This window comes from Lotus japonicus, chromosome 6 (assembly GCF_012489685.1).
Source record: "Lotus japonicus ecotype B-129 chromosome 6, LjGifu_v1.2".
NCBI classification, from domain to species: Eukaryota; Viridiplantae; Streptophyta; class Magnoliopsida; order Fabales; family Fabaceae; genus Lotus; species Lotus japonicus.
The window spans coordinates 50,205,223-50,440,510 of record NC_080046.1 but is presented as its reverse complement, the minus strand read 5'-3'; the positions used below and the strand labels follow the sequence as shown (position 1 = coordinate 50,440,510).

Here is a 235,288-nt window from a genome sequence, read left to right as displayed (position 1 = left end):
AGTCTTCTGCAGAATCTATGAGTTCAAGTAAACAGTTGGAACTTTCTAAAAGAGTGGCATTGGAAGAAATTTCAGAAAGTGATGTAACCAAAAGAAACCAGATTAATCCCGAGAACGAGGATGATGGAGTAGAAGTTGAGCTAGAACAAGAGCCAATAACAGTAATTGAAACTCCTATTAATCAAGTGAGGAGATCTACAAGAACGCCGAAAGCACCACAAAGGTAGTCCTTCGTTGAATTATTTGTTGTTAACTGATGCTGGAGAGCCAGAATATTTTGGTGAAGCCATGCAGGGGAATGACTCTATCAAGTGGGAGTTAGCAATGAAAGACGAGATGACGTCCCTTCAAAAGAATGGAACATGGTCTCTGACCAAGTTACCAGCAGGAAAGAAAGCTCTACAGAACAGATGGGTCTATAGACTGAAGGAAGAATCTGATGGCAGCAGAAGGTACAAGGCAAGACTTGTAGTGAAAGGGTTTCAGCAGAAGCAAGGAATTGACTTCACAGAGATTTTTTTCTCCAGTTGTCAAAATGACCACTATAAGAGTTATCCTGAGTATTGTAGCTGCAGAGAATTTTCACTTGGAGCAGTTAGATGTTAAAACTGCATTCCTACATGGGGATTTGGAAGAAGAGATTTATATGACACAACCTGAAGGTTTTGAAGTTCCAGGCACGGAGAATCTTGTATGCAAGCTTCACAAAAGCTTGTACGGTCTGAAACAGGCACCGAGACAGTGGTACAAAAAGTTTAATGAGTTTATGAGCAACTCAGGTTTTAATAGATGTGACATGGATCATTGTTGCTATGTTAAGAAATTTGCTGATAGTTATATTATTCTTGCTTTGTATGTTGATGACATGTTGATAGCAGGATCAAATATGACTGAAATTGACAAGTTGAAGCAACAGATGTCAGAAAACTTTGAGATGAAGGATCTTGGTCCAGCCAAACAAATCCTTGGTATGAGGATTTCCAGAAATAGATTAGAAGGTGTTTTGAAGTTGTCCCAAGAGAAATATGTTGAAAAGTTACTTGACAGATTCAATGTTGGAGATGCCAATAGCAGAAGCACCCCTTTGGGGAATCACTTAAAGTTTTCAAAGAAGCAGTACCCACAAACAAATGAAGAATAAAATCACATGTCAAAAGTTCCATATGCATCTACAGTAAGGAGCTTGATGTATGCTATGATTTGTACCAGACCTGATATAGCACATGCAGTGGGAGTTGTCAGCAGATTCATGTCAAACCCTGGCAAGGAGCATTGGGAAGGTGTAAGGTGGATACTAAGATATCTGAAGGGTTCTTCAAGAATGTGTCTATGCTTTAGAAGAAACGATCTCACTTTACAGGGCTTTTCTGATGCAGATCTAGGAGGAGACTCGGATGGTGGAAAAAGCACCACAGGTTATATTTTCACTTTAGGAGGAACTGCTGTGAGTTGGAAGTCTAAACTTCAAAATAGAGTTGCTCTCTCAACCACTGAATCAGAATATGTTTCCATTTCAGAAGCAACCAAGGAGATGATATGGCTGAAGAATTTTCTCAAAGAATTGGGAAAAGAACAAGATGTTCCTCCATTGTTTAGTGACAGTCAAAGTGCTATTTGCCTTGCAAAAAATCCTGTCTTTCACTCCAGATGCAAGCACATACAGATGAAGTATCACTTCATCAGAGAACTTATCAATGATGAAGAATTATCTCTGTTGAAGATCTTAGGATCAGAGAATCCAGCTGATATGTTGACCAAGACTGTTACAGCTGATAAGATGAGGCTTTGCATTGCCTCAGCTGGCCTTCGAGGATAATTGAAGACGAAGGCGCTACACTAGGTGGAGAGCAGATTAGCTTATGGCTTACAAGAAATACTACAATTAGACTCCAAGTGGGAGAATTGTTATGTTATGTAGTCTATTTGTAGTCTCACATTACTTATGTAGTCTATTTGTAAGTCCCACGTCGCTTAGAATAAGGAGGAGGTTGACTTACTCCTACTATATATAAGCACCTCATTGTAAGCATTATACACACCAAAGAAAAATATTACTACATTGTGTTCCGAACCACGTTAAAAATTCTTGTGTGATATTTCTTTCTCTCTTCTCTCTTTTCTATTATTGCTCCCAACAATTACATTTGTAATATTTGGTTCGAGACAATTATAATTTTATTGTATTCTCACTGCAATATTTCCAACAATCTCAAGAGTTTAACCAAGCAATGGGATGAACATTGGTGGGTTTCAGTGCGGCACAACTCTTCTACTTTCATCCAGGTGATATCCTTTATTTTTAATTCTATGAACTGATCCTCTATAATTAAGAGTTGAGTGAATCGTTCTATTAAGGATTATAACATATCCAAAGGTCTGGTAAATGACTTTGTGTACATTCCTTGTACTGTGCGAGACAAAACCATATGATGGGACAATAAGAGGTAAGACTTTCTATTATACGTACTTTATGTACTTTATTTGACTTGCAGGGTTGCTATGATATATCTTAATTGCATATCTTCTTTAGTGGTTATATTCCTTTATAAAAATTAGAAAAATAAAATTATTAGAAAAGATAGACTTCCATCTTTAATTTCCATCAATTTATAGCTGCTTGTGTTGGCTGATTTCATATGTTCACATTGCACGTAAAAATGAAACCAAAAGAGTAACAAGAATCAAGAATTTATTCATGGCTCATTTGTGATCATCTGATTAGAATATATTATTCTAAAGCTTAAATGTGATTCATTTTTCATTTTGGAAACCGGGTGTTAATGCTCTATGATTTATGAAATTTATATTGTTGATTTATTGTTCTTGTTTATGATGATAAATCTGAAATAAATAAAAAAATTGAAAGAACATTCAGAATTTTAAGAAGATTGGTAAGAGTACTTTAATTTCAATCTTGAGTATTTACCTCAAATTTTGGGGGTTAGAATTTTTAGTATTAGATTGAATATATATTTTTTTTTTTGAAAACGTATTAGATTGAATATGATATTTGAAGTTTGCTCTAAAATATTAAATACATTAAGAATTATTTGGTCCTTATTTGTTTAATGACTTTTAATGATTAAATTAGACATGAGAAATTCATGAGCTTTTCTCTATTAATGAGTTGGAGAGAAGAGAGCATGATGATAGCCAAGAAGACAATGACTTGCAGTTGAAAGCCATCTTTTGGAGGCAGACGACACCCCCGCCATGATGAGGGAGAGTTCCGACAATGAGTTAGCCTCATGAAAATTTGAGATGTACCTTGTGTTATGATATTGTTTATGGTGGATATCCGCTATGTGGAAATAATAGAGTGATGCTCATGACACTTGTGGTTTGAATGAGAGTAAAAATATATCTACACCACAAGTAGATCCATTTAATTTTGATTGAGATAAGGTCACTTGGAAGTATCCAAGTAGACGTGCACAATTGCATATTTTGCATATGTGATTGTCAAATGACAATGGAGAAAGCAATAAATAAAGTATATTGTGAAAAATTGAGACAATTACGTACGTAATATTGTTGAGGTTGCTCCTCAATGATGAGATTATAGGAATGAGACTTAAGCCAAGAACTATAGTGATGGTAACCCAACCTTTGTGATTGGAAATCCCATGAAGAAGGTTCATATGGGTAAAAACAAGTCACTTGTTAGTTTTGCAAGCACGATTAAATTGTCTATTCCTAACAGTGAAGTGTGAGATGTGCTTGACTACATTGTGGTGATGATTAAGCTTAAAGCTTTTAAATTTCATAGCCCTTATGGGTGGTGTATGAAGTGCAGCATACACTTGATGAAGTCATCTATATGAGTTGTCAAGTGGGCCGCTTGCATGAGATTGTGGCAAATCTCTAGAGCACTCATGAAATACCAGGCACGCGCATGACCGAAATAGCGCAACACAGCGTTAACGAGAAGAATGTGGGGGTGTAATGTGATTGATAGACATCTGATGTACGTAAAGTGTTTTGGTTCATAGAGCGTTGCTCAACCAACTCACTTGTATGTTAAGTCTATAAGTCTAGAGTCTGGTTCATAGTCCAAAAGACACCAGGTTTGATTCATTACACTCAAAATATTAATGACTCGGGATTTAAGGCTATTCTCCTAGTTTATTTGCATGCATTTTAATATATTATTTAGAGCATTTTAGTTATTTTAGGCCACCTTAGGATTATTTCATGCATTTTATTATTATTTATGTGTTTTTAGTATTTTTCTATAATTTTTATGATATTTTTTATTAGGATTTTCGGATTAATAAAGGGGAGCTAATCTGGTACTGATGGTCCATAGAAATTACAGTGCACAAGCGGAGATTGACGTCTGCTGTTCCGCTCGTTGACACATGGCACAATCATGCTGAAGGTCCACCATAAGGCCGTAGTTCGTGACACAATAGATTTCAACCTTAAAGCTAGGACCAATTGCTTGCTAACACATGGCATAAGTAAAAGATAGTTTGTTTTCGCTAGTCTGATGCACAAGTCACGTGATTTGAAAACAAAAAGAGAAAAAGGGGCTGCGCTTACCGTGAGATTAGTTGAAAATTGGACCACCGTGGTCCAATTACAATTATGCAATTGAATTACAAAAATATCCCTTTCTCAATTTTTTTTTCCATCTTTCTCCTTCTCCTTCCTTCCAGCATCTCCTTCCATCATCATAACCATGATTTTCTCCTTCTCAGATATATGTTTCCCAACTACATCAGTGTATGTTCGTACCCACCGCACCTGAATTCCTAATTTTTTTTCTTCCATATTTCTGCATTCACCATGTTTATGATTGCTCCAAGGTTAACCACCACACCTGAGCCCCGGCGATGGCGGTGTTTTTGCAGCGATGGCCCTCTATCACCAGATCGATACCACTTAGTTCAGAAACCAGATCAAGTGAAGCTGAAGGTCCAACACCGTCCAAAAGCTTTAAGGTTGTACGACATCGTCCTCATCAAGATCAACTCCAATACCGTCCAGATCTGTCTCAGCCACCACAGGAATCGCCAGAACTGAACACATCGACAGACAATTTTGGTGGTTTTCCGCCGGTGAAGGAAAGATGAAATCTTTGGTGGTGGGGTAGCATCTCCGCCGCTGGTGAAGGAAATGGTGGTGGCCACTTGTTTGATATTTCAATTTCTAGGTTTGATGATGATGAAGTACAGGGAGACATGAAGCTATTAAGTTGTGAACAAGAATGGGAAGCCTTATATTAGAGGTGATAGTCAAATGTGAGAAAAAAAGTGTTTAGCCCTAAAGAAACAGCTGAAGCTTATTTAGGGAAGAAGATCAATTTTACTCATCAGTATTACTGGACATGTTGAAGATGGTGGTGGATATGGTAGGGGTGTTTGGGTAAATTAATATATATTTAACAAATGAAATGTTTTAATATCAATTAATCTTAACCATTGTAATTTAAAAATATTAAATCCAATGGTGTGAGTAAATTGGACCACGGTGGTTCAATTTTCAATTAGTCCCACCGTAGGCAGAACCAGAAAAAGGATATATAACGGAGGTTGCTGTAGCGTGAAAAAAGGATATACAACAGATAGACTGGACGATAGAAAAAGCAGAAACGGCGTGAATAGAGAAGGAGGGAGACACGACGGTCAAAGGTTCTTCTTCTCCTTCCTTGTAATTTTTATGGCCATGTTAGGCTAACTCCCTCTCTTTAACACTTGAGATGTGAATCTTTTTTATTTTTATGACTTGATATTTCAGTTCTTTGTATGACTATTGAGTTTTTAATTTATGTATTCTTTTCAGTTAATTAGTGCTTGAATCGATGCGAGCTTTTTACTAATTCTTATAGGAACGAAAGTTATATTAAGAATTAGGGAATCACGGAAGCGAATTTATTAGACCTTCCCTACTGCTTAGGAATAAGAGTAAAATCTAATAGTGGTGTCTAGTAGAAGAAATTTTAATCTTCAATTCAATGGTCTAGGTGCTCGTAACACACACATAATAATTGAATTGAAAGTTTTGCTTAGCTATTAATTTAGTAAGTAAGAACATAGGCTAAATTACCATAGAGAGAACTCTCAATTTAATACAAACACTGTTTTGTTTAAGGCATAGATTAAATTGGTGAAACTGTACTCAGGTGCTATCTTTCTCATATAAATTAAAAAATCTTTTTAATTGCTTTATTTTATTTCTGAAAAATTCAACAATTGAATCAAACCACCCCAATCATATTTACTTTTACTCTCTAAATCATAGAATTAGTTTGAATCAATAATTGAACACAATCCCTTGGGGTACGATATCTTTTATATTACTACGGGCAAATCTGTATACTTGCATATTGACTTATTAAATATAAATCAAGAACATGTGTTTAATATCTTTTGAAATATGTGGGGGATTGTTGTGTATTTTATTAATTATTTTAAAAGATTTTAAGAGTATTAAATCATTAGCATTTGAAACTTTGGCATCACGGTTTCTTTAAAATTAAAGGTTGGTTAAACTACATTACTATTTGGTCTCATGCTTTTAAATACATTTCTTTCCGTTCAGCATCAGTTTATTTCCTCAACGTGTCTTTCCCTTTTCTCATTTTGACATTCCTAACATCTCAATTAATATCATAACTTTCTTTTGCCGTTTTATTTCTTTTGGTCATGTTTACATGTTGTATTCAATTGGTGGTCTCAATTGATTTGGAAAGTGCTGGTTATTTGTGTATATATATATATATATATATATATATATATATATTTGTATATGTTGTGTTGGGAGGAATACGTGAAATAGAAGAAAGTAGAACAAAGTGAGAAACACATAAGTTCTTGGGTTGATATTCAAGTGGTTTTCTTTTTAGTTTTGGGTCCTAACCAATTGGTTAGAAGAGTTTGTTGTATCCTGGGGAGTTATCGCATCTTGAGCGAATAAACTCTTGAGGACAGTGTCATGTGACACGCCCCAAACTGTTGTGATTACATTTGTAATATTTGGTTCGAGACCATTACAATTTTACTGTATTTTCACTGCAATATTTCCAACATTTGTTGCATGCTTGCAATATATTCTGCAGACGCTAATTGCAGGGGCAACGGACACCACAACAGTGACAATGACATGGGCACTCTCCTTATTACTAAACAATCCCCACACTCTGAAGAAAGTTCAAGAAGAGCTAGACGAGCACGTAGGAAACGAAATACCAGTAAATGAATCAGACATCAACAACCTACCCTACCTCCAAGCAGTAGTCAAAGAAACACTGCGATTATACCCAGTTGGCCCCCTCGCCGGAGCGCGTCAATTCACCGAGGACTGCACCTTAGGCGGCTACCAGATCAAAGCAGGCACAAGATTGATCCTAAACCTCTGGAAGATGCATAGAGACCCGCGTGTGTGGGAAGATCCTCTAGAGTTTCAACCGGAGAGGTTTCTTAGTAGCCGCCACAAGGGTGTGGATGTGAAGGGTCAGCATTTTGAGCTGCTTCCGTTTGGTGGTGGAAGAAGGTCATGTCCTGGCATTTCGTTTGGCCTTCAAATGACAGTTGGCTTTGGCTGGTTTTTTGCAAGCGTTTGAGGTTGCGACGCCGTTGAATGAGGAGGTTGGTATGAGTGCCACGTTTGGACTCACTAATATTAAGACCACCCCACTTGAGGTTGTGGTCAAACCTCGTTTATCCTCTCAACACCTCTTTGGCAATCAACATAAGCCAAATCCACTGCATTAACCCAAAGATGTTGGGGGCTTGGGTATTAAATATTTGTCTCTATTCAACAAGGCGTTGCTTGGGAAGTGGTTGTGGAAATGGCGTTCTGACCCTAATAGCTTGTGGTGCAGGGTTATCCAAGCTAAAAACGCAGGTCACTCATTTCCAATGGAATCTGCGTGGTGGCGGGATATCCAAAAATCTTGCTGCTTTGATGACCTGAACTGGTTGGATATTGGCTCCCGTAAAATAGTTCAAATGGGTAACTGCTCTAATTTTTGGCTTGAGGATTGGTCAAGTCGTGGGTGTTTTCGTAGTAAGTACTACCGCTTGTACAATCTCTCAAAATTGAAATCGAACACTGTATCTGATTGCAGTAAGTGGATTGGTGGTGTGTGGTATTGGGATTTCCTTTGGGGGCGTCCGCTGCTGGGTAGGGAGCTGCAGTGGTTTGAGTCTTTGCTGTCTGATATTAGCAGTGTTCAGCTTGTTGAAGGTGCTTTTGATCGTTGGTCTTGGTTGCCTAGTAGTGATGGTGTATACTCGGTTAGTTCTGCATATTCTTTTATGCAGGATCCACTCTTAGCGGCGCAGGATCATGCTCTTTCTGAGGTTTGGAAGTCATTGGCCCCTTCCTCAACTGCTGCTCTCTTTTGTTGGTTTAGCTTTTTTCCTTTGTTTTTTGTACTCTATTACTATTTCTATCTTGTTGTATTAAGGGTTGGGGTACCCCTTGTACCTCCTTTTAATACAAGTTTTGCTTATCTAAAAAAAAATCCACTGCATTAACCTTAGTTTCTGTGGTACTCATTAAATAACCACTAAGAATTAACCCTCTACTTTGATCACGTTTAGATTCTCGTTTTATGCTTAATTTGATGAATAAAATGTATTTGAGCTTAATGTGTTTGACAATAATAAAGAAAATGTTTGGTATAAGGTGTTTAGACACCCACAAATAGAAATAGGGGTTGTCTAATTAACCCATGATGACTTTTGGGTTAAATCACTCATTGCTTAGTTGTTCCAGTTATATTGTGACATGTGTCACTTTATTATCTACATCAGTTTTAATTTTTTATTTTCATAATATATATTTTATTTATTAATTTAATTGTAGAATAACCCCTACTAATTTAGATAATAGCTTAGTTCTCCTTTTTTTCAAAAAAAAAGCCCTAATCCTCTTTCTTTCACGTTCTTCCCTTCGCCGGCAGCAACAAGGACGTAGATCGACTGAGCTTACTAAATCACCTATTGTTTTGTGTTGTTGCTTCGTTTTTTCTAATTTTGCTCTAGAATGGTGACTGATTATGCATATTTTGTTGATAATAATTGTCAATCCATATACACAGTTTGCTAGTTCTAGTGATTTTGATTACGCTCCTTACTTCCAAACATTTTCAAGTACAGGTAGAAACAGAATGAGTAAGAACTAGACAAATTAATTTACTGTGCTTATCTGATCATAATCACTGCCACCAGTTTTGTTGTTCCAATTCGTTTTTCTTCAATTAACTCATTCCAATCAATCAGTGATTTTCACCCTATTCATCCACACATATATCTACGTCTCTGTTGTTACCCGCGAAGGGAAGAACATGAAAGAAAGGGGATTAGAGATATATACTTTAAAAAAAGAGTACTGAGCTATTATCTAAATTAATATGGGTTGATCTACAATTAAATTAATTAATAAAATATATATTATGAAAATAAAAAATTATAATTGATGTGGATAATAAAGTGACACATGTCACAATATAACTTGAACAACTAAGCAATGAGTGATTTAACCCAAAATTCATCATGAGTTATTTAGACAACCCCATAGAAAGAAATATAATAGAGAAAAAAATAACTTGTTTGACGACTGCTTGTAAGATTGGTGGTTCATGCATGAAAGTATATGTGCGAAAATAGGCCAGATTTTACGTGTCTTCATTCTAATTTCACAAATCACGTTTGTTCGGTGGTTTGCTATAGACCAAATTTTAAGGCACTTGTCATTTTAAACGGTCTAACCTATTTAGCTTGCTTAAAGTTTATTTAACATATATGTCATTTTAATAGGTTGTGAGCTAACATGATAGCCGGCTACTATATTTTTCTACGTATCATTGCATTTTCATTTATTTATATTATTAATAAAAATAATATTATGTAAATAGATCGGCCTATCAAGCCAAACATACATATTAATAGTTCGAGCTCAACATTTTTACACAATTGGACTTTTTAAAAAGTTTAAGCCTAACATTTTTTATATACGGATCAGATCACCCGACCTTTGACCGACGGTTATGAACTCCTAAGGAATCGTCTTACATACTTCCATCTTTATTCATGTATTACATCTGCAATAGCAGTTCAACCCGTTTATTATGTTAGTAAAAGTATTAATTTATTTCACAATATACTCTCCTAAAGAATAACATCTATCATTTATAGTTATTTTTAAAGCAAAATTATTTTCTTTTACATACAATAAAACTGGTAGAAAAAAGGAGTTCTAGGGGTTCTATATAGTAAGATGGTTTTTCTTTGAAAAGTCAAAATAAATGATAAATAACAAAGGGCAGTACAATATACAAAACTATTTGACCACTCTGAGCAAACCCGAGTATCAGAACTAGGGTTGACTAGAGTTATGTGCCTCAACTAAATCAACCCCCATTGTCTCAAAATTCAAATTGGAACTCACTTCCTAAATTTATTTATGGATTCGGTCTCTTTCTTCAAAGAGCCTAGAATTACAAGTGGAACATTCTTCCGACGACTCATTGATGAAAATTTTGCAAGGTTTGAAGTAAGGCTTAATACATCAGAAGGCCCCTGTAATTGTAAAGGGAATCAGTTTCAGGGCCTGAAAAATTTTCGCATCAAATTGGGTCCTTAAGAAATTTTTTTTAATTCAATTAAGGCCAAATCTCAATTTTGTCCTAGTCATCAGTGACACCTGGCTTTTATAATTTTTTTTTAATTAAAAAATATTAAAAAAATAATTTTTAATACCAAGTCATCAAATTAATCAGAAAAAAAAATTAAAAATCTTAATAAAAACCTAATCTAATAATCCTAAACTAAACAGCCTAATAATCTAACTAATAAACTAATCTAATAATCTAACCTAATCTAACAATATAACTAAAAAACCTAATCATCTTCTGGAACCTTCCTCCCCCACTTTCTCCTCTTCTCGTTCAGATTGATCGACTGCCATCCTCTCCGCCACCGACGTCAAAATCCCCCACCAGTTCAAGGAAGGCCTCGACAACCCAGAGCTTCTCCTGTGGCCGGAACAAGGTGGTGACCCATATGGCACCCCGCTTTGGGATTACATCTCCTGCGACGGTGACCGGTGACCCATGGAGCGGTGATTGATCCAGAAAGAGAGGAGATGGAGGCGGCGGCGGATTTGTTGAGGGAAGGAGATGGTGGTGTGTGACGGATCTGACATGGGTATGGTTAGGGACCAGGGTTGAGGGAAGGAGATGGCGGCGGGGGATTAGGTCATGTTGGTGGTAGCAGCTGCTGGATTTTCTCATGTTCAATTTTGCTGGGTCTGGTGCAGGTTTTGGGTCTTGTGTTTCTGCATCTAGTGGAACAGAGCCACTTTGTTCGTAACTCTGGTTTCTGACCCAAAACCCCTTGTGTCCCTTTCCCCTACCCTATAATGCTACTGAGGAAAAAAAACCCAGATTGAAGCTCTGAGAGAGGAAGAAGATTCTGGGATGGAGGCTTTGAAGCAGAGAAACGCAGCAGCGGCGTGGAGCTCGGAAACGAAGGAGGAGCGCGGTGGTGCATCGATTGAAGATGATGATGTAATTTGCGTGAACCATCCTTGTGTGATGAAGATGATGATATTTGTTATTTTGGATTTTTGTGGTTGTAAGAGGATGAAGATGATGAGAGAATGATAAAGATAATGGTGAATAGATTTAGTTTTTGTGTTTTAGATTAGGTTTTTATTTAGGTTAGGGATTATTAGATTAGGTTTTTATTAATTTTTGTAAATTTTTTTTCTGACTTAATAATTGAGTTGGAATTAAAAATTATTTTTTTTGTTTTTTTAATTAAAAAATAATAATAAATGCCACGTGGAATTGATGACTGGGATAAAATTGAAGGCTGGCACACTTTGTACTTAATTGAATTAAAAAAAAATTTCGAGGGACCCAATTTGATGCAAAATTTTTCTAGGCCCTGGATTTGATTCCCTTTACAATTTCAGGGGCCTTCTGATGTATTAAGCCAAAAGTAAAAAAGGGATAAATAGATAGCACTTCTCATATCAAATCGGAGGAAGAACCACTCCAATCTCTCAAGATCCTCAATATCTTCATATATATATATATATATATATATATATATATATATCTTTCTATTTGCCTGCTCAAATTTCGCAATTTTTTATATCTTAATCGCTCTTTATGAATGAAAGGGATTCGACTGTGTGAAGAGGAACGGGAAAAATCTCAACAACAAATTTACAAGCAAAGTCAGAGTGTCAATATTAAAAAGAATATATATATATATATATAATGTTAAAAAAGAAACTGCACGAGAACAACTCTCTCATGAGTCTCATTGTTATTACTGTCTCGTATTTCTTTCTAGCTGGACTGGGCGAGACCCCAGGGTCCCTCGCCCAGGGGCATTTGGCCTTGGGTAGAGAGCGCGCCAGGGACTTGGGCCTCTCTCCCCGAGGCCCAACTGGCCCATTAAGATACATTAGTAATACCAAGCCCAACTCCGCACCTATAAATAGGGGACGATTACCAATTGTAAGGGACTCTTGGCTCATTTGAGAAATATTCAGATTGAAATTCAGTTATTCTCTCTCTCTAGTGGTTAGAACTTCTCTCTCTAAAACACTCATATCATTTTCCCCGCACTTTGGGTACTCTACCCCATTCAATGTTCTCAGGATAGAACATTTGGCGCCGTCTGTGGAGATCGGTAGATTTCGATTCCCGGACTACGTGGATCGTGATTCAATTGCGTGAAGCTTGATTTTCTGTCCGATTTTCTTCAGTTTTCAAGATTTTTTGTTTGAATTCTTTGGCTCACTACCGAAGCAGATGGAAAGTCGTAGTCGACGCGATGAGGATCGAGAGCGGCGACGCGTTTCGCCACCGCGGCGCGTGAGAGGTAGACTGCGACGCGAGCAGGTTCACCATGAAGAGACGGATCGATTAACTCCTCCACCTCCGCCACCGCCTCCGCCTCCTCCTCCTCCTTCTCCGACGCCTCCGTTGCCTTCTCCACCTTCTTCGCCGGAGCGGCAGAGGACACCGGAGCATTCACCTCCGGACTCGAGAGAGGAGACTCAGGCACCTCAGGCACCAATCTCCAGTCAAGATTGGAGACGCTTGATTCGTAGTGTTGATGACATCCGCCAGCAAAACGATTATTTGCAGGAGCAACTGGAGTACTATCGCGTCGAACAGCAGGACGAGGGGGAGCGAGAGGCCGAGGCAGTGGCTGAGTTCGAGCCGTTTTTGGCGGCTGTAAGGGAAGTTGCGATTCCAGATAATCTGAAGAATATTGTCCTTGAGACGTACAGCGGGAAGGCTGATCCCAAGGAACACCTGCTATACTTTAACACGAAGATGGTGATCAGTGCCGCTTCCGATGATGTAAAGTGCAGGATGTTTCCGGCTTCGTTCAAAGGCACTGCCATGGCATGGTTCACAAAACTGCTCCGAGGATCAATCACGAATTTTTGTGACTTCTCATCCAAGTTCTTAGTCCAGTTCTCGGCAAGTAAAACCAAATAAGTGACGATTGAGGACTTGTACAATGTGCGCCAGTATAAGGGCGAGACTCTGAAGCAGTATGTGAAACGGTTTAGTGCCGCGTCGGTAAAAATCGAGGAGTCAGAGCCGAATGCCTGTGTCCGTGCCTTCAAGAACAGATTACAACCTAGGAAGCTAAATATCAAGTTGAGTCGCAAGCCGGCCCGATCAATGGCTGAGGTACGGACGAGAGCAAACACTTACATACTTGACGAGGAGGACGATGCTTTTAAGCGAAAGCGCGCGAAGGTAGAGAAAGATGGTGATTAGAGGGATGCATCGCCAGAGGACAAGCCGAGCAAAGATAAAGCAGAAGGGAGCAAGAGACGAGACGAGACAGAAAGGCGCGTACGAGTGAAAGAGTGCCGAGAGAACCATTGTATCCCAAAAAGGAGAATTTTGAGCGTCGCCGACCCTGGCATCAGGCCGACCCTCGTTGGCGAGAGGAGTCAGGGAAAAGTTTGAGTGCGCATTTGACGGAGCTACTGCGTGAGGTTAAGGCGACACACGCAGTTGAGGAAGGCAAGAAAGAGGCAGGCTCGCCCCGGGCAGCGTTAGATAAGACAAATAGGTGCGAGTACCACCGCTCGGCAGAGCATGACACCGGGGACTGCTTTACTCTGAAGAATGAAATTGAGAGGCTCATCCGAGTGGGGCGATCACACCTGGGTGACCGTGGTGATCGCTGGAGCGGGGAGCGGCAACGAGGAAACCGGTACAATGGGTCTCACCAGCAAGAAGATCGTAGACGGGAAGATCGCCGCCGCACCCCAAGCGCTGACAAAAAGGAAACACTGGCCACACAGAAGAAGGGGGCGGAGGAAACCTTCAATAAGGACCTTGAGCTGCCGGTTGGGACGATAAATACGATTGCAGGTGGCTTCGGTGGAGGCGGGGATACAACTTCGGCAAGAAGAAGGCACGTCAGGGCAGTAACGTCAGTACAACAATATGAGACCCCTTTTGGTTTCCAACATCCAGATATCGTGATATCATTGGCGGATTTTGAAGGAATAAAGACACACAAGGATGATCTCGTGGTTGTCATGGTAAGGATAAACAACTTCAATGTGCGACAAGTTCTTCTGGATCAGGGAAGCTCCGCTGACATCATTTATGGGGATGCGTTTGACAAGCTGGGATTGACGGATAAAGATCTAATGCCTTATACAGGGACATTGGTAGGTTTCTCGGGCGAACAGGTATGATTACGAGGATATATCGATTTGGACACGATGTTTGGTATCGACGAGAATGCCAAACTTCTTCGCGTAAGACATCTAGTGTTGCAGGTTGTGGCCTCATATAATGTTAGCATTGGGAGAAACACACTCAATCGCCGTTGCGCAGTAATTTCAACAGCACACTTGGCGGTGAAATACTCGTTGATGTGCGGAAGAGTGGGGAAAATCGTGGTGGACCAGAGAAGGGCACGAGAGTGCTACAACAACTGCCTTAGCATGTACGGAAAGAAAGGCGCTGGCGAGGGACACATGTGCCACGAGGTTGAGATTTTAGAGGACAAACAAGGCAGGTTGAGCGGGCAGAAGCAGGAGACAGAACAGATCCTCGACAGGAAGGTAAAGAGGCAACGGGACAGTCAGAACCAGGGTAAGCAAGATGATAAGATAAATGAGCAATTCACAGATATTCGGGCAGAGGAACGCTGGGCAGGAATTATTGACGACTTGGAAAAGTATACGTTTAGTAGGGGGTGCTGGCGATCGAGCCTAGGCTCACGCCAGGACAGGAGTGGCGATTGGAGAAGCTGGTAGAGGACAATTTTGACCTCTTCAGCTGGAGTCCGAAAGATGCGACACTATGGGAACTTCCGCGGTTCGGAACACCAGCTCTTTCGAGCAAGGGACCGAGCGAGCAGGAAGGGAAAACGGCGATAAGCTAGGAAATGGACCCAGAAATTCTTCGGCGCCAAGGTTACGAGCAAAAGGGAAATGAAGTGTTCGAGCAGGCCCAGGGAAAGCAAAAGGCGGGGAAGAGAGGACCGACATACCGCAACAAGAACAAGGGAAAGGCTAAGGCGAAGCAAGGGAAATCAGCCAGAGCAATGACCCTCGAGAACAAAAAAGCCAAGTGGAATGAACGAGAGAGTGAATTAGAGGCAAGCTGGCGAGAAAGGCAACTTCGCAACAACAGTAAGTGGGTGGCGAGTACGTCAGGCACGAAGGGCGAGGTGCTGGGCATAATACTTTGACTTGGGGGTTTGGCAACCGGGGCGAGGATGCAGCCAAGGAACAACATCAGAAGGAATAGGACAAAAAATAAAGATGCACTCTTTTTCTCCATCTCGGGAGTTTTTACAAATGAAATACAAAAGGATATTCACCAGCAATACTCCTAATTCAAACTACAAAGATGTGGTCGCCCAGTGGGAAAAATTCCCCGAAGGTGGCAATCCCAACACGACCTTGATGTCTGGGGATTGCTCCGGGAAAGTCCGGCGCGAACCGATGCTACTGATGACCCTAGTTTAGTAGTGTTTTTAGGGTCATTTCCTAGTTTGTTTCGAGTCTTTTTGTTGAGTCTCATGAAGTGTTTCATGCATTATCATGCATTTTTATCTTTCTTTGTGTTTTTATTTAGTTTTTGTATTTTTGTAGTTTTATAAGGACCTTTCGTGCATTTTGATTAGCTAGAGGACTTGCATATCTTTTCTTTTTTAATTGAAGGTTCTCCTTGCTAATTAACTCTTTGAAGCTTCTAGATATCTCTTTTACTTTGTGCCTAAGTTACCAGGTCTGAAACTGATGGATGAGGAAGGCCAAGAAGCTTGGAATTGAAGGAGGGCTTAAAGAGGCTTGAAGAGGAGTTACAAGGAGCTGAAAAGTCTGTTCCAGCGAAGCTTGAGCGCCTAGGCGCTGGGAATTGGCGCCTAGGCGCTAGTGCAATTTCCTGAAGCTTTTGGAATTTGCGCCTAGGCGCCAGACACCTCCAGAGAGCATGTTTCTGGGCTGGAATTGGCGCTCAAGCGCTCTGAATTGGCGCCTGAGCGCCCAGACTCGACTGTTTTGGCTATAAATTGGTTTTTAGACATTTCTCTTGGAACCTTTTGTCATTTTATCATATTTTCATAAGTTAGAAGAGAGGGTTTGAGTTCTAGAGCTTGAGGAGCTTTCTCTAAGCCCTATGTTTCAGGTTTCATCTTTATCTTCTTGTAGGGATTCCATAGCCATGCTTGGCTAAACCTCTTTTGCTTTGGGTTCTTTGTAAGACTTATGATGTTTTAATCTTAATTCCTATTTCTATTCATGATTCCTCTGAGTAAACCCTTGAATCCCATATCCATGCTTTATGTTTCAAGTTAGAACATGTGCTAGCTTTATACTTTTCTATAATAGAACGAAAGTTTGTTATAGATTAGGGACTTGTTGTGGGATTACCTCTTCTATACTTGCTACTAGGAATAGAGGAAGGGTTGGGGTTTGTTGGCCTGAATTGCATGCTTAATGCCTTTAGAAAATGTTTAGGTTATCAAGGAATTGTGCTTATCTTTTGGCTTGAGAGGATTGTCTATGCGAGGCATCGATAGATGATTGATTAGGCTAGAACATCAAGGAGAGACTCGGAGTTTTGTGGATAGAATAGGTTGATTAGAACTGAATTAGTCAAGCAAGAACCCAAGGCATTCTCACCATTGATTATCACACACTTATCTTTGTTAGCTTTCTAATTAACTATCACAACAATCAATCAACCTTTAAAACTGAATTTTACTCGCTTTTTAACCTTGAACTTGACTCTTAAACTGAATTGCCACACCAATTCCCTGTGGTTCGATAATTTAAAACCCGGAGATATCTGTGCACTTGCAGATTGACCAACAAGTTTTTGGCGCCGTTGCCGGGGAATTGTTTGTGGTTTTTGGTTTAAGTTTTTAGTTTGTGGTTTTATTTTTGTTTTGAACTTGTCTAGAATTGGTGCTACTAATCTTTCTCTGTTCAGTATCAAACTTTCAGGCTACTCTCACAAGAGACACCACCATGGGTGGCCAAATGACGGAGGAGGAGATGCAAGTCCATATCGAGGCAAGAATCCAAGAGGGGATCACCCTCCGATTATGTGAACAAGAAGTTGAGAATGCCAACCGGTCTCTTCGGGAACTCACTTCGGCTACCATGAGTTATGACTATCCCGGGAGCATTGTCTTTCCCGAGGGAGTGGGAAACTTTAAGTTGAGACCGACATTCATCAACTTGGTGAGCCAAAACCAATATGGTGGAGGTACTTTGGAGGATCCACATGCTCACATGGAGAGGTTCATCCGGAATTGCAACACTTACCGTGTGAACAATGTTCCGACGGATGCAATTCGGTTGAGCTTGTTTCCATTTTCTTTGAAGGATGCAGCGGAGGAATGGCTGAATTCACAACCTCAAGGGAGTATCACTACTTGGGAAGACCTAGCAGAAAAATTCACAACAAGGTTCTTCCCAAGAGCTCTTTTGAGGAAGCTGAAAAAAGACATTATGAATTTTGTGCAAACCACTGAGGAAAATATCTATGAAGCTTGGGAGCGCTTCAAGAAACTATTGAGGAAATGTCCTCAACACAATCTCACCCAAGCTGAATTGGTTGCAACATTTTATGATGGTCTACAATACTCTTGGAGGTTTGGCCTAGATGCGGCTTCAAATGGCGAGTTCGATGCTCTTCCCCCACAAGCGGGGTATGACTTAATAGAAAAGATGGCAGCGAGAGCCATGAACTCTGAAAATGATCGCCAAACCCGAAGGAATAAGTTTGAAGTGGAATCTTATGACAAGCTCTTGGCCTCCAACAAGCAACTCACCGAACAAGTGGCGGAGATTCGAATGCATATTAAGGAGACCAAGGCTGTTGGTGCAAGAATGACTTGTGTGGAGTGCAAGTCTTGTGGTGGAACTCATGTTAGTAACTTGTGTACTGTCAATGCTGAGAGCAATGAAGCCAAAGCTATAGCTCAAGGAAGCATAGTTCCATCCTCAAATCATGAACCTCTTGTCCAAACACAAGTTGTTGGAAAGGTGAATTGCAAGAGGAGTTTAGAGGAGCTATTGGAGAGTTGCATCAACCGCATGAACAACAACCATAAGAACCAAGAGGCGGCTATCAAGAACTTGGAGAACCAACTTGGCCAGCTAGCTAAGCAAATGGCCGAGATACCTCAAGGTAAGTTTTCTCCCGATTCTTTAATTTTGTCTAAACAAGAAAATTCTGCTGTAGTTACCACTAGGAGTGAGAGAGTGTTACATGAGTCAAAAAAACAAGTCGAGGGAGAGAAAAATGAGAAAGTACAGAAAGAATATGAGGGTGCTACGGAGAAGAGAGTGAGTGAACCTGTGAAAGCTGGAGTTGTGAGCACTCCTTCTCCTGAACTTAGTAAGATTCCATTCCCCAAGGCTTTGGTTAAGAAGAATTTGGATAAAAAGTTTTCAAAATTTATGGATGTTTTTAAGAAACTCCATATTGATATCCCTTTTTCCGATGCTTTGGAACAAATGCCTATCTATGCTAAGTTCATGAAGGACATTTTAAATAAGAGAAGGAAGTTGAGTGAGGTTGAAGAAACTATCATGATGACCGAGGAGTGTAGTGCCATTTTGCAAAGAAAAATGCCTAAGAAGAGAAGGGATCCCGGGAGTTTTACTATCCCAGTGGAGATTGAGGGGTTGACTGTTGTTGAAGCCTTGTGTGATTTGGGAGCGAGCATCAACTTGATGCCGCTTAGCATGTTTAGAAGGCTGAACTTAGGAGAGGTCACCCCGACCATGCTTTCCTTACAAATGGCGGACCGATCCCTAAAAACACCATATGGGATTGAAAAAGATGTTATGGTGAAGGTGGATAAGTATGTGTTCCCTGTGGACTTTGTGGTGCTGGACATGGAAGAGGATACAAAGATTCCTCTCATTCTAGGCCGACCCTTCTTAGCCACTGGTGGGGCTAAAATTGATGTTGATAAGGGTCAGCTCATTCTCAGAGTTGGTGAGGACAAGGTAAGATTTTCAGTTTTCAATCCTAGTCCACAAACTAACCTTAATGATAATTTTTTTTGTGATATGATCAAAAGCTTGTCCAGGTCTTCAAAGGAGACCCCCAAGGTAAGTGAAAAAGATGTTGAGCTTAATAAAGCTCTCATCAAGCTTGTTAGTGAAAACAAGTATGGGGGGTCTAAAGATGAGAATTTCCAAGCCCACATGGCCCGATTCACTCAAGCTAGTCACCTTGTAAAGATGGAAGGTGTGATTAGTGATGAGCTGAAGATTAAGCTTTTCCTTCATTCCTTGAAGAGGGGAGCAAGGATTTGGTACGATGATTTGGATGATGCCCTCTCTTGGGAGGAGTTGTTCCAAAGGTTTTGTGCAAGGTTCCTACCTTGCACATGTGGAAGAAAGATTGATGGTAAGGAATTTCCTTCCTAACATCAAAGGAAGGAGAGTCCACCTAGGACTATAACTTAGGGATGCTTGGGAGACAACCCAAGTCTGGTTTTATTTCGCTTGTTTGTTTGTTGCATTTTGCAGGAGGAGAGAGCATGCAACTCAATAGTGGGAGGCGGTTCTATAGCCTCCGTGCTTGCCTTGAAGAGGAGGTGTATCTCTTTCCTTTAAGTTAATTCATGCATTTTTAGCATATTTTCTCTTTGTAGAACTTTCTTTTCTGTTTCATCATGCATAGTAAGTTAGAGTCGTTTTTGGGGTCTTTACTTCCCTATACTCACATGTTTTTGCCCTTAGTTATGCTCTCTAGCTTGTGCTGGTTTTGAAAATGTTTTTGTGAATACTTGTGTTGTCTTTTGGGGATGAGTGATTGCATGCTTTGGGGAAGAGAGGAGGATACTTCGGTCTTCCGAGTGTTTCTTAAGGATAGAGTTGGTGTGAGTCCATAAGGGTCCATCTTTGACCCTTCACCATAAAATTTCCCTGGAGGATCCTGACTCACTTGTACTTCTTGGTTCTGTATTGATTTCACTCTTTGCATGCTTTGTGATACTTGTACAATTCTTGAGACTTGTAGGTTTTTGAGCCTCAGAGTTTGTTGGCTTGAACATTTGTCCCTAGTTGTCCCTTTTGAGCCAATTGAAGATTTCTTTGTTAGCTAAATGATTGGGATGGATGATAGGTTGGATTTTTGGGGAGTGTTGGTCCTTGCATTGTGTTGGAGCTAGTAATTAAAATTGGGAATGTTTCTTGCCCCAAATGTAAAAAAAGAAGAAAAAGAAAAAGAAAAAAAAGACTCCTAATCAAGTTGGAGTTGAAAAGAAAGAAAAAATAGAAGAAAATAAAGTTGAAAAAGGGGTCAAGAGACTTGTGCTTAAAAGGTTTGTTGTTGAAAGCTTCGGGGTTACTAATAGGACCACACTCAAGATGCTTGAAGCTTTAGACTACCTTAGGGACCAACCACCTTGTACTTCACCGAGCCAACATTTCAACCCTTTGAAGTCTCATTGAATTTGTGCATGTTTAATCTTGGTTGCTCTTGAGTGAATGATATCTAGAACCTATGAACTGCTTGTGTGCTCAGTGCACTTAATATATATCTCATCCTAGGAATTTTAGATCTATATGCTTCTCATGATGGACTCTACACTCTCCTTTGTCTAAAAGTTGCATGAAGTGGATTGTTGTGTCTTTCTTTTGGAACCAGTAGTAGTTGCTAAATCCCCCGGTTTTCTTTTAAGTATTCCTTGTTGAGAGCACTTGTTTGGGAGCATTTCTTGCGCTTGAGGGCAAGCGAGTGTATTTTACGCTCGAGGGCGAGCTGTCGTTGAGTATAGTGGGGTGATGACCCTAGTTTAGTAGTGTTTTTAGGGTCATTTCCTAGTTTGTTTCGAGTCTTTTTGTTGAGTCTCATGTAGTGTTTCATGCATTATCATGCATTTTTATCTTTCTTTGTGTTTTTATTTTGTTTTTGTATTTTTGTAGTTTTATAAGGACCTTTCGTGCATTTTGATTAGCTAGAGGACTTGCATATCTTTTCTTTTTTAATTGAAGGTTCTCCTTGCTAATTAACTCTTTGAAGCTTCTAGATATCTCTTTTACTTTGTGCCTAAGTTACCAGGTCTGAAACTGATGGATGAGGAAGGCCAAGAAGCTTGGAATTGAAGGAGGGCTTAAAGAGACTTGAAGAGGAGTTACAAGGAGCTGAAAAGTCTGTTCCAGCGAAACTTGAGCGCCTAGACGCTGGGAATTGGCGCCTAGGCGCTAGTGCAATTTCCTGAAGCTTTTGGAATTGGCGCCTAGGCGCTGGGAATTTGCGCCTAGGCGCCAGACACCTCCAGAGAGCATGTTTCTGGGCTGGAATTGGCGCATGAGCGCCCAAACTCGACTGTTTTGGCTATAAATTGGTTTTTAGACATTTCTCTTGGAACCTTTTGTCATTTTATCATATTTTCATAAGTTAGAAGAGAGGGTTTGAGTTCTGGAGCTTGAGGAGCTTTCTCTAAGCTCTATGTTTCAGGTTTCATCTTTATCTTCTTGTATGGATTCCATAGCCATGCTTGGCTAAACCCCTTTTTCTTTGGGTTCTTTGTAAGACTTATGATGTTTTAATCTTAATTCCTATTTCTATTCATGATTCCTCTGAGTAAACCCTTGAATCCCATATCCATGCTTTATGTTTCAAGTTAGAACATGTGCTAGCTTTATACTTTTCTATAATAGAACGAAAGTTTGTTATAGATTAGGGACTTGTTGTGGGATTACCTCTTCTATACTTGCTACTAGGAATAGAGGAAGGGTTGGGGTTTGTTGGCCTGAATTGCATGCTTAATGCCTTTAGCAAATGTTTAGGTTATCAAGGAATTGTGCTTATCTTTTGGCTTGAGAGGATTGTCTATGCGAGGCATCGATAGATGATTGATTAGGCTAGAACATCAAGGAGAGACTCGGAGTTTTGTGGATAGAATAGGTTGATTAGAACTGAATTAGTCAAGCAAGAACCCAAGGCATTCTCACCATTGATTATCACACACTTATCTTTGTTAGCTTTCTAATTAACTATCACAACAATCAATCAACCTTTAAAACTGAATTTTACTCGCTTTTTAACCTTGAACTTGACTCTTAAACTGAATTACCACACCAATTCCCTGTGGTTCGATAATTTAAAACCCGGAGATATCTGTGCACTTGCAGATTGACCAACCAGATAGCAACTCAATTGACATGTCACGTTCGCTCGGTGGGAAAAATTCCCCGAAGGTGGCAATCCCAACACGACCTTGATGTCTGGGGATTGCTCCGGGAAAGTCCAGCGCGAAGCGCTGACCTCTCGTTGGCGATGTGTGCGGGAAAGCGGCTCATCCCCAAAATGGGGTGGGTCCCTTTTCCCCTTAGTCTCCCTGAAATATGGGAATACGAGGCCTCCCCGAAATATGAGCGAGAACACAAACTAGGCGTAAGTATGGGTAAACCTATATGGCCATTGGGTCCCTAGCAATGTAAGTCCTTGACGGGATAAAACCGCCAAGGCCACACCTGCTCTTATGGGAAATATTGGTGTGAAGAAAAGCCTCAGTTCAAAACTGAGCAAAAGTCTTAGTTTCTTTGGCACACCTTCAAAATCGCTACACGAGCGCTAAAGGAGAAACAAAGCCTAAATGGCGGAGAAAAATTTAAACGAGGCCTAAAAGGCGACGAGGCAACCACAAGGCGAAAATTCACAACGAAACCATGCGTAAATTAAACTAATTAAAATGGGAACAATATTCAATTACAAAAAGGGAAAAGGAAAATCAGTGCAAGATAATTATATTACATTGACATCTTCTCTCTTTCAATTTCAGCAGCAGCAAAACGCTCAGCAGTGAAGCCTGGGGGATCGTCAAGGCCAACAAGCCCATGTGGAGTAACCTTCTTGAAAGCTCCCATTCCGTCAAGGTTGCTTCCCTTGTAGAGATGTTGAACCTGAGCTTTGGCGAGAAAGAAACCGCTGCCACATTCTTCCACAACCTCGGCAGCAACTCCAGCCACCAACCTTGCCTGAGAGGTCTTGATTTTGGAGTCCATATTCGCAAGGGCCTGGGCCTTTGACGCGAGTTGGGACCTCACGTCGGCAAGAGACTCATTTTTCGCCCCCAACTCGCTGAGAAGGGACGCGATTTCCCTGTCCTTGACAATGGAAGCGGCTCTGTTCACGTTGATCGCCTCCGTTTACGCCTTTACCTCCTGTTGCAGCTCGTCCCGCTCCATCTCCAGTTCCTCCGTTCTTCCTCTGCAAGCAGAGAAGTCTTCCTCACGCAGGTTCATCTCAACGTCAGAGTTGTTCAGCCTCGCCGTTTGAGTCACCACTTGGGTCAGCAGCTTGTCGCGTTCTCTGTACGCTTTTTGTGTAGCCACGCGGTAGCCCTCAGCCTTCTGGTGAAGGTCTTCCACCTCCGCAGAAGAAGCGGAATCCTGGGATAGCTTGGCAAAGAGACACCCCGCGCGCAAAAGGGTGAGGACGGCTTCCTGCGCTACATCGTCGAGGTCAGGATTCCTAAACTCCCTCATACTTCCGAAAAATAAATCGGTCAGCATGAAGTCGATAGGAGAGGGTTTCTGGTTTGAAACACAACCCATTTGACCATCAGCAATGGGATGACTAGCATTAAGGGAAGAGTGACAAGGAACGGGTGAGGAGTTGAGAGTTGGACTCCCGCCGTTAGGACTCACTGGTTGAACAAGGGGGACAACAGGTGGGTTCGCCTCGACCCGAGGACTTGAGCGGTCAGGAGAAAGGATCACTAGGAGAATGCCTTCAGGAGTTTGTTGGTCAGCGGAAATTCCCTCAAGACAGGGCGAGGGCTTCGCATTGTCCTCGGGAACTGTCTCTTTCTCGCCTCCCGGATCTTAGCGAGGGGCAGAGGCTTCGCCAGCTTTGGACCCTTTGGTCTTCTTCTTCTTCAACTTCTGAGGCGAGGAAGTCTCAGCCCCAGATTTTCCATCAGGGCCAGGATCAACCCTTTTGGACTTCTGGGACTTCTTTGAGGGGGAAGTTTTGTGACATCATTGTTGGGCCCAGGAGCCGGAGCGTCAGTTACAGGCGGCGGGGCGAAGCTCGGTATGGCTTCTCCAGACCCAGCAACATCTGGGGCGGGGTCGGTCGAAGAAGACCCTTTGACCTTCTTCGACGGAGGAACGACACCCTCGACATCAGAGTCGGCGACAACACGCTTCCTCTTGATCACCTTGGTATTAAAAATAGGAGGGAACTCGAGTGAGTCAGAAGCCAGAGAGCGTTGCAACGCGGCCTCAGTAAAGTTTATTTCTTCTAGAAATGGGCGGAGGGAGTTTTCACGTGCAGCCTCAAGCAACTGTGAGCATTCAAGGATAGGAAACCCGGCGAAAAAGACAAGGATGGCTTTGTCTTCGTCGCTTAGGGATGCATCTGACGGCGGAGGAACATCGCGGGGGCTCTCGGTCCAATAGAGGGGAAACAGAGCGGTCCCGTCCCGGCGAGTGAAAGCCTCTGGATAGGTGGGATGCACGATTATGCGAAAGTATCGGCGCCTAGGCCCCCTCTTGACGTTGTTTTTGTAAGGAAGAAGGCGTTGCCGACCCGTACGGGATTTCAGAGAGATCCACCTAGGGTCTTCGGTCTTCAAGGATTTTAGCTCCACGCCGTAGAAATAGAAGAAGTAGGAGGTTTTCGCTTCGAGACCGACAGCGTTACAGAGAATCTCGAAGCATCGAATGAAAGCCCAGGCGTTCTGATGGAGTTGGCACGGGGCTGCGTTGATCTCCCTCATAACCTGACAGAGAAAGTGAGAGAAAGGTAGCTTGATTCCCAGATCAAGGAAGAAGTACTCATAAACACAAAAGAAGTGGGGCTGTTCTGCGCCCTGCTCGATCGCACGACACTTCCAGGGGAGGCGAATGTTCAAACCCCGGCCGGTGATGAGGACATCCTCGAGGAACTTCTCGTGGCAGAACCCTTTGGCCTGGCGGGTCAACTCGGCGATGGATTTGTCGGTAGACGGGGAGAGGGTGGAGAAGATTTGGTGCCAAAAAGCGTTTTTCTCGTTCTCATTGAGGGGAAGCCCCCCGGCGGGGGGGAGGGTTAACCGGAGATGGAGACGCTTGAGCGGTGTTGCGGGGTTGGGAAGATCCTTTGGTGCAGCGTTGGGAAGTCATTTTTCGCTAACAAAGAAGGTTAAGGACGAGAGGATAGAGGATGCAAAGTTGTAAGCAAATTGTTAGAATTCCAGAAGCGATGAATGAGAGAAGAAAGAGGAATTTAAAAATTGATATAAGAAACGGTTGGGGAATCGTGCCTCATCATGACAAAGGTGGAATGATTACTCAAGGGAGCGCGGAGCGGTTTTCGGGAAACGAGGGCAGCGCATTAAATGAAAAGTTACAACAGTTGAGGCTGATTGGTTTGAATTCAAATTGGCAGGGTTTACCACGGTTTGAAGGGACGTTTCAGAGATATCAGTTGGGATTCGGTGGATTTGCTGACCTTAGCGCTACTTCAAGGTGTGACGCGTGGAGAAGGCTCGATACATGTCAAAAAGTGTCACGATTTAAAGCACATGCGTAGCAGTGATGGGGCGAGCGGACCAAATGCCATTGACACAAGAACTGCTTGTGGACTCTGCTCGCCCGAGAAAGGGGGAACGCAATAAGAAGTCTAAAATATAGATTTTGAAAGCTTTACTCACCAAGCCATGTTGGCTACTATTGCTCATTTTGTTAAATGCCCTAGGTTTTAGCTTTGGTTAGTTTCTTATGGTTTTCGCCTTAAGTCTTTTTGCTTAAAGACACACTTAGCTCTCATGCTTCGAGCTCGGTGTCTTGTAGACTGGGCGAGACCCCAGGGTCCCTCGCATAGGGGCATTTGGCCTTGGGCATAGAGCGCGCCAGGGACTTGGGCCTCTCTCCCCGAGGCCCAACTGGCCCATTAAGTTACATTAGTAATACCAAGCCCAACTCTGCACCTATAAATAAGGGACGATTACCAATTGTAAGGGACTCCTGGCTCATTTGAGAAATATTCATATTAAAATTCAGTTATTCTCTCTCTCTAGCGGTTAGAACTTCTCTCCCTAAAACACTCATATCATTTTCCTTACACTTTGGGTACTCTACCCCATTCAATGTTCTCAGGATAGAACACTAGCAAATGAATTTAAACCATATTTGAATGTAAAGAGAAGGTCTAATTTGTAATTAACTTAAGTACATAATTTTTAATAAGTGTAATTTTACTAAGAGGGCCTTATAATTAGAAACTAGTGAAATAATAAATAAATAAATAATCATTAGCACTAATGAATATTTAAACATATTGGATTACTAGTATTAATCTCACACCATGCACGGTTGGAATAAGAGTATTACGCATCATATATCAGATATTTTCATATTTCATCTCTCGTTTTTATTTTTTAAAATACGTATATCACATATTTAAGTTTTTTTCTCTAATCCTAGTTACATTATAATTTCATTTTTTCTAATTTGTTATACATTGAATCAATATACTAAAACAATTTTAATCTTCTAGATGTTTATACGAAAACATAAAATACAATTTTTTTTAGTTAATTTCCAAATCAATAATTTAAAACTATTTGATATCAATTTTGTTGGCATATTTAATATCATTTTAAACGTAAGATATTACATTCAATTTTTTTTTAATTTTGTTCTATAAAAAATAACTATAAGTCTTCTCCAAGTTCTTATTTCTGAATTAAGAACTAAGAAATGAGTTCTTAACCATAGGAGAAGACTAACATGAAGTTCTTAGTTTTTTAAAATAAGAGATAAGAAGTTTTACTTTTTGAGTTCTTAATATAAAAAATTATTCTTCTCTCTCTCATTCATCCACTGATTTAATTTAAAGTATTGAATTAACATTTAAAATTAAATCAAAATTATATGAAAATAAAAATATTACTAATATAATGGTATTGTGGGATCAAATGAATAGTGCTAAGAACTAAAAACTAATTAAGAACTCATGGTTGAAGCAAAATCTGCAAAGAGTTGCTTAAGCACATGTGACAGTATGAGCCTACATGAATAGTGCTAAAAACTAAGAATTAAGAACCTAGCATTGGAGATGCTCTAATCATAAAAGAAAGACTTTGTCACCATACACCCTCCGGTCAGATATATAAGCAAAAAATACTTTTTAGGTTCATTCATTTAATGAATGACTAGATACATTCATTAAATGAAGGAACCTAAAAAGTATTTTTTGCTTATATATATGACCGGAGGGTGTACATCTTAACAATTGACTTTTATTAATTATTTTGATGTCATTTAAAACCATTAAATGTCAAATTAATACAATAATTATTTTTGAATAAAGACAAAATTAATTTTTTTAACTATTCTAATTTCATTAATAACTATTAAATGCAATATTAATTTACATTAATTATTTTTAAAATTAGGAAATTATTTAATATTTAAAATATTATAAAATTAGAAAATAATTAATGTATTAAATACGCTGATTATGATAAATAAATATTTAAATTACGTGGTCATAAAGTAATTTGGCTGATGATATCTATAAGAAGAGTCAAAAGATGCTGGTATGATGCACTATAATCCATTTGATACTCACAACCTTACGAGTTACCGTGCGACACCAAAACATGTCTTCATCACTAATCGTTCCAAATGTGGTGCTCTCCAACAACCAAAACTTACCGGTGATTGGATTCGGAACTGCTACTATCTTAGGCTCCGCTCCCGGCGATGACACCACGAAGGTGGCAGTGCTAGATGCCATTAAGCTCGGTTGCAGGCACTTTGACACAGCTTCGATTTATGGGTCAGAGGAGGCACTTGGAGAAGCCATAGCTGAAGCATTAAAACTTGGTCTCGTTGGGTCTAGAGATGAACTCTTTGTCACTTCCAAGCTCTGGTGCTCTGATAATCATCCTGATCTTGTTCTTCCTGCTTTGAAGAAAACACTTCAGTAAGGACAACTATTGTCAATTTAAATTATGATCATTAGATATGTTCTCTGAATTTTCCTTTATATATGAACTGAGTATTGTTGTTCTTCAAAATTAGAGCTTTCAATTTGGGTTTCTAACCCACCAGTCATCCCAGTCTAATCCGGCTCATAAGAAAAATGATGCAATGCGTTAGTATTATTATTAAATTATGTTGGATTTGAATATTTTGTTTTTACTTTAAACAGTTGATCTGTGCTATAATATTAATATTTTAGATATTTTTCACCGGACTAAATAAATCATAAGTAGATTTTCATAACATTTTCACTTTTGATTCATTTCTTCATATTCTAGTTTTTTACACCCAAAAACAATGAGCCAACCCATGATAGGTTGAGTTTAGTTGATCAATTTCTTACTTATTTAAATACGAGCACGACTAGCTCAATCTGCAATGAGCCAACCCATATGGGTCAGACTGTTTTGTATTGATAACGCTAAAAATTATCTTGTTTGGGTACATGATTTAAAATTTTGTATTTGAATAATTTTCAATAAAGATTGGTTAATTGATTGATATTTTAAATGATAGATACTTAATGTTTCTTAGGGTGTGTTTGCAAGTTTGATTTTTAAGGAGATGGAAGAGAAATGAGAGACTTATGACAATTTTTCACATTGTTTGACTTTGAAAGTTTTTAAATAAGGGAGTATGAGTTTAAAGAATTGTTGAAAAACTTCTCCAATACACTCATGCAATTAGTTTGTGGAGTTCCCCTAAATTGAGGATTTTGGTGAAATTTTGAGCTTCCAAACAAGGGAAGGACATACGGGTCGGGCTGTCTTGCATTGACAACTCTAAAAATTACTCTGTTTGGGTATAGGATTTAAAATTTTGTATTTGAATAATTTTCACCAAAAATTGATCAATTGAATAATATTTTAAATGATAGATACTTAATTTTTCTTAGGGTGTGATTGCAAGTTTGATTTTTAAGGAGAGGGAGGAGAAATAAGAGACTTATGGTAAATTTTCACATTGTTTGACTTTGGGAGTTTTTTTAATAAGGAAGAAAGAGTTTAGAGAATTGTTGAAAAACTCCTCCAATACACTCCTTTAATTAGTTTGTGGAGTTCCTCTAAATTTAGGATTTTGGTGGAATTTTGAGCTTCCGAACAAGGGAAGGACATATGCTCCCCCCAACATTCCCTTTAAGTAATATCTATCTAATAAGTCCTGTGTATGAAAAAATCGTAAGTGTAGTTCTATCTAGATGCGTATAATTTCACAATGATAACTATATTGGAAAAAAAAACTAATTTAGTTTACTTTAACTCTTTAACTAAACATAACTTTTTTATTTGTTAAAGTACATATTTTTGTGGCTAAAGCTAATGCAGGTCATTGAGTTGTTTTATTTTTTGTCAAACAGGTCACTGAAATTAGAATATGTAGATCTTCATTTGATCCACTGGCCCATTGCTTTGAAGCCTGGAAATTGGGACATGCCTTATGATGAAGAGGCCATGGCCCCATTTGACTTGAAGGGTGTGTGGACAAAAATGGAGGAATGCCAACAACTGGGGCTTACAAAAGGCATTGGAGTCAGCAACTTCAGTTGCAAAAAACTTGAAAATTTGCTCTCATTTGCCAATATTCCTCCTGCTGTCAACCAAGTAAGCTCACAACCTCATATTGGATATCTCTCTACTTTTCTTTAGTCATGATTAAACATTCAATTGTTGGATATATGATATTACACCACCAAATCAAAAACAGATTAGGATGAATCCTACTTGGCAGCAAAAGAAGTTAAAAGACTACTGCCAAGCAAAAGGAATATTCATAACTGCCTACTCTCCTTTGGGAGCCAAAGGTACCGTTTGGGGTACCAATGATGTTATGGACAATGAATTGCTCAAGGAAATTGCAAATGCTCATGGAAAATCTTTTGCTCAGGTATCCATTATAACTTTCTTTCACATGAAAAAGTTTAACTTATATTTCGTTTTTTATAAACTTATACTTTTTAATCTTAATCTAAGTGAGTTTTTATTCCCATTTTAGTCAAAGCAAACATGCTTAGGAACATATAAAATAATAAAATAGAAGAAAAAATTCTAATAATCATATAGAGATATAGTTTAGCAATTTGAATTTGTACGACCATATTTGAGTTAGTGATGACACATAAGAAATTATTAGGTTTTTTATTGCGGAACCAAACATACTTTTCTAACTTCTCCAAAAAGTGATCATGAGATTTTCCACCGTAAATCAAACACACTACACGTCTACCATTTAGATATTCATAATATTTTTAAACAATGCGAATTCTACATAGATGATTAACACTACCATGTTATTCTTTGAACCAAAAAACAAACACTACCCTACACATGATATACCTTGTGGACTTGTGATTAATTAATAAAACAAAATTTAAGTATTGGAGTCTATATAAATTATATAAATTAAGTATATCCATTTCTTTTTAAATTATGATTCACGAATGTTTTTGTCACCATATTTAGCTAACATAATACTTTCTGGTGTAATAGATATGTCTAAGATGGTTGTATGAGGAAGGCGTAACTATGGCAGTTAAGAGCTACAACAAAGAAAGAATGAAGCAAAATCTGGAAATATTTGATTGGTCACTTACAAAAGATGACTATGAAAAAATTAATCAAGTCAAGCAGCACCTTTCGTTGAAGTATGGACCAGCAAAGTTCGTTGAGGACCTTTGGGATGAAGAAAATTAATACATGCAATATGGAACCATATACTAAAGCTTTATGACTATGAAGAAAAAACAAATACTAAAGCTTTTGCTTTCGCTGCAAATTTACTTCAATCGCGTATAATGAATAATAGTTACAACAAATTTACATTTTATACTCAAAGTTGAGTCAGTTGTACTCTCTCAATGCTACAAGAGTGGCCAATAAAAGTATATTACTCTCATACCTCATCTTTTTTCCCCCTTTACAAATTAACCTGTAAAGGTCAATTAGTGACATCATAAGTTTTTGGGCATCACCAAAATTTCTCACTTGAAGATTTCCCTCTCGTATGCACAAGCTTATTTTGGCTATCAATATTACAATATGTAAAGCCATTTTACTGATATGAAAGGGGTATGTAAGCTTTCTGAAGCGCAAAAAAAAAAAAGAAAGATATGTAGGACATAATATATTTGATTTTGTAGCTTAAGAAATATAAAAATATTCCTCACCCCACCACCATTCATTCAACCTTCTCCCCAACCCTCTCAAGTCTCACCATCGATCTCTTCCTCATCATTCTCCATCATCTTTCTCACCAACTCCTCACCATTTTTCTCCCTTCAACACCCTTCTTCTTTCTCGAACTCAATCGTGTTGGTTTCTAGCTCCTCATTTCTTGATAAATGAACTCCTAATTAATTTTTTTTTTGGATAAGCAAGGAAAATGAACTCCTAATAGTTAATTTTCTTTGGACTTAAACTCCTTAAATAACTTTCAACACATCATTATAGCTTTGATTATCTGATAAATATTATTCGTTTCTATCACATTTTCCAAGTATAGTAGAATGCAGTCTAGCCACGGGTACATGGTCATCTAAGAGGTTAGTCTAAAAGAATATGACAGAGTCTCATACCTAACATGTCGCAGGTTCAGGGGCGGATGTACATAGAAGTGAGGGGTTCCCCTGAACAAAAAAAAATTGAACTTAATTTCCTTTATAATTTTTTTTGAACCCCCTGAAAATTTTAAATTATACTAGTAGACTAAGTTTTGCACCTATTTACACAAAAAACTCACATATCTGCACAATTTGGACTTGTAGAGTTTCTGATGTATAAACATATTAAAGTTGTTTTTAATTATATATTTACCGATGTGTTCATTTGAAAAATTTGAACCCCCTAACCCCGAGGTTCTGGATCCGCCACTGCGCAAGTTTGAACCTCCGTTAATTCCCTCCCGACAACTCTCCCATTGAGGCGCCATGCCCTCATCCTATATCTTAAAAAAATGTAATCATTGAAATCACTTTAGTTTATATATAACCAAAAAAAAGAGGTCAAACAGAAGGGAAGGTATCATATGCAATATTCTAATATTTAGTTGCAGTGTGACACCAAAACATGTCTTCATCACAAGTCGACCCTAATGGACTGGGCAAGCCCCAGGGTCCCTCGCCCAGGAGCGCCGGCTTAGGGCGACGAGTGGACTGAAGACTTGGGCCTGCTCCCAGAGGCCCAACTGGCCCATTAGGAAAGAGATAGAAACGCTAGGCCCATTTAATCTTCTAGATGTTTATACGAAAACATAAAATACAATTTGTTTTAGTTAATTTCCAAATCAATAATTTAAAACTATTTGATATCAATTTTGTTGGCATATTTAATATCATTTTAAATGTAAGATATTACATTCAATTTGTTTTTAATTTTTTTCTATAAAAAATAACTATAAGACTTCTCCAAGTTCTTATTTCTGAATTAAGAACTAAGAAATGAGTTCTTAACCATTGGAGAAGGCTAACGTGAAGTTCTTAGTTTTTAAAAATAAGAGATAAGAAGTTTTACTTTTTGAGTTCTTAATATAAAAAATTATTCTTCTCTCTCTCATTCATCAACTGATTTAATTTAAAGTATTGAATTAGCATTTAAATTTAAATCAAAATTATATGAAAATAAAAAAATACTACTGATATAATGGTATTGTGGGATCAAATGAATAGTGCTAAGAACTAAGAACTAAGAACTAATTAAGAACTCATGGTTGAAGCAAAATCTGCAAAGAGTTGCTTAAGCACATGTGACAGTATGAGCCTACATGAATAGTGCTAAAAACTAATAATTAAAAACCTAGCATCGGAGATGCTCTAATCATAAAAAAAAGACTTTGTCACCATACACCCTCCGGTCACATATATAAGGAAAAAATACTTTTTAGGTTCATTTATTTAATGAATGTATCTAGTCATTGTGTACATCTTAACAATTGGCTTTTATTAATTATTTGGACGTCATTTAAAACCATTAAATGTCAAATTAATACAATAATTATTTTTGAATAAAGTCAAAATTGATTTTTTTTTAACTATTCTAATTTCATTAATAACTATTAAATGCAATATTAATTTACATTAATTATTTTTAAAATTAGGAAATTATTTAATATTTAAAATATTATAAAATTAGAAAATAATTAATGTATTAAATACGCTGATTATGATAAATAAATATTTAAATTACGTGGTCATAAAGTAATTTGGCTGATGATATCTATAAGAAGAGTCAAAAGATGCTGGTATGATGCACTATAATCCATTTGATACTCACAACCTTACGAGTTACCGTGCGACACCAAAACATGTCTTCATCACTAATCGTTCCAAATGTGGTGCTCTCCAACAACCGAAACTTACCGGTGATTGGATTCGGAACTGCTACCATCTTAGGCTCCGCTCCCGGCGATGACACCACCAAGGTGGCAGTGCTAGATGCCATTAAGCTCGGTTACAGGCACTTTGACACAGCTTCGATTTATGGGTCAGAGGAGGCACTTGGAGAAGCCATAGCTGAAGCATTAAAACTTGGTCTCGTTGGATCTAGAGATGAACTCTTTGTCACTTCCAAGCTCTGGTGCTCTGATAATCATCCTGATCTTGTTCTTCGTGCTTTGAAGAAAACACTTCAGTAAGGACAACTATTGTCAATTTAAATTATGATCATTAGATATCTTCTCTGAATTTTCCTTTATATATGAACTGAGTATTGTTGTTCTTCAAAATTAGAGCTTTCAATTTGGGTTTCTAACCCACCAGTCATCCCTGTCTAATCCGGCTCGTAAGAAAAATGATGCAATGCGTTAGTATTATTATTAAATTATGTTGGATTTGAATATTTTGTTTTTACTTTAAACAGTTGATCTGTGCTATAATATTAATATTTTAGATATTTTTCACCGGACTAAATAAATCATAAGTAGATTTTCATAACATTTTCACTTTTGATTCATTTCTTCATATTCTAGTTTTTTACACCCAAAAACAATGAGCCAACCCATGATAGGTTGAGTTTAGTTGATCAATTTCTTACTTATTTAAATACGAGCACGACTAGCTCAATCTGCAATGAGCCAACCCATATGGGTCAGACTGTTTTGTATTGATAACGCTAAAAATTATCTTGTTTGGGTACATGATTTAAAATTTTGTATTTGAATAATTTTCAATAAAGATTGGTTAATTGATTGATATTTTAAATGATAGATACTTAATGTTTCTTAGGGTGTGTTTGCAAGTTTGATTTTTAAGGAGATGGAAGAGAAATGAGAGACTTATGACAATTTTTCACATTGTTTGACTTTGAAAGTTTTTAAATAAGGGAGTATGAGTTTAAAGAATTGTTGAAAAACTTCTCCAATACACTCATGCAATTAGTTTGTGGAGTTCCCATAAATTGAGGATTTTGGTGAAATTTTGAGCTTCCAAACAAGGGAAGGACATACGGGTCGGGCTGTCTTGCATTGACAACTCTAAAAATTACTCTGTTTGGGTATAGGATTTAAAATTTTGTATTTGAATAATTTTCACCAAAAATTGATCAATTGAATAATATTTTAAATGATAGATACTTAATTTTTCTTAGGGTGTGATTGCAAGTTTGATTTTTAAGGAGAGGGAGGAGAAATAAGAGACTTATGGTAAATTTTCACATTGTTTGACTTTGGGAGTTTTTTTAATAAGGAAGAAAGAGTTTAGAGAATTGTTGAAAAACTCCTCCAATACACTCCTTTAATTAGTTTGTGGAGTTCCTCTAAATTTAGGATTTTGGTGGAATTTTGAGCTTCCGAACAAGGGAAGGACATACGCTCCCCCCAACATTCCCTTTAAGTAATATCTATCTAATAAGTCCTGTGTATGAAAAAATCGTAAGTGTAGTTCTATCTAGATGCGTATAATTTCACAATGATAACTATATTGGAAAAAAAAAACTAATTTAGTTTACTTTAACTCTTTAACTAAACATAACTTTTTTATTTGTTAAAGTACATATTTTTGTGGCTAAAGCTAATGCAGGTCATTGAGTTGTTTTATTTTTTGTCAAACAGGTCACTGAAATTAGAATATGTAGATCTTTATTTGATCCACTGGCCCATTGCTTTGAAGCCTGGAAATTGGGACATGCCTTATGATGAAGAGGCCATGGCCCCATTTGACTTGAAGGGTGTGTGGACAAAAATGGAGGAATGCCAACAACTGGGGCTTACAAAAGGCATTGGAGTCAGCAACTTCAGTTGCAAAAAACTTGAAAATTTGCTCTCATTTGCCAATATTCCTCCTGCTGTCAACCAAGTACGCTCACAACCTCATATTGGATATCTCTCTACTTTTCTTTAGTCATGATTAAACTTTCAATTGCTGGATATATGATATTACACCACCAAATCAAAAACAGATTAGGATGAATCCTACTTGGCAGCAAAAGAAGTTAAAAGACTACTGCCAAGCAAAAGGAATATTCATAACTGCCTACTCTCCTTTGGGAGCCAAAGGTACCGTTTGGGGTACCAATGATGTTATGGACAATGAATTGCTCAAGGAAATTGCAAATGCTCATGGAAAATCTTTTGCTCAGGTATCCATTATAACTTTCTTTCACATGAAAAAGTTTAACTTATATTTCGTTTTTTATAAACTTATACTTTTTAATCTTAATCTAAGTGAGTTTTTATTCCCATTTTGCTCAAAGCAAACATGCTTAGGAACATATAAAATAATAAAATAGAAGAAAAAATTCTAATAATCATATAGAGATATAGTTTAGCAATTTGAATTTGTACGATCATATTTGAGTTAGTGATGACACATAAGAAATTATTAGGTTTTTATTATTGCGGAACCAAACATACTTTTCTAACTTCTCCAAAAAGTGATCATGAGATTTTGCACCGTAAATCAAACACACTACACGTCTACCATTTAGATATTCATAATATTTTTAAACAATGCGAGTTCTACATAGATGATTAACACTACCATGTTATTCTTTGAACCAAAAAACAAACACTACCCTACACATGATATACCTTGTGGACTTGTGATTAATTAATAAAACAAAATTTAAGTATTGGAGTCTATATAAATTATATAAATTAAGTATATCCATTTCTTTTTAAATTATGATTCACGAATGTTTTTGTCACCATATTTAGCTAACATAATACTTTCTGGTGTAATAGGTATGTCTAAGATGGTTGTATGAGGAAGGCGTAACTATGGCAGTTAAGAGCTACAACAAAGAAAGAATGAAGCAAAATCTGGAAATATTTGATTGGTCACTTACAAAAGATGACTATGAAAAAATTAATCAAGTCAAGCAGCACCTTTCGTTGAAGTATGGACCAGCAAAGTTCGTTGAGGACCTTTGGGATGAAGAAAATTAATACATGCAATATGGAACCATATACTAAAGCTTTATGACTATGAAGAAAAAACAAATACTAAAGCTTTTGCTTTCGCTGCAAATTTACTTCAATCGCGTATAATGAATAATAGTTACAACAGATTTACATTTTATACTCAAAGTTGAGTCAGTTGTACTCTCTCAATGCTACAAGAGTGGCCAATAAAAGTATATTACTCTCATACCTCATCTTTTTTCCCCCTTTACAAATTAACCTGTAAAGGTCAATTAGTGACATCATAAGTTTTTGGGCATCACCAAAATTTCTCACTTGAAGATTTCCCTCTCTTATGCACAAGCTTATTTTGGCTATCAATATTACAATATGTAAAGCCATTTTACTGATATGAAAGGGGTATGTAAGCTTTCTGAAGCGCAAAAAAAAAAAGAAAGATATGTAGGACATAATATATTTGATTTTGTAGCTTAAGAAATATAAAAATATTCCTCACCCCACCACCATTCATTCAACCTTCTCCCCAACCCTCTCAAGTCTCACCATCGATCTCTTCCTCATCATTCTCCATCATCTTTCTCACCAACTCCTCACCATTTTTCTCCCTTCAACACCCTTCTTCTTTCTCGAACTCAATCGTGTTGGTTTCTAGCTCCTCATTTCTTGATAAATGAACTCCTAATTAATTTTTTTTTGGATAAGCAAGGAAAATGAACTCCTAATAGTTAATTTTCTTTGGACTTAAACTCCTTAAATAACTTTCATCACATCATTATAGCTTTGATTATCTGATAAATATTATTCGTTTCTATCACATTTTCCAAGTATACTAGAATGCAGTCTAGCCACGGGTACATGGTCATCTAAGAGGTTAGTCTAAAAGAATATGACAGAGTCTCATACCTAACATGTCGCAGGTTCAGGGGCGGATGTACATAGAAGTGAGGGGTTCCCCTGAACAAAAAAAAAATTGAACTTAATTTCCTTTATAATTTTTTTTGAACCCCCTGAAAATTTTAAATTATACTAGTAGACTAAGTTTTGCACCTATTTACACAAAAAACTCACATATCTGCACAATTTGGACTTGTAGAGTTTCTGATGTATAAACATATTAAAGTTGTTTTTAATTATATATTTACCGATGTGTTCATTTGAAAAATTTGAACCCCCTAACCCCGAGGTTCTGGATCCGCCACTGCGCAGGTTTGAACCTCCGTTAATTCCCTCCCGACAACTCTCCCATTGAGGCGCCATGCCCTCATCCTATATCTTAAAAAAATGTAATCATTGAAATCACTTTAGTTTATATATAACCAAAAAAAAGAGGTCAAACAGAAGGGAAGGTATCATATGCAATATTCTAATATTTAGTTGCAGTGTGACACCAAAACATGTCTTCATCACAAGTCGTCCCTAATGGACTAGGCAAGCCCCCACGGTCCCTCGCCCAGGAGTGCCGGCTTAGGGCGACGAGTGGACTGAAGACTTGAGCCTACTCCCAGAGGCCCAACTGGCCCATTAGGAAAGAGATAGAAACGCTAGGCCCATTTAATCTTCTAGAGGTTTATACGAAAACATAACAAACAATTTGTTTTAGTTAATTTCCAAATCAATAATTTAAAAATATTTGATATCAATTTTGTTGGCATATTTAATATCATTTTAAACGTAAGATATTACATTCAATTTTTTTTTTAATTTTGTTCTATAAAAAATAACTATAAGACTTCTCCAAGTTCTTATTTCTGAATTAAGAACTAAGAAATGAGTTCTTAACCATTGGAGAAGGCTAACGTGAAGTTCTTAGTTTTTAAAAATAAGAGATAAGAAGTTTTACTTTTTGAGTTCTTAATATAAAAAATTATTCTTCTCTCTCATTCATCAACTGATTTAATTTAAAGTATTAAATTAGCATTTAAATTTAAATCAAAATTATATGAAAATAAAAAATATTCTAATATAATGGTATCGTGGGATCAAATGAATAGTGCTAAGAACTAAGAACTAATTAAGAACTCATGGTTGAAGCAAAATCTGCAAAGAGTTGCTTAAGCACATGTGACAGTATGAGCCTACATGAATAGTGCTAAAAACTAATAATTAAAAACCTAGCTTTGGAGATGCTCTAATCATAAAAAAAAAGACTTTGTCACCATACACCCTCCGGTCACATATATAAGCAAAAAATACTTTTTAGGTTCATTTATTTAATGAATGTATCTAGTCATTGTGTACATCTTAACAATTGGCTTTTTTTAATTATTTTGATGTCATTTAAAACCATTAAATGTCAAATTAATACAATAATTATTTTTGAATAAAGTCAAAATTGATTTTTTTTAACTATTCTAATTTCATTAATAACTATTAAATGCAATATTAATTTACATTAATTATTTTTAAAATTAGGAAATTATTTAATATTTAAAATATTATAAAATTAGAAAATAATTAATGTATTAAATACGCTGATTATGATAAATAAATATTTAAATTACGTGGTCATAAAGTAATTTGGCTGATGATATCTATAAGAAGAGTCAAAAGATGCTGGTATGATGCACTATAATCCATTTGATACTAACAACCTTACGAGTTGTCGTGCGACACCAAAACATGTCTTCATCACTAATCGTTCCAAATGTGGTGCTCTCCAACAACCGAAACTTACCGGTGATTGGATTCAGAACTGCTACCATCTTAGGCTCCGCTCCCGGCGATGACACCACCAAGGTGGCAGTGCTAGATGCCATTAAGCTCGGTTACAGGCACTTTGACACAGCTTCGATTTATGGGTCAGAGGAGGGACTTGGAGAAGCCATAGCTGAAGCATTAAAACTTGGTCTCGTTGGATCTAGAGATGAACTCTTTGTCACTTCCAAGCTCTGGTGCTCTGATAATCATCCTGATCTTGTTCTTCCTGCTTTGAAGAAAACACTTCAGTAAGGACAACTATTGTCAATTTAAATTATGATCATTAGATATCTTCTCTGAATTTTCCTTTATATATGAACTGAGTATTGTTGTTCTTCAAAATTAGAGCATTCAATTTGGGTTTCTAACCCACCAGTCATCCCAGTCTAATCCGGCTCGTAAGAAAAATGATGCAATGCGTTAGTATTATTATTAAATTATGTTGGATTTGAATATTTTGTTTTTACTTGAAACAGTTGATCTGTGCTATAATATTAATATTTTAGATATTTTTCACCGGACTAAATAAATCATAAGTAGATTTTCATAACATTTTCACTTTTGATTCATTTCTTCATATTCTAGTTTCTTACACCCAAAAACAATGAGCCAACCCATGATAGGTTGAGTTTAGTTGATCAATTTCTTACTTATTTAAATACGAGCACGACTAGCTCAATCTGCAATGAGCCAACCCATATGGGTCAGACTGTTTTGTATTGATAACGCTAAAAATTATCTTGTTTGGGTACATGATTTAAAATTTTGTATTTGAATAATTTTCAATAAAGATTGGTTAATTGATTGATATTTTAAATGATAGATACTTAATGTTTCTTAGGGTGTGTTTGCAAGTTTGATTTTAAGGAGATGGATGAGAAATGAGAGACTTATGACAATTTTTCACATTGTTTGACTTTGAAATTTTTAAATAAGGGAGTATGAGTTTAAAGAATTGTTGAAAAACTTCTCCAATACACTCATGCAATTAGTTTGTCGAGTTCCCCTAAATTGAGGATTTTGGTGAAATTTTGAGCTTCCAAACAAGGGAAGGACATACGGGTCGGGCTGTCTTGCATTGACAACTCTAAAAATTACTCTGTTTGGGTATAGGATTTAAAATTTTGTATTTGAATAATTTTCACCAAAAATTGATCAATTGATTAATATTTTAAATGATAGATACTTAATTTTTCTTAGGGTGTGATTGCAAGTTTGATTTTTAAGGAGAGGGAGGAGAAATAAGAGACTTATGGTAAATTTTCACATTGTTTGACTTTGGGAGTTTTTTTAATAAGGAAGAAAGAGTTTAGAGAATTGTTGAAAAACTCCTCCAATACACTCCTTTAATTAGTTTGTGGAGTTCCTCTAAATTTAGGATTTTGGTGGAATTTTGAGCTTCCAAACAAGGGAAGGGCATACGCTCCCCCCAACATTTCCTTTAAGTAATATCTATCTAATAAGTCCTGTGTATGAAAAAATCGTAAGTGTAGTTCTATCTAGATGCCTATAATTTCACAATGATAACTATATTGGAAAAAAAAACTAATTTAGTTTACTTTAACTCTTTAACTAAACATAACTTTTTTATTTGTTAAAGTACATATTTTTGTGGCTAAAGCTAATGCAGGTCATTGAGTTGTTTTATTTTTTGTCAAACAGGTCACTGAAATTAGAATATGTAGATCTTTATTTGATCCACTGGCCCATTGCTTTGAAGCCTGGAAATTGGGACATGCCTTATGATGAAGAGGCCATGGCCCCATTTGACTTGAAGGGTGTGTGGACAAAAATGGAGGAATGCCAACAACTGGGGCTTACAAAAGGCATTGGAGTCAGCAACTTCAGTTGCAAAAAACTTGAAAATTTGCTCTCATTTGCCAATATTCCTCCTGCTGTCAACCAAGTAAGCTCACAACCTCATATTGGATATCTCTCTACTTTTCTTTAGTCATGATTAAACTTTCAATTGCTGGATATATGATATTACACCACCAAATAAAAAACAGATTAGGATGAATCCTACTTGGCAGCAAAAGAAGTTAAAAGACTACTGCCAAGCAAAAGGAATATTCATAACTGCCTACTCTCCTTTGGGAGCCAAAGGTACCGTTTGGGGTACCAATGATGTTATGGACAATGAATTGCTCAAGGAAATTGCAAATGGTCATGGAAAATCTTTTGCTCAAGTATCCATTATAACTTTCTTTCACATGAAAAAGTTTAACTTATATTTCGTTTTTTATAAACTTATACTTTTTAATCTTAATCTTGAAGGTGCGAAAAACACTAGAAAGGGGGGGTTTGAATAGAGTTTTTCAAACACGGGTATACTTTTAAGCTTTTTCAAAACTCAAAGATAAAAAACTAAGTGTTGAATGATGGGAAGTAAAGCACGCAAGTATTTTATCCTGGTTCACTTGAGATAAAAGCTCAAGCTAATCCAGTCCACCTGTGAAGGTGATTTCTTCCTTCTTCTGATGAAGGCAATCCACTAAAATCAATGAGTGTTACAACTGCACTTTGCACCTGCTAAGTGACTAACAGTACACTGATTTTCTCACTAGTATCCTCTTAAGAAGCTGATCTACCGATCCTCTTAAGACTAGCTAAACACTGAATCAGCCTTTATTCAGTCCACTTAAGATCCGACCAACCTTGGTCTCTTAAGGAACTTTACAACAAGATGTAAAAGGTTTCGGGTTTACAATGAGTGCTTCTAATAAGCTGATAGTAAACTTAGATGTTTAAGAATAGTGAAGAAATAATGCTAAGAGAATTGGCTCGAATGTGTTGAATGTTTTCAGCAAAGTTTCTTAGTCTCTTTCTTCTTTCTTCAGCCTTTATATACTCCAAGACTTGTGATGTAACCGTTGCTAGGGTTTTATCCGTTGGAGTGGCAATTCTGTAATATCAGACTGCTAGGCTGTACAAGGTAGGTGGCGGACAGACTGAGACTTGTACGTCGTTGTCCTGTGATAGCGACCTGTCCTTTCATCAGTTGACTTGTAATCAAAGAGCTTCAGATGAACGTTGGTGAAGCTTCTGATCATCGTCACATTGAAGCTTGGATTCTTCAGAACTTGCAACTTCTGCTTCTGAACAAGTTCCTCAGAACTTCTGATCGTCAGAGCTAGAACAGCTTGGGTCTTCAGAACCAACTTCTTGCCAGTCTTCAGAACTTGAGTCTTCTGCTTCTGGACCGTTCCACTGGAACATCAGGTCTTCAGAACTTCTGACTCTGGTTCTTTAGACTCTCTTGAGAACTTGTATCTTCAGAACTTCTGAAGGGTTTGCCACTGTTCTGAACGAACATGGTACGCTTTAAAGCTCTCTTTTTAGTAACCCTTGGTTCTTCTTCTTCTGAACGAATAGGCTTGGGTCAGATTCAGAACCTATTTGTCACAACTTAAAAAGACAAACATTAGGGTACCACAATTGTTCATCATCACAAACCTTAATTGTAATCATCAAAACATAGAGATGCAACCACTGATCAAAACTTGATCTTACAAATCTAAGTGAGTTTTTATTCCCATTTTGGTCAAAGCAAACATGCTTAGGAACATATAAAATAATAAAATAGAAGAAAAAATTCTAATAATCATATAGAGATATAGTTTAGCAATTTGAATTTGTACGACCATATTAGAGTTAGTGATGACACATAAGAAATTATTAGGTTTTTTATTGCGGAACCAAACATACTTTTCTAACTTCTCCAAAAAGTGATCATGAGATTTTCCACCGTAAATCAAACACACTACACGTCTACCATTTAGATATTCATAATATTTTTAAACAATGCGAGTTCTACATAGATGATTAACACTACCATGTTATTCTTTGAACCAAAAAACAAACACTACCCTACACATGATATACCTTGTGGACTTGTGATTAATTAATAAAACAAAATTTAAGTATTGGAGTCTATATAAATTATATAAATTAAGTATATCCATTTCTTTTTAAATTATGATTCACGAATGTTTTTGTCACCATATTTAGCTAACATAATACTTTCTGGTGTAATAGGTATGTCTAAGATGGTTGTATGAGGAAGGCGTAACTATGGCAGTTAAGAGCTACAACAAAGAAAGAATGAAGCAAAATCTGGAAATATTTGATTGGTCACTTACAAAAGATGACTATGAAAAAATTAATCAAGTCAAGCAGCACCTTTCGTTGAAGTATGGTCCAGCAAAGTTCGTTGAGGACCTTTGGGATGAAGAAAATTAATACATGCAATATGGAACCATATACTAAAGCTTTATGACTATGAAGAAAAAACAAATACCAAAGCTTTTGCTTTCGCTGCAAATTTACTTCAATCGCGTATAATGAATAATAGTTACAACAGGTTTACATTTTATACTCAAAGTTGAGTCAGTTGTACTCTCTCAATGCTACAATAGTGGCCAATAAAAATATATTATTCTCATACCTCATCTTTTTTCCCCCTTTACAAATTAACCTGTAAAGGTCAATTAGTGACATCATAAGTTTTTGGGCATCACCAAAATTTCTCACTTGAAGATTTCCCTCTCTTATGCACCAGTTTATTTTGGCTATCAATATTACAATATGTAAAGCCATTTTATTGATATGAAAGGGGTATGTAAGCTTTCTGAAGCGCAAAAAAAAAGAAAGATATGTAGGACATAAGATATTTGATTTTATAGCTTAAGAAATATAAAAATATTCCTCACCCCACCACCATTCATTCTGTAACACCCCGATTTCGGTGGTGCCACTTTAGTGACTTTAAATCAATAGTGCGGAAAATGCGTAAATATTTTTTTCGTTTTCTTTTCAAATAGAAGACTTAACATAATGAAGACTCAACTCAAAGATAATAAACATAAAGTAATTGGAGATAGTGCCCGCAGGCGAATAAGTACATCTCATGGTTAGAGCCATGAGTTTATGAATACAGTTTTCAAGAAGATAAGTCAGCCCCAAACGGCCTTCGAAAGACTTCTTATGCCCGATCCTCCTGGAAGAGAACCACACAAAAGCTAATAGTCGGGGACCTACCCTGCCCCAAAATGAGAAATGACAATCAGAACTATGAAAACAATCCCCCATATACTACACTCCTAACATTGACCCTCATCCGATCATGCATGAAGTCCGGGTCCACGTCGAAGGCTCAGTAGTAGTCATCGCGCTCAAGATCCTCCCCGAACGACGAACCATCTTGAATCAGCTGTTGGACGTCTGGCAGCAGGCCGACCGCCCAAACACAACCATACACACAAAGCCAAGGCGCGAGGGTCAACTCACAGAATATAATAGATAATAAAAGCAACATGTGATGAATAAAGGGGTATATATATAGGTTGTATATATACATATAAGTTATGTATCGTCTACCCTAAGGTATATACATAACATGTTATCAGATTTCTAATAACAATTCAATATTCAATATCTCAACAATTCAATAAGTTATATCTCGAAAACTCGATAAGCAATATATCAACAAATATAGTTAAGTGCATGGTGTGCCAATGCTATGTCATGCTCAAAAGATGATCCGGATAAAATGTCACCATCTCGATGGATGGGACAAGCCAAGCATCTCGCTCCACTAAAGCATCTCGCTCTTATGAAGCATCTCGCTTCTGTAAAGCATCTCGCTTTTATGAAGCATCTCGCTCCTGTGAAGCATCTCGCTTCAATGAAGTCCGATCTGATATCGTCCTTCGGAAAGCTGCACGCTCCCCAACAAATGTATGAATGAATGCAATATGGTTAGCCAAACAACGAATCGTCCTCACCAAGGTACGCGTGTCTAGCTAGAGTACATTGTCTCTACAATACCCTAAGGTAAACAAAGAAGTGCTAATCACATTTGGTAACTTTCCTAGTCACTTGGGCTCACCGTCTCGATGGCCAACCAAACTGCTCAACGAGCAAAAGAAGGCAGCTCGCACTCAGTGACCTTTCAACTTACCATGACTCACCATCTCGATGGCCAAACAAACTGCTCAACAAGCAAAAGAGTATCAACATACTCAGAACTGACTAGTTCCCCGGCTTATCCCTTGGATTGGCCAACCAATAAAACTTGATCATCGAGCAAAGTGCCAACGCACAATGGTTTCCCCAGAAACCTGGATCCGACGACACTTCTCATTTACAAAACTTAATGTTCAAGCCCTAAATTTTCGTCTAAGTCTTTTATCATTATATTAAGGGTTTTGAGGTTGTTTAATACATTATGGAGGTTCATTATGAAATTGTTTAAGTTTCGTCTCTAATCCTATTAGTTTCAAAGATCCCATAATTCCAATGATTCCCTGGAGAAGGTCTCAAAACAAAAGGTCCATCATCACCCAAGTAATGGCCCGAGAAGTTCCCAGGTAAGCTGGCCGGGCACAATGCCCCATTAAAAGCCCTTCTTGCCTTAGACAGAACAACCCAAGTTCTTACGTGAATTCAAATGGGGTTTTTTCCAATATCATTTTCAAACTCAATTTTCCTTTGAGAAGGTCTCGATCCATAAAACAATAATAGGGTACGAACCTCGGTCCGTCCCATCAAACTTTATCCAAAAACTCGTTAGGAGTCTGGCATAACTACCCGTTATCCACTATCTTGACGTTCCTCACTCATTCGCACAATTGCACGGTATATTCAATATAGTCAGCAATTCAAGTGCGTAATAGAAAGACACAATATAATCCAAATATCATGTGAACAAGTAATCTCATATGTAATTCAAATATCATGTGAACAAATAATCACATAGCCTATAGTTAACCATTTAACAATTAAGCATGCGAGTCAATTATCAACATATCAATGCGATAAATCCTAATCTCCCATGTCGGCCGAAGCCCGGAAAACAGAGACACACGTCTCAATCAGTTCACTCGGCCGAAGCCTCCAGAAAACATTTTTCAGAACAGTTCATGCAATATTTGTGCAGAATTTAACAAATAAGTCGAACAAGTCGACTCTAGGTCATTAGCTAATAACGGTGAGTTACCACTCACTATCACAATATATTCAAGTCGAATTTATCGACGCCTACACACAAAAATAGCTAGTAAGTAAGTTGTCCTCACCTCGAACTCGTCCAGTGTGTTCAAGCAAGGCTCCTTCACAATCCTCTTTTCCTGCTCCAAGTGTTCCTCCTAACGAATCTTTGAGCAAATGAAGTGAAAATCAATCAAAACAAGTCAATTCGGTCAAAACAATACTAACTAGCGTTAGACAAAACTTAAGAAGCTTCAGAATACAATATTTAAGCACGAATAGACGACAGAACCTTTGTTTGCTAAAATGCGCATTACTCAAGCTACAGAACTCGGAATGACACGAAACCAAAGCCAAAATTTTGACAACGGAGAGAGCTTCGCTATAGCTCAGGCCATACAGACCAAAAAATTATTTTTGGACACAGTCCAATTACTACAAGTTTCGGCCAGTGCTAGAAACAGGGTTTTCCCAAACTTTTTCTTCGATCTAAATTAATTCCTAGGTATTCTTAGGCAATATCTAGGCCAGAGAAACTCTCAGAAAAATTATCGGGTCGAAAACTAACAGGGGTATTTTGGTCAGTGTTTTTAGCTCGAAAACTCAAAGTTGGAATTTCTGAAAATAAATTAGATGGGTACGTTCCTAAAATTATTTAGAACAACTAATCCTACTGAGGCTAAGCTCAGTCGCAAGTTTTAGATGATAAAAACAGAAACTTTAGAAGAAATGGGTCATTTTCACAGTTATAGAGATCTAGGACAAACCGGCTGGAATTTGGCGATAATAATGACGTATTCTTGTTCTTGGGTACGAAGAGACTATATTTAGACACTAAAATCAACCTATTTGGACAGTTTTACAAAAAGCTCAAAACTTGGAGCACAGAAAGACATAGCAAAAAGCGACGGAATTTAAGATCAGAAGAAAGAAATAACATCAGTACCTCGAGGCCTACACGTAGCAACGAACAGAGCAACGATCAGGCAAGAACCGCAAAAAAAAAACTCTTCCTCCTTTCTCCCTCAAGCTCACCCACGGCCAACAAAGAAAATGAAAAGGATGGTGTGATTTTTTTTTTGAGTTTTTGAAGTCCTATTTATAGGAAATTGAAAACGTGAGAAAATGATTATATCGCGATTCCGATTTTTCCTACTGATTCCAACGTATTTTAGACACGATATTCTTCCCGCTGAATCTTCTAATTCTTCAAAGAAATATCAGTATGATTTTTGGTTTTCGAGGCTTGTTTTTAATGTTTACCGGCTTAAAATGCACTTTATGGTTTTGACCTCGGATGCAGAAACTTCCTTCTGAAGAAAGATTTGGAACGTCGATTAGAGTGGGCGTACGCGGATGAAATCTTTATTTGAAGCTCCGAACAGGAAAAGTCTTCATCGTAGGTTAATTTAATAGCTCTAGAAAAACCAGGGATTCAGTTTCGGCAAACCTCCCGGTATCGGAAATGAGTGTTCGTAAATTCCAGGGTTTCGTATTAATCTGCTTATCGTAGGAAGGTATACGAGCAATTCTGTATATCTCCATAATTCTTATGACTTAATTTCTACAGTGTTATAAGAGTACTTTGGCTCTATATAAACGCTCTCGTTCTAAGACAGTCATGTAAATGAGTCAAGTTATCGACTAAATTGACTACAGGGATAGAATTAATTAATCCATGAATTTTCTTCTTCATTAAATTATTTTTAAACAGCAACCACTTATGTAAATTCCTTTCACGTTGTATTAAATCCTAATTGTGAATAAGAAATTAATTAATTTATTCTAAGCTTTAAAAATCCGAGTCTCACACATTCAACCTTCTCCCCAACCCTCTCAAGTCTCACCATCGATCTCTTCCTCATCATTCTCCATCATCTTCCTCACAAACTCCTCACCATTTTTCTCCCTTCAACACCCTTCTTCTTTCTCGAACTCAATCGTGTTGGTTTCTAGCTCCTCATTTCTTGATAAATGAACTCCTAATTAATTTTTTTTGGATAAGCAAGGAAAATGAACTCCTAATAGTTAATTTTATTTGGACTTAAACTCCTTAAATAACTTTCGTCACATCATTATAGCTTTGATTATCTGATAAATATTATTCGTTTCTATCACATTTTCCAAGTATACTAGAATGCAGCCTAGCCACGGGTACATGGTCTTCTAAGAGGTTAGTCTAAAAGAATATGACAGAGTCTCATACCTAACATGTCGCAGGTTCAGGGGAGAATGTACTTAGAAGTGAGGGGTTCCCCTGAACAAAAAAAAATTGAAATTAATTTCCTTTATAATTGTTTTTGAACCCCTTGAAAATTTTAAATTATACTAGTAGACTAAGTTTTGCACCTATTTACACAAAAAAACTCACATATCTGCACAATTTTGGCTTGTAGAGTTTCTGATGTATAAACATATTAAAGTTGTTTTTAATTATATTTTTACCGATGTGTTCATTTGAAAAATTTGAACCCCCTAACCCCAAGGTTCTGGATTCGCCACTGCGCAGGTTTGAACCTCCGTTAATTCCCTCCCGACAACTCTCCCATTGAGGCGCCATGCCCTCATCCTATATCTTAAAAAAATGTAATCATTGAAATCACTTTAGTTTATATATAACCAAAAAAAAGAGGTCAAACAGAAGGGAAGGTATCATATGCAATATTCTAATATTTAGTTGCAGTGTGACACCAAAACATGTCTTCATCACAAGTCGTCCCTAATACACTGAGCAAGCCCCCAGGGTCCCTCGCCCAGGAGCGACGGCTTAGGGCGACGAGTGGACTGAAGACTTGGGCCTGCTCCCAGAGGCCCAACTGGCCCATTAGGAAAGAGATAGAAACGCTAGGCCCATTTAATCTTCTAGATGTTTATACGAAAACATAAAATACAATTTGTTTTAGTTAATTTCCAAATCAATAATTTAAAACTATTTGATATCAATTTTGTTGGCATATTTAATATCATTTTAAACGTAAGATATTACATTCAATTTTTTTTTATTTTGTTCTATAAAAAATAACTATAAGACTTCTCCAATGCAAGTTCTTAGTTCTTATTTCTGAATTAAGAACTAAGAAATGAGTTCTTAACCATTGGAGAAGGCTAACGTGAAGTTCTTAGTTTTTAAAAATAAGAGATAAGAAGTTTTACTTTTTGAGTTCTTAATATAAAAAATTATTCTTCTCTCTCTCATTCATCAACTGATTTAATTTAAAGTATTGAATTAGCATTTAAATTTAAATCAAAATTATATGAAAATAAAAAATATTACTAATATAATGGTATTGTGGGGTCAAATGAATAGTGCTAAGAACTAAGAACTAATTAAGAACTCATGGTTGAAGCAAAATCTGCAAAGAGTTGCTTAAGCACATGTGACAGTATGAGCCTACATGAATAGTGCTAAAAATTAATAATTAAAAACCTAGCATTGGAGATGCTCTAATCATAAAAAAAAGACTTTGTCACCATAAACCCTCCGGTCACATATATAAGCAAAAAATACTTTTTAGGTTCATTTATTTAATGAATGTATCAAGTCATTGTGTACATCTTAACAATTGGCTTTTATTAATTATTTTGATGTCATTTAAAACCATTAAATGTCAAATTAATACAATAATTATTTTTGAATAAAGTCAAAATTGATTTTTTTAACTATTCTAATTTCATTAATAACTATAAAATGCAATATTAATTTACATTAATTATTTTTAAAATTATGAAATTATTTAATATTTAAAATATTATAAAAATAGAAAATAATTAATGTATTAAATACGCTGATTATGATAAATAAATATTTAAATTACGTGGTCATAAAGTAATTTGGCTGATGATAACTATAAGAAGAGTCAAAAGATGCTGGTGGTATGATGCACTATAATCCATTTGATACTCACAACCTTACGAGTTGTCGTGCGACACCAAAACATGTCTTCATCACTAATCGTTCCAAATGTGGTGCTCTCCAACAACCGAAACTTACCAGTGATTGGATTCGGAACTGCTACCATATTAGGCTCCGTTCCCGGCGATGACACCACCAAGGTGGCAGTGCTAGATGCCATTAAGCTCGGTTACAGGCACTTTGACACAGCTTCGATTTATGGGTCAGAGGAGGCACTAGGAGAAGCCATAGCTGAAGCATTAAAACTTGGTCTCGTTGGATCTAGAGATGAACTCTTTGTCACTTCCAAGCTCTGGTGCTCTGATAATCATCCTGATCTTGTTCTTCCTGCTTTGAAGAAAACAATTCAGTAAGGACAACTATTGTCAATTTAAATTATGATCATTAGATATCTTCTCTGAATTTTCCTTTATATATGAACTGAGTATTGTTGTTCTTCAAAATTAGAGCTTTCAATTTGGGTTTCTAACCCACCAGTCATCCCAGTCTAATCCGGCTCGTAAGAAAAATGATGCAATGCGTTAGTATTATTATTAAATTATGTTGGATTTGAATATTTTGTTTTTACTTTAAACAGTTGATCTGTGCTATAACATTAATATTTTAGTTATTTTTCACCGGACTAAATAAATCATAAGTAGATTTTCATAACATTTTCACTTTTGATTCATTTCTTCATATTCTAGTTTTTTACACCCAAAAACAATGAGCCAACCCATGATAGGTTGAGTTTAGTTGATCAATTTCTTACTTATTTAAATACGAGCACGACTAGCTCAATCTGCAATGAGCCAACCCATATGGGTCAGACTGTTTTGTATTGATAACGCTAAAAATTATCTTGTTTGGGTACATGATTTAAAATTTTGTATTTGAATAATTTTCAACAAAGATTGGTTAATTGATTGATATTTTAAATGATAGATACTTAATGTTTCTTAGGGTGTGTTTGCAAGTTTGATTTTTAAGGAGATGGAAGAGAAATGAGAGACTTATGACAATTTTTCACATTGTTTGACTTTGAAAGTTTTTAAATAAGGGAGTATGAGTTTAAAGAATTGTTTAAAAACTTCTCCAATACACTCATGCAATTAGTTTGTGTAGTTCCCCTAAATTGAGGATTTTGGTGAAATTTTGAGCTTCCAAACAAGGGAAGGACATACGGGTCGGGCTGTCTTGCATTGACAACTCTAAAAATTACTCTGTTTGGGTATAGGGTTTAAAATTTTGTAATTGAATAATTTTCACCAAAAATTGATCAATTGATTAATATTTTAAATGATAGATACTTAATTTTTCTTAGGGTGTGATTGCAACTTTGATTTTTAAGGAGAGGGAGGAGAAATAAGAGACTTATGGTAAATTTTCACATTGTTTGACTTTGGGAGTTTTTTTAATAAGGAAGAAAGAGTTTAGAGAATTGTTGAAAAACTCCTCCAATACACTCCTTTAATTAGTTTGTGGAGTTCCTCTAAATTTAGGATTTTGGTGGAATTTTGAGCTTCGGAACAAGGGAAGGACATACGCTCCCCCCAACATTCCCTTTAAGTAATATCTATCTAATAAGTCCTGTGTATGAAAAAATCGTAAGTGTAGTTCTATCTAGATGCGTATAATTTCACAATGATAACTATATTGGGAAAAAAAACTAATTTAGTTTACTTTAACTCTTTAAGTAAACATAACTTTTTTAGTTGCTAAAGTACATATTTTTGTGGCTAAAGCTAATGCAGGTCATTGAGTTGTTTTATTTTTTGTCAAACAGGTCACTGAAATTAGAATATGTAGATCTTTATTTGATCCACTGGCCCACTGGCCCATTGCTTTGAAGCCTGGAAATTGGGACATGCCTTATGATGAAGAGGCCATGGCCCCATTTGACTTGAAGGGTGTGTGGACAAAAATGGAGGAATGCCAACAACTGGGGCTTACAAAAGGCATTGGAGTCAGCAACTTCAGTTGCAAAAAACTTGAAAATTTGCTCTCATTTGCCAATATTCCTCCTGCTGTCAACCAAGTAAGCTCACAACCTCATAATGGATATCTCTCTACTTTTCTTTAGTCATGATTAAACTTTCAATTGCTGGATATATGATATTACACCATCAAATCAAAAACAGATTAGGATGAATCCTACTTGGCAGCAAAAGAAGTTAAAAGACTACTGCCAAGCAAAAGGAATATTCATAACTGCCTACTCTCCTTTGGGAGCCAAAGGTACCGTTTGGGGTACCAATGATGTTATGGACAATGAATTGCTCAAGGAAATTGCAAATGCTCATGGAAAATCTTTTGCTCAGGTATCCATTATAACTTTCTTTCACATGAAAAAGTTTAACTTATATTTCGTTTTTTATAAACTTATACTTTTTAATCTTAATCTAAGTGAGTTTTTATTCCCATTTTGGTCAAAGCAAACATGCTTAGGAACATATAAAATAATAAAATAGAAGAAAAAATTCTAATAATCATATAGAGATATAGTTTAGCAATTTGAATTAGTACGACCATATTTGAGTTAGTGATGACACATAAGAAATTATTAGGTTTTTTATTGCGGAACCAAACATACTTTTCTAACTTCTCCAAAAAGGGATCATGAGATTTTCCACAGTAAATGAAACACACTACACGTCTACCATTTAGATATTCATAATATTTTAAAACAATGCGATTTCTACATAGATGATTAACACAACCATGTTATTCTTTGAACCAAAAAACAAACACTACCCTACACATGATATACCTTGTGGACTTGTGATTAATTAATAAAACAAAATTTAAGTATTGGAGTCTATATAAATTAAGTATATCCATTTCTTTTTAAATTATGATTCACGAATGTTTTTGTCACCATATTTAGCTAACATAATACTTTCTGGTGCAATAGGTATGTCTAAGATGGTTGCATGAGGAAGGCGTAACTATGGCAGTTAAGAGCTACAACAAAGAAAGAATGAAGCAAAATCTGGAAATATTTGATTGGTCACTTACAAAAGATGACTATGAAAAAATTAATCAAGTCAAGCAGCACCTTTCGTTGAAGTATGGACCAGCAAAGTTCGTTGAGGACCTTTGGGATGAAGAAAATTAATACATGCAATATGGAACCATATACTAAAGCTTTATGACTATGAAGAAAAAACAAATACTAAAGCTTTTGCTTTCGCTGCAAATTTACTTCAATCGCGTATAATGAATAATAGTTACAACAGATTTACATTTTATAGTCAAAGTTGAGTCAGTTGTACTCTCTCAATGCTACAAGAGTGGCCAATAAAAATATATTACTCTCATACCTCACCTTTTTTCCCCCTTTACAAATTAACCTGTAAAGGTCAATTAGTGACATCATAAGTTTTTGGGCATCACCAAAATTTCTCACTTGAAGATTTCCCTCTCTTATGCACAAGCTTATTTTGGCTATCAATATTACAATATGTAAAGCCATTTTACTGATATGAACTTTGATAGAAGGGTTGGTAAGATTAACTTGATTTGATCGAAGATTAGTCGAGTTTGGAAGGAAAAGTTCGCGTTAAGTATTAGTTTTCTTGCGAAGGAGTTATAGTTTTAAGAAATTGATATTCATTTAAGAAGTATTGAAGAATTAAAGGCCATTAGAGGTTCAAACTTGGTGAAGGTTTAGGTTTTAAGTCTATGAATTCTTGTCTAAAGTGCGTAGGACTCGAAGTTTGTCAGAATTTGATTGAGAGATTAAGAAGTTGATTGACAAGATCATGATAAAGTTACAGAAAGGAAAGTGTTAGTATTAAGATGAATACTTGAGGTTTTCATATTTGGACAAGTTGCTTAGAGTCTAAGAGTGAATGGAACTTTGTTATGGATTTTGATGATGAATACTAGGGTTAACAAGTGAATTTTACTAAGTTGAATGAGAATCCTAGGGCTAAGGTTGACCTAGTGAGCTGAGATTCATGCACGCTTAAGAGATTTAGTGGTGTTAGCAGTTACGATGACAGTTAAATCTCGGAAGGTTGGAGGATCGGATGATAAAATGACTAGTTAAGTCCATGGAGGTATAGTTCTGATTTGATCTTCTAGGGGATGAGTTTCGATTTGTGCGAAGGTTAGGGATTTCGGTAAGTGTTAATCGGTTTGAGTGAGGAAATTTTTGAGGAAAGAGATGTAAATAATGATTGTTAGATATTAAGAGAATGATTAGCTTATGAGTTGTTGATGAATTGACGTTAAAGGGAATGAGTCTAGTGATGCACATAGTACTAAGGCCCAAGTCGAGTTTTAATTTGAATGGTGACTAAGTAGAAGATTGATTTCATGTTGCGAATGAGGATAGTTACGAAGTTGGAAGTGACGTTAATGGACTAGTAGATTCCAAGGGAATAGTTCGTCTAGGAGTTATCAAGCGATCGAGTTGAGTTTTGGATCATGAGTGCAGATCAGGAGGACAGGTTGAACATTCACTTTGAAATGGCAGAGATGTACAGAGTTTATGAAGAATTTCGGACGAACGAAAGTAAAGAAGCAAGTGGTTAAGATTGTGCGACTGCACGAAGTGCCAACTAGTATTATTTCAAACGGAGACCCGGCACAAGTGGTCGACCCGGACAACATAGAGCTAAAAGATGATATGTCTTTTGAGATGCCACTAGTTAGCAGTGGGATTAGAAGAGTGAAACAATCGAGGGGAAAGAAGATTGCTTTAGTGAAAGTTAATTGGAACAAAGACACGAGCAGTGCTACATGGGAGTTAGAAGAGAAGATCAAGGAACAGTATCCAGGACTCTTCAATGAACCCTAAGTTTCGAGGACGAAACTTTCTTTTTGGAGGGTAGTATTGTGAGACCCAAAATTTCAGTTATAGAATTAATTAATTAAATTCCTATCCACGATTAGGTTTCGATGTATCTTGAAGGAAACCTGAACAAGTGTTTACTGAATGGAATAAATTTATGAAGGAGAAAGTTCAGGAAAAGACTAAGAATAGTATTAAAGTCGATATAAGTTATAACACGAGTCTTATTCGCTTACGCCTAGGGCAAGAGCGTTAGTAAACGACTAATGTACTCTTAAAGCCCTATAGGAACTAATTCCAAAAATCTTCAGAGAAATATAATAATTTCTCTTATTCCTTTCCATGACAAGTGTTTCGACACGAAACCCTGGAATGTACGAACGTCCGATTCCAATTCTCGGAAGTTTGCCGAAACTGAATCTCTGATAGCTCAAGAACCTTAAAATAAACTATCGATGAAGACTTTTTCTATTTGGAGCTACAGACGAAGATTCCACAAGCGTACACCCATTTCTTTCGATGTTTCTAATCTTTCTTCAGAAAGAAGTTTTCTCATCCGACATCAATTGCAAAAAGTAGTTTTTCGGGTAAAATAGATTTACACCGACTTTGGATCGTTTGTCTTAATTCCAAGAAACCTGTTTCGAGTTCTGGAATTCTGTCGCCAGAACCTATCTTAGAATTCACAGAGGAATGCACAGGAAAAATCGGAATCGCGAAATTTTCTTTTTCCCGCGTTTTCCATCTCCTATAAATAGGAGAAAACCCAAAAATTCTTCACCATTGCCACACCAAACCCGTGGCCAAGGAGGAGAGAAAGGGAGGAGAGCTTTTCGCCGATTCTTGTCTGACCGTCGCTCTATTCGTTGCTACGCGTATGCCTCGAGGTACTGATGTTTTTCCTTACCTCAGATCGTAAATTCTGTCGCTTTTCTCTGTCTTTTTGTGCTCAAAGTTTTGAGCTTTTTGTAAAAGTGTTCAAATAACTTGATTTCAGTGTCTAAACTTATTTCCTACATGCCCAAGAGCATGAATATCCAGTTGTTTTCTGCTGAATCTCGCCGAATCGTCGCGGAGCTTCAATTCTGTGAAAATACCCATTTTCTGACCAAAGCTTCGTTCTTTGGATTAAAAACTCTCGGTTGAGCTTAGTGTCAGTAGGATTAGTTGTTATAAATGTCGTTAGGAACACGCTCATCAAATTTATTTCTCAAAATTCCGACTTTGAGTTTTCAGGCTAAAAACACTGACCAAAATTCCCGTGTTAGTTTTCGACCCGATAAATTTTCTGAGAGTTTCCTTGGCCTAGATATCGCCTAAGAATACCTAGGAATTAAATTAGATCGAAGAAAAAGTTCGGGAAACCCTATTTTGTTAGTGGCCGAAACTTATTTGCTATTGTACTGTGTCCAAAAATAATTTGTGGGTCTGTATGACCTGAGTTATAGTGTAGCCCTTTCAATTGTCGAAATTTTGGCGTCGGTTTCGTGTCATTCCGAGTTCGGTAGCTCGAGTTATGCACGTTTTAGCGAATGAAGTGTTTTTGTACAAAACTTGAATCGAGTCAAAACTCATCCATTCAGGGAAAGCCTTCCATTCGTGCCTAAATGTTGTACTCTGAAGCTTCTTGAGCTTTGTCGAACATTAGTTAGGATTGTTTCGACTGTATCGACTTGTTTTGATTCATTATTGCTTTGTTTGCTCAAAGGTTCAATTGTGGAAACTTTGGGGTTGACTGAACAAGCTTGTGAGGGAGACCTGCACCGCGAGACTGGAACAACTCGAGGTTAGGGAAACTTACTTACTAGCTATTTGTATTGTAGGCGTCGATAACTTCGACTTGAATACTGCTTGATATTGAAGATTGCATTGAATGTTGTTTATCGCTTTGAACTGGAAAATGATTTCTAGAGGCTTTGGCCGAGTGAATTTATATGAGACGTGTGTCTCCGTTTTCTGAGAGGCTTCGGCCGTTTACTGGTTTCCGTCTTATGATTTCCGCACTGAATTATTGTTATATTGATATTGTTATTGAACTGAGCTATATGCCATTATTTCTGCTGAGTTTATGATGTTTTGCATATGCTCTATTGAATTGTACTTGATTATATGATTTCGGAGTGTGGGGAAAACGTGATGTTATGCCATGTAAATGACGAGGTTTGGGAAATGTTAGGCAGGCTTTGACCGAAGGTCTAAGCCATAGTCATTTTAGGATCGAGGCCTTCCCGGGGAATTACTTGGGTTTATTGGGATCTTTTTACTTATAGAGTTTTGGAACAAAAGAGAAACGAAACTTGACTTCATAAATGAAATTCATAATGCATTAACCAAAGATAGAACATCTTCAAATAGTAATAACAATTTCTTGGAAAAGACTTAGGATCTGAAATAAGTTTGAAAACGGGAAGTGTCGGCGATCCTAGCGTTGTGACTGGGACAGTCACTGAGTGCGGATGACACTCCTTGCTCCTTGAGCATTTGGTTCAGTCTTCAAGAGGATGAGCTGTTGTGACGAGAATTCACAGAATGCAAGCAGCATTCTCTCTAATCGTTGATGAGTTGTTTGGCCATTGAGATGGTGAGCCAGGGTAACTTGAAAGGTCACTGAGTGCGAGATGCATTCTTTTGCTCGTTGAGCAGTTTGGTTGGCCATCGAGACGATGAGCCAAAGTGACTAGGAAAGTTACCAAGTGCGACTAGCACTTCCTTGTTTACCTTAGGGTATTGTAGAGACAATGTACTCTAGCTAGACACGCATACCTTGGTGAGGACGTTTCGTTGTTTGGCTAACCATATTGCATTCATGCATACATTTCTTGGAAAGTGTGTTGCTTTCCGAAGGACGATCTCAGATCGGACTTCATCGGAGCGAGATGCTTCACAGGAGCGTGCTGCTTCACAGGAGCGAGATGCTTCATAAAAGCGAGATGCTTTAGCGGAGCAAGATGCTTGGTTCGTCCCATCCATCGAGATGGTGACATTTTATCCGGATCATCTTTTGAGCATGACATTGGATTGGCACGCCATGCACCTAACTATATTTGTTGAAGTGTTGAAGATCCAATTGTCATTTGTGATTTGATGTTGATAAATATGCTATGTATATACCTTAGGGTAGGCAATACATAAGTTATACGTATATATACAACATATATATATATATATATATATATATATATATATATATACCCCCTTATTCTTCAAATGTTGGTTGTATATCTATTGTATACTGTAAGTTGACCCTAGCGCCTTGGCTTTGTTTGTATGTCTGTGTTTGGGCGGTCGGCCTGCTGCCAGACGTTCGACAGCTGGTTCGTGATGATTCGTCACTCGGGGAGGACCAGGAGCGTAATGACCATTACTGAAGTTTCGACGAGGACTCGGACTGAGTGCATGACCAGATGAGGGTCGATGATGGAAGTATAGGGTATGGGTGTTTAGAGCCTACTAAGGTTGGGTGTTAGTGTCATAGCTCTGATTTTCATTTCTTATTTTGGGGCAGGGTAGGTCCCCGACTATTAGCTTTTTGTGTGGTTCTCTTCCATGAGGATCACAGGGAGTTTGTCGGACGTAGGAGGTCCTTTGGAGGCCGTTTTGGGCTGACTTACTTTCTTGGAGGACTGTATTTATAAAACTTATTGCTCTGACTATGGGTCGCACTTGGTTGCCGTTGGGCAATACTTTTAGCTACTTGATGTTACCTTCCGTCACTTCAGGACACTCGTGACGATAATTTTGGTTGCAGCGAGGGTTGTGCTTTTATTGTATATTATTCGTTGTTAATCGCGAATGGGTTGAGTCTTCATTTAGACAAGTCTTTTTATTTAAAAAGAAAACAAAAAAAAATATTCTTGCTTTTCCGCTTTATTTTATTTTTGAGTTACTAAAGTGACACCCGAAAATCGGGGTGTTACATTGTGGTATCAGAGCTTGTCGAGTCTTTCGGGAGTCTTTGGGGAATAGGTCTTCTGTGCTAGGTTGTGTGACTCTGCAAAGAGTGAAAATTGATTGTCTGCCGAGCGATTTTTCGCTTTGAATTGGTTGAAGTTTCTACTTAATCATATTGTATAGTTATGGTAAATGCTATCTTATGATTAGTACTAACTGTTTGTTTAACTAAACAGAACATGGTGAACTCTAACCAACTTGCTGAGATGGTGGTCACGTTGGTCCAAGCAATGACCGTACAAACTAATGACAATGCACATAGGCATGCTGTTGAGGATGCACGCGAGCTACACGGCGTCAGAGAGAAGCAGCCCTAGACCAGAACAGGGGACTGAATGATTTTAGAAGGCAGGATCCACCCAAGTTCACGGGTGGGACTGACCCGGACAATGTGGCATCAGGCTGACTCCCGCCGGCGAGAGGAGTCCGGGAAGAGTCTAAATGCATTTGACGGAGCTACTTCGTGAGGTCAAGGCGACCCACGCATTTGAAGACGGCGAGAAAGAGACCGACCCGCCTTGAGAGGCGTTGAATAAAATAAAGTGGTGCGAGTATCACCGCTCAGAAGGCCATGACACGGGGATTGCTTTACACTGAAAAACGAGATTGAGAGGCTCATTCGGGCCGGGCGATCGCAGATGAATGACCGCGGCGATCGGTGGAATGGAGAGCGACAGTAGGGAACCCGGTACAAAGGGGGCCGCCAGCAGGACGACCGTAGGCGGGACGACCGCCGCCACACGCCAACCGCTGAAAAAAAGGAAACACTGGCAACAAGGAAGAAGGGGGCGGAGGAGACCTGTAATAAGGATCTTGAGCCGCCATTTGGGACAATAAATACAATCGCGGGTGGCTTTGGTGGAGGCGCTGACATGGTGATAAGTGTCATTTTTACGTATATTTGAATATCATTTTAGGCACTTATTTGACTTGTGTGCTTCAATTTATATCATTTTAATCCTAGATTTATTAGTTTAGTTATTATTTAGGTTTAGGATAGGTTTTATAATAATTTCAATTCTAATCCCAACTTTTTGATGCAGAAAGTTAAAAGCTGTCTTAGCAAAATTGGAATCTTGCATTCGTTAACCGTCGGATCGAGTTAAAATTTGGATATGTGGTTCATACCACATGGAACTTCAATTTGAACGGTTGGATTGGGAAAAGATGCATGGTTTGGTGAGAAAATGAAGTTTCAGATGTGTACAGGCCGCCGGGCGGCCTGCAGAGTGCGCCGGGCGCCCAAGGCGGTTCCAGAAACCCACCTGTGAAGAAACAGGGGGCACTGGGCGGCCATCAGAGAGCGCTGGGCGCCCAGACCACGCCTTTTCACTATAAAAGCCATTTTTTAGAAGATTGGGGGACATATACTTCGACCTATCACTTGAAAACTGAGAGAAACACTTGAGAGACAAGGAGTGAGGCTTAGAAGGCTAGAGAAGAGGCTTGGGTATCGATTTCGGCGGCGGGACATCGCGACGGTTTTGGCTCTTCTTGTTCTTCTTCTCTACTTGTAAAGCTATCCATGAAAATGGATAGCTAATCTCTCTTTTGTTGGGATTTGATGTAGTTGTATGATACTTATGTTCTCTATGTGATTCTCTTCAATATAAAGCATGTTTTTGTTGATTTAGTGGTTTTCTCTTGATCTTCATGCTATATCTTAGATTGATCACCTATGGTATTTTGTTTGATTCGACTTGTGAGCGGAAGCTACAACGTTTGAGTCCGAACTAGAGTTAATCACCTAATAATCCTAATTGCTAGACATAGAGTTAGGTTTGTTAGTCACTAAACACTCAAACTTCATGATAACTTTCTTTCTTAATCATGTGAGAAATCAATGTTTAGGATTAGAGAGTTATTGATATCCACTCATGCGAGACATCGATGACGTAGGGTTGAATTGGTGTAGATGAATCATATGCTTGAACATGTTATGTATTTGAATCACTAGAATGCAAAAAGGTCAAACAATGAAGTCTAATCCCAACAATTCCTCATACCTGTTGTTTCTCTGTTAGTTTATTTGCTTTTCATTTAGTCTCATGTATAACACATCAATCTCATATGAATCCATCATTTAAGTTTGTCAACTATTGAACGGCATAGTGTTACACCTCCCTGTGGATACGACAATACCCTTTACTATACTACAATTGAGTCTTGAGAGATTCAAACATAGAGTGGTAAAAAATTATTTCAACACACGGCCTCAACAAGGCGAAGGCACGTGAGAGTAGTGACATCAGTGCAGCAGAATGAGACCCCATTTGGTTTCCAGCATCCAGATATTGTGATATCATCAACTGATTTCGAGGGGATCAAGACGCACAGGGATGATCCTGTGGTTGTGATGATAAGGATCAACAGTTTTAATGTGTGGCGAGTTCTTTTGGACCAGGGAAGCTCTGGCGACATTATCTACGACGATGCGTTTGATCAGTTGGGACTGACGGACAAAGATTTGATGCCCTACACAAGAACGTTGGAAGGCTTCTCGGGCGAGCAAGTCTGGGTGCGCAGGTATATAGATTTGGACACAATTTTTGGTATCGACGAGAACGCCAAGCTTCTCCGCGCAAGATATCTTGTGCTGCAGGTTGTGGCATCCTACAACGTCATAATCGAAAGGAACACACTCAATCGCCTCTGCGCGGTAATTTCGACGGCGTACCTCGCGGTAAAATATCCGCTAATGTGCGGAAGAGTGGGAAAAATTGTAGTTGATCGGAGGAGGGCGAGAGAGTGTTATAACAACTGTCTCAGTCTGTATGGAAAGAAGGGAGCTGGCGAGGGACATCGATGTCACGAGATCGAGATCGTACAAGGCAGTCAAGACCAGTAGGGCGAACAGAAGCGGGGGCGTGAAGAGCCGGGAACGCTGGGACAGATGGTGGACAGGAAAATGGCCGAATCAAGGAACAACCAAGGGCAGGATAGGTCAAATGGCAGGTCAGGCAAGGATGAGGAGTTTATAGATGCGCGGGCCGAGGAACGCTGGGCAGGCATAATAGATGATTTGAAAAGGTATAAATTCAGCAGAGGGGTGCTGGCGATTGGCCGAATCAAGGAACATAAGCGGTGCTTAATACCGCCACGCTTGAAAGTCTCACGATTGGACAGGAGCAGCATATGGAAAAGCTGGTAGAAGACAACTTCGACCTTTTCAGCTGGAGTCTGAAGGATGCCACACTTTGGGAGCTGCCCAAGTTTAGGAAGCCAGCTCACCCAATCAAGCGCCCGGGCGAACAAAAGGGAGAAAAGGTGGTGAGCCGAGGAATGGGTCATAAGGTTTGTCAGGGAATGGATCAAGAGACTTTCAAGCGTGGCGGTGTTAAGCAAAAGGAAAACCGGGTACTCGGGCGATCTCGGGACAAACCAAAGGAGGGGAAAAAGAGCCTGGCACATCTCGGCGAGGGCAAAGGAAAGGGTAAGGCAAAGCGCTGGAAGCTGGCGGGAACGAAAACTTTCAAGAACAGGATAGTTAAGCGCAGTGAGCGGGAAAGCGAGGCAGGAAAAGCTCACCATTACAATGGGGCGCGATGGCGAAGAGTTCAACCTCGCAATGACAATGAGTGGGTGGCGAGCACGTCGGGCACGAAAGATGAGGTGATGAGAGTGATACTTTGACCTGAGGGGCTGGGAGCATAAGCATGAAGGAATCAAGAGCAGCGGAGCAGCAAGGAAATAAAAAATTAGGACCCAAAAATAAAGATGCACTCTTTTTTAATGAGGCATCCCCGATGTAAAAACTTTTACAAATCAAATACAAAAGGATATTCTCAAGCAATACTCCTAGCTCGACTATAATACGACGGTCGCCCGGAGGGAAAATTTTCCTGAAGGTGGCGATCCCAACACGACCTTGATGTCTGAGGATCACTCCGGAAAAGTCCGGCGCGAACCGCTGCTACCCAGATAGCAACTCAACTAACATGTCACGTTCGCCCGGTGGGAAAAATTCCCTGAAGGTGGCAACCCCAACACAACCTTGATGTCTGGGGATTGCTCCGGAAAGTCCGGCGCGAATCGCTGACCTCTCGTTGGCGATGTGTGCGGATAAGCCCCTTATCTCAAGAAATAAGCCGCTTATCCCAAAAGTCTCCCCGAAATATGGGCAAACGAGACCCCCCCTGAAATATGGGCGAGAACAAAAACTAGGCATAAGTCTGGATAAACCTATATGGTCATTGGGTCCCTAGAAATGTAAGTCCTCGTCGAGATAAAACCGGCGAGGCCGCACCTGCTCTTACGGGAAATATTGGTGTGTCAGTTTTCTGTACTGGACAGCGAACTTCGTGGCCCAATATCACCTATTTCTGGTCTTCAGATGAAAACGTGGTAAACTAGAAAGTCGTAGTTTATTAAATTGGCTTTCCAGGAATATACAAAACATAATTTTTGGTTTAGTAATGAGGTCTGGAGGTCGATCTTAGTGACTGTTGCACCTGCTGTTCTTCCTGTACCGGACAGCAAGCTTTAAGGCCTAATATCACCTAATTATGGGTCTCAAATGGAAAAGGGATAAACTAGAAAGATGTAGAGTTTCGAATTATCTTTCCATTCATGTATCATGTGAAATTTGTGGCTAAGTATTTCGGTCTGGAGACCAGTTTTAGTACACGCTCCACCTGCTGTCCAGAAACACTAAATTTTGTGAAATCGTTGGAAATGTTAGTAACATGTGACTAGGGACATTTGTGAGATTTTTATATGATGATATCTGTAAATTGAGCTTCTGGAATTTGTAAATAGTTTGTGAATTTGTGAGGCCCTGATTATTTTTATGCTATGCATGAAGTTTAGTCGAGACTTGTCTAGGAGGTCGCTCATCCAGCTGTAATTCCTCCTAGTGTGACTGTTATTTCTTGACGTTGTATTCTGATACGATATTAACTCATAAGACTCTAGGATAACTATAGAGCCTTAACATAATGAGAAAGAGCATTAACTCGCTTGCAAGTAAAATGTAATAAATTGATCATAGGTCTAGTGTAGACTATGGTCCATGAGAACGATGGTGCCGTTAGAGACAAACGGTAGCTTGCACGCGAGGGAGATTTGTGGATCAGTGGATCCTCGTGATTGGTTGACTGCGGTCACCGTGAGAATTGTGATTTGTGGATCATTGCGTATCCATGTGATTGTACGTCTGCGGATGTACGAGATTGGCCAAGGTGTTTTGGTGGGTTGTGTGAAGTGAGGATTCTGTTAGCCTAACCGACTAACTGTTGATTAAATTCCATAAGAGATAATAAATCTATAAGTATTTGATTATTGATTATTTCTTGTTTTGCTGTCGACCTGACCCTGCTTGTTTGTTATGTGTCTTATTTGGGGGGGGGGGGGTAGATGGTGACTACCAAGACGGTGGTAGCGATCGTGATCTGGGAGATCGTGTTGAGTGAACCCGAGGAGGACCGGATTTGGGTGACCGACGCATCTGAAATCCAGAAAGTCTACGTCGGCGATGCAGAGCTTGTGGGAAGAGACATGCATGCAAGGATCGTGGAGATTCATACCATCGAGGATGGGGCGATCACAATGCCTTACTGACGAACGCACTGTCGCGGGTGCGTGCCAAAGTATTCTGCTTTGAATGCAGTACAAGGTGTTGAACACCAGGATCGATCTCACAAGGACTCGGTGAAGTATTAAATGATAATAGAGTAAAACAAAGCAATTAAAAAGGGGGTTTGATTGATTTGATTGTAAAGTAACAAACAGAACTTAAAAGAGATTTAATCAGATAAAAGAAAGTGTTAGTCCTCGGATTATAACATTCAAGTGCAACAAACCTTCATTGGTTACAAAAGATTAATTCTTCCTTATTGTTTCCCTAATTCGTGAGAGTTGATTAACTAAGCGAAAATCAATTCACAGTTTCCTAAACTAAGCGATTAAGAAACAGGTACGAACTAACATGAACTAAGCGAACATGCATCAACTCTTATTTCTAAAACTACGGAATTAAGCAAACCCTAGATCAGAAATAGAGATGAAGAGAATTAATAAAGAAGAAATTTGCATTAAGAACAGAACCTCAAGTTTGCAAACACAAGAATATTAAAAATCCTAAGACTAACTATGGAGTTTAGCAACTCATACTAGAAAAGATGGAGAGAGCTATTAGGAGAAGGTGGAGGAGATGATGGTGAGATGTGGTGAGGTGGTGGTGTTTAACAAAAGCTTAAACTCACTTATTTATACTAATAAATAAACTTGTTCATCAAGTAACAATCTTTGTTATCTAAATCTTTTCTAAATCTTCACAAAATCGGGCTCACACAAAGGAGTAAGCTGCTGAACAATCAGGCATTCTCCGGTCCCACAAGAAGTCTGAATCTTCAATTGAGTTAAACATGAGAGTTGTAGCTCTTTAAGTCAGCTTCGCGGGCCTTCAATCGGATCCTAATTCGGAGTTCTGTAGCCCAAGATATGGTCATTTTAGTGCAGACTGTTCCAGACTTGCAGGATTAGCGACAGCAACTTTGCAAGGCCATTCTTACCAAGTTAGAGGCTGATTCTCAAATTGTGCTGAACATAAAAGTTGTAGGGCTTCGAGTTTTCTTTCCAACGACATATCATGGGCCTTATTTCGATATTTGTAGCTCCAGATTCAACCTGTTCTAGCAAAACAGTCACAGAAACTAAAAGTGTAGAATTAAGCATTTTTCCATGAATAATCCTAATAAACACTAATGGTCAAAACATGGCTAAGTCATAACAATTAAGCGCAAAAATGTACATAATGAAGCTTAGAAAGACACACGTAAAGTGCATCAATTATGCGCTTATCAAATACCCCCACACTTAACCTTTTGCACTCCTGGGCAAAACTTAACTTCAAAGAAGATTCAGAAAATCAATTATCACAAGAATATTAAAAATCCTAAGACTAACTATGGAGTTTAGCAACTCATACTAGAAAAGATGGAGAGAGCTATTAGGAGAAGGTGGAGGAGATGATGGTGAGATGTGGTGAGGTGGTGGTGTTTAACAAAAGCTTAAACTCACTTATTTATACTAATAAATAAACTTGTTCATCAAGTAACAATCTTTGTTATCTAAATCTTTTCTAAATCTTCACAAAATCGGGCTCACACAAAGGAGTAAGCTGCTGAACAATCAGGCATTCTCCGGTCCCACAAGAAGTCTGAATCTTCAATTGAGTTAAACATGATAGTTGTAGCTCTTTAAGTCAGCTTCGCGGGCCTTCAATCGGATCCTAATTCGGAGTTCTGTAGCCCAAGATATGGTCATTTTAGTGCAGACTGTTCCAGACTTGCAGGATTAGCGACAGCAACTTTGCAAGGCCATTCTTACCAAGTTAGAGGCTGATTCTCAAATTGTGCTGAACATAAAAGTTGTAGGGCTTCGAGTTTTCTTTCCAACGACATATCATGGGCCTTATTTCGATATTTGTAGCTCCAGATTCAACCTGTTCTAGCAAAACAGTCACAGAAACTAAAAGTGTAGAATTAAGCATTTTTCCATGAATAATCCTAATAAACACTAATGGTCAAAACATGGCTAAGTCATAACAATTAAGCGCAAAAATGTACATAATGAAGCTTAGAAAGACACACGTAAAGTGCATCAATTATGCGCTTATCAAATACCCCCACACTTAACCTTTTGCACTCCTGGGCAAAACTTAACTTCAAAGAAGATTCAGAAAATCAATTATGATAACAAGTACTTCCTAAAACTTAAAAACTCAGCTCACACTTATCTTTGAGAGGTAGAAATTCAGATTTATGAGCAAGAAAACAACCACTTTAATTTTCCACAAAGATTAGACAAATTAGATTTCATCACCTACATTCCAAGCCAACAAGAAATCGCAAATTGAACATCAAAGTTGGATGCAAGTGTTATACTCTCTACTCTCAAGTGTTTGGGCTTGTGTTTAATCATGCTTAAGCAACTCTCATCATCTCATGAAAACATGCATCTATCATAGGCTTGACAAGATTCTAACACACCAATTAAATTGAACAAATGCACACAAAGATCAAAGGACTTTTGAAGGTTGTAATGAGGCTAAGGTCAAGGAAGGATTTATGAAAGATATTCACAGTTAAAACCTTAGGAAAAATAAGAGCAATGGGGAAAAATTCAAATTAAACTTACTCACAACCCCAAGAATTAACACATTCTTCCTTTTACAACTTCATTTTTTCAACTTCCACTTCCTTTTCTTTCTTTAGTACCTTCCTTCACTTTGTAACTTCTCTTTTTTTCTTTCTTTTTCTTTTTTGACATTTGCATTTTTTTCTTTTTTTTTTCTTTCAACTTCTTTTCAGCTTGCTTACAATTTATCCTCAAGGAAGGCACCTCTTTTGAGCAACTTAGACCATGCATTCAAATACTCATTCCCAAGTCAATTCCAAAGCTCTTACATTTCCTAAGGTAAGGTATCATCATTGTTTTTCACTTAGGCTTGTAATGAGCTACAAAAGAATAGAGATATTAGGCTCAAAGGGGTTAAAACAAAGGTTAAAACATGCAAGGTAAGCTTTTTAGGCCAATAGCTTATTGAAAAAGAATGTCTTATCACATCAAAGTATGAAAATGAACAACAATTTGAGTCAGAATCAAGTCAAGTTTTGCAGTGCATATAAACATGAGGAAATCACACAAGAAAGAAGAGAATCATGGCAAAGATATTACCATTCAAGTGTTTGGTCCAAAATCTAACAAGGCAGTCTCACATGGCAAGCATATAACACAATGTATCCAACAAATCAGTTCTCAATGTGAATCATGATGAACTCAAAATGCAAGCAACTTCATCCAAAAGAGACATGAAACTTAACAGAAAAGTGGTTACATTGCTCACAAACTCAGCATCTCTAAAACTCATTGAAAAAGTGTGAACTCTTTTATTGAAAACAACAATAAAAACAAAGCAAATAAATTGAAATTGCAAACTATCCTAACTGAGGTTCTACTACTCCTAAATAAGATTCCCACCCCCACACTTAAATCACACATTGTCCTCAATGTGAGGCACAAATCATCAAATAAATTAGACAAGTGTAATAAAAGAGAAAGGTTAGGAAAAACCAGGGATCAAGGGAGCTGGCGAGGAATGAAACCTGGTAATGCTCTGAATCTGCTATCACCTGGGTCCGGTGGAGGCCTTGCATTAAGAGGAAGCTCATAGTCTTGAGGCACAACAACGACAATCCACAAGTCAGGTGGCTTTGGAGGGATCTCATCTGCAACAATCTTAACAAACTCAAACTGTTCTCTAGCACCTTCAGCATGACTCATGACAATGTTCAGTTTGAGTGAAAACTTTTTCCAAGCATGTGTACCACCTGAAATAAGAGTAAATGAAAAATCAGTACATTCAACAATCAACTGTTTGTCTGGAGGCTTGGGTAGAGGTTTCAAAACATATTCCTCCATGGTAATTGACTCCTTGCAATCAACAGAGTCTCCAATAAGTACGACATTTTCAAAAATGTCTAGATTAATTAAAAGCGGCTTATGTGGAAATATTGCTAATTTAGATCCACGTTCTACATCCATCTTCTTAACTTCATCCCTTGCAAAACACTTCTAGAAATCATCCAACAACTTATTTTCTTCTTCACTAGGATAAATCTTCTCACTCTCATAAGTTCTATGTGGAAGAGGGAGATATATTTCTTGTTTGTTGTCCTCATCATTAGAATTAGCATCAGAAGCAACATCGACTTCAAACTCATTAACATCACCAGAACCATCAGTGCTAACATCAAGATGAGTATCAACACAAGGATTAACTTCATCATCAATCTCTGCATCAGCTTCATGTTGCAATGTGGGAGCGTGTGCAACTAGCTCGTTAACTGGAGCTTGTAAATTCGCAGTATCTTGCAGGTGTTGATTAGCATTTGCATTGAGATTTGCAGACATTTGGTTCAACATGTCTTGAATTTCTTGCAATATGGAAGGTTCCTCGTGTCGAGGTTGTTGAAACTGGGCTTGGTTTGCTTCATATTGCTTTGAAAGGTCTTCCAAAAATTGGGGTGGATCATTCCAAGGTTGATGGAATTCCTCTTGTGAATGATGTGGATCATGAAAAGGATATTGAAATTCCTCTTGCAGGTAGTAGCATGGTGGTGCATAAATAGGCTGTTGGAATTGCCCTTGTGGATGATAGCAAGGTGGGTCACACCAAATATTTTCAAAATTCTTTTGTGGATAACATTGAGGTGACTCAAACTGTTGTTGATGGCTCTTGAGCAACATTTGTGTAACAGAAAATTGTATCTCGTCGAGTTTGGCTTCTAGCTCATCAAGTTTAGCTTCCATCACTGCAAAAGCTCCACAAACCAACACTTGTTTCTGTTAACTTTTTTTTCACCACAAAAAAAAAAACAAAAACGTTAGTGGAAAAATAAACTAAACAAAAAAAAATCACGTTAGTAAAAAAAAGAGTTCAACATTAAAACAAGAAAGAAAAAAAAAGAAAAAAATGAAAGGACCTGAAACAATAAAAGAAAAAAAAGGTTAGTAAAAAAAAACAAATCTAGTAATAATAATAAGAATAATAATAATAATGAAGGGAAAGAAGATAGAAAAGATAGCAAAATAAAATAATAGAGAGAAAAGATAGAGAAATAAGAAAAAGATAGTGATATAAAAATAAAAGATAAGAAAGAGAATTAAAAGATATGAGATTGAGATAAAAGATATGAGATGGATATAGAAGATATAAACAAAAAATAAACCACAATCTAATAATAGTAAAAATCAAAAGGTGTATAATGCTGTTACGTTGGTTCCACTTTTTTTTTCTTTTTTTTTAAATAAAAACGAAAATAGAAATAATAAAATACTCTAAAAACAATTAATAATCACCGAAGTCCCCGGCAACGGCGCCAATTTGACGAACGCATTGTCGCGGGTGCGTGCCAAAGTATTCTGCTTTGAATGCAGTACAAGGTGTTGAACACCAGGATCGATCTCACAAGGACTCGGTGAAGTATTAAATGATAATAGAGTAAAACAAAGCAATTAAAAAGGGGGTTTGATTGATTTGATTGTAAAGTAACAAACAGAACTTAAAAGAGATTTAATCAGATAAAAGAAAGTGTTAGTCCTCGGATTATAACATTCAAGTGCAACAAACCTTCATTGGTTACAAAAGATTAATTCTTCCTTATTGTTTCCCTAATTCGTGAGAGTTGATTAACTAAGCGAAAATCAATTCACAGTTTCCTAAACTAAGCGATTAAGAAACAAGTAAGAACTAACATGAACTAAGCGAACATGCATCAACTCTTATTTCTAAAACTACGGAATTAAGCAAACCCTAGATCAGAAATAGAGATGAAGAGAATTAATAAAGAAGAAATTTGCATTAAGAACAGAACCTCAAGTTTGCAAACACAAGAATATTAAAAATCCTAAGACTAACTATGGAGTTTAGCAACTCATACTAGAAAAGATGGAGAGAGCTATTAGGAGAAGGTGGAGGAGATGATGGTGAGATGTGGTGAGGTGGTGGTGTTTAACAAAAGCCTAAACTCACTTATTTATACTAATAAATAAACTTGTTCATCAAGTAACAATCTTTGTTATCTAAATCTTTTCTAAATCTTCACAAAATCGGGCTCACACAAAGGAGTAAGCTGCTGAACAATCAGGCATTCGCCGGTCCCACAAGAAGTCTGAATCTTCAATTGAGTTAAACATGAGAATTGTAGCTCTTTAAGTCAGCTTCGCGGGCCTTCAATCGGATCCTAATTCGGAGTTCTGTAGCCCAAGATATGGTCATTTTAGTGCAGACTGTTCCAGACTTGCAGGATTAGCGACAGCAACTTTGCAAGGCCATTCTGACCAAGTTAGAGGCTGATTCTCAAATTGTGCTGAACATAAAAGTTGTAGGGCTTCGAGTTTTCTTTCCCGGCCTTATTTCGATATTTGTAGCTCCAGATTCAACCTGTTCTAGCAAAACAGTCACAGAAACTAAAAGTGTAGAATTAAGCATTTTTCCATGAATAATTCTAATAAACACTAATGGTCAAAACATGGCTAAGTCATAACAATTAAGCGCAAAAATGTACATAATGAAGCTTAGAAAGACACACGTAAAGTGCATCAATTATGCGCTTATCACTTACCCTCCAGCTAGGTTTAGTCAGACCAAAGAAGAGTCAAGTTGCGGAAGACAAGGAGGTCATAGATATCTCCAGTGATGACGAGGATTAGGGTTTGAGATCTTTCTATGTTGGGGGTTCTCACGAAAGCTTGCATCGGATTTTGATTTAATTTATCTTTTGGGTATTTAAACATGGTTTAATTATTTTGTTATGTTTCACCAATATTTGGATGATTACTTTTCAAATGTGGGTTTTTTTCACACATGGGTGTGACCACACGTTTATTTCAGTATTTGTGGTTACAACGTTTATTTATGAGTTATACTTTCCGCATGTTTTTATTATGGTAATTTGTCTTTTATGTTCACTAAAGGATTTCATACCACTAAGTAAGGATTAATAACTGGACGACGAAAATTCTTACGAAAACTACGTGATTTGGGTTACTGTGTGACACTCGAGAAATCGGGGCGTTACAAATAGTGCTAAAAACTAAGAATTAAGAATCTAGCATTGGAGATGCTCTAATCATAAAAAAAAGACTTTGTCACCATACACCCTCCGGTCACATATATAAGCAAAAAATAATTTTTAGGTTCATTTATTTAATGAATGTAATGACTAGATACATTCATTAAATGAATGAATCTAAAAAGTTTTTTTTTCTTATATATGTGACCGGATGGTGTACATCTTAACAATTGACTTTTATTAATTATTTTGATGTCATTTAAAACCATTAAATGTCAAATTAATACAATAATTTTTTTTAATAAAGTCAAAATTGATTTTTTTAACTATTCTAATTTCATTAATAACTATTAAATGCAATATTAATTTACATTAATTATTTTTAAAATTAGGAAATTATTTAATATTTAAAATATTATAAAATTAGAAAATAATTAACGTATTAAATACGCTGATTATGATAAATAAATATTTAAATTACGTGGTCATAATGTGATTTGGCTGATGATATCTATAAGAGTCAAAAGATGTTGGTATGATGCACTATAATCCATTTGATACTCACAACCTTACGAGTTGTCGTGTGACACCAAAACATGACTTCATCACTAATCGTTCCAAATGTGGTGCTCTCCAACAACCGAAACTTGCCGGTGATTGGACTCAGAACTGCTACCATCTTAGGCTCCGCTGCCGGCAATGACACCACCAAGGTGGCAGTGCTAGAGGCTATTAAGCTCGGTTACAGGAACTTTGACACAACTTCGATTTATGGGTCAGAGGAGGCACTTGGAGAAGCCATAGCTGAAGCATTAAAACTTGGCCTCGTTGGGTCTAGAGATGAACTCTTTGTCACTTCCAAGCTCTGGTGCTCTGATAATCATCCTGATTTTGTTCTTCCTGCTTTGAAGAAAACACATCACTAAGGACAACTATTGTCAATTTAAATTATGATCATTAGATATCTTCTCTGAATTTTCCTTTATATATGAACTGAGTATTGTTGTTCTTCAAAATTAGAGCTTTCAATTTGGGTTTCTAACCCACCAGTCATCCCAGTCTAATCTGACTAGTAAGAAAAATGATGCAATGCGTTAGTATTATTATTAAATTATGTTGGATTTGAATATTTTGTTTTAACTTTAAACATTTGATCTGTGTTATAATATTAATATTTTAAATATTTTTCACCGGACTAAATAAATCATAAGTAGATTTTCATAACATTTTCACTTTTGATTCATTTCTTCATATTTTAGTCTTTTACACCCAAAAACAATGAGCCAACCCATGATAGGTTGAGTTTAGTTGATAAATTTCTCACTTATTTAAATACGAGCGCGACGAGCTCAATCTGCAATGAGCCAACCCATATGGGTCAGACTGTTTTGTATTGATAACGCTAAAAATTATCTTGTTTGGGTACATGATTTAAAATTTTGTATTTGAATAATTTTCATTAAAGATTGGTTAATTGATTGATATTTTAAATGATAGATACTTAATTTTTTTTAGGGTGTGTTTGCAAGTTTGATTTTTAAGGAGAGGGATGAAAAATGAGAGACTTATGACAATTTTTCACATTGTTTGACTTTGAGAGTTTTTAAATAAGGGAGTTTGAGTTTGAAGAATTGTTGAAAAACTTCTCCAATACACTCATGCAATTAGTTTGTGGAGTTCCCCTAAATTGAGGATTTTGGTGAAATTTTGAGCTTCCAAACAAGGGAAGGACATACGGGTCAGGCTGTCTTGTATTGACAACTCTAAAAATTACTCTGTTTGGGTATAGGATTTAAAATTTTGTATTTGAATAATTTTCACCAAAAATTGATCAATTGATTAATATTTTAAATGATAGATACTTAATTTTTCTTAGGGTGTGATTGCAAGTTTGATTTTTAAGGAGAGGGAGGAGAAATAAGAGACTTATGGCAAATTTTCACATTGTTTGACTTTGGGAGTTTTTTTAATAAGGGAGTAAGAGTTTAGAGAATTGTTGAAAAACTCCTCCAATACACTCCTTTAATTAGTTTGTGGAGTTCCTCTAAATTTAGGATTTTGGTGGAATTTTGAGCTTCCGAACAAGGGAAGGACATACCCTCCCCCTAACATTCCCTTTAAGTAATATCTAATAAGTTCTGTGTATGAAAAAATCGTAAGTGTAGTTCTATCTAGATGCGTATAATTTCACAATGATAATTATATTGGAAAAAAAAACTAATTTAATTTACTTTAACTCTTTAACTAAACATAACTTTTTTATTTGTTAAAGTACATGTTTTTGTGGCTAAAGCTAATGCAGGTCATTGATTTGTTTTTTTTTTGTCAAACAGGTCACTGAAATTAGAATATATAGATCTTTATTTGATCCACTGGCCCATTGCGTTGAAGCCTGGAAATTGGGACACGCCTTATGATGAAGAGGTCATGGCCCCATTTGACTTGAAGGGTGTATGGACAAAAATGGAGGAATGCCAACAACTGGGGCTTACAAAAGGCATTGGAGTCAGCAACTTCAGTTACAAAAAACTTGAAAATTTGCTCTCATTTGCCAATATTCCTCCTGTTGTCAACCAAGTAAGCTCACAACCTCATATTGGATATCTCTCTACTTTTCTTTAGTCATGATTAAACTTTCAATTGCTGGATATATGATATTACACCATCAAATCAAAAACAGATTAGGATGAATCCTACTTGGCACTAAAAGAAGTTAAAAGACTACTGCCAAGCAAAAGGAATACTCATAACTGCCTACTCTCCTTTGGGAGCCAAAGGTACCGTTTGGGGTACCAATGATGTTATGGACAATGAGTTGCTCAAGGAAATTGCAAATGCTCATGGAAAATCTTTTACTCAGGTATCCATTATAACTTTCTTTCTCATGAAAAAGTTTAACTTATATTTCGTTTTTTATAAACTTATACTGTTTTAATCTTAATCTAAGTGAGTTTTTATTCCCATTTTGGTCAAAGCAAACATGCTTAGGGAACATATAAAATAATAAAATAGTATAAAAAATTCTAATAATCATATAGAGATATAGTTTAGCAATTTGAATTAGTACGACCATATTTGAGTTAGTGATGACACATAAGAAATTATTAGGTTTTTTATTGCGGAACCAAACATACTTTTCTAACTTCTCCAAAAAGTGATCATGAGATTTTCCACCGTAAATCAAACACACTACACATCTACCATTTAGATATTCATAATATTTTAAAACAATGCGAGTTCTACATAGATGATTAACACTACCATGTTATTCTTTGTACCAAAAAACAAACACTACCCTACACATGATATACCTTGTGGACTTGTGATTAATTGATAAAACAAAATTTAAGTATCGGAGTCTATATAAATTATATAAATTAAGTATATCCATTTATTTTTAAATCATGATTCACGAATGTTTTTCTCACCATATTTAGCTAACATAATACTTTCTGGTGTAATAGGTATGTCTAAGATGGTTGTATGAGGAAGGCGTAACTATGGCAGTTAAGAGCTACAACAAAGAAAGAATGAAGCAAAATCTGGAAATATTTGATTGGTCACTTACAAAAGATGACTATGAAAAAATTAATCAAGTCAAGCAGCACCTTTCATTGAAGTATGGACCAGCAAAGTTCGTTGAGGACCTTTGGGATGAAGAAAATTAATACATGCAATATGGAACCATATACTAAAGCTTTATGACTATGAAGAAAAAACAAATACTAAAGCTTCTGCTTTCGCTGCAAATTTACTTTAATCGCGTATAATGAATAATAGTTACAACAGATTGACATTTTGTACTCAAAGTTGAGTCAGTTGTACTCTCTCAATGCTACAAGAGTGGCCAATAAAAATATATTATTCTCATACCTCATCTTTTTTCCCCTTTACAAATTAACCTGTAAAGGTCAATTAGTGACATCATAAGTTTTTGGGCATCACCAAAATTTCTCACTTGAAGATTTCCCTCTCTTATGCACAAGCTTATTTTGGCTATCAATATTACAATATGTAAAGCCATTTTACTGATATGAAAGGGGTATGTAAGCTTTCTGAAGCGCAAAAAAGAAAGAAAGATATGTCGAACATAATATATTTGATTTTATAGCCTATGAAATATAAAAATATTCCTCACCCCACCACCATTCATTCAACCTTCTCCCCAACCCTCTCAAGTCTCCTACAAAAGATGACTATGAAAAAATTAATCAAGTCAAGCAACACCTTTCGTTGAAGTAGGGACCAGCAAAGTTCGTTGAGGACTTTTGGGATGAAGAAAATCAATACATGCCATATGGTGTACTTGTTTACCATATACTAAAGCTTTAATACTATGTAGAAAAAACAAATACTAAATCTTTTGCTTTCGCTGCAAATTTACTTCAATCGCGTATAATGAATAATAGTAACAACAGATTTACATTTTATACTCAAAGTTGAGTCACTTGTACTCTCTCAATGCTACAAGAGTGGCCAATAAAATATATTATTCTCATACCTCATCTTTTTTCCCCTTTACAAATTAACCTATAAAGGTCAATTAGTGACATCATAAGTTTTTGGGCATCACCAAAATTTCTCACTTGAAGATTTCCCTCTCTTATGCACAAGCTTATTTTGGTTATCAATATTACAATAATTAAAGCCATTTTACTGATATGAAAGGGGTATGTAAGCTTTCTGAAGCGCAAAAAAAAAGAAAGATATGTAGGACATAGTATATTTGATTTTATAGCTTAAGAAATATAAAAATATTCCTCACCCCACCACCATTCATTCAACCTTCTCCCCAACCCTCTCAAGTCTCACCATCGATCTCTTCCTCATCATTCTCCATCATCTTCCTCACCAACTCCTCACCATTTTTCTCCCTTCAACACACTTCTTCTTTCTCGAACTCAATCGTGTTGGTGTCTAGTTCCTCATTTCTTGATAAATGAACTCCTAATTAATTTATTTTTTTTTTTTGGATAAGAAAGGAAAATGAACTCCTAATAATTAATTTTCTTTGGACTTAAACTCCTTAAATAACTTTCATCACATCATTATAGCTTTAATTATCTGATAAATATTATTCGTTTCTATCACATTTTCCAAGTATACTAGAATGCTTCTAGCCACGGGTACATGGTCTTCTAAGAGGTTAGTCTAAAAGAATATGACAGAGTCTCATACCTAACACGTTGCAGGTTCAGGGGCGGATGTACATAGAAGTTAGGGGGTTCCCCCGAACAAAAAAAAATTGCACTTAATGTCCTATATAATTTTTGTTTGAACCCCCTGAAAATTTTAAATTATACTAGTAGACTAAATTTTGCACTTATTTACACAAAAAACTCACATATTTGAACAATTTTGACTTGTATAGTTTCTGATGTATAAACATATTAAAGTTGTTTTTAATTATATTTTTACCAATGTGTTCATTTGAAAAAATGAATCCCCTAACCCCGAGGTTCTGGATCCGCCACTGCGTAGGTTTGAACCTCCGTTAATACCCTCTCGACAACTCTCCCATTGAGGCGCCAAACCCTCATCCTAAATCCTAAATTTTTATCTTGAAAAAATGTAATCACTAAAATCACTTTAGTTTATATATAACCAAAAAAAAGGGGCCAAACAGAAGGGAAGGTATCATATGCAATATTCTAATATTTAGTTGTCGTGTGACACCAAAACATGTCTTCATCACAAGTGGTCCCTAATGTGGTGCTCTCCAACCACCGAAACTTTCCGGTGATTGGAGTCGGCACTGTCTCCGCCGGAACCACCACCAGCGATGACACCAAGGAGTAGCAGGGCCATGGCTGTCACTATCACTGTGGATGGGAGCTGGAATCCACAGCTTCGTCGAATGGGGACTGCAGCGGTGATATGGGATCGTAATGGCATATCGTTTGGCCTTCAAATGACGCAGTTAGCACTTGCTGGTTTTTTGCAGGCGTTTGAGGTTGCGACGTCGTTGAATGAGAAGGTTGATATGAGTGCCACGGTTGGACTCACTAATATTAAGACCACTCCGCTTGAGGTTGTGGTTAAACCTCGTTTACACTCTCATCACCTCTTTGGCAATCAACATTAGCCAAATCCACTGCATTAACCTTCAGTTTATGTGGTACTCATTAAATAAGCACTGAGAATCCTTTACTTTGATCACGTTTAGATTCTCTTTTTATGCTTAATTTGATGTATAAAATGTATTTAAGCCTAATGTGTATGACAATAAAAAGGAAAATGTTTGGTATGAGGTGTTTACACACCCACAAAAATAGAAAAGAATATAATAGAGGAAAAAATAAGTTGTTTGACGAGTGCTTGTAAGGTTGATTGTTCATGCATGTATATCAGTGAAAATAGGTCAGACTTTGCGTGACTTAAGCGTGTCTTCATTCTAATGGTTTGTTATAGACCAAATTTTAAGGTATAAATTGCCATTTTAAACTGTCTAACCTATTTAGCCTTGTTCCGGTCTAAATCTCCGGTCAGGGCTAAGCAATTAGGCAACAAAAGTAGAAAATGACAAGATAGCAAATGAGTAAAAAAGTGTTGGATCCCCCACCGCATGGGCGGTGTCCTCCTTATATATTATGGTGTTTTGACCCGTTCGGGTCATGGGTCGCCTGACCCAATAGTACAAATTCGGTAAGCCCACATAATACAAAAGTTGTAAGCCCGATAACAGTACACAAGCCCACAAGACACCTAATCTTAAAAGCCATTTTAAGGTGCAGTGTGTCTTTTAAGTAAGCCCACAATACAATACTCAAAGCCCCTTAACATATAAAGTTAATAACACTAAGCCTAAACAACTGTTACAAGCAAAAGATGATACATAATAAACAACATCAACTTCGCCCTTAATAAACAACATCAACTTCGCCCTTGTAACAAGTAAAAGAACCTATGCCCTTTTTTTTTTGATAAGTAGAAAGGAGCTTCGCCCTTGTCGATCATTGAAGTTACTCCACCTGCTCTCTTTTTTAAGATTCTGACCGAGATCTCTTCCTATCACTTCACTGTCATATTCCTTTCATAATCACAGATAAGATATGCAAATATTTTGAAATTTGAAACCCCATGGTGAAACGACGCCTGACGTTTCCCAAAATTCACCTCCACTCAGCATTTAATTTCCACTGACATAACTCTATCAAACGGCACAAAAGTAATAATTACCTATTCTCAACTCTATCCACACGCAAACCCGTTTACTTTCCAGAAACGTTTCCAAGGTAAAAATTAAAGGCCCCTTAAGAGACACGTCTCAAAGTTTATTGATTCTGCCTACATATAAATCGACGCGCCTGGAACCCATTAACACTATAAAACGTGACCCAAAATCTTTTTCTTACCATCCTCTACCTTCCCAACTTTCTAGTAATTTTCTCCATAATTTCAAAAGATATTCGCTGCTCTGTCTCAAGTACCTGGAGAACTTTCAGGAATTCTCGCAAAAACGCTTTCACCTCCCTCAAGGTTCTACAATTTTCTCCTGGTAAATCCTCATTCCCTTCAAGTACTTATTTATCAACCTTAAGTTTTTACACTTCATCTACTGCTGCTCCTTCTCCTAAACTTAGAAATCATACCAAAATTTTCTGCACATAAATCATTTTACCCAGAATTTGAAACCTGGCTGCCTAACATACCTATAACAACTTATTCATCACATTTCTACCCTGACAACCCCCCTCTTCTTTAATTTCAGGTAGGTTCTCCAAAATGGTTGCCAAAAATCCCCGTAAAGCACCTAAAAACCGTAAGGAATCCACAGCCGCTGATTCATTATGGATCTCACGCAAAATCGCAACTAGGTTTAGTGAATTTCGTACCATTCCCAAAGTACTGGATTTGTTAACCCAATACACTTTTAGGGCTGACGGAAATGATGCCCATTTAGACATCATTGCCTGTGACCCTGATGAACCTTGTTGTTTTGGAAAACCTGACTCCAACGGCAGAAATCATACCTATTTCTTCAAAACCATCTTCCTAGATCTTGAGTACAAGCTTCCCCTTTCCGATTTCACCTGTTCTAGCCTAACTCTAATGAACATCGCCCCAACTCAACTCTCTGCTAATGGTTGGGCTTACCTTAGAGCTTTTGAACTGTTATGAGTCTGCTTAAATATAGTCCCTACCTGCAAGAAGTTCTTTTCCTTCTTTGAAACCTCTGGAATGAAAGTAAAAGGCGAATATATTTCTTTATCTTCCGCTAGGGGGAGTGGCTTATTTACCCTTTTTAGGAGCAATTACAAACATTGGAAAGCCAAATTTTTCAAACTTAGAGAATCTTAACAAAATAGAGATATTTTCTACTTTGATGATGGCACCCCCCGATTCCCCTTTTACTGGACTGATAAGCCTGAACTTAGTTACAAAGTACCCGAAACTTCTCTGACAATTGATGAAAAACTGGAAGTTGACTTCTTGTCAACGATTAATCTAAACCTCACAGATTTTTACGATGCATTCAAAAAAAGAAACTTAGCAAAATTTGTTGGTAAGGACCGCCCCTTTTGTATTTCTAACTTGCATCTTTTTCACTGACTTCTGACTTAATATATTTTCTTATCCATTTCAGCTAAGATGGCACGCCTTTCTGAAGATGACATCCTCCGCTTCCGTCGTGAGCAACAGGCGTTGAAAAACAAGCCTTCTCCTGCCAAAACTCTGACCGAGCCAGAAGGAAGTCATTCAGAATCAAACATGAGTCAACCCCCAAAAAAGAAAAGAAAGAATCAAGCCTCTGAGAAGACCACTGAGAAAACTCCCATCCAAACGTCCATGAAGGGATTCACAACAAAGGGAGGAAATCAACATGGATCTTCCAGCGCCCCACCCCCTTCGTGGAAATACGCCCTTAAAGAATTTGAGGATATGACTTCCGATGACGTCACTTCACTCTGGGATTCTCGCGTTAACTTTAACTCCTTGGTGGACACTAACCTGGTTTTTGAGGCTGACAGGGAGAGAATCAGGAAAATCGGCCTTCAAGAAGCGTGTCAAGCTTTGATGACTAAAGGCTTAGAGATTGCGGCCATCTCCAAAATGATTGAGATTGAATCTCATGGGTTTGATGGGCTTTCTGCTTCCAAAAAGCTTGAAGATCAAGAGAAGGAAAATGCCAAACTGAAATCTGCTATGAAGTTGATGGAAAAGTCTAATCAAGCCAGTGAGAAGAAAGTCGCGGATCTGACTTTGGAACTTGAGAAACTGCAGAAGGCCTTCCAAGATGATCAAGCCTTGATGAAGGCGAAAGAAGAAGAAAATAAAAAGATGAAGGAAAAGGAAGATCTTTTCGTCTCTGAGAACATGAATTTGAAGGAATCCGTTGCTACCCTTTCCGCCGAAACCACCTCCTTGAAGGCTTCCATCCTTTCCCAACTTGAAGCTGGCTTTAACAAGGCCAAAGAACAAATTTTGCTCCTCAACCCTGACATTCCCATCAAGACCGAAGGTATTGATCCTTATGCTAGGATCATCGAGGAAAGATTAGTCACGCCCAACTTTGACGAGGAAGAAGAAGAAGAACAAGAAGAGGAAGAAGAAGAAGAAGACAAAGACAACAACGACAACAACAAAGAGGGCGAAGGGGAAAACAATTAGTCCCCTTTTGAGAAAAGTAGTTGAAATGGTATTTTATTTCCCGTTGGTCTTATACCAAACGGTTGACTTAGTTTCCTGCTTTTTACTTCCTGCAGCCCCCGCTTTAAATTAAATGTAACGCCCCCCTCTAATTTTAATGCAACAAAGTTTTAAGTTCAAAGTGTCACCCCTATACTATGCTTTAAAATCACTTATCTTCCTCTAAAATCTCCCATACCTTCTTAAAAAGTAATAACTCAGTAATCTAACTCGAAAGTTATTGTGTTCTCTAAACTTAAAGTACTGCTCTAACAGTATAAGAATATGAAAATAACGTACTGCGACAATACATCTCTTCTGGACTCGTTTATCCACAAAGGCGTTGATCTTAACAAGTTGTCTACCTTATAAAGAAGGCTTTGACAGATTCTTACAAAACTCGAAGCCCTGGGCTTATTCAAAATTTTCTGTTTCAAGAAAAAATTGATTTTTCTTTAACAGTTATTCTTTGAATTCACAAGGCCTTTGCATTTTGAAGTGAATCAAAAATAAAAAGATCAGAAGCGCAATTTGTTCTGATATAGAAATTTGCTCGCTTGGAGACTTTGTGCTTAAGTTGGACAAGCTTAATCCAAGTTAAGGCTATGCTTATGAATTCGCGGTCAAACGCTCTAGTTTTAAGAGACTTACTCTTTCTCAATTGTCTGGAATCGCCCAATTGATAGACCTAAGTTGAAAAGTAACTTAAATGCTAACAAAGCACTCAAGAAATTTTTAAAGGTTATGCCTCGTTAAAAACTCTCCCGCCTGGGGTAGAGAAAAGAGTGCACACCTGTTTTTTCATTAACAATTAACATCATGCCTCGTTAAAAACTCTCCCTAATGGGTAGAGAAAAGAGTGCATGCTACCAAGTCTTAATAGACAAACCACATAGTCTTGACACTTAAACAAATACAGAAACCACAAACAACGAACACGACATAGTCTTTGAACAGAATAAAACACACTGAAACAAAACAAACAGAACACAACTTCAACTGTAGTAATAGCGCAAGTGTTGTGCATTCCATGCCCTTGGTACCCTGCGCCCAGATAACTCCTCCAAGTGGTAAGCCCCCTGCCCCAAATCTCTCAGAATTCTATAGGGACCTTCCCAGTTAGGTGTCAGCTTTGAATCGGTTGGACTTTTTGCCTTTCTTCGCAATACCAAATCGCCCACTTTCATGCTCCTAGGTACCACTCGTGTATTATAACGCCTTTCTGACCTTTGTTTGACTGCAGCCTCCCTTAAACGGACTTCTGCTTTTACCTCATCCGCCAAGTTCAAGTCCACTAGAACATTTTCCCGATTCTGGTTTTCTTCATATGTAGCCACTCGAAAAGTCATGTCTTGTATCTCCACTGGAATCATTGCATCAACTCCGTAAGCAAGCTTGAAAGGTGTCTCTCCAGTAGTGGATTGGGGTGTTGTGTTGTAAGCCCAAACCACTGTGATCAATTCATCTGCCCATAATCCTTTTGCTTCGCCCAATCTCTTCTTTACGCCATTCAAAATCACCTTGTTTGCTGCTTCAACTTGCCCATTAGATTGCGGGTGTTCAACTGAGGCGAACCTGTTCTCAATTCCCATCTCTGCACAAAAATCTCTAACCTTCCTGCTTGTAAACTGTGTTCCATTATCAGAAACAATGGTTGCTGGCACTCCAAACCTGCAGATTATCTTCCTCCAATAAAATTTTTTAACCTTCTCAGCTGTAATCTTCGCCATTGACTCTGCTTCAATCCACTTTGTGAAATAATCCACCGCCACCAAAACAAACTTGACTTGCGCCCCTGCCGGAGTGAATGGACCCAGAATATCTACGCCCCACATTGCAAATGGCCATGAAGAACTCATTGAACTTAAAACTTTAGGAGGTGCCCTGTGAAGATCAGCAAAAACTTGGCACTTTTCACATTTCTTAACATATTCCATACAATCGCCCTTTAACGTAGGCCAATAAAATCCTGCCCTCAACACTTTCGAAGCCAAAGATCTTCCTCCTATATGACTAGCACAAACCCCCTCATGCACTTCAAACATAATCCTTTCTGCATCCTCTTTACTAACACACCTTAACAATGGTATTCCTACGCCCCTCCTGTAAAGTTGTCCACCCATCATTGTATAACGACTCGCCTCTCGTATCCGGTCTCTTGAAAACAAAGCTAAATCTGATCCATCCACTTCCAGGCACATTCGAATTCTATCCATCCAATCTAAAGTTGCTCCGCCCGTTACCATCATAACATCATCCTCCTTCACACTTGGACCCTTCAAAGTCTCTTGAATCACAGACTTGTTGTTACCTGGTTTCTTCGTGCTTGCAAGTTTGGATAGTATGTCAGCCCTTGTATTTTCCTCCCTCAGAACATGATTTACCTGAAACTTGTCCATCTGCTTCAACAATTCCTGAACCTTTACCAAATACTTAGCCAACTGAACATCCTTCGCCTGATAATCTCCCTTTATCTGATTTGCCACAAGCTGAGAATCAGTTTTTATTACAATACAACGTACATTCATCTCCAAGGCCAGCCTCACCCCTGCTATTATTGCTTCATATTCTGCTTGATTGTTGCTCGCCTTGAAGTCAAACTTGAGAGATTGCTCAATAATTACTCCACCTGGTCCCTCCAAAACTACACCAGCTCCACTTCCTTTCAGATTTGATGACCCATCCACAGACAAAAACCATGCCACTTCTTCTGGTACTCTTTCTTCCGGAGACATCTCATTCACAAAATCGATCAAGCCCTGCGCCTTTATTTGTCCCTTCTTCTCAAATACTATACCAAATTCTGACAATTCAACAGCCCAAGAAACCATACGCCCTGCTAAATCAGGCTTTTGAAGTACTTGGCGTAGGGGAAAGTCAGTTTTGACTTTGATTTGAAAACCTTGAAAATAAGGCCTCAACTTCCGGGCGGTGATAATCAAGGCTAGTGCAGCCTTTTCTATTTTTTGATACCTTATCTCAGCCCCTTGTAAAGCATGGCTCACAAAATATATAATTTTCAACTCCTCTTTACATTCTTGCAATAAGACAGAACTCACAGCATTATCTGATATGGAAATGAAAATTGACAACGGAATACCTGGAATTGGTTTTGACAATATGGGAGGCTTAGCTAGATGCTCCTTTAGAGTTTGGAAAGCCTGTTCGCACTCATCTGTCCATTGAAAAGCTTTGTTCTTCCTCAAACAGTGAAAAAACGGAGCTGCCTTACTCCCTGAGCATGGTAAAAATCGTGACAAAGCCGCAATCCTTCCTGTTAGCTTCTGCACTTCTTTAACTGATGTTGGGCTCTGCATTTCTAGAATTGCTTTGCACTTATCCGGATTAACTTCAATTCCTCTCCGAGTAATCATAAAGCCCAAAAATTTTCCACTCTGAATTCCAAAAGAGCATTTTTCCGGATTTAAACGCATGTTATGCTTCCTGATTTCTCCAAAAGCCTCAGCCAAATCCGTACAATGACCGCCCATTTCCTCTGACTTGACCACCATATCATCCACATAAATTTCCATGTTACGCCCCACTTGCTTTTCAAAGACTCTGTCCATCAATCGTTGATAAGTTGCTCCTGCGTTCTTAAGCCCAAATGGCATGGTTTGATAGCAATAATTCGCTTGATTCGTCATAAATGCTGTTTTCTCTTCATCTGGCGCATACATTCGAATTTGATGATAGCCCGAATATGCGTCCATCAAACTCAACATTCCAAATCCCGAAGCCCGATCCACCAACTTATCTATGTTTGGCAATGGGTATGAATCCTTTGGGCAGTGCTTGTTTAAATCCGTATAATCTGTGCACATTCGCCACTTTCCATTACTCTTCTTGACCATGACAACGTTAGCCAACCAAGTAGGATACTTCACTTCCCTTATAAAACCTGCATCAATTAACTTGTTAGTTTCTGTTTTCACCGCCAGTGCTTTCTCTTCGCCCATTTTACGCTTCAACTGGGCGATCGGCTTCACACCAGGGTTCAATGCCAATTTGTGGCAAATGAACTCTGGATCAATTCCTGGAAGATCGCGTGCACTCCAAGCAAACAAATCCATGTTCTCAGCTAACAATTGCACCAGTCTGCCTTCCTGAATTGAAGTTAAATTTACCCCAACTTTCAAATTCCTTTCGCCCACCTTCACTGTCTTCGTTTCCTCTTCCGAGGTCACCTTGAAATCTGAAAAACCCTCTCTCGGGTCCAAACTAACCTCATCTTGATCAACATCAACTCCAAAAACTCTATGTCCCTCCTTCACTGCTCTTTTCCCCATGTGACCATACTGCTTGAAACTGTCAGAATAGCACTTCCTAGCAACCACCTGATCATCCTTCAAAGTTCCAACTCCGCCCTTATCCAATGGATACTTAACTGTTAGATGTCTTGTTGAAATAATCGCCCCAAGCTTGTTGAGCGATGGTCTTCCAATAAGCACATTATACGGCGATGTACACTGTACCACAAGAAACTTAATAGCAAAAGCTTTCTCATTTTTACCTTCACCAAACACAGTATTTAGCTCCACATATCCTCTAACAAATACCCTCTCACCTGAAAAACCAACTAACGCCCCATCATACGGTAACAGATCAGTTTCCGTAAGCCCTAACTTTTCAAATGCATCGCCATATATCAAATCTGCAGAACTCCCTTGATCCAACAGTACCCTCTCAATTTCGTAATCAGCAACTTTTAACATCACCACGATGGGATCATCTTCATGAGGCTGTACTCCCTCAAAATCGCTAACAGTAAATGTAATATCGGGCTGATTGATTCCCCAGTTTCCCCAATCATTTGTATAGACAGCATTAATGGAATGAACATACCTTTTCCTTGAAGAATTAGTCATACCTCCTCCTCGAAATCCTCCAAATATAGAATGAATGCGCCCTTTAGTTTCACCTCCAGCTTGCTTCTTTTGTTCAGACTCTTCAATTTCCTTCCCTGTATCATCACGCTTCGTTGAGGTTCCAGCTCCCTCTGACTCCTTTCGCCCATCCAGTTGACGCATGTAGCCTGCTTTTATTAATGCCTCAATCTCTTTCTTTAGGGTAAAACAATCATCTGTATTGTGTCCCGCGATTCGGTGGTACTCACACCACTTACTCCTGTCCACGTTGCCTGGTGGGCGTTTTGGTTGTTTAGGAAAACGAATTGTGTTCGCCTCCAGACACATGTGCAATGCTTCAGTTAAATTAACCGCGAGTGGGGTCGACCTGTCTTGTTGGTTTCTGGTCCACGTCATCGATCCATAACCACGATTTCCATAAGGCTGAGCACGATTGCGAAAATTAGAGCGGTTATCAAAACGACTTGAATTATTGTAACCTCTCTCTCCTTTTGTAACCGCTCCGCCCGAACGCTGATCATTAACCACCACCTTTTTCGAATCTAACTGCTGTTGTTGGCCAGTTACCGCCGCACTTTTACGGTTTCTCTTTATGCGATCACTCTGCTCCTCCCGAATGAAACCCTGTACCCTGCTTCGCAACTCCGCCATTGTCTCCACGGGCTTACGACTCAAACTGCTGTTCAAACTTCCTGATTGAAGACCCAATTCAAAAGCCGCAATGCAAATTTCAGGCATTTTATCCTCCAAATGCACGGACAATTGATTGAAACGCCCCATAAAGGATTGAAGGCTTTCATTATGCCTCTGTTGCAAATTAAACAAGGCTGCTGGAGTCACTTTCTGGGCGCGACTAGTTGAAAATTGGGACAAGAATTTCGCCGATAAATCCATGAACCCTGCAATTGAACGCGGTGGGAGCGTTGTAAACCAAGTCATTGCTGACTTCTTAAGAGTTGAAGGAAGCATTTTACACTTCAGAGCATCTGAAGCGCCCACAATAACCATCTTGGTGTTGAAATACACCAAATGATCCTTGGGGTCAGAATCTCCGTAGTAAGAATCAAGAACCAAAGTCTTCAAATTATCTGGAACGGTTGTGTTTGCAATGTCTTCTGTGAACGGTTGGAAATCTACCACCATCTCTGCCATTCTACGATCGCCCTCATGCAAGCCCCGATCTTGGTTGATCTCAGCAAGTTGAGTTTGCAGTTGTTGATTGTGTTGACGAAGATCAGTTAGATCCGCCATGATCTGTTGCAAAATGTCGGGCGGAACATTTTCATGGTTAACATGATTGTCCCTTCCGTTTGCTCCAGATCGATTCACCATTTTCAGTGAGTTTGAAGCCTAGGATTGAATTCCTCGGCCCCACGGTGGGCGCCAATGTTCCGGTCTAAATCTCCGGTCAGGGCTAAGCAATTAGGCAACAAAAGTAGAAAATGACAAGATAGCAAATGAGTAAAAAAGTGTTGGATCCCCCACCGCATGGGCGGTGTCCTCCTTATATATTATGGTGTTTTGACCCGTTCGGGTCATGGGTCGCCTGGCCCAATAGTACAAATTCGGTAAGCCCACATAATACAAAAGTTGTAAGCCCGATAACAGTACAAGCCTGCTTAAAAGTCTATTTAAAAGAAAAATGTCATCTTACATAAACGAGTAAGCGCTAATAGGTTGCGACCTAACAAAATGATCAGCTAATATGTCTTTCTACATATCATTACATTTTCATTTATTTATATTATTAATAAAAATAATTATAATAGTATGTAGATAGATCGATCTATCAGGTCAAACATTTTTTTTTTGAAAGCTGAGACTGATATTATTAAAAAAGCTTCAATAGAGTACAACATCAACACCTTCAGGCCAAACATACATTTTAATAGCCTGAGTTCAACGTTTTTACTCAATTGGACTTTTTAAAAAAGTTTAAGCCTAACATTTTTAATATGCATATATAACATTTTTAATATATGGATCCAACGAATGAGCCCTTTAACCGGTCAGGCTGTGGACTCCTAAGGAACCATCTTACCTACTTCCACCTTTATTCATGTATCATATCTGCAATAATAATTCAACCCGTTTTAAATTAGAAAATTATTATGTGAGTACAAGTATTAATTTGTTTTACAATACTCTCCTAAAGAATGAATCATTTCTAGTTTTTTTTTAAGTAGTTATTTTCTTTTAGATACAACTTAAAACTGGTAGAAAAAGGAGTTCTAGGGGTTCTATAAAGTAAGAAGATGAAACGAGATTTGATATCTCCAGACAAACCCCAATTCATCCGAATGAAGTTGAGAAGACAAATGAAAAAAAATCTCAAAGTCACCATAAAAGGAAATCTAATTTTAAGGATAGGCCAAGTGTATATATAAAACTAGTTGACCACTCTGAGCAAACCCGAGTATCAGAACTAGGGATGACCAGAGTTACACGTACGCCTCATCTGATTCAAATTGGAACTCACTTCCTAAATATGTTTATGTACTTAGTCTTTTTTTTAAAAAAAAGTCTAGAATGACGAGTTGAACATTCTTCCAACGACCCATTATTGATGAAAATTTTGCAACAAGCTAAAAAAAGGGATAAAATGATAAATAAAGAGTACTCCTTATATCATAGGAAGAATCACTCCAACCTCTCTCAAGATCCCCAATATCTTCATATATTTTTCTATTTAACGTAATTTCATATTTTTTAATAAGCATAATTGTATTAAAAGGATCTTATAATCATGGACGAATGAAACAGTAAATAAAAAATACCCATTATAACACTAATGAATATTTTAGTATATTGGATTATTGGTGAAGAAGACAACATATCCTATCCTATCTTATACAATATTACTATAATAAATATATATATATATATACTATTTTCGAAACCAAAAAGTAGCAACTTCGAAGAGTATCACCCCCTTATTTTATGTCTTTATTTATAAGATTCCTCTCTCATACTATAATTAGTAGGTAAATGATGTAATATTTATATTTTCTGACATTTTAGTAATTTAAATGTTAAATAATTTTATATTTTTGAAAATAACTAATGTATTAATTTTACATTTAATAGTTATTAATGATATTAGAGTAATAAAAAGTCAATTGTGACTTTTTTTCAAAAATAACTACAGTATTAATGGTGACATTTAATGGTATAAGATGAAATTATAATAATTAATAAAAGTCAATTATGACTTTTCTACCATTAAGATATATTATGACAAAGTTTTTTTTAATGATCATATTTATTTTTATATTAAAAATAATTATTTAATGTATATATATATAATTTCTGATTTTTTTAATTTAAATATTAAATAATTTAATATTTTAAAAAATAATTAATGTATTAATATTGCATTTAATAGTTATTATTGACATTAGAATAATTAACAAAATTCAATTGTAACTTTTTTCGAAAATAACTATTGTATTAATTAATGTAACATTTAGTGGTTTAAAATGACATTAGAATTGTTCCATCATGAACATAGAGATGAGGTATAGTACCTAAGGTGCAAGGAACGTGATGTGAGATTCCTAGAGAGAATGAGAACGTAACTGCTTAGAGAGGGAAAGTAACTGAATTTTCAGCTTGTTATTTCTCAAATAAGCTAAGAGTCCTTTACAATTGGTACTCCTCCCCTATTTATAGTTGGGGGAGTTGGGCCTAGCGCCTCTAAATCATCCTAATGGACCAGCTGGGCCTCCGGGACAAAGGCCCAAGTCCCTGATGCGCTCTTCGCCTTAGGCCAGCGCCCCTGGGCGAGGGACCCTGGGGTCTCGCCCAGTCCAAGAATAATTAATAAAAGTCAATTGTGACTTTTCTATCATTAAAATGTATGTTGACAAAGTCTTTTTCTAATAATTGTGTTAAGTTTTTATATTACAAAATAAAAAAAATTGAATGTAATATCTTACGTTTAAATGATATTATATATGCTATAAAAAATTGATATCAAATAGTTTTCAAAGATTGATATCAAATATGCTTTAAAAAAATTGTATTTTATGTTTTACTTTCGTATATACATCTGGAAGATTAAAATGGTTTTGACATATTGATTCAAAACATAACAAATTAGAAGAAAAAAAGAGCAAATTAGAATGTAACTCGGATTAGAAAAAAAACTTAAATATATGATATATGTATTTACAAAAGAAAAAGGAGAGATAAAATATGAATATATCTGATGTATAACGACAAAATATTTTTATTTCATCCGTGCATGACGCGAGATTAATACTAGTATTTAATAAGAGTAAAATATTTATGTTGTAATTAATAATATTAATTAAAAAACTTAATTCCTCTATAAAAATATTATTATTTAAGTTGACTTTTCATTGAATAAGTAAAGCTTTTAATACTTTTCCTTGAGTGAGCACATGTTTAGAAAAATAATTACGCTGATTATGATGAATAAATATTTAAGTTATACATGGAGATAAAGTTATTTGACTAACATCTATAAGAAGAGTCAAAAGATGTTATTTGACTAACATCTATAAGAAGAGTCAAAATATGTTGGTATGATGCAAAGTTGCTAACTATAATTCATTTGACACTCACAACCTTACGAGTTGTCGTGTGACACCAAAACATGTCTTCATCACAAGTCCCTAACATCGTACTCTCCAACCGCCGAAACTTTCCGGTGATTGGACTCGGAACTGGTACCATGTCCGCCGGCGGCGATGACACCAAGGTGGCAGTGCTAGAGGCCATTAAGCTCGGTTACAAGCACTTTGACACAGCTTCAATTTATGGGTCAGAGGAGGGACTTGGAGAAGCCATAGCTGAAGCTCTAAAACTTGGTCTCGTTGGGTCTCGAGATGATCTCTTTGTCACTTCCAAGCTCTGGTGCTCTGATAATCATCCTGATCTTGTCCTTCTTGCTTTGAAGAAAACACTTCAGTAAGAAAAACTCTGTTGTCAAATTTAAATTGTGCCCATTATATATCTTCTCTAAATTTTCCTTTATGGACTGAGTATTGTTGTCCTTCAAAATTACTAGAGCTCTTAACTTGGGTTCCAACCCATGAGCCACTCTTGTCCAATCCGGCTCGTAGGAAAATGATGCAATGTGACAATATTGTTATGTTGGATTTGGATATTTGGTTTGGACTTTGCACATTTACACTGTGTTATTACATTTTAATTTAGATATTTTTCCACCACACTAAATTTATATAAATAGATTTTTATAGCATTTTCCAATACTTTTGATTAATTTTCTACTAGTTTTTTACCCCTAAAACAAACAAGCCAACCAATTGTAGGTCGAGTTGGGTTCATCAATTTCTCACTTATTTAAATATGACCCCGATTAGCCTAATTAGCAATGAGCCAATCAGATGGGTTGGACTGTCTTGTATTGACAACTCTAAAAATTACCCACCTTGTTTGGGTATCAGTTTTGAAATTTTGTATTTGCATAATTTTCATTAAATTTCTCATTTTATTAGGGTGTGTTTGCAAGTTTAATTTTTTAAGGGGAGAGAAGAGAAATGAGAAATTTATGACAAAGTCCTCTCATTGTTTGAGATTTTTTTAATAAAGAAGTAAGAGTTTGAAGCATGGTTGTCATGATCTCGACGATCTGGATCTTAAGATCTTATGATTTTGTGATCTTCTTATGGATATACAATCCGGATCCCATATAGGATCTCATTGGAGTAGGATCTTTCAAGGATCCTGATTGTTGGGATAAGAGAGAGACTCGCTCGAGCTACACGACCTTTGTCGACGATGCAAGGCTGTTTGAGCCGTCTTTCTCGAACACTCACATCCATATGTTTTAAATAATATAAGAAATTTCGATGAATTTTATCTTCTAAAAGTTTTTGAATAAACTTGATGATTTTTTTGTTTCATTATGTCCTTATTTCTGGTCGTCTAACACCACCACAAATGTAAGATTCAAGTATATTATAAATTTCTAGCATGTAAACAGAATATTTTCGCCTATCAAAAAAAAACTAGAATATTTTCATCACCAGTATAAATTTCTACATGTGTGTATTTTACTAAATACATATTTGCATTTCTAGTAGGATCTTACAATCCAATCCCGATCTTCCGGCTTACAATTTTTCACCTCTCCCCCCGATCCACAGTAAAATCCCAATCATGACAACCTTGGTTTGAAGAATTGCTGAAAAACTTGTAAAACTTCTCCAATTCACTCCTCTAATTATTTTGTGAAGTTCCTCTAAATTGAGGGTTTTGTGATATTTTGAGCTTCCAAATAAGGGGAGGACTTACTCTCCCTCTCCCTCTCCCCCCTCCCCAACACTCACTTCTCCTCAAAGGCCTGTTCCCCACCCTCAAAAACTCTCTAACAAAGTTTAAGTAATGTTTTAAGAGTCTTGTGTATGAAAAAAATTATAAGTGAGGTAGTTTCATCTAAAGATTATTCACAACTCAAACATGATTAATAATAACGGTATTAGGAAAAAAAAACTAATTTAGTTTATTTTAAGTCTTTAACTAAACAGAATTTTTTATTTGTTGAAAACACATTCTTGTGGCTAAAGCTAATGCAGGTCACTGAATTTTTTGGTCAAACAGGTCACTGAAATTAGAATATGTAGATCTTTATTTGATCCACTGGCCCATTGCTTTGAAGTCTGGAAATTGGAGCATGCCTTTTGATGAAGAGGCCATGGCCCCATTTGACTTGAAGGGTGTGTGGACAAAAATGGAGGAATGCCAACAACTGGGACTTACAAAAGGCATTGGAGTCAGCAACTTCAGTTGCAAAAAACTTGAAAATTTGCTCTCATTTGCCAATATTCCTCCTGCTGTCAACCAAGTAAGCCCACAACCTCATATTGGATATCTCTCTACTTTACTTTAGTCATGATTGAACTTTCAAATGCTAGATATAAAACCATATTATACCATCAAACAGATTGGGATGAATCCTACTTGGCAGCAAAAGAATGTAAAAGACTACTGCCAATCGAGAGGAATAATCATAACTGCATACTCTCCTTTGGGAGCTAAAGGTACCTTTTGGGGTACCAACGATGTAATGGACAATGAATTGCTCAATGAAATTGCAAATGCTCATGGCAAATCTGTTGCTCAGGTAACCATTATGGCTTTCTTTCACATGAAAAAGTTTAACTTATATTCCCTATTTTAAAAACTAATAATGTTTTAATCTTAATTTAAGTGAGTTTTTAATGCCCATTTTGATCAAAACAAACATGCTTAAGGAGAGTTAAAAACAGTACACATCTATGACCATATTTGAATTAGTGGTGATTGGTGACACATAATCTAAAACATGATAACTAAAGAAGCTACGCTTTTAGTATACATTTAGGTACACTTTTTAATCTATTTGGGTGAGTTCCGATGTATGTAGTTAGGCTATTTGTTTTTGCTTAAGGAGAATTGAAAACGGTACATGTCTACCTACGGCCATATTTGAATTAGTGATGACTACATTTTTAGTTTGTTTCAATTGATATTAAACACACACATTCAAAACATAGTACTTTTTCTAGTTTACAACTTCTTCGCATAAGTAATTATGAGATTTTTGTAACCACGTATATTTAGATAACATAGTACTTTCTGGTGTAATAGGTGTGTCTAAGATGGTTGTATGAGCAAGGCGTAGCTTTTGCGGTTAAGAGCTACAATAAAGAGAGAATGAAGCAAAATTTGGAAATATTTGATTGGTCACTTACAAAAGATGACTATGAAAAGATTAACCAAGTCAAGCAACATCATTGTTTCAAGTATGGACCAGCAAAGTTCATTGAGGACCTTTGGGATGAAGAAAATTAATACAATATGGTGTATTCATTCACCATATACTGAAGCTTTTGCTTTCTCTCCAAATTTACTTCGACCGCGCAATAAATAAAAGTTATATAGATTTGAATATTATTTTTGAAACTTGATTTGAATTTTATACTCAAAGTTGAGTACTTGTACTCTCTCAATGCTAGAAGAATAGCCAATATAAAATATTATTCTCATATGCCTCATATTTTTATTTCCCTTCACAGAGCTCTAAAGGTTTCTTTCTTGAAGATTTCTTTGGGTATCACCAAAATTTCTTACTTGAAGATTTCTTTCTTTTATTTATAAGTTTATTTTTGTTATCAATATTACAATATATAAAAACATTTTATTGATCATATGAAAGCTATGTAAGAGATATGTAGGATATGGTATATTTGATTTTATAGCCTAAGAAATATAAAAATATCACTCACTACACCACCATTCATTCAACCCTCTCATCAACCCTTTCACCATCCATTAATCCGCATCATTCTTCATCATCTTCCTCACCATTTTCTTCTTCTCGCCCCTTTCTTCTTCTTTCTCATAGTGTTGGATTCTCCTCATTTCTTGATAAATTAACTCCTACTAACTTTTTTTGGACTTAAACTCCTTCAATAGCTTTCATCACATATCATAATAGAGCTTCGATTTTCAAATAATTTTCAAACTCCTTCACATATTTGTTTAACTTTCAGCTAACTATCACATTTTCCAAGTCTACCAGAATGCAATCTAGCTACTGGTAGACACAGGGTCTCGTATCTCAAGAGGTTGATCTAGTGGATTATGACAAAATCTCATACCTAACAAGTCGCAAATTTAAATATTACTCTATTATTAGTTTTCTTTGAGTCCAACAACTCTCTCCTACTCTTGACTAGGGAATCATCCTCTCACCCTAAAATTTTATCTACCAGAAAAGAATGCAATCACTCACTGAAATCACATTAGGTTTTTTTTTTTCCAATCACATTAGTTTTTTGTTTTTGTCAAGAATCACGTTAGTTTGTTATACATAGAATCACATTAGTTTTTTTTTGGACAAAGAATCACATTAGTTAATGCATAACAAAAAAGTCACATTAGTTTAGTGGGCCAAACAGAAGGACCACGTATGTTACGTGAGATTGGGCCAATCCCAAATTGTAGCTATATTTTCTTCTGCAGTCATCTTCTTCCTTCCATTCTATTCGAATTCCCAAGCTCCATTGATCTAAGTTCTCATCCCTGGATCGCCGGAAAAAAAACCAGTGATGAAACGACGGCGTCGAAGGCCTCCACCGCAGAAGCATCACCGTCAATCTCAGCTTCAGAGGCATTCATAGTCAACGCGTTATCCGCTCTTGGCTTGGCTTCAGCCTTCTGGTTCGCTCATATATAGTGTCTACTTCATCAACCTCGTCACCGATCCTTCTCTCACTTTCTTTTTATTTTTTAGAATTTTATTTAAGTTGAATTTTCATTGAATATGTATAGCTTTTAATACTTTTGTAACACCCCATTTTCCGATTAGTAGAATATTTATTAATTTATTTTAATTATTATTAAGTTATATAGTGATTTGAATAAATAGATGATTTTACTATATAATAAGGTGATTATGAGATTTTATTATATAATAAGGTAATTAAGTGATTTTATTAGATAATTAGGTGATTATGTGATATATGGAGTGAGTAAATTATTTAAATTGTATATGAGTGATATATGTGATTATTATTTAAAACTTATGTGATATAGTATAAGATTTAGATAAATAAGGGTTTTAGGTTTTAAGTGAGTAGTTGGGAGTGAGGCCCATTGTAAGACTATTTAAGGGATATGAGTGAACTAGAAAGGGAGAAATCAGAATTTGAGAATTGGAGAAATTAGCAGAGCAGAAGAAAAGAAGCGTGAAAGAGAGAAGGGGAGAAAAGAGAAGAAAAACCTAGAAGTTGATCTTCAAGAGGTAAGGGTTTGGATTCATGTTCTATGAATTAGTATGATAGTGGGTAATGATAGGAAGCATGATTTAGGAACCCTAGGTTGCATAAATTCCCAAATTGAAATAGTTAGGGTTTGATTTTAAGATGAATTTTGGGGGTAGAAGATAGGCGCGCATGATGCGCGGGTTGCGCGGGAGAAATTTACGAGCTCTTGAACCCTTTTTCGAGCTGTGTTAATGACTGAATTTGAAGAAGTAGCCTTCATAATAGTTGTAGCCCTTTCTGTTATAAAACGTTTGCCGCTGATTTTACGTCATTCCGACGTCTGTAGCTCGAGTTATATGTGTTTTAGTGAGGATAGGTTAATCTGTCTCGTTTATCACGAACTGCTGTTAGTGTTAGATTTTTCCTGAATTTTGTACTTCGAATTTAGACTTGAAAATTTACAGGGATTTACAAAACGTGTATAGGGAACCATGATAAACATATTGGATTTTTCTGAGTATATTTGAGGTATTTTAAAATTTGCCTAGGTTGTTGTACAGTTTATAACCGTACTGAATAAAATGAGTCATTTTAGGTGCAAATGTTGTTTTCGAAAAAAGACGTGTTGCGCGCGCGTGGTGATGCGCAAGGTGCGGTGGCGCACGACCAAGGCGAGGGTTGTGCGAGGGAGGTGGCGCATGTAGGTAGTGGTGCGCGCGGTAGTGCGCACATGAGGGGGATGGTGCGGGGAGATGACGAGTTTTTGGGAAAAATTAGGAAGAATCCAGTTTTTGTATAATAGTTGCAGAACCTGTTATATATGAATTATATTTAATTTACATCTGTTTAATAGTTGATTATATGATGTTATTTATGAATTGATGTTATGTGTTAAGTTGTTAAGTTACTATGATTGCAAGTTGTGTGATTGATAACATGTAATTGTGTGTTTTGTGAAATTGGAGATGATTTGAATTGTTGAGCTAGTGATGAGGTGATGAATATGCTAAAATAATTAAGACTTGGAGATGGTCTGAATATGCATATGTTGGTTGAGTTTTGCACAATACACTGCATAGTTGTCAAGAGGCAATGTTTGCTAGTTCTCGTGGAGACTAGTGACTTTTCCCAAAACTGGAGTGGTTTTGAAGCCTAGAGCGAGAGCTTTATTGGTGGTTATCTGTCTGGAGTGGACGCGGTGATACCGCTAAGGATAACAACTTTGGTACCAAAGGCATTTGCACGGGTCTCACTTGAGTCATATGTGTTAGGGAGTTGTTGATGTTAATTAATGATAATTGTGATATTTTTTGAGATTTGATGTTGTGGTAATTGGAGACAATTATATTTGCGTACTTGATGCTATGAATTATGGAGTATTGTCATAACTGTGAGATTGATTGATTATATTAAATTACATAATTTATTATTTGTTAGTGGAGTGTGAAGAATTTATGTGAAACATAGATAAACTTTTACATTATTTATTATTAAGCTTATCCATATGATATGAGTTCTCACCCTCCTGTTGGAATGATGTTCTATGCGACATCGCTCAGGTATCGAGGATAGTGGAACTTCTCGCGAGGGTTAGTTTGAGTAGCTAGTATTTCATTTATGGTTTAGTTAAGGGAGTCATGCTCTATTATGTAACACCGGGAAAACGTTTAGCTTTGTACCTTGATGTTAAGAGTTATTTTATAAACTCTATTTATTCATTCTTGAATTATGTTTAATTTTAGAGTTGAAAATAAATCGGTTGTGCTATGCATATGAAGTTGTGACATTAAAGTTGGAAAATTTATATATTTATTATGAGCATGACAGATGTTTTGATTTATGTTTCTGAAGGATTAAGTGTGACACCCTCTGTGTTATGCATTTTACTCTGATTTATGCTATAATATTTTCGCGGGGTAAAGGGGGTGTTACAACTTTTCCTTGAGTGAGCTGATATAGAAAAATAATTACGCTGATTATGATAAAGAAATATTTAAATACATGGAGATAACGTAATTTGACTGGCATCTAGTATAAGAAGAGTCAAAAGATGATGTTATCATAATGCAATATTCTAATATTCACCAAAACATGTCTTCATCACAAGTCGTCCCTAATGTGGTGCTCTCCAACCACCGAAACTTCCCGGTGATCGGACTCGGCACTGTCTCCGCCGGAACCACCACCAGCGATGACACCAAGGTGGCGGTGCTAGAGGCTATTAAGCTCGGTTACATGCACTTCGACACAACTTCAATTTATGGGACAGAGGAGGCACTTGGAGAAGCAATAGTTGAAGCTCTGAAACTTGGTCTCGTTGGGTCTTGAGATGACCTCTTTGTCACTTCCAAGCTCTGGTGCCCTGATAATCATCCTGATCTTGTTCTTCCTGCTCTGAAGAAAACACTTCAGTAAGGAAAATTGAACTCTATCATTTGCATATATATCACGCCCATTTCTTTATCTTCTCTGATTTTTCCTTTGTGAACCTTATTGACTATTGAATATTGTTGTTCTTCGAAATTACTCTGTTTGAGTATAGTACGTTTCAAAATTCAGTATTTGAATAATTTCAAGTGCATGAACTGATTAATATTTTGACTGGTACATACTTGAGGGATGTGTTTGCTTGAGGGGAGTCTGATGAGGAACTCTTCCCTTATTTGAGAGTTTTTTAGTAAAGGGTAAGATTTTGATGAATTGTTGAAAACTCTGCAAAACCCTTCTAAGATCCTCCTCTAGCTATTATATGTAGTTTTTATAAATTGAGGGTTTTGGTGGAATTTTGAGCTTCCAATCAAGGGGAGGACTTACCCACATGTCCCTTCTCTTTCCCTCTCATTTCCTTCCTTTCAAAGTCTTCATCTTCACTTTCTTAAAAATTCTCAATCAAACCCTTAAGTAAAGTCTCGTACTCTCGTAAGTCTTGTAAATATGTAAAAAAACACTGACCGAACTAGTCTTATTAGGATGCGAATGGATATATTGCCTGTATTAGAAAAAAAACTAATTTAGTTTTACTTTAAATTACCTATTTTTTTTTGTTAATATCACATATTTTTGTGGCCAAAACTAAAATTAGAATATGTAGATCTTTATTTGGTCCACTGCCCATTGCTTTGAAGCCTGGAGATTGGGGCATACCTTTTGATGAAGAGGCTGTGGTCCCATTTGCCATGAAGGGTGTGTGGACAAAAATGGAGGAATGCCAACAAATGGGGCTTACAAAAGGCATTGGAGTCAGCAACTTCAGTTGCAAAAAGCTGTCAACCAAGTATGCTCACAACCTCATATTGGATATCTCTCTACATTTTTTAAAAATCATGATTGAACTTTGAACTGCTGGGTCTATAATTATACTATATCATCATCAAACAGATTAGGATAAATCCTACTTGGCAGCAAAAGAAGCTAGTAGATTTTCTCCTTGACAATCTTTAATGGCTTCTTGCTTGCTAAATCAGTTGCAATGGCTTCAGCGTCAATAGGGATGGGACATTTAGAAGGAGGAGAATCATGATCCTCGGCTTGAAGGGAGTCCTGAGAGTTGCCATTGACTGAGACAACAACTTTCATATTTCCATCAACTTCAACTTCCAGACAACAACTTTCATATTTCCATCAACTTCAACTTCCTTTTCCTGAGTATGAAAACATTAGGGAAAAAATTTAATAAGTATATAATGTCTAGCAAAAATTAAGTAATTTGAAAACATAAGTAATCACAGGACCTGCTCATTTTCGGATTTTGAGATGAACATCCCTGTTATTTTAATCTGATTAAAAGCAAGAGGGAAAAACACAAAATCTAATTAGTAAAAATAGAACACACAGGAACAACACTTTCAAAAAACACTCATCTTTTGTGACATTGTTTCCCAACAAAACAAATATGAAACTAATATACATCAATCCTTATAGGTAGAAACCTATAAGAGATGGAATGAAGGAACTTCTGCAGTAAAAAAAAAACACTACAGCAAAGAAATGAGAATGGAAAATAAGAAACATCAAAATTGAATACCTATAAGAAATCAGTCCTGCATATAATTCCACCACGACGGTTCCGTTGGAAGGGTAGGATGTGTCAATTGTTGAGTCATCATCCACTTTGAAAGCCATTGCAAAATTTCAAACAACAGAGATTAGGAAAAGGAAGACGGGGTGGCAAGAGGACTGATGAGCAGATGAGAACTAATAAGGGTCTTATATAGAATTATCCAGCCAGTGCAACATTTGGACTTCTTCAGGGTTTAAGAAAATGTTAATATAATTTGGGGTTTTTAATGATTGGGCAGGTAGGGTCTCTTAGTGGGAATGAACATCGTTCATTGGACAATAAGGGGGGCAGATCCAATTGAAAGAAAAGGAATACAAACAGTCTAGGGAAAAAATTGAAACATGGGAATAAAGGGAAATCCATTATGTATTTTAGGAATTTGGCAACAGGAACTGGTAGTGGGAATGAACAAATGTTACTGGACAGTGAGGGCGGCAAATTAAATTAAATTGAATAAAATAAGAACACAAACCGTCTAGGAGTATTATTGAAACAATGGGGTAGAGGGAAATAAATAGATTGGGGATGAGAGCCGCATGTTTAAATCAAATGGAGGAAAAAGGTTGTTTAAATCGATTGGAAATTGGGAGAAATTAAAGGGGAAGGTTGATAGGAGAGAGAAAACAGAGAAGGAGAAATTGTGCCGTTAGAGAATGAAAAATGAGAAGCAACAAATTTAATGGGAAGGATCATGAGAGAGAGAAATCAGAGGAGGAGAAATTGAATTCAAATGCTACATAAAGGGATCTATTTGATTTTTTTTATGAAAAATCTGAATGAATTCGGTTGCTACATAAAGAGTTATATTTTGTAACAAAAAAAAAGAGTTATATTTGATTTTTTCGTGAAAAAATGAATTCGGTTGCTACCTATTATTATTTTATTTGAAAAAAGTTATATTAAAAAGAGATCACATATGATGAAAGTTAAATTTTTTGAATTCGGTTGTTATTATATCTCCGTAAGATTTGATTGAAAAAAATGATATAAAAATTGGGTAATTGGGATGTCTATTTGAAGGGAGAAGAGAAAGGAATTAATGAGGGGAGATAGTGGGAAAAAAAAATTGAATTGGGGAAAGGGATGATGGGAATGGAGCTACGTTTAATGCTGAGTGTGTTGTTAGCCTTGGAGATAGAGAAACGTACTGAATGAGGGAGTGGTTTATTTATCATGTGAAAAAAATAAAGAATACTGAAAGGTTTGGAGAGAAGGAGAAAATCACTTCTCATTGATTTGATTTTTTTTTAATTTGAAAAAGTATTTGTTTATCTGAATTTCAATTACTAATTCAAAGTTTCCAAGAAATCTATAACAAACTATTAAGTGTATGACATCTGGAAAGATGATGGAAATTTATTAATAAAAAATAACCTAAATTTATTTAAACCCATAATTTTTAAAGGAAAAAAGATCCAAATATATTATTATAGGAAACTATATAATATGAATTTATTTATTATCATTCATTATAATTAAAGTACAGATAAATATTTATTAGTAAAAAATAGCCATATGAAAGGCTTCATCGTGAATGGGGGAGCAATTAAGAAAAAACAAATAGTGGGATTAAATGTGAAGATAATCACACGCATAAAATAATAGAGGAGAGATAGTGGGAGAGAGAAATGGATAAACCAATGAATAAAAACTAACAAAATAATAGGGGAGAGATAGTGGGAGGTTGGGAGGAGAAAAATAGAAAACGCATTGATGATAGAGGGGATGAGAGAGGTTGTATATGGAATAAAATATAATAAAATAATGAGTGGGGAATAAAATATTACTGTTTATTTAGGTTGGGGAATAAAATATTCCTAAATATTTGAGAAGCTGACACATTAGCTAATCACTTTTTCGAGTGATTCTATTTTAATATAAGTATTGATTAATTACCAAAACAAGTCACATGATCATTTTATTGGGCCAAACAGATGAATCATGTATATTAAATGAGTGTTGATTGGGCCAAGCCCAAATCGTAGCTACGTTTTCGAATTTCCGACCTCCAGTGATCTATTCTCATCCATGGATCGCCGGGAAAAAACCAGCGATGTAACGACGGCGTCGAAGACCTCAACCGCGGAAGCATCACCGTCAATCTCAGCTTCAGAAGCTTTCATAGTCAACGCGTTATGCGCTCTTGGCTTAGCTTTAGCCTTCTGGTTCGCTGACAGTATCTACTCCATCAACCTCGTCACCGATCCTTCTCGCACTCTTTTCTTCATCTGGGTATGTATAATCACACTCGGTTTATTTTTTACTTTTTTAGTTAATTTTCGGTTTTTTAATTCGTGTTTGTTTCTTTCTCGATCGTTGTTTAGATTCTAGAGCTCCCTATCGTGATTCTTCTGTACAGTCGCTATCGACGGAATCGGCGAAAATGCTCGGTAATGCGTCGTGTTACTTCATTTCATAGAAATCAGCAATTTCAATTTTCATTGACTTTTGTTTTCAGTCCACATTTTCCTTAAGATTTTGCCCTGTTCTGTTTTCATGTTACTTGGATTCGCTGCAGTACCTGCGAGCCGTTGGAAGAGGGATTCTAGGAGTGCCAGTAGGTGAGTTGAAACTTTGGTTTTTCTACAATTGCTTATTTTCTTCCTATGGTAGGTAACTATGATGCAGTTTACAACTTTAGAGTCAGTTTGGTGTGGAGGGTGAAATTCTAAATTCTAATCATGCTAATAAAACCTTAATTAGTATCATATTCCACCTCTAAGTTCGTTGTTACTAATGTTTCTATTTGTGGTTAGATAATTAGTATGTTAGCTTTATAGTTTGCGCCGGTTCAAATGGCCAATTGTAGGAAGGAGAAAATTTCTCCTTTGGAAGAATGCACATTCTTCCATCGACTGATCCTCAAAATCTTAACCGAACAAACGCTTTGATAGTTAGAATTATGAATATCATTTTGTGCCAAATAGCATGCTACTTCGACATATCATTGTGATTTGATTCTCTTTCTATCTATCTCTCTTGTGTATATGTCTCTGTGTTTATATTCTTATCATCATAGTAGTCAATCGCGGATCGCGGCTTGTCGCGGATGACCCCCAAAAATGAAATCCCATACAAGGGAAGGCCGCTATTGGCCGCGAATAGCGGGATTTCGCGGCCGCGATCCGCTACACGACGGCGCTATAGCGCGCTATCGATAACTATGCTTATCATCCATGGTTTTGTTAAATTTTATGGGAGTGGCTTGCTGTTTTGTAAAAAATGATGATAGTTGGTGTATCTTTTACTCTACAGGGGCAATACTAAATTCTTTAGGAGCTATAGCTTTGGGGGCGCCTGTAACCTCTCAGTAAGTGAAATAAGTTGATTATGGAATAGAGTTATTTTTTTTTTCATATGCCACACTTTACATAGAGCTCATTGTTGATGAGATAAAGGACTAGGAGTAAATAATTCCCATTGTTCCATTAATCCAAACAAGGGATACACTTCCTATTATGTATGTAAAGCCTTTTTAACTTCTACTTTGAAGACCTGCCAATACCTAGAGCATATGGTGACTTTTGCAAATTTACTTGAGACAGGTATTTACCCAAGACTGTAAATTGGTCTCTTATGATGTCATTGTTCACGGTGAGTGATTATTTCATAGCCATTTTGTGTTTAGAATTACAGCTTCTTTAGACTATTTTGGTGTTCTCAATTGGAATTTTCTCATATTCATTCTGCATCTATTTACTTTTATATTCTGGTGTGTGGATATTCTTTTTCCTTTTCCTCTTTAAAAAAAATGACTTATGAGAATCTATTGCCTTATTACATTATTTACTACAATAAGAAATTAAAAATAGGTGTTTTACAATTCTTGTTTGTTTATGAGAACTTGGTACTCATGATCTGTTGCAATTGTGGAATGTTTCAGATTTCAGCCCTTGCTTCCTTTCTTGCATCTAATCATCTCGTCCTAGGAAAGCATTACCACCCACATATATTGATGTGAAACTCAGTGAATTGCATCATTATCACTTTTAGACATGTAATATCAGTACACATTTTACTGGGAAGATTTTCAATTATTAAGGTCTCCTACAAATATATTTTCAAGCAGCGACATTAAATTACAAAATATTTCCATAAATTTTATTTTCAACATTTGTTGGGATAGACATTATTTAAGCTATGTGCCCATTGTTATGTCTACCTATATAAATGTACATCTTGTGCTGCTCCAGACAGTTCCTGCATCATGTGTTCTTGGTTCATCATGGGCTGACTGGCGACGTATATTTGCACAATCAAAGTATGTCCCTTTTGGTTGGTAGTTTCTTAATTCTTACCATTTTGGTTATGCAAAATATCTTCTATTGGGTTCTTCAGTTAGTTACTTTTACTCACATTATTGTAACCCTCATAATACATTCAGGCCAAATGGATTTGTTGAGTACTTGATTTGCTTACCAGCTCACGGAGCAGTTATTGGGGGATGGTTTGGGGCTTGGCCAATGCCACTTGACTGGGAGAGGCCGTGGCAGGTAATCTCTCTTTTCTTGTCCTTTGTCTTTGAATTCATTGACCATTGTTTACTGAAATTAGTAGGAGTAGCAGTTCTTACCAGCATTCTGCTATTTCAAAACACGGTTATTTTATTTTACTTTTTGAATGTATCATTTCATTTTAACTTCTTTGATCAAAGCACATGTTTCATAATTTATATTCCTTTAATGTTTCTGAAAGCAGCACCAGTCTTTCTACAATGCTGGAGGTTTGTTTCAGAAAGGGCCTTTGCGAACTTGGCCTTTATTCTTTTTATAATTCTATTTTGATTCCAATTTTATCATAGATAACTAACAATAAGATAGATCTATTGAATGTGTAATGACTAATGGTTATAGCTTTTGATATTCAGATTAACATGTTTACTGTTTGGCATTGTTTATCCGTCTGAAAGATACAAGAATTGTTCTCCAAACCCAAAACTTGCAAGATTGTTAATTTTTTATTGTTATAAGCAATATGAATTGATTGGATGTATGGCTGATTTCATAGTGCTTTAAGTTTTATATGTTTGGCCGTTAAAGTCATACATCTCATCTTAAATTGTAGGAATGGCCTATTTCTGTAAGCTATGGAACCTTAGCCGGTTACATGGTGGCATTGGTTGCATCCTTGGGCTTTGTTGTTGTGCATGGTAGGTCACGGCATGTCAAAAAAGAATGAAGTAACAAGTGTCTGATCATGGTAATTGGTAAGTTACTTTACTAACAGCCAGTTTTTTATTTTTTCTTACTTTGTTGAAAAGATAAATAAGACTAATTATAATATTTTCATAATGTGATGATGTGAGAAGCGATAATCTAGCTACAAACACTTCTATTTATACTAATAATTTGGGTTTAAATACTAGTGGAGTATAAATAGTACAAGCCTGTAGAAAAAGGCAAAGGAAAAGAAGTCCTGATCTGTCACAATTCGATGATACAGGGAAAAGAAGAAAAATTATACGTATTGTTAAAAGCTACATTATACTTCTCAATTAAAATTTTTATGTTGCGAGTTTTGCTAATATTTCTCTTTCATTAAATTAAATATTCATCTATATGCTAAGATATTTTATGTTACAAAAAATATTTTTTATTGTTTAATTTAGACATAATGCTCAAATATTTATCATTTCCTTGCTGGTTCTGCTTGCAATAACGGCAGTAAATTAAACGTTCCAATGGAAATGAGAAGGAAACTAAATACAGTTCACACACCTTTAGGTTCCAGTTCCTTTGGAATTTTATTTTGATTATTATCTTCGAAACTATTATTCTTACTATAAAGTAGATAGCTCTCTATCTTTATTCTCTTAGTAATATTTTCTGGTACAGAAGTGAATTAAAGAGCCATGCACGGCAGAGAGCAAAACCAGCATATCAGACTCTTGCTCTGCAATCCTCTACGATCCCCATGCTTGAGAAGCTGAAAAAGAATAGGAAAAGCCTTCTTAGCTCAAGAGAAGTGAAAATATTTTTGTCCTGAGATTTCATTTTGATAATTGCTTTGGCAGGACAAAGAGTGTAATACTATTATAAAAATTAGATATATGCCATTTTGTTCACTTGGATATAGGACTCGGTCACAAGTCCATAACTATGCCCCCATGCTTAACAAGCAGCAAAGATTTCCCATTGGAATAACTTCAAATTTGTTATATACTTTCAAAGGTGTAGGTCACTAACTTGCTCATTTTAAAATATAGGGGGCAGTAAGTTAGCATTTGCACACAAATTTCTTATAAAACTTGTTCTCAAACTATTTTCTGTGATTAACTAGGGAAACCAATATACTCACCGGCTTGAGAAAGAGCCCAGTTGCTGTCCTGTTCGATTTGCCAAGCAAAATATCCAAATAGTCCCTTTTGCTTGGCATAAGAAACCTTGGCAGCAATACTCTGAGTATCATCATAGCCAAACCAATCTGTCCCTTTGAAGCAGTAATTAGTAACAAATGTGGAGTTGTACACAATCTGCGCCCCAGCATTTTTTATATCCTTGTATTTCACTTGCCCGAGCCCCTTTGTTGCTGGTGCGAATAGTCTATGTTGATTAGGATCTGACAAGCTCCACTTGAAACCGTAGAAGGGTAAACCCAGAGCTAGTTTGCTCTGTGGCACTCCTAGCTGAATCCATTTTGTGACCCCTTCATCCGCACTGAATTGGCCTCTAGGGTTTCTCAAAGGAGCTGGTGGCTGTGTCAATGTTGGATAATCATCTGAGCGGAAAAGGTCATAAGCCATGACATTGACCCAGTCCAAGTTGTTTGCTATGTCCTGACCTGGGTAGAATTGCAATTCTGTGATCTGGGCAGAGCCACCCACTGCAGCAGATAGCAGCAGTGCTGGTTTGCCAGTGTTGCTAGAGTCTCTGGCCACAGCTGCTCTCCATTCCTTGATGAGTGAGCCAAAATTGGTCTTGTCTGTGTTTGTTGATGGGTATTCCCAGTCAAGATCAAGTCCATGGAAGTTGTTTTTTCTGGCTAGTTGGATTGAAGAGTCTATGAATGTTTTGCGGCTACTGGCTTGGCTAGCCATTTTGGAAAAATTGGCTGCCAAATCATGACCGCCGCCGCCACCTATGGATAAAAGGGTTTTCACTGAAGGGTTTTTGGCCTGGAGTGTTTGAGTGAAGGTTGAGAATTGAGCTGCGTTTGCAGGTGAAATGGTGAGTGTGTTGGTTTGAAGATCAAGGTCAGCAAATGCACAGAATAGGTGGGTGAAATGAGAAGGGTTAATGTCGGAAACTGAAAGACCACTTCCAGAATACCAGTAGCCACCTTTAATGGCAGCTTCCGCAGAAGAGAAGTAGAGTTGGAGAACCACAAGGAGAGTGAGAATCAGTAACGAAAGCTTTTGGGAGGTAGCCATTTTCTTGATGCCTCTGATGCAAATTGAGTCTGATGAATGATATATATAATTAACAGGCACGAAAACGAGCAATGTGAAATTCTCAAATAGACAGTGTGCTTAATGTTTGACTATATGTCCATTATTATATTGACCTTTTCCAACCTGATCTTCAACTTAAATGTTTCATGAAAAATGCAACTACTTGCAAGAAAAAACAACGTGGTCTGTTTTCTGCCATTAATATAGTACTCCTAGAGTCCTAGTGTGCAAAACTAGAGAGATACACATCATCTGCAGTGTAGCAGAAAATTCTTTTGGGTTACGTCTTTGAAATTTCAAACACGACCGACTGACCGAGGAAGCTTCATGGTTGAATGGCCCTCCTTTTTAGGTATAAATCAACTAAACCACAACAAGGTGACACGAGGTTACTGATCTCGTCCCTTAATCGGGGTTCAATTATTGTATATGGGAGTGCAGCAAATTTTATGACCTGTTTATTTACTGTTCAGTATTAGCATCGGTGATGATGAATTAATCATTGCCTAAAAACTACACGGATTTTTTATAGATTAGGTTTTTTTTTCCATTCGAAAAAATGATAATATAATGTTTGATAAGGAGTTGTTTTTTATGTGTAAATTAATAATAACTGGTACATTGTATATAATAAATAAAATTTAAATTAAAAGGATAGTTATTAAATTGGCAAAATATTTTTTTTTGGTAATAAAAGAGTTATCAGTGGTCTTTTTATGTTTCGACATGTGGTCCTCGGAAAATTGTGAAGTTTGAATCTATGTAATTTGTGTGGGTTTCAGATAGTATTTTCATATTTGAAGGATGATCAGCAAATTCTTTTAAAGTGGAAATGTCAGCAAGAGGAGGATACATATACAGGATTGCGATGTTTTTTCTTCTTATTTTGTTTTGTTTGATCGCTTTCTACCCTCGATTACATATAGTTTTTTTTTTGCAAACAAAACAAAGCATGTCAGAAAAACAACTCTTGCCATGCTATTCTTGATAAAACTACTGCGGGTCTAACACATTGTCTATTACAACCGGTGAAACTTAAAAGCTGAAATCAATCTCAAAACTCATCAAATGGAACTAGATTAGTAGAAGAAACCCAGCACTTTACCACCAACATTCTTCCTCCTAGCCTCTTCATGATCCATGATGCCAGCAAAGGTAGTCAAGACAATATACCCAAACTGTCTTGATGGGAGCAGCCTAGCAGTCCATCCTTCTATCTCCTTGACGCCGACATCGAAACGGGGACTAATAACCCCACACTTGTCCAGTCTACCATTCAACTCACCACAATTTTTCCAGCCCAGTGGTCATCAACGTACTCAAACTCGCCAATGTACCCGTGGTGCTGCATCTCCAAAAGGAATTTAATAATCACTTTTGAGGATGGCCTAATCATGCCGCTTTTTCCTCTTCTCAGCATTGTACATGCTCTTGAGAGCATCATTCAACGCACTCACCCTCACCATTGTCACGAGCTATATATAGTTACAGATTTTGAATCCATGTCTTATTCTTTTTTCTTATGTCGAATGTCTTATGCTTGTTGAATTGACTGTTAATGATAGAGCTTGACCTCACTCTTGTTTAGAGAGGTTGGATTAGGGTTGTTGAATTCCTTACTAAGTTACTTCTTTCTCTTTTCCTATTAGTGTATGGATTAATTGAAGAGTACCCTTCAAATTTATTTCTCTTGATTCACTATGGTGTAATGGATCATAGTCCGTCTTTGTCAAATGAAAATGACTCTTTCTTAAAAAATGATAACCCTTTTTTTTTATAGGCAATAAGAATTATGTTGAATAGAAATGCAAGGGGTACTTCAACTTAATACAAAAGAAAGATGCAGAAAAAGATATGCTAAAAATAGAAGAACATCAAAGACCTTAACAATGCTGAAGCTACCCCACCAAATACCTCCTTGAAAATATACCTTACAAAACATGCCTCGTTAAAACCTAACTAGGATAAAACCTCATTGGAAAAACCTAGTAAGGAAAAAGAGTACCAATTTTGAAAAGTTGAGAAGAGATTTTCAAAGAAGTTTACAAGAGAACTAAATTCCCACCCCAAGCCCAGCTACCAAGCCGCACATAAGATATTTCACCGGCGAATAAAACTCAAATAATCAGATAATCAATTACAATTAACCCTATCAATGAAAATTGTGAATCCCAAGAAACCTAGACTATAACAAAAGTGGAATAAGTTAATAAAAAACAACCACAACATGTGGTTGTGGTTTTTCTTATACCAAGATGAAGTGCATAAATATCATATTGTTTTAAAATTGGATAGAAATGATAACTTTTTTTCCCATCATATCATATTATTTGGAAATTCTATGGTAAACATCTTAAAAATTAGTTATCTTATGAATCATGTTTTTACTACTAACATTTAGTTTAGTACATGTTATCCATAATATATATTTTATATATGCTATTAATTTGATAAGAAACATTTTTAACTTATGAACTCATATGTTATAGGATTTGACTAATTTGGATCCAGTCTGAGGTTGTCTAAATGACTCATGGCAAAATTTGAGTTAAATAACTCATTATTCAATCACATTTTCAACTCATTTATCTCTAATATGATTAGATGATGAGTTATTTAACCCAAACTTTGACATAGTTCATTTAGACAGCCTTATTTAGTCTACCAAACATTTTCCATCTTTTATAAATAGGAGTGCATTAGTGATGTGTTTTTACTTCTTGTTCTCATTCCTTGGCAGGTAACTAACGAACCATGGAACTCAACACTGAGTATCTGTACACAGCACTTGCCAGTGTTGTGAGCATTCTATTGATTTCTTATTACTATGCCCACGTTACAAAGAGCACTAAGACTAAGCCACCCCTAGCCGCCGGTGGCTGGCCTTTAATCGGCCACCTCCACCTCTTAGGCGGTTCCCGCCACCCACCTTACATAACCTTAGGAGACTTAGCAGACAAGCACGGGCCCATCTTCAGCATCCGATTCGGGGTGCACCCAGCTGTGGTGGTCAGCACATGGGAGCTAGCCAAGGAGATCTTCACCTCCCTCGACGTCATCGTCTCCGATCGTCCCAAATACACCGCTGCAAAGATCCTCGGCCACGACTACGCCAACTTCGGGTTCTGCCCTTATGGTGAGTACTGGCGCGTGATGCGGAAGCTAACCGCCTCGGAGCTTCTCGCCACGCGCCGGTTTGACTCGCTTAGAGAGATAAGGGATTACGAGGTGAGGAGCGCGGTCGAAGAGCTGTTACTCAGAGCGCGCTCCTCACCTCGTGATTCTTCCGTTGTTGTGGAGATGAAGAAGTGGTTGGGGGACATGAACTTGAACGTGATTCTGAGGATGATTGCTGGGAAGAGATACGGTGGTGTTGATGATGAGGAGGTGAGGAAGGTGAGGAGGGTTTTCAGGGAGTGGTTTCGTTTGACGGGGTTGTTTGTGGTTGGGGATGCGATTCCGGTGCTTGCGTGGCTTGACTTGGGAGGGCATGTGAAGGAGATGAAGAAAACGGCGGTGGAAATGGATAGTGTGATTTGTGAGTGGTTGGAGGAGCATCGCCGGCGGAGAAGAGATGTTTCAGGGGAGAGTGAAACAGAGCAGCAGGATTTCATTGATGTTCTGTTGTCTGTACTTGACGGCATTGATCTTGGTGGTTATGATGCTGACACTGTCAACAAAGCCACCTGCTTGGTACGCAACTATTCCTAGTCTTCTTATTTGTTTGATTACACAGCGCACTCACAATTTTATATGTTTTGTTATTGTTCTGTTCTTAGTCTTCTTTTTTGTGTTGTGTGAGTTATGTGAACTTTTTTTTTGAACTAGAGTTGTGTGAGCTTGAAACACTGAACTTTGACAATTGAAGACGACAAGTCTGACTCGATGTCCACTATTTTGTTCCTTTGTTTCCGAGGGTTAGCTCAAGTGGTAAGAGCTATGGGACATAAGGGTGGGGAGGGGAAGGTTCAGGGTTCGAATCCTGGAAGGGAACTTTGAAGGGAATATCTAACTTAGTAACAACTAACCACTAATATTTGCCTATAAAAAAAAACTATTTTAGTCCTTTTCATTTTTTTCTTTTGTGACAATTTAGGATTTAGGAAAATCTTTTTAAAATGCTAGAACGTACACTTTTTTTCAACAATTCTTTTCAACATTTGGGATTGTAATTTTTTGCTTTCAAACTTTGAGGTTTTTTTTTTGTTGTTTGTCCGTCGTACAGGTAACTGTGCGGCCGACCGGTTAGCTTCTCTATCGTTTTCGCAGAGTGGTTTTGTGTGGATTGAGGAGGTTCTTCCTCAATTTATTGGCATTGTCCAAGCTGATGTACTGGCCTCTGCGCCGCCTATTTCTTCTTAATTGAATGAGGTTGATTTAAAAAAAAATTATGTGGGTTGCACTTCCAATTTTTAGTAGGATTGAAATGAGTTTTCACTAATCAAACGTAGAGTGTTGATAGCATCTCTCAAAAAATCTTCATTTCTTTTATTTTTTTCACTCATTTTCACCACTACATCCAAACACGTCATTATATACACAGGAGAAAAGAGAGACATCCAAATGAGATATATATAGTATGGAAAATGAGATGGAACAGGTAGAGTGTGAACCCCTATAACTATGTGTAAGGTATGTAGTATGAGATTGTCTAAATTAATTACTCAAATTAAATATTTGATAAAATCACTCTAATCTTAGGTGAGCGAATAACATTGTACGTATTATTAAATATAATTTTCTCAAATGCGTGTTAATAAGTTATTAGATCACTTAATCTAGGGTGTTTTCACCTCAGGCAAATCTTTGTGATTTAAACAGCTACAATATAAAATAATGTATATATCTTTAATTTTATTGTATCAGTATTGATATGTGAACCTTAATGCTTCTCGACATATCATCAACATATAAACGTTTAGCGTCGTTGGCTGACGCTTGAACCACTTGCAGCTTGGACCTATCAAACGTGAAGACCAGAATAAAAACCTTTGCAAAATAAACCCGCATTTTTATGGAGGCTTATGCAATGATTTTAAACTTTCAAAAGAAGTTTTTTTTCTTCATATAATTCACAGTATGTGTCGTTTTTTACCGTTACAATTTACATATGTCGACATATGTGTACCTACATAAATCATTTTATTTTATTGCTGCATGCATCGGAAAGGCATAAATCATTTTATTATTTTATAGTTTTAGGAAAATTGATATATGATATAATATTTTATATTTTAGAGATGATTAACTAATAAATTTTTTTATAAGTCAAGAACTATATATTAAAAAGAAGTATAAGAGGTACATCAACCTTTTGACCAAAACAAGAGGTACTTCAACCCAATACAAGTGAGAAAAAAAAGAAAAAGATAATTAACTAATAATATATGAATTAACTTTGTTACTTCAATAGAGATTGTGTACACCCAATACAACTAAAGATATAGAAAAAGATGTGAGATAAAAATGTGATGTGTTTGACGAGAAATAGAAATAGAAAGAAAAGAAAATGTGTGTACGTATATGCACTTTTTGGGCACACATATAATTAACTTTGTTGCATGAAACAAATATATTTTGCAGACGCTAATTGCAGGGGCAACAGACACCACAACAGTTACAATGACATGGGCACTCTCCTTATTGCTAAACAATCCTCACACTTTGAAGAACGTTCAAAAGGAGCTAGACGAACACGTAGGAAATCAAAGACCAGTAAACGAATCAGACATCTACAACCTACCCTACCTCCAAGCAGTAGTCAAAGAAACACTGCGATTATACCCAGCTGGCCCCCTCGCTGGAGCGCGTCAATTCACAGAGGACTGCACCTTAGGCGGCTACCACATCCAAGCAGGCACAAGATTGATCCTAAACCTCTGGAAGATGCACAGAGACCCGCGCGTGTGGGAAGATCCTCTAGAGTTTCAACCGGAGAGGTTTCTGAGTAGCCGCCACAAGGGTGTGGATGTGAAGGGTCAGCATTTTGAGCTGCTTCCGTTTGGTGGTGGAAGAAGGTCATGTCCTGGCATATCGTTTGGCCTTCAAATGACGCAGTTGGCTCTTGCTGGTTTTTTGCAGGCGTTTGAGGTTGCGACCCCGTTGAATGAGGAGGTTGATATGAGTGCCACGTTTGGACTCACTAATATTAAGACCACTCCGCTTGAGGTTGTGGTTAAACCTCGTTTACACTCTCACCTCCTCTTTGGCAATCAACATCAGCCAAATCCACTGCATTAGCCTTCAGTTTTTATGGTACTCATTAAATAAGCACTGAGGACCCTTTACTCTGATCACGTTTAGATTCTAGTTTTATGCTTAATCTGATGTATAAAATGTATTTGAGCTTAATGTGTTTGATAATAATAATAAGGAAAATGTTTGGTATAAAGTGCTTAGACACCCACAAATAGAAAGAAATATAATAGAGAAAAAAATAACTTGTTTGACCAGTGCTTGTAAGATTCATGCATGAAATTAAAGTATGGCGAAAATAGGCCAGATTTTACGTGACTTAAACGTGTCCTCATTTTAATTTCACAAATCACGTTTGTAATGTGGTTTGTTATAGACCAAATTTTAAGGCATAGCTTGTCATTTTAAATGGTCTAACTTATTTAGCATGCTTAAAAGTATATTTAACCAAAAATGTCATATTGAAAGAGACGTGTTAGTTGGTAGGCTAATAGGTTGCGAGCTAATATGATAGCCGGCTACTATGTTTTTCTACATATCATTGCATTTTCATTTATTTATATTATTAATAAAAATAATATTATGTAAATAGATCGGTCTATCAAGCCAAACATACATTTTAATAGTTCAAGCTCAACGTTTTTACTCAATTGGACTTTTTTTTTTGATAATGTTCGAGACTAAAAGCCCACTCAATTGGGTTTTTTTAGAAAGTCTAAACCTAACATTTTTAATATACGGATTAGATTGTACCCGACCTTTGACCGACGGTTATGAACTCCTAACGAATCGTCTTACATACTTCCATCTTCATGTATTATATCTGCAATAGAAATTCAACCCGTTTATTATGTTAGTACAAGTATTAATTAATTTATTTCACAATACTCTCCTAAAGAATAACATCTATCATTTCTAGTTTTTTTTTAAGCAAAGTTATTTTCTTTTACATACAACTTAAAACTGGTAGAAAAAGGAGTTCTAGGAGTTCTATATAGTAAGATGGGTTTTATTTGAAAAACCAAAAGAACTTATAAATAACAAAGGGCTGCACAATATATAAAAACTATTTGACTAGTCTGAGCAACCCCGAGTATCAAAACTAGGGTTGACCAGAGTTACGTGCCTCAGCTAAATCAACCCTCATTGTCTCAAATTCAAATTGGAACTCACTTCCTAAATCTATTTATGGGTTCAGTCTCTTTTTTCAAAGACCCTAGAATTACAAGTTGAACATTCTTCTGACGACTCATTGATGAAAATTTTGCAAGGTTTAAAGTAAAAAAAGGGATAAAAAGTGAGTACTTCTCATATCATATTGGAGGAAGAACCACTGCAATCTCTCTCATGCAGATCCTCAATATCTTCATATATCTTTCTATTTCACTGCTTAAATTTCACAATTTTTTATATCTTAAACGCTCTTTATGAATGAAAGAGATTCGACTGTGTGAAGAGGAACGTGAAAAATCTCAACAACAAATTTACAAGCAAAGTCAGAGTGTCATTATTTTTTAAAAAAACAATATAATATTAAAAAAGAAACTGTATGAGAACAACTCTCTCATGAGTGTCATTAGTATTACTGCCTCGTATTTCTTTCTAGCAAACGAATTTAAACCATTTTTGAATGTAAAGAGAAGGTTTAATTTGATAATTGTAACACCCCGGTTTCTCAACTGAGGAGTCACATTAGTAACCTAACAAGTCTAAGGACTATTTCGTAATCCTAAGAACACGATAATTTTTTTCTTTTCAAAACAACTAAACACAGTTTAATACATAACATAGTCTTAATTAAACAACCCGTTCCCGACATATAATAATAGTATCTTACAATATCATAAGCAAGTCTCCAAAATAAGTACGCACACTTAAACAGTGGCGAAAACAGGATTTTAGTAACAAAGTTTTCAGGTAGCGAAGAAGACTCAAAGCATAAACTACTAAGAAGAAACTATATAGCTTCTTCCATCCTTGCTCCGCCAGTTACTATCCCTCCTCCATGTCAACATGGCTAAGCATCGCCAGAAGGCTCTTCATCGCCTAATAGCGTTAAGCGCCCAAACAACAAATAACAAACAGAAAGGGTTAACTCCATACAACTACCACATATAAAAGAGAAGGCATGCAAATCAAAATTAATTGCATGTCATGATAAATAAACTAACAACTTACTTCATACCACAAATAGATAAACTAATAATATAATCCAAGATAAATGTCAATAGAAATTAGCAACATGGGATTACATCAGATATAAACATAATCAACAACATATAATCAAATCATATATATATATACAATATCACAACAAATCGGATATCAGCAACCTCAACAATATAACATCATATCAGCTACCAACCAAAATAACAGAAGCAAATATTATTGCCCTACGATGCAACTATATGCTGCTACCAAAATAGATCGATCAATAGTGTCTCGCAAGACGGGACAGAGCGAGGAACGGACTCCCCTGAACTATCACCAAATAGCGCCCATGAAAGACGGAACAGACGGAGAACAGACTCCCCTGAATGCCACTTAATAACTCCCATGAAAGACGGGACAGTCATGTGGAAAGAAAACCACTACACTGCCACTTAAGTTTCAGCCCTATATGCCAAAATCAATCAACAACTCCCAAATCCAATATCCACGTCTAGTATCAGCAACAATCAGGTTATATCCACTAGAAATCAATAATGACAGAAACCAGTAAACGACCGAAGCCTCTCAGAAAACGGAGACACACGTCTCAATAAGTTCACTCGGCTGAAGCCTTCAGAAAACATTTGGCACAAGCCTCAAAATCAGCCAACATAAGCAAGCATACAACATTGCAAGCATAATACTAACATTTCAATCAATTGCCAATCAAGTTTAAACAACTTCATCTCAAACGCATGCAGTGCGATAAAAGCAGGCAAGACTCAAGACGCTCTAAAACTGAGTTACCCTTACCTTCGGAAGTAGAAGTTGGGCATGGAAGTTGTGAACCTAGAACAAGGAAACACAAACATCAACACAAGCTTCACTAGGAGTAACACAATCTAATAATACTAATCGAAATCGTAAAGAACGCTTTTAAAGCTTCAGAGTTCCTATTTAGGCACGAATGGACAACGGAGACTTCGTTCACTAAAACGAGCATAACTCGAGCTACAGAACTCGGAATGACACGAAACCGGAGCCAAAATTTCGACAACGGAAAGAGCTACGCTATAGCTCAGGTCATAGAGACCAAAAAAATATTTTTGGACACGGTACCCTAACAAATAGGTTTCGGCCACTCTCAAAAATAGGGTTTCCGAACTTTTTCTTCGATCTAAATCAATTCCTAGGTATTCTTAGGCGATATCTAGGCCAGGGAAACTCTCAGAAAAATTATCAGGTCGAAAACTATTGCAGGGGTATTTTGGTCAATATTTTTAGCTCGGAAACTCAAAATCAGAATTTCGAAAAACAAATTAGATGGGGTCGACACCAACGACGATTATGACGACTAATCCTACTAACGCTAAGCTCAGTCGAGAGTTTATGACTCAAAAAGCGGAACATTTGTCAGAAATGGGTATTTTGAGCAGAATTGAAGTTCGGCGGCGATTCGACAAGAATCGGCGAAATGTAATCCGCTAAACATGCTCAGGGGCACGTAGGGAATAAGTTTAGACAGAGAAATCAAGTTATTTGGACAGTTTTACAAAAAGCTCAAAACTTTGAGCATAGAAAAACATAGAGAAAAGTGACAGAATTTACGATCAGAGGTAAGGAAAAGCATCAGTACCTCGAGGCCTACGCGTAGCAACGAACTGTGGGACGATCAGGCAAGAATCGGCGAAAAACTCTTCTCCTCCTCCTTCCTCCTTGGCCGCGGGTTTGGGTGTGTGTGTTGGTGAGATTTTTGTTTTTTTTTTTTCATTTTTCAAGCTATTTATAGAAAATGGAAAATGCGGAAAAATGAAAATTTCGCGATTCCGATTTCTCTTGTGCCATCCTCTGTGAATTCTAAGATAAGTTCTGGCGACAGAATTCCAGAACTCAAAATAGGTTTCTTGGAATTAAGACAAACGATCCAAAGTCGGTGTAAATCTATTTTACCCGAAAAACTACTTTTTGCAGTTGATGTCGGATGAGAAAACTTCTTTCTGAAGAAAGATTGGAAAGCTCGAAAGAAATAGGTGTACGCGTGTGGAATCTTCGTTTGAAGCTCCGAATAGAAAAAGTCTTCATCAACCGTTTATTCTAGGTTTCTTGAGCTATCAGGGTTTTGGTTTCAGAAAACCTACGAGAACTAGAATCGGACGTTCGTACATTCCAGGGTTTCGTATCGAAACGCTTATCTTGGAAGGATTAAGAGAAGTTCTAACATTTCTCTGAAGATTTTTGGAATTAGTTTCCATCGTGTCTCTAAGTGCAAATCAGTCGTTTACTAATGTTTTCGCCCTAAAGCGGAAGTGAATGAACTCGTGCTATAGCCTATAGAGACTATATAACTATTCTTAACCATTTCCTGAACTTTCTTCTTCATAATATTAATCCAAACATTAAACACAAGTCAAGTTCCTTTCACGCTTACAAATAATCCTATGCGTGAGTTGAAAATTAATTATTTATTTAATTCTAAAATCTTGGGTCTTACAATAATCAATAACTAATTAACTTAATTACATAATTTTTAATAAGTGTAATGTACTAAGAGGGCCTTATAATTCGAAATGAATGAAATAATAAATAAAAAATAATCATTAGCACTAATGAATATTTTAACATATTGGATTACTAGTATTGATCTCACACCATGCACATATGAAATAAAAATACTTGTCAGCATATATCATATATTTTCATATTTCCTCCCTCATTTTTATTTTTAAAATACCTATATCAATATTTAAGTTTTTTTTTTCTAATCCTAGTTACATTCTAATTTCCTTTTTTCTAATTTGTTATGCTTTGAATCAATATACCAAAATCATTTTAATCTTCTAGATGTATATACAAAAACATTAATACAAATTTTTTTAGTTAATTTTAAAATCAATCATTTAAAACTATTTAATATCAATTTTTATGGCATATTTAATATCCTTTTGAACGTAAGATATTACATTCAATTTTTTTATTTTGTTATATTAGAAATAACTATAATCATAATAAAAAGACTTTATCACCATACATCTTAATGGCAGAAAAATCACAATTGACTTTTATTAGTTATTCTGATGTCATTTAAAACCATTAAATGTCAAATTAATACATTATTTATTTTTGAAGAAAGTCAAAATTGATTTTTTTAATTATTCTAATTTCATTAATAAATATTAAATGCAATATTAATAGATTAATTAATTTAAAAATATGAAATTATTTAATATTTAAAATACTAATACATTAATTATAAGGCCCTCTTAGTACATTAATTATTTAATATATTTAAAATACTAATAATTTATGCAATATTAAAACATTAATTATTTAATATTTTGAAATTATAAAATTATAAAATAATTAATTTATTAATTACGCTGATTATGATAAATAAATATTTATTTATTTATCTCCGCTGCCGGCGATGACACCACCAAGGTGGCAGTGCTAGAGGCCATTAAGCTCGGTTACAGGCACTTTGACACAGCTTCAATTTATGGGTCAGAGGAGGCACTTGGAGAAGCTATAACTGAAGCTCTAAAACTTGGTCTCGTTGGGTCTAGAGATGAACTCTTTGTCACTTCCAAGCTCTGGTGCTCTGATAATCATCCTGATCTTGTTCTTCCCGCTTTGAAGAAAACACTTCAGTAAGGAGAACTATTGTCAATTTAAATTGTGCCCATTATATATCTTCTCTAAATTTTCCTTTATGAATTGAGTATTGTTGTTCTTCAAAATTACTAGAGCTTTCAATTTGAGTTCTAACCCACAAGTCATCCAAGTCTAATCCAGCTCGTAAGAAAAATGATGCAATGCGTTGATATTATTATTAAATTATGTTGGATTTGAATATTTTGTTTTTACTTTGAACATTTGAACCGTGTTATAATATTTTAGATATTTTTTTTCACCGGACTAAATAAATCATAAGTAGATTTTCATAACATTTTCACTTTTGACTAATTTTTTTATTTTCTAGTTTTTTACACCCAAAAACAATGAGCCAGCCCATGATAGGTTGAGTTGAGTTCATCAATTTCTCTCTTATTTAAATATGAGCACAACTAGTCCAATCTGCAATGAGCCAACCCATATGGGTTGGGTTATTTTGTATTGACAACTCTAAAAATTACCTTGTTTGGGTATAGGATTTAAAATTTTGTATTTGAAAAATTTTCATTAAAGAATGACCAATTGATTAATATTTTAAATGATAGATACTTAATTTTTCTTAGGGTGTGTTTGCAAGTTTGATTTTTAAGGAGAGGGAAGAGAAATGACTTATGGCAAATTTTCACATTGTTTGACTTTGAGAGTTTTTTAATAAGGGAGTAAGGGGTTTAAAGAATTGTTGAAAAACTCCTCCAAAACACTCCTTTAATTAGTTTGTGGAGTTCCTCTATAAATTTAAGATTTTGGTGGAATTTTGAGCTTCCAAACAAGGGAAGGACATAACCTCCCCCCCCCCCCCAACATTCCCTTCCCCTCAAAGCCTTTTTCTTCCTACCCTCAAATTTAAGTAATATCCCATAAGTTTTGTGTATGAAAAAATCGTAAGTGTAGTTCTACCTAGATGTGATTATTTTCACATTAATAACTGTATTAGAAAAAAAAGTAATTATATTTAGTTTACCTTAAGTCTTTAACTAAACATAACATTTTAATTTGTTAAAGCACATATTTTTGTGGCTAAATCTAATGCAGGTCATTGACTTTTTTTTTGTCAAATAGGTCACTGAAATTAGAATATGTAGATCTTTATTTGATCCACTGGCCCATTGCTTTGAAGCCTGGAAATTGGGGCATGCCTTATGATGAAGAGGCCATGGCCCCATTTGATTTGAAGGGTGTGTGGAAAAAATGGAGGAATGCCAACAACTAGGGCTTACAAAAGGCATTGGAGTCAGCAACTTCAGTTGCAAAAAACTTGAAAATTTGCTCTCATTTGCCAATATTCCTCCTGTTGTCAACCAAGTAAACTCACAACCTCATATTAGATATCTCTCTACTTTTCTTTAGTCATGATTAAACTTTTAATTGCTGGATATATAATATTACACCATCAAAAACAAATTGGAATGAATCCTACTTGGCAGCAAAAGAAGTTAAAAGACTACTGCCAAGCAAAAGGAATAATCATAACTGCATACTCTCCTTTGGGAGCCAAAGGTGCCTTTTGGGGTCCAAATGATGTTATGGACAATGAATTGCTCAAAGAAATTGCAAATGCTCATGGAAAATCTGTTGCTCAGGTAACCATTATGACTTTCTTACATATGAAACAGTTTAACTTATATTTCCTTTTTTTATAAACTTATACTGTTTTAATCTTAATCTAAGTGATTTTTTAATTCCCATTTTGGTCAAAGCAAACATGCTTAGGGAAGTTATAAAATAGAAGAAAAATTTGTAATAATCATAGAGATATAGTTTAGCAATTTGAATTAGTACGACCATATTTGAATTAGTGATGACACATAATCCAAAGTATGTTAATTCAATAAGCTATACTTACACTTAATAACTTCTTAGCATAAGTAATTATGGGGTTTTTCATTACGGAACCAAACATACTTTTCTAACTTCTCCAAAAAATGATCATGAGATTTTCCACCATAAATCAAACACATTGTACGTCTACCATTTAGATATTCATAATATTATAAAACAATGCGAGTTCTACATAGATGATTAACACTACCTTGTTATTCCTTGTACAAAAAAACAAACACTACCTACACATGATACACCTTGTGGACTTGTGATTAATTAATAAAACAAAATTTAAGTATAAGTCAATATAAATTAGGTTTAATCCTCAAATTAGTCTCTGTCTTTGTGTCACCGTCTGAACTAGGTCACTGACCGGAAAAATTTGTGGAATACATCCCCATTTTTTCAAAACGTCTGGAGTCAGTCCTCGCCGGAGCCCGGAGCTCTGGCGAGTGATGAAATGGCTTGATGATTGTGTAAATGAAGCTGACATGGCATTAAAAAAAGAATAAAAAAAAATTAATTTACACATCATATAATTAACATACTTAAACATATTTCTAATTCTAACCCAAATCTAATTAACAAATCTTAATTCCCCCCACACTAATCCTAATTCCCCCAAATTACCCCAATTCCCAATTGCATCAACTTAGAAATTAGGGTTCATCTGTTCTTCCGATCCTCTTCTTCTCCTTCCCAATCTTCTTCTTCTTCTTCTTCCTCTTCTATTCTTCTTCTTCTTCCTTTCTTCTTCTCTTTTCTTCTCAAACATCAACCCTCTGAATCTCAAACATCACCAGATTGGCAACAAAAATAACGTGCGCAGAATTAGGTCCAGAAAAGTTTCAAAAAGTGGCCATCAATGGCTGCCTCCGACATCGCCTCCAGCACAAACCTGCCGGATCCACGTTCCCTCGTCAGACTATTTCGTGGTTCTCGGAACCCCCAACCATCAGTTCATCACTATGGTTGGTTTGCTGGGTTCGATTGTAAACTTGAAGCCCCAAATGTGGTGTTTGCAGTTGTGTGGGTGATGGAGGCGGAGAAAATAGGAATTGCATCTATGTGGGTTTCGATTGGAGCAATTGAGGTTGTTTAGATCTGGGTGGCTCGGTAGAGGATCTGAGTTCGTTAGCATTTTTCCAGCGAGGGTTATGGTGCCCAGGTTGTCGTCTCGTTCTTGCTAGAGCGAAGGCTCCTCCGCCACCGCATCTAATCTTATATCACCCCTTCTGAAACTAAAACTGAAAGGAAGGGGTTGTCTGTGTTTGTTTTGTTGGAGAAAGGTGCGAAAGGATTGATAACAGTGGCAGTAAAATTTGTGTCATTTTTACTCATTAGAATATTATTGACTCAGATCCTCCAGCGGTGCATCTCTTTGGCAGAAGATCTGGGTTCGTGTGAGTTTTTCCGGCAAGAATCTGGGTTTGTGTGCGTTTTACGGCGAAGAATCGAGATCGTTTGTTTGTGTTTTCCGACGGAGGATCTGGTTTTTGTGCGTTTTTCCAAATGTAAGGAACAAACAAGCAATTAAGAGAAATTTATGATTAATAGTGAATAACAGTACCAGTATAGAATATTTGGGTAAACTTTTATGTACTTCTGTATGAAATTTCTTACAATGGATGAGTAGAATTTTTATGGAATGGAATAAACGAAAAAAGATAGACAAAGAAGCAAAAGACATTGAAGCAGAACAAAACGTGTTGTGTAGTACGGTGAAGGAAGCCACAATATTCCAGATGAGAGAGATAGCAGGTGGGGGAAAGGGGAAGGGGAAGGGGAGATGCGTGACATAGGTGGAGAAGGGGAGGATAGAGGATAGTTTAGTAATATGATTTTTTTATTTTTTTAATTCCACGTCAGCTTCATTTACACAGTCATCATGTCATTTCATCACTCGTCGGTGCTCCGGGCTCCGACGAGGACTGGCTCCAAACGTTTTGAAAAAAATGGGGATGTATTCCACAAATTTTTCCGGTCAGGGACCTGGTTCAGACGGTGACACAAAGACAGGGACTAATTTGAGGATTAAGCCTATAAATTATATAAATTAAGTACATCCATTTCTTTTTAAATTATGATTCACGAATTTTTTGTCACAATATTTAGCTAACATAATACTTTCTGGTGTAATAGGTGTGCCTAAGATGGTTGTATGAGGAAGGCATGACTATGGCAGTTAAGAGCTACAACAAAGAGAGAATGAAGCAAAATCTGGAAATATTTGATTGGTCACTTACAAAAGATGACTATGAAAAAATTAATCAAGTCAAGCAGCACCTTTCATTCAAGTATGGACCAGCAAAGTTCATTGATGACCTTTGGGATGAAGAAAGTTAATACATGCAACATGGTGCATGTACTTATTAAACTATACTAAAGCTTTATGACTATGAAGAAAAAAAATACTAAAGCTTTTGATTTCGCTGCAAATTTACTTCGATCACGTATAATGAATGTGGATACCCCTTTTTGCCCGGGGTCACTCCCGCCAGGCACTCCAAACAAAAAAATCTAAATTTTGTTCTTCTTTGTAGAATAATCTTTTCATTACACTAGCAACTTGTAAATAGTCTTTTTTTTTAAAATAAAATACAAGACATTTTCTTAAGGGTAAAATAAATGATATACAAAGCTAAGGAAATTTTGCATAATTAACCATAGGTAACTGTCTTATGACAGACGTTGTAGGGCGCTAACACCTCCCTATACGTAACCGACTCCCGAATCTAGATTTGGTTCTTTCATTATTTGGGTTCTCTTATGTTCTCCCTAAAAACATTAGTGGCGACTCTTCTGACACTTGATTTAGTTTTAGCGCGCCGTCCCGCTGCGACCCCCGGTTGCGACAATGAATAATAGTTACAACAGATTTACATTTTATACTCAAAGTTGAGTCACTTGTACTCTCTCAATGCTACAAGAGTGGCCAATAAAATAATATTATTCTTATATACCTCATCTTTTTTTCCCCTTTACAAATTAACCTCTAAAGGTCAATTAGTGACATTAAAAGTTTTTTTGGGCATCACCAAAATTTCTCACTTGAAGATTTCCCCCTCTTATGTACAAGCTTATTTTGGTTATCAATATTACAATATGTAAAGACATTTTACTGATAAGAAAGGTATGTAAGCTTTCTGAAGCGGAAAAAAATAATAATAAGATATGTAGGACATGATATATTTGATTTTATAGCCTAAGAAATATAAATATATCCCTCACCCCACCTCCATTCATTCAATCTTCTCCCCAACCCTCTCAAGTACTCTCACCATCGATCTCTTCCTCATCATTCTCCATTATCTTCCTCACCAACTCCTCACCATTTTTTTCCTGTTGAAAACCTAAACTGAAAATTGAACTGAAAATATCATTCATTCAAAAGTAAAGATTACAAGAGTGAATCTCAATATTTATACAGATTGAGTATCTTGCAAAGCTAACTAAACTAACTATAGAGTTAACAGTTAGGTTAACCAGATTTAACAACTAACCGTAACTGACTTGTAACAAACTCAACTGACTTGTAACTAACTACTAACTGATACGTATTTTGGTTTCTCAAGGTATCCCCACAGCCGACAGCCATGAGACTAATCCCTCGAGGCTCTGAGATCACGTTAAGTGGGTAGGTCTCTCCCAACAAATGTTTTTCCATACGCAACTGATACGTTAACAAAGCATTATTGTTTTATACTCTAATATCTCCCTTCAACACACTTCTTCTTTCTCGAACTCAATAGTGTTGGGTTCTCCTCATTTCTTGATAAATGAACTCCTAATAATTTTCTTTGGACTTAAACTCCTTAAATAACCTTCATCACATCATTGTAGCTTTGATTATCTGATAAATATTATTTGTTTCTATCACATTTTCCAAGTATACTAGAATACAGTCTAGCCACGGGTTCATGGTCTTCTACGTCAAGAGGTTAGTCTAAAAGAATATATATGACAGGGTCTCATACCTAACATGTCGCAGGTTTGAACCTCCGCTAATACCCTTAGGATGAAGTAAATATAAATCTACTGTTAGTTTTCTTTGAGCCCGACAACTCTCTCACACCATCCCTCACCCTAAATTTTTATCTTAAAAAAAATGTAATCACTAAATAAAATCACATTAGTTTATATATAACAAAAAAAAGGTCAAAATAGTTTAATGGGCCAAACAGAAGGGAAGGTATCATATGCAATATTATAATATTCAGTTGTCGTGTGACACAAAAACATGTCTTCATCACAAGTCGTCCCTAACGTGGTTCTCTCCAACCACCGAAACTTCTCGGTGATTGGACTCGGCACTGTCTCCGTTGAATCCATCACCAGCGATGACACCAAGGTGGCGGTGCTAGAGGCTATTAAGCTCGGTTTCAGGCACTTCGACACAGCTTCAATTTATGGGACAGAGGAGGCACTTGGAGAAGCCATAGCTGAAGCTCTAAAGCTTGGTCTCGTTAGGTCTCGAGATGACCTCTTTGTCACTTCTAAGCTCTGGTGCCCTGATAATCATCCTGATCTTGTTCTTCCTGCTTTAAAGAAAACACTTCAGTAAGGAAAATTGAACTCTTTCATTTGCATATATATCGTCAATTTATATTATATCATGCTCATTTCTTTATCTTCTCTGAATTTTCCTTTGTAGGCTTTATTGACTACTGAGTATTTTTGTTCTTCAAAATTACTCTGTTTGAGTATAGTAAGTTTCAAAATTTAGTATTTGAAATTTTTTAAGTGAATTGAAGTGGTAGATACTTGATGGATGTGTAGTTTGATTTTTGATGAGAAACTGATCTTCTTTTTTTAAAATTTTTTAATAAGGGGAAAAAATTGGGGAATTTTTTAAATATCTGCAAAACACCCTTCTCTAAATATTTTGTGGAGTTATTCTAAATTGAGGGTTCAGGCAGAAATTTGAGTTTTCAAACAGGGGAGAGCTTAACCTCCATTCTCCTTTCTCCCTCTTATTCTCTTTCCATCAAAATCTTCATCTTCTCTCTTGATAGAAATAATAAATATAAAAATTTATTCATGGGGTCTTTATCCAACAACATAAGCTTTTGAGAATTGAGATAGTTGGTTGTTTTACATGGTATAAGAGTCTCTTTTCATATGATTTTTACCCAATACCTAAGCTTTTGAGATAATTGGTTATTTGACACCTCTCTCAAACTCCCGAACAAAACCTTAAGTAATGTCTCATGAGTCTTGTGCATGAAAAAAACGGTGAGTGAGCTAGTCTCATTAGACGTGAATGTTCACGACCCGGGCAAAACTAATTTAGTTTACTTTAAGTCTTTAACTAAACATGGCTTTTTTATTTGTTAAAATCACATATTTTTTTTGCCAATGCAGGTCATTGGTTGTTTGACATAGTATCAAAGTCTTTATTCATGTGATCTTTACTCAATAGCTTAAGTTTTATAGATAATTGATTGTTTGACACCTCTCTCAAACTCCCCAACAAAACCTTAAGTAATGTCTCATAAGTCTTGTGTATGAAAAAACCGCTGAATAAACTAGTCTCATTAGACGTGAATGTACACAACTCGAACATGATTGATAGTACATGTATTAGGTTAAAAAAAACAAATTTATTTTACTTTAACTCTTTAGCTAAACATGGCTATTTTGTTTGTTAAATTCACATATTTTGTGATGGATAAAACAAATGTTGGTCATTGATTATTTTTTTGGTCAAACAGGTCACTAAAATTAGAGTATGTAGATCTTTATTTGATCCACTGACCCATTGCTTTGAAGCTTGGAGATTGGGGCATACCTTTTGATGAAGAGGCCGTGGTCCCATTTGACATGAAGGGTGTGTGGACAAAAATGGAGGAATGCCAACAAATGGGGCTTACGAAAGGCATTGGAGTTAGCAACTTCAGTTGCAAAAAACTTGAAAATTTACTCTCATTTGCCAATATTCCTCCTGCTGTCAACCAAGTATGCTCACAACCTCATATTGGATATCTCTCTACATTTTTTAAAAATCATGATTGAACTTTGAACGGCTGGATATATAGTTATACTATATCATCATCAAACAGATTGAGATGAATCCTACTTGGCAGCAAAAGAAGCTAGTAGACTACTGCCAAGCAAAAGGAATAATCATAACTGCATACTCTCCATTGGGAGCCAAAGGTGCCTTTTGGGGTACCAAAGATGTTATGGACAATAAATTGCTCAAGGAAATTGCAAATGCTCATGGCAAATCTGTTGCTCAGGTAATTATTTTGACTTTCTTTCTCATGAAAAAGTTTAATTTATATTCCCTTGTAATAAACTTACAAAGGTTTTAATCTCTAATCTAATTGAGCTTTTAATGCCCACTTTGATCAAAACAAATATGCTTAAGGGCTAAGGAGAGTTGAAATCAGTCTATGGCCATATTTGAATTAGTGGGGACACTTCATCTAAAGCACAATAATTCAAGAAGCTACAATTTTAGTCTACATTTAGGTACACGTTTTGATCCATTTGAGTGAGTTCTGATGCAAAATAAACTGATAAATACACAGTTTTTAAGACAAAATGTGAATGAGAGTGAGTTTCTTAATTGAGAAATCAGAAAATGCTCGTTTCACGTTTTGTCGACTTTAATAGAAACATGCTCTAAGAGCATCTCCAATGCTAGTTCTTAATTCTTAGTTCTTAACACTATTCATGTGGGTCCTTATTGTCACATGTGCTTAAACAACTCTCAAGCAATTTTGCTCCAACCATGAGTTCTTAGTTCTTAGTTCTTAGTTCTTACCACTATTCATTTGGTCTCACCAACCACATTATTTATACTTTTTATTTTCATAATGTAATAAAATAAAACTAATAAAGTAATTTGGATGAGAGAAAAAAAATAATTTTTTATGCTAAGAACTAAAAAAGTAAAACTCCTTATATAAGAACTGAGTTCTTATTTTTAAGAACTAAGAGTTCAATGTCAGCATCTCCAATGGTTAAGAACTCAGTTCTTAGTTCTTAACTCAAAAATAAGAACTAAGAACCTTGCATTGGAGATGCTCTAAGTGTGTTTTAAGTTATTAGACACACAATTGATAAGTGTCATTTTTACGTATATTGGAATTCATTTTAGACACTTATTTAACTTGGGTGCTTCAATTTATACCATTTTAATCCCTAATTTATTAGTTTAGTAATTATTTAGGTTTATGATAGGTTTTATGATAATATCAATTCTAATCCCAACTTTTTGATGTAGAATGTTAAAAGTTGTCGGAGCAAAATTGGAATCCCGCATTCGTTAACCGTCAGATCGAGCTACAATTTGGATATGTGGTTCATAACACATGGAACTTCAATTTGAACGGTTGGATCAGGAAAAGATGCATGATTTGGTGAGAAAATGAGGTTTCAAAAGTGTTCAGACCGTCGGGCGGCCATCAGAGGGCGCCGGGCGCCCAAGGCGGTTCCAGAAACCAACCTGTGAAGAAACAGGGGACGCTGGGGGGCCATCAGAGGGCGCTGGGCGCCCAGACCACGATTTATCACTATAAAAGCCATTTTTAAGAAGATTGGGGAACAGATACTTCGACCTATCACTTGAAAACTGAGAGAAGCAACTATTGAAGTTTGCAAGTTACTTTTTAGGGATCTATTGCAATGACTTTTTTAGAGACCAACCTACCATTTTAACCCAATTCTCGTAGCTAGGCTAATGCTCCCCTTAAGCAAGTGGGTTGGGTCCCCTAGCTCACTTTTGTTGGTGAGTCAGTCGTCTTTCCCACTTAAGGCGGGTTGAAAATGGGTCGACGGACGGGTCGAGGGTGGTAATTATGGTAGAGGATGATATGTGTCAATGATGGTAACAACAATGGAGAGGGTGCCAAAGGGGATGTATAGGGTGGCCTGTGGAGGTGGAGAGTTGTGGGCAATGATGGAGGTGCTCGATAGGGGTGAATGGGGTGCGGTGATGGTGGCAAACTTGCAATGGTGGAGTGTGGCAAATGGTGTTGGTAGAGGGTGAACAATACTGTCAATCGGTGTTGGGCTGCTTTGGGCAGTGATTTTGGTCTATGTTGTTGAGTGTTTATGAAAGTGATGGAGAGTGTCATGCAGTGGAAGAGATGACAAATCGATTGTGAGAGTGAAAAAGGAAAATATCTTGTAATTCTTTTTTTAAGGGGGTATAGAGTGGCCTGTGGAGGTGGAGAGTTGTGGACGGTGATGGAGGTGCTCGATAGTGGTGAATGGTGTGTGGTGATGGTGGCAAACTCGCAATGGTGGAGAGTGTGACAAATGGTGTTGGTAGAGGGTGAACAATACTATCAATTGGTCTCGAGCTGCTTTGGGCATCGATTTTGGCCTATGTTGTTGAGCGATTATGAAAGTGATGGAAAGTGTCACGTATAAGAAGAGATGATAGATTGATTGTAAGAGTGAAAAAGGAAAATATACCTATCTTATAATTCTTTTATTTTTTAAATTTATTTTAAATAGAAATCTCTGTAATATGGTCATGTCACTTGAAAGTATTCATTCCCATCTTACCATGCTCGTTTCTAAGTCTATCTCTTCCATCTGAATAAAATTTATACTAATAAATTAGATAATATAAGAATGTATGATAAGTTTATCCTGTCTAATGAACTCAACAAACACAACTTAGAATCAGAATATAGGATGCATCTTAGAATCTCTAAGATGCCCTTAGCTCATAGCATTTATCTCTTTAATATTTTTATTTTTTTATCTCTTTAATTTTTATTTATATTTTTAATTTTTATTTTTGTAAATTTAGAATTATCTTGCAATACTTCAAACACTTCTTATTTAAAGTTCAATCACACGATTCACGGCCCAATACTTATTGGTCCACGCTTGAAAAGTTAGACCAATGAGAATATTGTTCACCACTCTTTGACCAAAAAAAAAAAGAATATTGTCCTAGAACCTCAAAAGAAAAAAGGAAAACAAAATCGTACTTCATAAGCTCGTTTGGTGGTCAGGATAAGATAAGAGTAGGATATGATAAATGATATGATAGGATTTGTAAGAGTATGATAAACTCTTATCCTATCATGTGTTTGAGGGGGACATGATATTGATATGATATAATAGAAACATTGAAAAATGAATCGAATTTTCTTTAAAATAATAATTCATAAACTAATATCCTATCCTGTCAGGATAATTTATATCATAACTCCCCCCTCATGATAACTTTTACGCATGATAGACATAATAGAATAAGGGAGATGATAGTGTTATCATATCCTACTCGCGCTACAAACAACATATTACAACAGGATATGATTACTGCTATCCTATCTTGTCTGCTTATCTTGTCCACTAAACGAGCCCTATCTCTATATATATATACTATAGGCAAGGCTCATATATGTTCGTTTTGTTTTGTAATCTTTGAGCAAAATGGTTCAATATAGTGAGTGGCGTGGTTGGTAAACATCTTACGATAGTTTGTTTGTCCTTTCGTTATCTTGTTGTATCTAGAGAGCATCATTTATGCTGCTGCTACTGGGGCTGTTGATGGCAGAATGCTGATGTATCTAGAGCAAATTATTGGTTATCTTGTCCTTGCCAGAGAGGAAAACAAGTATTCAATATATATATATATATATAACCAAACACGTTAAATAAATATGTCAAAGACAGGTGTTTGCTTTTTGTTCTTGTGGAAATTTTGTCAATGTACATACATGATACATGCCGTGCGATATCAGTGTTAAGAACCATTATCGATCATTGCTTCTGTCAGTCTTTGTTAATATGGGTTTAACAAGATACTAATTAAGCTCTCAATGTGACAAATCATAATCCCAATTTGACCGGAAGCACCACCTCCTGACTTTGAGATGATGCAGCCAATGAAATGTGAAGTATGCAAACACTTGTAGTCTAAGAAATGAAAGGGACATCCTAAATGTCTTGAAAGTTTTGTTTAGCTTCTTAAGATGGATTAATTCCATGTGACCACGAGCTAATTTGTTTTTCTTGACTAATGTATATTCATAGCCTGTGTAGTCGTGAAATTTATTTTTTACTTTATGATCAGCGCATTAAGTGATAGATGACTGACTGACCGACCAATTAATTTATTTCATTCATAAGAGTTGGTAGCTTGCAAAAAGGATAAAATGCATAATTACTACGTCAACTCAATAATTGTAGTTTTTTTTTCCCTGACCACGAAATAAATTTCATTTTCATGGATGAAGATTGAACTCCAAAAGTCATAATTAAATGACGAAATGATTGACGGCCACCATGCCATACCTCATGGTTGAAGTTGCTTTTTAAAATAATGTTCAAGTTGAGTAGGACTTTTAGGAGTTGTTTCTCCAAATTCTATGATGCAAGAGGCTTTGAGTCTTGCATAGTGCTCAAGGATTTTCTGACATGGTTGTGATGCGTGGACACAATGATGGTACCTACAAATGCACTCTAACACTCAAGGCAATATAAAAACATAGAGAGAATCTTAAAGTCATATAAGAATAATGAGTTAGCAAAATCAGTAATGCTAAAATAAATGACCAACCAAATTTGTATTTCCATATGACCTCGTGATGTCGTATATATCAAGTTGACTTCGTCCGCTCAATTGCGCTCTAGAGGAGATGTTTCTTATCTTAGTCACATCAGGTAACCATCATTGTGTTCACTTAATTGTAAGACATTTGAACTCATTAAGATGTTATTGAGTCTTTAAACCATTTGGGTAGGTTGGAACAAGCTACAAATATCTCCCTATCATAGGGGCTCAAACCACTGTTTATGTTATAATAATCTCGGGCTAGTAATTTACGTGATTGGTTGTAATTGTTGAAGTTGAATATTTTTATTTTTCAGTATAAACTTCTTCAGTTTCATATTTTCTATTTGAAGCATTGATGTGAAATGGAGTTGAGTGTGTCCCACCTTAACACATTCGACAAACAATGAACCAATAGAATAATAAAAAAAAAAGAGCAAGAAAACCGGATTGTCTCCATCTCAATTATTAGACTTATAATTTTAATAATTTCATTTCATATGTATACATGTACTCAATTACAATTTGAACAGTTGATATTTCTCCATTTAATTGTCCAAAAAAACATCTCAATTAAATTGAGTTAAGGTCTCTGTCATAGCAATTTGATTGCTACTCTGTCATTAACATTTAACTCCATGTCCCTTTTGAGTTTTGAAATCGAAAATATAGCATAACAACCGACATTTGTCTGTGTTTTACTTTTACTTAAATAGGTAATTTAAAAAATGCAAATTATTGTAAATAAATAGGTGTAATTCTATTCATCATTATTGTTAGTAATTGTATTTAATAATTTCCAAAAACAGCAAAAATCAAGAATAAATATGTGGTTAAGAACTTTCCTTATGTGTAGGTCTAGGACCCTAGCCACTAACTTGCATATCAGGAGACAGCACCTCATTTTAGCTGACAGACAGCATTAAATAATTGAAGGACGAAAAAAACTGCCTTCAAATGACATCAATTGAAAAAAAAAACTGTCTAAAATCACGGGATTCACAAGAAAACAATTTTTAACTAGAATGGCATATGCATTTAATGAGAAACAATTACATATCCGGATTCTTAATGAGATTCTCAAGCGTCATGACAGAGGTAGTTTCCTTAGTTGACCATAATACATTTGGTAATTAGCACAAATTGAATGAATTGAAACCCCCTAAATCATTTTCCTATAAATCATCCGATATCCATTTGAATACCAACTATTTCAGATTCAGAATTTAGCCACATATTCTTCATCCTAGCTAACCTTAGATGTGTTGTGCGCAAATCAAACGTGAAAACTCTTGTCACATACTTAATCTCTGCTTCCTCAGCTGATCTACCTATCAAAAGCAGCTTCTTCGGATATTAACTCTTTCAGATTCGAGATTCAGTCGTATTCTCTTCATCCTTCCACCTCGTGTATTGTGTTGGGGGTCAAATATCGAACGTGAAATTTTTTCTCAAACACTCGGTGACTTACCCTTATAGGTATTTCTGTGAACCTCCCTAACATTATTTTTTTTAAAGAAGAAAGTAGAAGAAAAAAGAGGCACATTCATGGTAGGAATGATTGGAATCATTTGCTAAAATCATGTCATTTTATGTTTTTGGTTGAGTGGGGCATAGTGAGTGAGGCATTGATAATTCAGTTGGGCACATGAGCATTACCATCTGAAAATCAATCTCCCCAAAAAAGGGTCATTGTTCAACTGGCACTGGCGTGTACTAGAGAGAGAATCACATCACACACACTATATTTTATAAATATATAAAAAAGAAGAAGAAGGTGAAGATGCAAGTTGCATTATTGTGGTATTTTGCATCAGAAGAAGAAGATTAACAAATAATTAAAGTCAAAGGCTTTTTTCACTGTTCCATCCTTTTGTTAGAGAAAAAGTGAAGGACAAATAACAGAGCAGAGAGCACGAGAGAGAGAGAGAGAGAGAGAGACAGAGAGAGAGAGAACAACAACACTTTCACTAAATTACTAAAATACTCAAAAAGATTTCTGTTTTGTTTTGTTGGCTTCTTCAAATCCATCACTGTCCATTTTTTCTGCAGGTTTTGTTGTTACCCTTCTTCTTCTCCATTTCAACATTTCTCTCTCTTCAGAGTGTTCCCTTTACCCTCTTTCTCTCTTGCTTGCTTACCCTTTTGCTGTTGGTGAAAGAGAGGCCTTGAGGGCAACGTTTTGGGCTTCAAAATTGAAGCTTTTTGCTATTGGAGCCTTGATCTCTGTGAAAGTAGTTCTTTTTCTCATCTGGGTATCTCTGAAAGCTTGATATGGCTGTGGAGAATCAAAGGGGTCATTTGGTGGATGAAGATGCGGGCCGTGACAGGTTTCCTGTGGGTATGAGAGTTTTGGCTGTGGATGACGACCCTACTTGTCTCAGAGTGTTGGAGAATCTGCTCCGCAAATGCCAGTATCATGGTAAATAGCTTTTTGTGTTTTGGTTCTGTGAAAATTCAGTAATTGTGATGAAATTACAACATATTCTGGTAGTATTGAGATGTAAAAATCTGTTCTTTTGTTGAATTGAGCCTTGAATTTGTTGTTACTTTAAGGTTTTAGATGCATTGTGGATGTATGCTGTGTTTATTGTCATTTATGCATAAACATCAGTTGACCAGGCCTAATTCTGATTCCAATTTCAAAATTTGTGATTTTGCAAGATGGGAAAATTCTTACCCTATCCAAAGTTGAAAACTTTAGTTCAATATTGAATTTTTTTTATGATTAGGGAAAACAGAAATAAGTTGGTAATAATTTTTTTTGTTTGTGGTGGTTGTTGCAGTTACAATAACTAATCAGGCGGTTGAGGCGCTGAAAATGTTGAGGGAAAACAGAAATAAGTTTGACCTAGTTATCAGTGATGTGAATATGCCTGACATGGATGGATTTAAGCTCCTTGAGTTGGTGGGACTTGAAATGGACTTGCCAGTTATCAGTAAGTGCATTTAACCTTAGCTTTACTTCTCCATTTTCTGAGGTTGTTCTTTTACTGTTAAAAAGATTCTTCTAATCACAGTTCAATTTGTTCGAATTATTTTCCTCTTGTTCTTCTCAAAAGTAAGGAGTTAATTTACCCTCACAAGAGTTAATTATTTTGGTAGGAAGTATGGTCTTAAGAATGATAATATGTCTCACAATAATGGGTTGAATAGGTTCATTGACTTGGACTGTTGTTCTTTTTTATCTTGTTCTAGTGTTGTCAGCACACAGTGACACAAAGCTGGTGATGAAGGGTGTTAGACATGGTGCGGTTGACTATTTGTTGAAACCTGTTCGAATTGAAGAGCTCAAGAACATATGGCAACATGTTGTTCGAAGAAAAAATTCTGATGGAAAGGATCAGAATAAGGCTTCCAATGAGGAAAGGGGTCCTAATGTGTCTGGGGGAGGCAGCCAAGGCATCATATCGGAAAACAGTGCTGACCAGAATAGAAAGCTTGGAAAAAAACGGAAGGACCAAAATGAGGAAGAAGATGAAGACGGTGATGGGAATGGAGAGGATGATGATCCATCATCACAGAAGAAACCTCGTGTGGTTTGGTCTGTTGAGCTGCATAAAAAATTTGTTGCCGCTGTTAATCAACTCGGCCTAGATAGTGAGTTTTTGACAATGCAGATATACCTTACGAAATTTGTTTGATGTCATTTCATAAAAACTTCTTGTCTCAATATGGGTCCTATAATTCCTAATACCTGGTTTATTCTCCTGCGTTGCAGAAGCTGTTCCTAAGAAAATACTTGACATGATGAATGTTGAAGGGCTTACAAGGGAAAATGTGGCTAGCCATCTGCAGGTAAATATAAGCCTACCTTTGTAGTTATCTTAACGGTTTTATTTAGCCTTTGACAAATCATGGAATGAATATTTTTTAGATAAGATGACTCATTAAATTTTGTTCAGTGGAAACATAATGAAGCGAAAGCATGTACAATGAATTAACAACTTTGGGAAATTGTGTAGCAATATCAGTATCAATAGTCAAAGTGTTAAGTTAAGAACTTCGCGTTCTCTTGAAAAGTGTGCCTAGTATAATATTATATTCATTTTAGTAAAACATGATAGATCAAATTCACAGAATTGCTTGAAACACATGTTTTCAAGTCCCACCTAATAAAAGGTTGATTTCTGGAACAGCTTTGAGTTTCTGACTATTATTTGTCTAATCAAGCAGAGATGTACTACTTTGAACATGCACTAGTTTGTTTAATTGCATGTGTGCTACTTAAATAGCTCTTTATTAGCTCACAGTTCAGCTTATTGCATATTAAGCTCAATGTCCTTATGTGTTGCAGAAATATAGACTCTATCTGAAAAAGGCAACCCAACAAGTTAACATGGTTGCTGCATTTGGTGGTGGTGATGCTTACCTGCGTATGGGTGCTATAGATGGCTTTGGAGATTTCTGCACCTCGTCTGCATCTGGAAGGATCTCAAGCGCCACATTGCCATCATATGCGTCAAATGGAATTTTTGGTAGGCTGAATTCCCCAGCTAGCTTGAGCTTGAGAGGAATTAGTTCTCCTTCACTAATTCGGCCAGTTCCGTCTCAAAACATCAATAATTCCTTAAACACACTTGCAACCATTCAGCCATCCATATTTCCTGCAAATCAAAGCCCAAGCTTACTGCAGGGCATTCCAACATCAATTGAGCTGAACCAATCTAAGCAAAATGGCTGTCCAACTGGCATATCGCAGTTAAGTCAAGTTGATTCAAGTAGATTTGCAGTTGCTGCCTCTGGCTTCTCAGACAGTAGGGCTACTGTTAGTAATTCAAACAGTTCTCTACCCGGTGTCTCAAATAATCATTTAATGTTACATGGAAATCCACACCAAACGCATAATGCAGGAGCTTTTAGAAATCAGTCTTCTGTTAGAGCGCCTTCTTTGAGCACAGACTCTTTTGACATTGGCATTGGTGGTTCATCTAATTTATTGGATTATAATCGGTGTAATGAAAATTGGCAGAACGCATCTCAGCTGTCTAAATTCCCTGCCAATTCTTTACCACTGTGTGAGGCTTTCAATAATGATCAACTGCCTCCAACTAGCATAAATGTTTCTAACTCGAGTACTCATATTGGTAACAGTCAGGTGGGTTTTTCTTCTGGAATCGCAATTGCTGCTCCTATGGGTGATGCTAGAAATGATCTGCGATGCCAAGAAGGCTTAATTGGGAATGTCATACAGCCTTCAAGTTACACAGCACGAGAAAGGTGGGAAGATTACAACCAAAACACAAGTCGTCCCTTCAATCCTGTGAATTCACAGGTTTCTCCCCATGGAGTGACGGGTTCTTTACGGAATAGCTTAAGCCAAAATAAAGCAATGTGCAGCAATAGTGCATCTTTGGCTGGCCATCTAAATGGTGCTTCCACATCAATTGCTCGGTGCACTGAAGTTGAGAATTTCTCTTCGGACATGCGATTGAAGTCAAATGAGGCCTACATGTTGGAGCAGATGAAGTCCCATGATGGGTTTATGCAAAATTTTGGGACCTTGGATGACATCATGGGTGCAATGGTCAAAAGGGTATGACTTCTGTCGTTCCATTCTTAAGAAGAAACTATAAGGTTTCTTCCTCTTCCCTTTTTGCCCCTTAAAATGCTTTTCTGATTGCAACGGTATCATGATACAAGTAAACACTTTTTGAGTTTTGTTTGTTGCTTTTGGATGTCTGTGTATGTGGTTCTGTTCCTCTGGTTTGTCACTATTGTTTTAAACTTCATAACCTAATTTTATTATTAAAAATTAACCTTATAGAAATAATGCAAAAAAAGTATCATATATTTTGATGTCCATCAAGTTTTGATGAGATGAGCATTAGTGTATGAAAGATGAAACTTATTGCCAAGTTTCTTTTTTATTTGATGTTGATATTTCTCAGTTTCGTTTTAATTTGGTGGTGCTTTTCATTTGCAATGGAATATATGAAGGTGATGACACTTTGTTCAATCAAATTTCACCATCACACTAGCTGCATATGCCTTTCCTGTCTTTTTATTTTCACTTGTTTCATTGTTTGGAAGGTTATACAACTGAATTGTGTTCAAAATTTACTAAACTGATTAAGATGAACATGCAAACTGAGAATTCTGATTTCATTGTTTAAGATTAATGTAAATATATGATGATGCAATATAGTTTCTAAACGATGAATTTGATGCTTCACTAATTATCAGACTCAAACTGATTTATTGAGTTTATGGGAGACTGGTGTAGTTTTCTAGTAATTTATATTATAGTGATATGTGTCTATTTTTGTTTCATCATTTCATGAAGGACTTTGTAATGCAGGAACAAAATGAGTTGACTTTGATGGATGGAGAAATGGGATTTGATGCTTACCCTGTTGGATCATGCATCTGATTTCTTCTTATTCAGCATGCAACAAGGAGCATCAAAATTGTGAAACTTACTCCTTTCACTGGAGCCTAGTTCATTATAGTTTCTCTTTGATGTACTTTTTTTTTAATGTTCTGCTACCAAACTTCTCATTTGCTAACTTTTTTTCTTTTACTTTTGGACATATATGTTAGCTATCTGATCCGGTTCAACGTCAAAAATTTCTGACAGTTTTCTTTTCTGATAAATAATGTGTTATGAATGTATTTATTAGTTCTTGTTTCTTTCTTACTTTCTGGTGTGGAATTTGTACTTCAATTTAATTTTTTTTTTGGCAAAACTAGACTTGAAAATATGAAAAAAGTTAAAATTGGTAAGCAACCTGTTTATACTTTATTCTGCTACTGTTTACATTTTCAGTAACATGAAAGGGACGTTGAAGTGATTTTCTATGATGTTCAATATTTTTTTTCAGAAAATAGTTTTTTGATGTAGTTTTCAAAGCTTTTTTGAGTAGTTACTTCTTTTGAACTGAAACATCTTTAGAAAATTAGTTATCTAAGTTTATTGTAAAATTTATTTGATATTGAAATATACGAGAAGCCATGATATGATGGATGCTATGGTTTTGTCAAGTTTTATCTGGGAGCCCTTGGTACTCATCTTATTTCAAGCATAGCTTAGCAGGAGATAGGGAATTGTTTTTCATGTCCCTCTTTTTCATTTTCTCACCACTCAAATTTACCGCTTATGTTACCGGAATCAATTACACCACAATTATAAGTGCGGAATCCAAAATATACATTATACATTCGGAAATTAGAAGTGCGAAAGGTGTTGATATGAACATTTAAACGGGTGGTGAGAAAACTAATGCCCCAGAATATAATGTTGTGTACACGAAGGAAATTGAAACTAGCATAAAGTTTTCCCTTAACATAACCATGAATATTGAATCACTGAAACAAAATCTACGAGATGTTTTTTTTGACGGGCAAATCTACGAGATATGATCTAAGTGTAGACACAGAAGATTAAAAGAGAGGGAATAAGAAAGAGAAAATATTATGTCACATTGTCTATTCATTGGTTCAATGAATCATGAAATTGAAAACAATAGATACTTAGATAGCACTTAACAGAGTATCCGTATCTGAAGTATAAAATTTGTGTATTCATAACAATACTCTAGAGAGAGAAAAAAAAACATTTCTTAACAATCAGCATAAATTTCCTCTGTTAAAATTTATTTTGTTACATGTGGAATGTGATGACAAATATTTCATGATACAATATCAGAAAATAATAAAAAAACAAGAAAGATTAGATACAAACTTCTGATTACTTAACGAATAAACGAAAAAGTAAGAAATGAGAACATAGATCATCATTAAAATACACAATAAGAACGAAAAAAATGCCACAATAAGAGAGCTTGTTACATGACATTGCTGCCAGATATTGAATCTGTGGTATGGTTTGCTCTTGCTGTAAGCATGTGCTATGTTGCAGTTTTGACCTCTGAATTTTTTGCCACAATATGCTGTAATTCCACCTTCAACCCTGTGTTGAAACCTTGAACTTCCATACCTCTTGCAACATTTTTTTGTCAAGTCTTCTATAGATTGCTCTTGTTACATTCCAAGAACAATATAAGCAAGCTACTAGCTTAAAATGAGTCGAAAATGTCCCACTTACATGACACTGTCATGTTGAAATTCTGTGTCCATCTCTCTCTTCATAATTATAACATTGGCTGTGAGTATTTACAAAGAGAAAGATAGACACAATGTTTCACTTGACATTGTCATGTGACATAAAAGGATCCTCAGGATCCTAATCCGTTTTGACTCAATTCAACTCGGTAAGTTGAGCTCTCCTTTCTGCCGCTCTTTTTCTGATGAATATGCCCCACCTTAAAGCAGCTTTGAGCTTCAACCACCCAACAACAGCTTTCCCTGAAGGCTTCCCATGATCCTCACTGAATGAATCATACATCTGGGGCTGATACTGAAGGCTGTAGGTGTAACAACCCTCATTAGAATTACCAAAATTACTTGACATGCTGACTCCTGTGTTAATTGTGTGAAGAAGTCTCTGCATATCATCACTCTCCAACATCTGGGAACTCCGAAGCCGGAGTTCTTCCGCTACAATGTCTTCCAACCCTTGTCCATTTCTCTGCCTAGACCAATCTCCAGAATAATAAGCACCACCTTCATTTTCAGGATTTTCACCGGACATGTAGTTATTTGTTATTTGAGAGTTGAATGATGTTGCTGCTACCATCTGATTATCAGATCTCCCAAATGAATAATCACTCAAATCAGGTGAATAGTTATTTGCTATTTGCAAATGTTGATTTGGTTCAGAGGAGACAGATGAAACTTTGTTCTTTGTAGAAGTATATTGCTGCTCTAGGAAATTGCTGGGAGGCATTATATGAGCTGCTACAGATCTTGATCCCTTTTTGGAGTTGGTGAGAGAGTTTAAAACTTTTCCATCATATTCTATAACTTGGTCCCAATTATCATATGCTTTCTTCACCAAGGAATCCACTGACATCTGTAATTAAAATTCTCAATAAGTTAATGTAACTACTAATCAGATAGAGAGCATGTATTGGAGCTTATCAACTAAAAAAAACACCAGATATGCTCCAATAAGTTCTCTTTGGTCCGCATCCAAACGGGCTCAAACGCACACGCTAATGGGAGAAAGAGTGGTTTAAAATTGCATGTTAATCAATGATCACATATCAAACCTAAGCATGATATCAATTTGGTCTAGGAATTATGTGCTTTTAATTTATGCAGGAAATTGACCTTCTGATTTGGAGTAAGTGATTCCAGAGAGAAGAATTGCCCCTCAGAAATGAGGCCTCTTAGCTCATATATATTGTTGAACACAATGCCACTGCTATTGGTTTCTCCAGTGTAGTAAACAAAGAGCTTACCACCCAAGACACATGTCTTGGCATGCTCCACGGTATTCTCCCACATCCTGTTGGACATTCCACTACCAAGTATCTGCAGGAAAAGTGGAAAATGAGTTTTTATATTGGAGTATTCAGAAAACTATGATTAGAGAAGAATGATATTGAAGCTTGATAACCAAATTGCAGTGAATTCTTACACTTCTTAACTTCTGTGGCTCACGGACAAGAAGACGTAGGAAATCTTCTACAGATACTATTTTTGCTTGAATCAATTTTTTGTGTAGTGCTCCATCCTTCGCTATCCGGTCCAATCTCCAAACCTCATCATGCAAAGCAGGTGGATAGTGTTTCTTGTACACTGCAAGTTACAGAAAATAAATATTATCAATCATGAAGTGTTAATCAATCACAAACTATTATTTAATCATTAGAAAAAACCATGAAGTGTTAACTAAAAGAAAACTCACATTCTCCTCTATGATCTTTAACAGCAAAGGCTTCAGTCTTTCCCTCGCGCACACGAATCCCCTCACAATACCCAGGAGCCACCTTAACACCAAGCCTGAATTTCCTGCTTCTTATCCAGCTAGAATTGTCAGTGAAAGTAAGATCACTTAAGGTTCCTACCCCTTCCTTTAGGCTAACTTGCAACTCTCCAGTTAGAAGTGGCCTTTTCCCCTCACGCTCCTTTACTTCATGGTTCTCAAAGTGCTCTTTTGTCCAATCTTCATCTGCTTCCTCATTGAAGTCACCTTCAAGTACCACGACGTTCAATTTAGCAACTGACTCTGGTCCAACTTCAACAACATTACCTGTGTTCGGGTCAAGCAAGACAACATGGATAGATGCTCCTTGCTCTCCTTCGACCTTTCCCCCGGTGAACAAGTGAGGTGGCATTCTTGTCCTGAAATGAAGCTGCAGGCTCTTTGTCCCTGGTCCTTCTATTCTTGGTGGTGGAGATCTAACACAGGTAAAATGTAAGTGATAACATCATGGCTAAACAAAAATTAGTATTCAATTATTTTCCTAGGCTTTTTGTATTTGTAAACAGCTTTGCAGCATCTAATTTATATCATATTGATAAGGATTGCATATGCTTAAGTACTATAACATCCAATAAGTAGCTTATTAGTTATTAGGTATCAGTATTGTACTAAACAATTATTTATGACTCAACAACAACAAATGCCCTATCCTACTAAGTGAGCTCGGCTATACGGATCGCACTATGCCATTGTGATAAGTTCAAAAACCAAATTGTGAGCGATATTATTGATAACGAGATCATCTTTAGCAATATCTTCCTGATTTCTTTCAGAATTCTAATTTGAAAGGGGAAACACACCTTTCAGTCAATTTAGCATGCCCCAATTTCGTCAAAGCACGCTCCACTTCTTCACTGACCTGTATGTTATAGAATAAGATAGATTAACAGAAATAACTGATAGGTTGTTTTATTGATTCAGCTAGTTAATTCTTTCTATATGAAAACATAATATTGCACAATCATACTCTTTACAGAAACATTAATAAGGTACTACTTTTATGATCTCACTTCTTTTGTGAACTGTTCAAGCAGAGGGTATACTATTTGCACAGGAAAGTGATTAATCATTGCAGGTAAAACAACCTGCTAAAAATATACACAATTTAATAAGAAACAAAGAATCTATAACTCACAATTTTTCTGAGAAGAGGTTCCAAAGATGAGCATAGTCTCTGCATACTGTCCACCTTTAAAGCTTCCACGATTACACTGTTTCGAGTAAATCAGTGTGAAGTGTCACAAAGTTTGTATGAAAATGCACATAAAAACTAAAACTACTTATGATAAGGACACCAAGAAATAAGTTTCGGAAGCTCAAAAGCTGAGAACATATAAAATCCATGTATGCAATGCCACCTTCACTTTGTACAAAATTTCATTAATGAGATTAGTTGTAAAATCCAACTCAGATGGGTATTCTTCAATGTAAAAAGGGTAGCTCTCCCTGCCCTCTTCTTGTTAATATCTAAAATGCGAATTTCAACTCATTATTATCTGTTATGATATGACATTTATTACATTAACCAATCACTTATTGATCAATTATGAGCGAGGCCGACAATGAGGAAAGCATGGAAAAGTTTTTCAAGTAAAAATTACAACTTTTACATTGCACTAGTGAGTTACATAATCAAGTGCATGTTTGGTTGCACGTTAACAATGAATCAACACTTTAGAGCTTCTCCGCTAACGTACTTTGAAGTGTGTGCCCAACACACATCCAAACATACTGCAAGAGGAGCAAAATAGCGAGTTTGGATCTGCGTTTAACTCACTCAAAATCAATTTTCCCCCACAAAATCCCCCACCACCTCACTCAAAAATCAAAGTTGAGTTTGCTTCAAAGTTCCAAACATGCTAAGAGATTAATCTGACTATTGGTGTAATGTCTCAAAAATTTTAAACAGTCAACAATTAGCAGCCTAGCAGGCATATCAAGCTGTGAATATCTTAACTCTTAAGAATAAGCCTAACCAAATAGAAACTAATCCAAACAAGTAACAATTGCTATGAACAACACAAGAAAGAACCAGTCTAGTCTGACAAGAGACTATCAACTTTGTATGCTTAGAGTATTAGCACAGAACCCAAAATCCAGGTTAGCTTTGAAGTAAATAACTAAATTAAAACTCTAGCTATGATCAGAAAATGAATACTGTTGTATTACAATACCTTGCTAAACCAGGTAGTTTTGGCTTCTTTGACTGAGTCAGATGGTTCTGTGCACCATCACCCTCCTCCACCTGATCATGTCCTCTTTTCTCCACTCTCTTGTTGTTGGAACTTTCCATTTCTAGAAACTTATCCAATCCCAATGATATCTCTCGATAATATCTAAATTAAGAAACTTGGTCCTGTCTTAGTGATCCCTATGATAGGTACACCCAGAAGGTTCCCAGAAACAGAACAGTAGTAGGGAGTGAAAACCTTAGACCTAGAAAAAAACCTTAAACTTGAGATCATAAAGCACAACTAAAAATCTGGCAAGGTTATATGTTCCTTTTGGTTGACAATTTGTGAATCTAGGATCAGGACAAAATACACATGGACTTAGTATAGATCTAAAAAACTATATAATAATTAAATATAAAAACCATAAAGATTGTTTGTGTTTGAATATAGAATTGGTATTATTGAAGCTCACAGCTGGATTGGATGTGTGCATGAACGTTGGAAATTGAAACCGCGTTTTTTGGTGTCTCATTTGCCTTTTGACTTTGTTAACATTGGTGGCTGTCGGTGAGAAGACAGAACAAGCCCTGCATATGCACCCTAATTACATGTATATTTGTGTAGCATATCATTTACATTTAGTACTACTACTCATGTTTGGGTCCCAGGAAAATGTGCTAAGAAAAGAGTATGTCAATGACATTGACTGTTAGTTGAAGTTCAAGAGTTTTCTATCCTTTCCTTATTTTCCTCTCAAACCAATTACTGAATTTCACTCAAACAATAAGCTGTTTAAATGTGTGTTACACAAATATGTTATTTGTGTTTCTTGCAACTAATTCACATGAACACAGCCATTAACTTTAGAAAACAATTGGTGTCAGTTTTTTAATACTTTTTTGAGTTGATAGTTTTATGACAGTTAGAAACTGCCACAAATATCTACTGCCAGGTTTCACCAAAAAAACATGGTGATCAGCTGATTTTTCCTATTAGCATGTGTTTTCCTCATTTTGAATTTCAATTTAACTTTGTCTACAAAAAAGTTAAGAAAATAACTATGCTGACAGTGAGAAGAGTAGAGTCTTTTAGAAATTAGAAGTACTCACTACTCAGGACCAAATTCTATGCAACTATTTATTGCTAAGAAAAACAGATAATAAAATGTATAAATAACACCAGGTGCAACCGACACCCTTTGATGGATCATTAATGTTAAACTAGGCCATAAGTGCTCGATCTGCTGAGATTCTTTGTCTAAGTTTACCCATGTGACATGTGAGTGCTCATGATTCTGGAGAATCCCCTGTCATCATCCATGTGTAATGAATGATTTTAGACTGGTGTCTTCAGAATTCAGATTAAGGAACCATATAATATAAGTATATAACCAACTATTCATTTATTTGAAGATCTTTAATCTTGAAGGACAAGTTGCAGATTTAAATATTGTGTGCTTACTATTATATTAGCAACTTATTTTTTGAAGCTAGTCTTTCATTTCTTACTTTGTCCATATTATAAGGTGGACAAAAAGTAGACCTTCTATTATACTATCAACTACTGGGTTTTGTTGAATGGAGAAAAAGAAATTAAATCAATATAACTTATGTATCACCAATTTCCGAGACTCAAAGTAAAAGGGAAGTCAATTAGTACAATTGTAAGCAATAGTTTATAAAACAGAGTGAGTGAGAGAGCACTTGGAAACAGAAAATAGTGTATATAATATAATTCAGACCAGTAACATATTTGATGAGTTTGAAGCAGCCCAAGGGGCAGTATCTGTATCGTGGTAATAGTGCACGTATAAAGCATTGGTATCATATGTGAAGTGAAAATTGTTTGATACTAGCACATAGGCGATACAGTTACAAACATGGTAGGAGGAGAATATTAGCCTACACTTGTTGACAACTAGAGCATTTTGCTTGCATGCTTTTACAAAATCATGATTATGACCATAAAGAATATAAATATTAAAAAAAAAAAAACTTGATGCAGTTATTCTCCTTCCCAGCCCATTTGACGTGCTCGTCGCTCCCACACCAAAGTCATTTTTTTCTCCTTGATGAACTTGGCCTGAGCTTGTTCTCTCGCCTGCTCACATGTTTCAGTTGCAGCAATGCATTTGTCTGCTTCTCTCTGGTACTGAGCTCCTACTCTTTTTGCTTCGGCGAAAGTTATGTTCATGTGCCGACTGTGAGCTTCGGCAACAGACTCTTGCAACTTGAGCTCCTCTGTGAGGAGGTCCACGAACTGCTTCTCCATCTCCTCCTTTAGATCCGGATCATTGCCCCCACAATCTGTTGATCAGCACAACTGATGTCATACATGTGCAGATCAGTAGCAAAATTAGCTAAAAGTTTGTGCGTGACAATTTCAAAAACTTGATTAATGGCTAGCATAATCTGACATTCATAATGACACTGATTACAAAATAAGAAATCTAAGATGATGTATGTGGAGTTAGTTTCCTCATGGACAAAGCAATACCACCTTTCCTACCTCTTTCATCTTACTTGAACAGTACACATTGCTATGGTACACATATATTGGTTAAATTAGTCCCTATAAATATTTTTTACAAACGTTTTGAAATAGCCCATACAGTCACTTTAGTCCACACTGGACATTTTACCAGAAAGAGAAAGCATCTAAAGGTATACTTAGTGAACAGAAGAGCACAGGCTTAGAAGAATGGAGCACCTACGGGAACGAAAGAGCACCTACCAGTTGTTTTGCAATGAAAAGAATATTCAATGTTGAATGGGACTATGATGAGCACATTTGTATGAGGACTGAAATAAGATAAACTTACACATCAACTAAAACCTTTTTACACTAGGTGAAGTTAGCTACTTGAATCATATTATCCATAATGTTCTATCGAAAATAATGTATGAGGAAAAACATACCTAAACTCTTCTTAATAGTTTGGCCTATAGCTTTTCTATGTCTCCCTCTACCTCTAGTTCACTACCTATTAGACAACTTTCAATTTGATCTACTCTCCTTACCAGGTCTTCTTTCCTCATACCAAACTACCTAAGACGATATATTCTACCATCTTTTCCCACAATAGTTGTTATACCCAACTTCTTTTCTAAATTTATTTGTAAGCCTGCCTTATCTCGTGTCTCCTCCCATGCATCTAACATTCTAAATTTTGCAACATTGAGCTTACTTTCTCCTTGGCTCTTTACTACTCAACAACAGTCTCTTTCTCATGTAACATTGTAAGTCTCATAACTACGCGGTAAAATTTCCCTTAAACTTGAGCGATAGTTTTTTATCAGAAACAATAAATCCCGAACAATCCTCCATTTCATCTACCCACTTGAATCCCCATAGTTTACATTTCCCTCAATTTCCCCGTCATTTGAATGAACCCAAGATGCTTAAACCATGTGCCTTGAGGTATAATATGGTCTCTAGTTTTCTCCTATAAGCTAGAACTAGAGTACCCCTTGATAAACTTAATTCCTTGTATCTTGTTTTACTTCTACTTAAACCAAAACTTTGCTCTCAAAGCTTATCACTATATCTTTAGCTTCTCATTTATTTCTTCTCTCGACTCTATTTCAAAGACTACATGTCTATATAACATGAAGCATGCATCATGGCATTGGATCTTGGATATGTTTAGTAATCACATCCAAAACCCACAACGCAATACCTATTTAGGTTATTTATCGCATGCCTTTTTCCAAATCAATAAAGACCATTACCATCAATCTTCATATCTAGTATATTTCTTTCACAAATGATCTCCTCAACATAAAACCAAATTGGTTTTTTCATAAGGCATCTTGTCTGTCTCCCCTAAATCACCCTCTCACCTAATTTCTTACTTAATAGTGTGACTTATAGCTTAATCCCCAGCTAACCAGGGGAAAAATTATAGGTACTCAAATTATAAATTAACCTATTAATCTCCAATCATCTAAAGAACTAATTAGCAAGGCATAATAACATAAACAGTCATGCTCAAAGTCCAAGTCTAAGTTATCCATGTTCTTACTCATTAGTAGTTAGCTTGTTGTTAGTGCTCAGCTAGTAAGAAGATTACAACAAAATATACATTTGAGAAAAGCCATGAGAGGAAACTCTAACCTGAGACAGAGAGATTGACCAGCCCTGTTTATCAAAGACATAAATGAAAGAAATGAATCAGTAAAAAAGTAGTTAAGTTAACATCTCATCTCAGGTAAAAAAAAAATTCCAAACACACATGATCAAAAAGTTTAATCAATCACTCTGTACATAAAATTGCTAGATCTAAGACATACATACAAATTGCAATGCAACTAGTGATTGGGTTTGTGAAGGTTAAAAAAGCAAAGAAGTGAAGAATTGGTACCAGGAGCGACTTGGAAGAGAGAAAGTGGAGGAGGACAGTCACAGAGGCATGGAGGGCAAGAATTGGAAGCGCGAATGGCGATTCCCTTCTTGAATCTCCAGTAGAGAGCAGGTCCACAAACACCCAACGCCGACACGACCGCGAACAGAACCAGACACCAGCGTAACCAGATTCCTGAATCAGATCGACCACCCCGTGACATCTCTGAGATCTAATCTAGTAGTACACTGATGATAATGATGATGATGATGATGATGATGAATTGATGATGATCAAGATAGATTCTATTTTGTGCTGTGCTGTGTAGTACTGAATCTGAAAGGAGCTTTGTTTGTCGGTTGTTTTTTATTTTTACTAGGTGGTGTGGTGGTTAGTGATGTCGATTTGCTGATTTGAACAAGTCAGAGAGGAACACTGTGTTCCCATACTCTGTTCTGTGGTGCCATCCTGCCAACTTTTTTCTTTTTACATTTTCTTTTATATTTTTTGGGATTCAAAACTTGCAAAAATTAAGTGCAATACCACTGAATTTATCTCCACTCAATAGTGGGATGAGACTACGTTTAGTTAAGAAAACATGTTTATATGATAAACTTGAGTGCGTGTTTGATATGTTGTATAGTTTAAATCATGATGGTATTAGATTTAATAGTATTAAGTCAGATGGAATCAGGTCGGATAAAACTTTAATATTATACAGTGGGCTTAAATATGTTGGGGGCCCCTATAAAATAGGGGTCCTTTGGTTTAAGCCCCTACAAAATTTTTTCTTGGGAATAAGCCCCTAATGAGAAAATAATATATAGTGATAAGCCCCTGCCGTCAACTTCCGTTAAAAAATATATGAGTCAGCAAACGGAGCTGACGTGGACCTTTGCCACCTCATCAAGTGGGCCCACAAGCTGCTGACGTGGAAATGAGAAGAGAAATATGAAAATGCCAAATGTGGGATTTGAACCCAAGACCTAGAACATAATGGGCAACATCCTTCCCACTAGGCTACAAGCTGCATCATTAGTATAAGTGCAAAATTTAATATATATCTTATTTAAACTGAAGCTGCTAATATTTCAACCAAAAATTTAAAAATGTCCTAAGCATGATTTGAACCCAAAACATAGAGGTTCATGGAGGAGGCTCTAACCACTAAGTCAATGCCTAATTTATGCATGTATTTTTAGCGCAAAACTAAATATATATTTAAAAACAAACTGATAATGCTAAATAAATTTGATGTGGTAGATCTAAAAATTACATTTTTAGGCTCTTAGACGCTCTTATATAATGTATCAATTTGAAACAAAATAAAATATTAAATGTAAATAGAAAAACATATTTACAAAACTTTAAAACGTAAAAAAGTTAAATCTTACAAATTTATTAGAGTTCATATATTGACTTTTTTTAAGTACTAATGAGTATATATACTGAAAGAACAAAATAATAGTTTTTTATGATTTAAGTGGGGTTGAATTCTTGTTCTTTTTTTTACATAATATATATATATATATATATATATTGTTGTGCGCATGAATAACAAAATGAGCCAGTGGCTCAATTGTAAGGACATTGAGTATGATCCTCCATTTATGGTGTTCGAATCCTGATTATGGTGTTTTTAAAAAAAATTGTTAGTTTAAATGAGATATATATCAAATTTTGCACTTGTATTAAAGATGCAGCTTGTAGCCTAGTGGGAAGGATGTTGCCCATTATGCTCTAGGTCTTGGGTTCAAATCCCACATTTGACATTTTCATATTTCTCTTCTCATTTCCACGTCAACAGCTTGTGGGCCCACTTGATGAGGTGGCAAAGGTCCACGTCAGCTCCGTTTGCTGACTCATATATTTTTTAACGGAAGTTGACGGCAGGGGCTTATCACTATATATTATTTTCTCATTAGGGGCTTATTCCCAAGAAAAAATTTTGTAGGGGCTTAAACCAAAGGAACCCTATTTTATAGGGGCCTCCAACATATTTAAGCCTATATTGTATTATTTATCATATCATTTAAATTGATGCAATCATATGTTTTGGTGGAGAGTGGTGGTGGTGGTTGAGGAGGAGAGTGTGGTGGGGGATGGTAGTGGTAGAGATGAAGGATTGTAAGGCGAAGTGGAGGGTGGTAGCCGAGGCGGTAGTAGTGTTGGTGGTGGTAATGGCGAAGGTGGTGATGGAGACGATCATAACGGAGTTGGTTGTGGTGGTGGTAATGACAGTGTTATACAGTAGTGGTGGCAACAATGACATGCTAGTGGCGAAGGGAAGTGGTGGAGACAATGGGGGCGGTGGTGGCGGTTGTGGTAATAGAAGTAGTGACGGTAGGGTGGTGGTGGTAGTGGTGATGATGGAGATAGAGGATGGTGGAAGCAATTCTAAGAGGGGTGGTGGAGTTGGTTGTGGTGGTGGTGATGACGGTAATGGTGGCTCCACTACTCCCCTTACAATTTCAGATAACATTAAATATGTATTCTCAATTGTACCATCTTCCAACAAATGATGAGAGGTAAATGAAAACATAAATGTTCCGAGGATTTGCTCAAGTGGTAAGAGTTAGGGACCATAAGAGTTTGGTGGGATGAAGGGTGAAAGGTTCAGGGTTCAAACCTTGACGAGTAAGGAGGGATTAATTTACTAACATTACTAACAACTAACGTTTTCCTATAAAAAAAATTAAGACATAAATGATATGAGAGAATAAATGATGAGAGATAGTAATGAATAAAGTTCATAAGAGTAAAACAGAAAAATATGTTTTATTTTTCTGAAAATCAACAAAATTAATTTCATTCTTAATGTATGTGTTTTTTCTATCTCTAGAGAATTATATGTGAACGGATGAAGTATTGTTATCACTTTATCCACGATTAGAGCTAAATATGAATAAAAGAGAAAAAAATACAAAAAATGATACATAATGTGATATAAATGAGATACTCTCTTTGTTCCTTATTATAAGACCCATGGGGAACAATTACGTTTATTAAGGAAAAAAATTACACAATCTTCCATATCTATATATATAAGTAAAGCACACTTGAATCATTACATTAAATACATTAGTAAAGATTGCATGTGTTATAATGCATTAAGTAATAACAAATTATCTATGTAATAAATATATTGAATAATAAGATTAAAAACTGAAGAAAAAAAAATTGTATTCTCAAAAGCTATTCAACTGCCTACATTAAATATTCACAAAAAAACCTATATTAAATAATATTGTAATAAATATATTGAATAATAAGATTAAAAACTGAAGAAAAAAAATTATACTATCAAAAGCTATTCAACTACCTACATTAGATACTCACCAAAAACCTATATTAAATAATAATAGTTGTAATTTAAAAAAAACTTGAGTTGACAAATATTAAGAATTAAAATTAATTAATTAAAAATAATATTTATAATTAATTTAGATAAAATAGATATTTTTTGGTTGATAAAATAAATTTAAAATAATAAATATTTGTTATTAAATAATTATTGATAGTTAAAATTATCATAAAGTAATTTTTCTATTTAAATACATATATGATGATAAATAAATTAAATATATTAAAAACTAAGTTAATTAAATTAGGAGATATATATTAAATATGTTATGCATGTCATATTAGTTATAAAAAATAATAGAATAATTTAATTAAATTTATTTGTCAAAATAGTTTAATTTCAAATTTTTGGTAGATAATAGTTATAATTTTAATATGAGTTTATCACCTCCTATGAGGTTTATCATTGTTGCACTCATCTACAATAGACTAAAAATGTAGTATGCAATGAAGTATTTAATAAACTTCCTAAATGAAATTATATTTGATATGGCTACAATATTTCTTCATTGATAAAAAATAACAATCATTCTTAACCAACTTTCGTTTTTACACATTATTATGGTACATGAGTTTAATAATCTTTTTAACTAAGTCCTTATAATTTATTTGTGTTGACCACATGTATCCTCTACTGAGGGAATCATGTTCTACTCAAGCGTAGTGAAAGTTAAAGATCTATTATAAAGTGCATTCCTTAAGGATGGAATCTCAGGGATCCAAAGAGTTAATTTTAACCATTGTAATAGACATTCATTAGGTTGAACGATTTGTTATTTCAAATTGTCTTATGAGGTTTTATAATTTTTTAATTTCTATAAAACTATAAACTGAAAGAGGTATATACCACTTTATAAAAGTTTCAACTGAAAACATTATTTTCATTACCAAAACATGAAAGCAAGAGGTATATACCACTTTATAAAAGTCTTTTTACTTTTATATATGATTTTACATAAACATGGACTGAATTATTCAGCCCTAATTATATATTTTCATCATTTTACTTAACATTGAGAGTGCATTACTATTTAAACATATAATCATGAAATAAATTGAAAACAATTTTTATTGAAGAAACATAAAATATAAAATATGTGTTTTAATATACTAAAAAATTAACCCAAGAAGTGTAGTTCAGTTGGCAACGCAGACTGAGTGTGTGTGAAGAGTCATCGGGTTCGATCCCCACACAATAAACTATAGGGGAGGGATAAAGAGGCTTAACTGTGACTAAATCTCGAATTTGTCGGTATATTCAAAGGGTGAACGGTACCAAATGTTTATACAAAAAAAAACTAAAAAATTAATGCACAATAAATTTTTTATTGAGCTTCATTAATGTAATTACATTACATATGTTTATCATATTCTTAATTATCTACTATTAAATAATTTTTCATATTACATAAATTATTTTTACAAATAATAGACATATTCTAAAAAAAAATAGACACGTAACTTAAAAACAAACCCGTGCAATGCACGGGTTTAATATCTAGTTTATCTTTATTTGTTTCATCATTGTATTAATTGTATCTCATTAATGTTATCTCATTCTCTCAATAAATACAATGTATAATGAGCAAGGCATAATAACTTATTCTTAAAATTAGTAGAGTTTTATATTAAAGGATAACAGTTTTTTCTAAAGAGTCTTATAATTAAGAACGGAAAAAGTAAAAAGTAAAAAGGAAGAGAAATAATGTGAAAATGAAATTTAAAAGCAACAAAGATATTAATATATCAAAGCTGATCTTTTTATTGACTAAAATAGTAAAATGTCGAAATGTCTTTTTTACTGTACTTACTATTCTCCACCACTCTTTTCTATACTCCTACTTACTTTTTCATTGTTTCACATTAAACTCAACCAACAAAGAAGCTATCATCCTAATCACTTTGATCTCTTTCCTTATGCTCCACACATACAATTGGAATGGACACGCTATGCTTGTCGAATGTCGATACTCTATTACTTGCCCGCTAATCTTTCTCTCTTGGCCAGGAAGCATCAAGACTTGAATAGCCCAATTTTGGCATTTTCCAATCAGGCCAAATATTACTTATTGATAGTAATTCAGAAAACTTGAAATGACATTTTGTCCCAATTACAGCCACTCTCTCTAGTTTCTTGTTGGAGAATTCAGCAATTACCTTAACATACTAGAATCTTCCATTTCCACCTCACCCAAACAAGCTTTTCAACCTTATATATACACACTTTGAAACCTTATCATCATCAAAGCCAAAACTCACAACACCAAGAAAAGTAAACCAACCACACCACAAAAATGGCAAAAGAAGAGATGCAAGTTGTGAAGGGTTTGGACCTAGAAAGGTACATGGGACGGTGGTACGAGATAGCTTGTTTCCCATCAAGGGATCAGCCTAAGGATGGTGTGAACACAAGGGCCACCTATGCTCTCAACGATGATGGAACTGTGAACGTGCTCAATGAGACTTGGAGTGGTGGCAAGAGAAGCTACATCCAGGGAAGTGCTTATAAGGCTGAACCAAACACTGATGAGGCCAAATTCAAGGTCAAGTTCTTTGTTCCTCCATTCTTGCCCATCATACCCGTTGTTGGAGATTACTGGGTTTTGTATATTGATCAGGATTATCAGTATGCTTTGATTGGCCAGGGAAGCAGGAAAAGTCTTTGGGTAAGCCACTTTATCTTCTACTTTTCATGTTATATATAATATATGCTAAGTGAATACTCAATTTCGTTCATGAAAGGGTACACTTCTACAAGAAGGAAATACCATGCCGTTTATGATTGTGTCAAATGTCGGTCAAATTAGCTATTAATAGAAATTACTTTAAGTAATTTTTTCTACAATCACTTATTTCAAAACATTAATTTGAAACCTCAATTGCTATTAATTCCTGCCATAACTCTAGTCTATGTTGGATTCAAGATATTATGCAGGAACACTCATCTGGATGATGAGATTTACAATGAGCTGGTTGAAAAGGCCAAGAATGTGGGATATGATGTGAGCAAACTCCACAAGACACCACAGAGTGATCCTCCACCAGAGGAAGAAGGACCCCAGGACACCAAGGGCATTTGGTGGATCAAATCCATTTTTGGGAAATAGGTCTTGGGATACATAATTTATTAGGTTGAACAAGTATTTCATTTCATGTTATGAATAGGTAGTTCTTCTCTAAGGATGTGTTGGCCTTGTTGAGTATATGTTCTTAAGTGTTCAATAATGAAAGGTTGTATAAGTGCTAAATTCACTGTGCCTCAGGTTTTTAGTTCATATAATTTTTGTTTTCATTATCTAGAGGTCCCGCTGCAGCTTCTAAATCTTCTTTCACTCAGTTCTTACCAATAGGTAATATAGGTTAAATATGTTTTCCGTCCCTGAACTTTGAGCGAGATCTGATTTCCGTCCCTCGCCGGAAAATCTTCCTAGCGCCATCCTCAAACTCAATTGTTTGTACGGAAATCGTCCTTGCCACCGATATAGCTCCGGCAGCCGTGGCCAGGTGTCCGTTTGGAGCTGATGTGGAATTTTTTAAATAAATAAATAACATAATTAATTTATAATAAACCCCCCAAATCTTTCCTAATTTAATTTCTAAACCCTTAATTAAAACTAACACTAACCAAATATTTGTATTTGTGATTAAGCCCCAAAGTTTAAACTAACTTAATTTCTAACCCTAAAATTAACTTCTGCCAATCAAGGTGTTTCAGAAGATCAACACAAACCGAACTTGGTATTTCTATGAACTCTTGTATTTCTATGAACTCAGCATCTTCAGAAGGTGTTTTCATTCCTCTAATTACATTTGTAAATAATTTAAATAAGAAGAACGAACAATTAAAAACAATTCCAACTGAAAGTTTATTAAATGGAGTAAGACAAAGGCACAAAAGAGGAAACCCATCAGTAGTAGAAAGATGACGATGAACTGTAGTAGGAAGATGTAGATGAAGCAGTAGCATGACCAAACCCCAAACCCAAATCAATAAAACCCTCAAACCCAAATTAGTGAAACCCCCAAACCCAATTTAGCACAAAACCCAACCAAGATGTCGCAAACCCATATGAGATAGATTCGGTGCATCTTCCCCGATGACATGCCTCAAGTCCTCGCTTTCAATCTCTCCTCTGGATGCTTCGATTTCATCGTTTCCCCTCAGGTGGTGGGCGAGGTTGGGGGCGGTGGCTGTCGGTGTTGAAAATGAGGTTGGGGGTTGTGGCAGTGGGTGTTGAAGATGAGGTTGGGGGCAGTGGCTGAGGTTGATGGCTGTGGCTGTGGGGCTGGGTTGTGGGTTTCTGGGTTTGGGGGATGGCTAAATATTTTAGTGTGGCGTTGAGGTTGGAGGCGGCGGTGGGTGTGGTGATGAGTGTGGTGGGTGGGGGAAGAAGAAGATGATGAAGAATGAAGCTCTTGGGAAAAATAATGATGAAGATTGAAGGTGAAGATTATTCTGGAAAGTTAGGATGAAGATTGAAGAAGGTGAAGAAGATTATGAAAAATGAGGTTGAACTGTTGAAGATTGAAGAAAAGGGACCAAAAGTGTTATTAATTAAGTCTTATTAGTTTTAGGGTTAGAAATTAAATTAGTTAAGATTTGTGGGACTTAATTAAAATTAAAATTATTTTTATTTTATTTTTAAAAAAATTACATGTCATTTCATTAAATGATGTGGCATGTCCACATAGGCCAAAAGTGACACTTGGCTACGGCGGCCGGAGCTAAATCGGCGGCAAGGACGGTTTCCAAACAAAAATGTCAGTTTGAGGATGACGCTAGGAAGATTTTCCGGCGAGGGACGGAAATCAAATCTCGCTCAAAGTTCAGGGACGGAGAACAAATTTAACTCTTATAATTTTACAGTCTTCTGTTAGAAGGGCCAAATAATCAAGTAGCTAAGGAAAAAGAATGTCCTTCATGGTTCTAGTCTAGTCTCTAGTGCAATCCGATGTCGAGAATCAAAATTATGACCAAAAGGCTCAATTTCATCTTTCAAGAATATAGACAACCTTCCATGTGGTGGTTGTCTTTGACCCAAGGATGAAAATAATGACCACATCTTTTCTTCAAAAGAAGCCCTATGGATATCTATTTTGAGAGAAAGTAATTCTTATACAACATGAGAGTATCAAACTTATATCAACAAAGATAGGACACATTCATAATGCATTACATAATATATAATTGTTAAAGAATTTAAAACACTCGTCTACGTCTTAATTAGGATCAATAATGGAGTAACACAGGACAAGATAAGTTGGGGTCTCATTTGAGTGTTTAAGATTTAAACCCCCACATGTCTTTGTCTAAATTGGAAACAATTATGCAGTAAAGATAGGTTGGGTCTTATTTGAATGGAGGTTTAAATAAGTTTTTCGTCCCTAACCTTTACCAAATGCTTGACATTGGTCCCTCGCCGGAGTAAAGGTGGGTTTTAGTCCCTAACCTTTATCAAAAGGTTTGGTTTTGGTCTCTCTGGAGCTCTAGATCAACGTCGGAGCTCCTGTGGCCCATTTGGCAATGCCACATGGGATTAATGAGGCCAGGTGTTATTTTTTATTTTAAAAAAAAAAGGAAATTAACAGTAATTAAAAACCCTTAACTAAGTAATTAAAAACCCCATCTCTCACGCCCTTCATCTTCTCTCTCACGCCCTTCATCTTCATCCTCTCCTTCACTCCATCTCTCACAAAAACAAAACCCTCATCTCTCTATCACCCCTCTCTTTCCACCTGATGAAAACCCAGAATCATACATAACCCCTCTCTTTCTTCTTCTTCTTCTTCATCCAAACCCCTAATCAGAAAAAACCAAACCCTCATCTAGAGGGCTTCACAGATCCAAACGGTTCATTCATAGAAATCCCAATCCACCAACCTAGAAATTCCGCCGCTCCGACGGAACCGCCGCCACGAGCTCCTCCACCGCCCCACAGTGGCGGCTCTCGGTGAAGGCCCGTTCCAACTATTGACGGTCCAGGTCGAGATCGGGCATCTTACTGCTTCCTTTCATCTTCTTCTCCTTTTCCTTTTCCTTTCCCTACCGGATCTTAGGGATTTCTGGAAAAGTTGACAGAGAAACTCTGGTTCAGGTTCGGAGACAGAGTGATTCAGGGAAGGGAAATTGTTGTTCTTCTTCGTGGAAGGTAACTGTGTGTTGTTCTTCGTGGAAGTGCGTTGCTGCTTCCATGGCTGAACTTCGGAAAACTGGGTGAGTGCGTGGAGAGTTTGGGTTTATGCAGCAACAACGATTAAATCTGGTACCATTTTCGAAAAAAACAGCTTGAATCTTTTCACCTGTCCTCTGCAGATCTGATTTTTGGTTCTCAATTTCTTCTTCCCTTCGAAGGCTTTTGTTCATGATGATGGAGATGAAGATAAAGAGATGAATATGAAGATTGATGAAGAAGAGGGTTGAGATAAGGGTTACTGGGTTGTGATGATGAAGATGAAGTTACTGATAAGAAGAAGATAGATGGTTTTTTTTTTAATTAATTATGAAGGAGGTTTTTTTTTGAAACTATTAAGAAGAGGTTAATTAGTGAGGATTAAAGGTTAATAAGTGAGAGTTGATTGTGTTAAAATTTTATTTTTTAAATGAAAAAGAAAAAAAAAGACTGTTAATTTCCTTTTTTAAAAAAATAAAATAAAATTAACATCTGGCTTCATTAATCCCATGTGGCAATGCCACATATGCCACCAGAGCTCCGGCGTTGACCCAGAGCTCTGAAGCAGAGCTGTCAATTGGCTAATTGAGCCGGGTTGGGTTGGTTAAATTCCAGCTCGAAAAGAACTTGGGTTAGTGCAACCCGGCTCGTTTAACCCGCGGGTTAGACGAGCCAATCCGCGGGTCAAGCGAGCCAACCCGTCGGGTTAGAGTTATTTTTTATTTAAAAAATTATTTTATTTGCCTTTAATTTAAGGTTAGTTTTATAGATTACTTTTAGATAGAAAAATAGAAATTTTCATTTCTTTAAATTTGAGACAATTTTTTGTGTTTTATTTATTGTTATTCTATTATTTATCTTATTTTAAATGTGACAGTAAAATAATTGTGTTTTTAAATCTTGTCAACTAAATTATTTTACTATATTTTGTAACCAAAAAATTACTTTACTATATTTCAAATGTGACATACAAATTAATGGGTTGATAAACCTCTTTCTTATGAGTTGTTACCAATTTCTTTAAGTATTTTTGTGAAATTATTTTTTTAAACATTTTCTAATCCAATTTATCTATTTTTTATATTTTTTTTCACCCGGGCTAACCCATATGGATCGGGCTGGCCCGTATTGACAGCTCTACTCCGGAGGGATCAAAACCAAACATTTTAACAAAGATTGAGGACTAAAACCCACCTTTACTCCGGCGAAGGACCAATGCCAAACATTTAGTAAAGGTTAGTGACGAAAAACTTATTTAAGCCTTGAATGGACAAGCTTTAGACAAGACAGGGGCAATGATACATGCGAGAATATCCTACTACACACAGACGTGGAATGGCTTTGTGAAAACAATAATTTATCATAACACTATAATTATCAACTTATCATAGTAAGCACCACAAACCAGGTACATGAGAATGTTAATTTGTCAACAACACAAGACTCTTTAACCAATATTTAGTTCTCGTCTGCAATACACATATCAGGGAAACCACCGAATTTGACCAAGCAAACAATGGAGTGGTATAGACATATGAAACTATTTTGTCCTCCTATCCCACAGCCTCGACGTAGGAATAGGATTCAGATGAGCTCGCGGGGATACTCACGAGCTTGAAAGCTTACAATATGGTACAGCATTGATTGGTTTTTTTCGCCTGTTTGTAGAACATCTGTTTCAAACGCCAAAAATCAGGTTCTCATGTCAGCAAACTGAACTAGTTGGAAATAAACTTCCATTCATGGTAAACTGAAAGATCTCTTTGAAAGATGCAACAAAATATAACATTAAAAACAAGTCGTACTCCTTTATAGCAATAATAAAGATTAATGCCTTAAAAACCAAAATCTAATAAATAGTTATAGACTAAACAAAATATTGAGAACGAAAAATTTAAAATCATTTGAGGCATATATAACGGAAACAACTTTATAAGATAGAGTACAGACAAACCAAGGCAAGAATATCAAGAAACAGATAAACACCAATAGAAGTGTCCTAAATTTGCACAAGGTCTGTACTTCATATTAATTTATTTCCTGCGATTGCCTAAATAAAGCATTGCTAAAAGTTTATACTACGAGCAAAGACAATAACCACAAGTATAAAATATTAAGTTAATCGCACATATTAATTATAACCATAATCATATAGATCATCAAAGCTTTAATAACATGAAATAAGAATCAGACAAATAATAGACGTCTGAATATATGTATGCATTCACATGCCACTAACAAATACATAGCTGTAGAGCAGGGGCTGTCTTAGTGTACCTGTGATGCTGCACTCAGATCAGAACTCTTCTCAACTAAACTGTCCAGCTTCTCTCCTCGTGCAAGCACGCTATCAATAGTCTTATGCTGTTAATAAATTGAAAGTTTTATATGGTCAGGGAAAAGCAAATAAACAATTCACCGAGTGAGTGATGTGGTTCTCAAAAATCTACATGCCAAATAACACAAAGAGAGCCTACACATAGTGTAGGAGGAAATGTGATGACAACCAAAGGGGGACACTTGAAGATGACAACCAAAGGGGGACACTTGAAGATCAAGAAGTCCAAGAACATTAGAATTTTCTATTTTTGGTTGTCATCAAAAACACACATAAAATGGTAAAACTGTGTCTACCAAGTAAACTTCACATGACCAAGTAATTGTATACTAATAAGAAAAACTGAAACACCAGCATAATTGAAAAAAATAAAATAAAATAGGAACATAGTGATTGTTGAACTGCAGACAGACATTATATAACGGCCTTATATAAAATCTAGGACATCGCACAAAGATGCTGAGATATGATAAATTGGCATTAGTGCATTATATTTGTCTCCATTAGAGTAATGCTTGACTTGCATTGGCATGACGCTGGCATTGTCATCTAAAGCGGTATTTCGAAACCGATGCCAAATTCTCAAACAAACAAATATTTCATTTAGAAAATTACCAAGCATACCACAGTTTAAAACTTAATAACTACAATACTACATGACTAACTGATAAGAAGTAGATTTAGAAGGAAAAATATGCAGGGAACCCATCCTGTTTTGCAAATATAAAGTAATGCATGTTTAACTTAATACTTACAAGGATGATTTTTGTTTCATCCAACTCCTTCTGGATTTTCATCAACTTGTCAGCCTCTGCAGGGTCCTGAAGATTTGACATAAACAAGTAAACAGGGGTTTGAATCAAAAGTAATCATTTGAAAAGGTTACTATACAGAAAAAAAAAACTTCTTTAACACAAACTTGAACAGTACACAACTTTTATAATAAAATACAAACAAGTTCTCCACTAGCTGAAGCTAATATAATGAAGAAGAGGTATTTACATGCCTGGAATTTTGTCAGAGCGTCATTCAAATAGGGCCATGGTTGAGTACTGTCTGCCTGAGTATTTCTCCATGACTCGCCAAAACTTTTTTGATATTCATCTAGTACCTGCAAGCAAAAGCAAGATATATGTTTTCACCATCTCATAAATCAAGAAATGACATGCATCACAAATTGTAAAAGGCAATGCATCAATTATTTCAACTTCCTTAACACCAAAAGGCAAATACTTCTAAGTGGCTTGCATGCTTTTTTTGGGGGGAGGGGGGGGGGGGAGTATTAATCATTTTGTTATGGTGCAGACTGGTATGGAGCATAGGCAGTCAGGCACAAAGACACTGAGAGACAAGCAAAGGGCAAAAGAGGCTTAGACACGAGATCCGGTAACTCCATCAAAACTGAGCAGTGTAATGTCCAGCAAGGAATGTCACATACGAGAGCCAATGCGCAAAGGAAAAAACGACATGCTAATTGGGCGATACAAAGAAAAATTACATCATTCTTGACAAACCAACTATATTCATGATTTCAGCGGATTTGGAATCAATACAAAGCATTCATATTGCTGGTAGCTAGAATTAAAACATGAGACCTAGACCCCAAAATTTAGAAACTAAGCAGTCAGAATTGATTTGACGGTTACCATAGTGGGCATGTTCACCACAAGGGAGTGAAACATAACCACGATCAGTATGATACCATGTCAGTAAACAGAGATAAACTGGAAAAAAAGGGTCAGCCTCTGTCAAGAGGATCTCCATAAATCAAATAACTAAAACATAAGATCCCTTCATAATTATATTATCATCAGAAATACCAAAGGCATATTTATCAAATACCATCGTGGACAAAACCTTCCTAATTTTTCATGGAAAGATAAAATGGGCAAATTACTCAGAGTCCAGAGAGCCTCAAACAGTGAAATATAATACACCTCTAACGAGTAGTTCCATCCATCATCACACAACTGACAATGCAAGTAACCAAAAATTGAAACAGCAAAATATTTTTTTCAGATGTCAATGTTTTTATGTTAAGACTCATGGAAGCTCCAGTAAGGAGGCTAGACCAAACAAAGGATATCGGTGATAGAGACACGGACACCCCAAGAAAACTATAAGTCAACTATTGAGAGATATAGAGGTAAAGGATCTATTTGTAAACTTAATATATGAAAGAGCATTATGGTGCACAAAGATAACATTAATGCGTTGTTTGTTTTATGTAGCTAACCCAGCCTAGTAAGAAAAAGACTTGATTGTTGCATGTCAATAACCTTATGTTACAAAGTAAGAAAGCATGATCTAATTAATCTCCGCTGCGCAGTGTTATCAAATAGCGGCGCGTAGCGGATTTTTGGCTAATCGCGACGCCGCTATTGCCCACTATAGCGCGCTATTCCCGTTATTCGCTGCTAAATAGCGGATGAGCCATGGTCCGCGATTGCGATTGGACAACACTGCCACTGCGATAACATAAAGAAGCCAGTCCTATACCATAAGCTAATAATAAAGGAAGCTGCAAAACACAAAACAAGCTACCACAAGGTTGCTTCAAACATGACATGCTGTATATATCATAAATGTTACACCCATAAACCGAAACACACAACTCTAACTCTCACCTTGTTGAGAAGAGAGAATGCACTCCGAACAGGGTAGTGATCATCCATAAATCCCAACGCACAAAGGCCATTCCTATTATACGCATGCACCTTGTACTCTGCAAAATCAACAAAACCGAATCAGATTCCCCAACCTTCACAATTTCATAACCAAAAAACGATTGATTACATGTCAATTATCAAACCAATCAAAATTTCCATAATCACGCTTTGCTGCAACCTAAAAAACGGTTATAAAATCACAAGAAAACAGGAATCCGATCCAGATCACAAGAATTTGGGAAAACGAAACCCTAAGGCGAGGGAATTTGCTGATGATACCTTCATGCTGAACGGATTGACGCTGACCCTGAGGGGTGCGGCTAGCGACGGTGCGACCAACGAAGACGATAAACTCCTTGACGCTAGATCGTTGGAAGTAACCGAAGTGGCTGACATCCAACGCGTTGGCCAGAATCACCGGATCGGAACCCTCGCCGGGGCATTTTAGAACCAGCAACGCCGTGATCTTCATCGCTCTTGTTTCTCTCTCTAAACGATTTCGGAAGGTTTGGAATTGGATTATCGTTGTTTTGGATTCGCAGTCGGTAACAATGGGAAGGGAGAATAACGCGAGGACTTTTATATGGTGCGGGTGGGTATATCGGATGAATTTGAAACTGCTGAGCTGGACCAATGCGCAAGTCATGGTAGGGGTATTATTGTACTTATAATTGTCCGCATGGGATATTATAATATTAAAATAATGGTATGCCGGTTCATAATATTTTTGGCTTTGAAATTTTGTAATAATTTTTGGGTGATAGAAGGAGCCGGTGCGCGTTAAGCACAAGCCAACTCAGAAACAAAAAGAATGCCACATTGCCACTCCATCGGTCACAATTTAAAAATAAAGATAGCAATTCAGTTTATTATATCTATTATGGGTTAGAAAAATCACCATATAGGATAGTTATATTTATTAATTAGGTTCAAGTTCAATTGATAAGTGTGTTACTTTATAGTGTGGGATTAAGAAGAAATAGGTGGCGCAGAGGCTAATGCATCAGTTTGGTTGGTGTACTTTATTGTTTGTCTGCCGTACATGCAACTGTGCGGCCGACCGTTTAGCTTCTTTATCGTTTTCGCATGGTGCTTGTGTGTGGATTGAGGACGTCCCTCCTCAACTTATTGGCATTGTCCAAACTGATGTATTGGCCTCTGCGCCACCTATTTCTTTTTAATTGAATGAGTTTGATTTCAAAAAAAAAAAGCAGGCTATACTATGATTTGGACCTAGAAATTTAATTTCCAATTTCTCAATGAAATGAAATTATGAAATTAGAAATTAGAAATCCATTTTTGCGGATTAAAATAGATTTTCGTTGATCAAAAGAAAGGAGTTGTCTAATTTATGAAATAATCTGATATGAAAACCTCTTGGGTATTTGTGAATTGTGATGTTCTTGTATTTGTGTCGATGGAAATGTGATCGTGATTACTATTGAACCTGCAAGGTGCTGCTATTTCAAGAGACTATATGCCTCTTTTTGCTAATTACGGGTGATCATCATTGGGTTTATCATTTATGGGTGGGGTTGTTTCTTACGGGCTTAATTGCAACTTTGGTCCCTCACGTTTACCAATTCCACGATTTTAGTCCCTCACCTAATTTAATTACATAAATGGTCCCTGACTTTGCTTGCTGTCTGCAACGTTGGTCCTGCCGTTTATTTGTTAATAGAGGAGGCTTACATAGATGTCCAATTGAAGAGAGAAAGAAGGACTGAAGAGAGAGGAAAGCATGTGAGTTGCACGTGAGACCTGAAACAGTCATTTTCTACCCTCTTCCTCTTGTAAAAACAGAGCACCGTGAGGAAGAGGGTAGAATCAGTTAGAGCACCGTGACTGTAAAAACCGAGTCCTTGGAGGCGAGGAAGAAGGTTGAATCAGTTGCTGGTCTCTTTCTCTCTCCAATTCGACTTCCACATCAGCTAAGTGACCATCCACATAAACCTCCTCCATGAACAAATAAACAGTAGGACCAACGTTGCAGACGGACAGCAAAGTCAGGGACCATCTGTGTAATTAAATTAGGTGGGGGACTAAAATCGTGGAATTGGTAAACGTCAGGGACCAAAGTTGCAATTAAGCCTTTCTTACGAGTTACGGGTAAAAGTAAAACACGTAATTTTAGTGAGGTTTTGGACCTCCTTGTTATATGTAGTTTTATTTGGGTACATCAGACATATAAATTGCACCTTAACTTCATCATTTGAGCTATTATTAAGGATTTGTTTGGTTGGAGGAGAACGGAGGAGAGGGGAGGGGAGGGATTTTTAAAATCTGATTTTGTTTGGTTCGAACTTTAGGAGGGGAGGGAAATGGAGGGGAGCAAAATCCCTCCAACCTCAATTTTTTGTTCCCCTCAAAAGTGGGGGAATTAGGAGGGGAAATAAATTTTGGACAAAAATAACCCTGCATAAATCTAAAAATTATAATTTTTTATTCTAGGGTTTTCCTTCATTATTTCACGTCTTTTACTTCCTTCCTTCTTCATACCAACCGTCGGCCCCCCTCTCCTGTCTCTCTCTCCGCCCCCTCTCCGGTCTCTCTAAACTAAGTAAACATTTTCTACTCTCATAAAATGATATCAAACGCTGACTGTTATCCCTTAGAAATCCGAAACTACGCCACAAATATAGTTACAGAATAATGATGCAACCAAGGGAAGTAAACAAAACATAAACAACTGTTGGTGATTTTAGAATCATCAATGTATTTTAGTAGTAATGTGATCTACTATAGGCTGATGCAATTACGCGTTAGGCTCGGAATCGAGTCAGGTTAGTGCGGAGTGCACGCTCGGTGAGCCAACGCATAATTGACCGCGAATATGAACCGGGGTCCAAGGGGCGGAGCCCCTTGGCGGGGTCCCTAGTTTGAAATTGTTTGAAAAGTTGTGACTTATTTTCGAACTGTTGTGATCAGTCGTGAAAACACAACCTCTATATAAGGTTACTTGCAGCCTAAGGAATTCTACACAGAAAAACCAGAAACAGAATATCTCTACTTTCTTTATCTGCTCTCTTGTGCCAAGAAACAGATTGATTGTCAAGTATTATCCCAACAAAGATTTCGTGAACCCAGGCAATTATAGGGTCGAAATAATTTGTTCGGAAAGTGGACGCTCACGATTCTTGACTTTATCCATGATTATCACAACCAGATTTCTAACAAACGAACAAATTATTTACTGATAATCATGGCTGGAGAAGGCGCTGTCAAGGAGATGACTACTAAGTTCGGGAAATTGGACAAGTTTCAAGGACAAGACTTCAGGCGTTGGCAGAGGAAGATGCACTTCTTGTTGACAACATTGAAGGTGGTATACGTCCTGTCTACACCGATTCCTGAACTTCTGGAGGAAGAAACTGTTGAAAATATAAGAAGCAGATCAAAGTGGGAGAATGACGACTACATATGCAGAGGACACATTCTTAACGGTATGTCTGATCCTTTATTCGATATTTATCAAAATGTGGAATCTGCAAAGGAATTGTGGGATTGTCTTGAAGCCAAGTACATGGCAGAGGGCTCATCCAGTAAGAAGTTCTTGGTAACTGATTTCAACAATTACAAAATGGTTGAATCAAGGTCTGTCATGGAACAATACAATGAACTTCTACGAATTCTTGGACAATTCACACTGCACGGATTGAAGATGGATGAAACAATATTTGTCTCAAGTATCATAGACAAGTTGCCCCCTTCATGGAAGGATTTCAAACACAATTTGAAGCATGGAAAAGACGACCTGTCTTTGGTCCAACTTGGAAGTCACTTGCGCATAGAAGAATCTCTAAGAGCGCAGGAGAGTGACAAGGGAAAAGGAAAAGAAGTTGCTGGTCCCTCGGTTAATATGATCGAGGAGGGTAGTAAGAACAATAACAACAAAAACAAAGGAAAGAAGCGTGCTTTCAAGAACAACAAAGGAAGTTTCGGTTCTAACAAGAAACCGAAACTAGAATGCTGGAAGTGTGGTAAGACAAGCCACTTCAAGAGGGATTGCCGTTCTGGAAAGAAGCATGATAACGCGAATGCAAGTGGTTCGGGAAAGGGGTCTAAGGACCAATCCCAAGAACAAGGTCAGAAATCAATTCATAACTTGAATATTTTGATTAAACATTCAGTTTCATTAATTTCTGAAGCATTTTATGTGCAGGATGATGCTATTGCGTGGTGGATTGATTCTGGCGCCACAACACATGTTTGCAAGGATCGTTTCTGGTTCAAGACTTTTGTTCCAGTGGAAGATGGATTTGTCCTCTACATGAGAGATCATCACTTTGATCCTGTTGAAGGCAAAGGAAGCGTGGTGTTAGAATTCAGTTCTGGAAAAACTATTATTTTGTTTAATGTTTTGTATGTTCCTAAACTACGTAAGAACTTAGTTTCTGGTCCTGTATTGAATAAGCTTGGATACAAGCAAGTGTATGAATCCGATAAATATGTTTTATCGAAGTCTGGTGTGTTTGTAGGATTTGGATATTATAATAATGGTATGTTCATGATGAATTTGAATGGAGTTCCTAATGATTCTGGTTCTGTATTTATGTCGAATTCGAATGTTATTAAATCATCTTTATGGCATGCTCGTCTAGGACATGTACATTATAAAAGAATGCTTGAAATGTCTAAAGATGATTTAATCCCTGTTTTTGATGGAAATGTAGAAAAGTGTAAAACTTGCATGTTAACAAAGATTACCAGGCAACCTTTTAAAAGCATAACAAGGAAATCTGTCATACTTGAATTGATACATAGTGATTTATGTGATTTGCATGCTACTCCATCATTAGGACATAAAAAGTATCTTGTCACTTTCATAGATGATGCATCTAGATTCTGTTATGTTTATTTGTTGCATTCTAAAGATGAAGCCTTAGATAAATTTAGAGTTTATAAAACTGAAGTTGAATTGCAACAGAATGTGATGATTAAAACATTACGTACGGATAGAGGTGGTGAATATTATGATCCTGAATTCTTCCAATCCGTAGGAATCATTCATGAGACTACGACACCTTATACACCTCAACAAAATGGTGTGGCTGAAAGGAAGAATAGAGTTCTTAAAGAAATGGTGAACGCCATGTTATCCTATTCTGGTTTGAGTGAAGGGTTTTGGGGAAAAGCCATGTTAACGGCTTGCTATTTGTTAAATAGGGTTCCTAATAAAAGGAACAAGACTACCCCATATGAACTTTGGTATAAGAAACGACCCAACTTACCATTTCTACGTGTTTGGGGTTGCAGGGCCGTGGTTAGACTCCCGGATCCTAAAAGGAAAACTTTGGGTGAAAAGGGTGTAGCTTGCATCTTCGTTGGATATGCTGAACATTCCAAAGCCTATAGGTTCTATGTTATAGAACCTAATGACTCGGTTTCTATTAACACAATTATAGAATCAAGAGATGTCATATTTGATGAGAATTGTTTCTCTTCTATACCTAGACCAAAGGACCTTATATCTAAGTCGGATGAACCTATAAAGGATGATCATTCAACTGATGTACCAAGTAAGACACTCGAACCTCGGAAAAGCAAAAGAGCTAGAAAACCTAAATCTTATGGTTCTGATTTTCAATTATATTTAGTTGAGGGATCAAAGGATCAGATTGATAATCAATACTATTATTGCTATAGTATAGAGGAGGATCCAAGAACATATGATGAAGCTGTGAAATCTCGAGATTCTGCTTTTTGGAAAGAAGCAATTGATGAAGAGATGAGTTCTATCATGGAAAATAATACTTGGGTATTATCTGATTTACCACCAGGTTGTAAACCATTGGGTTGCAAATGGATCTTCAAAAAGAAGATGAAAGTTGATGGTACAATTGACAAGTTTAAAGCTAGATTGGTAATCCAAGGCTTTAGACAGAAGGAAGGGATTGATTACTTCGATACCTATGCTCCAGTTGCTCGTATCACTACTATTAGATTGTTGATTGCTTTAGCGGCTATTCAAAATCTAGTGATCCATCAAATGGATGTCAAAATAGCATTCCTGAATGGTGATTTGGAAGAAGAAGTGTATATGAAGCAATCTGAAGGATTTGTAATGCCTGGTAATGAGCATAAGGTGTGTAAGCTAGTTAAGTCGTTGTATGGGCTGAAACAAGCTCCGAAGCAATGGCATCAAAAATTTGATGAGGTTGTTTTGTCTAGTGGTTTTATTCTAAACCAAGCTGACAAATGTGTGTATAGAAAATTTGATACATCTGGTAAAGGAGTTATTATTTGTCTATATGTGGATGACATGTTAATCTTTGGCACGGACCAAAATCAAGTTGATAAAACAAAGAATTTCTTGTCATCAAAGTTCTCCATGAAGGATATGGGAGAAGAGGACGTTATTCTTGGTATTAAGATTAAACGGGAGAATAAGGGGATTGTAATTACGCAATCTCATTACATTGAGAAAATACTCAAGAAGTTTAATCATGAAAGTTGTTCTCCGATTAGTACTCCCATGGATCCGAGTGAAAAACTTATGCCAAATACAGGTAAATCTGTAGATCAGCTCGAATATTCAAGAGCTATAGGCTCTTTGATGTATGCTATGATTAGTACTAGACCGGATATTGCTTTTGCGGTTGGAAAGTTGAGCAGATTTACTAGTAATCCTAGTAGACATCATTAGCATGCGATAACTAGGGTATTCAAGTACTTGAAGGGTACTATGAATTATGGATTGTCATATGTGGGATTTCCTTCGGTATTAGAGGGTTATTCGGATGCTAGTTGGATAAATAATGTTGAAGACTCATCCTCTACAAGTGGTTGGGTGTTCTTACTTGGGGGGAGGTGCCATCTCGTGGGCTTCCAAGAAGCAAACATGTATAACTAGTTCTACAATGGAATCAGAGTTTGTAGCATTAGGTGCTGCTGGTAAAGAAGCGGAATGGCTAAGAAACTTGGTATATGAGATTCCATTATGGCCTAAACCGATATCACCAATTTCTATCCGTTGTGATAGTGCTGCCACATTGGCCAAGGCTTATAGTCAAATGTACAATGGAAAGTCTAGACACTTGGGTGTTAGACATAGTATGATTAGGGAATTAATCTTGAATGGGGTGATATCCATTGAGTTTGTTCGGTCGCAACAAAATTTAGCTGACCACTTGACGAAGGGGTTAGCTAGAGACTTAGTGAAGAAGCCGGTAATTGGAATGGGATTAAAGTCCATTTAAATCTACTAGCTATGTTATATCCAATTCCCTTCTAATACAACGTTAGAAGCTGAATTCAATGTGGAGAGATCATAGTTAGAGATTGGAGCACTTGTGTTTATCTTCCCAAGGTATGTGCTCAGACCTGCAAGTGATGGCTAGGTTGAAGTATATCTTCTTAATGGTTCTTTTGGAAAATTGTAAATGCAGGTGCAAGATTAAAAGGATCACCTATGTAAGCATGAAGTTTTGCCGCTTCAAGAAGCTTGGACTTGGCTTCCTATATGCTTATTAATGGATAAGGACACATGGCTTGTAAAGTGTCAAGTATGAATAGTAGTGTGTTGTAGAAACATATGTGTACAATATCTTTAGATATTCAAATGGGTTGACGGGTTCAATATTTAATGACACCCCGATTCTCGAGTATTTGGAATGTGTATTTGTACTAAAGTGGAAATTCAATCGCAAGATATTTTCATTTATGCATTTGTTTGATCGTTATATCTGTGTGTTATAAATTTGTATATATTTTCTTATACAAATTGAGTAGATCAAGGATTACACTAAAATGGGGGGAATTTGTTGGTGATTTTAGAATCATCAATGTATTTTAGTAGTAATGTGATCTACTATAGGCTGATGCAATTAAGCGTTAGGCTCGGAATCGAGTCAGGTTAGTGCGGAGTGCACGCTCGGTGAGCCAACGCATAATTGACCGCGAATATGAACCGGGGTCCAAGGGGCGGAGCCCCTTGGCGGGGTCCCTAGTTTGAAATTGTTTGAAAAGTTGTGACTTATTTTCGAACTGTTGTGATCATTCGTGAAAACACAACTTCTATATAAGGTTACTTGCAGCCTAAGGAATTCTACACAGAAAAACCAGAAACAGAATATCTCTACTTTCTTTATCTGCTCTCTTGTGCCAAGAAACAGATTGATTGTCAAGTATTATCCCAACAAAGATTTCGTGAACCCAGGCAATTATAGAGTCGAAATAATTTGTTCGGAAAGTGGACACTCACAATTCTTGACTTTATCCAGGATTATCACAACCAGATTTGTAACAACAACCAACAACAAACCCAGCGTTTAAGATTATATATTGTACTATCTCTGCACTAATTCACCAGTTCAAAATAGTAAAAGCAGTATCTAGCATCACTGTTCCAAATTCCAATTATGGAACAAATGCAATAGATAAAGAAAATGATGAGCGTCAGTAAATCTAACTAGATATCAAGTACCTCATCAATTTTAAATGGGGCAATATAGCAGAGCTGTTTATATAAAATTAGAACATCTTAGTAGGAAGCAAGCTGAATATAATTTATATTCACAACATCAAATAGAAACCTAACTTCAACTAGAAACCACATTGCTCAACCAGTGTCCAAAGCTAATATTTTGTGATATTTTGCTCTACAGTTTTTATTGGACTTTGTGGAGTTATTTGATTTTTATCTTATTTGTTGCAAAATTTATTTTGATCACTTTGTAGCAATGAATTTATGAACTTAATGGTGCATTTACCTTTTCTTTTTTGTCACTGTGCAAGGTCTCGAAAATCTGGTTTGTGATGTTGTGGTGAAGACTGAAAATTATGCAGAATAATTGTTGATGAAGAAGGATGTTATATTGTGTTGTTAAATTCAAGTAAATATATAAAAGGGTATAAAAATAATTTTAATTATAAAATCTCTTCCCTCCCCTCATGAACCAAATAAAAATAAGTTATTTTCTCACCCCTCCTATGAACCAAACGTTATAAGTATTAAAATCTCTCCCCTCCCCCCTCCCCTCCCCTCCAGTAAAATATCTCCCCTCCTTTTCCCTCCTTTGAACCAAACAGTATGTAAGAGACTGTTATATGTATTATGTAGTTTGTATCATGTCATATTTTAATCCAATAAAGTTTCTCCTTTCTAAAATATGATTAAAGAGAGGTTGCTTATCCATTGAACCAATCACGTGATTCTTATTTGTTTTGTTTTTTTTTTATAGGCAAATGTTTTTTTTTTTGAATAAATTGATAGACAAATGTTAGTTGTTAGTAAATTAGTCCCTCCTCCGGGATCGAACCCGGGACCTTCACCCTTCACCCCACCCAACCCTTATGTCTCTAGCTCTTTACCACTTGAGCTATCCTTCGGGGACACGTGATTCTTATTTGTGGTCAAAGAGCCTAATTTTCATGATTCATCTTCTATAACTCAGATTTTTGTCCATTAAAACTCATGGTATATGAGTGAAACGATAGATTATATAAAGGAAGACATAGTTGAAGAGCACCTTAATTTTCTTTAAACAAATAGTTTTTCTCATATATTACTTGTTCCTATTATTTTATTTTGTTCATTATTTTACTATTTTACAATATTCAATTGCAGAAAGTCACACATTCTTCACAAGATTCTTGCCCTTATTAACTCAAATGGTGACGGCTAGATTAATTCATCTGACTATTTCTATTTGAGTTAATTTTGGTACTCATCTTATAAGGTTGTTTATGTAAACAAGCTGAGTAGAATTGATCTTATTAGTATAATTCTTGTCTTTTTGCTTTCAAAATCGAGGCTTCAAATTCCTGTGTTTTGCTTGAAAACTTTGATTTGAGCCCTTCCTTTGATATGGTGCAGCCTCATAGTTTAGCACAGGCTCTAATAGTTTGAGTTGGCTATGTTATTGTTTGTTTTGAGACATAATTGTCGGTGTAGGTTGGTTTTTTTTATTTAGCTGTGATTATTGAATAAAATAATACTGTCTTATTATGATATTATTATTTTCAATCATGTTCTATCATTCACTCAATATTCAATCAAAGAAGAATAAAAGCATCATCAATCCTTATTCTGAAGTTTATAAAACTTACATTTTAACTCCAAATAAAAATCCTAGTTAACAAAATAAATGAGTCCTAATAACAAAATTAAAAAAAAAACTAACTAACAAAATCTCAAGATCTGAAACCAAGCTTAATTGACAAATCAAGATCAGAAGTTTCCTGTAAATTTCTCGCCGCAGTTGCTGACACTTCAGAAATTTCTTCCGGCATAGAACGAGTATTACTTCTTTGACTTGCTACATTGGTGGTAACGTTTGGGAAAAGTGCAAGCGTTTCACCACCATTCCTTGACCTTGAAGTGAGCGTTGTGTTCATAACTTGGCTTGCTACATTGGTGGTAACATTTGGGAAAAGTGCAAGTGTTTCATTACGACAATTTCTTAGAGTTACATGATGACTTCTTATATTTCCGATCGCATTGAAATATGGGGAGCGCTGATCGTATCGAAATGCAATTGAAGTTGTCCAAGGATTAGAAGGCCTGAGATTCAAAGAGTCATTCATATCATTATTACTTGTTCCTATTCTTTTATTTTGTTCATTATTTAACAGTATTCAATTGCAGAAATTCACACATTTTTCACAAGATTTTTGCTGTTATTAACTCAATTGGTGACACCTAGATTAATTCATCTGACTATTTCTATTTGAGTTAATTTTGGTACTCATCTTACAAGTTTGTTTATGTAAACAAGCTGAGTAGAATTGAACTTATTGGTATAGTTCTTGCCTTTTTGCTTTCAAAATTGAGCCTCCAAATTCCTGAGTTTTGCTTGAAAACTTTGATTTGAACCGTTCCTTTGATATGGTGCAATCTCATAGTTTAGCACAGGCTCTAATGGTTTGAGTTGGCTATGTTATTGTTTGCTTTGAGACATAATATATGGGCATGATCTTCAGTTGTTTTTAACATTTTTTAATGGGGCATGCTCCAACATGTATTCATTTTGCAAGATATGAGAGATCAAAGTGAAAGGTCTTGTTCTGTCACATACAGTTTGTGTGCGTGCTTCCATCCGCGAATCAAAAGAATCTATAAGGATATATTAAAGGAGTATGCAATTTATCATAATTTTAGTGGTGTTCTAAATTCTAGTATTGATCCTATTAAATTATTCCGACATCAACATGTGGTATTTGAGCAGGTTATACGATGATTTGGACCTAGAAATTTAATTTCCAATTTCTGAATGAATTGAACTTACGGAATTAGAAATTAGAAATCTATTTTCGCGGATTAAAAAGGATTTTTATTGATCAAAAGAAAGGAGTTGTCTAATTTCTGAAATAATTCATATGAAAACCTCTTGTGGTATTTTGTGAATTGTGATGTTCTTACAAGTTTGTTTATGTAAATTAAACGAGCTGAGTAGAATTGATCTTATTGGTATAGTTCTTGCCTTTTTGCTTTCAAAATCGAGCCTCCAAATTCGTGAGTTTTGCTTGAAAGTCTAACAAAGACCCGTTCTTTGATATGGTGCAATCTCATAGTTTAGCATAGGCTCCAATTGGTTTGAGTTGGCTATGTTATTGTTTGCTCTGAGACGTAATTGTCGACGTCGATTGGTTTTTATATTTAGCTTCGATTATTGAAAAAAAAAAGATATTGTATTATTATGGTATTATTACTTTCAATGATGTTTTATCATTCTCTCAATATTCAATCGAAGAAAAACAAAAGCCTCATCAATCCTCATTCTCAAAGTTAATAAAACTTACATTTTAACTCTAAATAAAAATCCTAGTTAACAAAATAAATGAGTCCTAATAACAAAATTTAACAAAAACTAACTAACAAAACCTCAAGATGTGAAACCAAGCCTAAGTGACAAATCAATATCAGTTGCTGGCAGTTCAGAAGTTTCTTCCGGCATAGAACGAGAATTACTTCCTATTGGCATTGGAGCTTGACTTGCTACACTAACATTTGGGAAAAGTGCAAGAGTTTCACCGTCATTCCTTGACCTTGAAGTGAGCGTTGTGCTCATAACTTGGCTTGCTACATTGGTGGAATTTGGGAATAGTGCAAGTGTTCCATTACGATAATCCTCTAACCTTGAATGATGACTTCTTATATTTCCGATCGCATTGAAATATGGTGAGCCTTGATCGTATCGAAATCCACTTGAGGTCATCAAAGGATTAGAAGACTTGAGATTCAAGGAGCCATCAAAAAATGACCTGTCTAAACCTTCATGGAGGGTTGGATATGAAGAATAAGAAGGAAAGTGTGAAGGCTCAAAACAACTAGCATCAAGTTGCTCACAAAATTTTTCTAAGGAACGCTCTCTTTTATGTGCGTTCTGGTGTCCCCCCAAAGCTTGTGAGGTAGAGAACTTTTGCTTGCAAAATTTGCATGGGAAGCTCTTTTCCTTTGTTGTGCATATCTCTCCATCGAGACCATTACTTTTAGCACCAGAGGATGAAGATCCTAATTGATGTGTCATCTTAAGAATAGAGTTTCTAACAAGTTACACAACCAAAGTCCTATAAAACTTTAGGGTTGAAATGGCACAATAGTTCTTGTTCTTTTATAGCAAAATAATTACCTGAAATATGAGATTTGATTAAACGAACTTTCTACTCTCAAGATTGTATTCTGACATAATCAGGACGCATAAAATCCAAACATATAAGAGTCAACATCTTTATTTGGTCTTACCGTAATTAATTTCACATAACAAGCTTAAAAAGTCTCATATAAAGTCGTTAGCATATATTTATTTTCCTCTTTTATCAATTTGATAATTTCTTTTGGTACAATGATTTGATTTGATTTCGTATGTTAGTGAACTTAATTAAAATTATAACCTCCAAATTCTCGATGAATTAATGGTCATGGACTAAAATATATGTATATATAAAAAATATTTAATTAGATATCAAAATATTTCAACATCATAATTGAACGAGAATAATTAAGATTTAAAAGAATAATAAAGTAAGATAAACAGATAACGGTGAATTAATGTACCAAAAAAAAAGATATGCTTTGACATCAATATATATGTAAAGTATTTATTCTTTCCGATATACTAATTGAATTCATTTACAATATTTTTGTATATGATTGTAAAAAAAATTATAATTGATTAAATTTAATGTAAATAGACTAAAATATTTAATTATATTTCAAATCTTTCAACATCATAATTGGATACGTTCAAAAAAAAACATCCTAATTGGATTGAATGATAAAAATTAAGATTAAAAGAGACTTTCAAAAAAAAAAGATTAAAAGAGGGTAAAAAGGTAAATATACAGATAAAGATTAATTAATGCACCAAAAAATATAGAGATAAGATTTATTTGACATCTATATATGTAAAGTATTTATTCTTTCCAATTTCAAAAAAAAGAATTTATTTTTTCCAGTATAGTAATTAAATTCATTTAGGCTATGTTTGGCACGTTTAGCTGATTAGCTAGCTGAAAGTTAAAAAGCAAGTTGATAGCCGAAAAGCTAGCTGAAAGCTGATAGTTGAAAGCTGAAAAGCTACGTAATTGAAACAAAAGTGTTTGGTAAAACTAGCTGTTGAACAAGCTGAAATTGTAAAATGACATAAAAGGACATACTCTTGTATAATTCTTTTATATTTAACATTACTTTATTTTCACATTAATACATATATGATATTAATATTAAAATTAATTATAAATATTTTAATTTCACTCAAGTTATTTATCATCTTAAAAATATAGTATTAATTTTTACTTATATAATTTTCTATATTTTTATTAAATCAAATAGAATAAAATAAATAATTAGTAATTTGTAATATGAAATTATTTGTTTTATTCCGAAGTAGTAATGATTTGTGTGTGGGAACAGTGTGCATATGAGACAAGAGTGATAACTGATAAGTAAATAGGTTTACATATAAGGCTAAAAGGTGGAATTTTAATAAAATAATAGAGATAAAAATGAGAATATATTTAATAAGCTATAAGCTTTAAGCTACCTGAGATAGCTTATAGCTTATAACTTTAAGCTACTGAAATAAGCTCCTTCACCAAACACTTTTATAGAGCTTTTAAGCTAGTTAAATAAGCTTTAAGCTAGTCAAATAATCTATAAGCTAGCTGAAATGACATGCCAAACATAGCCTTAAAATATTGATTTGTTTCTTTTTTATTACAAAAATATTGATTTTTTTTATTTTCCTACTTACCAAAAAAAGTATTGATTTGTTTATATTAATGTAAACCAAATTATAATTGATTATTTTTTTTTTGAAATAGATTAAAATTATATTATACCTTTCAAAAAAAAATTATACTATAACTAGCTCGGGACCGGCATGTGTTGAGGGTTTTTGATACGAGTAATGATATATACACACCTCATATGTTATACACTTCATTTTCACCTATTTTTATTTCTATCTCTCTCCTCTTATCATCTATCATATCTTATACTTTCTCTCTCTTACTTTTTCTTTTCTTCCTATCTCTCTCATCCTCCACCTCTTTCCACCTCAAAGATGAGGTGTGGACAAATAATTATCCTTTTTGATACTCTTCTGTTGTTTGTCTAATCTTCTTTGGCGGATGATTACTGAGATACTCTCTTTCTGATGAGGAGCTAGTTGGTGATCCTTTTCTTTTTCTTTTAGCATTGTCTTACCAAAAAACAAAATTGAGTATCTTTGCAATCACGACAAGTATTTTAATTTTTGAGATATAAAATTGAATTAAAATAAATAACAAGTTGACATTTTATTTGATTTAAAAAAAATAAGCTGTAAGTTGGATTTAACTCGCAAGAAAAAAAATCCAGTGATCTGCTTTTGTCCATTCAGCCACCACTATGGTATTAATTTAACCAAATGACTTGCAAACAAAATTTATTGAGTGAAAAAACATGCTCATTCCAAGTGATCTATATTCAATAGAAATCCTAAAGAGCTTGTCTGGAACTTCATCATTTTACGATGGAGGACTTTGTATCTGTGGTCGTGGTGAGGTGGTGGCAGCGATGTATGGAGGCAACGATGACGGTGTGGAAGGTGATGATTTTGGCGAGGAAAGGTGGTGGAGAGTGGTGGCTGCAGTGGTGGTGGTGGAGAGTGGTGGAAGTGATGGTAAAAGGTGTTAGTGATGATAGTGACAATGACAGTGGTGATGGTAGAGATGATGGTGGTGGCAGTGGTGAGAGTTAGGTGATAATGGAGGCAGCGCGGGCAAGAATGACAATGGTGAAGGATGGTGCAGACGGTGGTTATGGTGAAGGTGGTGGACTGGCGGCGATGGAGATGACGGTAGACATCATAAATAAAAGCACAACACAATGGTCTTCATAAGAAAATAAGTTACTTTTTTTCTGAAAAAAAGCTCTCCTCCTCAAGCCTTTTTCCCTAAAAAAAACTCTTATTGTCATTTTCTTCAATAAGAATAAGTTATTCAGTAAAAACATAAACAAACTACTTGAAAGTAACCTACTAAAATCTAAATTACAAATTGCACTTTAAAGCTTAAATAATTGAGTCATTTATAATTTATTATCAATTTAATTAGTTCCTGAAAAATAATTTTAAGCAAGACTGTGAATATAAAATAGAGTATAGTATCTATGCACGGTATTTTAAATTGATATTCAATTATTCTATGCAGAGCGTTACATTTTTTAGATTATAATATTATAAAAATGTGTGCTTTACGAAAATAATAGGAATAAATCATGACCATTACATTTAATATTTTTAAAAAAGACGCATGATATGTTTACCTAGTAATGTGACTAGATCTAACGATTATGATTTATCACTATCATTCTTATATAACAACATATTTTTTAATACATCAGAAAAGATATAACATATTTATCATAACATACATCACTTTTTTTAGTTATATAACAACATATATTTTATAATATGACATAAATTTATGTAAATTTTGAGTGCATCAACATTTTTCTCTATAAGATATTCTTGTGTGTTTCTATGATAAGGTGCTATTAAGATACACAATGAGTTACAAAAAGTTTCAGTTTTGAAACACGGACACTAATGAAGATTAACTGAAATTGACATAATAAATAAAATTATATTCATGAAATGACATAGTTAATATGTTCTCCTTTTTTAAGGGGAAAATGTTGACCAGCTATTCATATGGTAAAATACGCGTAAGTAGTTAAAGCCCCATTTTAGTCTCAATCCACCTCACTGATTACACATTCAGTTTGCTTCACTGTTTCTTCTCCCCTTTCATCACATTCCCTTGACAATTTCATTGGAAACTTCACAAGGAGTGTCTGTTTCATCCCTCTAATAGATCAGGATATGAGTATGCATTTTTTGGTATGCATTAATGTGGTGTTTGATATTTTTTTTTCCTTGATGGTTTCATGTTGTATTTGGATGATGGCTTCAATCAAATGCATGATTTAACAGTGGTTCTACGTTATTATCTTTTAACTTCTGTCTTTTTTGTTTGTTAATTCAAGGCTTGAGCTTCTGTTAGATTATTATAAATATGAATCACCATCAACTCTTCTGTTTCTATATTTTACTGCAGTCACTAAAAGAAAGCAAAATGTGTAAAATGAGGTTGAGTAATGAGAATTATATGGTCTAATTTTTATTGTAAAAGGATTTTAGATTCTAATTTTTTATTTCGTTTTGTGTTTTGGCACATGGAATAATTGGTATTATATGTGCACAATCCTATTGAAAAATCAATCATAGGAAACCATTATATCATGTAAATTGAACCATGTCAGGAAAAAAGCAAGATGCTCAGAAGATATTGGTTGTCTTCCTATTTTATTTACTTTTTGCTAACTTTAAATTTGAACCATGGCAGGAAAAGAGCAAGATGTTAAGAAGCTTGTTTCTTGTTTTCTTGTTGATCAATTCAACATTTGCCCAGAAACCAGCACTTACAAATCTACCTACAGCTTCACAAATTCCAGCCCCAGCCAAAAATTGGACAACACTAAGCGGTTGGTAATGATGTGAATTTGTTTCTTTCTCTAAACTTTGTTTATTGTTTGGTTATGGCTATGATAATAGTGATGATTTTTCATCAATATGTATAGGAAACGAGCCACTAGTAATAGCCCGTGGCGGGTTCACGGGTCTCTTCCCAGAAGGCAGCCCAGAAGCAATTGGCATATCAAAAGATATTAGCATTTTCCTGTGCAATCTTCAGTGGACAAAAGATTCTGGGGCCTTTTGTGTGACAGGTATTAAACTTGACAATGCAACAAACATAGCAATGTTTGATCCAAAAGAGAAAACCTACAATATCAACGGGAAGGATGTGCAAGGACACTTTGCGGTGGATTACACTGGGGCTCAGATTGACCACAATGTGTCAAGTGAGTCTCGAAGAACCAACCTGTATTTTCTTGAATGCATGTGTTTTTTTATAACTTTAATTTCATAAAATTAAGTACATTAACAACTATGGCTAAGCTTCTTTGGACTCTAGTAGCCAATGGTGCATAGCATTAATGCTTGCAACACAAGATTTGGGATGAGTCTTGAATATCAAAACCAGACCAAATTACCTACATGTTTTTATCTGAGTTGAAGGATGACTTATGGACAATGTGATGGATATAAGGCAAACCTAGTGCTATAAACCTCCCGCTATGCGTGAGGTCCAGAGAGGGGTCAGACCCACTTTGTGGATCTAAGGCAGACTAACCCGACATTTTTGCAAGAGCCTGATTCCGGGCTTAATCACGAAAGCAACCTTGCTGTTGTGCCGAGGCTTGCCCTTTATGGAAAATATGATGGATGAGAGTGATTTTACTATAAACAAATCGTTTTGTGGATTTGAAAGTCATGATTTGCTATTTGCTATGTACAGTGAATCAAGCCATTTATTCTCGGCCTAGTTTTTATGATGGCATGTCCCCAGTACTGAATGTTGATGCACTACTAAGTGGCAAATCTCCACCAAGGTTTTGGTTGAATGTTCAGGTACTTTCACTCTCTTTCTCTAACCCTCTCTGCCTCTCTTATCATGTGAATAATAAGATGCATAACAGGTTTTGTTATGTTGTAATTGATTGGTCTGTTGCAGTATGAAGCATTCTACAACCAACGCGGAATAAAGTTAGTTGACAATGTTCAAGAACTATTGAGACTTTATAAGATTGACTTTGTATCATCTCCAGAGATTGGTTTCTTAAAGACCATCAATGGGAAAGTGAAAAAGGGAACCAAGGTTGTCTTTCAGCTTCTTAACGCTGACGATGTTGAACCGACAACCAAGCAACCGTATAGTACCATCGTGAAGGATCTCACGAAAATCAAGTCGTATGCATCAGGCATTGTGGTACCAAAACAATACATATGGCCAGTCAAACCAGATAAATACCTAGGACCTCCCACAACACTAGTATATGATGCTCACAAACAAGGACTAGAAGTGTATGCTTCAGGTTTTGCAAATGATTACTTTTCAAGTTATAATTATAACTATGATCCTTCAGCTGAGTACCTACAATTTATAGAGAAAGGGGAATCTGTTGATGGTATTGTTACCGATTTCGCTCCAACAGCATTCAACGCCATAGGTAAGTTTACAATATCCAACCTTTCTTTCATCAACATTAGCAAAAACCCTTCACTCACGACTAATTCTCACAATTTGTTTTTTCACAGCATGCTTTGTACAGAACAATACCCTTCCTAGAAAAGGTAATTTTATTATTCTTGAAAGGCTGAGTTATAGAACCAAAGTTAAGGGGCTCTATAACTACATACATTTTCTTTTGCAGGACAAGCTTTGATCATAAGCAATAATGGAGCAAGTGGTGTTTATCCGGGTTCCACTGATCTTGCATATCAGCAAGCAATAGATGATGGGGCTGACATTATAGATTGCTCAGTTCAAATGACAAAAGATGGAATTGCATTCTGCTCAAACTCCATAGACCTAATTGGAGATACCAACGCAATGACTATATTCATGTCTCGAAGTTCCAATATTCCTGAACTTCAACCAAAAGTTGGAATTTTCTCCTTTGACCTCACATGGAATGAGATCCAGACCTTGCAACGTAATGATTCCACCATAAGTCTTCAAAATTCACATACAAATCTAGCCTTTAATATGTTAACAATAAACTTATAGATGCATTTCTTGTTTCAGCTCAAATTGTTAGCCCTCAAGGCCAGGACTTCCAGAGAAATCCTGCAAAAAAGAACAGTGGTAAATTTGTAACCCTCCTTGACTTTTTGGAGTTGGCCAAGGAAAAGGCAGTTACTGGCATTTTGGTTGACATAAAGGTGAGCACTAATAGCATGTTTGAATCAGCTTCTCTTTCTTCATAATCAATTGTGAAACTCAGAAGCTACTCATAGAAGCTTCTCCCCATAATTGGTAGAAAGATTTCCAAACACGCACTAAGCAATTTGCATTCCCAACTCTATAATATTTACAAAATTTTCTACTACTGCTAATTCTTATTGTTTTACTCACAGAATGCAGCTTACCTCGCATCGAAGAAAGGCCTTGACATTGTTGGTATTGTAAGCACTGCCTTAAGCAACGCCACCTTCGACAAGCAAGTCACACAACAAGTCTTCATCCAATCCGATGATACCTCGGTGCTCTCCAAGTATAAAGGTATCCGATCATACAAAAGGGTGCTGGTAGTCGAAAACAAAATAGGTGACACACCTAAGCTGACTGTGGATGAAATTAAGAAGTTTGCAGAAGCAGTGAATCTTCTAAAATCCTCAGTTATTAAAGCATCTGGTTCCATGTTAACTAATATGACAAAAATTGTTAAAGAGTTGAAAGATGCTAACCTCACAGTATTTGTGCATACTCTTAGAAATGAGTTCATATCTCTGGCTTTTGATTACTGGTCAGACCCTAATGTGGAGATTGCTACTTACATCCATTCTGCCAAGGTTGATGGAATAGTGACTGATTTTCCAGCCACTGCTAGTAGATATTTCAGTAAGTAATCCAATCTCTTCACGTTTGTTGATTAGTCCATTAAGTTAGTGTGTGTTTGGATATCAATTGAGTGCAACATGAACAAACTTTCATCCCAATTTATAAGAAGTGAGTGCTAACGAGTATCCAAACATAGCCTTAACCCATAACTGCTAGATTTATTGACATAAAAGATAAAGTAGTTGATTGATTTTCTCCAATATGCAGGAAGCCAATGTAGAGATCCCAAAAGTGTACCTGCAATCTTACCAGCTAAGCCAGGTGAATTACAAAGTACAGTTCCGCTCGAATTACTGCCACCAGCAGAAGCACCACTTCCACCTCTTGAGGCTGGAAACGTTGTTGATCCACCTCTTCCTGCAGTGGCTGATGTGAATAGAACTAGTCCTGCTGCTACACCTGCACCACCCTCTCCTCCTTCAAGTGCTTGGACAAATGCTGCTAATTCTGGTCTCTCCTTTGTGGCAATCGTTGTGTTTGCTACATTTTGTGCTGGTCATTGATGCAATTCATATCTTATGCGATATGTGAAAATATCTGTTTGTATTATAGAGTTCATTTTACATTAACTAGTTCACAAGAGTGTTTTGTTATTTTGTATTGAGTAGAATGTGAATTAATTCTACAGAGACTAGGGTGTCACCAAATTAGTTCCCTAAAATTTTGTTACTAAAATAGTTTCTCAAATATCTAGAATATTATCAGATTTACGTTTCTCAAAATTTCACTCAGTTCCTAATAGATCTGAGAGATCTTAGGCTTAATAACATTGATCATTGATGCTAAGAGTATCAGCAGGCTTTTAAAGTGAGCTTAGCCTTGAATTTGGATGCTCCAATGTTTGAGCGTGGGATATTGATTCTCCAACTCTAAATAGCTAGACTCAACAAGTATAATTTCATAGTAGCGCGAGTACAACCATTATAATACATCACGCTACATCTTTCTTTGTTACATTAGTAGGATTCAAAAGATTTTTGAATATTTTTTTCAGTTGAGTTATATGTTATACATTAATAAATACTCATATTTTCTAATTGATTTCTTCAATGTTAATGTTTGAATTTTCATAACATTTATGTTTTTATAATTTATCGAATAAATACATCATATGAAACATTCATCGTGTGAATTAATATGCAAGTAACGAATCCAAACTCGTGTATATAGGTGCTTGGCGGGTAAGATTATGTATATTAAAGGGCTACCAAGAGTATGAGATGAATATAAGTACCTACCGAGACCCTATAGTTACTACTAGGGTTTCGAAGGGTTAAAGTAAGCATTGGTTCTCGAAATAAAGGGTCGAAGACCGAATGTTAGTTGATTCGAAGGATCTCAAGGAACAGTAAAAAAATGGTCAACTAGTTAGAAGGGAACCACAAAATTGACTAAGTGTCTAAGTCTCGAGAAACAACTCAGGTCGAAAGAAATGCATTAGGAGGAATTAAGTGCCTCAAAAGGGACTTGGTTAAGGCAACTCTAACACTTAGGAATATTTTCGTCTAGGTCAGGAAAATAGCAATCAACTAGTCGATGGGTCGAAACACCAGGGAACTTGAAGTTTGAAGTCGCAGCTAGAAGCTTCCTAGTCCAGAACTCACGATCTCAGAATCTAGAAGCTTCATGCACTAAGTCCTACATATCCACAACATGAGCAGTTACCAGAATGTGGGGGGAAGGAAGATCAAAGCCAAGGCGGGAATTGAATTTCGAAGCATGAGTTTGAGGAAAGTCAAAATATGTCGAGGGAATGGCTAGGGTGAGACAGTTTCTTTCATTTTGAGTACTGCCCGTATAATTAGTTTGTTAATTTTAAATTATAGTACTATAAATAGTCCAATGTAATTCAAAAAGAGGGTTGGATACTTGATACTCACACTCTACAACGCCTAACACGACAAATGACTATACAAAGTTAACGTATAAGAGTTTCATCCACCATTTTTCATTTTCTTTAATATATTTAATTTTTTCCTTCCACTTACTTGCTTTATGCTTTATTTTCATGCTTTCATTTACTTTTGATGCATATTTCTTTTCATTTTCGTTACTTTTGCACTTGTTAATTTAGTTTCATAACTCTTTCTCGGAACACAAATCTTGATTCATCAGAGCCTTGATTGTCTAAATTATCACCGAATTGTTGGACCTTTATTTATTTAAAAACCTTTGCGGAATTACAGTCTTAATTTATCGAGACCTTGATTCTCCAAATATCACCAAATAGGTGTCAAAACCCACTCAAAAATTAAGTATTTGATTCACCGGAGCCTGAGCTTATCGAGTTACCATAGGGTAACTCGTTGGTTTTCGAACTTGTTTTGACAAACTCACTACATTTAAAATTGCTCTTTCAAATTTCATATTTTTTTTTCCTAGAGAGATGTCTCTTCTTATAATGATGGTTCAGGTCTCTTAAGCATGTTCTCTTGGGTTCATTCCTTGGATCCATGTGTATAAAAAAATACGGTTAGGAGGGGTCCCCAATTTAAGACTGATAGTACCCCGAGAGATTAGTCTCTCATGTATCGGGTGTGATGATACTCTAGGACACTTAAAAAGCTAAACATATAATAAGTTTTGACAAAAAAATTCTTCATCTGTTTTTATTTATAAGACTTTCTTAAGACAATTACTCTTATTAGGAAAATATGTAATAAAATCAATTAATGTGTTGATTTTAATAAAGTTTATATAGTCCCCAAATGATAGTTCAAGTTGTAAGAGTTAGGAGACATGTGAGTTGGGTGAGGGAGGTCCAAAGATCAATTTTTGGATAGTGTAATTTATCTTTCTGATTTACCAAAATAAAAGTTTATACAATCTTCAATATTTGCTCTTAATTAATTAATATATTGGATAGTGCGAAAGAATTAATTATAAGTGATAATCAAAACTTTGAAATTACAAAAGCCAAATAAATACAAGGGGTATATGGAAGAAAATACGTCATTCATTCGTATATATCTATCACTTTAAGGTGTTAACATATGAATTAAGGAGTAGTATTAATGTTCTTATTTTTTTTTTGTCAAATTTATTACTAATTTTCTAATATACCCTTTATCTCTCTTATTAATTTTGATTCTTCAAATTTCATTTGACCATTAAGAATTATACTATGTTAAGAATATAATTGGTAAGACATAGTTAATGTTCTCTAAAAACTACACAAGTGACAGATAAATAAGAACAAAAACACTCTCAAAATAGTGACACATATTAAAAAACGGAGAGAATAATGAATATTTCTACCATTTACTAGGAGGTCTTATATAAGGATATCAAGCATGCCTTTAAAGAGTCTTAATGGTTAGAGCATAATTGAGAGACACATATACCTTGAAAAAGACTATTCTTTACTTTAACGGAAGAATATACCAAAGGTGAGTGTTGCCCATATATTTCATTTGTCCCCATTTATAGTTTAATTTTGAAGAATTTTTAAAATGTTTATATAAATCACTTTATAATACTAATAAAACATTTAATGTTTTTTCTCAATATTACCCTCATGTTTATAAAAGAAATAATGCGATTTTGAAAAGTTCTTAAATACAAGAGCGAAATTCATGAGTAATTTAAGAAAGTTGATAATTTTTCTACAAATTTATTGCTACTAACAACCATTCTTAATCTTGGACAAATTATGAATTAGGTAAAAATGACTCATAAATCGGTACAGACCGAGTAATACTTAGGTGAAAAAAATGAAACTAGGGTAAACTGTTAAAAAAAGTCATGGTAAAGTGTAAAAAGTGCATCTCATATCATGCCTTTTCAAATGGAACTAAACTGGACCAGTTTAACCTAAGTGAAAGAACAAGAAAAAAGAATGATTGAATAAACAGAGAGAGAAAGAGAAAGCCAAGTTGGGTCATCGATCGAACCAGCTTCGGCACTAGTTTACTTGCCGAACCTCAAACTCAAAACCCTCATCAAACAAACACACGCACACCACAACGCCACCACCAAATGGAAGACGATGACGAGTTCGGAGATTTGTACACCGACGTTCTCCGCCCCTTCGCTATCTCCGACCACCACTCTCCTCAACCGACCACCACCATCGATCTCAACCAGATCCCCTCCGCCGCGCCCCACGATACACCCCCGCCCTCCACCAATCAAAACCAACCTGGATCACCCGAGATTGCTCCCGAATTACCACCTAGGGTTTCACCTCAACCCGACCCGGTTGAAGCTCTCAACGATGGCGGCGGGGAGGAGGCTGGTGATGATGCTGCAGCAAACGCAATCGATCCGATGGATCGAGACGTGAAGTTCGACATCGAGGAGGATGACGGAGGTGGTGCTGCCTTAGAGCCGGTTATCCCTGGACTTTCAGGCGGGGATGCTATGGATGTGGATGGCGGTACTGCCGGCGGCGGCGGGGGAGGTGAGGGCGATGATTGGGACAGTGACAGCGAGGATGATTTGCAGATAGTGTTGAACGATGACAACCGCATGGCTATGGAAAGGGGAGGGGTGGTGGATGATGATGACGAGGATGAAGATGGAGGGCTTGTGATTGTGGCGGGTGGTGATCCGAGTCAGGGCTTGGAGGAGCAAGATTGGGGAAACAATGCGACGCTAGTGGCGGACGGCGAGGGGAAGGACGCTGCGGAATTGGCAAAGAATGCTGCTGCTGTTGGTGGTGGCGGTGTGGCTGCGGTGCCCAAAATTGGGTATGGTGGTCATGGGTATCATCCGTTTCATTCCCAGTTTAAGGTCAGTGTCTGGTGATTGATTGCTTCAAAGGGCACCATTGATTGTATTGGGCTTCTCTTTCTTATTATAGTATGAGTATATGACTGAATTGAATTAGAGTGTATATGTTTGACCTTGTAAATTGTAACCCATTTTATAAAAGATTATTTTGTTACTCAATTGAAATTTTATGCTTTAAATTATCTTAGCTTCATGTTTCTTTCATACACCTATGTCATGTAAAACAGACAAAAATTCTATTTCTAAGCTCAATTACTGTGATTAATAGCAAAAATCTATATGATGATGTGATAATGGGAATCTGAACGGGCTATGTGTTGAGATATATATCGATTCCAGGTAAGATGTGAGTGATTCCGGTTGGCTTTGGTTCAAGGGCCAAATGAGCATAGTAAGATATGAAACTTGGGCAAAAACAAACACCAAATGCTTGAACATTGGCCATATCAGCGGAGAGAATGGAATGAGTTAATATTGACTATCAAGGTTGTATGCTCAAGAATAGTCTCGCTCACCTTTCACTCTCGTACTTTGTAAACTTCCTCCATAGAAGGATGAACAAGGAGTGATGTTCATAAGGTTTAATTTTTTATTTTATTTTAAGTTCACTTTTTTTAAGTTATTTAAAAGTAAAATGTTTTTTAGAGCACTGTCATTCAAGTGTCGAGTCATATTTGAGTGTGGTTAAGTGTCTAAGCTATGTCTGGTGTGTGTCCAAGCCGTTACAAAGTAACATTTTGATCAGGCACCTTGTGAAGAGTGTTTGACATGTGGTGATGGGTGTTTCCTAGCTGACACCTCAAGATAGGAAGTATATATGCTTCATAGATTTGTGACGTGGGCAAAACTTCGTTTAGTGACTACACTTGGGGACTTTGGCTTTCTTTTTTGTTGTGGACGTTAAGTCATTAAAGGGACATCAGGGGATGTACCAAGACTGCCTTAGGTGATATTTATGATGCAGAACCGAAAATAAAATTACAGTCATTAAATCATGGTTGTCTACGGACTAATTCTTCAGTGGCATGATGAATGTATTAGATAGATGCAATGATAGGGCTAAGAGTGTTCCCTGATTGTAATTACCTGCCTCTGCTTTTGGTGAGTCTTGAATGGAGAATTATTCTTACCTTTCTGTCCACCTTGTTCTTATGTTTCTTTTTGAAGGGAGGAAGGATATGTGTATGACAAGGCTGATGCTAGACCTAATGTTTGTTGTTATAGCTTAATTTAGTAAATCTAAATTGATTTGAAATTATTAAGGGGGTTCTCTCATTATTTTAATCAACTTTGGACGCTTCTTCTTATAACTTAGAGTAGTATGGAGCATTTTCACCTCATCAATAATTTTTTTGGGTACATCCATTAAATTTTGGACTTTTGTGGGGCATTGGAATACTTGACACCTAGCAACTGTTGTCATATGAGAAAAGCTGTGGTCAATTGAATATGGGGCCTCTTCAAACTGTATAGAGTTACTTGTAAGTTTTAGATGTAATTTATGACCCACTAATGGAGTGTGATGTAGGATGAAAAACGAAAAAGAAAACGTCTACTTCAATTTCTTGATGCAAATTAACCAATTTTGTTGAATATTTGAAAAAGATATATCCTGAATTTCAAAGACAGAAACTGCTGTGTAAACATCCTCATATTGTATACCTAATAAAAGAAGTTCTTCCCCAGACTTGTGGACCTCATCTCCATGCTTTGCTTTTTGAGTAGCAGCTGTACATATATGCTGCCTCTATTCTATGTATATTCACGACAATACCATTGATAATAATTTATATATATGTTCCTCTATTTGGTGCTACTGGTGACCCAGCTAATCAGATAGTTTTGGCTTCTTTTTTTAAGCTGAATGTCTAGAAAATAGTGAACAGCTTAAATCAATGGATCTTTGATTTGCATCTGTCAACGATATTCTAAATTTAATTATGAAATTTCTCGTTGCTTATTTTTCAGGAGTTGTGCCTTCTCTCAAACCTTTAATTATATCTGTACCTATAAGTACTTGTATGTTTATTATCTTTCACACTGAGTTATGTTTTTGCTTAGTTTTATCATCTTTGCATCTTTAACAGAAAATGACTTAGTTTTGCACATCAGTAATCAGATAACCTAATTTTGACTGAATGCTATATTTTTGATAACTCAGTAATAAGAAGTTTAAGGGGTAAGGTGGCTGTGGCTACACCATTCAAAAGCTATGGTGTGCTACAAGCCTCAGTAAGAGCTTACAGTGGCATTTACTAAGTGCCAATCAAGGGGGATAGCTGACAGCTTGAATTGAACCTAGGCTTTTCAAGTAAAGGAAGTTGAGTCTGGCCAGTGGGAATGTATTTTTCTACTCAGAAGTTTTGCTGAGATTAATTTTATCTTAAGGGCTCAAAAGTTAATGAAGAGAACCTAGCTGTAGCTTCTTATGACAGTTGACCCTTACTTTTGTTATTGATTTCTGATTGTTCTTTTCCTTAGTCTGCATATAAATATATGATAATTTGCGGCTTTTTGAAATGGTAAGGATCTAAAAATTTGTTTCTTTTTTATTGTTGCGCAGTATGTAAGGCCTGGTGCAGCACCAATTCCTGGAGCTACTACATCTTCTCTAGGAGGGCCTCCTGGTCAGATTCGTCCCCTTGCTATCGTGGCTGGTCGTGGCAGAGGGGAGTGGAGACCACCTGGAATAAAAGGGGCTGCAGGGCGTGGTCCTGGACTACCTGGTTGGGGCAATAATGCAGCAGGGCGTGGTTTTGGTGGGGGATTGGAATTCACACTTCCTTCGCACAAGTAATTTCTCAACCTTTGATGAACATGTTTATTTCTTTAGCTGTGTATTACTATTAAGGCATTAGATTTGTAGTGACTATTACCAATTGCTTAATGTGTGTTAGAAAGCGATTGTTTCCCATCACATGCTTAATTTGGATGGCATTTTTTGAATGGTTTTGTATCACTGCAATTTAGGGAAGATGTGTTTGACATCCTAAAAACATTATTAGTGAGCGGAAAGAGGCTAGCTTCAGTATGTTTGTTGTTTCTTTTGGCTTCGGATCTAGATGGACATTTGTCACTTTTAGGTCATTTCTATTTAGTGATAGAAAATGCATATATGTTATTGTGCAAAATAAGCTGTTAGCTACGGTTTGCAATCTGTCACCCAGTCAGTGCTTATGTATACCTTGCAATTGTTCTCAGGACTATATTTGAAGTTGATATTGAGAATTTTGAAGAGAAACCATGGAAATATCCCAATGTTGATGTATCAGATTTTTTCAACTTCGGTTTGAATGAGGATAGCTGGAAAGATTATTGCAAACAACTGGTAAAATAATTAACATACTTTCAATACTTGAAAGAAATTTAGTGTTGACTGAGAAAACCCTTGTATTTTATTTTTAGGAGCAACTACGCCTGGAGTCTACAATGCAAAGCAAGATCCGTGTTTATGAGAGTGGGCGAACAGAGCAGGTAGAGGAGCTTGTGTAATGTCCTGAGGTTTTTTGGTGCACTATTTTATATTAAATTAATCATCTAGTTGATTTTATTCCAGGAATATGATCCAGATTTGCCCCCTGAACTAGCTGCAGCTACCGGTATACATGATGTTCCTGTTGAAAATGCTAGTTTTGTAAAGTCAGATGTTGGGCAAAGTGATGTTATGAAAGGTTCTGGACGTGTGCGACCACCACTAGTATGTAGCTTTCTAAATAATATAATATTTTTTTTGCAGAAAACAAGTTGTTACCTGCTTAATAGACATTTTCTATCATATCAAGCCCAAACACCTGCTTTCTGTTTGCTTCTTGGCCTGGTTGCTGCTGGTCAATAATATGCTAGAGCCTTTTTAATTTTTATGTTAGACATATTGCCCTTCTCTTCTGTGTCTATATTCTCAAAAAAATCATTTTCTACCAGCCGACTGGTAGAGCAATACAGGTGGAAGGTGGCTATGGCGAACGTCTACCTTCAATTGATACCCGGCCCCCTCGAATTCGTGATTCAGATGCAATCATTGAGGTATTTATTAATTTTCTCACATTAAACATTATGCTTATCAGATAATTCTTTTATGGTGCATCTTGCATATGCAATGTACACATCACTAAAGTATTTCTGTGAATAGATTGTTTTGCAGGATGCAGAAGACGATGATTCTTCTGCAGGAGATGGTGTCCAAGATCAACCAGTGGGTGGAGAGCCCATGAAAGAAGATTTTAGAGAAGACCATGTAGCTAGAGACGAGATTCCAAGATTGCAGCCTGAGTATTTTGATGGTTTTCCACAGGATTATGATAGTCGAAAGAAAGAGCTTGCAGGAAGAAGAATGCCATTTATGAAGTCCAGTCCTGCTAACTTACCTGATGAAGATGAAAAAATGTTCTTCCCACCAGAAGAGCCAACCGAATACTCTGGTTCAAGGGGACAAAATCCTAGGTCCCATAGTGGCAATTTCAGCTCCTCGCGGGAGGAAAGGTATTCAATACTTTTACTCCCTAAAAGTAACCTTAGAATGTATACTTCTATCTGCATGCCTGTAGTTTCATCCCCGCTGTACTTTGTTGTTTTAGCATATTTCTTTCATTTGATAGGCATCTTGAAATCAGTGAATGGCGGTTAAATTTAAAATTCATCCCACTACGAGTCTTTCTAAACAAATTAAGTTTGTATGCCTAATGCCACAATGAACTGGCGGAGATTTAAGAATCAGTATTAACTGGTTAGTTCATGTCAAAGGTTATCGTTATTGATGAGGGGTTTTCTGAAAGAGCAAACTTAGATAAAGTTCCTTGTTCATGCTTCTTAAGTTCTCTGCTCAAAGACACATGGATTCTTTTTTTGACATTAAATGGCCTTCATTAAGAACCTGTTGAATTAAATTCTTTTTTTATCCACATGCCATTATTTGGTTGGAGAACTTGTTCACGCTTCTTCATTTGTAGACCAATACTTGCTTATTATGACTGACAATAGGTCACATTGTTGCCATGAAGTTTACTATGTTGTTGAACAGTTAAATTTGATAGTCGGAGAAGCACATTATGAGCATAATATTTTTTTTGACGTAAAGTAATGAGCATAATATTGATCATATTGTAACATGTTCAATAAATATTTTATTGGAGAAAGAAGGCTTAATCTTAGATAAAGATTTTGAGATGTCAACCATATGTGAAAAAGCTGTTTTTCTCGTTTCAAGTTTATATTGAAGAAAAAGAAAGCTTGCTCCACTCGTTAGCTACTTAGATGCATTTTCTTGCATGAAGGAAATTTTTCTTGTGATTATCTTTTAATGTCCTTGTTCAAACTCCCATTTATCAAGTACGTAGTTTATTATTTTCATTGTATTTTATCAGCAAGCTTGTTTCTAAACTTCAAAGGCCTCGTAATTTTCATCTGCTATTTATGAAAACCATCTTTGCTTTTGTATTTACAGGAAGAAGGAAAGAAGAGGGCGTAGTCATTCTCCTATTAGCCCTATTCGAAAATTAACAACTGATGACATTAAGAAAGCAGAGTCACTTGAAAGCATGGAAGGAAGACATAGCAGACTTTTGGCATCTCCTTTTCGCAAGGATACAAGGGACTCCAGTGTGGACGACAAAGACACTGAGCTTGAGGACACTGGGACTGCTAATGGAAGTTCCAGATTGGAAAAAGAGGAAATGGATTTAAATGCAGTAGACAAAGTAGATACTCTCGAGGATGGGATAGAAAAGAAACAGAAATTAACATCTGAAGTTGAGCAACCTTTGCTTGATGAGGTTGATGATTGGGAGGACTCAAAAACTGCCAGAAGCAGTGATAACAGCAAAGCAAGATCAGCGGGAAGCAGGGATAACCAGAAGCAGCGAGAGAGTCTCGATGAAGAAGTAGTTCAGGATCCAAGATCAGCACAGGTGGATAGCATAAGACAACCCCCTGATGAAAATGAGCAGGGATTCCATAGAAGAGAGCGTGACGGAAAGCAAGAACCTGAGAGAAATCGCATGGTACTTAAAGGTAGAGAGGGATCATACCCTTACAAGGATCGGCATCGTAGCTCAGTTCACGCAAATACTGATGGATTTGATAGACAAAAAGATAGGGACAATTCTGACATGGATTGGGCAGGGAGAGATGATGACCTCTTTAGCAGAAGGGTTAGAAATGATGAACCTAGAAAGAGGGATAGAGCTAAGGTTCGAGAAAATGAAAGAAATAACAAAGAAGATAGCCTTCATTCTAGAAAACAGTTAGATAATGGTAGCTACAGGGTTCCTTATGATAAGGATATTGGGCCAAGAGACTCTAGACACAGGGAAAGAGATGAGGGCTTGAGGATTAGGTATGAAGCTGTGGATGATTACCATGGCAAGAGGAGGAGGGACGAGGAATATCTTAGGAGGGAGCATATTGACAAAGAAGAAATTTTGCATGGATATAGAGAAAATGCTAGTCGGCGCAGACGAGAAAGAGATGGACTATTGGATCCACGGAAGAGAGATGAACTACAAAGAAGTAGAGATTACCCTGATGATCAATATGCTGGTAGGCTGAAAGATGATACCTGGCTACTGAGGGAGAGGGGTGATAGGCCAAGAGATAGGGAGGACTGGCATCGGATGAAACAGCCCCATGAAGAACACCTACCCAAACGGGAAAGAGAAGAAGGACGGGCTTCTTTAAGAAGCGGAAGAGGAAGCGATGAAAAAGCTTGGGTTGGGCATGTTAGTGCTAAAGATGAGCAGAAATTTTCTGAGAAAGAATACCAAGGCAGAGAAGTAGTGAGACACAATGATCAATTGAAGAGGAGGGACCGAATTCAGGATGAAAGTCCACATCATAAGGGGCGTGATGATGCTTATACCCGTGGAAATCAATATGCCACTGATGAAAAGCGATCTAGGCAGGAAAGGTCAAGTAGTCGTGGTGATCATGTTGCTAATGCTTCAGATAACCAGAGAGCTCATGAGAGAAAACATAAAGAGGGCTCAAGGAAAAGCAAAGAACGTGATGTTAGTGATCTTAATAGCTTAGGCCTGGCCAAGAAAAGCCAAGAAATTCAAAGTGGTTCGTCCAATGAGAAGGTATGCTTTACACTTACATGAATACTTAACATTCAAAATGGTTGAAACACTATCTGGACTCTGGAGAGTACAATAATCATCTTACATGAAATTATACATTCTCCATATGTGCCTCTTAGAGTCATGAAGGTCTAGAGTAATGGTGAGTTGGCAATGTAATGCCTAGCAATATTTTGAAGTGTTGGTTCAAGCCATGTAATACTTGAATGATTGTCTTTTAAATTTTCATTATTCCTATTTTACCAAACTTCAGAATTTGGGAGAAGGCATTAAGGCATGCCCAAGGTAGTCAAAATCAAGATCTTATCTAACATCGGAAGTTAAAAGATCCCAAATCGTGAATCATGACATGGATTGTAAGATTCACCAAAAAGTTTTAAAAGATATTTTAATATAAAAATATGATAATATAGTTAATTACTCCCTCTGTTCCTATTTAACTGTCCACTTTGAGTGGAGACACACATATTAAGGGTGTGATTAATTTTGTTGATTTTTAGAAAAAGTGAGGGTTATTTTTCTATTTTACCCTTTAAAGTATGTGTTATCTCCTCATTTATTGTACTGACAAAGGGCATTTGTTGTAAAAACATCATTTAATGCTCTCTTGAAATGCTAAATGGACAGTTAAATAGGAACAAAAAAATTTCTTCAAAGTGGACAGTTAAATAGGAACGGAGGGAGTAATACTTTACGAATATAATAAAATTCAAGTAAAGTGTAGATATTTATTTATAGTTACTGTTTTATTAATATGTCAATATTTACTATATGTTATGAAAAGGAAAAAATGATCCTAAAAGAGATGGGAAAGTTCACAGCTCACAGAGAAGCTAGAGTTATACTTTAACCGCATTTCCCTTTACCGGGTTTTGTTTCTATTGAACTATGATGGAAAGAAGTAGAGGGGAGGCAATAAGAGTGGAGAAGGAAGGAGAACTTCCTTTGTTAGGTTATGGCATGGAGTTGGTGGAAGTTGAAAGAGTGGCGTGTCCCCATTTAATAATTTTCTAGGCACATGATGGAAGATATTGGGGGTAGAAATAGAGATTGTCTTTTATTTTCTGTTTTTACCCCTTACATTTGAATAATGCAAAATGAGAAAAGAACTTGTCTCTCATTCCTTGGAAGGCCAAAATCAGAGTAGTCAACAGATTCGTATATAGTAAAATTATATTTACCATTTTTAGTATTTATATGTATATAGCAGTGTTGTCAAATAGCGGTTATAGCGGCGCTATGGCGTTTTTGGCTTACCGCTACTCCGCTATTACCCGTTATTTGCTGCTTTTCCCGTTTTTTTCGCTATTTTCTGCTCTAAGATGCTGGAAATAGCGGATTTTTGTCTTACCGCTATAGTCTGCAATCCGCGATTAACAACATTGGTATATATAGTACATTTTAGTAACTATGTAAAAAATTTCAGTGTAGCGGTCATCTCACTATGCACTATACTGCTATAGAACTTCTGGGGCAAGCCGCTATGCGGCACCTATGGGCAAAAATTGTCTTTCTATTCTAAAACTTTTTTCCTCTTTTACTTCTTTTCTACTCACTCGGTCCAAACAATCCAAATTCTATCCTACTTCTACTTATACTCTTCTCTCCTATTTCTTTCTATCTTAATTCTTTCCTCCCTCGTTCTCTCCACATCCAAACAAAGCATTAGTCTACCCTCCCTGCTCCCTCTGAACAAAAAATCATTAGGTTTGAACTAATTTTTTTGTTAGTTGATTTTGGAAAATGATCATTAGATATATAGTTTTGTTTTCTTTAACAGTTTCTCTTCGTGAAGGGTTTGAAAGCATCTGGCAATGAAGACCGTGCTCAGCGAGAAATCCCCGGGCATCGCATGTCCAGAAAACATCAGGATGGCATGTCCTCAGATGATGAACAGCATGATTCCCGCAGAGGACGTTCTAAATTGGAACGCTGGACAAGCCATAAGGAAAGAGATTTCAGTATCGGCAAGTCCTCTTCTTCCTTGAAGTTCAAAGTCCCTGAGAAGGATAATGATGATGGCTCTTCTGAAGCTGGGAAACCTGTAGATGAGTCTGTTAAAACAGTTGATGTTGATAATCAGCATCTCTCGTCAGCTGAAGCAAAGGAATCTGCAGATTTAGAGAGTAGGGATGCGGATAGAAAAGATTCAGGGGATCAGCGCCTAGACACAGTTGAGAGGTTGAAGAAGCGTAGTGAGCGGTTCAAGCTTCCAATGCCAAGTGAAAAAGAGGCCATTGTTATAAAAAAGTTAGAGAGCGAACCACTGCCTTCTGCCACCCAAAGTGAAACTCCAGTGGAGACGGAGGTCAAACAAGAGCGGCCAGCCCGAAAAAGGAGGTGGATCAGTAGCTAAATGAGAAATCTGGGGCCTTAGTTATCATCAGTTTCAGTGCAGCCTTGGGAAATTTCTGCTTGGCCTGATGTTTTGACAATATATAGAACCCTGCAAGTCAGCCATGCTTAGTAAATCTCATGTTGAAAATGGCTTTAGGGTTTGGGATATTTTGTGTACTTGAGTAATGCCATATTGTAACCATACTACTACTACCTATACATTTACTGTACACTGTATATACAGGTAAAATGTAAAACATGAACTGGTCACTACAGGTGGCACATCATTTTGGTGTGGAATGGCTCTTACCTGGATGATCTACCCAGATTGGCATGGCCGTTGAGGCCGTTGAGCAGCTTCCTCTTGTGGTCTGGCATGGCCAAGTTCTTGGAAACGAGGAACATCTTCAAGACACGTCCAATGAAATGCTGCTTGCTTCCCAACCATGTGTTTTAGTTTAATTATACATGCCATGAATTATTTTTTTCCTTGTTGTAGACGGTTAGCAAGCACTGATTATTCATTTTTCCTATAATTTTTTTTTTTCACGCGGGAATTATGAAACTTAAGCGATGAGGCCTTTGTTGTACCTAGAGATCAAATGATATAGATATAGGTTAGGAAATTCAACAAGTTATAAAAGAGGATAGAAGCATAATTTATTACCACTTTCAAGTCTTTCAACCTAAGTCGTGTCTCAGTTTTATTTATTTATTTATTTATTTATGTGATCTTATGAACATATATACATGTTAAAAGGGAAGCGATTTTAACTGGTTCAATCACAATCCATGGCAATAAAAAATAATCTACATGTGCAATTGGATGTCACCTTATTTAGTGTTAACCATTCTATCCCAGTATCCCTCCCGTCCGACTCATTCTATCTCTTCTGCGTCAGAAAATTTATTTTCAGTATTCATAACCGGAAAACTAGGCTAGATTTAAGTGTAAATACGGGTGCAATTCTCTCATAGTATTAAGGCATGCCTTGCAACGGGTCTCAGACCCTCCAAATTATCAAAAAAAAATAAAGGCATGCCTTGCAACTCTTCAAACCAATCTTCTTGAGTACCAACCCTGGCTTTGAGTTAGTCGTCTCCTTTCTTTGTCAAGTAACCTTTGCTATGTGAGTACGTGGTGTTAGTGCACGAAACTTCCGGATCATGGGATATTGGGATCTGAAACACAAAGACCTCTAATCGTGTCTGAGTTTCAACGTGGTGTTAGTGCACGAAACTTCCGGATCACGGGATAGTGGGATCTGAAACACAAAGACCTCTAACCGTGTCTTTGAGTTTCAACACACTGCCTTCAAACCACTTTCCTTAAGATACGTCTCCCTTAACCTTGGGCAAAATTTGTTTAAGTGTTAGACCTTCCTTTTCTCGACCCCTTTGGCTTCTCGAGTACGCTCTTGTTCGATCCAAGATCGTCCATCTCTTAGCCAATATTACACTTCTTTTCTAGTTTAGCTCTACACTTTTCACCATGCTTCGAGGCGCTGGGTTCTAATAACACTCGATTCACATATTCTTGTCTCGAGAACCGATGCTCTGTAGCGTCTTCTCGAATTCAAAATTTTGAAAATAACAAACATATTACGACTGAGTGTCAATGTAAATTGTTTTTACACTGATAACGACAATAAAAACATTATTCCACTAAGTGAGGTCAGCTATATGAATAATTCTATCTCATTGAGCTCGATTGAAAACCTGATTATGAGGGATTGTAAACGAGATAACTTTTTATAGTTATTCCCAAGTTTTTTTTGGCTCCCTCTACCTCTTCCCATGACTAAATATCATGTTATCAACCATTCTCATTGGCGCCTCAAAAGGTCTTCCTTGTATATGTTCATACTACTTTAATTGATTTTCCGTCAGCTTCTCCATGATAGACGCCTTCTTCTAGCTTTTTTTTTCTCTTCACATTATCAGTGCATAAAAATTAAACTTATTTCCCCACTTCCATGATTAATATAGGTTAGGAATTTTGTGGTGGTTGTTAACAATATGTAAATCATTAAACTTCACCCAACAATATAACTAAAGTGAGTTTTGATTCATTTACACTTCACTTTCTCTTTCATTTCAAATTCACTCTATATTTCTTCTTATCAATCACCTTGACTCCTATCATATCATCACGCATAGTATCTCTCATTTTTCTTCATTTATTGCAAGGTGAAGTCCGTGTCTTATGGTGTGAATAAAACTATATTGGTAAAACTATTCCATTCGATAATCTCGTTCCGCTTCACTCAATCATTTATCATTGCTCTTCCAATGAACATAACACAGACACAAGAATAAGTCTTATATGGTAATCACTAATCAGGTAAAAGACTGTGTCAAGATATTCCAACAAAGCGACAAGGCAGTACTGGATAACATGGATGGAATCAAATTTAATGTCAGCAATCACATGTCCAACGTGGGCAAATATAGATCATACAATTCTAGTGTCATCATAATTCAGATCTAACATCAATCAGCGAATAGGTTGTTGGTTCTTACATCGTATGTTGTTTGGATTACAAGGTGATCCAAATGGAGAAAACATCTTGGGCATGCACTGTTATCATCCAAGTGTGTCTCTGCTTTGCTTTCTACATAGCTCTCAACTTGGGTCAACCTCAGAAATTGGTCAAAACAAATGCAAGTGGCCATGAACCTTTTGATCTCTACTTCATCAGTGTCAGAGGGGGTTTCAGACCCCATTTCCAGCAATTCCATCTTCTCAAGCAGGTAGATTATTAGCTCTCTCTTCACTAAGCTAGCATTTTAACAGTTTGTTGGATGTTTTTCATGATTTTCTTCTTAATGGGTGTTTGTCAATGGTGGATTTTCATGTTCAACCCAATTTTGTTTATGCTTTGGAAATTTGAAGTTGCATTGTTCCAACATTTTCTTGCTTCCCTTTTATTTGTTTGGAAGGAATGGCCCAAGACAGGATGAATGAAGCATATATTTGGATCTTTTTCTGTTTTTCTTTTCCTTAATTAACATGCTTTAGTTTCTTCAGTGTACTTGGTTGGTTGCTTTAACTTTTTTTCATTCTGCTCACCTTTCTGACCTCTCTCTTACTTCCTGGTGTTCATGAAGATGGAGAAGGTGGCCAGAATTTACAAGGCAAGTTTTGTTGTGAGCAGCAGTGAGCTTGGGGAAGATGATCCTCTCATGCAGAATGTATGTTCTTTTGTTTATATAATTTTTTTCTGTGACCTTTCTAGCTTTTTGCTGTTTGTAGAAATAGATTTCTTATGTAGTGGCATGCAATTTGAGAGGTTTCTTCAGATTTCAAATTGCAAATGCTGTCGCGGTTGTGTGATAAGGTCCATAATTTGAAACTATGGTTATGGTTGCTTTTGGTTTTATTGCAATGGCAAATTGTTTCATTGTTTTCAATTAAGAGTCATGGTATATTTCTTTTACAGGCTACTCAACATTTTCCATCATTGAGAATTCCCTGGTATACAATCCTCTGAGCAATCTGTTATCTGTATTGGTACATATGACACAGAAATTTGTGGCTGCAGAGTCTTGAATTCCAATGTATTGTTTGAGAAAATCACCATCCTTTGTCAATTCTGCTAAATGGGATAGTTATGAAGAGAGTTAGTGTGCAGGTACAACACCTACACTACTGCAGCCTCAAAATCAGAAGGACAAGAAGCGGTTTGCTTTGAAAAGAAGATCAAGATATCTAATGGGAAAACCTTAGACGTTATCGGTGTGGATACTCAATTACTGCAAGTATGTATTTATGTGTTCATAAATATATTTCTATGGTTGCTGAACCTATCATCAGATATCATTAAGGCATTTGTTCATAGCCACTTTTACTTTGTCCTATCATTGATATAGACTTATAATAGACTTTAGTATCTTTCTCTAATTTGTTTCTTTTCTGATGCTGAAGGACTCTGTCTTAAGGGGATCATTAAGTGGCAATAGAAATAATAAATTGCATTTGCTGATCAGAACATTGGAAGCAAACAGTAGTAACTGGTATGATCACTATGGAATCAAACTTCCTTTTCCAACCCAATTTTTTCAAAATCTGACAAGATTATGCTAAAAACATGATGATTTCTCAACAACCTGCATTATTTCAAGTTCATGTGACAATACAAATAATTCCAGTTTTTGATAAACACTTTGTCTCTTTGGTAACTTCAGGCGCATTGTTGTTGGATACCAACCACTTATCATCTGTGGAGAGAATAATAAGGAGCAAATGAAGAAGAAGCAAGTTTTTGAGTATTTTCACCGTATGTTTCTGAAATTTGCAGTAGTAAGTGCAAAGCAGCTATTATGTTTGGAAAATTTTCAAATGCTAAAGTTTTGACATGTTAACTACACTGACTCTGATATGACATTCATCCTTGTATTTACACCTCAGAATGTATACCTGAGTGGACAGGATTGCACTAACCATGGCAATGATGGTAGTGTTGCTTACATAGGGAACCCTGGCCTAGTTGAGAAAGAGCCTTATTCAATTTTTCTAAATGGAAACTCTCACTATAGCAGGTAAATATTCACTCAGTCCCAGTTTTTGTGCTTTACTCAACATCTGTGACCAAAACTCATGAATCCTTCCTTTATATTTGAATCCTGCTAGAGAATTGGCTAATGGATTCCTTCTTCACCGAGTCAGCTCAATGCAAATTGTGGGTAACAAACTGTGCGGTTATCATCTGTGATTTTTTTTATCAAAAGTTGATGGATTTGGATATTTATTGCCTCATTGCTCTTATTCCAAATTGTTTTTTATATATATTTATTCTCGGCACATCAAAATGAATGTTGCATGAAATTTTTAAGTCATATTATGCATGGCATAATTGGTTAAATACAACGGATCTTAGTAATCATGCCAAATGTCTAAATTTACTCTTCATATGATCTTCCCATTACAGGTAACCTACTATATAAATTTAGTTGGTGAAGTTGCTTTCAAAAATGTGCTCCAACAGAAGGGTACAGATGTTATGTAAATATTTCCAGTTGGAGATCCAATTATTCTTTCTGGCATTGGTGCTTCTGTGCTGCCTCAAGTTCCAATTTCATCTGAAGTTTTCCCCAGCCTGCTTCCCAAACAAGAACAAGTTTTTCATTTCAAATCCATTTTTGACAACTAAGTCTATATTTTGGAATGTATTGTAATGTTTAAGAACTTGACTATGTTCAAGATTCATGTCCAGCAGCAGGATTTGTAGTTTATTCCTTCCAAGTATTGTTATGATCTTGAGAAGGTATCTTAATTGTCTAATGCAAATACACAGCTCTCTGTGCAGACAACATTTTCACAAAATAAAGTTGCAGCCACTTGTAACTAGAAAGGGCAAGATCAAAGTAAAGAGTTGCTCTTGCAATCAGTGTACTAAATTAGTAATTAGTAAGTAATTCATTACTTTAAAATATATTAATATAAAATAAAAATGTGTGAAATAATTTAATGGGTGTTTAGATTTGTTAGATTTGGATCTTGCAGAAATAAAAATAACTGCATGGTTAGATCCCATCATTAAAAGTCACTTCATCGCCTTGTGTGTAACATTGTTTTATTAATTACACTGATGGAAATCTTTCTACAATTAACTTCCGAGTAAGAATCAATTCTTAAGGAAATCTTAGGGCTCGTTTGGCACGCCGTATTAGGCATGATAGTATAAGCTTATACAATACATTATGAGTTTATCCATTGTTTGGTGATGACATTGTATTGTATAAGCTTATCCATCAAAGTCCCCTTATACGTTAAAATCACGTATTATTTAATCCATCATGTGAGTGATGGATAAGGCATGATAAGGTTGTGACGTATAAGTCACCATCACCACCACCCTCTATTGCTGCCAACTTACACCACCATTGGCACCACCACCACCACCATCCGATCACCGCCGCCGCCGCCACCGCCGCCGCCCTACCACCACCACAACCACCACCCTATCGCCACCACCACCACCACCACCACCACCATTGCCTCCACCCTCCACTGTAGCCGCCACCACCTTACCACCACCACCACCACCCTATCATCACCACCACCACAACCACCACCCTATCATCACCACCACCACAACCACCATCGCTGCCACCACCACCACCAACCTATCTCCACTGTCACTGCCACCGCCACCAACACCAACCTACCACCATTGACACCACCACCACCAACCTACCACTACTTCCATCACCACCGCCACCACCGTTATAATCACCTCCATATTTGATTTTTATTTTATATCATTATTCAATACTTCATTAAACATAAAATTGCATTAATTTAAACGATATGGTAAATTATACAGTGTATGTCCAAACGCTGGATAGTATAAGAAAGTTATCAGGGCTTATACTATCAGGCATAATACTATCAGGCCTTATACTATCAGGCCTTATACTATACGTCGCATCAAACGGGCCCTTAGGTGAGTAACTTCTGAATTTTAGCCCGTCAAAAAAAAAATCTGAATTTTGTAATTAATTATAAAATAAAATAGATGTTGATGCTTTAATCACAATCTTGATCCAAATTTGATAAATTTATAAGATTGTTGGTGAAGGTAGATATACCCATTTCTCTAAATGACTAAAAAGCCACTCATCCTCACCCATGGTCTTCAACATCATGCAAGGGTAGAATTGTCATAGAATCAGAAGTCAAACTTTAGCCACTATATATAGTAAAGATTAGGAGAAGGAAAATTAGGGTTGTGGAAGCTACACACTTCTTCCTTATGCGGCTTATACTCCACTGTCCATACAACCTTGTTCCAAATACATTAGCTTCTCCAAAATCCTTTAGTTTCTTACTTAGAATTATCCTACCATCTTGTATTGTTGCTTTGAACCATGCAGTGACACACACCAGTACTTCAGTGGTTTGTAAGGCAATGTTTGGTAGAGGTGTATGGCTGGAAAAAAGAAAAGGCTTCTCTGGTCATTTGGAGATGCTTTTCTTTCTTCCATCCATACATCATCTAACAAACTGAGTTTTAATTATTTGGATATAATTGCTGCTGAGAAATTGCTCTTCAGTCTTTACCATGGGCTTACAGTTCACAAATTGCTGCAAAGTTAGATCCTGGTGTCTTTTTATATTTTTTATTATTGGTAATTTGTTTTTCTTTTCAAGAGTTTTTTTTTTTGAAAGGAAGAGTATTTTGTTGAACATAGGGTTCTTACTTCTTAGATTGCCACAGAAACTCAGATTTAAGATGTGTCTCAATATTTAGGGGAGGAGATTTCTGAATAAGTTTTGGTATGAAAACTGTTTTCTTTTACTGTATGAAAACTGATTTTAAAAAAGGCATGAAGTTATTATTTAGAAGTCTCATTTTCCATTACAACTAAAGGGTATGTTAATTTTCCAGTACTACTACTACTACATTTGGGTCTAACTAAGACTATCCACAATGGTTTCAACATTCAACACCCTCAACACTCCACTTTTTCTCTTCCCAACACTCCACATCACCTTCTCTCTCCAGTTCAACACTTCATTCAACTTTTACCCACTCCAATGGTTTTTCATTCAACACCCTACCCTACCACTTTTATTTCATATTTTGATTTAATTTTATATTTTTCTTTTTATGATTTCATAAAATTAAAATTTTCGATAAAAATTAAATTAAATAAACTATTATCGATTTAATTTAATTTAATGTTTTTTTTGTTTATTTAAATTAAATTAAATTAAATTAACGTAATATTTTTTTAACGTAAATTAAATTAAAACACTTAACAATTTAATAGAAAGAGGATAGTAGAAAGATAATAAGATGATGAAAAATTTGGTTTTTTTTTTGTGTCCAAATCAAACGAACCAAGTCTCTATTTATAGAGAAAAAAAAATCATGAATTTTGGTAAAAAAATTATATTTTTAAAATTTTTTTTGAATGAAATAATTGAGTTGGAAAGATTAGGATAAACGAAAATCGCCCGGACCAATCAAACGGAGCCACGTGTTGATCTGCAACCCTTCTCTCTCTCCACTGGGTCCCACACGCAGGTTTCAACTATGTTGAAAGTTTTCAACACCTCTCTCCTCCTTCCAACTTTCAACACCCACCTTCAACACCATTAAACTACCATTTCAACATTAAACTACCCACTTTCAACACCATTGTGGGTAGTCTAAGGGTATGTTTAATTAAGCGCTTATGACAGTTTATTCATATGTTATTTTAAAAAAATTAAAAATAAGCTATATATAAGCATAAACTCTTTTTTATAAGCTATCCTGAGTAGCTTATGAAAATAAGCTCAAAACAGCTTATGGCATACTATAAGCTGTTTGCATAAGCTCTCCCAAACACTGACATAAGAGCTTATGCTATCAGATAAGCTCAAATAAGCTCTTTCAAACGAGGCCTAAATATGGATAAGTTTAATAATATACATAAAATTTGAATTAAAATATAAAAAGTTTAGTTTTAATCTTTTTTACAATTATACAAAACTATACATATCAAGAGAGTTGTATACGATTTAGCGGGACTAATATTTATATGATGCTTGTTATGCTACTCTCAAAATGAGTTTACTCGAATAATAAAGACTCACATTTAAAATGAGTAAACGTTAATATTTTCCCAATGTTTATTTATGAAAAATATTAGTTACGAACACATCATTTCACTTATTAAAAATTAGAGTTTAGCATCATCAACTCTTAAAGTGAAGAGACCATCAGTCTTCCTTCCCGAGTGTAACACATCAGTTGGAAATGGACAATGAGCAGGCAATCTCAGAAGAGAGGTTTGTTTGGCCTTGGAAAGGGATAGTAGGCAGCATATTCAGGAAGCCAAAGAATGAGACAGAAGAGTATTGGCTGAAAAAGTTTGAGCTGTATAAACCAAAAGAAGCTCATGTGTTGGATACTCAATTACTGCAAGTATGTATTTATTTGTCCATAAAAATATTTCCATGTTTGCTGAACTTAACATCAGATATCATTAAGGCATCTGTTCATAGCCACTTTTACTTTGTCCTAGCATTGCTATAGACTTTAGTATCTTTCTCTTATCTGTTTCTTTTCTGATGCTGAAGGACTCTGTCTGAAGGGGGTCGTTAAGTGGCAACAGAAACAATCAATTGCATTGGCTGATCAGAACATTGGAAGCAAACAGTAGTAGTAACTGGTATGGTCAGTACAGGATCGAACTTTCTTTTCCAATGCAATTGACGGTAGTCTTGCTTACATTGGAAACCCTGGCCTAGTTAAGAAAGAACATTATTCAATTTTTCTAAATGGGAATTCTCACTATAGCAGGTAAGTATTCACTTTGAATCCCAGTTTATGTGCTTTACTTAACATCTGTTACAAAACTTATGAATTCTTCCTTTGTAATTTGCACCCTTTTATTGGCTAATGGATTCCTTCTCCACCGAGTCAGCTCAATGCAAATTGTGAGTAATGACTATATGCTGTTATCATTCATGAATTTTTCTGTAAAATTAGCGTATCTTGATATTCATAGCCTCATTCCTCTAATTATTCCAAATTGATTTTGACATGGATCTTTATTCTTAGTACATTAAAGTGGGATTTGGTTCTCTGCAGTTAGGGCAATCCTAAATTCACGCATTTACTAATCTGATCTGTTTGTCAAAATCGAACAACTCCCATCAACATCAAATGGCAAAGATAGCGTAAAATCTGAGCCGTTCGATCTTGATTGAACAATTAAGATTCATCAACGACGCGCGATTAAGATTTTCCTTTACTATAGGGAATCCTTTAATCATTAAAATGGATGTTGGATGAAATTTTTAAGTCATATTATGCATGGCATAATTGGTTAAATACACTGGATCTTAGAAATCATGCCAAATGTCTAAATTTACTCTGCAGCACAACTAATATATCTTCCCATTACAGGTAACATACTATATAAATTTAGCTGGTGAAGTTGCTTTCAAAACTGTGCTCCAACAGAAGGGTACAGATGTCATGTAAATATTTCCAGTTGGAGATCCAATTGTTCTTTCTGGCATGGGTGCTTCTGTGCTGCCTCAAGTTCCAATTTCATCTGAAGTTTCCCCCAGCCTGGTTCCCAAACAAGAACCAAGTTTTCCATTTCAAATCCATTTTTTGACAACTAGTCTATATTTTGGAATGTATTGTAATGTTTAAGAACTTGAATATGTTTAAGATTCATATCCAGCAGCAACATCTGTAGTTTATGCCCTCCTAGTATTGTTATTATCTTGAGAAGGTATCTTAATTGTCTTATGCAAATACACAGCTCTCTGTCCAGAAAATTTTCACAAAAGAAAGTTGCAGCCACTTGTAACTAGAAAGTACAAGATCAAAGATAAGAGTTGGCTCTTGCAATCAGTGTACTAAATTAGTCAATTAGTAAGTAATTCATTACTTTAAAATATATTAATATAAAATAAAAATGTGTGAAATAATTTAATGGGTGTTTAGATTTGTTAGATTTAGATCTTGCAGAAATTAAAATAACTGTGTCACTTCATCTCCTTGTGTAACAATGTTTTAATAATTACATTGTTGGAAATTCTTCTACAATTATCCCGTCCGAATCAGTTCTTGAGAAAATGTTAGGTGAGTAACTTCTGAATTTTATAATTAATTATGAAAAAATAGATGCTGATGCTTTAATTACAATCTTGACGGCAAATTTATAGTAAGTTTGTTGATGTCGGTAGATATACCCATTTCTCTAAATGACTAAAAAGCCACTCATCCTCACCCATGGTCTTCAACACAATGCAAGGGTAGAATTGTCATAGAATCAAAAGTCAATCTTTGGCCACTATATATAGTTAGATTAGGAGAAGGAAAATTAGGGTTGTGGAAGCTACACACTTCTTCCATATGCGGCTTGTATATTACTGTCCATACTAGCTTGTTCCAAATACCTTAGCTTCTCAAAAAATCCTTTATTTTCTTACTTAGAATTATCCTCCCATCTTGTATTGTTTCTTAGAACCATGCAGTGACACACCAGTACTTCAGTGGTTTGTAAATTGTAAGGCAATGTTTGGTAGAGGTGTATGGGTGGAAAAAATAAAAGGTTTCTCTAGTCATTTGGAGATTCTTTTCTTTCTTCCATTCATTGATCATCTAACAAACAGGGTTTTAATCATCCATTTTGGATATAATTGTTATATTATTCGACCTGCTGCTGAGATATTGCTCTTAACCATGTGCTTACAGTTCACAAATTGCTGCCAAGTTGGGATCCTGGTGTCTTTTTATTTTTTTATTTTTGGTAACTTGTTTTTTCTTTTCAAGACTCTTTTGTGGTTTTTTTTTTTTTTTTTTTAAAGGAACACAGGGGCTCAGTTTTGGATTTCTTTCAGATGTAAAAACTAAAAAGTGTCTCAATATTTAGTTCTTAATTTTTTAAATAACTTTTTCTCGGATACTTGCGGAAAATTTAGATGAGGAGTTTTCTGAATAAGTTTAGGTATGAAAACTGTTTTCTCTTACGGTATGAAAACTGATTTAAAAAAAAGGAATGAAGTTATTATTTAGAAGTCTCATTTTCCATTACAACTAAAGGGTATGTTAATTTTCCAGTACTACTACATTTGTGTCTAACTAAGGGTATGTTTATTTTCCAGCATATTTGGGTCTCGTGTAATATTGTGTTTAGCAAATTCACATTCGCTCACCTCACTTTTAATCCTAATTCAATTTTTATCTCAACTCATATTGTCACTTTTACTTTCATTTGGGTTTGTTGGGGGCATTAATTGTCTTTTTATTAGCTATACAAGTTGAAAGCCCTTTTAACTAATAGTGCTTTTGAAAAAAAAAACCAGAATCATTTATAACAACTAACCTACTTTAATCAAACACTATTTGCAAACTCATATTCACTAAATTTTGTTCTTCATATGCATGTAACATTGTAACCAAACAATTTGTTCTTCGTATTGAAATCCAAACACCCACTGATCACACATCAATCATTGATGGATTCGTTCAATAAAAAAGCATTGATGGATAAACTAATTGATAGGAATGTCATAATTTTTTTAATAGTACTTTCTCTACTTATCTTCATTATAATCCATTTCCCCTCTCATGAGTCTATTGTGTTAAAATTGAATATCCTTACATTATAAATATGATTTTCTAAGCTAAAATGTAGAAAAATTTAAGAGAGTAGACAAACAATAAGAAGAAAACAGCATGAGTAAAATAAAGAGCAAAGAGGGAAATAACATAATATAGTAAATATGGATAGTTTAATGATATACATAAAATTTGAATTAAAATATAAAAAAGTATAGTTTTTGATTTTTTTTACAATTATATCAAAAGAGTTGTATACAATTTAACAAGACTAATATTTATAAGGTGCTTGTTGCGCTGCTTTAAACCAGCTTAAAATGTGATATCCAAAATGAGTTGACTCTAATAATAAAGACTCACGTTTAAGATGAGTCAACATTAATATTTTCCTGATGTTTATTTATGAAAATATTAGTTACGAACACATCATTTCACTTATAAAAATTAGAGTTTAGCATCATCAATTCTTAAAGTGAAGAAACCATCGGTCTTCCCTCCCAAGTATAACACGGTTCATATACTTTGTTCTTCTTATCCCTCCTCTCTGAAGTACCGCTATTTTATGAAGGAAAAGAACTTGGAGTGATGACGTTTTTTCCCCATTTTGATTTCAATTTTAATAAATTATCTATGATCTTCATCAACGACGAATAACCCCCTTATTGATCACCTGATTGAAATATTTGTTCTAGTTCATGATTGAAACAAAGTTTATCTATATAGTTGTTCATAATTGAAATTGTCATAATCTCTGCCTTAACTATCATTTAAATTAAATAAAAGACTTACAGGTTAGTTCAAATTACACAAACCAAGACGACGAAGCAACAATGACGAGCCACCGGGCGTTGATAAAGCAGCGGTGATGAAGCACCTCCTCCTAGCTTTGTCGTTCAAACAATGTCGATGTGCCCAACAATTGAAACCTAAGAACTCTAATCCTAAAAACTTCAAATCTTTAAATTGATATTGAATGTTTACTCATTTACCGTAGTAATTATTAAACTTTTTATTTTATTTAGGTCTTTGGACTTTTAACTATTTCGCTAAAAAAATCTTCGTGAAAAATGTGAAAATTATTACTTAAATTACCATATGTCAATAATTTATTAAATCACCTAATTCAAATATCACACCCAAAAAAATATCTAAGTAGCCAATAAGATGAAATAACATATCATTAAGATCAACGAAGCACAAGACACACATACGACCAACAATGATTAATAGTAATAGTAGTAATAGTAATAACAAAACTAAAGGAAATGATAATTAGTTGATAACACATAACTCCAAAATCGATGTAGATGTAGAAGAAACTGATTAATAAAGGTTAAAACTTATATATAGTAACTAACAAAAGATTAGAATGAAACCAAAAATGCAAAAAGGGGTGGTAACATCCTCTTAGAAGATTGAAACTCTAGAGAAAAAGATTAGGCGAAACTTCCCTCTCCCTATGATCTCTGGTTGACTGGTTCCCAAGATTTTTATGCTGCTCCCACCCAGACTTTCTTCTTCTTAGCTTATGTTCCTCGAGATCTCTGGTTCCCCTTTGATCCTTGCACTGTCATGTTTCTATCAATATGATCAAAGCAATGTGCAGCATGCAGCTGATCAGTGTGCAGCCCCTTGACATCCTAAGGAAGCAAGGAATCTCTCCTCTTTTCTCATTGTCTCGATCTTGCCCTCTTCATACATACAAACTGCACCACTTTCCATTTTCAGCTCAAGTTTGATTTACTTTTATTAATGTTTTCTATGTTTGACCCATTTGCCTCCTCTTCATTTATTTCTTTTGGAATGTACCGTACTCACACCAAGTTTGACCCTTTTAAAGTTCCGCACATTTCGCTGTTATTTTTTCACATTTTTTTTATAAGCAAGATGAATATATTGAAGTGAAGTACAATGGGTACTTCAACCCAATACAAGTAGGAGAGAAAAGAAAAGAAAAGCTAAAAGAAGCTGATACTACAAACAGCAACAAAACTCCACCTACTAGTAAATATACCCACCACCCACCACCTCCTTGGAGACAGATTAAAGGAATTATGCCTCATTAAAACCTTACCGGGAAAAACCTCCTTGGGAAAACCCGGTGAAGGAAAAAGAGTACAAAATTTCAACAATCAAGTGGAATTCTCCAAGGAGGACTATACAAAATACCTAGAAAATTAGGAAATGTCCTACAGTCCACACCAAAGTCTTCAAATAATGCAACAGCCAGAGACCACATAGGTGACTAGCTCCTCTAAGACAATCCTTCAAAAGCCCTCCTTCCCTCATTTAGCTACAGCGGGTTGATTCCAAGAGCCTCCAGCAAGCAATATCCATAACAATATAATATAAAAGCCAACAATATCACCACAAGCCTCCCTTTCCCATATAGAGCAGCAGCAATATGCACAACAGTCATCATCAGATTCCAAAGTATCCAAAAAACACAGCAACACAATGAGGAACGAGCCCGGGAATCGCAATCTCACAAAACAGAAAAAAATTAGAGTAACTTTGAGTAGACAATAAATAACTCTGTAAACAGTCCACTAATAATGAGAGCTAAACCAGCAACTTATGCATTGCATAACACCCTTCAGCCCGGACTCATATCAGCTAGACAAGCAAGTGGCTCATTGTACCATTCAGCCGTAGCATGAATAAAATTAGTATTTTTAGCTCGCAGCCACTCCCACGCCCTCATTCTACCCTTCTCAAACACTTCCATTGAATTAAAAATCCCACCTTTGAATTAAAACACTTCACATTTTTTATTTGAAAATAAAACATATTAAAAGGAAAATGCAATAACAAGGTGTCAAATTTAAAATTTTAATCTTAATCAACTTTTTGATTTTTTTCTTAACTGAAGCACAATAATAAATAAGAACAAAATAAAAATAAAGCGAATAAACTTGGATTGATCAAGGAGAGGAGCATAGAAAAATAAATAACAAGAGATATCCTATTAGAGAATGCCCCGGAGAACAGCTCAAATTTGGTGGCGATGTGCTAGAGAAAGGAATGTTATATGTTGTGATTTTGTTACTTTCGTAATAAGGGAAGACATTGGCAATTAAAGTGTTCAATTAAGATTTTTTTTACAAAGTCATCGGTAACTTACCAATCGATGAATTAGTCTATCGATAAATTATCGATGGTTAAGTTATCGTCGTTTAGTTTGCCAGTAATTTATCGACGGTCTAGGAACTAATTAGTGTAGGATATTACTGATGAATTACGTCGTAAATAACTGATTTAACATGAACGAGAAAACTCCTTCTCTGTTGCGAATGAAAATGTCACATTCGTGGAAATAACTTGCACATTTTTATCTGTTATGTCATTTAAAACAATAGTGTAATATATGTGTGCGTGTGTGTTTTCGAACCACCACATACATTACAAATCTGCCTTTTTACATATAAGACATTTATTAAATGATGAAAGTTCATCAATAGCTTCATAACTGGATTTTGAAAGAGTTTCTGTCTAAACACTTGTTTCAATTTATAGTTCTTTGTCTGAGTGAGTTGATAGTTATCGTGAAGGTAGAGCAGCACCTCCCACATCAAATTGATATGTAATTCGAGATGAATCAAAACATTTAACTGTGTGCACATACCTTTAAAATTACGGGTGTTAACATATCATTATGAGTAATTATACGTGAACATTCATTTTTTAGCAGAAATTCAATCGACAAACAATTTAGCGGATGTTCTCTAACCACCGGAGGTCGTCGGAAAGCTCACGTCAGCTCATCTTTTCATACTTTTCATATCACTCTTTCTCTTTAATCTCATATGGACTTCCTCTACTTATTTCTCACTTCTTTTCTCATCATACCTCTCACTTTTGTCTCTTCTATTCATATCTTTCTCACTTGAATTAATGTGTAGTAAACATTTCCTTTCCATTTCATTAGTACTAACCGAATCTCTCTCTCTCTCTCTCTCTCTGCAGACTCACCTCATCACGTACACACCAGGCACCAGCACACACCTCTAAAATGACAGAGCAGCGTGTCTCACTCGGCATGCAGTGCACCTAGTACAGCAGACTAGGAAAGAGGCCGTTATATTCTCACACAAGCACCACAGCAAGTAACACTCACACACACTCACACTACTAATCTTTCAACATGACCCTTCTTCATCATCCTTCCCTTGCACCCTTAGCTTCTTCTTCCTCACCATAAAAAGGCACCACCTTTTTCACCATAACCACACTCTACCAGTAGCTCCATTGAGTTGCAGATTCATTCACCACCAGACCATTCTTCAGGTCTGTCCCCTTTGCTAAAAAATAAATAGTAACTCTTCATTACAAAGAAAGTTATAATAAAGAACACTGATTCATATTCTTCATAAAGTTCCATCTGCATAGCTGAAAATTTATGTTGACAACCTTTCATCTTACCACCACCCCCATCTTGCCAATAAACACTGCCTAGTGTTCATATATGCTTAGTTCTGTCCCCTTTGTCTGTTCACATTTCCTTTTCATTTTACATGCATTTTTCATATTTGTAACAAAGTGGAATATTGTAATAAATAAGTGAGAGTTACTATTAAAGCTAGCTCTATTATAAAAATTCTAACTTGTTTAGTAATTTGTGTGTTTATTTCTTTTTTCAGAACATAGATTGATTTCTTAGGAAACATTAATCAGCTTGCTTCAATGGGTAGTAGCAGTTCAAATACAGATTCAGAAATAAGTGAGTCAGAGAAGTATGATTACATGGAGAGGTACTATGATGAAATCAAAGCTGGGAAATACAGGACCAAGAATTCAAATGCCACCTTGAGGTGCCCTTTCTGTGAAGGCAAAAAGAAGCAAGAGTTTCAGTTTAAAGATCTTCTTCAACATGCTTCTGGAATAGGAACAGGCTCAGCAAAAAGAAGCATGCAAGTCAGGGTTAAGCACCTTGCATTGGCAAAATACTTGAAAGAGGATGTCAGCACTGAGTTGGATATTGTTGTTAAGCCTCCTCAGTTGGAAGTGGCCAATGAGGAACCAATCATAGAAGAGAGGTTTGTTTGGCCTTGGAAAGGGATTGTAGGTAGCATATTCAGGAAGCCAAAGAATGAGACAGAAGAGTATTGGCTGAAAAAGTTTGAACTGTATAAACCAAAAGAAGCTCATGTGCTGCATCATGGTAAAGATGATCCTAGAGGATATGTTGTGCTGGAATTTGGAACAGAATGGACAGGCTACAGGCAAGTGATGAAGTTAGACACAGATTTTCAAACTGATTGTCATGGAAAGAAGGACTGGGACTCACAGATGGAGTGGCCTGGTTCAGATTTGTATGCTTGGATTGGAGGAGCTGAGGACTACAACTCAAAAGGGGTTGTTGGTGATTATCTTCGTGAGAAGGCAGTGCTGAAAACAGTTTCTGAGGTTTCACAAGATGCATCGAAAGAACAGACTAAAAAAGTGGCCAATTTGGTTGGGGAAATAGAGTCTACAAACATGAATATTTGTGAAGTGGAAACTAATTACTCTGAGAGAAGCTTGTCATTGATGAACATAATGGCAGAGAGGGAGAAACTTCACCAAGATCGTATTGAAGGTTTGTGAATTGTAACTCTACCCTACTAATGAAGATGTCACTGGCTACTTTCTTTAATAGCAGTTTGAAACAAATTTGCAGTGCATGCTCTTAATTACTTATATCCTTTTTACCCTTAAGCATACATTTTAGTATATATATTTTCTTGCTTGGATGTATGAGTTTTAGTGTGTGTTTGAATACATTTGAGTACCACATGTGTTTCAAATCGATGTTTGAGAAGAGTTCAGTTCACTTTTTATCTTAAAGGGCCTATGATAGGAAATGTAAGAGAGGTGCAAGGAAAGATAACCCTGAACTCTCAGTATAAGTTAGTCGAAATTAGTATACCATAATGTTACTTATAAGTTATAACCTAATGGATTCAATTGTTATAACTGTTATAGTTAGTTACTTAGTTATATAACTATGGGGACCAGTTGTGACTAACTAGGAGAGTATATAAGGGTTGGAAATTGGTAGGGAATTATGGAGTGCAATGGATCACTCAAATATCCAGAGTTTTCTTCTTGTAATCAATCACTTTCATTCTCTGGTTCTCCTGTCCAGGGGAAACAGAGGAATTTACTCAATAAAGTTTATCTTTTAGAAATTATTTTCTTCTCCTTATTAGCTTGTGAATATCTTATGTAAATAGATAACCAAACACATGCTTAATTTGCTCCAGAGATGCAGAGGATGGAACAGAATGCACGTGAACATGCTAGAAGAATAATAGAAGAGACTGAAAATTTAAAGAACCAAATTTATACAAGGAATGATGAACTTGCTCGCTTGGGTCAGCAACTGAGTGAAAAGGAGAAGTCAACTATACATGAGAGAAGAAAATTTGAGGAACAAAAGAAAAAGGTAAATCTTTGAATAGAATTTGGATCCTATATTGTAATTTGTTAATGACAGTGTGCAAAGTCTAATATCAATTTTGAGTGTGTAGAAAACAGAATCACTAATTTTAGCATCAGAGGAGCAGGTGAAGGCCAAAGATGATATGGCTGAGTTGCTTAAGAAACACAAGGTTTGTCATACAGTGTTGTTAAGCCTCAAGTTTGGTTTCCTTTTTGCTAATCAATGAATATTGCAAATATATTCTTTTCAGATGGAGGAAAAGGCTATGAGAGATACACTTTTGAAGCTGGAGAAAGATCTGAATGATGAGCATAAGCTGAAGTTAGAGATTGCTGAACTAGAAGGGCAACTGAAGGTTTTGAAGTGTATGAATGTGATGGGAGCTGATTCTGAAAAGGGTAAAATTAGTAAGAAAGAAATAGAAGAGATGGAAGAAAAACTGCAGGAGATGATTGAGGACATGTCTGAAAAAGAAGATTTTAATCAAGTTCTCGAGATGAAAGAACAATTAGCTAAGAGGGAACTAGAAGATGCTCGACAAGAATTCATTGCAGTAATGTTTTCATTTCCTTCATAGTCCTATAATATTTATCTTGTTAATAACAATGCTATCACCTTTGACTACAGTGATGATTTATGACAAATTGATTGTTTCTTTGCTCTAACTAGTTGAAGGCTTTTTGCTTTACAATTTAGGTGTTGCCAAAGCGTTTGAAAAGGTTCACCTCTATTGGAGTGAAGAAATTTGGCGAGATCAATGCTCAACCATTTCAAAAGGTGCGCAAGAATAAATATAAAGGTAAAGCATCATTGGAGTCTGCTAAACAACTACACTTGAAGTGGCAAAACGAAATACTAGATTCAACTTGGAACCCTTTCAAGATTATTGAAGTTGAAGGGGGGAGAAAACAGGTATATTTTGAATAACTGACCACATTTTTTGTATAAGCATCTATATCTTGAAAAAGAACTCATAGAGGTCCAAAACAATCTTTATGCTATTTGATGTTTTTCTTTTTGCAGAAAGTAATTGATGAAGATGATGAGAAACTGCTAGCTTTAAAGGAAGATCTTGGAGAGGAGGTTTATGTAGCTGTGGTGACTGCTTTGAAGGAGTTGGTGGATGAGGAAGATTCTTCATCTTCAGACAGTGGAAAGAACACTCTCAATCCAAGTGGGAGGAGAAGTATCAAAACTGAGCTTTGGAACTTCAGAACTGGACGTAGAGCCACTGTAACAGAAGCCATTGCTTATGCAAAACGTGGTGTTAAGAAATGAGGTGATGGTTGGTGAGTGGCGAGTCCAAATGCAGCTAACTATTTTACTACCATTTTGCTTTTTGTGCAGCGCAAACTATTAAGTGCTAATGCTATATTTCAGTTGGGTGTTCTTAGGGAGTTTGAAAGATATGGTTAATTTTGTGATGTTTGGTTTATCAAATACTTATTTTTAGTAGTATATTTAGTGCTAATTCTATATTCAATTGAGTGTTCAGCTCTTATGTTTTTCTTTTCTAGTTCTTCAAGAGCGCCAAACTCATCTCAACCTAGCATACCATGCTTGCTTTATAGAGACAAATCAAAATATTTAAAACATAGCTGCATGAATGAAATTCTTATAAAGAAAGTTTTATAAGCATTTGACTTTATATGACAACATGACAAAAATAAGGGATCTTATTTTAAACTGTTCTAGTTATGGTTATATGCCCTGAATGCATCTTATGGCTATTGATTGTTAGTGTCACATTAACGGCTAGGAATTCCTTGCTAATGAATTTCATCCCTTTTTTTGTTGTTGTTGATAAGATTAAGGCAAACACCAAGCTAAACGTCACTAAAATAAGAGACTCGAACTCTAGAAAGAGCAGTGCAACATAGCATGCATCCTAGTTAGCATGCACTAAAATCACCCATGAAACATGTTGTAAGCCTAACACGAGAGAGAAAAAAATAACAAAAAACCACCAATAGAGACACACGGCGGCAGGGGTGCAGGAAGGCCGCAGCGGGAGCGGAGGCAGGGAATTCCGGTGGTGGCTAAGCCAGTGAGGAGGAAAGAAGGGAAAAAGTCACACTAGAAAAAGGAAAAACCCAATTGTAGTTGCTTTTTATCGTCATCCTAAAGATGGGCCACCACTACTTCGATGAGTTCTAGACCAAAATATGGGATGAGCTTGAGGGGTCCGAGTGGTAGGCAATGCTGTTTGATTTAAACACCAAACCAATGTCTATGTGGTCCATTTGTTATAAACATAGAAAGCCTAGCAAATGTTAACTCATTAACTTTCAAAAATTTCTCGTGATAAAAATTGGTTCAATTTTCTCGTGACAAACCACCATTGTGTATGTAAGTTTCATATTTCAGTTTACCTCAACCAACTCCAAAAGCATACAAATCACCATCAACTAATTAATTTGATAAGTTATTTTTCATTAAAATTAATCTTAGCCGTAACTTCTCAAAGCATGCTTGTACACTTCTCTGTTCTTAATTCCATTCCTATACATGCCACTTTTCTCTCAAGGGAGGATATAACAAACATTTGATACAAGTTTAACTGTTTTGTGAGTGAAAGTCATCCTAACATAGTGTCACTGTCAGTATAGGACAAGGAGATGGAGATTGAGATATTTAAACCTCACCTACATTGCATGGCATGCTGGAAATTGAACCACCTAACCTCGTTCGTCCCAAGTTAATACCTTGTTCTCACATTCCCTTTATATAATAAACAAACGCATCATAGGATCACTCACCAAACCATCACCCACAGTCTCACATAACCAAAACCACACTTCACCATTACCTCCTCCTCCTCCTAACCTTATACTTCTCTCTTTCTCAACACATTATATTATAAATCGTTCGGTCTAAAGAGAAAATTTGCATAATTTGGAACATGGCTGGAACTGGATTGTTTGCTGAAATCTTGGATGGTGAAGTATACAAGTACTACTCTTGTGGAGAATGGACAAAATCTTCTTCAGGAAAAAGTGTTTCCATCATCAATCCCACTACTAGGAAGACTCAATACAAAGTTCAAGGTAATCAACTACCAAAAGGATGTTATGACACACCATTTTCTCTAGCATCTAAAGTCCTACATTCTAGTTAATTACTTTTTTTTTTCTCACTCTATGTTGATAAAGTTTGTGCATATTCTAAGTGCATATTTGGAAATCCTTCTACAATTTATAGTAGAACTAGAATTAATTCTTTCTTCTTCGGAGAAGCTTATGCAGCTTCTAGGTTTCAGAATTGATTCTGAGAAAAAATAAGTTGATCTAAACATGCTGTAAGCTTCAGTTTTTAAATTAGTAACAAGAGATAGCTGAGTGTAATAGGCTCTGAAATGATATTGATGCAGCTTGTTCACAAGAAGAAGTTAATAAGGTAATGGATTCAGCAAAATCAGCACAAAAGTCATGGGCAAAGACCCCGCTCTGGAAGCGGGCTGAGCTTCTACACAAGGCAGCTGCTATTCTCATAGAACATAGAGATCCAATTGCTGAGTGCCTGGTCAAAGAAATAGCAAAGCCAGCCAAAGATGCAGTTACAGAGGTGCAGACCATGTTGTTATTGGTTAAGGAAAATTTTGATTAGGATCAGAAATTTGAATCATGAAAATAATAAATATTTAATGTTTTTGATAAAGGTTGTGAGGTCAGGAGATCTGGTTTCTTATTGTGCTGAAGAGGGGGTAAGAATTTTGGGAGAGGGGAAGTTCTTGGTGTCAGATAGCTTTCCTGGAAATGAAAGGACAAAATATTGCCTCACATCAAAGGTTAATTTCAGAACTTACATTCTGTATGAAACTCATTTTACTACACTGTAACTTCTAAAAATTCAACATGCCAGCACTTTTTTTTGAAGTTACAAACTTCCGCATGATCTAATGTTTGAGTGCATATAATCCAATATTTTATAACATTTCATCATCTTAGTAACTTTTATGACAAGCAATCTGATACCTTATTATTTCTCTTGGAATATGATATGGTTTAAATGGGTTCTTCAGGTTCCATTAGGAGTGATTTTAGCTATCCCGCCTTTTAACTATCCTGTCAACCTTGCTGTCTCAAAAATTGCTCCTGCGCTGATCGCCGGAAACTCAATTGTGCTCAAGCCTCCAACCCAGGTAATGTTTATACTCTCACATCAATAGCCAATAGCTCAAGTCACTAGATTGTGTCCATCTGTAAAAAAAAGATAACTACTATTTTACCAGAACACAAAATTCAGGCTTGTACAAAATACTTGTATCATAATCTTCGCTACTGCGATGCTAGAAATACTTGTTGTCAACCTCAATGGAAGAACCAATAAGTGTTCAGATTGTTACTAAGATTTTAAATCTTTTAATTTCTTCCAATCTTTTAACATTGTGATGATGCATTTCAGGGAGCTGTTTCTGCTCTTCACATGGTGCATTGTTTTCACCTGGCTGGTTTTCCCAAAGGCCTAATAAGTTGTGTCACAGGCAAAGGCTCAGAAATTGGTGACTTCCTTACTATGCATCCAGGAGTGAATTGCATAAGGTGATTGTTTATTCATTGTTTTATGATGTATGTGATGGTATGGTACCTCATATCCCCTACCTATTTCAATTTGGTCAGTTTTGACTTTTCCTTTGTTTATCTGTCTGTCAGCTTCACTGGTGGAGATACTGGTATTGCAATTTCAAAGAAGGCAGGCATGATTCCTTTGCAAATGGAGCTTGGAGGAAAGGATGCCTGCATTGTACTTGAGGATGCGGACCTGGATTTGGTGGCTTCAAACATTATAAAAGGAGGCTTTTCATACAGGTGAATGGCATATCTGAATTTGCTTCTCTTGGGAAAGGGATACGGGTTGAATTTTTATTAGAACTTTGGTCAGGTATAATTCTACCCCAAGTTCTAGATGGTATCAGAGCTTGCAGATGTTTTGTCCTGCAAACTTTCACGCTCTTGATATCCAACAATTCTAATAATTATACTCCATTTTGCATTGATTTGATAATGACAATATTATGTGTGTTATTTTGAATTCTCAGTTCACAACTTCACATCAAACAATGACACTACATGCTTCTTTGTGCTCAATACTTAGTTAGTATGTAGCGTTGTTTTCCATAATGCTATGACATAGGAAAATCACACTAAATTCTTCCCTATACTCAGGCTTTTGGTGACACTTTGGTGTTTTAATTTAACTCCCATTCCAAAGGAATTTCTTTTATGTATTAACCACTTGTTTTGTTGTTCACTTTATCTACAAAAGTGGTCAGAGATGCACAGCTGTTAAGGTTGTCTTAGTGATGGAAACTGTTGCTGATAAATTGGTTGAGAAAGTGAAGGCTAGGGTGGCCAAACTAAGTGTTGGAGCACCAGAAGATAACTCTGATATCACCCCAGTTGTTTCAGAATCCTCAGCCAATTTCATTGAAGGCCTGGTCTTGGATGCTAAAAAGAAAGGAGCAACATTCTGCCAGGTGTATAGAAGGGAAGGGAATCTCATTTGGCCCTTGCTGCTTGATAATGTTAGGCCTGATATGAGAATTGCATGGGAGGAGCCATTTGGACCAGTTTTGCCTGTTATTAGGATCAATTCCATTGAAGAAGGGATCCACCATTGTAATTCTAGCAATTTTGGACTTCAGGTAGAATTTTAGCATTGACTTTGTACATGTTTGGATCAACTATTCTTTCATCAGAATCTGACACCCAGAAACTTCTCTCTAGAATTGAGTTTGACTTCAGAATAAATTATAGAAGGATTTTCAAGCATGCACAAAGTAGATTCATTTCATTTGCGAACTTGTCTATGATGATTTGTTTCAACACATTGAACTTGTGTAGGGTTGTGTCTTCACAAAGGATGTGAACAAAGCAATATTGATCAGTGATGCAATGGAGACAGGCACAGTTCAGATAAATTCTGCCCCAGCTCGTGGACCTGATCATTTTCCCTTTCAGGTGAGTTCACTCACCATCCATTCACATCATACAAACCAGTTTCTATTCCCAAAATTTGAAAAACAAAAACAATGATACACATAAATGCTTTAATGACAGGGTATAAAGGATACACATAAATGCTTTCAGGTGAGTTCACTCACCATCCATTCACATCATAAATGTTTGAGTAAAGTACACTCACCCCCCTTAAGGTTTGTTAGAATTACACTCCACCCCATTCTTATCTAAAATCTACATCCCACCCCATTTTATATAGAGGCAAATTTAGTGACGAAAAATATTTTTCATTAATAATTAGTTATTATTTAAATTGTTAATCAATAATTTCAAAAAAAAAAATCAATATAATCCAATAAATTTAAAAATGAAAACATCACAATCCTCCTCATTCTCTCAATCGCGTTTTTCCTCCGTAAATTCATAATGCAAATTATGCAATAGCACACCTGCCCGATTTACAAACCATATCTCGAATATAGTGAAACATGCTTGTGTTTTCATATTTGGTAATAATTCAATTTTAATCAAAATAATCTCTTTATACCTCCAATTTTCAAAATTGGGTTGTAGGCCAAAAAAGCAACACAAATGGGTGAAGAAAATAGAGAAACAAAATTATGAAAATATGAAGTGGATCTGAGGTTATTAGAGCCCAACGAGGCGGTAGAGCATCGTTTTTAACAAAATCCAACAATATCTAAGACCAACAGAGCGTTTGCTCACAACTTCAAGGGGTGAAATTCACAAGAAGTAGTTGAACAAGTGGCTTTAGGGATGTGCGATTCACGTTCTGGGGTTCAGGTCGCAACAAAACTTTGAGGCATGGAGGTGCCATGGGGTTTCACATTGTGGGACAGTGGAGCCGTGTTAAAGGGAGTAAAGGCTTGGTGGTGGCCGTTTGTGGTGAGAAATATGATTTGGAGATAGATGGGACGTGGACTTAACAGACAGAGTGAATGGTTTTTTTAAATTTAATTCAGTAAAATTATTTTCATAAATTAATGTATGATAGTGTATATGCATTAAATTTATTTAAATTTTTACTAATTAGTAATTAGTTTTTAGTAGTGAGGAATTTGTTTTCGTCACTAAAATTTGCCTTTATAAAAAATGGGGTGGAGTGTAGATTTTTAAAAAGAATGGGGTGGAGTGTCATTCTTGCAAATCTTGAGGGGGTGAGTGTATTTTACTCTAAATGTTTTAGTTTAATTATACATGCCATGAATTATTTTTTTCCTTGTTGTAGACGGTTAGCAAGCACTGATTATTCATTTTTCCTATAATTTTTTTTTTTCACGCGGGAATTATGAAACTTAAGCGATGAGGCCTTTGTTGTACCTAGAGATCAAATGATATAGATATAGGTTAGGAAATTCAACAAGTTATAAAAGAGGATAGAAGCATAATTTATTACCACTTTCAAGTCTTTCAACCTAAGTCGTGTCTCAGTTTTATTTATTTATTTATTTATTTATGTGATCTTATGAACATATATACATGTTAAAAGGGAAGCGATTTTAACTGGTTCAATCACAATCCATGGCAATAAAAAATAATCTACATGTGCAATTGGATGTCACCTTATTTAGTGTTAACCATTCTATCCCAGTATCCCTCCCGTCCGACTCATTCTATCTCTTCTGCGTCAGAAAATTTATTTTCAGTATTCATAACCGGAAAACTAGGCTAGATTTAAGTGTAAATACGGGTGCAATTCTCTCATAGTATTAAGGCATGCCTTGCAACGGGTCTCAGACCCTCCAAATTATCAAAAAAAAAAATAAAGGCATGCCTTGCAACTCTTCAAACCAATCTTCTTGAGTACCAACCCTGGCTTTGAGTTAGTCGTCTCCTTTCTTTGTCAAGTAACCTTTGCTATGTGAGTACGTGGTGTTAGTGCACGAAACTTCCGGATCATGGGATATTGGGATCTGAAACACAAAGACCTCTAATCGTGTCTGAGTTTCAACGTGGTGTTAGTGCACGAAACTTCCGGATCACGGGATAGTGGGATCTGAAACACAAAGACCTCTAACCGTGTCTTTGAGTTTCAACACACTGCCTTCAAACCACTTTCCTTAAGATACGTCTCCCTTAACCTTGGGCAAAATTTGTTTAAGTGTTAGACCTTCCTTTTCTCGACCCCTTTGGCTTCTCGAGTACGCTCTTGTTCGATCCAAGATCGTCCATCTCTTAGCCAATATTACACTTCTTTTCTAGTTTAGCTCTACACTTTTCACCATGCTTCGAGGCGCTGGGTTCTAATAACACTCGATTCACATATTCTTGTCTCGAGAACCGATGCTCTGTAGCGTCTTCTCGAATTCAAAATTTTGAAAATAACAAACATATTACGACTGAGTGTCAATGTAAATTGTTTTTACACTGATAACGACAATAAAAACATTATTCCACTAAGTGAGGTCAGCTATATGAATAATTCTATCTCATTGAGCTCGATTGAAAACCTGATTATGAGGGATTGTAAACGAGATAACTTTTTATAGTTATTCCCAAGTTTTTTTTGGCTCCCTCTACCTCTTCCCATGACTAAATATCATGTTATCAACCATTCTCATTGGCGCCTCAAAAGGTCTTCCTTGTATATGTTCATACTACTTTAATTGATTTTCCGTCAGCTTCTCCATGATAGACGCCTTCTTCTAGCTTTTTTTTTCTCTTCACATTATCAGTGCATAAAAATTAAACTTATTTCCCCACTTCCATGATTAATATAGGTTAGGAATTTTGTGGTGGTTGTTAACAGTATGTAAATCATTAAACTTCACCCAACAATATAACTAAAGTGAGTTTTGATTCATTTACACTTCACTTTCTCTTTCATTTCAAATTCACTCTATATTTCTTCTTATCAATCACCTTGACTCCTATCATATCATCACGCATAGTATCTCTCATTTTTCTTCATTTATTGCAAGGTGAAGTCCGTGTCTTATGGTGTGAATAAAACTATATTGGTAAAACTATTCCATTCGATAATCTCGTTCCGCTTCACTCAATCATTTATCATTGCTCTTCCAATGAACATAACACAGACACAAGAATAAGTCTTATATGGTAATCACTAATCAGGTAAAAGACTGTGTCAAGATATTCCAACAAAGCGACAAGGCAGTACTGGATAACATGGATGGAATCAAATTTAATGTCAGCAATCACATGTCCAACGTGGGCAAATATAGATCATACAATTCTAGTGTCATCATAATTCAGATCTAACATCAATCAGCGAATAGGTTGTTGGTTCTTACATCGTATGTTGTTTGGATTACAAGGTGATCCAAATGGAGAAAACATCTTGGGCATGCACTGTTATCATCCAAGTGTGTCTCTGCTTTGCTTTCTACATAGCTCTCAACTTGGGTCAACCTCAGAAATTGGTCAAAACAAATGCAAGTGGCCATGAACCTTTTGATCTCTACTTCATCAGTGTCAGAGGGGGTTTCAGACCCCATTTCCAGCAATTCCATCTTCTCAAGCAGGTAGATTATTAGCTCTCTCTTCACTAAGCTAGCATTTTAACAGTTTGTTGGATGTTTTTCATGATTTTCTTCTTAATGGGTGTTTGTCAATGGTGGATTTTCATGTTCAACCCAATTTTGTTTATGCTTTGGAAATTTGAAGTTGCATTGTTCCAACATTTTCTTGCTTCCCTTTTATTTGTTTGGAAGGAATGGCCCAAGACAGGATGAATGAAGCATATATTTGGATCTTTTTCTGTTTTTCTTTTCCTTAATTAACATGCTTTAGTTTCTTCAGTGTACTTGGTTGGTTGCTTTAACTTTTTTTCATTCTGCTCACCTTTCTGACCTCTCTCTTACTTCCTGGTGTTCATGAAGATGGAGAAGGTGGCCAGAATTTACAAGGCAAGTTTTGTTGTGAGCAGCAGTGAGCTTGGGGAAGATGATCCTCTCATGCAGAATGTATGTTCTTTTGTTTATATAATTTTTTTCTGTGACCTTTCTAGCTTTTTGCTGTTTGTAGAAATAGATTTCTTATGTAGTGGCATGCAATTTGAGAGGTTTCTTCAGATTTCAAATTGCAAATGCTGTCGCGGTTGTGTGATAAGGTCCATAATTTGAAACTATGGTTATGGTTGCTTTTGGTTTTATTGCAATGGCAAATTGTTTCATTGTTTTCAATTAAGAGTCATGGTATATTTCTTTTACAGGCTACTCAACATTTTCCATCATTGAGAATTCCCTGGTATACAATCCTCTGAGCAATCTGTTATCTGTATTGGTACATATGACACAGAAATTTGTGGCTGCAGAGTCTTGAATTCCAATGTATTGTTTGAGAAAATCACCATCCTTTGTCAATTCTGCTAAATGGGATAGTTATGAAGAGAGTTAGTGTGCAGGTACAACACCTACACTACTGCAGCCTCAAAATCAGAAGGACAAGAAGCGGTTTGCTTTGAAAAGAAGATCAAGATATCTAATGGGAAAACCTTAGACGTTATCGGTGTGGATACTCAATTACTGCAAGTATGTATTTATGTGTTCATAAATATATTTCTATGGTTGCTGAACCTATCATCAGATATCATTAAGGCATTTGTTCATAGCCACTTTTACTTTGTCCTATCATTGATATAGACTTATAATAGACTTTAGTATCTTTCTCTAATTTGTTTCTTTTCTGATGCTGAAGGACTCTGTCTTAAGGGGATCATTAAGTGGCAATAGAAATAATAAATTGCATTTGCTGATCAGAACATTGGAAGCAAACAGTAGTAACTGGTATGATCACTATGAAATCAAACTTCCTTTTCCAACCCAATTTTTTCAAAATCTGACAGGATTATGCTAAAAACATGATGATTTCTCAACAACCTGCATTATTTCAAGTTCATGTGACAATACAAATAATTCCAGTTTTTGATAAACACTTTGTCTCTTTGGTAACTTCAGGCGCATTGTTGTTGGATACCAACCACTTATCATCTGTGGAGAGAATAATAAGGAGCAAATGAAGAAGAAGCAAGTTTTTGAGTATTTTCACCGTATGTTTCTGAAATTTGCAGTAGTAAGTGCAAAGCAGCTATTATGTTTGGAAAATTTTCAAATGCTAAAGTTTTGACATGTTAACTACACTGACTCTGATATGACATTCATCCTTGTATTTACACCTCAGAATGTATACCTGAGTGGACAGGATTGCACTAACCATGGCAATGATGGTAGTGTTGCTTACATAGGGAACCCTGGCCTAGTTGAGAAAGAGCCTTATTCAATTTTTCTAAATGGAAACTCTCACTATAGCAGGTAAATATTCACTCAGTCCCAGTTTTTGTGCTTTACTCAACATCTGTGACCAAAACTCATGAATCCTTCCTTTATATTTGAATCCTGCTAGAGAATTGGCTAATGGATTCCTTCTTCACCGAGTCAGCTCAATGCAAATTGTGGGTAACAAACTGTGCGGTTATCATCTGTGATTTTTTTTATCAAAAGTTGATGGATTTGGATATTTATTGCCTCATTGCTCTTATTCCAAATTGTTTTTTATATATATTTATTCTCGGCACATCAAAATGAATGTTGCATGAAATTTTTAAGTCATATTATGCATGGCATAATTGGTTAAATACAACGGATCTTAGTAATCATGCCAAATGTCTAAATTTACTCTTCATATGATCTTCCCATTACAGGTAACCTACTATATAAATTTAGTTGGTGAAGTTGCTTTCAAAAATGTGCTCCAACAGAAGGGTACAGATGTTATGTAAATATTTCCAGTTGGAGATCCAATTATTCTTTCTGGCATTGGTGCTTCTGTGCTGCCTCAAGTTCCAATTTCATCTGAAGTTTTCCCCAGCCTGCTTCCCAAACAAGAACAAGTTTTTCATTTCAAATCCATTTTTGACAACTAAGTCTATATTTTGGAATGTATTGTAATGTTTAAGAACTTGACTATGTTCAAGATTCATGTCCAGCAGCAGGATTTGTAGTTTATTCCTTCCAAGTATTGTTATGATCTTGAGAAGGTATCTTAATTGTCTAATGCAAATACACAGCTCTCTGTGCAGACAACATTTTCACAAAATAAAGTTGCAGCCACTTGTAACTAGAAAGGGCAAGATCAAAGTAAAGAGTTGCTCTTGCAATCAGTGTACTAAATTAGTAATTAGTAAGTAATTCATTACTTTAAAATATATTAATATAAAATAAAAATGTGTGAAATAATTTAATGGGTGTTTAGATTTGTTAGATTTGGATCTTGCAGAAATAAAAATTAACCAAAACACATAAATGCTTTCAGGTGAGTTCACTCACCATCCATTCACATCATAAATGTTTTAGTGTGAGTTGGATCTCAAGGGATAGCCAACAGCATTAACATGATGACCAAAGTTAAAACGACTGTGATCAACTTGCCTACCCCTTCTTATGCCATGGGCTAGTATTGGAAAAGCTATTCATATAATCAGTTCCATGAATAAAAGGTAGCTTACAATCAAAAGCAGTAAGATAAATAATCAGTGGGATAGAACTCTCACTTATTGTACTAATATTTAAGTTAGCAGGAAATCAGTCTGAAATTACCTTACGCCTTGTCAACAGGTTAAGGATAATGGTTCTGTTACAGTTAATTTATATGAAACCAATGAAATGAAGGAAATAAATACTTGAGTCATTTTGATTTTAGAAAAGTATTCTGTTGTCACTTTTTTTTTAATGGCTGTGTTTAAAGTCTTCAACATTAGTACACTTCCAAGTTCCAATTGTTGGTTCCTTTCTTGAGCTTTCTACTACAAGTCAACAAGTAAGTTATGCCATCAAGCCTCATTAAGCAATTGTGGAGGATTTGGTTCCATAAGCTTATGAGACAAATCCTACAAGCTGTGATTTAGCTCTTAAACAAAATATGAATACTCTATTAAAAACAGTGACAGAAAAAATGAAGATTGTACTAAATATTAAGGCAAAAGTTAGAGTACAAGTGAAAAAGAAATAAAGTGGGTAAAATGTTATTTTTCATTTGGAGACTTAAAGAGTATATGAGTAACCACTGCATTCAACGAAAACAAAAAAGTGATCTCTTATATGCTTCCATGTTTTCTTTTTGGTAACTCAAAACTTGGTTTTCCTAAGCACTAAAAACGTATGTTATGGTGTGACCCGGACAAACTAAAAGTTGACAAGTTATCATTCCATTCCCTATATTAGTACAAATAAAGCACAAGTAATGTCAAAAATATGATTAAAGTCTTGATAATTGATATGCTAAGTTTTTTTTTTATTTAGATTAAACACAATCCTTGATTACAAAAATCAATGGTTTGTGAAGTTTTTACCCATGAAAGAAAAATAATAGATCATAGCTCAAAGCATCATACTCTATTCCAAATCAATAAGCACCAAGTTACATGGCTGTGCATATTTTCCCTCACTTTCTCGCTCTTTCTCCTCCATTTTCCCTCGGATTTCCCCGCGCCGCAACTCGTCGCGCTTTGCGGCCACGCAGAGCCTTGCGAGAATGGCGAGACTACGAGGAGGCAGTCAAGCGGAAGGACCTCGCCGGAGCTCTGAGATTCCTCAAGTCCCTCGAAACCGAACAACGCCCGTTCGCCGACGTGGAGGGCCCTTCTCCGGTGACCGAGTCGACTCAGTCCCGGTTCCGCGACTTGGAGCTGTTTGGGCCGCAGAGGGATTGGGAGGTGCTGGACACGTGCTTGAATGCTGATGACATGAAGCTTGTTGGGAACGCTTACAAGTTCCTTAGGGATAGAGGGTTCTTGCCCAATTTTGGTAAATGCAGGAACATTGGTGAGTTTTCATCATCGTCAGCTTCTTCTTACCAGAAAATGCAAATTGTTGTTTTTTATCATTTGGGTTGTTCAAAATAGACAAGCACATAATGCAAATTGTTACTTTATTTAGATGGGTTCATAGGTTCAATCACATGATTTATGTTAGATATAAAACTTAGAGTGAATCCCAAATTTATCCCTTGAAGATTTGGTGGTGGACACACTAATTTCCTAGAATGCATAAGATGCTTTGTAGTCTCTAAAAATTCTCATATGTTGTTCCTATTAGTTCCTAGGCGTCGGACAAATTAGTTCGGACTACGAATGTAGCTGATGATATATATTTGTGGTCACATTAGTTCTTAAGAACAAATTTGTGGATTTGCTCCAAAAGATAAAACTTATCTTGTGTTGACAACATTAGCTTTTGGGAATCGGGAGAGTTTGTCTCTAATATGAATGAGGGTCTCTGATATGATCGAGTGGTTTCCTTACCATCCACATTTGAATTTTGGCATAAGGTAGAGTGATGTGTTAGATATAAAAACAACGATGAGCTTTTGTTAACTTCTTAAACTCTTGAAAGAGTTGATCCTCTGCAGTTTTGGTGAGATTTGCAAAGTGTAAAATGTAGTCTTGGTTTGTGTGGGATGCTAATTTTTGCTGGTATTCCTGGGATCTTTTGAGTTTTACTTTTATCAATCTAGCTGACATTCAAATATATGATACATTCAGAGTAATTGAGTTTCTTTTCTCTGCATCTTATAAGACTGGTTTTTTGTTCTATGTTACAATCTTTATTGGATACATGTCTTTTGAATTTTTCCAAATTGATGTTGATTGGTGTGGCTTTCTTCTTGTTTGTTAGTTGTTTTCCATAATAATTATTTGTTGTGGCGAGTTAACTCTGCTAAAGCTTTTTATTGAACTTACTGGCTTTTTATTTCCCTATCTTGTATAGTTTTGGAGGGAACTAGGAAAGTAACACCAGATGTCTTGAGATCGTCAACTGGTTTGGAAGGTGCACACATGAATTCCTGACAGATTATTTTCGTTCTAGCTGTAAATTGCTCAAAGTCCCAGTTTCAATCATGTTACATTGGAATGAGTAGCATTTTATTATTTATACAATTCTATGCTGCTGAAAAAATGGTTATTCAGTATAAGTATAACTTTTCCTTCTTTCTTTTGATATAGTGACTAAACTTTCTCCAAAGAAGTGGGGTCTCTCAGACAGCTCAAGTGCTATTTTGGTTGCTTTTCTTGGCGGGGTATCCTTTCTAATTTCACAAGGAATTGACCTCAGACCCAACCTTGCAATGATATTAGGTCTAGCCATTGCAGATTCTATATTCCTAGGTGGTACCTGTTTAGCTCAAATCTCAAGTTACTGGCCACCACATAGGCGCCGAATCCTCATTCATGAAGCAGGACATCTCCTGACAGGTAAAAACAATTTTATAAGAACTTTAGAAGTCACATATTGGGGATATTTGTTCTGGATCATGTTTCTTTCCCCATCACTCTGTGCCATATTAAAACATCTTACAAGGCCCATCCTAATGAAATTTCAGCTTACCTGATGGGTTGCCCAATTCGGGGTGTGATTTTAGATCCGATCATTGCAATGCAAATGGGCATTCAAGGACAGGTATTTTTGCACTCTTTTGTTAACGATATGCCATATTATTTTTATTTGACTATTTTATCACTTTGACACAACTGTCATTTCATGTTAAATACTTGGTACTACTATATCTGCTCTTTGACGCGAACCTAAGACAATCCCTTAGGTGCAAAGTACTCCTCCGGCTCTCCACCCTCCCCCGTTTTTCTTTAGATGATTCCTCTCCTTTTTCTCTCCTTTCATGTTGTTAAAAGTCCCACATTGGCTAGGTGCTTTCTGGTCGCCGTGGCCTACAACATGAAACCCGCCATGCTCTTCATATGCCTTATTGTCAGCTTTCCGCTGTGGCACTGCTATGTCTTCCTTTTAACAATACTGGTTTGAGATATGATGAAACACTTTTGGTTATGCAAATTTCGACAAAAGCCTGTCTACTGCTCTACTACTATCCCTTTTTTTAATGCTAAAGCATATATAGTTGGTGGTGATTATGCTTCTATGGGTTCTTTCATGGTGTAATGTTATGAAGGTTTGCCTGTAAATTATCTTTGCTGTCTTCTGACTTCTTCTCTGTGTTGAACACTTCATCTATAGTGAAATAAAGGCTAACTCATAAGGGTATTTAAACAAAAGAGTTAGAACAAAAAAGGAAGGAAGTCTCTTTTTTCTTTTAGTCCTTCTCTTCAGGGTTTCTGTTTGTTCGCACTGAATTTTCTCATTCTTCTCTGGTACTAGTATAGTTTCTGTTGATTTTAGAAAATTGACTACAGACTGATTAGTTCATGGATGAGTTCACTGATCAAGCAGCCATGTCATCAGTAATGGATTCGTTGTATTTGCAATTTGCATGCACATGTATGCTGACATGTCACAAGTCTAGATTTCATATCCAGTTCTTCTCCTTTAATTTCTATTTATTGTATTCTCAACTAAGTTTGTCTGTTAAATGTTTAATTTAACATCACTTTCGTTGCAGTAAATCTTTATTTTTTAGGCAGGGACTCAGTTTTGGGATGAGAAAGTTGCCAATGACCTTTCTGAAGGGCGACTTGATGGTACAGCTTTTGATAGGTGGGTATAACATTCTATTTATGGAGATATAATTCGAACCTAGCACTGGTTAAAGAGTTATGCCTGTAATTGAATTGCGCACTAGTTAGGGTGGATTTACTTTTTGATGTTTAGATGACATTAGTCTAACATCTTTCGTTCGATAAGCCTGACACTTTGTACATTATCTTTGTATTAGAATTTATAAAGCAAACTTTTTAATTAATCCTTGCTTTCAAAATTTTGTATCTCCTTTAGCCCAAGTAAAAGGTGTGGTCTGTGTCTGTATTTCCACCTAAGCTATATTCCCTGATTAATTACAACTTTAAAAGTGAAGTTAAATGATGTTTTTCCTATCTTGTATCATTGATTCATGCTCCTATTTAAATTCTAGTCTTTATCTCTGTGTTCATTCACAAACTTGCCTTGAGATAACTGAAACAAGTTTGCCTGGAAGCTCTGGACGAAGTCCCCCCTGCCCATTATTTTATTTTTCTCTAGTTTCTCTTTTTGGAGCCTTTCAAGTGATATTGATGCTTTATGTGACCATTGCTTTAGGTACTGCATGGTACTTTTTGCTGGCATTGCAGCTGAAGCGCTTGTTTATGGTGAGGCAGAGGGGGGAGAAAATGATGAAAATCTATTTAGAAGCGTCTGTCTACTTCTTGAGCCTCCATTGTCTGTAGCTGAGGTTTTTCCAAACTGATGTTTCTCGTTTGATGGTTTCGTTTTCATCTGTGATGCTAAAATTTGAACCTTCATGTTCTTGCATTGAACAGATGTCTAATCAAGCAAGATGGTCAGTTTTACAATCTTATAATTTGCTCAAGTGGCATAGAGATGCACACCGAGCTGCTGTTAAAGCCTTGGAAAGTGGTGGCAGCCTGAGTGTTGTTATTAGGAGGATCGAGGAGACTTTGTATTCCAAAAAATGAGCCTCAGAAGTTTATATAAAAGAAACAGTTTCTTTTTCCAAGTTGCTTACTGGTTAGTGGTTAACCACTTTTGTTCTTCTGTTATGGAATTATCAATGCATGCTCACTTTTTTTCTTTTTTATATCTTTTGAGTAATTTGTTGTGTTCAGTTGGGACACGGTTAGCTTGATGGATCTGAATTGTAGCCGGCTTTACTGGTTTTTATGTATGATTGCTGGTTTTGCAGATGCCTTACCGGTTGCACCTCATCTCCTACGATTAAAGATTAGAAGCAATCAAATGAATAATTTCTGATTCAGCTAGTGGCATTTTAGTTCACTTAGGAGGATCGTAAAGTTGTGCCTGACATGAATGATACATTGTGCCAGCAGAGATGTAGTCATTGTGAGAATGGCAGCTTTAGAGTCATTCTGAGTCATACATAAGGTTTTCTGTTATTTTCACCTGCATAACAAACTGTGGTTGAAATCAATCCTAAGTTTTAGAAAATAGTTTGTAAATGATAGATACCAGCAATGAACAGGAAGAAAGAATGTATTTTTTTAACAAGAATGATGTGAAACTACACTGAATTCCTGGATATTCTAGAGATCCAGGGCTCTACCAAGTACCTTGTACGTGTTTAAGATTGGTTTTCCTCCATCTATTGTGAGGTTATTTTTTTGTATCTATTTTGGTTGGAATTTTTCCTATTGTTATTTCTTTAATGTTCTTTTTCCTCTTCCTCCTCCTCTGACTATCACCTTTCATTCATTCTCCATCTCTATGCCATCACATCTAATCTTTTTCCGTGTTATCCTCAACCCGAGATATGTGGTTCAATTAAATGTGGGCTTATACAAGGTTAAGTCTTTTAAGATTTTTATTCCAATGACATATATATAACACCTCAATCTTCACCATGTAACACCTTTTCCAACAAGTTTAATCTAATATACGCAATCAAATTTGAGAAAGTAAAATATTTAACGCATTTAATGTATATATATAATAATCCCATTGAAGTGAATGCTTATGACTTTGTCATGTGCTTAATATGGAAAAATACATAAAGAAATGGATGATGTTAACTGCATTTAGAATGTTATATTCATTAAAAATTGTCATAACACTTAAGAGCCGTGCACTTGTACTTTTGTGGCTTCATTTGATTCGGAATCTGTCAAACTCGAAAGCAAATAAGCAATAATGTCAATAAATTAAGCTTTCTTTGGTAGTTTCCCATGGACAAGAATAATAATGAGATACAGTAGAGAGAGAGGGAATATGTTAGCATGCTCTCCTTTACTTCCCATTGAGTTGGTTAACCATAATTTCATATAAAAAAATGGCAAATAAAATTCTCATTAAAAATTTAATACGACTTTTGTATGATTCTATATGTTATAGGGAATGTGATCTATATACTTTGATACAAAGAACTTGGAAGTTTGAAGTAGGAATCATGAACCATTAATATCCAATTTGCAAATGGGATACGAATAGCCACAACAATGGTTAAATCAATTCCAGCTGCAATCTGCAAGCTAACTCTTAGATCTCAAAGATGATATGGGTACGTGTATGATTTTCAAAACTACTCGTATCACATGCATGTACTCTAATCTTGTCCCAGTTTCAAAGAACACAATATCAAATGTGTATTTATAAAATTCACTAAAAATGCAATCATATCAAGTTCATTATATTCACCACTAGATTAGTTGGGACATTGTAATATATACAGAATTATGGCAAGAGAAGTAGAGAACCAACTCAAATCTTGGATATGTTATTTTATCAATGTATTGTCCTGTCATTTTATTCTTTTTATGGATGATCTGTTTCGGAATGACAGTGTGTAACTAAAAAATTAAAGAATCATAGAAAAGATGGGTTTTGTTAACATAATCTGTTATAGAATTGAGGATGGGTATTTTTAATTTTTGTTAGAACTAAGAGAAAATTACATAAATTTTAATAAATCAATAAAAGAGTGTTAGAGTGAGTGTTGCTAACGCTACTCAAGAAAATTAGGGATGTAATATGATCGGATTGGTTTGAATTTAGGGTATTTGAATTTGCAAACCAATCAAATATGTTTGGTTTGTGCAGATTTAGATTTTCTCATTTTTGCTTCTGGACCCAAACTAAACCAACCTGATCCCAACTGGATTTGTTTGATTTGGGTGATCGGATTCGGAATCCAAAAATATTATTTTGAAATTTGCATTAAATTTATTCTAAAAATGTGAAAAACTATAAAAATATAGAAACTTCATGTAATCCAACATCTCTAAAAGAAAAAATCATTTCATAATCCATATAATCCAAAATAAATAAACTAAAACCAACATCTTCAATACAAACTTAAATGGAGTTCAAAAAAAAAATACAAACCTAAATGATGGCTACGAGGTAAAAGTAAATTTGTTAATGTGTTACGGTGTAAAATGTAAATAAGTAAATGTAAATTATGTATTGGGCTATAGGCCTATAGCTCTTTGGACTGAATGGTAAAAAAAAATCTCAATACCATGGGTTGATTCGGATTCATAAGATATTCACTTCTCAAATCTGATACCTGAGCCAATGGCGATCGGATTATTTAAAAAAATTATTTGAATCAATGATCTGATTTAACCCACCATAATGTGTTTTGTTCGGTT

The 235,288-nt window shown here is 36.2% G+C and overlaps 21 protein-coding genes, 1 non-coding gene and 5 pseudogenes across 36 annotated transcripts; 19 read left to right on the top strand and 8 right to left on the bottom strand.

Annotated features, from left to right (window-relative positions):
* The first annotated feature begins 6,780 nt into the window (after window positions 1-6,780).
* On the top strand, window positions 6,781-7,718 carry LOC130725840 (flavonoid-6-hydroxylase-like). The gene is given in 2 exon segments (XM_057577029.1): window positions 6,781-7,530; window positions 7,532-7,718. Coding segments are annotated over 2 exon segments (615 nt in total). The 5' UTR covers window positions 6,781-7,102.
* Window positions 7,719-17,964: 10,246 nt separating this feature from the next.
* LOC130727041 (small nucleolar RNA R71) lies at window positions 17,965-18,071 on the bottom strand. Its single transcript, XR_009015083.1, has one exon. It is a non-coding gene; the product is annotated as a small nucleolar RNA R71 (small nucleolar RNA).
* A 10,023-nt stretch (window positions 18,072-28,094) lies between these two features.
* LOC130723971 (non-functional NADPH-dependent codeinone reductase 2-like) lies at window positions 28,095-31,260 on the top strand. The gene is made up of 4 exons (XM_057575120.1): window positions 28,095-28,420; window positions 29,837-30,080; window positions 30,184-30,363; window positions 30,966-31,260. The coding sequence occupies exons 1-4, from the start codon at window positions 28,095-28,097 to the stop codon at window positions 31,167-31,169; spliced, it is 954 nt and encodes a 317-aa protein (XP_057431103.1). The 3' UTR covers window positions 31,170-31,260.
* Window positions 31,261-33,744: 2,484 nt separating this feature from the next.
* Window positions 33,745-37,039, top strand: LOC130723829 (non-functional NADPH-dependent codeinone reductase 2-like). The gene is made up of 4 exons (XM_057574965.1): window positions 33,745-34,100; window positions 35,518-35,761; window positions 35,865-36,044; window positions 36,649-37,039. The coding sequence occupies exons 1-4, from the start codon at window positions 33,775-33,777 to the stop codon at window positions 36,850-36,852; spliced, it is 954 nt and encodes a 317-aa protein (XP_057430948.1). The 5' UTR covers window positions 33,745-33,774; the 3' UTR covers window positions 36,853-37,039.
* Window positions 37,040-39,447: 2,408 nt separating this feature from the next.
* On the top strand, window positions 39,448-43,914 carry LOC130723884 (non-functional NADPH-dependent codeinone reductase 2-like). Its single transcript, XM_057575030.1, has 4 exons — window positions 39,448-39,773; window positions 41,188-41,431; window positions 41,535-41,714; window positions 43,564-43,914. The coding sequence occupies exons 1-4, from the start codon at window positions 39,448-39,450 to the stop codon at window positions 43,765-43,767; spliced, it is 954 nt and encodes a 317-aa protein (XP_057431013.1). The 3' UTR covers window positions 43,768-43,914.
* A 6,480-nt stretch (window positions 43,915-50,394) lies between these two features.
* Window positions 50,395-53,616, top strand: LOC130723951 (non-functional NADPH-dependent codeinone reductase 2-like; annotated as a pseudogene).
* Window positions 53,617-68,735: 15,119 nt separating this feature from the next.
* Window positions 68,736-69,664, bottom strand: LOC130725501 (uncharacterized). Its single transcript, XM_057576720.1, has one exon. The coding sequence runs from the start codon at window positions 69,471-69,473 to the stop codon at window positions 68,736-68,738; it is 738 nt and encodes a 245-aa protein (XP_057432703.1). The 5' UTR covers window positions 69,474-69,664.
* Window positions 69,665-72,333: 2,669 nt separating this feature from the next.
* On the top strand, window positions 72,334-75,405 carry LOC130725500 (non-functional NADPH-dependent codeinone reductase 2-like; annotated as a pseudogene).
* Window positions 75,406-90,814: 15,409 nt separating this feature from the next.
* On the top strand, window positions 90,815-94,255 carry LOC130723803 (non-functional NADPH-dependent codeinone reductase 2-like). The gene is made up of 4 exons (XM_057574940.1): window positions 90,815-91,170; window positions 92,827-93,070; window positions 93,170-93,349; window positions 93,856-94,255. Exons 1-4 carry the CDS (start codon window positions 90,857-90,859, stop codon window positions 94,057-94,059), a joined length of 942 nt encoding a protein of 313 aa, XP_057430923.1. The 5' UTR covers window positions 90,815-90,856; the 3' UTR covers window positions 94,060-94,255.
* Window positions 94,256-98,066: 3,811 nt separating this feature from the next.
* On the top strand, window positions 98,067-123,691 carry LOC130724082 (NAD(P)H-dependent 6'-deoxychalcone synthase-like; annotated as a pseudogene).
* Window positions 102,049-106,109, top strand: LOC130724083 (PIGF/3-ketodihydrosphingosine reductase fusion protein). Its single transcript, XM_057575254.1, has 9 exons — window positions 102,049-102,267; window positions 102,360-102,425; window positions 102,554-102,596; window positions 103,291-103,345; window positions 103,581-103,629; window positions 104,229-104,296; window positions 104,420-104,528; window positions 105,100-105,241; window positions 105,870-106,109. Exons 1-8 carry the CDS (start codon window positions 102,064-102,066, stop codon window positions 105,211-105,213), a joined length of 708 nt encoding a protein of 235 aa, XP_057431237.1. The 5' UTR covers window positions 102,049-102,063; the 3' UTR covers window positions 105,214-105,241; window positions 105,870-106,109.
* On the bottom strand, window positions 105,679-107,496 carry LOC130724081 (class V chitinase-like). Its single transcript, XM_057575253.1, has 2 exons — window positions 106,333-107,496; window positions 105,679-105,960 (listed from the first exon to the last, which is right to left on the bottom strand). Exons 1-2 carry the CDS (start codon window positions 107,402-107,404, stop codon window positions 105,938-105,940), a joined length of 1,095 nt encoding a protein of 364 aa, XP_057431236.1. The 5' UTR covers window positions 107,405-107,496; the 3' UTR covers window positions 105,679-105,937.
* On the bottom strand, window positions 108,394-109,000 carry LOC130724084 (40S ribosomal protein S15a-1-like; annotated as a pseudogene).
* Window positions 110,114-113,816, top strand: LOC130724080 (cytochrome P450 CYP82D47-like). The gene is made up of 2 exons (XM_057575252.1): window positions 110,114-111,118; window positions 113,009-113,816. The coding sequence occupies exons 1-2, from the start codon at window positions 110,180-110,182 to the stop codon at window positions 113,663-113,665; spliced, it is 1,596 nt and encodes a 531-aa protein (XP_057431235.1). The 5' UTR covers window positions 110,114-110,179; the 3' UTR covers window positions 113,666-113,816.
* A 1,813-nt stretch (window positions 123,692-125,504) lies between the features above and the next one.
* On the top strand, window positions 125,505-127,581 carry LOC130725499 (non-functional NADPH-dependent codeinone reductase 2-like; annotated as a pseudogene).
* A 6,082-nt stretch (window positions 127,582-133,663) lies between these two features.
* On the top strand, window positions 133,664-138,432 carry LOC130722726 (two-component response regulator ARR12-like). The gene is made up of 6 exons (XM_057573552.1): window positions 133,664-134,214; window positions 134,579-134,731; window positions 134,991-135,392; window positions 135,514-135,590; window positions 136,090-137,328; window positions 138,094-138,432. Exons 1-6 carry the CDS (start codon window positions 134,067-134,069, stop codon window positions 138,163-138,165), a joined length of 2,091 nt encoding a protein of 696 aa, XP_057429535.1. The 5' UTR covers window positions 133,664-134,066; the 3' UTR covers window positions 138,166-138,432.
* Window positions 138,433-139,350: 918 nt separating this feature from the next.
* Window positions 139,351-144,241, bottom strand: LOC130722928 (calmodulin-binding protein 60 E-like). Its single transcript, XM_057573815.1, has 7 exons — window positions 143,799-144,241; window positions 142,760-142,835; window positions 142,425-142,483; window positions 141,547-142,040; window positions 141,277-141,437; window positions 140,967-141,170; window positions 139,351-140,706 (listed from the first exon to the last, which is right to left on the bottom strand). The coding sequence occupies exons 1-7, from the start codon at window positions 143,915-143,917 to the stop codon at window positions 139,993-139,995; spliced, it is 1,827 nt and encodes a 608-aa protein (XP_057429798.1). The 5' UTR covers window positions 143,918-144,241; the 3' UTR covers window positions 139,351-139,992.
* A 1,260-nt stretch (window positions 144,242-145,501) lies between these two features.
* Window positions 145,502-148,591, bottom strand: LOC130724040 (uncharacterized). The gene is made up of 3 exons (XM_057575199.1): window positions 148,162-148,591; window positions 147,915-147,938; window positions 145,502-146,104 (listed from the first exon to the last, which is right to left on the bottom strand). Exons 1-3 carry the CDS (start codon window positions 148,361-148,363, stop codon window positions 145,803-145,805), a joined length of 528 nt encoding a protein of 175 aa, XP_057431182.1. The 5' UTR covers window positions 148,364-148,591; the 3' UTR covers window positions 145,502-145,802.
* Window positions 148,592-153,679: 5,088 nt separating this feature from the next.
* On the top strand, window positions 153,680-154,798 carry LOC130726418 (temperature-induced lipocalin-1-like). The gene is made up of 2 exons (XM_057577673.1): window positions 153,680-154,169; window positions 154,428-154,798. The coding sequence occupies exons 1-2, from the start codon at window positions 153,798-153,800 to the stop codon at window positions 154,608-154,610; spliced, it is 555 nt and encodes a 184-aa protein (XP_057433656.1). The 5' UTR covers window positions 153,680-153,797; the 3' UTR covers window positions 154,611-154,798.
* Window positions 154,799-159,009: 4,211 nt separating this feature from the next.
* On the bottom strand, window positions 159,010-163,233 carry LOC130724225 (VAMP-like protein YKT61). Its single transcript, XM_057575412.1, has 6 exons — window positions 162,960-163,233; window positions 162,639-162,736; window positions 161,018-161,122; window positions 160,767-160,832; window positions 159,951-160,037; window positions 159,010-159,346 (listed from the first exon to the last, which is right to left on the bottom strand). The coding sequence occupies exons 1-6, from the start codon at window positions 163,150-163,152 to the stop codon at window positions 159,296-159,298; spliced, it is 600 nt and encodes a 199-aa protein (XP_057431395.1). The 5' UTR covers window positions 163,153-163,233; the 3' UTR covers window positions 159,010-159,295.
* An 11,272-nt stretch (window positions 163,234-174,505) lies between these two features.
* On the bottom strand, window positions 174,506-175,150 carry LOC130725498 (zinc finger protein 3-like). Its single transcript, XM_057576718.1, has one exon. It carries the CDS (start codon window positions 175,148-175,150, stop codon window positions 174,506-174,508), a length of 645 nt encoding a protein of 214 aa, XP_057432701.1.
* Window positions 175,151-178,894: 3,744 nt separating this feature from the next.
* LOC130723921 (glycerophosphodiester phosphodiesterase GDPDL7-like) lies at window positions 178,895-183,281 on the top strand. The gene is made up of 10 exons (XM_057575070.1): window positions 178,895-179,008; window positions 179,514-179,652; window positions 179,749-180,030; window positions 180,528-180,640; window positions 180,744-181,239; window positions 181,328-181,363; window positions 181,444-181,725; window positions 181,818-181,954; window positions 182,150-182,633; window positions 182,841-183,281. Exons 1-10 carry the CDS (start codon window positions 178,991-178,993, stop codon window positions 183,134-183,136), a joined length of 2,283 nt encoding a protein of 760 aa, XP_057431053.1. The 5' UTR covers window positions 178,895-178,990; the 3' UTR covers window positions 183,137-183,281.
* A 3,150-nt stretch (window positions 183,282-186,431) lies between these two features.
* On the top strand, window positions 186,432-197,313 carry LOC130722490 (FIP1[V]-like protein). 2 transcript variants are annotated; one of them, XM_057573235.1, is made up of 9 exons: window positions 186,432-187,367; window positions 189,931-190,160; window positions 190,569-190,695; window positions 190,773-190,841; window positions 190,924-191,064; window positions 191,289-191,390; window positions 191,497-191,846; window positions 192,808-194,440; window positions 196,236-197,313. In XM_057573235.1, the coding sequence occupies exons 1-9, from the start codon at window positions 186,612-186,614 to the stop codon at window positions 196,794-196,796; spliced, it is 3,969 nt and encodes a 1,322-aa protein (XP_057429218.1). In that variant the 5' UTR covers window positions 186,432-186,611; the 3' UTR covers window positions 196,797-197,313. The 2 variants fall into 2 exon arrangements, with proteins under 2 accessions (XP_057429218.1, XP_057429217.1); XM_057573234.1 differs by having other exon boundaries at window positions 196,221-197,313.
* A 1,554-nt stretch (window positions 197,314-198,867) lies between these two features.
* Window positions 198,868-206,870, top strand: LOC130722491 (uncharacterized). Of its 3 annotated transcripts, none has more exons than XM_057573238.1 (9): window positions 198,868-199,531; window positions 199,889-199,972; window positions 200,221-200,255; window positions 200,413-200,539; window positions 200,706-200,794; window positions 200,966-201,080; window positions 201,189-201,319; window positions 201,411-201,459; window positions 206,686-206,870. In XM_057573238.1, the coding sequence occupies exons 1-9, from the start codon at window positions 199,334-199,336 to the stop codon at window positions 206,761-206,763; spliced, it is 906 nt and encodes a 301-aa protein (XP_057429221.1). In that variant the 5' UTR covers window positions 198,868-199,333; the 3' UTR covers window positions 206,764-206,870. The 3 variants fall into 3 exon arrangements, with proteins under 3 accessions (XP_057429221.1, XP_057429220.1, XP_057429219.1); XM_057573236.1 differs by lacking the exon at window positions 206,686-206,870 and adding an exon at window positions 201,709-202,107 and having other exon boundaries at window positions 198,893-199,531; XM_057573237.1 differs by lacking the exons at window positions 201,411-201,459; window positions 206,686-206,870 and adding an exon at window positions 201,709-202,107 and having other exon boundaries at window positions 198,875-199,531.
* A 6,670-nt stretch (window positions 206,871-213,540) lies between these two features.
* Window positions 213,541-216,709, top strand: LOC130725496 (factor of DNA methylation 5-like). The gene is made up of 6 exons (XM_057576717.1): window positions 213,541-214,435; window positions 215,103-215,284; window positions 215,370-215,450; window positions 215,532-215,834; window positions 215,978-216,193; window positions 216,305-216,709. The coding sequence occupies exons 1-6, from the start codon at window positions 213,541-213,543 to the stop codon at window positions 216,557-216,559; spliced, it is 1,932 nt and encodes a 643-aa protein (XP_057432700.1). The 3' UTR covers window positions 216,560-216,709.
* A 1,314-nt stretch (window positions 216,710-218,023) lies between these two features.
* On the top strand, window positions 218,024-227,323 carry LOC130722597 (NADP-dependent glyceraldehyde-3-phosphate dehydrogenase-like). Of its 12 annotated transcripts, XM_057573370.1 has the most exons (18): window positions 218,032-218,328; window positions 218,652-218,845; window positions 218,940-219,068; window positions 219,303-219,422; window positions 219,686-219,822; window positions 219,934-220,089; window positions 220,547-220,925; window positions 221,125-221,241; window positions 221,341-221,370; window positions 224,541-224,747; window positions 225,105-225,188; window positions 225,437-225,471; window positions 225,629-225,755; window positions 225,922-226,010; window positions 226,182-226,296; window positions 226,405-226,535; window positions 226,627-226,675; window positions 226,925-227,323. In XM_057573370.1, exons 1-18 carry the CDS (start codon window positions 218,184-218,186, stop codon window positions 227,000-227,002), a joined length of 2,322 nt encoding a protein of 773 aa, XP_057429353.1. In that variant the 5' UTR covers window positions 218,032-218,183; the 3' UTR covers window positions 227,003-227,323. The 12 variants fall into 12 exon arrangements, 6 of the variants coding, with proteins under 6 accessions (XP_057429359.1, XP_057429358.1, XP_057429357.1 ...); XM_057573373.1 differs by lacking the exon at window positions 226,627-226,675 and having other exon boundaries at window positions 218,031-218,328; window positions 226,925-227,062; XM_057573371.1 differs by lacking the exon at window positions 221,341-221,370.
* A 1,209-nt stretch (window positions 227,324-228,532) lies between these two features.
* LOC130724690 (uncharacterized) lies at window positions 228,533-233,347 on the top strand. Its single transcript, XM_057575972.1, has 8 exons — window positions 228,533-229,043; window positions 229,989-230,048; window positions 230,225-230,473; window positions 230,602-230,678; window positions 231,649-231,725; window positions 232,263-232,395; window positions 232,484-232,691; window positions 232,867-233,347. The coding sequence occupies exons 1-7, from the start codon at window positions 228,644-228,646 to the stop codon at window positions 232,637-232,639; spliced, it is 1,152 nt and encodes a 383-aa protein (XP_057431955.1). The 5' UTR covers window positions 228,533-228,643; the 3' UTR covers window positions 232,640-232,691; window positions 232,867-233,347.
* Window positions 233,348-235,288: the final 1,941 nt, after the last annotated feature.

What these genes read in the sequence shown, in the direction of transcription:
- LOC130723971 (XM_057575120.1), top strand. Translation starts at nt 28,095, where the DNA reads ATGTCTTCATCACTAATCGTTCCAAATGTGGTGCTCTCCAACAACCAA. An exon ending in GCTTTGAAGAAAACACTTCA is followed by an intron (nt 28,421 to 29,836) that starts GTAAGGACAACT and finishes TTTGTCAAACAG; the next exon opens with GTCACTGAAATTAGAATATG. An exon ending in ATGGAAAATCTTTTGCTCAG is followed by an intron (nt 30,364 to 30,965) that starts GTATCCATTATA and finishes CTGGTGTAATAG; the next exon opens with ATATGTCTAAGATGGTTGTA.
- LOC130726418 (XM_057577673.1), top strand. Translation starts at nt 153,798, where the DNA reads ATGGCAAAAGAAGAGATGCAAGTTGTGAAGGGTTTGGACCTAGAAAGG. An exon ending in GAAGCAGGAAAAGTCTTTGG is followed by an intron (nt 154,170 to 154,427) that starts GTAAGCCACTTT and finishes GTTGGATTCAAG; the next exon opens with ATATTATGCAGGAACACTCA.
- LOC130724080 (XM_057575252.1), top strand. Translation starts at nt 110,180, where the DNA reads ATGGAACTCAACACTGAGTATCTGTACACAGCACTTGCCAGTGTTGTG. An exon ending in TCAACAAAGCCACCTGCTTG is followed by an intron (nt 111,119 to 113,008) that starts GTACGCAACTAT and finishes TATATTTTGCAG; the next exon opens with ACGCTAATTGCAGGGGCAAC.
- LOC130725501 (XM_057576720.1), bottom strand. Translation starts at nt 69,473, where the DNA reads ATGGAAGCTAAACTTGATGAGCTAGAAGCCAAACTCGACGAGATACAA.
- LOC130722726 (XM_057573552.1), top strand. Translation starts at nt 134,067, where the DNA reads ATGGCTGTGGAGAATCAAAGGGGTCATTTGGTGGATGAAGATGCGGGC. An exon ending in CCGCAAATGCCAGTATCATG is followed by an intron (nt 134,215 to 134,578) that starts GTAAATAGCTTT and finishes TGGTTGTTGCAG; the next exon opens with TTACAATAACTAATCAGGCG. An exon ending in TAATCAACTCGGCCTAGATA is followed by an intron (nt 135,393 to 135,513) that starts GTGAGTTTTTGA and finishes CCTGCGTTGCAG; the next exon opens with AAGCTGTTCCTAAGAAAATA.
- LOC130722928 (XM_057573815.1), bottom strand. Translation starts at nt 143,917, where the DNA reads ATGGAAAGTTCCAACAACAAGAGAGTGGAGAAAAGAGGACATGATCAG. An exon ending in CATGCTAAATTGACTGAAAG is followed by an intron (nt 142,041 to 142,424) that starts GTGTGTTTCCCC and finishes TACCTGTGTTAG; the next exon opens with ATCTCCACCACCAAGAATAG. An exon ending in TAAAGATCATAGAGGAGAAT is followed by an intron (nt 141,438 to 141,546) that starts GTGAGTTTTCTT and finishes TGTAACTTGCAG; the next exon opens with TGTACAAGAAACACTATCCA.
- LOC130723829 (XM_057574965.1), top strand. Translation starts at nt 33,775, where the DNA reads ATGTCTTCATCACTAATCGTTCCAAATGTGGTGCTCTCCAACAACCGA. An exon ending in GCTTTGAAGAAAACACTTCA is followed by an intron (nt 34,101 to 35,517) that starts GTAAGGACAACT and finishes TTTGTCAAACAG; the next exon opens with GTCACTGAAATTAGAATATG. An exon ending in ATGGAAAATCTTTTGCTCAG is followed by an intron (nt 36,045 to 36,648) that starts GTATCCATTATA and finishes CTGGTGTAATAG; the next exon opens with GTATGTCTAAGATGGTTGTA.
- LOC130724083 (XM_057575254.1), top strand. Translation starts at nt 102,064, where the DNA reads ATGGATCGCCGGGAAAAAACCAGCGATGTAACGACGGCGTCGAAGACC. An exon ending in GCACTCTTTTCTTCATCTGG is followed by an intron (nt 102,268 to 102,359) that starts GTATGTATAATC and finishes ATCGTTGTTTAG; the next exon opens with ATTCTAGAGCTCCCTATCGT. An exon ending in CGTATATTTGCACAATCAAA is followed by an intron (nt 104,297 to 104,419) that starts GTATGTCCCTTT and finishes TAATACATTCAG; the next exon opens with GCCAAATGGATTTGTTGAGT.
- LOC130724040 (XM_057575199.1), bottom strand. Translation starts at nt 148,363, where the DNA reads ATGTCACGGGGTGGTCGATCTGATTCAGGAATCTGGTTACGCTGGTGT. An exon ending in TCTCTTCCAAGTCGCTCCTG is followed by an intron (nt 147,939 to 148,161) that starts GTACCAATTCTT and finishes TTTGATAAACAG; the next exon opens with GGCTGGTCAATCTCTCTGTC. An exon ending in GGTCAATCTCTCTGTCTCAG is followed by an intron (nt 146,105 to 147,914) that starts GTTAGAGTTTCC and finishes GCTGATCAACAG; the next exon opens with ATTGTGGGGGCAATGATCCG.
- LOC130722491 (XM_057573238.1), top strand. Translation starts at nt 199,334, where the DNA reads ATGGAGAAAACATCTTGGGCATGCACTGTTATCATCCAAGTGTGTCTC. An exon ending in ATGATCCTCTCATGCAGAAT is followed by an intron (nt 199,973 to 200,220) that starts GTATGTTCTTTT and finishes TTTCTTTTACAG; the next exon opens with GCTACTCAACATTTTCCATC. An exon ending in TGTTTCTGAAATTTGCAGTA is followed by an intron (nt 201,081 to 201,188) that starts GTAAGTGCAAAG and finishes TTTACACCTCAG; the next exon opens with AATGTATACCTGAGTGGACA.
- LOC130722490 (XM_057573234.1), top strand. Translation starts at nt 186,612, where the DNA reads ATGGAAGACGATGACGAGTTCGGAGATTTGTACACCGACGTTCTCCGC. An exon ending in CGTTTCATTCCCAGTTTAAG is followed by an intron (nt 187,368 to 189,930) that starts GTCAGTGTCTGG and finishes ATTGTTGCGCAG; the next exon opens with TATGTAAGGCCTGGTGCAGC. An exon ending in GACGTGTGCGACCACCACTA is followed by an intron (nt 191,065 to 191,288) that starts GTATGTAGCTTT and finishes ATTTTCTACCAG; the next exon opens with CCGACTGGTAGAGCAATACA.
- LOC130723803 (XM_057574940.1), top strand. Translation starts at nt 90,857, where the DNA reads ATGTCTTCATCACAAGTCCCTAACATCGTACTCTCCAACCGCCGAAAC. An exon ending in GCTTTGAAGAAAACACTTCA is followed by an intron (nt 91,171 to 92,826) that starts GTAAGAAAAACT and finishes TTGGTCAAACAG; the next exon opens with GTCACTGAAATTAGAATATG. An exon ending in TTCCTCCTGCTGTCAACCAA is followed by an intron (nt 93,071 to 93,169) that starts GTAAGCCCACAA and finishes ACCATCAAACAG; the next exon opens with ATTGGGATGAATCCTACTTG.
- LOC130725496 (XM_057576717.1), top strand. Translation starts at nt 213,541, where the DNA reads ATGGGTAGTAGCAGTTCAAATACAGATTCAGAAATAAGTGAGTCAGAG. An exon ending in TCACCAAGATCGTATTGAAG is followed by an intron (nt 214,436 to 215,102) that starts GTTTGTGAATTG and finishes AATTTGCTCCAG; the next exon opens with AGATGCAGAGGATGGAACAG. An exon ending in TTGAAGGGGGGAGAAAACAG is followed by an intron (nt 216,194 to 216,304) that starts GTATATTTTGAA and finishes TTCTTTTTGCAG; the next exon opens with AAAGTAATTGATGAAGATGA.
- LOC130725498 (XM_057576718.1), bottom strand. Translation starts at nt 175,150, where the DNA reads ATGACACATCAATTAGGATCTTCATCCTCTGGTGCTAAAAGTAATGGT.
- LOC130722597 (XM_057573370.1), top strand. Translation starts at nt 218,184, where the DNA reads ATGGCTGGAACTGGATTGTTTGCTGAAATCTTGGATGGTGAAGTATAC. An exon ending in AAAGGAGGCTTTTCATACAG is followed by an intron (nt 220,090 to 220,546) that starts GTGAATGGCATA and finishes TATCTACAAAAG; the next exon opens with TGGTCAGAGATGCACAGCTG. An exon ending in GGAAACTCTCACTATAGCAG is followed by an intron (nt 226,536 to 226,626) that starts GTAAATATTCAC and finishes GAATCCTGCTAG; the next exon opens with AGAATTGGCTAATGGATTCC.
- LOC130724690 (XM_057575972.1), top strand. Translation starts at nt 228,644, where the DNA reads ATGGCTGTGCATATTTTCCCTCACTTTCTCGCTCTTTCTCCTCCATTT. An exon ending in TGGTAAATGCAGGAACATTG is followed by an intron (nt 229,044 to 229,988) that starts GTGAGTTTTCAT and finishes TATCTTGTATAG; the next exon opens with TTTTGGAGGGAACTAGGAAA. An exon ending in AAATGGGCATTCAAGGACAG is followed by an intron (nt 230,679 to 231,648) that starts GTATTTTTGCAC and finishes TTTATTTTTTAG; the next exon opens with GCAGGGACTCAGTTTTGGGA.
- LOC130723921 (XM_057575070.1), top strand. An exon ending in GATTGACCACAATGTGTCAA is followed by an intron (nt 180,031 to 180,527) that starts GTGAGTCTCGAA and finishes TGCTATGTACAG; the next exon opens with TGAATCAAGCCATTTATTCT. An exon ending in CAATACCCTTCCTAGAAAAG is followed by an intron (nt 181,364 to 181,443) that starts GTAATTTTATTA and finishes TTTCTTTTGCAG; the next exon opens with GACAAGCTTTGATCATAAGC.
- LOC130723884 (XM_057575030.1), top strand. Translation starts at nt 39,448, where the DNA reads ATGTCTTCATCACTAATCGTTCCAAATGTGGTGCTCTCCAACAACCGA. An exon ending in TTCCTCCTGCTGTCAACCAA is followed by an intron (nt 41,432 to 41,534) that starts GTAAGCTCACAA and finishes AATAAAAAACAG; the next exon opens with ATTAGGATGAATCCTACTTG. An exon ending in ATGGAAAATCTTTTGCTCAA is followed by an intron (nt 41,715 to 43,563) that starts GTATCCATTATA and finishes CTGGTGTAATAG; the next exon opens with GTATGTCTAAGATGGTTGTA.
- LOC130724225 (XM_057575412.1), bottom strand. Translation starts at nt 163,152, where the DNA reads ATGAAGATCACGGCGTTGCTGGTTCTAAAATGCCCCGGCGAGGGTTCC. An exon ending in CATTCTCTCTTCTCAACAAG is followed by an intron (nt 161,123 to 162,638) that starts GTGAGAGTTAGA and finishes TTTTGCTTGCAG; the next exon opens with GTACTAGATGAATATCAAAA. An exon ending in ATCTGAGTGCAGCATCACAG is followed by an intron (nt 159,347 to 159,950) that starts GTACACTAAGAC and finishes CGTTTGAAACAG; the next exon opens with ATGTTCTACAAACAGGCGAA.
- LOC130724081 (XM_057575253.1), bottom strand. Translation starts at nt 107,404, where the DNA reads ATGGCTACCTCCCAAAAGCTTTCGTTACTGATTCTCACTCTCCTTGTG. An exon ending in CTGGGCTCTTTCTCAAGCCG is followed by an intron (nt 105,961 to 106,332) that starts GTGAGTATATTG and finishes ATTCTTTTTCAG; the next exon opens with CTTCTCAAGCATGGGGATCG.